The sequence below is a fragment of the Diorhabda sublineata genome, chromosome 4, assembly GCF_026230105.1.
Source record: "Diorhabda sublineata isolate icDioSubl1.1 chromosome 4, icDioSubl1.1, whole genome shotgun sequence".
NCBI lineage: Eukaryota > Metazoa > Arthropoda > Insecta > Coleoptera > Chrysomelidae > Diorhabda > Diorhabda sublineata.
In genome coordinates this window covers 35,318,842-35,553,563 of record NC_079477.1, presented here as the reverse complement: position 1 = coordinate 35,553,563, position 234,722 = coordinate 35,318,842, and the positions used below count along the sequence as shown (strand labels likewise).

The following is a 234,722-nucleotide window of genomic DNA, read 5'->3' as shown; positions in this document are numbered from 1 at the left end:
AATGGTAAAAAAGTGTTCTAAATCGATTAAGAACGATTTTAAGTGCTCTAAAATGACCTTAAGTGTTCTTAAACGATTTGAAACTGCTCTTAAACCATATAAAAATTTGTCTAAGAGGTCTAAAATGGTAAAAAAGTGTTCTAAATCGATTGAGAACCATTTTAAGTGCTCTAAAATGACCTTAAGTGTCCTCAAACGATTTTAAACTGCTCTTAAACCATTTAAAAAGATGTCTAAGAGGTCTAAAATGGTAAAAAAGTGTTCTAAATCGATTAAGAACGACTTTAAGTGCTCTAAAATGACCTTAAGTGTCCTCAAACGATTTTAAACTGCTCTTAAACCATTTAAAAAGATGTCTAAGAGGTCTAAAATGGTATAAAAGTGGTAGGTAGATTTAAGACGACGTTGAAGTGTTCTAACAAGATCTAGGACGACCTTAAGCGCCCTAAAACGATGTATAAAGATCTTAAAGGTTCTTAAATTGTCCTAAAAGGATATAAAATATCTAAAAAGACGTTTTGATGTTTTGAAACGATCTAGAATGACCTTAAGTGTTTTTAACTTGCCCGAAAACGATCTAAAATGATCTTAAGTGTTTTCAAATTGCCCTTAAACAATCTAGAAACAATATAAAAAGACCTTAAGTGTTTTTGTATTGCCCTAAAACGATCTAGAGTGACCTTAAGTGTTTTAAAATTGCACTGATACGATCTAGAAAGACCTTAAGTGTTTTTAACTTGCCCGAAAACGATCTAAAATGATCTTAAGTGTTTTTAAATTGCCCTAAAACGATCTAGAACAGGCCTTAAGAGTTTTCAAATTGCCCTTAAACAATCTAGAAACGATATAGAAAGACCTTAAGTGTTTTTGTATTGCCCTAAAACGATCTAGAACGACCTTAAGAGTTTTTAAATTGCCCTAAAACGATCTCAGATGACCTTAAATGTTTTAAAATGGTCCTAAAACGATCTAAAACGACCTTAAGAGTTTTTAAATTGCCCTAAAACGATCTAAGATGACCTTAAGTGTTTTAAAATGGCCCTTAAACGATCTAGAATGACCTTAAGTGTTTTAAAATGGTCCTAAAACGATCTAAAACGACCTTAAGAGTTTTTAAATTGCCCTAAAACGATCTAAGATGACCTTAAGTGTTTTAAAATGGTCCTAAAACGATCTAGAATGACCTTAAGAGTTTTTAAATTGCCCTAAAACGATCTAAGATGACCTTAAGTGTTTTAAAATGGCCCTTAAACGATCTAGAATGACCTTAAGTGTTTTAAAATGGTCCTAAAACGATCTAGAATGACCTTAAGAGTTTTTAAATTGCCCTAAAACGATCTAAGATGACCTTAAGTGTTTTAAAATGGCCCTTAAACGATCTAGAATGACCTTAAGTGTTTTAAAATTGCCCTAAAATGATCTTAAGTGTTTTAAAATTGCCCCAAAACGATCTGTAATGACCTTAAGTGTGTTTAAGAAGGGCGTGAAAGGTTTGTAATTATTTAGAAGACGAAAATTTCCCTGACGTTAACAAAAAGATTCGCAAATCACGAAATCCACAAAGTTTATCAAGAATGTGATTATATTTCAGAAAACAAATGACACAATTGTAATGAGATATTTCGTAATACGAAAAATATTTATTTTCAATAGTATCTTGTATCCGAGGAAATGAAAGATATTTAAAGAATGCCGATACTAAATCGAAACCGGTCAGTTTATCAGAAAACGTTCAGTGAATCGAGCCTCTTCGAATCTCGCTCTCTACGACGAACGATTTTTCGAAAATAAAAAAAAAATGTCGACAGCGTCCACACCTACAAATATCATAAACAAAAACGATGATGACCAACGAAAATCGCCACAAGGAAGTCCGCCTAACATTGTAAGTCATATTTATCATTTTTTTAGACGATTCTGTATATAAATATCACGGAAAACAAAGAAAATAACCTTAAGAATCATCCAAAACGATATATAAGCACCAAGTTTGCTCTATAATACGCTCCAGAATTATTCAAATTTCATCTAGAATTATATAAAAGGTCTAAAACGATCTACAATCTCTTCTATTTGATCTAGAACGGTCTAAAATTTTCTTGAACAATTAAAAATGGACTAAAGTGTCTTTAAAAGTTCTAAAACAAGTTCTAAGGATAGAAAGTCTAGTCTAACTTGATTTAATATGATCTAGAAAGGTCTAAAATGGACTAAAATATCTTTAAAAGATCTAAAACAAGTTCTAATTGTAGAAAGTATTGTCTAACTTCGTTTAGTATGATCTAGAAAGGCCTAAAATGGACTACAGTATCTTTAAAATTCTGAAACAGCTTCTAAGGATAGAAAGTAATGTCTAATTTGATTTAATATGATCTAGAAAGGTCTAAAATGGACTACAGGGTCTTTAAAAGTTCTGAAACGAGTGCTAAGGATAGAAAGTATTGTCTAACTTCATTTACTATGATCTAGAAAGGTCTAAAATGAACTACACTGTCTTCAAAAGTTCTGAAACGATGTCTAAGGATAGAAAGTATTGTCTAACTTGATTTAATATGATCTAGAAAGGTCTAAAATGTACAAAAGTATCCTTAAAAGATCTAAAACAAGTTCTAACGACAGAAACTATTGTCTAACTTCATTTAGTATGATCTAGAAAGGACTAAAGCGGACTAAAGTATCTTTAAAAGTTCTAAAACATGTTCTAATAAAGAAAGTAATGTCTAACTTCGTTTAGTATGATCTAGAAAGGTATAAAATGGACTATAGTATCTTTAAAAGTTCTAAAACAAGTTCTAACGACAGAAAGTATTGTCTAACTTCGTTTAGTACGATCTAAAAAGGTCTAAAACCAAGTACATGATCTAAAAAAGTTCTAAAATGAAAAAAGTATCAAATAACTCAGTTTAGTTTAATGTAAAAAGTTTTAAGGGGTCTTCAAATGTTCTAAAACAATATATAATGATATAAATTACTGTTATACTTAATCTAGAAATATCATAATTGTTCTTAAGCAATCTCCAGCGACGTTATCAAATTATTTCCTAATTTCTTTTAGCTGCATCTCGATTATTCTCGGATGTTTTTAAACGCAGATTGTGACATGACACAGTTTATATTAAGAAAAAATATAAATATGAATTCGGATAAGATATTTTCAAGGATATAAAAATAAAAACAACGCAATTTCGAAATTATTCACTATTTGAATCGTCGACAAAGACAAACATTCGTTACGATACTTTCGGTAGACACTGTATGAAACGATCTGAATCATTTCCTGGTGAAAAAATTGGAAAATTCATCGGTTATAAGTGGAATTATAACGAAAATACCGTTTATATCAAATGTTCAAAATTCTAAAACAAGTTCTAAGTATAGAGAGTATTGTCTAACTTCATTTAGTATGATCTAAACAGGTCTAAAACGGACTAGAGTATCTTTAAAAGTTCTAAAACAAGTTCTAACGATAGAAAGTATTGTCTAACTTCGTTTAGTATGATCTAGAAAGGTCTAAAACGGACTAAAGTATCTTTAAAAGTTCTAAAACATGTTCTAATAAAGAAAGTAATGTCTAACTTCGTTTAGTATGATCTAGAAAGGTCTAAAACGGACTAGAGTATCTTTAAAAGTTCTAAAACCAGTTCTAAGGATAGAAAGTATTGTCTAACTTCGTTTAGTATGATCTAGAAAGGTCTAAAACGGACTAAAGTATCTTTAAAAGTTCTAAAACATGTTCTAATAAAGAAAGTATTGTCTAACTTCGTTTAGTATGATCTAGAAAGGTCTAAAACGGACTAGAGTATCTTTAAAAGTTCTAAAACCAGTTCTAAGGATAGAAAGTATTGTCTAACTTCGTTTACTATGATCTAGAAAGGTCTAAAACGGACTAGAGTATCTTTAAAAGTTCTAAAACAAGTTCTAATGATAGAAAGTATTGTCTAGCTTCGTTTACTATGATCTAGAAAGGTCTAAAACGGACTAGAGTATCTTTAAAAGTTCTAAAACCAGTTCTAAGGATAGAAAGTATTGTCTAACTTCGTTTAGTATGATCTAGAAAGGTCTAAAACGGACTAAAGTATCTTTAAAAGTTCTAAAACAAGTTCTAATGATAGAAAGTATTGTCTAACTTCGTTTAGTATGATTTAGAAAGGTCTAAAACGGACTAGAGTATCTTTAAAAGTTCTAAAACAAGTTCTAAGGATAGAAAGTATTGTCTAACTTCATTTAGTATGATCTAAACAGGTCTAAAACGGACTAGAGTATCTTTAAAAGTTCTAAAACAAGTTCTAACGATAGAAAGTATTGTCTAACTTCGTTTAGTATGATCTAGAAAGGTCTAAAACGGACTAAAGTATATTTAAAAGTTCTAAAACATGTTCTAATAAAGAAAGTATTGTCTAACTTCGTTTAGTATGATCTAGAAAGGTCTAAAACGGACTAGAGTATCTTTAAAAGTTCTAAAACCAGTTCTAAGGATAGAAAGTATTGTCTAACTTCGTTTACTATGATCTAGAAAGGTCTAAAACGGACTAGAGTATCTTTAAAAGTTCTAAAACAAGTTCTAATGATAGAAAGTATTGTCTAACTTCGTTTACTATGATCTAGAAAGGTCTAAAACGGACTAGAGTATCTTTAAAAGTTCTAAAACAAGTTCTAAGGATAGAAAGTATTGTCTAACTTCGTTTAGTATGATCTAGAAAGGTCTAAAACGGACTAGAGTATCTTTAAAAGTTCTAAAACCAGTTCTAAGGATAGAAAGTATTGTCTAACTTCGTTTTCTATGATCTAGAAAGGTCTAAAACGGACTAGAGTATCTTTAAAAGTTCTAAAACAAGTTCTAATGATAGAAAGTATTGTCTAACTTCGTTTACTATGATCTAGAAAGGTCTAAAACGGACTAGAGTATCTTTAAAAGTTCTAAAACAAGTTCTAATGATAGAAAGTATTGTCTAACTTCGTTTAGTATGATCTAGAAAGGTCTAAAACGGACTAAAGTATCTTTAAAAGTTCTAAAACCAGTTCTAAGGATAGAAAGTATTGTCTAGCTTCGTTTACTATGATCTAGAAAGGTCTAAAACGGACTAGAGTATCTTTAAAAGTTCTAAAACAAGTTCTAAGGATAGAAAGTATTGTCTAACTTCGTTTAGTATGATCTAGAAAGGTCTAAAACGGACTAGAGTATCTTTAAAAGTTCTAAAACCAGTTCTAAGGATAGAAAGTATTGTCTAACTTCGTTTTCTATGATCTAGAAAGGTCTAAAACGGACTAGAGTATCTTTAAAAGTTCTAAAACAAGTTCTAATGATAGAAAGTATTGTCTAACTTCGTTTACTATGATCTAGAAAGGTCTAAAACGGACTAGAGTATCTTTAAAAGTTCTAAAACAAGTTCTAATGATAGAAAGTATTGTCTAACTTCGTTAAGTATGATCTAGAAAGGTCTAAAACGGACTAAAGTATCTTTAAAAGTTCTAAAACCAGTTCTAAGGATAGAAAGTATTGTCTAACTTCGTTAAGTATGATCTAGAAAGGTCTAAAACGGACTAGAGTATCTTTAAAAGTTCTAAAACAAGTTCTAATGATAGAAAGTATTGTCTAACTTCGTTAAGTATGATCTAGAAAGGTCTAAAACGGACTAAAGTATCTTTAAAAGTTCTAAAACCAGTTCTAAGGATAGAAAGTATTGTCTAACTTCGTTAAGTATGATCTAGAAAGGTCTAAAACGGACTAGAGTATCTTTAAAAGTTCTAAAACCAGTTCTAAGGATAGAAAGTATTGTCTAACTTCGTTAAGTATGATCTAGAAAGGTCTAAAACGGACTAGAGTATCTTTAAAAGTTCTAAAACAAGTTCTAATGATAGAAAGTATTGTCTAACTTCGTTAAGTATGATCTAGAAAGGTCTAAAACGGACTAAAGTATCTTTAAAAGTTCTAAAACCAGTTCTAAGGATAGAAAGTATTGTCTAGCTTCGTTTACTATGATTTAGAAAGGTCTAAAACGGACTAAAGTATCTTTGAATCGTTGACAAAGACAAACATTCGTTACGATACTTTCGGTAGACACTGTATGAAACGATCTGAATCATTTCCCAGTTAAAAAATTAGAAAATTCATCGGTTATAAGTGGAATTACAACGAAAATACCGTTTATATCAAATAGATGATGCAATTTATCGAGAAAATTACGAATGGGGAAAAAAACGAGGTCGGTACATTATAAAAAGCATTGAAAACAAAAACATTCGATTAAATTATAGTTTAAACGCTAATAAATATGAACGCGAAGATATCTAAAGATGTGAGTAATTGTTTATTTCATTATTTTTAAAAATAAACCGCATTTTTATATGAAAGTTTCTTATCGAGTCGTAATTCATCACTTAAGTCGCGTTATTGACACACAGATGGCGCTTCAATTGTCAAATCCGTATGACGTTTACGAAGTATCAGCTTTCGAAATACTATGTGTCAAATTTTATGACATTTCGATTAATCAGAGAAAAATGACAGTCGTTTAAGTGAAGTTATTTCGTTTTTTTTTCGTTCTTGATAAAAAAAAATATTGTACAAGCTCAGCTACGACTTCGAAGGTGTTATAGGGACTCTACTCCATCTAAAACAATCATTTGTTTTTCGGTTTACTAAATTTTAAACGTGATCGATGATGGTGAATGTTCTGGTCGTCCAATCGAGATGATTACTCAAGAAAACATCAAAAAATTCCATAAATTAATTATATCCAATCGTTCTGATATCAAAACGATCATCATCTGATCATACTGCATCACGTCCGAAGCTTCCAAATGCACAATAATCATCTGGGAAGGTTATGGCTTCAGTATTACACTTGGAATTGATTTATCATCCACCGTATAGTCCAGATTCGGTCTACAGTGACTATTTACCTCAAAAAAACGCTCGCCGGTGAAAAATTCATTTGAAATGACGAAAAAATCGCTGAAACTGAAGCATTTTTTGAAGTAAAAGACATATCCTTGTTCGAGGACGTCAACGAGATGTTACAGAAGCGATTTTTGGATGCGCGTGGTATATTGTCCATGGGGTATCTCTAAAAGAGAGAGACAAGGAGTTGTGGAATCGTTCGAATGCAAAAATCGAGAAAAAACTAAGTTATGCGATGAAAAAAACCACCAGTTAAGAAATCGATGATTAAATTGAAAAAACATACACTTGGAATTGATTTATCATCCACCGTATAGTCCAGATTCGGTCTACAGTGACTATTTACCTCAAAAAAACGCTCGCCGGTGAAAAATTCATTTGAAATGACGAAAAAATCGCTGAAACTGAAGCATTTTTCGAAGCAAAAGACATATCCTTGTTCGAGGACGTCATCGAGATGTTAGAGAAGCGTTTTTGGGATGCGCGGGGTATATTGTCCATGGAGTATCTCTAAAAGAGAGAGACAAAGAGTTGTGGAATCGTTCGAATGCAAAAATCGAGAAAAAACTAAGTTATGCGATGAAAAAAACCACCAGTTAAGAAATCGATGATTAAATTGAAAAAACATACACTTGGAATTGATTTATCATCCACCGTATAGTCCAGATTCGGTCTACAGTGACTATTTACCTCAAAAAAACGCTCGCCGGTGAAAAATTCATTTGAAATGACGAAAAAATCGCTGAAACTGAAGCATTTTTCGAAGCAAAAGACATATCCTTGTTCGAGGACGTCATCGAGATGTTAGAGAAGCGTTTTTGGGATGCGCGGGGTATATTGTCCATGGAGTATCTCTAAAAGAGAGAGACAAAGAGTTGTGGAATCGTTCGAATGCAAAAATCGAGAAAAAACTAAGTTATGCGATGAAAAAAACCACCAGTTAAGAAATCGATGATTAAATTGAAAAAACATACACTTGGAATTGATTTCTCGTTCACCGTATAGTCCAGATTTGGTCCATAGTGACTATTTATCTCAAAAAAACGCTCGCCGGTGAAAAATTCAGGTCAAATGACGAAGAAATCGCTGAAACTGAAACGTAAAAGACAAATCCTTAGTTAGTTAGAGGATTTATTGAATGTTGATGTACATTAAGTGTTTAAAATGTCATTTTTTCAGCCGAAGCTGATGCCGGGAGGAAACTATATAAGAATAGGTAAAGATTCGGCGCACAGCACGTGCGTGGTGTTCGCCCCGCGCGCCGAAGAAGTCGGAGTCTTGGCGAAATATTTGAAAATATTCAAAAATCACGGCGTGAATCTTCTGCACATCGAATCGAGACCTTCGACCAAAACGCCGGAAAATTACGAATTTATGGTGGAGTGCGCGCCGACCGGAAACCTCGGAGCCGCCATAACCGATTTGAAAAACACCAGCAACTATTTCCAGATTATATCGAGAGATTACAAAGATAATAAAGGTATGGCCCGTTCGAATTTAAACGAATTTGATTAATCGAAAATTTTTTATAGACACCGTACCGTGGTTTCCGAGGCGAATTAGGGATTTGGATCGATTCGCTAATCAAATTTTATCGTACGGAGCCGAATTGGACGCCGATCATCCGGGATTCACGGATCCCGTATACAGGGCGCGCAGAAAATATTTCGCGGACATCGCTTTCAATTACAAGTAAGTTATATTTACCGTACAATTCGATATATCAGACGGTTTTCGAAATTCTAAACTTGGCAACGTCGCCTCGATGTTTTATTATGGGATATAGTGTTCGATGGTCGTTTGACTGAATATTTTTATGAAAAAATGTGTTTTTGGCTTAAGGAAATGAATTAGGAAGTTTGCAACGTCAATTACGAGAGTAAAATTTTGGGTGTTCGAATTCAAACATGCTCGATTGGCGATGGGGGTTCGGAGAGGTCGAAAACCATCGAAAAAGTTCACCAAATTGTATTAAACTAACTTTTTTACCATTTTACCATTTACCATCCACCGTGTTCGCAGGATCTAATCCCCGGCGACTTTTTCCTCTTACCTAACTTTAAAGTTTCGCTTGGAAAAAAAAGATTCTCAAATCCGACGATTTTTATTTGTAATGTTATTATCGAACAACCCTCGTATGTCTATTAGTATGGAAAACAATACGAAAAATAGATATTCTTAGAAACCCCCCTGTATATTAATATAAACGACAGTTGAAGAAAAAGATTTTCAAAAACAACATTTTTTATTTGTAATATTTTCAAACAACCCTCGTATTGTTAATAGTATGAAAAACAATAGGAAAAAAATTCCTTTGAAACTCCCCCCTGTATATTAATATAAACGCCAGTTGAAGAAAAATATTTCCAAAGACATTTTTTATTTGTAATATTTTCAAACAACCCTCGTATTCTTAATATGCAGTATGTTTAATGTTTAACATAAAGCTACGTTGCCAGATTTATTTCTATTTTACGGATTATAGGGAAACACGTTTTCAATTTTTTTATAGACATGGGCAAAAATTACCTCACGTAGATTATACAAAAGAAGAAATTGAAACTTGGGGTAAAGTTTTTAAGCAACTAACTACGTTATATCCTACCCACGCCTGTAAAGAGCATAATCACGTATTTCCTTTACTGATTGAAAATTGTGGTTATAGAGAAGACAACATACCGCAATTAGAAGATATATCTAACTTCCTAAAAGGTATTTTTTTTTTTCGACAAAAAAAATATTAATAAATTAGTCATAATTAAACTTTTTTAGATTGTACTGGTTTTACTTTACGTCCCGTAGCGGGTCTATTATCATCTAGAGACTTTCTAGCCGGTTTAGCATTCAGAGTTTTCCATTCCACCCAGTATATCAGACATCCTAGTAAACCCTACTACACCCCCGAACCCGACGTATGCCACGAATTATTAGGACACGTACCCTTATTCGCCGATCCGGAATTCGCTCAATTTTCCCAAGAAATCGGTTTGGCATCGTTGGGAGCACCAGACGATTTTATAGAAAAACTAGCCACGGTAATAATACATTTTCAACCGACCCTGTATATGAAAAACGACTAAAACTACTTATTTTGCAGTGTTTTTGGTTTACCGTTGAATTTGGATTGTGTAGAGAAAATGGAGAATTGAAAGCTTATGGGGCGGGTTTGTTATCGAGTTTTGGAGAATTACAATACGCCCTAGAAATGAAATCGGAAATAAGACCTTTCGATCCGGTTAAAACGGCCGTACAAAAATACCCGATAACCCAATATCAACCTATTTATTACGTCGCCGAAAGCTTCGAAGATGCCAAAGAAAAAATGATGTAAGTATAAATGAATTTCTACTCATCCTGTATAACACTTTAAACTAACTTCACTATTATTGAAATTTTTTATATAAACACTCACTGTATACACGTAAAAGTCATTTAATACACTTTATATATGAAGTAATTGAATAAAATATTTTAAATTGCATAAAACTAACCTCTAAATATTAACCGTTGACAGATCAATATAAACTGAACATAGATTCAATCGATAGCGTCTACCATACTGTTCGTGAAGTGTCGTTAGTGATTCGATCATTTCCGTCACGGCGGTCGTTGTGTTTGGGTATAGTTAGGTACAAAATTTCACTATATAATTTATAATCATTTATTTCAGTTTACACTGTATATAAAATAAATATATAGAATCGTTTAAATTTCATAAAACTAACGTTTAAATAGTAACCATTAACGAAAATTAAACAACAATGATTCAATCGACGGTTTCTATCAGTTCGTGTACTGTCGTTTGTAATTCGATCATTTCCGTCATGGCGGTCGTTGTTTTTGGGTATAGTTAGGTACAAAATTTCACTATATCATGTATAATTAATTATGTATTTTCATCTACACTGTATACAAAAATCGGTTAAAACGTATAAAACTAACGTTTAAATAACAACCCTAAAAAACTAAGTAGGTATCTATTCAATCAATGATTTCTATCAGTTCGAGTACTGTCATTTGTGATTCGATCTTTTCCATAATGGCGGGTTCATTTTGAGTACAAATTTTATTTAAATTTTCTTTTTCAGAAAATATGCGAGTACAATACCAAGAAAATTTGGTGTCAGATACAACGCTTATACCCAAAGCATAGAAGTTTTAGATTCTAAATTACAAATTCAACGCTTGGTTAGTAATATATCGACGGAAATGTCCATACTGACTGATTCTTTGAAAAAATTGTAATACCTTACGAAATCTTAGTATTATTTGTTTTTTTATATATATATTTATATTATTTAGTGAATAAATAAACATTTATTTCCTATATTTTGATATTTTTATGAGGGATAATCTTCAATGATAGGTTTAAATGTAAGTTATAAATATAAATTGAAATATACGTTTTTATTTGTCTGTATATATCACAATAATTAAAATAGGTGTTAATAAAATATAGAAATTCATTATTTTCAAAATATATACAATAATTATGTCGTTTTTTAAAATATATTATTCAAAATATAAACATCGATATAAATAATCGAATCGAAGTACGCCATTTTGGAAAACAGTTGAGTCGAAAGTGTCTAGGTTAGTTGTCGTGTGACACCGGTAGACGAAAGGTAGCGCGTTGTGGAAAGTTATACAAAATTATTATTTAAACAAATAAAATCGATATAAAAGGTGCAATCATAAATAGTGAAACGATTTTAAGTGTTTGTTTAGTGTTATTGTTATAATAAAAAAGTGTTGTGAGTGTTTTTTTGTGATAAGTTTTGTGTAGACAGTAGACGCGCCAAAAAAACCGAAGGTACATTTATTCTTATATTTCGATTATTATTAATAATATATAGGTTTTAATGACATTTTTGGATATTAGCTACGGGGTAAACTATAATTACCTTTTATATTATCAATTTCAATTAGGTATTAATTCAATTTATTGTTAAACTCAACTGAACTCAAAATGTCCAACTTCAACCGATAATAAATTATTTTAAATGAAATTTAATTTGAAAAATTGTGATTTTTCTCAAAATTTCGTAAACCAACATAAATATTTGATTGAATTTTTTGAAAAAATGGATGAAATTTAATATGAAAACACTTAATCACTTTGTTTGGGTATTGGAATCGGGGTTACTGTATATCAAAGTCTGTTGTTGCAATGGTAGAGGTAGGGATACTGCTGGTACGATTACAGAGGCTTGTCCTGGTATAGCAGGTAATCCTTGAATCGCTGTGGTGGTACTACTTACTATTCCTTGATTTGAGGTTTGGTAAGATATGGCTGGTTCCTGTGGAACGTTAATTAACTTTTATTTCAAAAATTCGTACAGGCCACAATGAAATGAATATTGAGTTAAACTTCTTACAGATTATACATAAAGGATTTTTTTATTAGGAAAAAAATCGACAACGTTCTAAATGTAAGTATTTCTGAGATACGGGGCTTTAAAATAATAGTAACTAAAATATTGGTATGAAGTTAATGTCGTTTTTGAAAAATCATACAAGTCAAAATAACCAAAATTTTAAGCTGAAATTTTGGTGAATTATATGAAAAAGATTATTTAATCAGGAAAAAAATTGACATTGTCCTAAACTTTGTATATCTGAGATACGGGGCTTCAAAATAAATGTCTCCAAAATATTGGTATGAAAGTATTGTCGTTTTTGAAAAATGGTACAAGTGAAAATAATCAAAATTTTGAGCTGAAATTTTGGTGAATTATATAAAAAAGATTATTTAATCAGAAAAAAAATTGACACTGTCCTATATTTTTGTATATCTGAGATACGGGGCTTCAAAACAAATTGTATCTCTAAAATACTGGTATGAAGGTATTGTCGTTTTTGAAAAATGGTACAAGTGAAAATAATCAAAATTTTGAGCTGAAATTTTGGTGAATTATATAAAAAAGATTATTTAATCAGAAAAAAAATTGACATTGTCCTAAACTTTTGTATAATTGAGATACGGGGCTTCAAAATAAATGTCTTCAAAATTTTGGTATGAAACTATTGTCGTTTTTGAAAAATGGTACAAGTGAAAATAATCAAAATTTTGAGCTGAAATTTTGAGTCATTATAAGGAGAAGATCATTCTATCAAGAAAAAAATGTAGAATGTCTCAACTATCAGTATATAGTACATACAGTGTTGGACAAAAGTATAGAAAATATGGTATTGAAAATTTTACTTGTTTATCATGGTGAATTGAAAAATGAATTAATGATTATTACCACTTGTTGTGAACCAGGTAATATTCCAAGTCTTGCCATCAACAATTGCTCCGAGACTCTTCTAAGTTCTTGTTGTTGCTGCCCAATCACAGCTTGTAGTTCTGCATGCTTCCTCTGAAGATCAACTTGCAACTGAGACTGCGCATTAGGCATCACGATATTATCAACCTAAAAACCATAAAAATTGCGCATCCCCCGGTATATTCATCTATATATATATATATATATATATTAACATTACCGGAGCTGGTGATAGTATACCGGGCGAGGGAAAATTGTTGATCAGCTGTTGTACAGGTATGGCTGTTAAATAATGTTGAGGATCCGTAAACTGAGTCGGTTGTATCTGATGTTGATGGACGATTGGTTCGGATTGTATAGGTTGTACTACGTGGGGGGGATTCTGGGGGACGTAATTACTTTGAGATTTCTATAAATAAAAACGATTATTACGCATACAATTCTTTATTCTAAGTAAAACAGTTCATAGAAAACGAGAACGATACAAAAAAGTTTTTACAAAGAAGAAAATCCGACAGAAAAGTGACTAGAAAGCTGGGATTCAATCTAAAAGTGACTGTGAAATTTTGAATAGTGTCTAGAAAGTTAAGATTAAGTCTAGAAGTGTCTAGAAAGCTGGGATTCAGTCTAAAAGTGACTGTGAAATCTTGAATAGTGTCTAGAAAGTTAAGATTAAGTCTAGAAGTGTCTAGAAAGCTGGGATTCAGTCTAAAAGTTTCTAGAAAGCTAGGATTCAGTCTAAAAGTGACTGTGCGGACTTTAATAGTGTATAGGAAGTTGGGATTAAGTCTAAAAGTGTCTAGAAAGCTAAAATTCAGTCTAAAAGTGACTGTGAAATCTTGAATAGTGTCTAGAAAGTTAAGATTAAGTCTAGAAGTGTCTAGAAAGCTGGGATTCAGTCTAAAAGTTTCTAGAAAGCTAGGATTCAGTCTAAAAGTGACTGTGCGGACTTTAATATTGTATAGGAAGTTGGGATTAAGTCTAGAAGTGTCTAGAAAGCTAAGATTCAGTCTAAAAGTGACTGTGAAATCTTGAATAGTGTCTAGAAAGTTGGGATTAAGTCTAAAAGTGTCTTGAAAGCTAAGATTCAGTCTAAAAGTGACTGTGAAATTTTGAATAGTGTCTAGAAAGTTGGGATTGAGCCTAAAAGTGTCTAGAAACCTGGGATTCAGTCTAAAAGTGACTGTGAAATTTTAAATAGTGTCTAGAAAGTTGGGATTGAGCCTAAAAGTGTCTATAAACCTGGGATTCAGTCTAAAAGTGACTGTGAAATCTTGAATAGTGTCTAGAAAGTTAAGATTAAGTCTAGAAGTGTCTAGAAAGCTGGGATTCAGTCTAAAAGTTTCTAGAAAGCTAGGATTCAGTCTAAAAGTGACTGTGCGGACTTCAATAGTGTATAGAAAGTTGGGATTAAGTCTAAAAGTGTCTAGAAAGCTAAGATTCAGTCTAAAAGTGACTGTGAAATCTTGAATAGTGTCTAGAAAGTTGGGATTAAGTCTAAAAGTGTCTAGAAAGCTGGGATTTAATCTAAAAATGTCTAGAAAGCTGGGATTAAGTCTAAAAGTGACTGTGAGGACTTTAATAGTGTATAGGAAGTTGGGATTAAGTCTAAAAGTGTCTAGAAATCTGGGAATCAGTCTAAAAGTGCCTAGAAAGCTGGGACTCAGTCTAAAAATGTCTAGAAAGCTGAGATTCAGTCTAAAAGTTACTAGGAAGTAAGGATTTCGTTTTAAAATAACTAACAAGCGAGGGATTTAAAAAAAAAGCGACTAGAAAGACTCGAAAAGGTTCCAAATAGCTATTATTGGGTTGAAAAGTGTTTTCGTCTATTAATAAATAATCAAGTCGTAGTTATAAAGTTTTTAACTTATTCGAAACATTGCATTTTTGAGGTCAAACATTCGTCTAGGGGTTGAAACGTGTTTAAAATCGATATCACAACATTTCGAGTTTATTAAGGCTGTTACGTAATTCCGACGCCTGCTTTTGATTCAATCTTTCAATATTCCGAGCAAAAAAAAGTATACGGGTTGTCCCCGTTGAAGAACTTACTCTATGACTCGATTGCCTGGAAGCGGGCGAGTCTGCGGACATCGAAGTACAATCCGAGGCGGATCCGTGTCTCACCACGCTCGTTTCGGTCGGACTTGAGACGGACCAAGGCGACGGTTCATCGTTAGTTGATTCTCCTTCGCTGTTTCGTTTCGCCATCTCCGTGTAACTTCGTCGGGGAGAAAAAAAATATTTTTTTTTTTCGGTACAAAATTATTAGAAAATGATCAATACCTTACAACTCTGTGATTGCAAACTATGAATTCCGGTTTGGAGTTCCATTGGTGGTACGTGATGTAGAATCTTGTTTGTAACCAGATCCACTGTTGACCTTTGGTTAAGAATCTGTAAAAACACGACGTACCCTCTCCCTTTTCCATCAGAGACACGTGACATACTACAACATTGTCTAAATCGTCTATGTGGTAATAGTCGTATCCTGGAAAGCACAAATTCGATAGAAATAATGAGTCTATAAATCGAAAAAAGTGTCTAGGAAGTAAAAAAAGTGTCTAGAAAGTAATAAAAGGGTCTAGGAAGTGAAAAAAGTGTCTAGGAAGTAAAAAAAGTGTCTAGAAAGTAAAAAAGGGTCTAGGAAGTAAAAAAAAGGGTCTAGGAAGCGAAAAAAGTGTCTAGGAAGTAAAAAAAGTTGTCTACAAAGTAAAAAAAGTGTCTAGGAAGTAAAAAAAGTTGTGTAGGAAGTAAAAAAGTGTCTAGAAAGTAAAAAAAGGGTCTAGGAAGCAAAAAAAGTGTCTAGGAAGTAATAAAAGGGTCTAGGAAGTGAAAAAAGTTGTCTAGAAAGTGAAAAAAGTGTCTAGGAAGTAAAAAAAGTGTCTAGGAAGTAAAAAAAGTTGTCTAGAAAGTAAAAAAAGTGTCTAGGAAGTAAAAAAAGGGTCTAGGAAGCAAAAAAAGTTGTCTAGAAAGTAATAAAAGGGTCTAGGAAGTGAAAAAAGTGTCTAGGAAGTAAAAAAAGTTGTCTAGAAAGTAAAAAAAGGGTCTAGGAAGTAAAAAAAGGGTCTAGGAAGCGAAAAAAGTTGTCTAGAAAGTAAAAAAAGGGTCTAGGAAGCGAAAAAAGTTGCTTAGAAAGTAAAAAAAGTGTCTAGAAAGTAATAAAAGGGTCTAGAAAGTGAAAAAAGTTGTGTAGGAAGTAAAAAAGTGTCTAGAAAGTAAAAAAAGTGTCTAGGAAGTAAAAAAAGTGTCTAGGAAGTAAAAAAAGTGTCTAGAAAGTAATAAAAGGGTCTAGGAAGTGAAAAAAGTTATCTAGAAAGTGAAAAAAGTGTCTAGAAAGTAAAAAAGGGTCTAGGAAGTAAAAAAAAGGGTCTAGGAAGCGAAAAAAGTGTCTAGGAAGTAAAAAAAGTTGTCTACAAAGTAAAAAAAGTGTCTAGGAATTAAAAAAAGTTGTGTAGGAAGTAAAAAAGTGTCTAGAAAGTAAAAAAAGGGTCTAGGAAGCAAAAAAAGTGTCTAGGAAGTAATAAAAGGGTCTAGGAAGTGAAAAAGTTGTCTAGAAAGTGAAAAAGGGTCTAGGAAGTAAAAAAAAGGGTCTAGGAAGCGAAAAAAGTGTCTAGGAAGTAAAAAAAGTTGTCTACAAAGTAAAAAAAGTGTCTAGGAATTAAAAAAAGTTGTGTAGGAAGTAAAAAAGTGTCTAGAAAGTAAAAAAAGGGTCTAGGAAGTAAAAAAAGTGTCTAGGAAGTAAAAAAAGTTGTCTAGAAAGTAAAAAAAGTGTCTAGGAAGTAAAAAAAGGGTCTAGGAAGCAAAAAAAGTTGTCTAGAAAGTAAAAAAAGGGTCTAGGAAGTAAAAAAAGGGTCTAGGAAGCGAAAAAAGTGTCTAGGAAGTAAAAAAAGTTGTCTACAAAGTAAAAAAAGTGTCTAGGAAGTAAAAAAAGTTGTGTAGGAAGTAAAAAAGTGTCTAGAAAGTAAAAAAAGGGTCTAGGAAGCAAAAAAAGTTGTCTAGAAAGTAAAAAAAGGGTCTAGGAAGCAAAAAAAGTTGTCTAGAAAGTAAAAAAAGGATGTAGGAAGCGAAAAAAGTGCCTACGAAGTAAAAAAAGGTCTAGGAAGCGAAAAAAGTCTAGGAATCGAAAAAAGTTGTATACAAAGTAAAAAAAGTATCTAGAAATCGAAAAAAACGTCTAGAAAGTGAAAAAAGTGTATAGGAAGCAAAAAAACTTGACTAAAAACAGAAAAAGTGTCTAGAAAGTGAAAAAAGTGTTTAAAAAGCGAAAAAGTTGTCTAGAATGTAAAAAAAGTGTTTAGAAAGTGAACAAAAGTGTTTAGAAAGCGCAAATAACTTTAAAAAGTGTCTAAAAATCTAATAAAACTGTCTAGAAAGTAAAAAAGGGTCTAGGAAGCGAAAAAAGTTGCTTAGAAAGTAAAAAAAGAGTCTAGAAAGTAAGAAAATCGTTTAGGAAACGAAAAAAAAGTGGAATTGTTTCAAAAAGTATCTGGTACGCCAAAATTATATTTAGAAAGTGAATATGGTTTTACAAATTGTGTGGGAGGCCCAAACAAGTGCCTCGAAAGCTAATAATACATAATAAACTCGCTAAGAAACATAACAACCAGTATACCTCGTATAAAAATAGATTACCTGACGTTCCTAAGAGCTCGAAAGGTAAATACCCTATAATTGGCGGGGCTCGATGATCTAAAAACAGAAATTTCCATTCCAGACTATGCCTAGACGTAAATTCACTTTTCGTCGAGTCTGTCAAAGGCATTTCTTTGATCAATAATGGTGTTTGAATGCGCCCCGTTCCGACAAATAATAATCTAGGAATCATACAAAAAAATTAGATACATTATTATTAGAATTATTATGACAATTTTATTTTTTGCACTCACCTCGTATCGGTTTCGCCCCCGTATACGTTCTCGTTGCGTAATAAATTTTCATCCGGACCTAGAGCATCATAAAATTTATAAAAAAAAAAAAACAATAAATAGTGAACGATAAAGTTGCATTGGATTCGAACCCGCGACCGTTTGACTGCCTAACCTAACTAAAATATATATATATATATATATATATATATATATATATACGAGGGTATAGAAAATTGTAGAAAAGAAACGAACTGATATGAGTGAATGGAATAGAGTAGGTACTCACGAAAATATCCTTCGAAATGTACCATTTCGAAGGATTCGTCCGTTTTCGTTTCGAAACCGCCACGTTTCAAATGACACGTAAAGGATATTTGTTTGTCTTCCTGAGAAGGATTCAAAATGTTATATACGTTCGTGTATTCGTCTTCGCTAATCAGCTGATATATCGTCGTTTTCGATATTTCCTTCTGTAAAGGAATATGGAAAATTTATCGATTTCGAAAGTGCTTTTGACACAGTTGTACATCGAAATAATGATTTATACGTAGTTTATTGATTTCCAAAGTGCTTGTAACACAATTACGCACAGAAATAGTGAAATGTAAGTCGATAATTGATTTCCAAAGTGCTTTTGACACAATTACGCATAGAAATAGTGAAATATAAGTCGTTAATTGATTTCCAAAATGCTTTTGACACAATTACGCATAGAAATAGTGAAATATGAGTCAATAATTGATTTCCAAAGTGCTTTTGACACAATTACGCATAGAAATAGTGAAATATAAGTCGTTAATTGATTTCCAAAATGCTTTCGACACAATTACGCATAGAAATAGTGAAATATGAGTCAATAATTGATTTCCAAAGTGCTTTTGACACAATTACGCATAGAAATAGTGAAATATAAGTCGTTAATGGATTTCCAAAGTGCTTTTGACACAATTACACATAGAAATAGTGAAATATGAGTCAATAATTGATTTCCAAAGTGCTTTTGACACAATTACGCATAGAAATAGTGAAATATAAGTCGATAATTGATTTTCAAAGTGCTTTTGACATAATTAAGCATAGAAATAGTGAAATATGAGTCGATAATTGATTTTCAAAGTGCTTTTGACATAATTAAGCATAGAAATAGTGAAATATAAGTCGATAATTGATTTTCAAAGTGCTTTTGACACAATTGCGCATAGAAATAGTGAAATATGAGTCAATAATTGATTTCCAAAGTGCTTTTGACACAATTACGCATAGAAATAGTGAAATATAAGTCAATAATTGATTTCCAAAGTGCTTTTGACATAATTAAGCATAGAAATAGTGAAATATGAGTCGATAATTGATTTTCAAAGTGTTTTTGATACAATTAAGTATAGAAATAGTGAAATATAAGTCAATAATTGATTTCCAAAGTGCTTTTGACACAATTACGCATAGAAATAGTGAAATATAAGTCGATAATTGATTTTCAAAGTGCTTTTGACACAATTAAGTATAGAAATAGTGAAATATAAGTCAATAATTGATTTCCAAAGTGCTTTTGACACAATTACGCATAGAAATAGTGAAATATAAGTCAATAATTGATTTCCAAAGTGCTTTTGACATAATTAAGCATAGAAATAGTGAAATATGAGTCGATAATTGATTTTCAAAGTGTTTTTGATACAATTAAGTATAGAAATAGTGAAATATAAGTCAATAATTGATTTCCAAAGTGCTTTTGACACAATTACGTATAGAAATAGTGAAATATAAGTCGATAATTGATTTTCAAAGTGCTTTTGACACAATTGCGCATAGAAATAGTGAAATATGAGTCAATAATTGATTTCCAAAGTGCTTTTGACACAATTACGCATAGAAATAGTGAAATATAAGTCAATAATTGATTTCCAAAGTGCTTTTGACATAATTAAGCATAGAAATAGTGAAATATGAGTCGATAATTGATTTTCAAAGTGTTTTTGATACAATTAAATATAGAAATAGTGAAATATAAGTCAATAATTGATTTCCAAAGTGCTTTTGACATAATTAAGCATAGAAATAGTGAAATATGAGTCGATAATTGATTTTCAAAGTGTTTTTGATACAATTAAGTATAGAAATAGTGAAATATAAGTCAATAATTGATTTCCAAAGTGCTTTTGACACAATTACGCATAGAAATAGTGAAATATAAGTCGATAATTGATTTTCAAAGTGCTTTTGACACAATTGCGCATAGAAATAGTGAAATATGAGTCAATAATTGATTTCCAAAGTGCTTTTTACACAATTACGCATAGAAATAGTGAAATATAAGTCAATAATTGATTTCCAAAGTGCTTTTGACATAATTAAGCATAGAAATAGTGAAATATGAGTCGATAATTGATTTTCAAAGTGTTTTTGATACAATTAAGTATAGAAATAGTGAAATATAAGTCAATAATTGATTTCCAAAGAGCTTTTGACACAATTATACATCGAAATAGTGAAATTTTCGTCTATTATAGACATCACAAGTACTTTTGACGCAATTATTGAAATAAAATATGGGATATGGGGTTTTTATTGATTTCAAAAGTGCTTTTGACACATAAAGCGGATTTACTTACCGGGGAATACCCTAATAAAGAAGCTATACCTTCGGAAGTATAATATATTTGACCAGACGTCGAAAATATTATAATGAAACCGTCTACGGCTTCTAAAATGAGATGGATGAATTCTTCATTGGTCAGAAACGTCGGTTTCCAATCTTCTTCTATTTCGTTAACGCGCGATCTCACCGTAACTTCTAGAAATATAAGAAAAAAACAAACAAAATCTAATCGAATCCGATCGGATGTCGAATTTTTTTCTCACCGTTGTGATTTTTCAAAAACGAAATCGTCGATTTCAAAACCGTGGATTTGTCCATTTTTCTATTACCGCTCGAAACCATCGAACTCAACTCGTTTACTAACATGTTGAATTGATCCCGACGTTTTTTTTCACTCAAATTTCTAGATTTTCTAAAATTACAATTCACTTTTATAAAATAAGATTTTGCCCAATCGAAATCGTACCTTTTTGAATCTTTGTCGTCTGAATCATCGTCCATCTGTTCTCTTAAAAGAAAAAACAAAAAAAAAATAACGATCACGTGTTTAAAATTAACAGATTTGATCTGAAATTATTATACGCACCTCGTACAAATACCTGTTAAATTAATACCGTTATGAAATGTGATTCGTTCGACCCTGAATATTATTGAATAATATTTACCGTTAAATTGCAACACGCAGATTTAATTTTTTATATAATTAAAAAAAATTTTTTTGATACTCACTCGAATCGTTTGTTAAATCTGGTTTTCAACATATTCCTAATTGTGCGTTACTGACAGTGACATATTGGTCGATAACACGCGAACGCCCCGTATATTTCGAACCGATTTCGTACGCTAAAACCTTCATCATAATCTTATTAACGATTTTCGAATAAAACTAAGGAAATAATAACAAGAAAAACTCAACTGACACTCGTATAAACATATGTGTGTGCTAAATCACGAAGAATGTACTCGATAGAGTTCAAGTTCTCTGGCTACTGCCGTCGCTATTTCCATAAAACAACGTTGCCAAGTTTACTTCATTAATAAAATAATTTGTATCGTCGTAAGTTTTATTATATAGGGTGATTCATTTATATTTATACCGTTCCTAGTAAGTAAACGATGATTTTATTGAAAAAATAACTTAAATAATACTCAAGTATGAGTATAACTATATAGATTGTCCCAAAAATACGATTCGTTTTAATAAAAACCCCTATATTCACATTTTTTATTTCTATTTTATCATTTTCAATGGAACATCCCGTATATTTTCATTGTATTAGATGGTACTAATCGTTTTTTATCGTAGGGCCCAAAATGTTTCCCATACCTATCTCAAATCTTTCTGGAATTATAAATATTTGTTTAAAAATAATGGTACACCCCCTGTATGTTCTTTAGTGCCCCCAATTTTTTATCAAAATGACTTTTTTTATATCGGAAATTAATTTAATTTGGTAAAAAGTCAATAAATCGATTTTTAAATTTTTAATTTTGGTATACACCTCGTATATAGGATGTGAACGTGTCAAATACGAGTATTGTGACATTTCGAGCTATACAGGATGTCTCAAATATAACATTTGTTTAAATTAAAAGACCTATATTCGAATTGTTTATTTTTACGTGGCGAATCTTTTTGGAATTATAAATATTTTATTAAAAATAATGTAAAAATATCTAGTACACCCTGTATATTTTCAAACTATCGGATAGAACTCCTAGTTTTCTATTAAAATGACTTTTTTAAGAGGAAAATAAATTTATTTGGGTAAAAAGTCAATAAAGCGATTTTTAAATTTTTTATTTTGGTATACACCTCGTATATAGGATGTGAACGTGTCAAATACGAGTATTGTGACATTTCAAGCTATACAGGATGTCTCAAATATAAGATTTGTTTAATTCAAACGACCTATATTGAAATTTGTTTATTTTTACGAGGCGAATTATCATTATTTCATTATTTTAAATGGGACATCCCGTATATTTTCATTGTATTAGTTAGTAATATTCGTTTTCTATCATAGGGCATAAAAGGTTTCCCATACCTATCTCAAATCTTTTTGGAATTGTAAATATTTTATTAAAATTAATGTAAAAATAACTAATACACCCTGTATATTTTCAAAATATTAGATAGAACTCTTAGTTTTCTCTAAAAATAACTTTTTTATGTCAAAAATGAATTTATGTGGATAACAAGAAAATAAATCGAATTTTATATTTTTAATTTTGGTGTTTACCTCGTATATAAAGAATAATTGGATTTTTTTTCGTTTGGGGATGCGAAACTTTTTAATTTTAAATACGTCGAAAATTCATGATTTTTAAAAATTTTTTTATCAAGTAAATATTTTTTAATTTTTACTAAAACCGGTCCTGGGTTTACATCGAAGATTGATTGATTAAAATTATAATACATTTAACTACGCATGCGTCGATATATACTTCCCGATTATTTTCAATTGCAGCTCGCACACAACGTTGCCACGTTTTAATAAAATTCCTAAAGACTAACGATTTTATTCATGAATTATATAAAAAATCTATTAACACGTTTACTGACGAGTTTTAAATTTTCTTTTTTTCTTTTCATTTTCAGAATATTTTGTTTTCTTTTTAAATTTTTTTGGTTCAATTTTGGAAAGTCATTTCATTCAATTTTTTTGAATATTCTTCAGTTACTTGGAATTGTTTTTCAAATTTTTTTTCAAAAATCTTCATTTTTTGAGATTTTTTTTATTTCTTTTGTTGAATTTTCAAATTAAAATATAAAAAAAAACAAAAATTTCAATATTTAAAATTTATTAAAAATAAAATTAAAATAAAAATTTCCCATGATTAAAAATTTCTAGGAGCATTGATAAAATGTCCATTTTGAAAAGAACACGTTATGGCGTAAATATTCGAGTTTTATATAATACAGGGTCTACCGAAATTTCATCGATTCCATTTGAAAAAAACTCTTCGATCACGTCTCATATTAAAAGGTAATCGACTCTCCGAATAAACCTTCGGTACCGTAAAAAGCTGAGGCTCCATCGGCGACTTGGCAACCTTTACGTGTTTCCAATAGCAACCCAACTTACCTGACAACATATTCTGAAATTTAAATAAAACATTTTTCAACAAATATTAAATAATATAGAACTTAACCTAACTAAATCTTATCGTAATTAGCCTTAACCTAACTTAAACATAACTAAACCTAACCAAACCGAAATATTAGTTAAAGTAACCAAATCTAAACATAATTAAGTAAACTTACCTTGAGCTTATCTTGGTCTAACTTAAATATATCTTGACCTAACTAACCCTAAATGTAACTGAACTTAACCCAACGTAAATATAACTAAATCTAACCAAACCGAAACATTAGTTAATGTAACCAAATCTAAACATAATTAACTAAACTTACCTTGACGTTAACTTGGTCTAACTTAAAAATAACTTGACCTAACTAACCTTAAATGTAACTGAACTTAACCCAACGTAAATATAACTAAATCTAACCAAACCGAAACATTAGTTAAAGTAACCAAATCTAAACATAATTAACTAAACTTACCTTGACGTTAACTTGGTCTAACTTAAAAATAACTTGACCTAACTAACCCTAAATGTAATTGAACTTAACCGTACGTAAATATAACTAAATCTAACCAAACCGAAACATTAGTTAAAGTAACCAAATCTAAACATAATTAACTAAACTTACCTTGAGCTAAACTTGGTCTTACTTAAAAATAACTTGACCTAACTAACCCTAAATGTAACTGAACTTAACCCAACGTAAATGTAACTAAATCTAACCAAACCGAAACATTAGTTAAAGTAACCAAATCTAAACATAATTAACTAAACTTACCTTGAGCTAAACTTGGTCTTACTTAAAAATAACTTGGCCTAACTAACCTTAAATGTAACTGAACTTAACCGTACGTAAATATAACTAAATCTAACCAAACCGAAACATTAGTTAAAGTAACCAAATCTAAACATAATTAACTAAACTTACCTTGAGCTTAACTTGGTCTAACTTAAAAATAACTTGACCTAACTAACCCTAAATGTAACTGAACTTAACCCAACGTAAATGTAACTAAATCTAACCAAACCGAAACATTAGTTAAAGTAACCAAATCTAAACATAATTAACTAAACTTACCTTGAGCTAAACTTGGTCTTACTTAAAAATAACTTGACCTAACTAACCCTAAATGTAACTGAACTTAACCCAACGTAAATGTAACTAAATCTAACCAAACCGAAACATTAGTTAAAGTAACCAAATCTAAACATAATTAACTAAACTTACCTTGAGCTAAACTTGGTCTTACTTAAAAATAACTTGGCCTAACTAACCTTAAATGTAACTGAACTTAACCCAACGTAAATATAACTAAATCTAACCAAACCGAAACATTAGTTAAAGTAACCAAATCTAAACATAATTAAGTAAACTTACCTTGAGCTTATCTTGGTCTAACTTAAATATATCTTGACCTAACTAACCCTAAATGTAACTGAACTTAACCCAACGTAAATATAACTAAATCTAACCAAACCGAAACATTAGTTAAAGTAACCAAATCTAAACATAATTAACTAAACTTACCTTGACGTTAACTTGGTCTAACTTAAAAATAACTTGACCTAACTAACCTTAAATGTAACTGAACTTAACCCAACGTAAATATAACTAAATCTAACCAAACCGAAACATTAGTTAAAGTAACCAAATCTAAACATAATTAACTAAACTTACCTTGAGCTTATCTTGGTCTAACTTAAATATATCTTGACCTAACTAACCCTAAATGTAACTGAACTTAACCCAACGTAAATATAACTAAATCTAACCAAACCGAAACATTAGTTAAAGTAACCAAATCTAAACATAATTAACTAAACTTACCTTGAGCTTAACTTGGTCTAACTTAAAAATAACTTGACCTAACTAACCCTAAATGTAACTGAACTTAACCCAACGTAAATGTAACTAAATCTAACCAAACCGAAACATTAGTTAAAGTAACCAAATCTAAACATAATTAACTAAACTTACCTTGAGCTAAACTTGGTCTAACTTAAAAATAACTTGACCTAACTAACCCTAAATGTAACTGAACTTAACCCAACGTAAATGTAACTAAATCTAACCAAACCGAAACATTAGTTAAAGTAACCAAATCTAAACATAATTAACTAAACTTACCTTGAGCTAAACTTGGTCTAACTTAAAAATAACTTGACCTAACTAACCCTAAATGTAACTGAACTTAACCCAACGTAAATGTAACTAAATCTAACCAAACCGAAACATTAGTTAAAGTAACCAAATCTAAACATAATTAACTAAACTTACCTTGAGCTAAACTTGGTCTAACTTAAAAATAACTTGACCTAACTAACCCTAAATGTAACTGAACTTAACCCAACGTAAATGTAACTAAATCTAACCAAACCGAAACATTAGTTAAAGTAACCAAATCTAAACATAATTAACTAAACTTACCTTGAGCTAAACTTGGTCTTACTTAAAAATAACTTGGCCTAACTAACCTTAAATGTAACTGAACTTAACCTAACCAAACCGCACCATAATTAGACTTAACAAAACTCAAAGATAACTAAATGGAACCTAACTAAATCTAAATTTGACTTATCTTAACCTATCTTGAACATAACCCAACTTAAATGTAACATAACTTAAACTTAACCTAGCTAAATCTAATTTAGAGATAAATTAACCTAAAAATGTCGACTTACATTGTACTTATAAAGATCGTCAGTAATAAATTTTACGCCATTGGGACAGATTAAAACGGCCTTGTACTTCCCGGCTGTTCTATGACTTGCGTACGTCGCCGAGCTCAATTGCTCTAATGAGTTCGATGGTTCGTTGTACAAATTATCTGTAAAATAATACGAAAACAATCGAAATTATCGATATTAATAAGCCCGAACGTATTTAGGGGTTAAATTCAATGCCCGTTGGATCATACAGTCCGTGTGGCGGTTGTTTTCCGATTTTTTATTCGACCGTTATTATTTACGTTAGAATTCGATTTTAGAGAATAAAAACTCACCTCTGACGTCAATACTGAAATGACAGAACGCTCTATTTCCAGCCTCGTCGTTGGCTACGTAAGTTATGTGATGTAATCCAGGTCCGAACTCGCTTCCTGGCTCCTGCAAATCGACGAAAAAAATGACACGGAGTTAAATTATCGAATAAAATAAAATCTTACTCTCGTTTTGTAAATCTTGGAAATTCCGACGTTGTCTTGGAAAATCGGTTCTTTCCAGTAGACGATGGCGGTTGTTTCCCCGCTATGAAGGCGTCTCTCGACGTTGTCCGGGCATTCCGCCACTGAAGGCGGCTCTTTATCCAAAACGTTTATGACCAATTTACACGATGCGGTCCGGTTAAAATCGGACGACGAAGCGGCTATGAAATTTAATTCAGACCTTCCGGCGGGGAGGACGGTTTCCAATCTGGTACCCCAAACCGGTCGCGAAATGACCAAACTGCAATGAACAGAATGGAAAAAAAATTTTCGTAAACAAAAAATTATCTACCCACTTCCAATCGGCGTTCGTTTCCGGCTTCGGTATTTTCACTAACATCTGCTTTTCACCTTGGGGCAGGACAAAATCCATTCGTCCTTTATTAGGACAGGTAACGTACGTATTATCCGGCGCTGCAAAACGGTATTTTCAGTTATTTTGCCAAGAATTCCAAGTAAAAGTCAAAAGGAGTTAGATTTGGACTATAAAATAACCACCAAAACGTCGATTCGATGGAAAACGAGTTATTTCTTCATTTATGACGATTTTTATTTGATATTTGCTTTATTTAGAAGGATTTTGATATATAATAGTCACTGGGGATCAAATCTGTGCCTTAATATGGCCACCAAATCATCAATTCGATGAAGAACAAGCAAAAAATTAGATCTAGTTTAGTTAATCCTTTAGTAATGTCGATTATTATTTGATATTGTGTTATTTAGAAGGATTTTGATATATAATTATCACTGGGGATCAAATCTGGGCCTTAATATGGCCACCAAATCATCAATTCGATGAAAAAACAAGCAAACAATTAGATCTAGTTTAGTTTATCCTTCAGTAATGTCGATTATTATTTGATATTGTGTTATTTAGAAGGATTTTGATATATAATTGTCACTGGGGATCAAATCTGGGCCTTAATATGGCCCCCAAATCATCAATTCGATGAAAAACAAGCAAAAAATTAGATCTAGTTCAGTTAATCCATCAGTAATGTCGATTATTATTTGATATTGTGTTATTTAGAAGGATTTTGATATATAATTGTCACTGGGGATCAAATCTGGGCCTTAATATGGCCCCCAAATCATCAATTCGATGAAAAACAAGCAAAAAATTAGATCTAGTTTAGTTAATCCTTCAGTAATGTCGATTATTATTTGATATTGTGTTATTTAGAAGGATTTTGATATATAATTATCACTGGGGATCAAATCTGGGCCTTAATATGGCCACCAAATCATCAATTCGATGAAAAAACAAGCAAAAAATTAGATCTAGTTTAGTTTATCCTTCAGTAATGTCGATTATTATTTGATATTGTGTTATTTAGAAGGATTTTGATATATAATTGTCACTGGGGATCAAATCTGGGCCTTAATATGGCCCCCAAATCATCAATTCGATGAAAAACAAGCAAAAAATTAGATCTAGTTTAGTTTATCCTTCAGTAATGTCGATTATTATTTGATATTGTGTTATTTAGAAGGATTTTGATATATAATTGTCACTGGGGATCAAATCTGGGCCTTAATATGGCCCCCAAATCATCAATTCGATGAAAAACAAGCAAAAAATTAGATCTAGTTCAGTTAATCCATCAGTAATGTCGATTATTATTTGATATTGTGTTATTTAGAAGGATTTTGATATATAATTGTCACTGGGGATCAAATCTGGGCCTTAATATGGCCCCCAAATCATCAATTCGATGAAAAACAAGCAAAAAATTAGATCTAGTTTAGTTAATCCTTCAGTAATGTCGATTATTATTTGATATTGTGTTATTTAGAAGGATTTTGATATATAATTATCACTGGGGATCAAATCTGGGCCTTAATATGGCCACCAAATCATCAATTCGATGAAAAAACAAGCAAAAAATTAGATCTAGTTTAGTTTATCCTTCAGTAATGTCGATTATTATTTGATATTGTGTTATTTAGAAGGATTTTGATATATAATTGTCACTGGGGATCAAATCTGGGCCTTAATATGGCCCCCAAATCATCAATTCGATGAAAAACAAGCAAAAAATTAGATCTAGTTCAGTTAATCCATCAGTAATGTCGATTATTATTTGATATTGTGTTATTTAGAAGGATTTTGATATATAATTGTCACTGGGGATCAAATCTGGGCCTTAATATGGCCACCAAATCATCAATTCGATGAAAAAACAAGCAAAAAATTAGATCTAGTTTAGTTAATCCTTCAGTAATGTCGATTATTATTTGATATTGAGTTATTTAGAAGGATTTTGATATATAATTATCACTGGGGATCAAATCTGGGCCTTAATATGGCCACCAAATCATCAATTCGATGAAAAACAAGCAAAAAATTAGATCTAGTTTAGTTAATCCTTCAGTAATGTCGATTATTATTTGATATTGAGTTATTTAGAAGGATTTTGATATATAATTATCACTGGGGATCAAATCTGGGCCTTAATATGGCCACCAAATCATCAATTCGATGAAAAACAAGCAAAAAATTAGATCTAGTTTAGTTAATCCTTCAGTAATGTCGATTATTATTTGATATTGAGTTATTTAGAAGGATTTTGATATATAATTATCACTGGGGATCAAATCTGGGCCTTAATATGGCCCCCAAATCATCAATTCGATGAAAAACAAGCAAAAAATTGGATCTAGTTCAGTTAATCCATCAGTAATGTCGATTATTATTTGATATTGTGTTATTTAGAAGGATTTTGATATATAATTGTCACTGGGGATCAAATCTGGGCCTTAATATGGCCACCAAATCATCAATTCGATGAAAAACAAGCAAAAAATTAGATCTAGTTCAGTTAATCCATCAGTAATGTCGATTATTATTTGATATTGTGTTATTTAGAAGGATTTTGATATATAATTGTCACTGGGGATCAAATCTGGGCCTTAATATGGCCCCCAAATCATCAATTCGATGAAAAACAAGCAAAAAATTAGATCTAGTTTAGTTAATCCTTTAGTAATGTCGATTATTATTTGATATTGAGTTATTTAGAAGGATTTTGATATATAATTATCACTGGGGATCAAATCTGGGCCTTAATATGGCCACCAAATCATCAATTCGATGAAAAACAAGCAAAAAATTAGATCTAGTTTAGTTAATCCTTCAGTAATGTCGATTATTATTTGATATTGAGTTATTTAGAAGGATTTTGATATATAATTATCACTGGGGATCAAATCTGGGCCTTAATATGGCCCCCAAATCATCAATTCGATGAAAAACAAGCAAAAAATTAGATCTAGTTCAGTTAATCCATCAGTAATGTCGATTATTATTTGATATTGTGTTATTTAGAAGGATTTTGATATATAATTGTCACTGGGGATCAAATCTGGGCCTTAATATGGCCACCAAATCATCAATTCGATGAAAAACAAGCAAAAAATTAGATCTAGTTTAGTTAATCCTTCAGTAATGTCGATTATTATTTGATATTGAGTTATTTAGAAGGATTTTGATATATAATAGTCACTGAGGATCAAATCTGGGCCTTAATATGGCCACCAAATCATCAATTCGATGAAAAACAAGCAAAAAATTAGATCTAGTTTAGTTAATCCTTCAGTAATGTCGATTATTATTTGATATTGAGTTATTTAGAAGGATTTTGATATATAATAGTCACTGAGGATCAAATCTGTGCGTTAATATGGCCACCAAATCATCAATTCGATGAAAAACAAGCAAAAAATTAGATCTAGTTTAGTTAATCCTTCAGTAATGTCGATTATTATTTGATATTGAGTTATTTAGAAGGATTTTGATATATAATAGTCACTGAGGATCAAATCTGTGCGTTAATATGGCCACCAAATCATCAATTCGATGAAAAAACAAGCAAAAAATTAGATCTAGTTTAGTTAATCCTTTAGTAATGTCGATTATTATTTGATATTGAGTTATTTAGAAGGATTTTGATATATAATTATCACTGGGGATCAAATCTGGGCCTTAATATGGCCACCAAATCATCAATTCGATGAAGAACAAGCAAAAAATTAGATCTAGTTTAGTTAATCCTTCAGTAATGTCGATTATTATTTGATATTGAGTTATTTAGAAGGATTTTGATATATAATAGTCACTGGGGATCAAATCTGTGCCTTAATATGGCCACCAAATCATCAATTCGATGAAAAAACAAGCAAAAAATTAGATCTAGTTTAGTTAATCCTTTAGTAATGTCGATTATTATTTGATATTGAGTTATTTAGAAGGATTTTGATATATAATTATCACTGGGGATCAAATCTGGGCCTTAATATGGCCACCAAATCATCAATTCGATGAAGAACAAGCAAAAAATTAGATCTAGTTTAGTTAATCCTTCAGTAATGTCGATTATTATTTGATATTGAGTTATTTAGAAGGATTTTGATATATAATTATCACTGGGGATCAAATCTGGGCCTTAATATGGCCACCAAATCATCAATTCGATGAAAAACAAGCAAAAAATTAGATCTAGTTCAGTTAATCCATCAGTAATGTCGATTATTATTTGATATTGTGTTATTTAGAAGGATTTTGATATATAATTGTCACTGGGGATCAAATCTGGGCCTTAATATGGCCCCCAAATCATCAATTCGATGAAAAACAAGCAAAAAATTAGATCTAGTTTAGTTAATCCTTCAGTAATGTCGATTATTATTTGATATTGAGTTATTTAGAAGGATTTTGATATATAATTGTCACTGGGGATCAAATCTGGGCCTTAATATGGCCACCAAATCATCAATTCGATGAAAAACAAGCAAAAAATTAGATCTAGTTTAGTTAATCCTTCAGTAATGTCGATTATTATTTGATATTGAGTTATTTAGAAGGATTTTGATATATAATTATCACTGGGGATCAAATCTGGGCCTTAATATGGCCCCCAAATCATCAATTCGATGAAAAACAAGCAAAAAATTAGATCTAGTTCAGTTAATCCATCAGTAATGTCGATTATTATTTGATATTGTGTTATTTAGAAGGATTTTGATATATAATTGTCACTGGGGATCAAATCTGGGCCTTAATATGGCCACCAAATCATCAATTCGATGAAAAACAAGCAAAAAATTAGATCTAGTTTAGTTAATCCTTCAGTAATGTCGATTATTATTTGATATTGAGTTATTTAGAAGGATTTTGATATATAATAGTCACTGAGGATCAAATCTGGGCCTTAATATGGCCACCAAATCATCAATTCGATGAAAAACAAGCAAAAAATTAGATCTAGTTTAGTTAATCCTTCAGTAATGTCGATTATTATTTGATATTGAGTTATTTAGAAGGATTTTGATATATAATAGTCACTGAGGATCAAATCTGTGCGTTAATATGGCCACCAAATCATCAATTCGATGAAAAACAAGCAAAAAATTAGATCTAGTTTAGTTAATCCTTCAGTAATGTCGATTATTATTTGATATTGAGTTATTTAGAAGGATTTTGATATATAATAGTCACTGAGGATCAAATCTGTGCGTTAATATGGCCACCAAATCATCAATTCGATGAAAAACAAGCAAAAAATTAGATCTAGTTTAGTTAATCCTTCAGTAATGTCGATTATTATTTGATATTGAGTTATTTAGAAGGATTTTGATATATAATTATCACTGGGGATCAAATCTGGGCCTTAATATGGCCCCCAAATCATCAATTCGATGAAAAACAAGCAAAAAATTAGATCTAGTTCAGTTAATCCATCAGTAATGTCGATTATTATTTGATATTGTGTTATTTAGAAGGATTTTGATATATAATTGTCACTGGGGATCAAATCTGGGCCTTAATATGGCCACCAAATCATCAATTCGATGAAAAACAAGCAAAAAATTAGATCTAGTTTAGTTAATCCTTCAGTAATGTCGATTATTATTTGATATTGAGTTATTTAGAAGGATTTTGATATATAATAGTCACTGAGGATCAAATCTGGGCCTTAATATGGCCACCAAATCATCAATTCGATGAAAAACAAGCAAAAAATTAGATCTAGTTTAGTTAATCCTTCAGTAATGTCGATTATTATTTGATATTGAGTTATTTAGAAGGATTTTGATATATAATAGTCACTGAGGATCAAATCTGTGCGTTAATATGGCCACCAAATCATCAATTCGATGAAAAACAAGCAAAAAATTAGATCTAGTTTAGTTAATCCTTTAGTAGTGTCGATTATTATTTGATATTGCGTTATTTAGAAGGATTTTGATATATAATAGTCACTGGGGATCGAATCTGGGCTCTAAAATGGCCAACTGAACATCAATTCGATAAAAATCGATCCATAAATTAGATCTAGTTTAGTTAATCCTTCAGTAATGTCGATTATTATTCGGTATAATGTTATTTAGAAAGATTTTGATACATAATAGTCACTGTGAATCAAATCGGGACTACAAAATGGTCACCAAAGCAAAAATTTGATAAAAAACAAGACAGATATTGGATTTAGTTGCGTTATGTCTACATTTTACTACGTTACTCTTCCGTGTAGCGTTATTTAGAAGGACGTTGATGTATTTTAATCATTGGGTATTAAATCTGGTCTATACGATGGCCGAAATCCAAAATAATTGCATTAAATCGAGCGGCTTCCTCATAAAAATAATTTCCGTCATTAAATATACTCACTTTTGATACAGGAGCCGTACAAAACGTCCGACGCGACAGCGGGCGTCCAATTCATATTAGAATCGCACGTATAATTACCGATTCCTTCTTTCAAAGTAAAACCTTCGCGACAATAGATGGCGCACGATTCTCCGATATAAGTCCTACCGGAATTACAAACACCCGGTATATACCAACCGTTTCGGATAACTGGTAATTTGGGACAAGTCGCCACTGTAAAAAAAACGTTTTTTTTTCTCTAATATATACGAGGGTTTTTCGGAAATTTGTCTCACCCAAACAAATTTGATCGTCGTTTTCCCATTTTCCCGTTTCTGTACAAATTTTCTGTTTATTTCCTTTTAATTTATATCCTTCGTTACACCAGACGTTACATCTAGTACCCGCTGGTACTTTATCAAGTTTTTCCTCCCAACACCTGACGACGCCGTTCACCGGAGCCGGTGGTGGTTTGCAATAAACCACCCTAGATGGTCGGCAAGACTTACCATCCCTCTGGAACGTTTTAATAATAAAAAAAAACGGTTTTCCGAAGTATAATTACACCTAGTACCAACCTGTAGCTTATATCCTTCGGGACAACCGCATTTAAACCCCCCCATAAAATTTCTACAAATCATTTCGCAGCCCCCATTATCAATCGAACATTCGTCGACGTCCACGCAAGTTTTATTCCTTGTTCGGTCTAATTTCAATCCGACAGGACACGTACATTCGTACGACCCCGGTAGATTCTTGCAACCGTGCGAACAACCGCCCTTATTCACCCTACATTCGTTAATTTCCTTACAAACCCTACCGTTGGGTCGCAGAATATACCCAGCGGGACAAAGACATTTTCGTTTACCCCCTTCGCTACGACAAATATGCGAACAACCCCCGTTGTTTTTCGTACACGGATCCTCGTCCTTGCAGGTTTTATCTGCAATGAAAAAAAAAAATAAATCGAACGTACTTAAATGCGGTAGATAAAGCGGTTATATTACCGAATAATTTGTATCCCGGCGGGCAGGTACATTTCGGTACGCCTTGTAGATTGACGCAGCCGTGCGAACAACCCCCGTTGTTTACGAAACACGGATTCGATTCGACGCAGTACGTTTCGTTTTTTAATCGGTAACCTTCGGGGCAAGAACAGATTCTCGCTAATGAGGTCGAATTACATATGTGGGAACAATTTCCTGTAAATAGACGCCATTTTATGGTTGAAATCGTGTTCGCGAGACGTGAATTCGGACATTACAGAGGCTATGTTCAAAGATACAGTCAATTACCATATTGGAAACCCCTTTCTCGGTCTATAGAACGTGTATGGGGCTATTACAGAGGCTAGTTTCACCAATAAATATTATTCGGGGGGTTATTACAGAGCCTATGTTGAAAGATACATTCGAATTTCGTCCATTATCATATTTGAAATCATTTATGGGCATATAGAACGTGAATGGGGCTATTACAGAGGCTAGTTTCGAAAAATTATACTGGAAACCCATTTCCGGGAGTGTGGGGCTATAACAGAGGCTATGTTCAAAGATACAGTCAATTACCATATTGGAAACCCTTTTCTCGGTCTATAGAACGTGTATGGGGCTATTACAGAGGCTAGTTTCAACAAGAAATATTATTCGGGGGGCTATGTTCAAAGATACATTCGAATTTCGTCAATTATCATATTTGAAATCATTTATGGGCATATAGAACGTGAATGGGGCTATTACAGAGGCTAATTTCACCAAGAAATATTATTTGGGGGGCTATTACAGAGGCTATGTTCAAAGATACATTCGAATTTCGTCAATTATCATATTTGAAATCATTTATGGGCGTATATAACGTGAATGGGGCTATTACAGAGGCTAGTTTTACGAAAGAAACGTGATAAAGATTAAATTAATGATCTAATGAATGTAAATCGGGTCATTACAGTGGCAATTTAACAAAAAAACATGCACTTACCGTTATTAAGTGAACAAGGATCTGTTGGTACACAATTTAACGAACCTTCCAAGGCGAATCCCTCAGGACACGAACATTCCACTTCCCCTTCTTCATCGCTTGAACAAAAGTGACTACAACCCCCGTTGTCCTCCAAACAAGGGTTTTTAACCGAGCAATGCGTTAAATTGTGTAATTCGTGAGTTTGAGGACACGAACATGTTCGAACGCCTTCTTTAAATGCGCAATTATGCGAACAACCCCCGTTGTCCTCCAAACAAGGGTTTTTAACCGAGCAATGCGTTAAATTGTGTAATTCGTGAGTTTGAGGACACGAACATGTTCGAACGCCTTCTTTAAATGCGCAATTATGCGAACAACCCCCGTTGTCCTCCAAACAAGGGTTTTTAACCGAGCAATGCGTTAAATTGTGTAATTCGTGAGTTTGAGGACACGAACATGTTCGAACGCCTTCTTTAAATGCGCAATTATGCGAACAACCCCCGTTGTCCTCCAAACAAGGGTTTTTAACCGAGCAATGCGTTAAATTGTGTAATTCGTGAGTTTGAGGACACGAACATATTGGAACGCCTTCTTTAAATGCGCAAATATGCGAACAACCCCCGTTGTTTTCGGTGCAGGGATCGATTTCCGTACAAGTTGTGGAATTGACGAGTTCGAAGTTTGAGGGACATGCGCATCTAACCGCCGAATTCGCGTTAATGCAAATATGGCTGCAACCGCCATTATCTGTCGAACAAGGATCAAGTATATAGCAATCCTTGTCTTCTAGGATGTGCCCTTCGGGGCATTCGCATTTGGCGGTACCGTTTTCGTTGACGCATCTGTGTGAACAACCGCCGTTATCTCCCCAACAAGGATCCGTCATTATACAAGTCCGGTTATCGTTTTTTAATGTGTAATTTTCCTCGCATGCGCAGAAGTACGAACCCCGAGTGTTTATACACTTTTGGCTACAATTCCCGTTGTCAGTTTGACATTCGTCGATGTCGACGCAAGTCACGTCGTCTGATGAAAGTTCGAATCCTTCGTAACATGAACATTCGTACCCACCTAAGAAAATTCAAGTTATTATATGAGAAAACAGTGAAAAAAATGATAAAACAATGTATTAGATGATAAAACAACGTATTAGATGATAAACCACCGTTTTAGATGATAAAACACCGTTTTAGATGATAAAACAACGTATTAGATGATAAAACAACGTATTAAATGATAAAACAACGTATTAGATGATAAAACACCGTTTTAGATGATAAAACAACGTATTAGATGATAAAACACCGTTTTAGATGATAAAACACCGTTTTAGATGATGAAATAGAGGTAAGAACTATTTGAAATACGTCTAATAATGAAAAACTGTCAGGGAAATCATAAAAGAATGTGCAGGAAACGTATTAGATGATAAAACAGTGTATTAGATGATAGAACAACGTATTAGATGATAAAACAACGTATTAGATGATAAAACACCGTTTTAGATGAAAAAATAACGTATTAGATGATAAAACAACGTATTAGATGATAAAACACCGTTTTAGATGATAAAACACCGTTTTAGATGATGAAATAGAGGTAAGAACTATTTGAAATACGTCTAATAATGAAAAACTGTCAGGGAAATCATAAAAGAATGTGCAGGAAACGTATTAGATGATAAAACAGTGTATTAGATGATAGAACAACGTATTAGATGATAAAACAACGTATTAGATGATAAAACAACGTATTAGATGATAAAACAACGTATTAGATGATAAAACACCGTTTTAGATGATGAAATAGAGGTAAGAACTATTTGAAATACGTCTAATAATGAAAAACTGTCAGGGAAATCATAAAAGAATGTGCAGGAAACGTATTAGATGATAAAACAATGTATTAGATGATAGAACAACGTATTAGATGATAAAACAACGTATTAGATGATAAAACACCGTTTTAGATGATGAAATAGAGGTAAGAACTATTTGAAATACGTCTAATAATGAAAAACTGTCAGGGACATTATAAAAGAATGTGCAGGAAACGTATTAGATGATAAAACAATGTATTAGATGATAGAACAACGTATTAGATGATAAAACAACGTATTAGATGGTAAAAAAATGTATTAGATGATAAAACAACGTATTAGATGATAAAATAACGTATTAGATGATAAAACACCGTTTTAGATGATAAAACACCGTATTAGATGATAAAACACCGTTTTAGATGATGAAACACCGTATTAGATGATAAAATAACGTATTAGATGATAAAACATCGTATTAGATGATAAAACACCGTTTTAGATGATAAACAAGGTATTAGATGATAAAACACCGTTTTAGATGATAAAACACCGTATTAGATGATAAAACACCGTTTTAGATGATAAAACAACGTATTAGATGATAAAACACCGTTTTAGATGATAAAACACCGTATTAGATGATAAAACACCGTTTTAGATGATAAAACAACGTATTAGATGATAAAACACCGTTTTAGATGATAAAACACCGTATTAGATGATAAAACACCGTTTTAGATGATAAAACAACGTATTAGATGATAAAACACCGTTTTAGATGATAAAACACCGTATTAGATGATAAAACACCGTTTTAGATGATAAAACACCGTATTAGATGATAAAACACCGTTTTAGATGATAAAACAACGTATTAGATGATAAAACACCGTTTTAGATGATAAAACAACGTATTAGATGATAAAACACCGTTTTAGATGATAAAACACCGTATTAGATGATAAAACACCGTTTTAGATGATAAAACACCGTATTAGATGATAAAACACCGTTTTAGATGATAAAACAACGTATTAGATGATAAAACACCGTTTTAGATGATAAAACACCGTATTAGATGATAAAACACCGTTTTAGATGATAAAACAACGTATTAGATGATAAAACACCGTTTTAGATGATAAAACAACGTATTAGATGATAAAACACCGTTTTAGACGATGAAATAGAGGTAAGAACTATTTGAAACACGTCTAATAATGAAAAACTGTCAGGGAAATCATAAAAGAATGTGCAGGAAACGTATTAGATGATAAAACAATGTATTAGATGATAGAACAACGTATTAGATGATAAAACAACGTATTAGATGATAAAACAACGTATTAGATGATAAAACGACTCATTTAGATCTCTCCGTTACCTTGATAATTGACGCAAATATGTTCGCATTCGTGTAAATCTTCGTTTTCATCGCATTCGTTTACATCCACGCAGAATTTATCCCGTTCCAAAACGAAACCCTCCCTACAGCCGCATTTATAAGATCCCACCACGTTTACGCACGTCTGCGAACAGTCTCCGAGCAAAAGACATTCGTCGATGTCTTCGCAAGTTTTGTTATCCGAACCTACAACAAAATAATCTCCCAGATTTTGGCCGGTTGGTGTCGGAAGGGGGAATTTTTTTACCTAATACGAACCCCAAAGGACACGTGCATCGCATTTTTCCGTCTATTCTCGTTTCCCCGTGGGAACAAGTCGTATTTTGACAAAGGGGGTTCGTCGCCGAATCGCATTCGTCGATTTCTGGAATTAAATCAATAAAATCACCCTTAATACGGTCCTGTTCCGCTACGAACCACTCACCTTCGCAATCGCCTTCTTCGCATTCTTCTTCTATTTCGTTATCGGTATATTCTTCGTCATAATCATCGTATTCATCGATATCTTCTTCGGTTGTTACTTTGTTTTTATTTTCTTCATCAATTTCGTTAATTTTTTTGTCAGAATCGACTAATTTCGGTTTGTCTGTTAAATCAGTGATAGATTCTTCGGTTGTTTCGTCGTATTCCTCGTCATCTTCAGTTGTAACATCGTCTTCTTCATCTAGTTTTTCTATATCGTCATTTTTATTGTGATTGGTATCTTTATTAGTTGTTTTAATGTCAATTATAGTAGTATCTTCATAATCTTCGTCTTTCCTATCTATTACAACATTTTCTTCATTATCTTTAATGTCTATTCCATCTGTTTTGGTAGTAATTTCTTTCCTTTTAATATCTTTAGAAGTATTAGATGATAATTCTTCATTTGAAGTAGTTATTTCTTCGTTATCTTCATCATTATTGTCCTCTTCGTCTTTCCTATCTATTAAAACATTGGTATCTTCATTTTCGATGTTAATAACAGTGTTTTTATCATTTTTATCAACAGAATTAAGCGTTTCATTCATATTTTTAGTTTTATCTTCATCTTCAGTATCTATTTCATTTGTTTCAGTAGTAATTTCGTTGATTTTTCTGCCAGAATCGACTAATTTAGGTCTGTCTGTTAAATCAGTGATAGATTCTTCAGTTGTTTCGTCGTATTCTTCGTAATCTTCAGTTGTATCATTGTCTTCGTCGTCTAGTTTTTCTATATCATCATTTTTATTGTGATTAGTATCTTTATTAGTTGTTTTAACGTCAATTATAGTAGTATCTTCAAAATCTTCATCTTTCCTATCTATTACAACACTTTTTTCATTATCTTTAATGTCTATTCTATCTGTTTTGGTAGTAATTTCTTCACTTTCAACATCTATAGAAGTATTAGATGATAATTCCTCATTTGAAGTAGTGGTTTCTTCGTTCCCTTCACCATTATCGTCGTCTTCATCTCTCCTATCTATAAAAACACTTTTATCTTTATGTTTAGTGTCACTAAACATACTAGTGTTTTTATCAAAAGATATAAGAGTGTCATTTATTTTTTTAGTTTTATCTTCATCTTCAATATCTATTTTAACTGTTTTAATCGTTGTTTCTTCGCTTTTGGTATCTATAGAAGCATTAGATGATAATTCTTCATTTGTAGTAGTTATTTCTTCGCTAACTTCACCATTATCGTCCTCTTCGTCTTTCTTATCTATTAAAACATTGGTATCTCCATTTTCAATGTTAATAACAGTGTTTTCATCATTTTTATCAACAGAATTAAGAGTGTCATTCATATTTTTAGTTTTATCTTCATCTTCAATATCTATTTCAACTGTTTTTATTGTTGTTTCTTCACTTTTGGTATCTTTAGACGTATTCGATGATATTTCTTCATTTGAAGCCTTAATATCTTCGTAATCTTCATCGTATCGATCTTTTTTAGCGTTTTCTCCAACATTTTTAATCCTCGGATCTACATATTCTTCTTCTTCGTAATCGTCGCTATAATTTTCTTCGTCGTAGTCTTCATCTTCGTATTCGTCTTCGTCAGCAGCGTCTGCAAACAAAATATCACCAGCCGGCGGACAATCTTCTTGATCGCATTCGTTTATATCTGAAAATAGACCTGATTTAGTCTCTTGTGATCAGCAGGATGAGAAATATTGGATTTATGAAACGTACCAATGCAGCGTGTTCCTTTTTTTCGAAATCCCGAAGGACATTCACATTTACTACCAGTTTCTGTATCGGGTGGTCCGATATTCGTACAAGGTGCGTCTGGAGTTGTGTTAAGATGTTTTGGAAGAACCCTCGTAGTATATTTACTTTCTAGAATAGAACACAAACTCATAGGTTATGCCTTGAATGTTAGAAAACGTATCTAGATAAAAAGTGTCTAGAAAGGTTTTGAAAACTCAAAAAAGTATTTTGAAAGCCAGTATTTGAATAAAAGGTGTCTAGAAAGACAGAATCTGAATGACTAGTGTTTAGAAAAGTCTTGAATAATGTATCTGGAAAGTTAGAATTTGAAATATGTCTAGAAAACTCTGGCAATTAAAGAAATATATTTAGAAAGTCATATTCTAAATAAAAAGTGACTAGAAAGGTTTTGAAAACACAAAAAAGTATTTTGAAAGTAAGAATTTGAAAAAAGAGTGTCTAGAAAGTCATATTCTAAATAAAAAGTGACTAGAAAGGTTTTGGAAACACAAAAAAAATATTTCGGAAGTAAGAATTTGAAAAAAGAGTGTCTAGAAAGTCATATTCTAAATAAAAAGTGACTAGAAAGGTTTTGGAAACACAAAAAAAATATTTCGGAAGTCAGAATTTGAAAAAAGAGTGTCTAGAAAGTCATATTCTAAATAAAAAGTGACTAGAAAGGTTTTGGAAACACAAAAAAAAAATATTTCGGAGGTCAGAATTTGAAAAAAGAGTGTCTAGAAAGTCATATTCTAAATAAAAAGTGACTAGAAAGGTTTTGGAAACCCAAAAAAAATATTTCGGAAGTCAGAATTTGAAAAAAGAGTGTCTAGAAAGTCATATTCTAAATAAAAAGTGACTAGAAAGGTTTTGGAAACACAAAAAAAGTATTTCGGAAGTCAGAATTTGAAAAAAGAGTGTCTAGAAAGTCATATTCTAAATAAAAAGTGACTAGAAAGGTTTTGGAAACACAAAAAAAGTATTTCTAAAGTTAGAATTTGAAAAAACAGTGTCTAGAAAGTCATATTCTAAATAAAAAGTGACTAGAAAGGTTTTGGAAACCCAAAAAAAATATTTCGGAAGTCAGAATTTGAAAAAAGAGTGTCTAGAAAGTCATATTCTAAATAAAAAGTGACTAGAAAGGTTTTGGAAACACAAAAAAAGTATTTCGGAAGTCAGAATTTGATTAAAGAGTGTCTAGAAAGTCATATTCTAAAAAAAAGTTACTAGAAAGGTTTTGGAAACATAAAAAAAGTATTTCTAAAGTTAGAATTTGAAAAAAGAGTGTCTAGAAAGTCATATTCTAAATAAAAAGTGACTAAAAAGGTTTTGGAAACACAAAAAAAGTATTTCGGAAGTCAGAATTTGATTAAAGAGTGTCTAGAAAGTCATATTCTAAAAAAAAGTGACTAGAAAGGTTTTGGAAACACAAAAAAAGTATTTCGGAAGTCTGAATTTGAAAAAACAGTGTCTAGATAGTCATATTCTAAATAAAAAGTGACTAGAAAGGTTTTAAAACCGCAAAAAAAGTATTTCTAAAGCCAGAATCCAAACAAAAAGTGCCTAGAAAATGAAAATATAATAGAAAAGTGTCTCAAACATTGAAAAAAGTATCTAGATCATGCCTCACTCTGTATATTACGTAATAAATGCAATAAATAATTTATTTACTGACCCAAATGCGCTGATTATTCAAGTATACCCATCAATTTATTGTTATAAACATTTATTATAAAAAAAACGACCCAAATCTAATTAAAATTAAGTAAAAGTAAATTTTCAAATTATTATATTATATTAATTAATAATAGTAATCCGGAATCACTCGAGTGCGTTCGGAGTAAACAAAATCAACGTTCCCGTGAACTCTTCTACGCTGTTAATTTCAAATGAATAAAAAAAGAAGTAGACCTTAACCTATTCGATTCGATGACATGTCTGACGTAAACCGTGACAGTTCTAGAAAAATTTGATGAAATCATAAATATGCCCTTCAATCCATTAAAATGCGTCTACGGTCCATTCGTCTTGCACCAACGGTACGTCCTCATAATAATGATGCAATTAGCTTTGCTGAACGCTTACCATTTGAGGGTGGTTCTGAACATAGCGATCACGGAAATGGTAGATAGGAACGTAAGTAGCAAAGTTGACGCCTGCCCGGAGTACGTTTACGAAAAATTGGAAAAAGTGGAAGGAGGCACTTTCCCGTGGGACAACGAGGCCGAAGCCGGGGTGCTGTACGCCTTTTTCGGCAGGTATATACACGAAATTATTAAATAATAAAAAAAAATTAGAATAGGAACTAATTTGAACGGTTCCAGCTACTTCTTGAGCCACATCCCCGGCGGTTGGATGGCGGATAAGTTCGGCGGCAGGCACGTCATGGGCGTCTGCATGATCGTCTCTTCGATAGTGACCCTTTTGATGCCGTTGGGGATACGGTACGGCGGCTCTTGGGGCGCTATAATATTAAGACTAATCTTAGGTTTGGCCCAAGGGCCTTTACTACCCACCATATCCACTTTCATACAGTGCTGGATACCCAAGCACCAGAGGGGGTTTTTGGGCGGGATCGCTTTCGGCGGTTCCAATATGGGAGCCGTTACCGGAAGTGTGTTTACAGGTAATTTAAACACGGGGGCGGTACGTAAAATCATACACATTTACTAGGACGACACCGAAAATATTCTAACGAAAAAATTTATTTTAAATGTTATTGCTACGGGGACTGTACAAAATGTATCAGCACGAAATCGACGTAATTTGTATTATTACCGGGGATATATCGAATGTAATATAAAAAAAATCCTCAAAAGATCGTTTACGGGAGTAGTACGAAATGTATTTTTAAGAAAACGACATAATTCTTATTATTACAGGGGATATATCGAATGTAATATAAAAAAAATCCTCAAAAGATCGTTTACGGGTGTAGTACGAAATGTATTTTTAAGAAAACGACATAATTCTTATTATTACAGGGGATATATCGAATGTAATATAAAAAAAATCGTCAAAAGATCGTTTACGGGAGTAGTACGAAATGTATTTTTAAGAAAACGACATAATTCTTATTATTACAGGGGATATATCGAATGTAATATAAAAAAAATCCTCAAAAGATCGTTTACGGGTGTAGTACGAAATGTATTTTTAAGAAAACGACATAATTCTTATTATTACAGGGGATATATCGAATGTAATATAAAAAAAATCCTCAAAAGATCGTTTACGGGAGTAGTACGAAATGTATTTTTAAGAAAACGACATAATTCTTATTATTACAGGGGATATATCGAATGTAATATAAAAAAAATCCTCAAAAGATCGTTTACGGGTGTAGTACGAAATGTATTTTTAAGAAAACGACATAATTCTTATTATTACAGGGGATATATCGAATGTAATATAAAAAAAATCCTCAAAAGATCGTTTACGGGAGTAGTACGAAATGTATTTTTAAGAAAACGACATTATTCTTATTATTACAGGGGATATATCAAATGTAATATAAAAAAATCGTCAAAAGATCGTTTACGGGTGTAGTACGAAATGTATTTTTAAGAAAACGACATAATTCTTATTATTACAGGGGATATATCGAATGTAATATAAAAAAATCGTCAAAAGATCGTTTACGGGAGTAGTACGAAATGTAGTTTCACGAAATCGACGTAATTTGTATTATTACCGGGGATATATCGAATGTAATATAAAAAAATCGTCAAAAGATCGTTTACGGGAGTAGTACGAAATGTAGTTTCACGAAATCGACGTAATTTGTATTATTACCGGGGATATATCGAATGTAATATAAAAAAAATCCTCAAAAGATCGTTTACGGGAGTAGTACGAAATGTAGTTTCACGAAATCGACGTAATTTGTATTATTACCGGGGATATATCGAATGTAATATAAAAAAAATCCTCAAAACATCGTTTACGGGAGTAGTACGAAATGTATTTTTAAGAAAACGACATAATTCTTATTATTACAGGGGATATATCGAATGTAATATAAAAAAAATCGTCAAAAGATCGTTTACGGGAGTAGTACGAAATGTATTTTTAAGAAAACGACATAATTCTTATTATTACAGGGGATATATCGAAAGTAATATAAAAAAAATCCTCAAAAGATCGTTTACGGGTGTAGTACGAAATGTATTTTTAAGAAAACGACATAATTCTTATTATTACAGGGGATATATCGAATGTAATATAAAAAAAATCCTCAAAAGATCGTTTACGGGAGTAGTACGAAATGTATTTTTAAGAAAACGACATAATTCTTATTATTACAGGGGATATATCGAATGTAATATAAAAAAAATCCTCAAAAGATCGTTTACGGGTGTAGTACGAAATGTATTTTTAAGAAAACGACATAATTCTTATTATTACAGGGGATATATCGAATGTAATATAAAAAAAATCCTCAAAAGATCGTTTACGGGAGTAGTACGAAATGTATTTTTAAGAAAACGACATTATTCTTATTATTACAGGGGATATATCAAATGTAATATAAAAAAATCGTCAAAAGATCGTTTACGGGTGTAGTACGAAATGTATTTTTAAGAAAACGACATAATTCTTATTATTACAGGGGATATATCGAATGTAATATAAAAAAATCGTCAAAAGATCGTTTACGGGAGTAGTACGAAATGTAGTTTCACGAAATCGACGTAATTTGTATTATTACCGGGGATATATCGAATGTAATATAAAAAAATCGTCAAAAGATCGTTTACGGGAGTAGTACGAAATGTAGTTTCACGAAATCGACGTAATTTGTATTATTACCGGGGATATATCGAATGTAATATAAAAAAAATCCTCAAAAGATCGTTTACGGGAGTAGTACGAAATGTAGTTTCACGAAATCGACGTAATTTGTATTATTACCGGGGATATATCGAATGTAATATAAAAAAAATCCTCAAAACATCGTTTACGGGAGTAGTACGAAATGTATTTTTAAGAAAACGACATAATTCTTATTATTACAGGGGATATATCGAATGTAATATAAAAAAAATCGTCAAAAGATCGTTTACGGGAGTAGTACGAAATGTATTTTTAAGAAAACGACATAATTCTTATTATTACAGGGGATATATCGAAAGTAATATAAAAAAAATCCTCAAAAGATCGTTTACGGGAGTAGTACGAAATGTAGTTTCACGAAATCGACGTAATTTGTATTATTACCGGGGATATATCAAATGTAATATAAAAAAATCGTCAAAAGATCGTTTACGGGAGTAGTACGAAATGTATTTTTAAGAAAACGACATAATTCTTATTATTACCGGGGATATATCGAATGTAATATAAAAAAAATCGTCAAAAGATCGTTTACGGGAGTAGTACGAAATGTAGTTTCACGAAATCGACGTAATTTGAATAATTACAAGGGATATGTGAAATGTACTATAGAAAAATCGTCAAAAGATCGTTTACGGGAGTAGTACGAAATGTATTTTTAAGAAAACGACATAATTCTTATTATTACCGGGGATATATCGAATGTAATATAAAAAAAATCGTCAAAAGATCGTTTACGGGAGTAGTACGAAATGTAGTTTCACGAAATCGACGTAATTTGAATAATTACAAGGGATATGTGAAATGTACTATAGAAAAATCGTCAAAAGATCGTTTACGGGAGTAGTACGAAATATATTTTTAAGAAAACGACGTAATGCTTATTATTACGAGGGATATGTCAAATATAATATGAGAAAGTTGTCAAAAGATCGTTTACGGGAGTAGTACGAAATGTAGTTTCACTAAATCGAAGTAATTCTAATTATTACCGGGGATATATGGAATGTAATATAAAAAAATCGTCAAAAGATCGTTTAGGGGTGCAGTACGCAATGTAGTTTTACGAAATCGACAAAATTCTAATTATTACCGGGGATATATCATATGTATCGAAGTAATTCTAATTATTACGAGGGATATGCTAATTATACTATTATTAACTCGTCAGAGGTTCATTTACGGGGGCCATAGCAAAAATATTTCAATGAAAACGTGATGTATTATCTATAACGAGGGGAATTCCGAATATATTCTAATGAAAAATTCAAATCTTCACCAACGAGGCTAGAACCATTGATATTTTGATGAATATATTAGTACATCTCGCCGTTTAATTGTCTTAAGTGCCTTTTTGCCGTAAAAATCCCAGAATTTGGCGTTAATAATTGATATTGATGAAAGCCGTTTTCTGCCATGAAATTCTCAGAAATAGCCGATAATAATTATTTAGGACCGTTTTTATGCTGTTTTTAGTGTAGTTTTTTGCCGTTAAGTTCCCAGAATTTGCCGTTAATCATTTTTAAAAGCCGTTTGTCCCGTTAAATTTCCAAAAGTTGTCGTCAATTATTTTTAAATGTCGTTTTTTGCCGTTAAATTTCCAGAATTTGCCGTTCATCATTTTTAAATGCCGTTTTTCGCCGTTAAATTTACAGAATATGCCGTTAATTATTTCAAAGTGCCATTTTTTGCCGTTAAATTTCCAAAATTTGTCGTCAATTATTTTTAAATGATATTTTTTGCCATTAAATTTCCAGAATTTGCCGTTAATTATTTCCAAGTGCCGATTTTGGCCGTTAAATTTCCAAAATTTGCCGTTCATCATTTTGAAATGCCGTTTTTTGCCGTTAAATTTCCAAAATTTGTCGTCAATTATTTTTTAAATGCCGTTTTTTGCTGTAAAATTTCCAAAATTTGTCGTCAATTATTTTTAAATGATATTTTTTGCCATTAAATTTCCAGAATTTGCCTTGAATCATTTTTTAATGCCGTTTTTTGCCGGTAAATTCCCAGAATTTGCCTTTAATCATTTTTAAATGCCGTTTTTTGCCGTTAAATTTCCATAATTTGTCGTCAATTATTTTTAAATGCCGTTTTTTTGCCGTTAAATTTCCAAAATTTGTCGTCAATTATTTTTAAATGATGTTTTTTGCTATTAAATTTCCAGAACTTGCCGTTAATTATTCCCAAGTGCCGTTTTTTGCCTTTAAATTTCCAAAATTTGTCGTCAATTATTTTTAAATGCCGTTTTTTGCCGTAAAATTTCCAAATTTGTTGTCAATTATTTTTGAATGCCGTTTTATGCCGTTAAATTTCCAGAATTTGCCGTTAATTATTTCCAAGTGCCGTTTTTCGCCTTTAAATTCTCCGAATTTGCCATTCATCATTTTTAAATGCCGTTTTTTTGCCGTAAAATTTCCAAAATTTGTCGTCAATTATTTTTGAATGCCGTTTTATGCCGTTAAATTTCCAGAATTTGCCGTTAATTATTTCCAAGTGCCGTTTTTCGCCTTTAAATTCTCCGAATTTGCCATTCATCATTTTTAAATGCCGTTTTTTTGCCGTAAAATTTCCAAAATTTGTCGTCAATTATTTTTAAATGCCGTTTTTTTGCCGTTAAATTTCCAAAATTTGTCGTCAATTATTTTTAAATGATGTTTTTTGCTATTAAATTTCCAGAACTTGCCGTTAATTATTTCCTAGTACCGTTTTTTACCGTTAAATTTCCAAAATTTGTCGTCAATTATTTTTAAATGCCGTTTTTTTGCCGTTAAATTTCCAAAATTTGTCGTCAATTATTTTTAAATGATGTTTTTTGCTATTAAATTTCCAGAACTTGCCGTTAATTATTTCCTAGTGCCGTTTTTTACCGTTAAATTTCCAAAATTTGTCGTCAATTATTTTTAAATGCCGTTTTTTGCCGTTAAATTTCCAGAACTTGCCGTTAATTATTTCCAAGTGCCGTTTTTTGCCTTTAAATTTCCAAAATTTCTCGTCAATTATTTTTAAATGCCGTTTTTTGCCGTTAAATTTCCAGAAATTGCCGATCAAAACGTAATATTTTTTATTACGAGGGGAATACCGAATATATTTTAATGAAAACGTAATGTTTTTGATTACGGGGGTCATGTCGAATATATTTCAATGATAGAACCACGCCTGCACTTACGGGTGTAGTACCAAAGTTATTTCAAAATTTGATCACACTTGAAATTACGGGGGTTGGTACTAGATATATTCGAATGGAATCGCGATATATTCGAATATGAGGGGCGTAATACAATAATCGATCATTGTTATAGGAATGATGATATCGGCCGCCAAAAGCTGGGTGGTACCTTTTTACGTATGGGGTTTTCTTTCGTTGATATTTTGCGCTTTTTACTATTTATTCGTATTTTCGCATCCCTTCACGCATCCCTTTATAACCGACGAAGAAAAAGAATATTTGGCGCAAGAAATAAAAAAGCCGGAAAGATTCAAAGTACCGTGGTGGCAATTGTGTAAATCTTTACCGGTAAGGTCGGAATATATAATCAAAAAAACGAAAACAAAAACGATTCGTTTGCAGGTATGGGCCTTATTAGCCGGCCAATTCGCCCACAATCTAATCTTCTTCACCCTCTTGACCGATCTGCCGAAATATCTGAAAGAGATACTCAAGATGAACGTCGAAACGAACGCTTTCACCACCGCGCTACCCTTTTTCGCCCTTTGGGTGGGAAATATCGTGTTCGCTTACGTAACCGATTTCATAACGAACCGCGATTGGCTGGAACTGGCGACGGCTAGGAAGCTTTATACGACGTTTTCGTGCGTCGTACCGAGCTCCATATTAATAATCACCGTGTATGTCGGTTGCAATAGATTATTGGCGCAAATATTGGTGACGGTGTCGTTTTTTTTGGTCGGACCGTTTTTCTCTGGAATGAAAGTCAACGTTAACGATATCACGATACATTACGGGGGTAAGTTCGAAAATTGAACGGCTTTTAACTTAGCTTAACCATCGATATATATTCGGTTAGGTACCATAATGGCGATTGTGAATGGTATAGCTTCGTTCGCTGGGTTGATAGCGCCTTATATGGTTGGTATATTAACTACCGACGAATCCATCGAAGGTTGGCGGATTTGTATGTGGCTTTTGTTCGGTTCGTCCACCGCTCTGGCGATTGTTTATATAATATTCGCCAAAGCGGACAGACAGGAATGGGATTACGTGAACGAATAGGTACGAGAAACAAAAAAAAAAAATGAAAATGTAAATAAAAATGTTGACGTGCACGAAATTCGCTTTTCATTTGTTGATAAAAATATCGAAGATTGTCGATATAAGGTCCGAATAGCGCCGAACCATTCGAGTATCGACTTATTTTGGTATTAAAGCCCGATTTACACTACATAATTTGAGTTTGCTCTTATGACAGTTAAAATACTCGAAGCAAGTCGAGCGGGTCAACTTAAAATTTCCGACAAGCTAAAAAATGCCGTTTTTACGCCGTTGTTTGCCGTTAAATTCCCAGAATTTGCCTTCAATCATTTTTTAATGCCGTTTTTTGTCGTTAAATTCCCAGAATTTGCCTTCAATCATTTTTTAATGCCGTTTTTTGTCGTTAAATTCCCAGAATTTGCCTTCAATCATTTTTAAATGCCGTTTTTTGCCGTTAAATTCCCAGAATTTGCCTTCAATCATTTTTAAATGCCGCTTTTTGTCGTTAAATTTCCAGAATTTGCGTTTAATCGTTTTTAAATGCCATTTTTGCCGTTAAATTCCCAGAATTTGCCTTTAGTCGTTTTTAAATGCCATTTTTTGCCGTTAAATTCCCAGAATTTGCCTTCAATCATTTTTAAATGCCGTTTTTGCCGTTAAATTCCCAGAATTTGCCTTTAGTCGTTTTTAAATGCCATTTTTGCCGTTAAATTCCCAGAATTTGCCTTTAATCATTTTTAAATGCCGTTTTTTGTCGTTAAATTCCCAGAATTTGCCTTCAATCATTTTTAAATGCCATTTTTGCCGTTAAATTCCCAGAATTTGCCTTTAGTCGTTTTTAAATGCCATTTTTTGCCGTTAAATTCCCAGAATTTGCCTTCAATCATTTTTAAATGCCGTTTTTTGCCGTTAAATTCCCAGAATTTGCCTTCAATCATTTTTAAATGCCGTTTTTTGTCGTTAAATTCCCAGAATTTGCCTTCAATCATTTTTAAATGCCGTTTTTTGTCGTTAAATTCCCAGAATTTGCCTTTAGTCGTTTTTAAATGCCATTTTTTGCCGTTAAATTCCCAGAATTTGCCTTCAATCATTTTTTAATGCCGTTTTTTGTCGTTAAATTCCCAGAATTTGCCTTTAGTCGTTTTTAAATGCCATTTTTTGCCGTTAAATTCCCAGAATTTGCCTTCAATCATTTTTAAATGCCGTTTTTTTGCCGTTAAATTCCCAGAATTTGCCTTCAATCATTTTTAAATGCCGTTTTTTGTCGTTAAATTCCCAGAATTTGCCTTTAGTCGTTTTTAAATGCCATTTTTTGCCGTTAAATTCCCAGAATTTGCCTTCAATCATTTTTAAATGCCGTTTTTTTGCCGTTAAATTCCCAGAATTTGCCTTTAGTCGTTTTTAAATGCCATTTTTTGCCGTTAAATTCCCAGAATTTGCCTTCAATCATTTTTAAATGCCGTTTTTTTGCCGTTAAATTCCCAGAATTTGCCTTTAGTCGTTTTTAAATGCCATTTTTTGCCGTTAAATTCCCAGAATTTGCCTTCAATCATTTTTTAATGCCGTTTTTTTGTCGTTAAATTCCCAGAATTTGCCTTTAGTCGTTTTTAAATGCCATTTTTTGCCGTTAAATTCCCAGAATTTGCCTTCAATCATTTTTAAATGCCGTTTTTTGCCGTTAAATTCCCAGAATTTGCCTTCAATCATTTTTAAATGCCGTTTTTTGTCGTTAAATTCCCAGAATTTGCCTTTAGTCGTTTTTAAATGCCATTTTTTGCCGTTAAATTCCCAGAATTTGCCTTCAATCATTTTTAAATGCCGTTTTTTTGCCGTTAAATTCCCAGAATTTGCCTTTAGTCGTTTTTAAATGCCATTTTTTGCCGTTAAATTCCCAGAATTTGCCTTCAATCATTTTTAAATGCCGTTTTTTTGCCGTTAAATTCCCAGAATTTGCCTTTAGTCGTTTTTAAATGCCATTTTTTGCCGTTAAATTCCCAGAATTTGCCTTCAATCATTTTTAAATGCCGTTTTTTTGCCGTTAAATTCCCAGAATTTGCCTTTAGTCGTTTTTAAATGCCATTTTTTGCCGTTAAATTCCCAGAATTTGCCTTCAATCATTTTTAAATGCCGTTTTTTGTCGTTAAATTCCCAGAATTTGCCTTTAGTCGTTTTTAAATGCCATTTTTTGCCGTTAAATTCCCAGAATTTGCCTTCAATCATTTTTAAATGCCGTTTTTTTGCCGTTAAATTCCCAGAATTTGCCTTTAGTCGTTTTTAAATGCCATTTTTTGCCGTTAAATTCCCAGAATTTGCCTTCAATCATTTTTAAATGCCGTTTTTTTGCCGTTAAATTCCCAGAATTTGCCTTTAGTCGTTTTTAAATGCCATTTTTTGCCGTTAAATTCCCAGAATTTGCCTTCAATCATTTTTAAATGCCGTTTTTTGCCGTTAAATTCCCAGAATTTGCCTTTAGTCGTTTTTAAATGCCATTTTTTGCCGTTAAATTCCCAGAATTTGCCTTCAATCATTTTTAAATGCCGTTTTTTTGCCGTTAAATTCCCAGAATTTGCCTTTAGTCGTTTTTAAATGCCATTTTTTGCCGTTAAATTCCCAGAATTTGCCTTCAATCATTTTTAAATGCCGTTTTTTGTCGTTAAATTCCCAGAATTTGCCTTCAATCATTTTTAAATGCCGTTTTTTGTCGTTAAATTCCCAGAATTTGCCTTTAGTCGTTTTTAAATGCCATTTTTTGCCGTTAAATTCCCAGAATTTGCCTTCAATCATTTTTAAATGCCGTTTTTTGTCGTTAAATTCCCAGAATTTGCCTTTAGTCGTTTTTAAATGCCATTTTTTGCCGTTAAATTCCCAGAATTTGCCTTCAATCATTTTTAAATGCCGTTTTTTGTCGTTAAATTCCCAGAATTTGCCTTCAATCATTTTTAAATGCCGTTTTTTGTCGTTAAATTCCCAGAATTTGCCTTCAATCATTTTTAAATGCCGTTTTTTGTCGTTAAATTCCCAGAATTTGTCGTTAATTACTTTTCAGTGGCGTTTTTTGCAGGGAAATTCTCAGAATATGGCGTTAATTACTTTTTTAAATGCCGTTTTTGTCGTCAAATTCCCAGAATTTGCCGTTAATCATTTTTAAAAGCCGTTTGTGCCGTTAAATTCCCAGAATTTGCCGTTAATTACTTTTAATATAAATAATTTTCTTTGATAAAACTTACAATTTGCGAGAAAATAAAAAATATATACTAAAAAAAAACGAAATTTCAATATTTCCCCCACCCTCGTATTAATAATTTATTTCGATTGTACATAGATGTGTTTTCAAGTTTTTCTATAACGTTTTTCTTTTGTTTCCTGGATGTGTCTTAACGTTTTTCCGAAAATATCTCCAGGAAAACATCGTAAATTTTCTTAATACCCGTTTTTCGATTTCGTCACCATCTATTTTAAGGTCCGTTAGTACGAAATAAACTCGGTGTAAAATATCGAACCGATCAATTAGGGTCAATTATTCAAAAATCATTATTTATATTGGGTCATAAGTTAAAAACGATGAACCGTTCGTATTTCCGTACAAAAAAAATTAGAACTTTCGATTTTATCCACAAAAAAAAATGAAAAATTACGAAATAAAACATCGCTCGAAAAGTCGTGTAACTGATGATGGTCGTAGGAGTCACATCGATACCTTGATGAAACTCGAGCGTGCGGGGGACACCCGGAATCCATCGTCTATGATGCGGGTCCCCATTAGGATCGTGTACCATAAATCTTTAATTTAACTAATTAAATTTACGATTTTTCGCGCTCACACAATCATAAAACAAAAAATTTTATTACCGATTTGATATCCTTCAAGTAAATGACTAACAGATCCCAATATTGCGCACCGGGGGTGAATTCATTAAAATTTATGGCACACGATCCTAATGGGGACCCGCAACATAGATGACGTACTTTATTTTGTATCGATGTGACTCCCACGACCATCCTTTTTTTGTATTTGTTTTAATAAGCAAAGGATTCATTTTGTTTGTTTTGAGTTTACTTTATACAACAGTTTAGATCTTTTATTATCGTTTTAGACATAAATCAACGACTTATTAATTTTTAAACAACCCTCGTATTACTGAAACTTATAATATTTGAAGGAAACGGTTGAAACATTGATGAATCACCCTGTAGATATTAAATACTGTCACTATATATCAACACAAACTATGTGGTAATAATAAAAAAACACCCATAGTGGTATTTCGATATGGAATCATCACGTGGGTGTTAATCTAGTAACCAAATGTGCAGTAAAAATTAACACTGTTTCGTATTACATATTTCACGATTATAATACTTTTGTTTTACATATTTAACGCGCCCACGAAAATAAACATCCGATATATTAGCATTTTTTTTCGGTTAAATCAACATATCTTACAACAAAGTCCTTAATTTCACCCGATTTAGTTCCCTGTGAAAAAAAATCGTACTGAGAACATGGGATCATACAAGTGCTATTTGACATACTTGAAACAGTCATAATATAAATAAAAAGTATCTAGAAAGTGAGAATCTAGTTGAAAAGTAACTAGAAAGAATTTGAAGATAAAAAAAAGTATCTAGAAAACCAGAATCCAGACAAAAAGAGTCTAGAAAGTTGATAACAGTCGTTAAAAATATCTAGAAAGTCATAATATAAATAAAAAGTATCTAGAAAGTGAGAATCTAGATGAAAAGTGACTATAAAGAATTTGAAGATAAAAAAAAGTGTCTAGAAAACCAGAATCCAGACAAAAAGAGTCTAGAAAGTTGATAACAGTCGTTAAAAATATCTAGAAAGTCATCATATAAATAAAAAGTATCTAGAAAGTGAGAATCTAGTTGAAAAGTAACTAGAAAGAATTTGAAGATAAAAAAAAGTATCTAGAAAACCAGAATCCAGACAAAAAGAGTCTAGAAAGTTGATAACAGTCGTTAAAAATATCTAGAAAGTCATCATATAAATAAAAAGTATCTAGAAAGTGAGAATCTAGATGAAAAGTGACTATAAAGAATTTGAAGATAAAAAAAAGTGTCTAGAAAACCAGAATCCAGACAAAAAGAGTCTAGAAAGTTGATAACAGTCGTTAAAAATATCTAGAAAGTCATCATATAAATAAAAAGTATCTAGAAAGTGAGAATCTAGTTGAAAAGTAACTAGAAAGAATTTGAAGATAAAAAAAAGTATCTAGAAAACCAGAATCCAGACAAAAAGAGTCTAGAAAGTTGATAACAGTCGTTAAAAATATCTAGAAAGTCATCATATAAATAAAAAGTATCTAGAAAGTGAGAATCTAGATGAAAAGTGACTATAAAGAATTTGAAGATAAAAAAAAGTGTCTAGAAAACCAGAATCCAGACAAAAAGAGTCTAGAAAGTTGATAACAGTCGTTAAAAATATCTAGAAAGTCATCATATAAATAAAAAGTATCTAGAAAGTGAGAATCTAGATGAAAAGTGACTATAAAGAATTTGAAGATAAAAAAAAGTGTCTAGAAAACCAGAATCCAGACAAAAAGAGTCTAGAAAGTTGATAACAGTCGTTAAAAATATCTAGAAAGTCATCATATAAATAAAAAGTATCTAGAAAGTGAGAATCTAGTTGAAAAGTAACTAGAAAGAATTTGAAGATAAAAAAAAGTATCTAGAAAACCAGAATCCAGACAAAAAGAGTCTAGAAAGTTGATAACAGTCGTTAAAAATATCTAGAAAGTCATCATATAAATAAAAAGTATCTAGAAAGTGAGAATCTAGATGAAAAGTGACTATAAAGAATTTGAAGATAAAAAAAAGTGTCTAGTAAACCAGAATCCAGACAAAAAGAGTCTAGAAAGTTGATAACAGTCGTTAAAAATATCTAGAAAGTCATCATATAAATAAAAAGTATCTAGAAAGTGAGAATCTAGATGAAAAGTGACTATAAAGAATTTGAAGATAAAAAAAAGTATCTAGAAAACCAGAATCCAGACAAAAAGAGTCTAGAAAGTTGATAACAGTCGTTAAAAATATCTAGAAAGTCATCATATAAATAAAAAGTATCTAGAAAGTGAGAATCTAGTTGAAAAGTAACTAGAAAGAATTTGAAGATAAAAAAAAGTATCTAGAAAACCAGAATCCAGACAAAAAGAGTCTAGAAAGTTGATAACAGTCGTTAAAAATATCTAGAAAGTCATCATATAAATAAAAAGTATCTAGAAAGTGAGAATCTAGTTGAAAAGTAACTAGAAAGAATTTGAAGATAAAAAAAAGTATCTAGAAAACCAGAATCCAGACAAAAAGAGTCTAGAAAGTTGATAACAGTCGTTAAAAATATCTAGAAAGTCATCATATAAATAAAAAGTATCTAGAAAGTGAGAATCTAATTGAAAAGTAACTAGAAAGAATTTGAAGATAAAAAAAAGTATCTAGAAAACCAGAATCCAGACAAAAAGAGTCTAGAGAGTTGATAACAGTCGTTTAAAATATTTAGAAAGTTATAATATAAATAGAAAGTATCTAGAAAGTGAGATTCTAAATGAAAAGTGCCTTGAAAGGTTTTAAAATTTAAAGATTTACTGGATTACAGTTGAAAAAAATATCTAGAAAGTCGGAATTTGATTAAAAAGTGTCTAGAATGTCATATTTTGTATAAAAAGTGATTCGAAAGGTTTTAAAATTTGAAAATACCATCTAGAAAGCCAGGTTTTGAGTAAAAAATGACTAGAAAGCCAGAATATGAATAAAGAGTATCTAGAAAGTCGTATTTTAATTCAAAAAGTGACTGGAAAGGTTCCTATAATTAGAAAAAGCTGTCTAGAGTACCAAAATAAGAATAAAAAATGTGTAAAAAAGTGCCTCAAACATTTAAAAAAGTATTAATCTAACAATCTTTTAAAAAAAAGTTCACAATGATTGGTGCAAAGAAATTCAATCTCGACACTTCAAAAGACGTCTACGAGATCGTGACAGGCGACACAAAACTCACCCGATTTAAGTCCATGTGCAAAAAAGTCGATGCAGAATAATAATTCAACTTCAATACACCGTATTTCAATTAATTCCCGAATTCCCCTCGTAAAATAAATTTTCTAAATTATTTTCAATTTTTCATATATTAACTTTAATACCTTGTATCTCAGAAATTCTAATTATTAAATATTATTATAATTTCCGTTTTATACGATTCTTTTTCATATATTATTATTAAAATTGATTTTAATGAACAAACAACTTACCAGAAATAATAAACAGGCACATTAGAAAAAAAATACGCGAAAAACTTTTAAAATGCATTGAAAATTTTTAGTTTTTCCTCTAGCCGATGTTCGATATAAACTGATACATAAGATGCCAGATGGAATCATAAGAAACTCCTACCACTATACGTGGGACGAGATAAATTAATCGACCTAACAATTTCAATAACAATAATTATTTTATTTATATACAAAATAACGTATTTTAAATACACCCTGTATCTATTAGTTTTTTGCAATAATACCAAAAATAACTCATTTATACATATATTTAAGTAATATTTCATTTTATTATTAGATTTGAATTTGCTTTTATAAAAATTTATTTAGAAAATCTTTTTTCGAAATTTATGATTATAATCGTATAAGTGGAGGTCAATTAAAAGAAAAAGAAGAATGTACGTGTCACGCGTCATTACATCAACTTACGTACGCTCTTTTATAACCAATCTAAAATTCCACATTATGTATCTTTATAATCGTCTAGGTAAAGGCCGTTTACAATAAAAAGAAGATTGTATGTGTCAAACTTTGTTGTATCAACTTAACGTACCTTCTTTTACAACCAATCCAACATTTAACATTATTTATCCTCATAATCATATAGGTAGAGACCAATTACAAAAAAAAGAAGAATTTATATGTTAAAATCGTTATATTAATCGGTTGTACGTTCTTTTATATCAATTCGAACTATTAACTATATTATTAATCGCATAGATAAAGGCCAAGTAAAAGAAGAATAACGTCACTAACTTCATTACCGAATGATATAAAAAAAGAAGAAGGTTATTTGTTATTATAATGACTTTAAAAGCTGTTTTACGTATACTTTCTCCGGTAAAAAAGTGTGTTAATCCCTCCAAAAACCTATTTCTATCGAGATCGTTAAATTTACGATTAAATAACGTTCATCTACCGCCATTTTCTTTACATAACAGTCCACAAATAAGATATGTTTCGACGCAAAACGAAAAAGACGTGAAACAAATTTACTGGGGTAATTTAACGCCACAAATAAAAGCAGTGAAGGTAAACAATGGGCGATTCTATTATTTTAGTTAATTGTTTCTTTTCAGATTTTCTCGTTATCTTCTAGTTTGGTGGGAGTAATATCCCAGCCTTTCTTATATAAGGAGATAGCTTCGACGGGTAACGTGCCGGTTATAGTAGCGGCTTATACGGCTATAGGATTTTTTACAGTCGTTACCCCGATATTGTTACATTTTATAACCAAAAAATACGTCACACATTTGAATTATAAAAAAGATACTGATAGTTATGTAGCGAAAACTGTTAATTTCTTCTGCGTGACCAAAGAGGTACGTGTTTTCATATAAATATCATTTTTTTATCTATCATTGATTCAATTTTTCATTTTGTTCGACGTTTTCTTGGATATTTTGAAGTTTTTTAGTTAATTGGGGTTCAATGTTTGATAACGCTGGGTATTTTGATTGTTTTTTATTGTACTACATCTTAGGCATTTCACATATTGTCCTGTTGTCCTTAAACATTTCTCTTTAATGGTTTTCGAATGTTTAATAGTTCATTTGTCCTGACTTTGTTGTGTTACTGAATTTGGTACATTTAAGTATTTTTTATGGTGTTTTTGGATGAATTTACTTATTTTATCATCAAAAGGGGCTTCTGGTACCTTCACATGAACTTAAATCATCTTTTTAGTACCCTTATGAGTCATTCATAACCTTTTAGCAGTTTTTTTATGATTATCTACCATAAAATTTCGATTTTTATGGTGTTTTTTATTGAATTTTTTTAGTTTATCATTAAATAGGGCTTTTGATACATTTACATGATCTCAAATCATCTTCCAAGTACTATTTTCAGTATTTATACAGTTCTGAGTAGTTCATTTGTCCCCATTTTGTTGTAGCTTCCATTTATTACTTTTTAGCAGTTTTTTATGGTGTTTTCAAGTGACTTTATGTATTTTATCATTAAAAAGGGCTTTTGATACATTTACATAATCTCAACTCATCTTTCAAGTATCATTTTCAGTATTTATACAGTTCTGAGTAGTTCATTTGTCCCCATTTTGTTGTAGCTCTCATTTTATTACTTTTAAGTAGTTTTTTATGGTAATCTACCATAAAACTTTGATTTTTATAGTGTTTTTAAGTGACTTTATGCATTTTCAAGTGACTTTATGTATTTTATCATTGAAAAGAGCTTTTGATATGTTTACATGATCTCAAATCATCTTTCAAGTATCATTTTCAGTATTTATACAGTTCTGAGTAGTTCATTTGTCCCCATTTTGTTGTAGCTCTCATTTTATTACTTTTAAGTAGTTTTTTATGGTAATCTACCATAAAACTTTGATTTTTATAGTGTTTTTAAGTGACTTTATGCATTTTCAAGTGACTTTATGTATTTTATCATTGAAAAGAGCTTTTGATATGTTTACATGATCTCAAATCATCTTTCAAGTACCATTTTTAGTATTTATACAGGTCTGAGTAGTTCATTTGTCCCCATTTTGTTGTAGCTCTCATTTTATTACTTTTAAGTAGTTTTTTATGGTAATCTACCATAAAACTTTGATTTTTATAGTGTTTTTAAGTGACTTTATGCATTTTCAAGTGACTTTATGTATTTTATCATTGAAAAGAGCTTTTGATATGTTTACATGATCTCAAATCATCTTTCAAGTACCATTTTTAGTATTTATACAGGTCTGAGTAGTTCATTTGTCCCCATTTTGTTGTAGCTCTCATTTTATTACTTTTAAGTAGTTTTTTATGGTAATTTACCATAAAACTTGGATTTTTATGGTGTTTTCGACTGAATTTATGTATTTTATCATTAAATAGGTCTTTTGATACGTTTACATGATCTCAAATCATCTTCCAAGTACCATTTTCAGTATTTATACAGGTCTGAGTAGTTCATTTGTCCCCATTTTATTGTAGCATTCAATTGATTCTTTTTTACCAATTTTTTCAAATATTTATCAATTTCCGAGTAGTTCATTCGACCCCTAAACGTCATCCAATTCCACCGAAATGTTCCATAGACAATTAATTTTCAGACCGAATTTACGCCCGAAGACGTATTGGTACCAGACGTACCCGGTATGTTTACCACTATAAAAGTAAAGGGTAAACCCATGTTCATAGATCCGAGGATGTTCGATTATCCCGAACATTACGCCAGGATAATGGGTTATGACAAACCGTTGGATTTAAAATTGTATCGAACGTCCGAAAATAAAAAATAATTTTTTCCCTCGTTTTTTTTATCGCCCCGTACATCAATTTAATAAAAAACCACTTCGTTTTCCTCACCCTGTATGTTAATTTAATAAAAAAACAATGTCTACACACCCTGTATATTAATTTAATAAAAAATCAATTTTTACACACCTTGTATGTAAATTTAATAAAATCCGTTCTTTTTCCTCACCCTGTGCGTTAATCTAATGAAAAATCAATTTTTACATACCCTGTATGTTAATTTAATAAAATCAGTTCTTTTTCTCGCCCTGTATGTTAATTTGATAAAATCAGTTCTTTTTTTTCACCCTGTAGTTAATTTAATAAAAACGCAAATTTTACACACCCTGTATATTGATTTAATAACTTATTTGTTCCTCGCCCTGTATGTTACTTTAATAAAAACGCAATTTTTACACACTGTATATGAATTTATTGAAAACAGTCTTTTTTTTCTCGCCCTGTATATTAGTTTAATAGTGACGTACTTATTTTTACTACCCCAGTATAATGACTAATAGAAACGCAATTTTTTCTAACACTATATGTTGATTAATAATAACGAAATTATATTTTTTCCACCCTGTATATTAATCAATAAGAACCCACTTTCGCTTACCTCTACTAAGATCGAACTTGTTTCTCCGCACCCTGTATGTTGTTGTCCCTCACCCTATATGTAAAATTTAATACCAACGCAGTAATTTTTTCTCACCCTGTATATTAATAAGTAATAAAACGCAATCCAATATTTATATATATATATATATTTTTATTGGTTTCGACTGTACCTGCCAGTTTATTCGGCATTACAATTTCAACATGGCACACTGTACATTAATAATAATCTGTAAATATATATAACTGTACATATATATCTATATATATAATAATAATAATTTGGTTGTTTACCAATTTTTTTTTATTTAAAGATTCTCCATGTATATATAATAACATTCTGGAAGGTGAGTTTATGTCGTCACGCTTCGCGCAAGGCACTTCGCTAAATTAAAATAACAGAATTTGTCTTTTCATCGTTGCATTAGGGGGATTCGATCACTTTTTATACGAAAAATCGTGTCGTTTTTCAAAATTCTTTGTATTATTTAAATTACCAATTTTTGGAAAACCCTGTATTCAATCAAATTCGTTAGAGGATATAAAAAGGAAATGACGTAAAATCTTCTTCTTTTTTATTACGTATTTGACGTATTTAAATGCGGTCCCGTTCTTTCTACAACCATGTCGAATATTAATTGTATTGTATATACGAGGGAGAAGGAAAATAAATTGAGGAGAGAAATTTGGAACTAGAATTTCTATTAAATAATGTACGAGGGACAATAAAAAGATAAAAAAAATGTCTAGGAAATGAATAACTGAGGAAATTTTTACTAAAATACGTTGAATTATATACGAGGATCGATTGAAAAGCAACTGAACCGAACAAAATACAAAATTAGAGAAAAACTGAAATTAGAAATAGTTTCTTTAATGAAAAAATGAAATGTAGGCTCTAATAAGCTGCTTTATGGAAAGATTTTCATTAAATATAATACGAGGGATGATTAATATGATGAAGAAACAATCTGAAGAAGAATTAAAACAAAAGAAAGCAAGAAAAATGGATATATTCAAAGTGAAAATAGTTTTTTGGCAAAAGAATAAAATTTAGAATTAAGTAAACTGCGTTTTCGAGAGATTTTCATGAAATAATGTACGAGGGGAAAAAAGATAAAGAAACACTTGGTGAAGAAAAGCAGGAAAATGGATATATTCTAAGGGAAAGTTATTTTTTGATACAAAAACGAAATGCACATCGAAATAAACTGCATTTTTGAAATATTTTCTTTAGTTTATATACGAGGGAGGACAAAAAAATAAAAAAACAGACTGTGAAGACAACAGAGCCAGAAAAAATAGAAATATTCGAAACAAAAGTAGTTATTTGACAAAAAAACGAAATTTAAGAGTTGAAATTGTACGAGGGAGGATGAAAAAGTTGAAGAAAAAGTCTTGGGAAGAGAAGAAAGCATAAAACAATGAAAATATTTGACGGAAAAGTTGTTTTTTCATATAAAAACGGAAATGAGCTGCATATTCGAAAGATTTTCATGGAATAATATACGAGGGCGGGTTAATAAATCAACTGAATCAAGGGAAATTGAAAAAAATTGTTATAGTTGGTGGTAGGAGTAGATATTTTGTGAAAAAAGCTGAATTTAGATTAAAATTATCAATATTTTCGAAAGATTCTGATTAGATAATATACGAGGGACGATAAAAAAGCAAATAAATAATCGGGAAAGGGGTATGAAGTTTTTAAAGGAGTTAGAAGAAATCTCTTGGGATAAGGGAAATAAAAATCCGAAAAAACTGTAGGAAAACTACCGGATGAAAGGAAATGAACCGGAAATATGGCAAGTGGGGAAAAACTTGATGTTTTTTCATGAAAGATTGAATTTTTTAACATTAAATCGGATTTTGGGCTAACGATTTTTTACAAAAATTTAATACTATAAGAAAGAAATTTGGATTTTTGCTTAAATTTCAATTTATTTATGACAAATTTCGTTTTTTGTGAATAATTTGATTGTTTTATAAAAGATTTGGATTTGCTGCGAAAAATTTGATTTTTATTAGAAAAAATTTGGAATTTTCAGCTAAAAATTTGATTATTTTATGAAATATTTGAATTTTGCCGCCAAAAATTCGATTTTTTAAAAAAAAATAGGATTTCTGACTGAAATTTTGGTGTTTTTTTTGGAAGATTTCGAATATTTCCGCCAAAATTTTGATTTCTTTAGAAAAAACTTTGGATTTTACTGCGAAAAATTTAGTTTTTCCAAGAAAAGTTAAGGTTTTTAGCAAAAATTTGAATATTTTCTGAAATATTTGGATTTTGTCGTCAAAATTTTGACTCCTTTTGGAAAAAATTTAGATTTTCGACTTTTTTAATGTTTTTTTGAAAGATTTCGGATATTTTCGCCAAAATTTTGATGTCTTTGTGACAAATTTCGATTTTTTGTGGAAAATATCATTGTTTCATGAAATATTTGGATTTTTGGCCAAAAATTCGAATTTTTCCAAGAAAAAATTGGATTTTTGACAAAAAATTTTTAGATTTCTAACCACAACCTTTAATTTTCAACAAAAAAAATTTGGAAAAAGTGAGAATATCCAAAAATATGTCGCGGGAAACGTAAAAGCAGCGATTCCCACCATTCAATTATATACAGGGCTATCGAAAAATCAAATTCCGTCGAACGTCGAACCCCCCTTGGAACAAAAACAAAACATCTCGAACGATATTCGAATCGATGACTTCACGCGATTACTCATTATCACATTCAATTTTATTGCACTCGATCAACATTTTCCGATAAAACGATTCGAAAATCGCCCAAAATTCCGATTAAAAAATTCCCCGTACCCCCCTCCCCCCTCCCTACTAAAAAGACATGGAAGGAAGAGTAACCACGTTCCACATTTATATTTTACTGTATCACAGCCGAGAGGATTTACATGGAAAATATTTTAAATGTCAATAAAATCCGGGCGAAGCTACGGTTTCTAGTGTCATTAAAACAAAAAACAAATTTTCGTACCACCCCCCGTAACTAATTGGACCATTTCGAACTGAAACCGATCCTGCAGCGCCAATAAAAGAAGTTTACGTAAAACCCCCGTAAGTAATCGAAATAATCGAGTCGTTAGAAGACTTTTTCGTACAACCCCGGTATGTATCGGAACGATATTCGAACTGAAATCGATCCTGGAACGTCAATAAAAAGCAGTTTACGTTAAACCCCAGTAAGTAATCGAAATAATCGAGTTGTTAGAAGACTTTTTCGTACAACCCCCGTATGTATCGGAACTGAAATCGATCCTGCAACGTCAATAAAAGAAATTTACGTAAAACCCCCGTAAGTAATCGAACTAATCGAGTCGTTAGAAGACTTTTTCGTACAACCCCGGTATGTATCGGAACGATATTCGAACTGAAATCGATCCTGGAACGTCAATAAAAAGCAGTTTACGTTAAACCCCCGTAAGTAATCGAACTAATCGAGTCGTTAGAAGACTTTTTCGTACAACCCCCGTATGTATCGGAACGATATTCGAACTGAAATCGATCCTGGAACGTCAATAAAAAGCAGTTTACGTTAAACCCCCGTAAGTAATCGAACTAATCGAGTCTTTAGAAGACTTTTTCGTACAACCCCCGTATGTATCGGAACGATATTCGAACTGAAATCGATCCTGGAACGTCAATAAAAGCAGTTTACGTTAAACCCCCGTAAGTAATCGAACTAATCGAGTCGTTAGAAGACTTTTTCGTACAACCCCCGTATGTATCGGAACGATATTCGAACTGAAATCGATCCTGGAACGTCAATAAAAAGCAGTTTACGTTAAACCCCAGTAAGTAATCGAAATAATCGAGTCGTTAGAAGACTTTTTCGTACAACCCCCGTATGTATCGGAACGATATTCGAACTGAAATCGATCCTGGAACGTCAATAAAAAGCAGTTTACGTTAAACCCCAGTAAGTAATCGAACTAATCGAGTCGTTAGAAGACTTTTTCGTACAACCCCGGTATGTATCGGAACGATATTCGAACTGAAATCGATCCTGGAACGTCAATAAAAAGAAGTTTACGTTAAACCCCAGTAAGTAATCGAAATAATCGAGTTGTTAGAAGACTTTTTCGTACAACCCCCGTATGTATCGGAACTGAAATCGATCCTGCAACGTCAATAAAAGAAATTTACGTAAAACCCCCGTAAGTAATAGAACGGTTCGAAATTATTTTCCCAAAAAGCGAAAAGCGCAAAGAAATTTTCGTATATCACCTGTAACCAATAATAAGCGAAAATAATGAAAGAAGTCTTCGTAGAACCCCCGTAAGTAATTGAAAGATTCGATACTACAAACGAAAAATTTTTAAAAAATTTTCGTATAAACCCTGTAACTATATTAGAACAAGTTATAGCACCTCCCCTGTAGGTATTTAAATGAATATACTTCCAATGGAGTCATTAAAAGAAATTTTCGTAAAACCCCTGTAAGTAATTGAAATATTCGATACTACAACCGGGGAATTTGGAAAAATTTTCGTATAACCTCTGTAGTTCGGAAAGGAAATTTTGATTACGAGGGGAGTCCGAAAAAAACCGTAGCTTCGTAAAATTTAAATTGAATTAGAAGACGAAATTAATAGTTACAACCTCGCTTTTTTATGTATTCGTGCGAAACTATTATACAGATTGTCCCCTGAACGATTAATTTCTAATAAGTAGTTTGACGTTTCTTAAAAAAACAGATCTTTGTGAAATATTCCCTTTGAGATCGATATCAACGGCCTCTGTATTTACCACAATCGTTGAACCGTCGTCAGTTTTATTTTTATCACTCTGTAGTAATACTTTTTAATTTTGAAATTAGAAAAATTTACGTATACTTTTCGAAAGACCCCGATGGAAAATTTTGTATTGTCATGTAATTCAAATCTATCTTAGACGGAGGAATGTACCGAAAAGGAGAAAATACGCCAGATTTTTCGAAAAAAAGTCCAAGAAAAAGGGAAAAACTTCGAAATACTTTTTCAAAAACAAAAAATTTACGTGGAATTTCGACCTTAAATTGAGAAAATCAAATGATACCAGGGTTACAAGAAAATTTAGTAAAAAACAATGAAATTTGAACTGAATTAATATCATACGAGGGGCGGTGATGAAGTAAGGAAATTTAATAACTGAATAATGGAACAATTTTAGCAGTAGTTTTTTTATGAAAAAATTGAACGCAAATTAAAATGACTTGCAGATTCGAAGGGTTTTCATTGCATATTATACAAGGGGAGATAAAAAAGTGGAAAAAAGAACCTGAGAAGAAAATAAATTGAGGAAAAACGAAAATAGATGTGAAAATTTTGGAGTAAAAGTAGTTTTTTTTAAATATCGATATATATCAAGGAAATTTGAATATACATAAAAAATTTCATTAAATATTATACGAGGGAAAATAAAAAAAAATTAAAGAAGGGTTTGGGACGCAATTACGTTTTAAAAAAGCGAAAATAATAGAAAAAATGGGGGATCAAGTAGTTTTTTGATGAAAAACTGACATATTTCGGTAAAATTTGCCTCAAATATTATACGATGGTCGATAAGAAAGTAAGAAAACAGATCGGGAAACAATTAAACCGAAAATATAGGCAAAAAATGCAATAAAGTACAAATTAATCAGTTTTTCGGCGAAAACAACGAAATTCGAACTGAAATGAGCGAAAATCCCGGAAAATTTGTATCAAATATTGTACGAGGTTCGATAAAAAAGTAAGAAAAGAATCTGAAAAGCGATTGAATTAAAAATAAAGGAAAAAATGGCAAATTATTGAGGTTTTCGGCGAAAACAACTAAATTTGGACTGAAATGAGCGAAAATACCGAAAAATTTGTTTCAAATAATATACGAAGATCGATAAAAAAGTAGGAAAACGATCTAAAAATCGATTAAAACGAAAAAATATTCAATATACGAGGGAACGTGACTGACGACTCAAAATCAATTGATTAATAAGCCAATACGAAATTCCAATCGCAAATGATTTTTCCCCCTTTTTGGTAACACCACCGATCCATCTAAGACGACATTAGACCAACACCCCTACGAAAATACGCGTCTCGAATCGAAAATCCCTCCCCGCTACCGGATCCGAACCCCGTCGATTTATTTCTCGTAGGTATCGGTCCAAATTCGTTACCGAACGAATTTTTATCCTTCGAACCGAATTTCCTTCGGGATCATTCGATGCGGTGTCTCCTGGAGCCGTTTTGTTCTTCTTCGTCGCACATCTGATCCGGCGCCGACCAGCGTCGCTTCCTGGCGGCGACGCTGTCGGGCGACATCGATTGCGGGGGGTAATTGGAAGTGTAGTGTAAGTTCATCGGCTGCGTTTGCGCGGAAACCTGAAATTTTTTCGTATTTTTCAATGCGCCCCCGTATTCGACGATCCCTTACGTACCTTTTGGTCGGACGGGTGCGTTTTCGTACTAGCCGGATGGGGTTGTTGTTGTTGTTGTTGTTGTTTGGGGGTGGTGGTTTTCGATCGCCTTTCTCGGGGCGTTAACGATATTAGAACGTCGCCTACTTGCAACCGGTGCGTTTTCAAACCGCACAATTGCTGCGTCCGTTCCGGACAACAAGACGCCCAACCGTGACCCATCACGAAATAGGGTTGCTCTAGAGTCGATTCCATTTCCACCTGGACATAACAAAAAACGATCAAAATTGCGATTTTTATGAAAAATTTTGAGTTTTAGAAAGCTCGATTCGCTTTTAGGAAGGGTATTATGGTCCCCCGTGGCGGTTTTAACGAAGGGAAAACTCAATCGGGACCGAAGATCAACCGTTTTCCCCCCTTAAATAAAAACTCGAGTTTGGAATTAGATATATAAGAAATTTAAAGCGAAATTAAAACAGAAATCGTTGATAACGAAACTTAATAGACTTTTTGAGAACTTCACGAAGAGCTACGAGCTCAAACCCATGAAAAATCAGACGTTTCGAATTCGATTTTCTCAAAAACGAAATCAGAAATCAAAAATACAACTTCCTAAACGAATTTGAGCAAAACCAAACAAAAATTCGTTGATTTCGGTGCTCGATCGTTATTTCGAGGTTTTAACGACGAGCTACGAGCTCAAAACCATGAAAAATCAGACGTTTCGAATTCGATTTTCTCAAAAACGAAATCAGAAATCAAAAATACAACTTCCTAAACGAATTTGAGCAAAACCAAACAAAAATTCGTTGATTTCGGTGCTCGATCGTTATTTCGAGGTTTTAACGACGAGCTACGAGCTCAAAACCATGAAAAATCAGACGTTTCGAATTCGATTTTCTCAAAAACGAAATCAGAAATCAAAAATACAACTTCCTAAACGAATTTGAGCAAAACCAAACAAAAATTCGTTGATTTCGGTGCTCGATCGTTATTTCGAGGTTTTAACGACGAGCTACGAGCTCAAAACCATGAAAAATCAGACGTTTCGAATTCGATTTTCTCAAAAACGAAATCAGAAATCAAAAATACAACTTCCTAAACGAATTTGAGCAAAACCAAACAAAAATTCGTTGATTTCGGTGCTCGATCGTTATTTCGAGGTTTTAACGACGAGCTACGAGCTCAAAACCATGAAAAATCAGACGTTTCGAATTCGATTTTCTCAAAAACGAAATCAGAAATCAAAAATACAACTTCCTAAACGAATTTGAGCAAAACCAAACAAAAATTCGTTGATTTCGAACCTCGATCGTTATTTCGAGGTTTTAACGACGAGCTATGAGCTCAAACCCATGAAAAATCAGACTTTTCGAATTCGATTTTCTCAAAAACGAAATCAGAAATCAAAAATACAACTTCCTAAACGAATTTGAGCAAAACCAAACAAAAATTCGTTGATTTCGGTGCTCGATCGTTATTTCGAGGTTTTAACGACGAGCTATGAGCTCAAACCCATGAAAAATCAGACTTTTCGAATTCGATTTTCTCAAAAACGAAATCAGAAATCAAAAATACAACTTCCTAAACGAATTTGAGCAAAACCAAACAAAAATTCGTTGATTTCGGTGCTCGATCGTTATTTCGAGGTTTTAACGACGAGCTACGAGCTCAAAACCATGAAAAATCAGACGTTTCGAATTCGATTTTCTCAAAAACGAAATCAGAAATCAAAAATACAACTTCCTAAACGAATTTGAGCAAAACCAAACAAAAATTCGTTGATTTCGGTGCTCGATCGTTATTTCGAGGTTTTAACGACGAGCTATGAGCTCAAACCCATGAAAAATCAGACTTTTCGAATTCGATTTTCTCAAAAACGAAATCAGAAATCAAAAATACAACTTCCTAAACGAATTTGAGCAAAACCAAACAAAAATTCGTTGATTTCGAACCTCGATCGTTATTTCGAGGTTTTAACGACGAGCTACGAGCTCAAAACTATGAAAAATCAGACGTTTCGAATTCGATTTTCTCAAAAACGAAATCAAAAATACAACTTCCTAAACGAATTTGAGCAAAACCAAACAAAAATTCGTTGATTTCGGTGCTCGATCGTTATTTCGAGGTTTTAACGACGAGCTACGAGCTCAAAACCATGAAAAATCAGACGTTTCGAACTCGATTTTTTCAAAAACGAAATCAAAAATACATTTTCTCAAACGAATTTGAGCAAAACCAAACAAAAATTCGTTGATTTCGAACCCCGATCGTTATTTCGAGGTTTTAACGACGAGCTATGAAAAATCAGATGTTTCGAACTCGACTTTCTCAAAAATGAAAGCAACAATTTAAAATTGAGTTATGAAACGATTTTAAGCTGCATCATATGCAATTTCGTAGCTTAATCGTTCTCTCGAAGATATCACGAAGAGCTAAGAGCTCAAACTCGATTAAATAGCAGCTAATTCGAGCTACTTAACAGTATCTTGAACCAAAATTTCAGCTAAATCATCAAAATTACGTTGTTAACGAAGTTCAATTGTCCTTTCGAAGATTCCACGAAGAGCTCGAAATCGTTAAAAAAATTCGATTTTGCCTCCTGAAGCAAAACGGGAGTTTAAAATTTGATATCTTGAATATTTCAAGAAAAATCAAACCAAAATCAATTTCGTATTTTTTAAGTTTCCACGACGAGCTATGAGCTCAAACTCGATCGAAGAGCAACTGGTTCGTGCTCAACAATATCCCGAATCAAAACCACGGACAAATTACGTTGATAACGAAGCTCGTTCGTCCTTTCGAGAATTCTACGAAGAGCTAAGAGGTAAAAGTCCAGGGCAGAGTTTGGGGGTCCATAATGGGGATTTTTAGAGGTTGCAATAAGAAAATGTGAGGTTAGGGAAAACTAGAAGAAGGAAAATTAGTTTTTGGGATATTTCGGAATATTCCAACTGACCTTGTCTCGTCTGTTATTGTAGGTGAGCGTTATGGTGGAATTCGCCGTCTGTTGGTTTTCCTCTATTTTGACGACGGTGCTTTCGGCAAGCCTCACCTCCGGACTCCTTTCGGCCGACATGATGAAATCTTCGGTGCGCAAGTCTTCGATTCTCCTGAGGTCGCCGTTCGACAATTGAATAAGAGATCCTTTGGCGAAATTACCTGGTAGATTGTTGTTGTTTAAAGATTTTTTGGGCGATCTCGGCGGCGACATCGTCGCCTGCAGCCTCTTCCTACCTTCCAGAGGTTTTTGCAGATCCAGAGGACCGATCCGTGACGTTTCTTCAGGTCTTATCAATATTCTATGTTTCAAAGATCCTTCTTTACCTGAAGGTACCTGAACACACACAAAAACCACACATCAGATTAATATAAATCAACGTAAAATGATCCGAAGCGATCTAGAATCGTTCTAGATCAATCTAGAATGATCCAAATGTGTACTAAAACGATATAGAGCAATCCCAATCGTTTTGAAATGATTCAAAACGATCTAGAATGATTTAAAGCAATTTGGAATGATCCACAGCGATCTAGAATGATCTACAGCGATCTAAAATGATCCAAAAGCGATCTGGAATGATCCAATGCGATCTAGAATCGTTCTAGATCAATCTAGAATGATCCACAAGTGTCCTAAAATGTTATAGAGCAATCGCAAGCGTTTTGAAATGATTCGAAATGATCTAGAATGATTCATAGCGAATTGGATTGATCCACAGCGATCCAGAATAATCCAAAGTGATCTAGAATAATCCAAATGCGATCTGGAATGATCCAATGCTATCTAGAATCGTTCTAGATCAATCTAGAATGATCCAAAAGTGAACTAAAACCATATAGAGCAAACCCAAGCGTTTTGAAATGATTCGAAACGATCTAGAATGATTTAAAGCGATTTGGAATGATCCACAGCGATCTATAATGATCCAAAGTGATCTAAAATGATCCATAAGAGATCTGGAATGATCCAATGCGATCTAGAATGACTCAAAGTGATCTAGAATTGTTCTAGATCAATCTAGAATGATCCAAAAGTGTCCTAAAACGATATAGAGCAATCCCAAGCGATTTGAAATTATTCGCAACGATCTAGAATAATCCAAAGCGATCTGGAATGATCCAAAGCGATCTGGAATGATCCAAAGCGATTTTGAATAATCCAAAGTGATCTACAATTGTTCTAGATCAATCTAGAATGATCCATATTCATTTGTAATTATCCTAAAACGTTCTGGAATGATTCTAAGCGATCAAAAATCATCTTGATTGATCCCAAAGATATCTAAAACGATATTCGAAACGATCTAGAATGTTTCTAAAATCATTTAAAATGAACCAAAGCCATCAAAAACCATCCAAATTAATCCGAAAGTGCTTTAAAATGATAACAAAGTTTCTAAAACGAACCAGAAGATTCCAAAACCATCTAGATTCTAGAACGATCAAAAACCATCCAAACCTATCCGAAAGCATTTAAAACGAAGTAGAAGTTTCCAAAACGATCTGAAACAACCAAAAATCTTCCAGAAGCGATTATAAACGATAATGAAGTTTCTAAAACGATCTAGAAGTTTCTAAAACAACCTAGAAGTTTTCAAAACGATCTAAAACGATCAGAAACAACCAAAAATCTTCCAGAAGTGATTTTAAACGATAAAGAAGTTTTTAAAACGATCTAGAAGTTTCCAAAACGATCAAAAACCATCCAAATTGGTCCGAAAGCGATTTAAAACGACAAAGAAGTTTCTAAAACGATCTAGAAGTTTCCAAAACGATCTAGAAGTTTCCAAAACGATCTAGAAGTTTCCAAAACGATCTAGAAGTTTCCAAAAACGATCTAGAACGATCTGAAACAACCAAAAATCTTCCAGAAGCGATTTTAAACGATAAAGAAGTTTCTAAAACGACCTAGAAGTTTCCAAAACGGTCAAAAACTACACGAAAGGAACCAAAACAATTTAAATTGTTATTCGAACCTTGATTATTGACGTTTTCGTGATTGAATCGTCATTTTGACAGTTACTTACTTTGAACGACGAACTTTGGTTGAGAGGACTGACGGTTTGAGGTGGTAGGGGTGGCGTCTTCTTGTCCATCACTAACATCTGAGCGGATTTTAAACTAGAAGGCGGACTGTACGAACTAGGCGGCGTCAGAAACGACGAAGTAGCCGTCGGCGAATAAGTTTCGATCGGCGATAGAGGCGTCGGCGGAAAATTCGTTCTCATCTGCATGTAGGGCGGTTGGCACAGGGGATAAGCGAAATGGGAATATTGATGCGTTTGCGGGAATATCCTGTAAGCGCCGTACGGAGACATGTCTTCGGTTAAGTCTTCTTTGGGTTGTGCTAAATTTACCGGATTCGGCGGAGACGGGTACTTGCCGACTGGCCTGGGAGGCGGCGCCAATCTGGTACCGTTCGGATACGTCGTCGGCACTCCATTGTATCTGCTGAAAACGATCTAGGATCATCTTCTAAAATGGTGTATATACACCTAAACTGTCCCAAATTTATTGAAAAATGGACTAAAACGATCCAAAATGATGTGATAATGTTCTAAAATGATGTATAAGGACCCGAATTGTCCTAAATTTGTTGAAAAATGCCCTAAAATGATGTAAAATGGTCCTAAAAGGATCTGAAATGATGTAAAATAGACCTAAAAGATCTGAAAATGTCCTAAAATGATTCAAAGTGGTGGAAAATAGTCCTAAAAAGATCTGGAAGATCGGAAATGTTCTAAAACGATCTGAAATGATGTTAAATTGTCCTAAAAGAATTTGCAATGATGTCTTATAGTCCTAAAAAATCTGGAAATGTCCTAAAACGATTTAAAATGGTGGAAAATGGTCTTAAAAAGATCTTGAACATGCGGAAATGTCCTAAAACATTCTAAAATTATGTAAAAAGATATGAAAATGTCCTAAAACGATTTAAAATAGTGGAAAATGGTCCTACACGGATCTGTAATGATGTTAACATGTTCTAAAATGATGTAAAATGGTCCTAAAAAGATGAAGGTGCGGAAATGTCCTAAAACGATCTAAAATAATGTAAAATGGTCCTAAAAAGATGAAGGTGCGGAAATGTCCTAAAACGATCTAAAATGATGTAAAATTGTCCTAAAAGAATCTGCAATGATGTCTAAAATGATGTAAAATAGTCCTAAAAAATCTGGAAATGTCCTAAAATGATTCAAAATAGTCCTAAAAGATCTGAAAGTTGCGGAAATGTCCTAAAACAATCTAAAATGATGTAAAATAGTCCTAAGAGATATTAAAATGTCCTAAAACGATTTAAAATGGTGGAAAATAGTCCTAAAAAGATCTTGAAGATCGGAAATGTTCTAAAACGATCTAAAATGATGTAAAATTGTCCTAAAAGAATCTGCAATGATGTCTAATAGTCCTAAAAAATCTGGAAATGTCCCAAAACGATTTAAAATGGTGGAAAATAGTCCTAAAAAGATCTGGAAGATGCTGAAATGTTCTAAAACGATCTAAAATGATGTAAAATAGTCCTAAGAGATATTAAAATGTCCTAAAACGATTTAAAATGGTGAAAAATAGTCCTAAAAAGATCTGGAAGATGCGGAAATGTTCTAAAACGATCTAAAAATTATGGAAAATGGTCCTAAGGATCAGGAATTATGTTAACATGTTCTAAAATGATGTAAAATGGTCCTAAAAAGATATGAAAGATGTGGAAATGTCCTAAAATGATTCAAAATAGTCCTAAAAGATCTGGAAGTTGCGGAAATGTCCTAAAACAATCTAAAATGATGTAAAATAGTCCTAAGAGATATTAAAATGTCCTAAAACGATTTAAAATGGTGGAAAATAGTCCTAAAAAGATCTTGAAGATCGGAAATGTTCTAAAACGATCTAAAATGATGTAAAATTGTCCTAAAAGAATCTGCAATGATGTCTAATAGTCCTAAAAAATCTGGAAATGTCCCAAAACGATTTAAAATGGTGGAAAATAGTTCTAAAAAGATCTGGAAGATGCTGAAATGTTGTAAAACGATCTAAAATGATGTAAAATAGTCCTAAGAGATATTAAAATGTCCTAAAACGATTTAAAATGGTGGAAAATAGTCCTAAAAAGATCTGGAAGATGCGGAAATGTTCTAAAACGATCTAAAAATTATGGAAAATGGTCCTAAACGGATCAGGAATTATGTTAACATGTTCTAAAATGATGTAAAATGGTCCTAAAAAGATATGAAAGATGTGGAAATGTCCTAAAATGATTCAAAATAGTCCTAAAAGATCTGGAAGTTGCGGAAATGTCCTAAAACAATCTAAAATGATGTAAAATAGTCCTAAGAGATATTAAAATGTCCTAAAACGATTTAAAATGGTGGAAAATAGTCCTAAAAAGATCTTGAAGATCGGAAATGTTCTAAAACGATCTAAAATGATGTAAAATTGTCCTAAAAGAATCTGCAATGATGTCTAATAGTCCTAAAAAATCTGGAAATGTCCCAAAACGATTTAAAATGGTGGAAAATAGTCCTAAAAAGATCTGGAAGATGCTGAAATGTTCTAAAACGATCTAAAATGATGTAAAATAGTCCTAAGAGATATTAAAATGTCCTAAAACGATTTAAAATGGTGGAAAATAGTCCTAAAAAGATCTGGAAGATGCGGAAATGTTCTAAAACGATCTAAAAATTATGGAAAATGGTCCTAAACGGATCAGGAATCATGTTAACATGTTCTAAAATGATGTAAAATGGTCCTAAAAAGATGTGGAAATGTCCGAAAATGATCCAAAATGGTTCTAAAAGGATCGGAAGGATGTGGAAATGTCCTAAAATGATCTAAAATAAAGTCCTAAAAGGATCTGGAATTATGTGAAAATTCTCTAAAATCTTTACTTATTAAAATAGGACTGAAAAAGAAAAACGAACCAAAAAAATGAAAATAATACAGATATATAGAAAAATTCGACGTGTATACCTTGTAGTTGGAGGTTTCGGAGCAGGCCTGAGAAACAACTCGGGAGGCTGCTTCGGAGGTCCTCTCCAAGGCTCCGGGTACGTCATATAAGGTATTCTCCCCTCCACGCCTGCTGAAATCATCGACATAAGAACCCTGTCGTTACGTCTTTCTAGAAAAAGAAAAAAAAAAAAAGAATAAAAGAATTTTGATTTTCTAACATCCCTCGGGGTCGTAGGACAGGCTTAAATGCATTTTCCCTTCGGCTATTTCAATAGTCAATGACAAGTCTTCGGAAAACTTGAATGGATACAACAGATAACGACCTAGTGACCCTTTTAAACCTGCTCGGCATATCGGATCGATGCGGTAGTCATGAATCGAACCCGCCGGCGCCCCACACACCTAAACGGGGCGTCTCGACGTTCTCCTACCCTTTTTCTTATCGTCGCCGCACCCCCGGTTTTCCTTTCAAGCCAATTTATCGTTCGTCTCCATAGTACGCGCACTATGCTACAAATACTATTTTACGATACTATAGCGACAGCGATGATTCTCTTTTTATATACGCGTATTCGCGAAAATTTCATAAAAAACTGTCTCTTCAAGTGGAAATATATTTTTATTACCCCGTATATCAACTAAAACGGAGGGACACGCTGTATAATAGAAATTAGTATATCGAGACACGCTGTATAATAGAAATTAGTATATTGGGACACGCTGTATAATAGAAATTAGTATATTGAGACACGCTGTATAATAGAAATTAGTCTTATGGGACACGCTGTATAATAGGAATTAGTATGTTGGAACACGCTGTATAATAGAAATTAGTATATTGAGACACGCTGTATAATAGAAATTAGTATATTGGGACACGCTGTATAATAGAAATTCAAATAAGACTGTTAGAATTAATTGAAATATCAATTTACGCAAAATTTGGATGCTGAGACATTCTGTATAAAAGAAGTTGAATAATAAAATTGATGTCAAACATCAATGATTTTTTGGGACTCCCTGTATGATAGAAGAAAATTGACTTTGAATCAATATAAAATATAATTTTATTTGGAATAGGTTCCTAAGACAGACTGTATAATAGAAATTTGTATATGAGGACTCGCTGTATAAAAGAAATATATATCTTGGGACGTACTGTATAAGACCAAGTGAATTTAGAACACCAATTCGGAAAATCTTTTTTCGGGGCACTCTGTATGATAAAAATCTGCATCTCGGTACAAAATGTATAACAGAAATTTGTGTATTGAGACAACCTGTATAGTGTACGTTCGAACCAAATTTCAAAACTGCATATCAAATATGAATTCATAAAAATTAAAAAAAAATTTTCGGGACACTCTGTATGATAAAAATCTGCATCTCGGTACAAAATGTATAACAGAAATTTGTATATTGAGACAAACTGTATAGTGTACGTTCGAACCCAATTTCAAAACTGAATATCAAATATGAATCCATAAAATTTAAAAAAAAACTTTTTTGGGACACACTGTATGATAAAAACTTGTATCTCGGGACACAATTTATTCGAGAAGTTTGTATATTGAGACAAACTGTATAGTATACGTTCGAACCAAATTTCAAAACTGAGTATTAAATATGAATCCATAAAATTTAAAAAAAAAATTTCGGGACACTCTGTATGATAAAAAATTGTCTCGGGACAAAACGTATAAGAGAAATTTGTGTATTGAGACAAACTGTATAGTATGAGGTCAAATTGAATTTCAAGAGTAAATATAAAGTATCAATCCATAAAATTATAGAAACAATGTTTTCCGGGACATGCTGTATAATATAAATTAAAATTTTATATTAAAAACTTGTATATTGGATTGACTGCACAAAAGAAATTTGTAGACCACTCTGTATAATAAAAATTGAAATTAATGATAACCATAAAAAGCATTGCGTTTTGGACAATCTGTATAGTATAAATGTATATCTTTGGAGACCCTATAGAAAAATTTTATATTGGTATAGACCGTAATATAATAGAAATTTAAATAATGAGACGTGCTGTATACTAAAAATTCAAATTGATTATAGAAAACCGTACATTTTGCGACAATCTGTATAATAGGAATAGCGAGATACTATAATTAAACACTGGTATCTATAATGTAAATTCGCCAGCTGTTGTTTTTAAATTAAAAGCAATTGTGATGTTGATGACGTTCGGTTGGAGACAAGCATCCACTCACTCACACACACACACACAAACACTCACTCACACACACACACGTACAGAGTAAGAGCGATCCGTCAAGGTCAGCGTAGTAACGAGTAACAAAATAACGAGCACGCAAGCAAGGCTAAGGTTACATGTTACATAACCTTCCTCAATGGATACCAATAAATTAGTATAACGAAAAAATGTATAACGAATTCAAATCAATACATTTTTATTGAAATTACAATAATAATGACTCGAACTGTATACATGTTCCTGATTAAAGGCGAACGACGTATGATTTGTATTTCGAATTAAATTTTCGTATGATGAAAATGCACTTTATTAACATAATAAATTACGTACGTTAACAATTACTTTGATATAATAGTGATAACAATTATTGTAAAATCGAGTACAAATTTTTATATATACAGTATGAGCAAAAAATTAAGGGAATATTTTGAATTACTTCCGCAAATTATTCAAAACAATTGAAATTAATTTTCTAGTTCTTACTCGATGCTCAGAATACGAAATACGGGGAGTTTAGAAAAAATACAGAGAACGCAAAATGCATTTCAGTTGTATATACAGGGAGTGGAAGAAATTAAACTGAATCTTTACAAAATATTTAGAACAACTGCAATTAATTTCCTAATTTATACTTTTGATGTTTAGAATACGAAATACGGGGGGTTTAGAAAAAATACAGAGAACGAAAAATGCATTTCAGTTGTATATACAGGGCGTGAAAGAAATTAAACTGAATATTTCGAATTACCCTAAAAAAATATTCAAACCATCTGTAATTAATTTTCTATATGACATACGAGGGATTTAGAGAAAATATATAGAAGAAAAAATTCGTCTGTTATATATACGGGGTGGGAAAGAAATTTAATTTAGTATTCTGAATTACATGGACAAAATATTAGAAACACCTGCAATTAAAGCTCTAGTTTATAGTTCTGATGCCTAAAATATGAAATACGAGGGGTTTAGAATAAATACGGAGGAAAAAATGCGTGAAAAGGGGGCGGACGTCAAATTAAAACAATATTTTAGTCTCTACCTGTATTATATTATTAGATACAGGGTGAAATACACAGGGTAAAATGAGTTTCATTTATATATACAGGATGGACAGCAAGTTAAATAATAATAGAAGCACCTGAAGTTAATTTTTCAGTTTCTCTTATGATATACAGGTGTCTTGGGAAAAATACTAAAGGTAAAAATGCATTCTACGTTAATTTTGTATACAGTGTGATTCATAAATAATATATTTGCTACGACGTTGTAATATCGCGAAAATTTTCGGTTTACGAACTTTTTCGTCTTCTTTTCCCCCCGCCCCTTCATTCTTTCTTCACGGCAATAAAATTACTTTATCTGATCAAACAAATTATGTAATTTCGTTATAATTATAGTTCGATATCTAATGAATAAATTGATGTTATGTAATTATTGCATATACGAGCTCGTTCATTGGAAAGAAAAACGTTTTCTTTCATAGTATTTGGAACGTTGTGGGTTATTTGCAAAAATTTACGAAAAGGGGTCATTAAATTCGAAAGTACGTAGAAATTCGATCATAACTTATAAGTACACACGTCGAAGAGGGCCAAATAGCAAAAAACGTCGAAAAAAAAACAAAAATAATAAAAACAAACCATATTGAAGATGGTATATTAGTACGAAACGTTTAAAAGCCCAAAAATGGATAAGAATTCGATACTGATGATGTCGAATTGGTCAGAAACGTTGAGAAAACGAAAGTAATTGAAAAAAATGACAGTGAAGATGTCAGATATCGTTACGAAACGTTTAAAAACCCAAAAATGGATAAGAATTCGATACTGATGATGTCGAATTGGTCAGAAACGTTGAGAAAACGAAAGTAATTGAAAAAAATGATACCGAAGATGTCAGATATCGTTACGAAACGTTTAAAAACCCAAAAATGGATAAGAATTCGATACTGCTGATGTCGAATTGGTCAGAAACGTTGAGAAAACGAAAGTAATTGAAAAAATGATACCGAAGATGTCAGATATTGTTACGAAACGTTTAAAAACCCAAAAATGGATAAGAATTCGATACTGATGATGTCGAATTGGTCAGAAACGTTGAGAAAACGTTTAAAAACTCAGAAAACCCAAAAGTAAATAATAAAATGATACTGAGGATGTTATATAAGTACGAAACGCCGTAATATTAAAAATTATAGAACATAAAGACACTAAACTTGTTGAAAAATCGATTTTTTTTCGTTTCTCTACAAAAATTGTCGTTACCAACTTTGTTGACGTTAAATTTTCGATTAACCCTCGTATATATTTTCGCGCGTTTCGTAAGTATCTCATTTATGCGTCGGATTTTTGTAATGTGATGTCGAAAATGAATTTTTTCTTTCGCATTTACGTTTCCGAGGCGAAATTCCGCAGAGAACTTTTCGTTAACGTCCCGTATAAGTTTGTGTAAACATTTAGCGGAATTAGAAGCCTGGATAAGCGAATGTTTGATAATAATTCAACATACTTAGATGTAATAAAATGGATTTCGGTGTTTACTTTAAACGCCGATGGAGTTCAGTTCAACAGATCACTTTGTTAGGAAAAGTATCTGGCGCGCAGATGTTTTTTCGAATAACGAGAATAAAAAGATATTAGGAGATCGCGTGTCAACGCACTTTTTGCTAAATTGATGGGAGGTTGAGTTGATTTAGACCGAAAACGAAATTCCGTCAATAAAAAACAGAAAAGCAATATGGGCATAGTGAAACGAGTTAATTGTTACTTTTTTTTCGTCCCCCGTATATCGTTCCAGTCAATTTTCTGTTGGTTATGGTGGAATTTTGGATTCCGAAAAATTTTTATGCATTTAGGACATGAACGTAGTACTAAATTGGGGATTCTAAGGTTACGCTATTTTAATTTTTCATGCCCCTCGTATAGTATTGACACGAATTTTGGGCTCGATTTATGAAAATTAATGATTTTATTCATAGTATGGAAAAATTTCATTGATATGATTTCAAAAATAACATTGAAAATACAATAAAAAGTTGGGATGTTTTAGAAATATATTAAGTACATTTTTTTCATCCCTCGTATTAATTCAATAGATATTTTCAGTACTGATTATGAAAATTCACGATCTTATTCAAATTTTTGATACATTTTATCAATACAAATGAAAAATGAACAAAAAAAGTTGGAGGGGTTTCAAAAATAAATCGTTTAGTTCAATTCTTTCACCCCTCGTATAGATTTATTTCAGTAGTATTTATGAGAATTATGGATTTAATCCACATTTTAAAAAATTTCATAGAAATAGATATAAAATTAACTAAAAATATCAAGATTAAGTTGAGGGGTTTAATAAAATTGATATACTTCACTTTGTTCGTCCCTCGTAGAAATCTAATCGACATTTTTGGTAGTAAATAGAAAAATTGAGGATCTTATCAACATTTTCAGAAAATTTCATAAAAGTAGATAAAAAATTAATAGAATAATAACAGAAATAAGTTGGGGGGTTTCAAAAATTGTTATATACCCTACTTTTTCGCCCCACGAAGCAATTTAATCGAAATTTTTGGTGCAAATTATGAAAATTGAGTATCTCATCCACAATTCCAGAAAGTTTCATAGAAATAGTTATGAAATTAACAGAAGAATAACAAAAATAAGTTGGGGGTTTTAAAAATTCATATTATACACTTTTTCCGCCCCTCGTATAAGCTTAGTCGAAATTTTTGGTAGTAATTATAAAAACTGAGTACCTTATTCACATTTTCAGAAAATTTCATAGAAATAGATATCAAATTAACAGAATAATAACAAAAATAAGTTGGGGGGTTTCAAAAATTGTCATATACTCCAATTTTTTCGCACCTCGTAGCAATTTAGTCGAAAATTTTTGGTACAAATTATGAAAATTTAGTTTCTCATCCACATTTCCAGAAAATTTCCTAAAAATAGTTATAAAATTAACAGAATAATAACAAAAATAAGTTGGGGAGCTACAAAAATTGATATCACACATTTTTTCCGCCCCTCGTATAAGTGCAGTCGAAATTTTTGGCAATAATAATAAAAATTGAAGATCTTATCGACATTTTCAGGAAATTTCATAAAAATAGATAAAAAATTAATAGAATAATAACAGAAATAAGTTGGGGGGTTTCAAAAATTGTTATATACCCTACTTTTTCGCCCCACGAAGCAATTTAATCGAAATTTTTGGTGCAAATTATGAAAATTGAATATCTCATCCACAATTCCAGAAAGTTTCATAGAAATAGTTATAAAATTAACAGAAGAATAACAAAAATAAGTTGGGGGTTTTAAAAATTCATATTATACACTTTTTCCGCCCCTCGTATAAGCTTAGTCGAAATTTTTGGTAGTTATTATAAAAACTGAGTACCTTATTCACATTTTCAGAAAATTTCATAGAAATAGATATCAAATTAACAGAAAATAACAAAAATAAGTTGGGGGGTTTCAAAAATTGTTATATACTCCAATTTTTTCGCACCTCGTAGCAATTTAGTCGAAAATTTTTGGTACAAATTATGAAAATTGAGTATATCATCCCCATTTCCAGAAAATTTTATGGAAATAGATATAAAATTAACAGAATAGTAACAAAAATAAGTTGGGGAGTTACAAAAATTCATATCACACATTTTTTCCGCCCCTCGTATAAGTACAGTCGAAATTTTTGGCAATAATAATAAAAACTGAGGATCTTATCGACATTTCCAAAAAATTTTACGAAAATAGATTTAAAATTAACAGAATAATAACATGAATAGTCAGAGGGGGTCCAAAAATTCTAATACCACTCTTTTATCGCCCCTCGTATAAATTTTAATTACAAATAATGAAAATGAAGAATCTTCTTCACATTTTTAGAAAATTTCACCAAAGAAATAATTAAAATAACAAAAAAACAAATCAAAATAAATTGGGGTTTGAAAAAATAAATTGAATACACTTTTTCTCGCCCCTCGTACATATTTCTCGGTAATTTTCAATTGGAAATGTGAGAATGAAAAGTTATCGAATTCACAACCTGTATCTGTGTCTATAAAACCAAACGCACAATTTTATTTTCCTACAAAGTCTCGAACCACGTCATCGTTTTTTATTATTTAAAAAAGAAAAAAAACTTGACCGAAACCGGCCGCCCGATCGTCAACAACAACAACTCGCACCACACTACCAAACAACCCAACCGAACTCATCGTATTTCAGGAATGCATGAAGAAATCTTCGGATTTCAAGGGTAGGGATTGAGTGATTCTCGCCCAAACAATCCAATCCTCGTTAAAGAACCAGAAATCGAGTTGGTACAATGGAATTTACGCCGGGCAGGTACAGGCCCGCCTCTCGACAAGACACGCTCTTCACTTTCGTCACAAAAAGATGAAAAACCCCATCGAAATATGATTTTTAACGGTCAGTTAACGTTTTAAACGACACCTGTTTCCCATAACCTCAAAAACCAGATAGATACGTTTCGTAATTATTTATGAAAATTTTGTTAGAAACATTTTACGATTTAAACTTGTTTGGCGGCGTGTGCAGGTGGGAGGAGCCAGAGTGAAGGATGAATGGACTCGTCCCCATGGAAACTAGGAAGCGTCAAGGCTGCATTGATTTTCACAATCAAGGTTGTATCGAGATACGATATACCCGAAATTACTTTCGACACCTTCTCGTATTTTTTTTAATAACAAGTAGTAAAATTTTCGAAATACTAATTTTAAATAAGTGATAAATTAAAACGAGAACTCGATCGATAATAGCGTTGATGAGATACGGGGTGTTAATGAAATTAATTAAAAAAAAAAAAAAATTATTCAATTTTGCCGCACTGTATCTCGCGAATTAAAACCCGAAACAACAAGAAATTTCATACAAATATACGATTGTTTCTGAATTGAAGGATGATAACTATTTTTTAATAAGACTAAATATTATCGAGTTATAAGGATAATACAAGGACGATGTCATTGTATGTTTTTTAAAAATTCAAAAATTTATACAGATTAAAATAATGTAAATTTTCAGCTAATTTTTTCATAAACTATCTGCCAGGATCTATTGAATAAATGAAGAAATTCTGATTATCCTAAATTAGAAAATCAATTAGATACGAGGGGTTAAAAAAATTATTTCTTCGAAAAAATTTATTACAACTTTGAGGCTCTATAATTCATTAAATAGAGCCCGGGAGGACACACAAATTTCTCCAAATATGAACCAACTCTTCCCGAATTGGAGGATGATAACAATTTGTTAGTAGAGCTAAAGATTATCGAGTTATAAGTATTTTACAAAGACGATGTCATTGTATGTTTTTTAAAAATTCAAAAATTTATACAGCTTAAAATAATGTAAATTTTCAGCTGATTTTTTCTTAAACTATCTGTCAGGATCTATTGAATAAATAAAGAAATTCTGATTATCCTAAATTAGAAAATCAATTAGATACGAAGGGTTAAAGAAATTATTTACATAAAAAATTTTTGTTCAACTTTGATGCTTTATATCAAGCGAATTAGAACCAGGAATAGGGCGAAAATTTCTACAAATGTAAAATAATCCTTCCTGAATTGAACTGTACTAAACATTTGATAGAAGGACTAAAGATAATCGAGTAATAAGGATAATATAAGGACGATGTTACAGTAGTTTTCACCAAAAATCAAAAATTCATACAAGTCAAAATAATTCAAATTTTGAGCTCATTTTTTGACAAACTACTTGCTAACATCATTTGAATAAGAAAGAAAAAAATTGAGTATCCTACAAGATGAAATAAATTAGATACGAGGGGTTAACGAAATTATTTACAAAAAAAATTTTATATCAACTTTGATGCTTTATATCTCGCGAATTAGAACCAGGAATAGGACGAAAATTTCTACAAATATAAAACAATCCTTCCTCAATTGAACGATACTAAACATTTGGTAGAAGGACTAAAGATTGTCGAGTAATAAGGATAATATAAGGACGATGTTACAGTAGTTTTCACCAAAAATCAAAAATTCATACAAGTCAAAATAATTCAAATTTGAAGCTCATTTTTTGACAAACTACTTGCTAACATCATTTGAATAAGAAAGAAAAAAATTGAGTATCCTACAAGATGAAATAAATTAGATACGAGGGGTTAACGAAATTATTTACAAAAAAAATTTTATATCAACTTTGATGCTTTATATCAAGCGAATTAGAACCAGGAATAGGGCGAAAATTTCTACAAATGTAAAATAATCCTTCCTGAATTGAACTGTACTAAACATTTGATAGAAGGACTAAAGATAATCGAGTAATAAGGATAATATAAGGACGATGTTACAGTAGTTTTCACCAAAAATCAAAAATTCATACAAGTCAAAATAATTCAAATTTTGAGCTCATTTTTTGACAAACTACTTGCTAACATCATTTGAATAAGAAAGAAAAAAATTGAGTATCCTACAAGATGAAATAAATTAGATACGAGGGGTTAACGAAATTATTTACAAAAAAAATTTTATATCAACTTTGATGCTTTATATCTCGCGAATTAGAACCAGGAATAGGGCGAAAATTTCTACAAATGTAAAACAATCCTTCCTCAATTGAACGATACTAAACATTTGGTAGAAGGACTAAAGATTGTCGAGTAATAAGGATAATATAAGGACGATGTTACAGTAGTTTTCACCAAAAATCAAAAATTCATACAAGTCAAAATAATTCAAATTTTGAGCTCATTTTTTGACAAACTACTTGCTAACATCATTTGAATAAGAAAGAAAAAAATTGAGTATCCTACAAGATGAAATAAATTAGATACGAGGGGTTAACGAAATTATTTACAAAAAAAATTTTATATCAACTTTGATGCTTTATATCAAGCGAATTAGAACCAGGAATAGGGCGAAAATTTCTACAAATGTAAAATAATCCTTCCTGAATTGAACTGTACTAAACATTTGATAGAAGGACTAAAGATAATCGAGTAATAAGGATAATATAAGGACGATGTTACAGTAGTTTTCACCAAAAATCAAAAATTCATACAAGTCAAAATAATTCAAATTTTGAGCTCATTTTTTGACAAACTACTTGCTAACATCATTTGAATAAGAAAGAAAAAAATTGAGTATCCTACAAGATGAAATAAATTAGATACGAGGGGTTAACGAAATTATTTACAAAAAAAATTTTATATCAACTTTGATGCTTTATATCTCGCGAATTAGAACCAGGAATAGGGCGAAAATTTCTACAAATGTAAAACAATCCTTCCTCAATTGAACGATACTAAACATTTGGTAGAAGGACTAAAGATTGTCGAGTAATAAGGATAATATAAGGACGATGTTACAGTAGTTTTCACCAAAAATCAAAAATTCATACAAGTCAAAATAATTCAAATTTAAAGCTCATTTTTTGACAAACTACTTGCTAACATCATTTGAATAAGAAAGAAAAAAATTGAGTATCCTACAAGATGAAATAAATTAGATACGAGGGGTTAACGAAATTATTTACAAAAAAAATTTTATATCAACTTTGATGCTTTATATCAAGCGAATTAGAACCAGGAATAGGGCGAAAATTTCTACAAATGTAAAATAATCCTTCCTGAATTGAACTGTACTAAACATTTGATAGAAGGACTAAAGATAATCGAGTAATAAGGATAATATAAGGACGATGTTACAGTAGTTTTCACCAAAAATCAAAAATTCATACAAGTCAAAATAATTCAAATTTTGAGCTCATTTTTTGACAAACTACTTGCTAACATCATTTGAATAAGAAAGAAAAAAATTGAGTATCCTACAAGATGAAATAAATTAGATACGAGGGGTTAACGAAATTATTTACAAAAAAAATTTTATATCAACTTTGATGCTTTATATCTCGCGAATTAGAACCAGGAATAGGGCGAAAATTTCTACAAATGTAAAACAATCCTTCCTCAATTGAACGATACTAAACATTTGGTAGAAGGACTAAAGATTGTCGAGTAATAAGGATAATATAAGGACGATGTTACAGTAGTTTTCACCAAAAATCAAAAATTCATACAAGTCAAAATAATTCAAATTTAAAGCTCATTTTTTGACAAACTACTTGCTAACATCATTTGAATAAGAAAGAAAAAAATTGAGTATCCTACAAGATGAAATAAATTAGATACGAGGGGTTAACGAAATTATTTACAAAAAAAATTTTATATCAACTTTGATGCTTTATATCAAGCGAATTAGAACCAGGAATAGGGCGAAAATTTCTACAAATGTAAAATAATCCTTCCTGAATTGAACTGTACTAAACATTTGATAGAAGGACTAAAGATAATCGAGTAATAAGGATAATATAAGGACGATGTTACAGTAGTTTTCACCAAAAATCAAAAATTCATACAAGTCAAAATAATTCAAATTTTGAGCTCATTTTTTGACAAACTACTTGCTAACATCATTTGAATAAGAAAGAAAAAAATTGAGTATCCTACAAGATGAAATAAATTAGATACGAGGGGTTAACGAAATTATTTACAAAAAAAATTTTATATCAACTTTGATGCTTTATATCTCGCGAATTAGAACCAGGAATAGGGCGAAAATTTCTACAAATGTAAAACAATCCTTCCTCAATTGAACGATACTAAACATTTGGTAGAAGGACTAAAGATTGTCGAGTAATAAGGATAATATAAGGACGATGTTACAGTAGTTTTCACCAAAAATCAAAAATTCATACAAGTCAAAATAATTCAAATTTAAAGCTCATTTTTTGACAAACTACTTGCTAACATCATTTGAATAAGAAAGAAAAAAATTGAGTATCCTACAAGATGAAATAAATTAGATACGAGGGGTTAACGAAATTATTTACAAAAAAAATTTTATATCAACTTTGATGCTTTATATCAAGCGAATTAGAACCAGGAATAGGGCGAAAATTTCTACAAATGTAAAATAATCCTTCCTGAATTGAACTGTACTAAACATTTGATAGAAGGACTAAAGATAATCGAGTAATAAGGATAATATAAGGACGATGTTACAGTAGTTTTCACCAAAAATCAAAAATTCATACAAGTCAAAATAATTCAAATTTTGAGCTCATTTTTTGACAAACTACTTGCTAACATCATTTGAATAAGAAAGAAAAAAATTGAGTAACCTACAAGATGAAATAAATTAGATACGAGGGGTTAACGAAATTATTTACAAAAAAAATTTTATATCAACTTTGATGCTTTATATCTCGCGAATTAGAACCAGGAATAGGGCGAAAATTTCTACAAATGTAAAACAATCCTTCCTGAATTGAACTGTACTAAACATTTGATAGAAGGACTAAAGATAATCGAGTAATAAGGATAATATAAGGACGATATTACAGTAGGTTTGTACAAAAATTCATACAAGTCAAAATAATGTAAATTCTGAGCCCATTTTTTGACAAACTACTTGCTAGCATCACTTGAATAAGGAAAAAAATTGAGTGGCCTAAAGGACAAAATAAATTAGATACGAGGGGTGAACGAAATTATTTACTTGAAAAGAATTCAGTTCGACTTTGATACCCTATATCTCGTAAAATAGTTGTGATATAGATATGAAATTTTCACTGATCACACAGTATTTACCACTGAACCCATAGATTATATATTTTACTCTGTATATTTGTTATATTTGGAAAATATTGGCACAAAAAACCAAATAATTAAACAAATATAAATTTATTATAGTTGGGACATTCTATATATATAACAAGACACGTGGTTGGAATTTTTGTGAAAATTTATGTAATAAAAGTAAAAAAAATAGTTTTATCAGTTTGTACAGTTGCAAATGTTTATTATTATTATTATTATATTAATAAAATGTAGTATACGACAACCGAACGGAAACGGACCTGTCGTCATCATATTCCTTTATATTTTTAGAATTACAATTACAACAATCGTTTTACCTCATATCTAAAGCATCTATTGAATCCTTTATTATCCCCATCCATGTGATCCTTTATATAAATAACTAAGTATATAAAAAAACGTTCACTATATCCAAAAAAGTAACACCTTAAGATTAACCTTCACCAGCTGATGTCATTCAACCGCGTTAATGCACGTCCCTACCACTCTACACACAAAACCCGACTACTTCGATGTTAGTTCGCCGTTCCACCGCCTCGTATCTGTCACTTATCAACGCAGTTGCCACATCTATTTCATTTCGAGATTTTCATGAAAATTTAATTTAAATACAATATAGACAACTGAATATTTATTTAAATAATTTGTTATATTGTAAATCGTATTAATTATCGATTGATAATACGTGTGATAAAATTCTATAAAGGTGAAGGTCGTCGGTGGGTTGGCGTGGCTGGTTCGGTTTCCAAGACGACGCCAGGGACGCGGCCGGTGCTATTCCTGGAATTCGGTTTACATAAAATCAAAAAAAAATCTCCAAATTAACCGGGGTATTTTCTATTACGAGGTGTTGACCAAAAATAGTTCCTACTACAAAACTATACGAGGTGTTAAGAAAAATTAGGTCCTACTACAATAATATACGAGGTGTTAACAAAAATTAGTTCCTACTACAATATTATACGAGGTGTTGACCTAAATTAGTTCGTATTATTGAAATATACGAGGTGTTGACTTAAATATCTTTGTCTCACAAAAATATACGAGGTGTTGACTTAAATTCTACCGGGGAAATTATTATAGCAAAATTTTTATACGAGGTGTTGACATATTTTAAAAATCAGGTTAATGAATATCGTATTTTGAAAATTTGTAATGGCGATTGAGGATCGTATAATTTTATGATTTTTTCTTATTTTCACCTTCGATAAGTGACGCGAAAATATACTGATAGAATATTTATAGGAATATTGGCCTTGCTGTATACGTCTTGATGTTAAATCAATTATTCCAGACGTGGCTTTAATGGACTGACCATTTATTTTATTATAATGTCTTATCAAAACTTATAATCAGAATATACTATAGCGAGTATGTAAACAACAAAGAGTTTTATACAATGTGTGTACAAAAAAGAAAAAAAAACTTGATTGTACGATATATATAAGTTTTTTATTCATAATACTAGTAAAGTCTGACGGATTTGTCCCTGATATAGTATCATTTTCCTCTGCACCACCGTTAGTTTAATATTTTGACGAATCACATTGTATATATATAAAAAACGAATGATTCCTGTCATTAATAATCGATTCAACACATTTATTTACTTTATATCGAATTTGGGGTGTATAAAAGTCGAAAGGACTATAAAATCTTTACGTAACTTGAGTTTAGTATCAACTTTTGACGAATCACATTGTATATATATAAAAATCGATTGATAACTGTCATTAATAATCGATTCAACACATTTATTTACTTTATATCGAATTTGGGGTATATAAAAGTCGAAAGGACTATAAAATCTTTACGTAACTTGAGTTTAGTATCAACTTTTGACGAATCACATTGTATATATATAAAAATCGATTGATAACTGTCATTAATAATCGATTCAACACATTTATTTACTTTATATCGAATTTGGGGTATATAAAAGTCGAAAGGACTATAAAATCTTTACGTAACTTGAGTTTAGTATCAACTTTTGACGAATCACATTGTATATATATAAAAATCGATTGATAACTGTCATTAATAATCGATTCAACACATTTATTTACTTTATATCGAATTTGGGGTATATAAAAGTCGAAAGGACTATAAAATCTTTACGTAACTTGAGTTCAGTATTAAATTTTCATGAATCACATTGTATATATATGAAAATCGAAGGATTACTGTCATTAATAATCGATTCAACACATTTATTTACTTTATATCGAATTTGGGGTATATAAAAGTCGAAAGGACTATAAAATCTTTACGTAACTTGAGTTCAGTATTAAATTTTCATGAATCACATTGTATATATATGAAAATCGAATGATTCCTGTCATTAATAATCGATTCAACATATTTATTTACTTTATATCGAATTTGGGGTATATAAAAGTCGAAAGGACTATAAAATCTTTACGTAACTTGAGTTTAGTATCAACTTTTGACGAATCACATTGTATATATATATATAAAAATCGATTGATAACTGTCATTAATAATCGATTCAACACATTTATTTACTTTATATCGAATTTGGGGTGTATAAAAGTCGAAAGGACTATAAAATCTTTACGTAACTTGAGTTTAGTATCAACTTTTGACGAATCACATTGTATATATATAAAAATCGATTGATAACTGTCATTAATAATCGATTCAACACATTTATTTACTTTATATCGAGTTTGGGGTATATAAAAGTCGAAAGGACTATAAAATCTTTACGTAACTTGAGTTTAGTATCAACTTTTGACGAATCACATTGTATATATATAAAAATCGATTGATAACTGTCATTAATAATCGATTCAACACATTTATTTACTTTATATCGAATTTGGGGTATATAAAAGTCGAAAGGACTATAAAATCTTTACGTAACTTGAGTTTAGTATCAACTTTTGACGAATCACATTGTATATATATAAAAATCGATTGATAACTGTCATTAATAATCGATTCAACACATTTATTTACTTTATATCGAGTTTGGGGTATATAAAAGTCGAAAGGACTATAAAATCTTTACGTAACTTGAGTTTAGTATCAACTTTTGACGAATCACATTGTATATATATAAAAATCGATTGATAACTGTCATTAATAATCGATTCAACACATTTATTTACTTTATATCGAATTTGGGGTATATAAAAGTCGAAAGGACTATAAAATCTTTACGTAACTTGAGTTCAGTATTAAATTTTCATGAATCACATTGTATATATATGAAAATCGAATGATTCCTGTCATTAATAATCGATTCAACACATTTATTTACTTTATATCGAATTTGGGGTATATAAAAGTCGAAAGGACTATAAAATCTTTACGTAACTTGAGTTTAGTATCAACTTTTGACGAATCACATTGTATATATATATAAAAATCGATTGATAACTGTCATTAATAATCGATTCAACACATTTATTTACTTTATATCGAATTTGGGGTGTATAAAAGTCGAAAGGACTATAAAATCTTTACGTAACTTGAGTTTAGTATCAACTTTTGACGAATCACATTGTATATATATAAAAATCGATTGATAACTGTCATTAATAATCGATTCAACACATTTATTTACTTTATATCGAGTTTGGGGTATATAAAAGTCGAAAGGACTATAAAATCTTTACGTAACTTGAGTTTAGTATCAACTTTTGACGAATCACATTGTATATATATAAAAATCGATTGATAACTGTCATTAATAATCGATTCAACACATTTATTTACTTTATATCGAATTTGGGGTGTATAAAAGTCGAAAGGACTATAAAATCTTTACGTAACTTGAGTTTAGTATCAACTTTTGACGAATCACATTGTATATATATAAAAATCGATTGATAACTGTCATTAATAATCGATTCAACACATTTATTTACTTTATATCGAGTTTGGGGTATATAAAAGTCGAAAGGACTATAAAATCTTTACGTAACTTGAGTTCAGTATTAAATTTTCATGAATCACATTGTATATATATGAAAATCGAATGATTCCTGTCATTAATAATCGATTCAACACGTTTATTTACTTTATATCGAATTTGGGGTATATAAAAGTCGAAAGGACTATAAAATCTTTACGTAACTTGAGTTTAGTATCAACTTTTGACGAATCACATTGTATATATATAAAAATCGATTGATAACTGTCATTAATAATCGATTCAACACATTTATTTACTTTATATCGAATTTGGGGTGTATAAAAGTCGAAAGGACTATAAAATCTTTACGTAACTTGAGTTTAGTATCAACTTTTGACGAATCACATTGTATATATATAAAAATCGATTGATAACTGTCATTAATAATCGATTCAACACATTTATTTACTTTATATCGAGTTTGGGGTATATAAAAGTCGAAAGGACTATAAAATCTTTACGTAACTTGAGTTCAGTATTAAATTTTCATGAATCACATTGTATATATATGAAAATCGAATGATTCCTGTCATTAATAATCGATTCAACACGTTTATTTACTTTATATCGAATTTGGGGTATATAAAAGTCGAAAGGACTATAAAATCTTTACGTAACTTGGGTTTAGTATTAAATTTTGACGAATCACATTGTATATATATAAAAATCGAATGATTACTGTAATTAATAATCGATTATTTATTCTACTCACTTATTTATATAATAATATGAAATTATGAATAGTACGGTCTAGTACATACAACCTAGTCTTGAACTGTCATTTTTCGTTTTTTTTTTTCTAATAATTCTTTGTCATTAATGTTCATAACGCACACGCAAAAACATTCTATCATATACCATAGCACGATATGATATTATTAATTAATATCCACTAAACTTCATTGAATTTAGTTTATAAATTTAAATAGAATTTTCAACACAAGTTTCCATCATTTTCAACGGCAAAAACAGCAAAAATTGCTGTTTAGGTCGTCGCCTTGCAGTAAAACGGTCCCAGGTTTGAAAACTTTCTATTAAACATAATATTTCAACTTTTCCGAATTAGAATTTATACGTAAATCGTTTCCAACATTCCAACCGGCAACAGTGTACATACGTTTAGTAAAAAAAAAAAAGAAAATGAATTATTTACAGACATATTAACAAGGCTAGCCATTACGTGTATTTATACTAAAGACAACGACCGCACTATGATATATTTATATTATTAGAGAAGTTTCCATCTTTTTGGACTTTAGCCAGTAAACTTCATCGTCATGGACGTCCTGAAATCTTTCAGGAACCTGAAAACTACGTCACAATCAATTGGCTACGTCGGGCTGTACCATCGAATGGTTACAGACACAATTTAATGGTTTAATAAGTCTTAAAACGAGTTTTACCTGTCATATGTCATTTTATGACGTCAAATAATTGTCATGGCGTTCTAGAAACTTTCGTGACGTCGAAAACTATGTCACAATCGTCTTTGTATCCTTATTATTAACAATAAAATCTAGTACCACGTTCCTATATTGAAACAAAACGTTTTAGACACAATTTAGTGGTGTAGTAAGTCTTAAAACGAGTTGTAGCTGTCATATGTCATTTTATGACGTCAAATAACTGTCATGGCGTTCTAGAAACTTTCGTGACGTCGAAAACTACGTCACAATCAATTCGATTCGTCGTGCTATATCATCGAATTGTTCCCGGAGCTAAAACGCTCTCTATTGACAATTTTTCGAAATATATACATACGAAAATAGCAGAAAACATTCTAATGAGGATAAAGGACGTCTTTGTCTCCTATTCTTAACAATAAAATCTAGTACCACGTTCCTATATTGAAACATAACGTTTTAGACACAATTTAGTGGTGTAGTAAGTCTTAAAACGAGTTGTAGCTGTCATATGTCATTTTATGACGTCAAATAACTGTCATGGCGTTCTAGAAACTTTCGTGGCGTCGAAAACTACGTCACAATCAATTCTTGTAACACCGAATCGTTTCAGGAGTTTAAACGCACTCTATTGACAGTTTTTCGAAGTCTATATATAAAAAACCTTTTAGTTATGAATCTACTCGTATATTTCCTATTTAAAACGAATGAATAGTTGAATAAAACGATTCTAATTAATAAAAAAAATCGACGTTTTTAAACGAAGTTATTTTCAAGTAACCCTATATATTTAGGAAATAAGCCCTCGGACTATAAAATTGAAAATTTATTCGATTTATTTTGTCGAGGTAAATAAAATATCGAACGCACCTGGTATACGTTTAAAAACGTATAAACGGTGTTTATCTTTAATTCCATTTTATATGATCGTTTTTGTTTATCAAAATGGCGTCTCTCACCTTTTACTAAATTTCCGAAAATGTAGAAAAACTCAACACATTATATAAACGCGAAAATTTGAATTTCGAAATCGAGACCGAACTCTACGATTAAAGACATGAGACTGTAGTCGTATTCCGAAATGTGTAGTACGTTTACTAGAGGAATGTGGTGGGGCTACTACTAAAGTCGACCGAAGAAACGGCCCCGAGAAACATAACAAAACGCGACGAAAATCCATCTGATCGATTGGGGTAAGAAAGTTCAGGGTGTAGGAGAGACGGTCCGAGGATGAAATGACTGAAAGATGCTATGCACTGGTTATTTTCTTCTTCTTTCTTCGCCGTCAGGGGATATCATTATTACATATTTATATCGTTTTTTTTTATTATTATTATACAGTAGCTGTTTCGTTATCGTCAATTTATTATCTCGAAATTTGAGAAAAAAATTATATAAGTATTATACAGGGTTAATCATAGTGAAGTATTTCGTAAAATGAAATATTTTGCTTTAAGTAGATATTCCTTCAGGAAATACTCCCATAACTGCCCGCTTTAGGATCATAATAGGATGTTTTTGAGGTCGTTGTGAATCTTACTTAAACTAAACTAGATTAAACCTAACCTAAGCGAAGCTAAAGTAACTCTAACTTAACTTAAGTAAAGTAAAACTAATCTAAACGAAACTAAAGTAACTCTAAACTGACTTTAGTAAAGTAAACCTAATCTAAACGAAGCTAAAGTAACTCTAAACTGACTTTAGTGAAGTAAAACCAACCTAAACGAAGCTAGAGTAAGCTAAAATAACTCTAATACAACTTAAGTAAAGTAAACCTAATCTAAACGAAGCTAAAGTAACTCTAAACTGACTTTAGTAAAGTAAACCTAATCTAAACGAAGCCAAAGTAACTCTAACTTAACTCAAGTAAAGAAAAACTAATCTAAATGAAGCTAAAGTAACCTAACCTAATCTAAACGAAACTCAAGCAACTCTAAACTGACTTTAGTGAAGTAAACCAAATCTATAGGAAGCTAAAGTAACTCTAAACTGATTTTAGTAGAGTAAAACTAATCTCATCGAAGCTAAAGTAACTCTAAACTGACTTTAGTAAAGTAAACCTAATCTAAACGAAGCTAAAGTAACTCTAAACTGACTTTAGTAGAGTAAAACTAATCTAAACGAAGCTAAAGTAACTCTAAACTGACTTTAGTAAAGTAAATCTAAGCTAATCGAAGCTAAAGTAACTCTAACTTAACTTAAGTAAAGTAAACCTAATCCAAATGAAGCTAAAGAAACTCTAAACTGACTTCAGTAATGTAAAACTGAGCTAAACGAGGCTTAAGTAACTCTAAACTGACTTTAGTAAAGCTAACCGAAGCTAAAATAACTCTGACACAACTTAAGTAAAGTAAACCTAATCTAAACGAAGCTAAAGTAACTCTAACACAACTTAAGTAAATTAAAACTAATCTAAACGAAGCTAAAGTTACTCTAAACTGACTTTAGTAGAGTAAAACTAATCTCATCGAAGCTAAAGTAACTCTAAACTGACTTTAGTAAAGTAAACCTAATCTAAACGAAGCTAAAGTAACTCTAAACTGACTTTAGTAAAGTAAAACTAAGCTAATCGAAGCTAAAGTAACTCTAACTTAACTTAAGTAAAGTAAACCTAATCCAAATGAAGCCAAAGAAACTCTAAACTGACTTCAGTAATGTAAAACTGAGCTAAACGAGGCTTAAGTAACTCTAAACTGACTTTAGTAAAGCTAATCGAAGCTAAAATAACTCTGACACAACTCAAGTAAAGTAAACCCAATCTAAACGAAGCTAAAGTAACTCTAACACAACTCAAGTAAAGTAAACCCAATCTAAACGAAGCTAAAGTAACTCTAACACAACTCAAGTAAAGTAAACCCAATCTAAACGAAGCTAAAGTAACTCTAACACAACTTAAGTAAAGTAAACATACGATAATCGAAGCTAAAGTAACTTCAACTTAACTTAAGTAAAGTAAACCTAATCTTAACGAACTTAAAGTAACTCTAATTTGACTTAATTGAAGTAAACCAAACCGAATCAACTCAACTCAATTGAAGCTAAAGTTAAGTGAACTTAACCTAATTGTAACTTAAGTGAATCTTATATAATTTAAGCTAATCTAATCGAAGCTAAATTAAATCTAATCTAACTTAAGTTGAAGTAAACCGAACCTATAATTGAAGCTAAATCTAATCTAATAGTGAATGATTCTCGACTGTTTTCTTACTAGAGGTCTTCTTCTTTTTCAACCAATCTCAATCTCTCAAAATCATCCCTTCAAAAATAAAATATTTCGTTTAATTCGTAAATGTAGCTAATAAAATCTAACCGGAAATCAACCCAACCGATTATTAAACCGGAAATACCAATTTTCGACATATTAGATTTAGATAAATGGATTCTACGATTTCGAAAACGCTTAATTGCGATTTTAAATCTGGTAAATACGTCCTGGGTTATCAAAATTTGGTATTTAACGATGATATTTTTTTTTTTTTGAAGAATTTCACGTCAATCAAAAGATTAATTTCAACTCGAAACGATCGGCGATTGTTATTGTGGACCGTTTTCGAAAATCCCCAAGTCGAAAAAATCATTATTTTTAGGAAAAAAAGACCCAACTCATACACAAAAAGATACCTGCCATACATCTATTGTAAATTTCGAGTGCCACCCCGCAGGGTCATTGTAAATACGACCATTTGACTCCATTATGCCGTTTGTGTTTTTCTTTTATGGACCACTTGATGTCCCAGAAGGCGCCTCGTACCTAAATTCTGAGAAAAGATCTAATTGACTATGCCGATGGTCTTTTGTTGAATGCTTTTCGAATTTACCGCCGAATTTTATATATAAAAAATATCAATTAACAAGTAAACAAATTTTTTTATATAACATCAATTCATCCCAGTTCGGTTCTGTGTTAATTAATTTAATACGTACTACAAATAACGTGAATCATTTTAAATAAAAATATTTATTGTTTAAATGCGTAGTTTTCAACTCAGGAAATGACTCATCTTATCCTACTGACCAGTGACCATTGTATATATATATGTATATATAATACATTACGTATATATATTAAAAAATAAATTTTTTAAGTCGCGACTCTGTAATACTTTAGCCACGCCCCCCGTATTTCAACTATTTAATTAGACACATACGATCGTCAACGTTGATGCAGATTTCTGTGTTACCGATACGCGTCCGTCGGTAAAAAAGATTCCAATACTGTCTATAGTTATTGTAGTTGTAATGGTGTCTGCATAATTAGACGTAATTAAAATAAGTAATTAATTAAAATAGTTTTTGATTATATATAATTGAATCAATAATATGAAAAATATCAATTAGTGGTAATTGAATGAATGTTTCTTGTTTCGCTTTTAACTTAAAATGTTGTGAGATTACGAGTGTCGTACGATTAATTGTGGATTCGTAAGGGAAATAAATCAGGATATAAAAAGAAACAACAGGTAAAATTTCTTAAATTTTATTTGATTTAAACACAGCCTAAAATAAAAAAAGTGTGTTAGTAGACATTTTTTTTTTAAATATATTAACAACAATAGAAAAATCCTATTATCAACATTTATAAGTTTTTTTAACAATTTAAATAAAATCACAGGGTAATAAATAATTTTTTTAAATAATTTAATAATTAACAATAATACGACTAGAATTATTTCACACGGTATATCAAATTTCAATTTTTTATACAAAATGGCGGAAATACGGAAAGGAGGATATAACTGTCATTTATTTATATATCGAGTTACAGGGGTATTACGAAATATATTATGATAAATAAAAGATATAGTGGAGAATAAAACAATATGTATCTTGTAAATACGAGGGCAACGTTATGAATTCGACTCTATGTTTATATTTAAAAAATATATTTTTACGAAAATTGTATTTCTATACAAAATGGCGGAAATAAGTACGTAAAATGAAAGATACAACTGTCATTTATATATAACGTGCTACGAGGGGTATTGCAAAATATATAGTGGAGAATAAAACAATATGTATCTTGTAAATACGAGGGTACTGTTATAAATTCAACTCTATTTTAAGATTTAAAAAAAAATATTTTTACGAAAATTGTATTTTTGTACAAAATGGCGGTAATGAGTACTGTCATTTATATATAATGTGCTACGAGGGGTATCGCGAAAGATATAGTAATGAAAAAATATATCATGAATATACGAGGGTATTGTTATAATTAAGACTTTTTTCTATATTCTTTTCGTTTCAAAAGAAAATATTTTTACGAATATATGCTACGGGGGATATTGCGAAAGATGTAATAACGAAACGAATGATTTCAAAAATTTTATACATCGAATAAATGAGATACGTTTCGAATAAAAATATTCCATCATCAATCGAAATCTAATGAGACGTAGTTTAATTGACATCTAACTTGAATATACGAGGGTATTTTTATAAATTTGATTCTTTTTCTCAAATTCTTTCAGATATTTGAAAATAATTATATAAAAATGTGCTACGGGGGTATTACGAAAGATATATTGACGAAAAAAAAAATAAACATATTTATGTCAAATATACGAGGGGATCGTTATAAATTCCAGTTTTTTCAAATTTCTATCGATTTGAAAGAAATATTTTCACTAAAATATTCTACGGGGGATATTGCGAAAGATGTAAAACCAAAACATAAATGAGATACGTTTCGTATAAAATGATTTCATCATCAACTAAAATCGAAATCTGATATAACATCATTTGTATATTGAATATACGAGGGTTGCGTTATAAATTCGATTCATTTTTTTAAATTCTTTTAGTTTTTCGAAATTATATATGGTATATACAGGGGGAATAGTTAATATTACGGTCTGTACCAAAAACAGATATGTATCTAAATGTTCAAATCACGTTTTTTTTATTTAAAAATTTCAATATATTTCGCGAATTTAAAATAAAACTGGCAACACTGGAAATAGATGGAAATTTTCAAAAAATTTAGAGAAAAAAATTCAAAAATATGTCAAATTGTGACGCGTTCGGAAATCTATCTTTCAAATCGTGTTAAGATTATGAAAAAATTCGTTGGCGTTGTTGCCAGTTTTTATAATTTGTCCGAAATAACTGGAAATTTATTTTTTTTGGAATATCCATGTATATACCGTGAAAAATGAAAATAAAATTTTTGATTCATAAGAAAACCCTATGGAAATTCATTTCTATGAAAATATAATTATATCTAACATTTAGACTCTTTTTTTTCTAAAAGAGGTGAACACATCTGTCAACAAATATCTCTTTGTTTATTTTTATTTTTATTATTATATGAAACGAAGCTTTTGCCAGCTAGATTATGAACGTTTTAGTAGTGGGATTGTGGCAAAATTAAACACCAAAGTGTACTAACTCTAATATATTTCCAGCTTGGATTCGAAAAATCGGAAATATATTAGAGTTAGTACACTTTGGTGTTTAATTTTGCCACAATCCCAATACTAAAACGTTCATAATCTAGCCGTCAAAAACTTTGTTCTAATTTTACGAGGTGTGGTCAAAATTTGGAAGATTTCGAAGTCATAAATCCATATCTTTAGAGAATATTTATATCGTTAACTGTCATATTTTGGACACATTCAAATCGTGTTTTAAAGAGAAATATGGAAAAGTGCTTCTAATATTTACACCGATATTGCCCACAAAAAGAGATTTTTTTAATGAAAATATCAATTTTTTATCATAATTTTGTAAATCAAACGTTAGTCTTGGGTCTAAATGATGAAAAACCTTCAAAATCTTCTTCCCAATTGAAAAACAATCTCACCTCGATCTATATATCTCGACTCACATTGTAATAAAACATTTTTTTCTATCATAATTTCGTTAATAACAAGTAATTTCCGGTTTAAACGATGAGAACAAGGTAGTTTCCGGTCTAAACGACAAAAAAACTTCTTACGAGTAAAAAACAATTTCAATCCGAGCTATATAACTCGACTGGCATTGTAATAAAACATTTTTTTATCATAATTTTGTCAATAAGACGCCAATTTTGAGTCTAAGGGATGAGAAAATGGAAAAATCTTGTGTCTAATCGAAAAACAACCTCACCTCGACATATATAACTCGACTGACATTGTTCTACAATACCATAATTTCTTAAATAACAAGTAATTTCCGGTTTAAACGATGAGAACAAGCTAGTTTCCGGTCTGAACGATGAAAAAACTTCTTACGAGTAAAAAACAATTTCACTCCGAGCTATATAACCCGACTGGCATTGTAATAAAACATTTTTTTATCATAATTTTGTCAATAAGACACCAATTTTGAGTCTAAAGGATGAGAAAATGGAAAAATCTTGTGTCTAATCGAAAATCAACCTCACCTCGACATATATAACTCGACTGACATTGTTCTACAATACCATAATTTCTTAAATAACAAGTAATTTCCGGTTTAAACGATGAGAACAAGCTAGTTTCCGGTCTGAACGATGAAAAAACTTCTTACGAGTAAAAAACAATTTCACTCCGAGCTATATAACCCGACTGGCATTGTAATAAAACATTTTTTTATCATAATTTTGTCAATAAGACACCAATTTTGAGTCTAAAGGATGAGAAAATGGAAAAATCTTGTGTCTAATCGAAAATCAACCTCACCTCGACATATATAACTCGACTGACATTGTTCTACAATACCATAATTTCTTAAATAACAAGTAATTTCCGGTTTAAACGATGAGAACAAGCTAGTTTCCGGTCTGAACGATGAAAAAACTTCTTACGAGTAAAAAACAATTTCACTCCGAGCTATATAACCCGACTGGCATTGTAATAAAACATTTTTTATCATAATTTTGTCAATAAGACACCAATTTTGAGTCTAAAGGATGAGAAAATGGAAAAATCTTGTGTCTAATCGAAAATCAACCTCACCTCGACATATATAACTCGACTGACATTGTTCTACAATACCATAATTTCTTAAATAACAAGTAATTTCCGGTCTAAACGGTGAAAAAACTTCTTACGAGTAAAAAACAATCTCACTCCGAGCTATATAACCCGACTGGCATTGTTCTCCGTACCCAATTCATCAATTCCTCCAAAAACAATCAACGAATTCCGTAAATGAAAGATAATGATATGAATATACGAGATAATTGGAAAGTAACTTATTTAGACGGAATAATCGATGCGAACAATCGATTTTCAATCGAAAACCGCAGTCCAACAAGTAAAAAAATTTATGATAAATTTATCGCATCTACTTTCCCTGTTCGTTTCCGATTTCGAACCGACAATCCTCGGCTGGCTGCCTTTGTGCGGCAATTCGTCCCCCGATCGATTCTTCCCTTTCCTTTTGATGTAATCCAAAATTCTTTCGGTTTCGACTTCGTTCAGTATCCCGCTGCGATCGGGACCTTTGACGCCATCTACCGTACGGCACAGAAACTCTTTTTTCGTCATCAGACCGTATCTGGAAAGGAGAAAATCGCGTCGAAAAAAACTAGAACGCGACGAAAAAAATCAAAACTCACCTAGGGGCGTACGCGAGATCCCTTAAAACGGCCGTTATATTAATTTTTTGGATTTCTAACGTTCTTCTTTTACATTCTTCGATGCACCACCTCATCACGACGCTGTAAACCAAAATTTCCGACGAAATTTGAAGGGTATCTCTCGTGGTTATGGCCAAAATGTCGACGTAAGTCAAATCTAGCATCTCCTTTTGTCTAAGTATGAAATCGGCGTTTCTGTCTATCTCTAGAAGGCAGTTGTTTCTCAAATTATCGATGAGATCTTGTACCCAGTCGTGGCTGCCTTCGTATTCTTCTTCTAATAGAGGCGGGGCCGATGGTTCCATGTCGTACGACGTTTCGAACTTCTTGCATTTCGATAAATGATGTAGAATTAGCAGTACGTTGGTTTTATCTAGATGTTTGTTGAGGTTTTCGATACATTGTTTGGCTAACGGTACGTTTTGGACTTTTACTGCCGTTGAAAATAAGTCTAGGGCTATTATGGGTTTGTCTATAGACAATGGATCAGCTTTCATCGAGCTAAAATATAAAAAAATAATTATTAATATAAATAGAATGTAGAAGACGAACCCAGATATATTTTAATGCGAAATAATTGATTACAAATATTAATAGAATGTAGAAGACGAACCCAGATATGTTTTAATACGAAATAATTGATTACAAATATTAATAGAATGTAGAAGACTAACCCAGATATGTTTTAATACGAAATAATTGATTACAAATATTAATAGAATGTAGAAGACGAACCCAGATATGTTTTAATACGAAATAATTGATTACAAATATTAATAGAATGTAGAAGACGAACCCAGATATGTTTTAATGCGAAATAATTGATTACAAATATTAATAGAATGTAGAAGACGAACCCAGATATATTTTAATACGAAATAATTGATTACAAATATTAATAGAATGTAGAAGACGAACCCAGATATGTTTTAATACGAAATAATTGATTACAAATATTAATAGAATGTAGAAGACGAACCCAGATATGTTTTAATACGAAATAATTGATTACAAATATTAATAGAATGTAGAAGACGAACCCAGATATGTTTTAATGCGAAATAATTGATTACAAATATTAATAGAATGTAGAAGACGAACCCAGATATATTTTAATGCGAAATAATTGATTACAAATATTAATAGAATGTAGAAGACGAACCCAGATATATTTTAATACGAAATAATTGATTACAAATATTAATAGAATGTAGAAGACGAACCCAGATATGTTTTAATACGAAATAATTGATTACAAACATTATTAGAATGTAGAAGACGAACCCAGATATCTTTTAATACGAAATAATTGATTACAAACATTAATAGAATGTAGAAGACGAACCCAGATATGTTTTAATACGAAATAATTGATTACAAATATTAATAGAATGTAGAAGACGAACCCAGATATGTTTTAATACGAAATAATTGATTACAAATATTAATAGAATGTAGAAGACGAACCCAGATATGTTTTAATACGAAATAATTGATTACAAATATTAATAGAATGTAGAAGACGAACCCAGATATATTTTAATGCGAAATAATTGATTACAAATATTAATAGAATGTAGAAGACGAACCCAGATATATTTTAATGCGAAATAATTGATTACAAATATTAATAGAATGTAGAAGACGAACCCAGATATATTTTAATACGAAATAATTGATTACAAATATTAATAGAATGTAGAAGACGAACCCAGATATATTTTAATACGAAATAATTGATTACAAATATTAATAGAATGTAGAAGACGAACCCAGATATGTTTTAATACGAAATAATTGATTACAAACATTATTAGAATGTAGAAGACGAACCCAGATATGTTTTAATACGAAATAATTGATTACAAACATTAATAGAATGTAGAAGACGAACCCAGATATGTTTTAATACGAAATAATTGATTACAAATATTAATAGAATGTAGAAGACGAACCCAGATATGTTTTAATACGAAATAATTGATTACAAACATTATTAGAATGTAGAAGACGAACCCAGATATGTTTTAATACGAAATAATTGATTACAAACATTAATAGAATGTAGAAGACGAACCCAGATATGTTTTAATACGAAATAATTGATTACAAATATTAATAGAATGTAGAAGACGAACCCAGATATGTTTTAATACGAAATAATTGATTACAAATATTAATAGAATGTAGAAGACGAACCCAGATATATTTTAATGCGAAATAATTGATTACAAATATTAATAGAATGTAGAAGACGAACCCAGATATATTTTAATGCGAAATAATTGATTACAAACATTATTAGAATGTAGAAGACGAACCCAGATATGTTTTAATACGAAATAATTGATTACAAACATTAATAGAATGTAGAAGACGAACCCAGATATGTTTTAATACGAAATAATTGATTACAAATATTAATAGAATGTAGAAGACGAACCCAGATATGTTTTAATACGAAATAATTGATTACAAACATTATTAGAATGTAGAAGACGAACCCAGATATGTTTTAATACGAAATAATTGATTAAAAATATTAATAGAATGTAGAAGACGAACCCAGATATATTTTAATGCGAAATAATTGATTACAAATATTAATAGAATGTAGAAGACGAACCCAGATATATTTTAATACGAAATAATTGATTACAAATATTAATAGAATGTAGAAGACGAACCCAGATATGTTTTAATACGAAATAATTGATTACAAACATTATTAGAATGTAGAAGACGAACCCAGATATGTTTTAATACGAAATAATTGATTACAAATATTAATAGAATGTAGAAGACGAACCCAGATATATTTTAATGCGAAATAATTGATTACAAATATTAATAGAATGTAGAAGACGAACCCAGATATGTTTTAATACGAAATAATTGATTACAAACATTATTAGAATGTAGAAGACGAACCCAGATATGTTTTAATACGAAATAATTGATTACAAACATTAATAGAATGTAGAAGACGAACCCAGATATGTTTTAATACGAAATAATTGATTACAAATATTAATAGAATGTAGAAGACGAACCCAGATATATTTTAATGCGAAATAATTGATTACAAATATTAATAGAATGTAGAAGACGAACCCAGATATATTTTAATACGAAATAATTGATTACAAATATTAATAGAATGTAGAAGACGAACCCAGATATGTTTTAATACGAAATAATTGATTACAAATATTAATAGAATGTAGAAGACGAACCCAGATATGTTTTAATACGAAATAATTGATTACAAACATTATTAGAATGTAGAAGACGAACCCAGATATGTTTTAATACGAAATAATTGATTACAAATATTAATAGAATGTAGAAGACGAACCCAGATATATTATAATGCGAAATAATTGATTACAAATATTAATAGAATGTAGAAGACGAACCCAGATATATTTTAATACGAAATAATTGATTACAAATATTAATAGAATGTAGAAGACGAACCCAGATATGTTTTAATACGAAATAATTGATTACAAACATTATTAGAATGTAGAAGACGAACCCAGATATGTTTTAATACGAAATAATTGATTACAAATATTAATAGAATGTAGAAGACGAACCCAGATATATTTTAATACGAAATAATTGATTACAAATATTAATAGAATGTAGAAGACGAACCCAGATATGTTTTAATACGAAATAATTGATTACAAACATTATTAGAATGTAGAAGACGAACCCAGATATATTTTAATACGAAATAATTGATTACAAATATTAATAGAATGTAGAAGACGAACCCAGATATGTTTTAATACGAAATAATTGATTACAAACATTATTAGAATGTAGAAGACGAACCCAGATATGTTTTAATACGAAATAATTGATTACAAATATTAATAGAATGTAGAAGACGAACCCAGATATATTTTAATACGAAATAATTGATTACAAATATTAATAGAATGTAGAAGACGAACCCAGATATGTTTTAATACGAAATAATTGATTACAAACATTATTAGAATGTAGAAGACGAACCCAGATATATTTTAATGCGAAATAATTGATTACAAATATTAATAGAATGTAGAAGACGAACCCAGATATATTTTAATGCGAAATAATTGATTACAAATATTAATAGAATGTAGAAGACGAACCCAGATATATTTTAATACGAAATAATTGATTACAAATATTAATAGAATGTAGAAGACGAACCCAGATATATTTTAATACGAAATAATTGATTACAAATATTAATAGAATGTAGAAGACGAACCCAGATATGTTTTAATACGAAATAATTGATTACAAACATTATTAGAATGTAGAAGACGAACCCAGATATGTTTTAATACGAAATAATTGATTACAAACATTAATAGAATGTAGAAGACGAACCCAGATATGTTTTAATACGAAATAATTGATTACAAATATTAATAGAATGTAGAAGACGAACCCAGATATGTTTTAATACGAAATAATTGATTACAAACATTATTAGAATGTAGAAGACGAACCCAGATATGTTTTAATACGAAATAATTGATTACAAACATTAATAGAATGTAGAAGACGAACCCAGATATGTTTTAATACGAAATAATTGATTACAAATATTAATAGAATGTAGAAGACGAACCCAGATATGTTTTAATACGAAATAATTGATTACAAATATTAATAGAATGTAGAAGACGAACCCAGATATATTTTAATGCGAAATAATTGATTACAAATATTAATAGAATGTAGAAGACGAACCCAGATATATTTTAATGCGAAATAATTGATTACAAACATTATTAGAATGTAGAAGACGAACCCAGATATGTTTTAATACGAAATAATTGATTACAAACATTAATAGAATGTAGAAGACGAACCCAGATATGTTTTAATACGAAATAATTGATTACAAATATTAATAGAATGTAGAAGACGAACCCAGATATGTTTTAATACGAAATAATTGATTACAAACATTATTAGAATGTAGAAGACGAACCCAGATATGTTTTAATACGAAATAATTGATTAAAAATATTAATAGAATGTAGAAGACGAACCCAGATATATTTTAATGCGAAATAATTGATTACAAATATTAATAGAATGTAGAAGACGAACCCAGATATATTTTAATACGAAATAATTGATTACAAATATTAATAGAATGTAGAAGACGAACCCAGATATGTTTTAATACGAAATAATTGATTACAAACATTATTAGAATGTAGAAGACGAACCCAGATATGTTTTAATACGAAATAATTGATTACAAATATTAATAGAATGTAGAAGACGAACCCAGATATATTTTAATGCGAAATAATTGATTACAAATATTAATAGAATGTAGAAGACGAACCCAGATATGTTTTAATACGAAATAATTGATTACAAACATTATTAGAATGTAGAAGACGAACCCAGATATGTTTTAATACGAAATAATTGATTACAAACATTAATAGAATGTAGAAAACGAACCCAGATATGTTTTAATACGAAATAATTGATTACAAATATTAATAGAATGTAGAAGACGAACCCAGATATATTTTAATGCGAAATAATTGATTACAAATATTAATAGAATGTAGAAGACGAACCCAGATATATTTTAATACGAAATAATTGATTACAAATATTAATAGAATGTAGAAGACGAACCCAGATATGTTTTAATACGAAATAATTGATTACAAATATTAATAGAATGTAGAAGACGAACCCAGATATGTTTTAATACGAAATAATTGATTACAAACATTATTAGAATGTAGAAGACGAACCCAGATATGTTTTAATACGAAATAATTGATTACAAATATTAATAGAATGTAGAAGACGAACCCAGATATATTATAATGCGAAATAATTGATTACAAATATTAATAGAATGTAGAAGACGAACCCAGATATATTTTAATACGAAATAATTGATTACAAATATTAATAGAATGTAGAAGACGAACCCAGATATGTTTTAATACGAAATAATTGATTACAAACATTATTAGAATGTAGAAGACGAACCCAGATATGTTTTAATACGAAATAATTGATTACAAATATTAATAGAATGTAGAAGACGAACCCAGATATATTTTAATACGAAATAATTGATTACAAATATTAATAGAATGTAGAAGACGAACCCAGATATGTTTTAATACGAAATAATTGATTACAAACATTATTAGAATGTAGAAGACGAACCCAGATATATTTTAATACGAAATAATTGATTACAAATATTAATAGAATGTAGAAGACGAACCCAGATATGTTTTAATACGAAATAATTGATTACAAACATTATTAGAATGTAGAAGACGAACCCAGATATGTTTTAATACGAAATAATTGATTACAAATATTAATAGAATGTAGAAGACGAACCCAGATATATTTTAATACGAAATAATTGATTACAAATATTAATAGAATGTAGAAGACGAACCCAGATATGTTTTAATACGAAATAATTGATTACAAACATTATTAGAATGTAGAAGACGAACCCAGATATATTTTAATACGAAATAATTGATTACAAATATTAATAGAATGTAGAAGACGAACCCAGATATGTTTTAATACGAAATAATTGATTACAAACATTATTAGAATGTAGAAGACGAACCCAGATATGTTTTAATACGAAATAATTGATTACAAACATTAATAGAATGTAGAAGACGAACTCAGACATGTTTTAATACGAAATAATTGATTACAAACATTATTAGAATGTAGAATACGAACCCAGCTATGTTTCTGTAAGCTTCTTGTAGTTTATTTTCGGTGTCGTCTATTTCGCTGGATGCTGTCGAGTCTAATATAGGTTTTGTTTCTTCGCAAGGTTTATCATCTACTTTCAGTACCATTTTATGGTAATCTGGAAACATAAATTTTCATATCTTTGGGTTATTTATCAAAATATCGATTTCCTCTTCGTTTATTGAAGGAATGTTACGAAAATGTCAATGAGGATACGAATTTTTGTATTAGGTTCATAAAATGAAGTATTTTCAGATTCCATGAAAAAAACTGAAAAAAAAATTATACGAGGGTCGTAAAAAATGTAAATTCTCGATATAAAGATTATTCAAATTTCCTTTTTAGCTTTTCCATTGCTTTTTTCTATCAATATAGATATAATATGATAGAATTATGTATAAAATGAAGTATTTTAGGTTCCATGGAAAAAAACTCCAAATAAACCGTACGAGGGTCAGAAAAAATGTAATTTCTCGATGTAAAGTATGTTCAAATTTTCTTTTCAGTTTTTCTATTGCTATTTCTTCACCGATATGAATCAAAACTGTCAGAATTATGTATAAAATGAAGTATTTTAGGTTCCTTGATAAAAACTGCAAAAAAAAATCATACGAGGGTTAGAAAAAATGTAATTTCTCGATGTAAAGAATGTTCAAATTTTCTTTTCAGTTTTTCTATTGCTATTCCTTCACCGATATGAACCAAAACTGTCAGAATTATGTATAAAATGAAGTATTTTAGGTTCCTTGATAAAAACTGCAAAAAAAAAATCATACGAGGGTTAGAAAAAATGTAATTTCTCGATGTAAAGAATGTTCAAATTTTCTTTTCAGTTTTTCTATTGCTATTCCTTCACCGATATGAACCAAAACTGTCAGAATTATGTATAAAATGAAGTATTTTAGGTTCCATGGAAAAAAACTCCAAATAAACCGTACGAGGGTCAGAAAAAATGTAATTTCTCGATGTAAAGTATGTTCAAATTTTCTTTTCAGTTTTTCTATTGCTATTTCTTCACCGATATGAATCAAAACTGTCAGAATTATGTATAAAATGAAGTATTTTAGGTTCCTTGATAAAAACTGCAAAAAAAAATCATACGAGGGTTAGAAAAAATGTAATTTCTCGATGTAAAGAATGTTCAAATTTTCTTTTCAGTTTTTCTATTGCTATTCCTTCACCGATATGAACCAAAACTGTCAGAATTATGTATAAAATGAAGTATTTTAGGTTCCATGGAAAAAAACTCCAAATAAACCGTACGAGGGTCAGAAAAAATGTAATTTCTCGATGTAAAGTATGTTCAAATTTTCTTTTCAGTTTTTCTATTGCTATTTCTTCACCGATATGAATCAAAACTGTCAGAATTATGTTTAAAATGAAGTATTTTAGGTTCCTTGATAAAAACTGCAAAAAAAATCATACGAGGGCTAGAAAAAATGTAATTTCTCGATGTAAAGAATGTTCAAATTTTCTTTTCAGTTTTTCTATTGCTTTTTTTTTATCAATATAGATATAAAATGACAGAATTATAAATAAAATGAAGTATTTTTAGTATACATGGAATAGTAACAAAAAATTATACGAGGGATAGAAAAAATGATAAATATCTATTCAAAAATCTTACGACTTTTTACTTCTTTTCAATTTTTGGTCGATTAATTGTTGAAATTTCATAAAACAATTACTAGAATGATAAATTCACGGACCTATAAACTTATACGAGGGTAACAAAAATCATCAATTCCGAAAATTTTCGAACTTTCTCTACACTTTCACATTTCGTTGAAAAATACAACGAAAAACAGATTGAAATCACGCAATTTTCAAAATTAATATACAGAGTGAACTCACCAACATACCACACTCCATTATTATCACTTCTAATTGTCACATATCACATTCAAACAAGTTTTTAAAAAAGAAAACATCCAATTTATTACACAGTAGTGGCTTACGTACCTAATAAACACGTTTAAGTAAATATTATCAGTAATAATTAACCTATTTTATCAATATTTACCCAAAACCACTAACGTACTAACGAATTTTATCAAACCAATACTAGATAACACGAAATAAATGTATAAAATCGATATTTGTTATCAAAATTCTAAATGCTGCTGCGTCCGAATCGCGTTTAACGCTGTATCTGTCCAATATTTCGTTCGCCCCTCGTAATTGTGCTGTATATAAACAGCGATAACCGCCAAAGGTATAGTAAACAAAAGTAATTAGTTCGAAAGTAATTAAAAATAAAGTGTGGGTAATTAAAACTAAGGATGGATCTGTTTTATCGTTACCAAAAAAAAAAAATGCGTAAATATTTGCGGTTGGATTAGCGACTGGGTTTTAATTTGCTAATTGGACTTAATGAATAAGGCGAATAGATAAAAAAATTTTCACTCGCAAGCGGACGGTGTTGATGACTAAGTGCTAAAAATTTTAATTTTTTCGAAAATGGAGACTAAAAATTTAGTCGTGCTGATTGCGACAAAAACGGTTGTCATTTTATTATGATTGAATTGTTTTTTTCTTTAAATTGAATAATAGAATGAAAATAATGAGGTTTCTAACCTAAAAATTGTCGTATTTTGACGGGTAACAGATCTACTGTTCCAAAAACTGAAAAATCAAATGTTTTCAATGAAATATGGTTTCACCCCTGTATAATAGGATCGATTCTGTTTTTTTTTCTCCTCTTTTTTGAAGTAAATGTAGTAAATGAAAACATTTTGTGAACTGAAACAGTTTTTAACTATTATCTTAAAATCGAATTTTCTGAAAACGAATATTTTGTTTACAAAAAATGGTATCCACCTTGTATATTTTGAGAGAATTTGTTATTTCCGATCTCTTTTTGAGGAAAATACAGAAAAATTGGGCATTTTTTGGTCTGAAACAATTTTTAACGGTTGCACATATTTCTACAAATTGAATTTTTGAAAACAAAGATTTTGTTTACAAAAAATGGTATCCCCCTTGTATATTACGAACGAATCTATGATTTCTGATATATTTATATAAAGCAGACAAAAAAATCACGTGCTTTTGAACCAGGAACAGTTTTTTTAAGCCGAGAATAAACAATCAAAATTTTTTATTTTTTTTTCGAATTTGAAACTATCGCATCGCTTCATGCAAGTCCCCACTTCGGGATGAACTAGATCGTGAAATATTCGAAAGGTATGCGGATCACGACTAATTTTAGTTGTTGTTCCAGTGAAAATATTCGATATGTAAACAATGTTGCCGCTTTTTATAGCTTCGTGTACATTTTTTCGAGTTCAAGCGAACCGAAATCTCAAAAATCCATTAAACGATTTAAAATTTTAAGTAACATAAACAATTTTATATTAAAAACACTATTTCGAAACTAAAATTTAATAAAAATCAATCGCAATTTGTTAATAGTGGTATTACTATAAAATATAATACGAGGTTAGTACAAAAAGTTGTGTAATTTATTTGTGATATTAAAACAAAGAAAAAAAAGGATTTTTTCATATTTTTGAACACTACGTAACTCAATATTGAGAAAAAATAACTTGAAATATGTTATTAGTGCTTTTTCTATAATCTATGATACGAGGTTAGTGCAAAAAGTTCGCTTTTTTATTAATGATATTAAAACAAACAAAAAAAATTAATTTATTCATATTTTTGACTACTACGTAACTTAATATTAAGAAAAAATCACTTGAAATATGTTATTAATGCTTTTACTATAATCTATCATACGAGGTTAGTGCAAAAAGTTCGCTTTTTTGTAAATAATATTAAAACAAAGAAAACAAAATGGATTTTTTCATATTTTTGACCACTACGTAACTTAATATTAAGAGAAAATCACTTGAAATATGTTATTAGTGCTTTTACTATAATCTATGATACGAGGTTAGTGCAAAAAGTTCGCTTTTTTGTAAATAATATTAAAACAAACAAAAAAAATTAATTTTTTCATATTTTTGACCACTACGTAACTGAATATTAAGAAAAAATCACTTGAAATATGTTATTAGTGCTTTTACTATAATCTATGAGACGAGGTTAGTGCAAAAAGTTCACTTTTTTGTAAATAATATTAAAACAAACAAAAAAAATTAATTTTTTCATATTTTTGACCACTACGTAACTGAATATTAAGAAAAAATCACTTGAAATATGTTATTAGTGCTTTTACTATAATCTATGAGACGAGGTTAGTGCAAAAAGTTCGCTTTTTTATTAATGATATTAAAACAAAAAAAAAAATTAATTTTTTCATATTTTTGACCACTACATAACTTAATATTAAGAAAAAATCACTTGAAATATGTTATTAGTGCTTTTACTATAATCTATGATACGAGGTTAGTGCAAAAAGTTCGCTTTTTTGTAAATAATATTAAAACAAAGAAAACAAAATGGATTTTTTCATATTTTTGACCACTACGTAACTTAATATTAAGAGAAAATCACTTGAAATATGTTATTAGTGCTTTTACTATAATCTATGATACGAGGTTAATGCAAAAAGTTCGCTTTTTTATTAATGATATTAAAACAAACAAAAAAAATTAATTTCTTCATATTTTTGACCACTACGTAACTTAATATTAAGAAAAAATCACTTGAAATATGTTATTAGTGCTTTTACTATAATCTATGATACGAGGTTAGTGCAAAAAGTTCGCTTTTTTATTAATGATATTAAAACAAAAAAAAAATTAATTTTTTCATATTTTGGACCACTACATAACTTAATATTAAGAAAAAATCACTTGAAATATGTTATTAGTGCTTTTACTATAATCTATGATACGAGGTTAGTGCAAAAAGTTCGCTTTTTTGTAAATAATATTAAAACAAAGAAAACAAAATGGATTTTTTCATATTTTTGACCACTACGTAACTTAATATTAAGAGAAAATCACTTGAAATATGTTATTAGTGCTTTTACTATAATCTATGATACGAGGTTAATGCAAAAAGTTCGCTTTTTTATTAATGATATTAAAACAAACAAAAAAAATTAATTTCTTCATATTTTTGACCACTACGTAACTTAATATTAAGAAAAAATCACTTGAAATATGTTATTAGTGCTTTTACTATAATCTATGATACGAGGTTAGTGCAAAAAGTTCGCTTTTTTGTAAATAATATTAAAACAAAGAAAACAAAAAAAATTAATTTTTTCATATTTTTGACCACTACGTAACTTAATATTAAGAAAAAATCACTTGAAATATGTTATTAGTGCTTTTACTATAATCTACGATACGAGGTTAATGCAAAAAGTTCGCTTTTTTATTAATGAAATTAAAACAAACAAAAAAAATTAATTTCTTCATATTTTTGACCACTACGTAACTGAATATTGAGAAAAAATCACTTGAAATATGTTATTAGTGCTTTTACTATAATCTATGATACGAGGTTAGTGCAAAAAGTTCGCTTTTTTGTAAATAATATTAAAACAAAGAAAACAAAATGGATTTTTTCATATTTTTGACCACTACGTAACTGAATATTGAGAAAAAATCACTTGAAATATGTTATTAGTGCTTTTACTATAATCTATGATACGAGGTTAGTGCAAAAAGTTCGCTTTTTTATTAATGATATTAAAACAAACAAAAAAAATTAATTTCTTCATATTTTTGACCACTACGTAACTTAATATTAAGAAAAAATCACTTGAAATATGTTATTAGTGCTTTTCCTATAATCTATGATACGAGGTTAGTGCAAAAAGTTCGCTTTTTTGTAAATAATATTAAAACAAAGAAAACGAAATGGATTTTTTCATATTTTTGACCACTACGTAAATTAATATTAAGAAAAAATCACTTGAAATATGTTATTAGTGCTTTTCCTATAATCTATGATACGAGGTTAGTGCACAAAGTTAGCTTTTTTGTAAATAATATTAAAACAAAGAAAACAAAATGGATTTTTTCATATTTTTGACCACTACGTAACTTAATATTAAGAAAAACTTCAGTTGCATTATGTTAATAGTAGTAAATATATAACAATATATACGGGGTGGATACGAAAAGTTATATATTCGATTATATATAAATTATTTATTAAAATAAAGTGAAAAAATATTTTTTTCGTGTTTTTAGAAGCTTTATAACTGAAAAGCAATTTATAGAATATATTATACAGGGTGATACGTTTGTCTAACGCAAATAATTCGACGTTTTTTCCTAATTATTACGAAAAAATTTTCTATTATAACATTTTGACGTTCTCCAATTAAAAAAATCGGTTGAATTAAATACATTCCCCATATAAAAAGCTCGTTCCCAATAATTTTAATTTAAAAAAACAACCCTCCAACAAAGAATTGATTGATCAACAAAATCGAACCTATATTTACCGGGATCCGAATCATATTCAGACGGATTTTTCTTCGTAAAAACAACTAACCTTTCGATTTAAATGATCCTGGAAACGAACACACCAAAAATAAACAAATATAAAAATCACCAGCCCGGTTTACCAGGTTAACTGACCCATCCCGAAGCCCGACTAAACTCAATTCCGGAAGGTCCCAGTACGCGCGTCGACGCGAAACCTCCTCGACGACGCAAACTCCGCGATCTAAAGCGAACCTGGTAAATATAAATTTTCTAGCAGCAGGACAGTTTTCCCTTAAAACCTTCAGATTACTTTACGTTAGGTCATTTTTCCGATCGATATCGCTACTACGAACTTTGTTTTCTACGAAAAAAAATATACGAGACTTGCTCGATAAGTTTTCGAACTAAAAAGAATCGAAACATTTTTTCCCTCGTATAAATATAACGTCTATTTCTTCTAGATCCCCCGTATATAATGAACTAGAAAGAATCAAATAAATTTCCAGGAGATAAGAGTTCAAATCTCCTAATAAATGGACGTTCTGTATAACAAAACGGTAATTTCTCCTATACCCCCCGTATATAATGAACTGACTTCAGAAACAAATTAATTTCCACATAAATCCAGTTTATTCACTATAATATATACAGGGTGAATCAAGTTTAATGTAATTGTACATATTTTGAAACTATTACGGTCATTCTAGTTAAAAACTCAGATATTAGAGTCGAATTACGATCTTAAAGTCTCGCAAGAGTCATTGGGAGCTCAGAAACGGTCATTCTTATGAAAAACTCAGATATTAGAGTCCAATTATGATCTTAAAGTCTCTCAAGAGTCATGGGGAGCTCAGAAACGGTCATTCTTATGAAAAACTCAGATATTAGAGTCGAATTATGATCTTAAAGTCTCTCAAGAGTCATGGGGAGCTCAGAAACGGTCATTCTTACGAAAAACTCAGATATTAGAGTCGAATTATGATCTTAAAGTCTCTGAAGAGTCATGGGGAGCTCAGAAACGGTCATTCTTATGAAAAACTCAGATATTAGAGTCGAATTATGATCTTAAAGTATCTCAAGAGTCATGGGGAGCTCAGAAACGGTCATTCTTATGAAAAACTCAGATATTAGAGTCGAATTATGATCTTAAAGTCTCTCAAGAGTCATGAGGAGCTCAGAAACGGTCATTCTTACGAAAAACTCAGATATTAGAGTCGAATTATGATCTTAAAGTCTCTGAAGAGTCATGGGGAGCTCAGAAACGGTCATTCTTATGAAAAACTCAGATATTAGAGTCGAATTATGATCTTAAAGTCTCGCAAGAGTCATTGGGAGCTCAGAAACGGTCATTCTTATGAAAAACTCAGATATTAGAGTCGAATTATGATCTTAAAGTCTCTCAAGAGTCATGGGGAGCTCAGAAACGGTCATTCTTACGAAAAACTCAGATATTAGAGTCGAATTATGATCTTAAAGTCTCGCAAGAGTCATGGGGAGCTCAGAAACGGTCATTCTTACGAAAAACTCAGATATTAGAGTCGAATTATGATCTTAAAGTCTCGCAAGAGTCATGGGGAGCTCAGAAACGGTCATTCTTATGAAAAACTCAGATATTAGAGTCGAATTATGATCTTAAAGTATCTCAAGAGTCATTGAGAGCTCAGAAACGGTCATTCTTATGAAAAACTCAGATATTAGAGTCGAAGTATGATCTTAAAGTCTCTCAAGAGTCATGGGGAGCTCAGAAACGGTCATTCTTATGAAAAACTCAGATATTAGAGTCGAATTATGATCTTAAAGTATCTCAAGAGTCATGGGGAGCTCAGAAACGGTCATTCTTATGAAAAACTCAGATATTAGAGTCGAATTATGATCTTAAAGTCTCTCAAGAGTCATGGGGAGCTCAGAAACGGTCATTCTTATGAAAAACTCAGATATTAGAGTCGAATTATGATCTTAAAGTATCTCAAGAGTCATGGGGAGCTCAGAAACGGTCATTCTTATGAAAAACTCAGATATTAGAGTCGAATTATGATCTTAAAGTCTCTCATGAGTCATGGGGAGCTCAGAAACGGTCATTCTTACGAAAAACTCAGATATTAGAGTCGAATTATGATCTTAAAGTATCTCAAGAGTCATGGGGAGCTCAGAAACGGTCATTCTTATGAAAAACTCAGATATTAGAGTCGAATTATGATCTTAAAGTCTCTCAAGAGTCATGGGGAGCTCAGAAACGGTCATTCTTATGAAAAACTCAGATATTAGAGTCGAATTATGATCTTAAAGTATCTCAAGAGTCATGGGGAGCTCAGAAACGGTCATTCTTATGAAAAACTCAGATATTAGAGTCGAATTATGATCTTAAAGTCTCTCAAGAGTCATGAGGAGCTCAGAAACGGTCATTCTTACGAAAAACTCAGATATTAGAGTCGAATTATGATCTTAAAGTCTCGCAAGAGTCATTGGGAGCTCAGAAACGGTCATTGTTATGAAAAACTCAGATATTAGAGTCGAAGTATGATCTTAAAGTCTCTCAAGAGTCATGGGGAGCTCAGAAACGGTCATTCTTATGAAAAACTCAGATATTAGAGTCGAATTATGATCTTAAAGTCTCTGAAGAGTAATGGGGAGCTCAGAAACGGTCATTCTTATGAAAAACTCAGATATTAGAGTCGAAGTATGATCTTAAAGTCTCTGAAGAGTCATGGGGAGCTCAGAAACGGTCATTCTTATGAAAAACTCAGATATTAGAGTCGAATTATGATCTTAAAGTATCTCAAGAGTCATGGGGAGCTCAGAAACGGTCATTCTTATGAAAAACTCAGATATTAGAGTCGAATTATGATCTTAAAGTATCTCAAGAGTCATGGGGAGCTCAGAAACGGTCATTCTTATGAAAAACTCAGATATTAGAGTCGAATTATGATCTTAAAGTATCTCAAGAGTCATGGGGAGCTCAGAAACGGTCATTCTTATGAAAAACTCAGATATTAGAGTCGAATTATGATCTTAAAGTCTCTCAAGAGTCATGGGGAGCTCAGAAACGGTCATTTTTATGAAAAACTCAGATATTAGAGTCGAATTATGATCTTAAAGTATCTCAAGAGTCATGGGGAGCTCAGAAACGGTCATTCTTATGAAAAACTCAGATATTAGAGTCTAATTATGACCTCGGCAGAATCATTGGAAGTTCAGAAACGATTATTCTAGTTAAAAACTCAGAAAATAGACTCGAATCATAATCTTAACGTATGTGAAGTGGCATTGGAAGCTCAGAAATCGTAAGAGAATCAGAAAAAAGAATCGAATTTTGACTTTAAAGTGCCATTGGGAGCTCAGAAACTGTTAGTATCGTAAGACGCTCAGATACTAGACTCAAACTGTAACTTTAAAGTCCCGGAAGATTCATTAGATTCTCATAAATCGTAAGTTTCGTAAAGCGCTCAGAAACTAGACTCGAATTTTGACTTCAAAGTGTCTGAAGGGGCATTGGGCGCTCAGAAACTATTAGTATCGTAAGGCGCTCAGAAATTAGACTCAAATTTTGATTTTAAAGTCTCGCAAGGGTCATTGGAAGCTCAGAAACGGCCATTCACATGAAAAACCCAGAAACTAGACTCGAATTTTGACTTTAAAGTGTCGGAAGTGGCATTGGGCGCTCAGAAACTGTTAGTATCGTAAGGCGCTCAGAAATTAGACTCAAATTTTGATTTTAAAGTCTCGCAAGGGTCATTGGAAGCTCAGAAATGGCCATTCACATGAAAAACCCAGAAACTAGACTCGAATTTTGACTTTAAAGTGTCGGAAGTGGCATTGGGCGCTCAGAAACTGTTAGTATCGTAAGACGCTCAGATATTAGAGTCGAATTATGATCTTAAAGTCTCGCAAGAGTCATTGGGAGCTCAGAAACGGCCATTCTCATGAAAAACCCAGTAACGAGAGTCGAATTATGACCTTGACGTATCTGAAGTGGCATTGGGCGCTCAGAAACTATTAGTATCGTAAGGCTTCTGAGCGCCTAGACTCAAATTGTGACCTTTAAGTGTCGGAAGAGCTCAGAAATCGTAAGTTTCGTAAGAGGCTCAGAAAATAGACTCGAATTTTGACCTTAAAGAGTCGGAATAGTCGCGTTCACTTAGCACCAAACAGATGGTGCAGACATAAAAATAAAACAAAATACAACAGAAAAACAAAAAATTTTATTTCCGCATTAAAAACAAAAAATATCAACGCACGCGTTCCGGATCGTCCAACCTCAACACCTCCACCCCGACTAGTTCCGTTTCCCTCCCGAGGCACGACACGTCCTGCGGCGTCAAAAACACGAACTGCAATTCGGGCTTCGATTTGGCGTGCTGCAACAAAATGTCGATCACCTTGGAACGATTCAATTTATCCATATAAACGTCGAATTCGTCGAGAAAATAAAACGGCAGCTCCATACATTGCCAGAGGGAGTAGAGGAACGCCACCGTCGAAAAGGAACGCTCCCCCCCGGACAAATTCGACGTCGTCGTCCGTCCTTGGGAGCCGTGCTGCGGTATCACCACCAAATCCAATTTCTTCCCCTCGATATCGATCTCCAAAGTACCCTTGAACTGCCTATACTCCAAAATCTTTTCGAACGAGTACTTCATATAAGTTTCGAAATATTTTTCCGTTAATTTGTAGTGTCGTTTCCTTTTTTCCACCGCCAAGGATAATTCGTTGATATCCTTTTGTAGTATTTTCATTATATCGGCGGTTTTTTTGAATTTCGACGTTAGTTCGTCGTATTTTTCCAAAATTTCCTCCAATTTTTCGTTGTCGTTTTCTATTTTCGTTATTTTGTGTTTGATTTCGTTTATTTCGTTGGTGATCGTTTGGACTCGCCGTAAATCGGGTAGCCGTTCGCCGACTGACCTTGCTTCCGTTTCCGATTGTTTTAGAGCGTTCCGTTTTAGAGCCGCTTCGGCTCCGGCTTCCTTAACTCGCATTTCGTAATCTCCGATTCGATTTTTATCGAATTCTTCACCGGTCGAAACTTCTTGTTGTTTCAATCGGTTTTCTCGTAATTCTCGATCCAATTGTTCGATTCTTTCTTCCAGATCTCTCGTCGCGACGCTCAAACGAGATAAATCTTCTTCTTTTTCGTTAATCGACGTCTTAATTTCTTTGATGTCGTCGTTTATTCGTTCGAGTTCGGCGTTTTTGGCGTTCAACCATTTTTTACATTCGTCCATTTCTTGTTCGAGATATTGGACGTTTTGTACTTCCGGTTCGGCGGTCGCGTTGATTTCCTCCAGTTGTTTTCTGATCTGGGCCCTGGCTTGAGTTACTTTCTTCACTTTTTCCTCCAATTGGATCCTTTTGTTGATCTGTGTGAGTAAATAGAATAGAATCGAATAATCAACGACAAAAAACTAGTCAGATTCGTCGTATTTCGAACGAAAATACTCGGAAAAGTCACTAGAGGCTCAGAAAATTTAAAAAACAAATCAAATTTGTCAAAAATCTCGAGTGGAGAATGCCTTGAGGGTCATTAGAAGATCACAAAGTGTCACAGAATTCGAATTTTGACCAGAAAATCTCAGAAAAGTCATTAGAAACTCAGAAAATGTCGATTCAAGTAGGTTGTGTCAAAAATATTGGACCAGAAAAGAAGAATTTCGATCGGAAAAACTAAAAGTCGTTAGAAACTCGGAAAATGTTAAATCAAGTCCGAAATGTCGATTTCGAGACTCGTACGTAGGGAAAATTAACGAATTACAATCGAAAAGTTTCAGAAAAGTCATTAGAGACTCAGAAAATTTATGAAACAAATCAAATTTGTCAAAAATCTCGAGTGGAGAATGCTTTGAGAGTCATTAGAAGATCAGAAAATACCAAATCGGGACTGAGAATACGATTCGAAGCTCAAAACGACTAAATTGATGTCACAACAACCGAATACCGAAAGGAGAGACTCGGAAAAGATATAAGAAACTCAAAAAAAGTCAAATCGAGCCTGAGAAGTCGACCTCAAAACTCAGAAACTAGGAAATCGACGTCACAGTTGCCGAGTTTAGCCTGAGAAGGCAAATCGAGGCTCAGAAACGATAACATTGACGTCACAATAACCAAATACCCAAAGAAAAGCCTCAGAAAAGACATAAGGAGCTCAAAAAAAGTCAAATGGACCCTGAGAATGCGAATCGAAGCTCAGAAACGACGAAATTGACGTCACAATATCCGAATTTCCCACAGGAGATACTCAGAAAAGGTGTACGAATCTCAGGAAATGTCAAAGCATCAAAAGTCTAGCTCGAAGCTCAGAAACTAGAAAATTACGTCACAGTCGCCGAGTTTCAGCCGGAGTGTCAAACGAGTCACTGGAAGCTCAGAAAATACCATTCGAGCCTGAGAAGGCGAATCGAAGCTCAGAAATAATAAAATTAACATCACAATAACCGAATACCCAAAGGAGAGACTGAGAAAAGACATAAGGAACTAAAAAAAATGTAAAATCGAGCCTGAGAAATCGAGTCGAAGCTCAGAAACTAGAAAATTGACGTCACAGTTACCGAGTTTCAGCCGGAGAGTGTCAAACGAGTCATTGGAAATTCAGAAAATACCTTTCGAGCCTGAGAAGGGGAATCTAGGCTCAGAAATAACAAAATTAACATCACAATAACCGAATACCCAAAGGAGAGCCTCAGGAAAGAAATAAGGAACTAAAAAAATGTAAAATCGAGCCTGAGAAATCGAGTCGAAGCTCAGAAACTAGAAAATTGACGTCACAGTTACCGAGTTTCAGCCGGAGAGTGTCAAACGAGTCACTGGAAGCTCAGAAAATACGGAATCGAGCCTGAGAAGGGGAATCTAGGCTCAGAAACGCCAAAATGCACGTCGAATCAATGGCAACATAAAAAAATTCATCAGAAAACCACCAAAACATCGCTATAGGATCAGAAAAAATATATACTCACTTGTTCCTTAATTCCGTTCCTGAAATCCTCCAACTGTTTAACGACAGTCATTTTCTTCCTTTCCAAATTCTCCACGTTCTCCTCCAACTGTCGGGCGCGATCCTCGATATCCACCTGCAGGTACCGAGCTTTACGATACGACGAAGCGTACGTCCGATAATTGGGATCCGGATAATATTTATCCCCTCCGACGGTGATGCCTTGATGACAATTCTTCGGTACTTTCCTTTTGTCGGACAACAAATCGCGCGCCATACCGTCGGAGGGTATCAACAGGATATTTTCTGGACTGCAATTGTCCACGATGCAATTGGACACGACGGCATCGGTTATATCGATCGCCCTGTAGACGCTGACGCAATCGTTCGGTTCGTGGACCGAATTTCGGGCGACGTCGTGCCTTTCGGGAATGAATTTCGAGGTTATGATTTGGGGATGGGAACCTGGACCTAGGATTTTATTGAAGATTTCCCTCAGGAGTTGATTGTCTTTTTTGTTGTCGACGGCGAAGGCTCGCAGAAGATTGGGGCCTATGTAGCCTGTAAAAAAAGAAAAACTCTCGGCTCAGAATTTCGTTCGGACGAGCTGGGAAAAAGGCCGAACAAGAACCGAAAATCGAATGCGTAGTCTCAGAAAAGTCATTAGAAGATCGGAAATTATATAATGAAGTAAGGTAAGTCAAATATTTCGAATAGAGAATGTAGAAAAAATTATATCAAGCTCAGAAAATGACAAACTAAGCCAGAAAGTCGAGTACGAAGTTCAAAGTTTAGAAAATCAGTCAAACAGTCGAATTTCGATTTGAAAGTCTCAGAAAAGCCAGCGGATGCTCAGGAAATGACAAATCGAACGAGAAGAGTGTCAAAAGAGTCATTAGATGCTCAGAAAATGACAAACTATGCCAGAAAGTCGAGTACGAAGTTCAAAGTTTATAAAATCAGTCAAACAGTCGAATTTCGACTTGAAAGTCTCAGAAAAGCCAGCGGATGCTCAGGAAATGACAAATCGAACGAGAAGAGTGTCAAAAGAGTCATTAGATGCTCAGAAAATGACAAACTATGCCAGAAAGTCGAGTACGAAGATGAAAGTTTAGAAAATCAGTCAAACAGTCGAATTTCGACTTAAAAGTCTCAGAAAAGCCAGCGGATGCTCAGGAAATGACAAATTGAACGAGAAGAGTGTCAAAAGAGTCATTAGATGCTCAGAAAATGACAAACTATGCCAGAAAGTCGAGTACGAAGTTGAAAGTTTAGAAAATCAGTCAAACAGTCGAATTTCGACTTAAAAGTCTCAGAAAAGCCGGTGGATGCTCAGGAAATGACAAATCAAGTCGGAAAAGTTGATTTCGGGGCTCGGATACTAAAAAACTATGCCAAAACAGTCACTTTTTGACCAAAAGATCTCAGACACTATAAAATTGAGCCAGAATAGTCAAATCTTGACTGAAGCGCCTCAGAAGAGTCATTGGGTTCTCAGAAAATGACAAATCAAACAAGAAGAGTCTCAAAGGAGTCATTAGATGCTCAGAAAATGACAAACTATGCCAGAAAGTCGAGTTCAATGTTCAGAAACTATAAAATCAGTCAGAACAGCAAAATTTCGACTAGAAAGTCTCAGAAGAGGTGCAACAAGGTCAAAAAATGACAAACAGCGCCAGAAAAGCCGAGTTCGAAGCTCAGACACTGAAAATTGTTCCAATACAGTAAAATTTTGACCAGAAGGTCGAAATTTGAACGGGGAGTCTTAGAAGAGATGTAACAAGTTCAGAAAATGACGAATAGAGTAAAAAAAAGTCGAGTTGAATGCTCAGACACTAGAAAATTGAACCAGAAGAGTAAAATTTTGACAGAAGAGCCATTGGATGCTCAGAAAATGGCAATCAAGTAAGAAAAGTCGAGTTTTAAATTCATATATTACAAAATTGAGTCAGAGCAATCAAATTTTGACCAGAAAGTCTCAGAAGAGGCACAACAAGCTCAGAAACTGGAAAACAATTCAGAAAAGTCGAGTTTGAGGCTGTGAAAATTGTTCCAGAACAGTCAAAATTTGACCAAAAGGCACAGCAAAGTTAGAAAATGATAAATAAAGTCAGAAACGTCAAGTTTGAGGCTTAGAAACTAGAAAATTGAGCCAGAACAGTTAAATCTTGACTGAAAAGTCTCAGAAGAGTCATTGGTGGTACAGGAAAAGGCTAGTTCGAAGCTCTGCCTCTAGAAAATTGAGACAGAGCAATCAAATTTCGACCAAAAGGTACAACCGGTGAGAAAATGACAGACCGAGTCAGAAAACTAGAATTAGAGGCTCAGAAGAGACATTGGAAGCTCAAAAAACAATCAATTGATAGGATATATCAAAACCCTTTTGAGTATATAGGTAAAAAAATGATGATTTCACGATTAAACAAGGTGTTTCATCAAAAATTTCGTCATTTTCTACAAAAAACGAAAATCTCCAAGAACAAGACGACATTTTTCTGAGTTTAAAAGCGCAATTTATCGAATATACGGGGTGTTTCGTTATAAATTGAACAGAACCTCGACGTTTTTTTAGAATCACGTTCTACAATTCGGAAGCTGAATAGAATTTTCCTTGGAAAACCGATTTTTTTCAATGAAATTTCGAAAATAATTAAAGAAAAAACGTACCTTCGACTGCCGTTGTCCATTTCTTATCCTTTATCTTGATATAGGACCCCAAAGGACCTTTCGGTTCCTGCACGAACCGTTTCCTATTCTCATAAATCATTTGTTTTATTTTAGGCATCTCCCTCCCATATAACAACAACTCGTTACCTGATTCCCCCCTCAAAGCCTCCAAATTCTTCTTCTCGTTGTTAATCCTTTCGTCCAATCGCGCGATCTCCCCTCTAAGGTTCCCCTCTTCGGTTTCCCTCCGCGACAAATCCCCCCTCAACTGAAATAAATCGTTTTTCGACGTCTCCAAATGATCATCCAAACCTTTTAATTTCCTCTGCAGCTCCCCCAAATTTCGCAGCCTCTCCACTTTCTGTTGTTCCACCATCGACATATTCTCCTTCGAAGTAGCAATCTCCCCCTTCAAACTATCCAATTCGGAATTTTTATTTTGTATCGACGTCAAAATTTGTTGTTTTTCTTTTTTTTTCGACGCCATGTTAGTTTTGAGTTCGTTTATTTGGGATCGAGCGTCTAATAAAGGTCTTTTTTGCACTTCGATCTGTTGTTTTATCTCGCACATTTCACGTTCTAACGCTTCGCGATTTTTTTTAAAATTCGTTAAAATTTCGGCGCGTTTTTCCGAATTCGTTTTCAATTCTTTCAATTTAGTTTCGAAATTTTCCAAAACGCGATTTTTTTCGTTTAAATCCTCCTCGGCGTCGCGTACCTTCGACCAAACCAATTCTCTTTGCAATAACAATTTTCGATCTTTTAGAGACAAAATCGATTTGTGGTTGTCCATTTTCGTTTTTAAACGTTTAATTTCCTCCTGTAATTTCCGGAAATTTTCCGTTTTTTCGTTCATAATTTTAACGGAATCCTCCTTATTACCCTGTATCTTCTTATACTCGATTTCTAAACTTTCTAATTTCGTCGCTTTCATAAACAAAACGAATTTTTTCTTAGGATCACTGCTAGTTAAAAAATTCCTCGAAGTATCCTGATTAAGGATACAAATAGGATTATCGACTTGTATATTCAAATTTGTCGTAATATTTCGTATTTCTTTTAACTGCGTCGATATAATTTCACCCTTAGACGATTTTATTTTATAAGAACCACCCCCGTTTGTACTTAAACTGCGGATTATGTTAATACTATCGCCGTATATATTCGGTTTGTAAGCCATAGGACCTTCGTTCGATAATTCGATTTCAATAATAGCGGAAGGTTTACCTGCTTTTACGAACCCTTTAACATTTGAACCTCGATTCGTTAGAGTAGCCCTACCACCTAAACCGATTATTAGTGCCGTTAAAATAGCACTTTTACCACTACCGTTTTTACCTATGACGAAACTGATATTTTTCACGAAATTCACTTCTAAATACGAATGGCACATAAAGTTTTTCAAAATAATACTCTTCACTGTACCAGCGCGTCTATCTTCAAAACTTTCCACTGTTTTAGCTTTTTTCGCTGCAACATTTTCCTCTTCCGTAATCGGTTTTAAAGGTTTTCGTTTCCTCGATGACATTTTTAATCATTTAATTATATAAATGATAAACTAAATTTTAATAAAAAACAATCTCTTTACAAAGATATATCGATATCTAAATAATATGTAATATGTCATCTTTCAACTTTCTTCTTCTTTTTTAACCGAACGTCATCGTCTTAACAAGATAATCTTTTATTTAAATAAACGTTTTTACTAGTAGAAATTGATTCAAATAACATTTATATGTATTAATGAATATTTTTCTAATATCAAAATACAAATTATATATATTTGTATTACCAATTAACTCAAATAATTTGATATAATGTAGTGATATATAACTTAACTGACGTGTCACTTTTGATAAAAAAGAAGAATCAGTACTTATAAGGAAATTATATTATTAAATATACGGGGGGTAGTACAAAAATTAATAAACGTATGAAAATATTTTAAGTGAAAATTATATTCATATTATATATAGGGTGTTTTAAAAAATCGGACCGTATTAATTAAAATGTCGTTAAAGTTATGTATAAAATGTTTTTTGTATAAAAAAAATTATTTGGGCGAAATTTTCGTATATCGTTTAAGATTTTATAATTACGAGGGGTGGTACAAAAATTCGTACTATAAACGTTTATATTGTATACATGGTGCTTTTAAATAATACGACAATCATTTGTATAATTTTTTATTATAAAAAAATGATAATTGGAGAGGTTTCATTTTTATTTTTTTCTCGTTTTAGATTCTCGCTTCGTTGGCGATTTCTTTTTATCTCGTCTTTTGGTTTTACTTTTCGATCTGGATCTTTGTTTTATTTTTATTTTCGGTATAGCCCCCGAATTGGGAGGCATTTTCTTTTCCGTTTCCGTTGGTAATTCTTGCAACCTGGCGAAGGTGTCATAACCATATTTGCAGCAGCTTTTACCTGAAAAATTCCTCTTTTTTATATCGAGTATTTTTTTAGTGATTTATTTATGTTGTTTGTTGTCTTACCGTTGCAGAAATCTTCCCCGCATTCCGTACAGGATACCACCCTAGTTTCGACGACCCCGCATTTATTTTTGCTCTTTCTGATTTGCGAATCCATTTGGAACTGACGCCGTTCCTGTGCCCGGCTTTTGTTTTGCAATTTTCCAATCTCTATTAACCTTAAAAACCATCATATAAAAAAGAAGATTTTTAAACCATACAAATCTGGCCTCGATGCTAATAAGCTACTTAGCTGTTATTTAGTAGAAACAAATAAGGTGGAGAACGAAAAAAAGAAGAATTTTACCTCGAGAAATAATTTTCTTCGATCTTGCTCTTGGGTCTAAGGTCCGTCAACATTTTCCAGTCAATGGAAACAGCGCACAGATCTTCCAATTTCAGATCGATCATTTCGACTGGTAGAGGATTCATAAAATTATATTTTTCTTTATTACGTTTAACTTCATTCTTGTTTATCTTGAATTTGAAATTTTTCTCTCTTATTTTTATCGTTTCCGGTAGGACTTTTTCCGGTTTGATTCTAAAATCTGGAACTCGTTCCAATAACCTCCTGAATTCTTCTTTGGAATTTATGACTGTTTTCGACATATCGAGAATTGGGACGGTTTCTTTTTTTTTTGTTAGAAAATCGTCGAGTTTCGCCATATTTCCTATCGATTTTTATACAGGCTTGTATCGAAATTCGTTATATCTAAAAACATTCGATGACACGTGACATATGACACAAAACACTTAACTAATGACAGATGACACGAAACTTATGATAATTGACATATGACACATTTCGTTTGACGGATGACTCGGAACACATTATGGATGACAGTTACAATAGAACACGAAAATGATGACAAATGACTTGGAACATATGGTAGATGACAAATGACACAAAAAATATGAAAAATGACAGTTGAAACGAGATATGAACTCGGAGTTAATGACAGATGACGTAGAATATATGATAGATGACAACTGACAATAAAATATTATAAATGACAGTTGAAACGAGAAATGAACTCGGAATTAATGACAGATGACGTGGAACATACGATAGATGACAATTGACATAAAAAATAAGATAAATGACAGATGAAACAAGATACGTTTTAGATGACAGATGCAACAGAACTCGGAATTGTTGACAGATGACACAAGTCTTGACGATGATAGGTGACAAATGACATAAAATTCGAAATTAATGACATATGGCGAGAAATATATATTGAATGACAGATGAAGCAAGGTACGAGCTAGATAGCAGTTGCAATAGAACTCGAAAATGATGACAAATGACGTGGAATATATGATAGATGACAACTGACACAAAAAATATTATAAATGACAGTTGAAATGAGATATGAACTCGGAATTAATGACAGATGACGTGGAACATACGATAGATGACAATTGACATAAAAAATAAGATAAATGACAGATGAAACAAGATTCGTTTTAGATGACAGATGCAACAGAACTCGAAATTATTGGCAGATGACACAAGTCTTGACGATGATAGATGACAAATGACATAAAATTCGAAATTAATGACATATTGCGAGAAATATATATTGAATGACAGATGAAGCAAGGTACGAGCTAGATAGCAGTTGCAATAGAACTCGAAAATGATGACAAATGACGTGGAACATATGGTAGATGACAAATGACACGAAAAATATGACAAATGACAGATGAAACGAGATAAGAGCTCGGAATTGTTGACAGATGACACGAAACTTGACGATGATAGGTGACAAATGACATCAAATAGATGCAACAGAACTTGATGACAGATGACGTAAAACTCGTAATTGATAACAGATGACATAAAACATATGACGGACGATAGATGGCGTAGAATATGTAATTATTGAAGTATGATATATGACAGTTGACATATGACATAAAACACGTGTTTACGTTGATATCCACTCCAAATCGAGAAAAAAATTGTACTCGGGTATTTTAAATAGGCGTTATCGTCGTATGCGAATACGAGATTTCTGTTTTCGATTTTTTCGTTTGATTTTCATAATATCGATAAATTTTAACTAGTCGAAACTTGCGAGGAATGTAAATTGACATCTTCCTCCCATTGTTCGCGTTTCAACAACAATCCGTTACGTAATTTATCCAGTTTCTCCATATTGTTCAAGTTAATATCCAATTCCGGTAGTTTATCGATTTCTTCGTGACGTAAAATCGATTTTTCTCGAGGCGAATGATCATCGATTCTCAAAATATCGACTTTGACGCCGTTTTCCGAACACGAGTGTCTACTACACCTGCACATACAACAACAAAAATGTCTTTTATAATAAATGTGATCCCTATCGGTTTCCAAAGGAATATTTTCCGTTTGAATCATCCTTATACTCCTCCTGGAATGTCCCTTCTTCCTATAAGTCATCGTGGGCGATCCCAATTGGCTTTCATCGCTCGAATTCTTCTCCTCCCTCGATTTCTGTCTCAGTTTCCTCTTTTGATACAGTAGATCTTTCTCGCTCTGTTTCACGTATCTTGTCGGTGGTCTATTTACCCCCCATTTTGGCCTCTCCTCCAAATTTTCGCTCCTGCTTCTCCTTTCTTTTCGAATCAGGTCCGTTCTAAGGAAAACCGATTCTTCAGTTTGCGTGCTGCAGTCGCAGAATTTTTTATTTTCTCTGTATTGCGTCGGAGTTAAAACTCGAGCTTCTATACGAGGCGTGTTCGGTATTAATAAAGCATACTGGAATTTTTCGACGCCACCCGGTATTATAAGAGTGACGTTATTGTCCGTTCTGGGAGTCGTTTGTGGAATTTCTTTGTCTCTAGGAGACGAAATTTTCGTTTCGTCATTATCTCTAGGTGATAAACTTTTGCCTCTAACCTCCAAATTATTATTAACGTCGTTATCGATGTTCTCCAATTTTTTGTTATTCAATTTCTCCTCGAAACGATCCGCATTTTTACTAATTTCCATATTTTTAATTTTATTCACGTCGTTTTTAATATTCTTCTTCGTTTTCGCTAATAGCGCTTCCTTCTTTGCTAATTCAATAGCTTCCTCTATGGCTTCCTTCCGTTTCCTCTCCCTGTCCAATTTATCTTGTAACAATTTATATTCCTCCTCTCTCCTTCTCCTTTCTATTTCTTGTTCTCGTTCTATTCTTAGTTCTTCTTCGTGCTCTTCTCGTATCCTTCGTTCGTTTTCTTCTCGTCGTTTCCTTTCCCTTTCTTCTAATTGTTTACGTATGGCGTCCTGGTGGGCCAGAGCTATTTGTCTACGACGTTCGCGTTCCGCCATTTCGACGGAATCTACGGGAATGTTCTGCCCTCGCAAGAAGGTGTTTCTGAAAAGTACGATAATGTTTTAAAATCAGTAAAGTCGGCCGCGAAATAAGTCAATTGGGCCCAACACCGGTAAAATTGGCCGCAAAATCAGTAAAATCGGCCGCCAAATCAGTAAACATCGGCCGCGAAATCAGTAAAAATCGGCCGCGAAATCAGTAAAATCGGCCGCGAAATCAGTAAAAATTGACCGTAAAATTAGTAAAATCGACCGCAAAATCAGTAAACTGAGCCTTGGAACCAACAAACAGGCAACAAAATCAGTGAAATTACCCGCGAAGCAAATATGAGGAACCACAAAATCGCTAAAATAATCCTCGAAATCCGTTAAATTGGCCGCGAAATCAAGCCGCAAAATCAGTAAATTTGGGTGCAAAATCAGTAAAATAGGCCGCGAAACAAGTAAAATGGACCGTGATATCAGTAAAATGTGCCTCGGATCCAGTGAACGAGCCATAAAATCAGTGAAATTACTAACGAAACAAATGAAATGGGCCTCAAAATCGCTAAAATGATCCTCGAAACACCTTAAAATGGCCGCTAAATCAGTAAAATGATCCGAGAAACCAGTAAAATTGGACGCAAAATCAGAAAAATTGACAGCGAAATCGGTAAAATGTTCCGAGAGACCAGTAAAATTGGCCGCAAAATCAGTAAAAATTGACAGCAAAATCAGTAAAGTGGGCCGCGAAATTAGTAAAATTGGCCTCGAAACAAGTAAAATCGGCCGCAAAATCAGTAAAAATTGGCCGCGAAATCAGTAAAGTGGGCCGCGAAATTAGTAAAATTGACCGCGAAACAAGTAAAGTGGGCCGCGAAACGAGTAAAATGCGCCACGAATTTTCTCCGATATTGAAATGAATGATTTCTTACCGATTTCGCGAACAACTAGAGCCGATTTGAGATCTTTCTTCTTCGCATCGTTGTTCGGGCGATTCGGCCGGTGAGGTATTATTGAAAACGATCTCTTCTCCTTTCAATCCTCTTTTTACCCAATTCGGCGGCTCGTGTATACCGTGTTCGCGGAAAGATTCTTCTTTGGATTGCCAGTATTTACTTTTGTCTATCCATTTCATTCTATCGTCTCTACTTGACGAAGATTCGTACCCGGATTGCGCGTTGGCGTAATCGGGCGAATGATTCGGATTGTCACTTCCGTATCCGGATGTTTCCCCGCCGATTTCTTTCTCTCTATCTTGTTTTTCGTTAGAATTGTATTGGTTTTTATAAAGAGGTGGTAGACTGCTTCTTCTTCGTGTTATTCCTCTCGATATCCTGGAATTTCAGTATACAGTGTGAGGCATAAACGTTCTATTTATTCAGTACCTGTCTAATGGTCCGTGCGTATCTTCGGATAAATTCCAATGTTTATCTAAAGCGGCGAGTTCTTCTGAAAAATATGTTCCTAGAGAATTTTTTTTTCTTAATTTGCATTAATCTTTTTGTTTACCCTTTTCCCTTGCCCATTGTAGCTTTTTTCTCTCTATTAGAGAAAGGGACGCGTCGTACGCAGCGGACATCTTATTAAATTTGGCACTGACGTTTCTAAATATTTACCAAAGAAAATAATTGAAAGCTAAAACAGATATAAGAAGTTAGAGATGCTCTATTTGAAAAAAAAATCGATTATCTTTGTTTTATTTAAAATAAAACTGTCATTTAGGGTTAGAAGTTGTTTTTTATGTGAATAAAAAAGTCATCCGTCTTTATAGACTGCCTTTTATGAAAATAAACTGTCATTGCTCATTGTAGACTGCCTTTTATGAAATAAAACTGTGTTTTTTTCTTTATAGACAGTCTTTTATTGAAATAAAACTGTTATTTGTCTTTATACATTGTCTTTTATTGAAATAAAACTGTTATTTGTCTTTATAGACTGTCTTTTATGAAAATAAACTGTCCTTGCTCATTATAGACTGTCTTTTATAAAATAAAAGTGTGTTTTTGTCTTTATAGATTGTCTTTTAAGAAAATAAATTGTCATTGCTCATTGTAGACTGTCTTTTATGAAATAAAACTGTCATTGCTCAATGTAGACTGTCTTTTATAAAATAAAACTGTGTTTTTGTCTTTATAGACTGTCTTTTATAAAATAAAACTGTGTTTTTGTCTTTATAGACTGTCTTTTATTGAAATAAAACTGTTATTTGTCTTTATAGACTGTCTTTTATGAAATAAAACTGTCATTGCTCAATGTAGACTGTCTTTTATAAAATAAAACTGTGTTTTTGTCTTTATAGACTGTCTTTTATTGAAATAAAACTGTTATTTGTCTTTATAGACTGTCTTTTATGAAATAAAACTGTCATTGCTCAATGTAGACTGTCTTTTATAAAATAAAACTGTGTTTTTGTCTTTATAGACTGTCTTTTATTGAAATAAAACTGTTATTTGTCTTTATAGACTGTCTTTTATGAAATAAAACTGTCATTGCTCAATGTAGACTGTCTTTTATAAAATAAAACTGTGTTTTTGTCTTTATAGACTGTCTTTTATGAAATAAAACTGTCATTGCTCAATGTAGACTGTCTTTTATAAAATAAAACTGTGTTTTTGTCTTTATAGACTGTCTTTTATTGAAATAAAACTGTTATTTGTCTTTATAGATTGTCTTTTATGAAAATAAAATTGTCATTGCTCATTGTAGACTGTCTTTTATAAAATAAAACTGTGTTTTTGTCTTTATAGACTGTCTTTTATGAAATAAAACTGTCATTGCTCAATGTAGACTGTCTTTTATAAAATAAAACTGTGTTTTTGTCTTTATACACTGTCTTTTATTGAAATAAAACTGTTATTTGTCTTTATAGACTGTCTTTTATGAAATAAAACTGTCATTGCTCAATGTAGACTGTCTTTTATAAAATAAAACTGTGTTTTTGTCTTTATAGACTGTCTTTTATTGAAATAAAACTGTTATTTGTCTTTATAGACTGTCTTTTATGAAATAAAACTGTCATTGCTCAATGTAGACTGTCTTTTATAAAATAAAACTGTGTTTTTGTCTTTATAGACTGTCTTTTATGAAATAAAACTGTCATTGCTCAATGTAGACTGTCTTTTATAAAATAAAACTGTGTTTTTGTCTTTATAGACTGTCTTTTATTGAAATAAAACTGTTATTTGTCTTTATAGATTGTCTTTTATGAAAATAAAATTGTCATTGCTCATTGTAGACTGTCTTTTATAAAATAAAACTGTGTTTTTGTCTTTATAGACTGTCTTTTATGAAATAAAACTGTCATTGCTCAATGTAGACTGTCTTTTATAAAATAAAACTGTGTTTTTGTCTTTATAGATTGTCTTTTATTGAAATAAAACTGTTATTTGTCTTTATAGATTGTCTTTTATGAAAATAAATTGTCATTGCTCATTGTAGACTGTCTTTCATAAAATAAAACTGTGTTTTTGTCTTTATAGACTGTCTTTTATGAAATAAAACTGTCATTGCTCAATGTAGACTGTCTTTTATAAAATAAAACTGTGTTTTTGTCTTTATAGATTGTCTTTTATTGAAATAAAACTGTTATTTGTCTTTATAGATTGTCTTTTATGAAAATAAATTGTCATTGCTCATTGTAGACTGTCTTTCATAAAATAAAACTGTGTTTTTGTCTTTATAGACTGTCTTTTATGAAATAAAACTGTCATTGCTCAATGTAGACTGTCTTTTATAAAATAAAACTGTGTTTTTGTCTTTATAGACTGTCTTTTATGAAATAAAACTGTTATTTGTCTTTATAGACTGTCTTTTATGAAATAAAACTGTCATTGCTCAATGTAGACTGTCTTTTATAAAATAAAACTGTGTTTTTGTCTTTATAGACTGTCTTTTATGAAATAAAACTGTTATTTGTCTTTATAGATTGTCTTTTATGAAAATAAATTGTCATTGCTCATTGTAGACTGTCTTTCATAAAATAAAACTTTGTTTTTGTCTTCATAGATTGTCTTTTATGAAAATAAACTGTAATTTGGCTTTAAAAACTTATATTGCGTCACTAATAAACCGAATAAAGCTTTGACTGATTTATGACTAAACTATAAATATCAGTGGAATCAAATAGTCGAAATCAATCGTGATAATCCACAGTAAGGAATGGTTTTTACCTTGAACGACTTTTTTATTATGATAAGTCCTTATTTAGTATTCTCGACACGAGATCCGCTCATTATTTTACACAAAATCACATTTTCCAGATTTAATCATAAATTACTAGGTCGTATATTAATTTTTTCGAATCGATTTTTCTAAATATAAGAAATTATCTAATATATATCATTATATATAGAATAAATTGTTAATAAATATGTCAAAAGGACTTTAAAAGGATATAAAAGTGCATTTAGTTCTATAAAAAACGTTCGAAAGTATTTAAAATACCCGTAGACAAATTTTTTCCTCGTCGATTCAATATATCACTTTCTGTTTTATAATTTTCATAGAATCCATCAACTTACCGCGTGTCTTTTGATGCTTCCACTCGTTGAAAATGAAAAATAATACACTGAGAACCTCACAGGACGAGTCCTTTCGATCGCAGACTTGCCCGAATTATGGAAAGGAAACCCACTACCATGCGGGAAATATTTAGCATTTGATCAATCGTATATAACCATGGTGACCACATTTCAAACATTCCGGAGGTTAATAAACTTTCATTTTCGCGGTAACTTTGTCAAATCGTCCAATCAACCGAGATGTCGTGTGAGGAAAAGTGATTTTTTCGAATAAGAAGTAGGTTAGAGTCAATAGATTTTATCCGAACAGGAAGTTTTCACTCTTTTTTATTTATTCAAGCCCTATCGTAATTTAGATCACCCGAAACGAAGAATATTAAAGTAATAGCACTAATTACTCCCTGTATGTATAAAATCGTATTAATCGATGTTTTATTCACCAAATTTAATGAATTAGGTTTGATACGAAGTTTTGGGACACCCCGTAACTCAAATCGGTTCCTCAAACTCGTTATCTCGAAGAATATTGAGGTAATAGCACTAATTACTCACCCTGTATGCATAAATTCGTATTAATCGATGTTTTATTTACTAAATTTAACGAATTAGGTTTGATACGAAGTTTTGGGACACCCTGTAACTCAAATCGATCTACCAAACTCGTTATCTCGAAGAATATTGAGGTAATAGCACTGATTACTCACCCTGTATGCATAAAATCGTATTAATCGATGTTTTATTTACTAAAATTAATGAATTAGGTTTGAAATGTAGTTTTGGGACACCCCGTAACTCAAATCGATTCCTCAAACTCGTTATCTCGAAGAATATTGAGGTAATAGCACTAATTACTCACCCTGTATGCATAAATTCGTATTAATCGATGTTTTATTTACTAAATTTAATGAATTAGGTTTGATACGAAGTTTTGGGACACCCTGTAACTCAAATCGATTCCTCAAACTCGTTATTCGAAGAATATTGAGGTAATAGCACTAATTACTCACCCTGTATGCATAAATTCGTATTAATCGATGTTTTATTTACTAAATTTAATGAATTAGGTTTGATACGAAGTTTTGGGACACCCTGTAACTCAAATCGATCCACCAAACTCGTTATCTCGAAGAATATTGAGGTAATAGCACTAACTACTCACACTATATGTATAAAATCGTATTAATCGATGTTTTATTTACTAAATTTAATGAATTAGGTTTGATATGAAGTTTTGGGACACCCTGTAACTCAAATCGATTCTCCAAACTCGTTATCTCGAAGAATATTGATGTAATAGCACTAATTACTCACCCTGTATGTATAAAATCGTAATAATCGATGTTTTATTTACTAAATTTAATGAATTAGGTTTGATATGAAGTTTTGGGACACCCTGTAACTCAAATCGATTCTCCAAACTCGTTATCTCGAAGAATATTGATGTAATAGCACTAATTACTCACCCTATAAGCATATAATTCGAACTCTGCAAATTACTAAGCTTTTTCTATGTCAATTACTGTGTTTGTATAAAACTGAATAATCACTTTGTCTTTGTGAGTGCCTTAAAATTGATTGCCCCATTATTCTAAGTGCTTTGTAGTTTCAATTCCGTATTTAAATTGTTCAAAATACATCTGCCCATTTTCCCAAATGTTTATTTTTCAATCCATTTGATTTTTACCCCAAAGAAAAGTACCAGTCGAAATTCAAACATGCTACGAAACATCACGTGGATTCTTTCGATTTTTATAACAATCGCTGCTCAAAACGAATCGTCATTCGATTTTATTTCGAATTATTTAAATGAAGAGCAATCGAAATTTTGTATGTTTATACTTTGTTGGGCGGTTAGAGGTGCGTACATATAGTGTGAATCAAAACTGAGGTTTGATTAAATTAGTTTTTTTTTAGAACGAATTCATTTACAAAAGTATGTACATTCGAATGGAAATTCAAGAACTATGCTTCTAAATGATGTTAAAAATATTGATTCTACGTTATTTAATAATCAACTTACGATAATTTTGGATTATGATTGTCCCAATGCGATACAGATGTTAAGAAAGGTTTTTTTAATAATTTTTATATTTTATTTTTTAGAGGCAAATAGCAATTTAATTAAAGCCCTGTAGATACTATACAGAGTGACTTAAAAAATTTTTATTGAAACTATATCAATTTCTGACGATTTTATTATTATTAGTGCTCAGTGGCTACTATACAGGGTGACTCAAAAGGTTTTTATTGAAACTACATCTATTTCTAAGGATTTTGTTTTCATTAAGGTCCTGTAGATACTATACAGAGTGAGTCAAAAAGTTTTTATTGAAACTATATCAATTCCTGACGATTTTATTATTATTAGGGCCCAGTGGCTACTATACAGAGTGACACAAATAATTTTTATTGAAACTATACCAATTTCTGACGATTTTATTACTATTAGTGCCCAGTGGCTACTATACAGGGTGACTCAAAAGGTTTTTATTGAAACTACATCTATTTCTAAGGATTTTGTTTTCATTAAGGTCCTGTAGATACTATACAGAGTGAGTCAAAAAGTTTTTATTGAAACTACATCAATTCCTGAGGTTGTTATTTTCAATCAGGCCCTGTAAGATACTATACAGAGTGATTTAAATAATTTTTATTGGAATTATATCAATTTCTAAGGATTTTGTTTTCATTAAGGTCCTGTAGATACTATACAGAGTGAGTCAAAAAGTTTTTATTGAAACTATATCAATTCCTGACGATTTTATTATTATTAGGGCCCAGTGGCTACTGTACAGAGTGATACAAATAATTTTTATTGAAACTATATCAATTTCTGACGATTTTATTATTATTAGTGCCCAGTGGCTACTATACAGGGTGACTTAAAAGGTTTTTATTGAAACTACATCAATTCCTGAGGTTTTTATTTTCATTCAGGTCCTGTAAATACTATACAGAGTGACTCAAAAGGTTTTTATTGAAACTACATCTATTTCTAAGGATTTTGTTTTCATTAAGGTCCTGTAGATACTATACAGAGTGAGTTAAAAAGTTTTTATTGAAACTACATCAATTCCTGAGGTTGTTATTTTCAATCAGGCCCTGTATGATACTATACAGAGTGGTTTGAATAATTTTTCTTGAAATTATATCAATTTCTAAGGATTTTGTTTTCATTAAGGTCCTGTAGATACTATACAGAGTGAGTCAAAAAGTTTTTATTGAAACTACATCAATTCCTGAGGTTGTTATTTTCAATCAGGCCCTGTAAGATACTATACAGAGTGATTTAAATAATTTTTATTGAAACTACATCAATTCCTGAGGTTGTTATTTTCAATCAGGCCCTGTATGATACTATACAGAGTGGTTTGAATAATTTTTCTTGAAATTATATCAATTTCTAAGGATTTTGTTTTCATTAAGGTCCTGTAGATACTATACAGAGTGAGTCAAAAAGTTTTTATTGAAACTACATCAATTCCTGAGGTTGTTATTTTCAATCAGGCCCTGTAAGATACTATACAGAGTGATTTAAATAATTTTTATTGAAATTATATCAATTTCTAAGGATTTTGTTTTCATTAAGGTCCTGTAGATACTATACAGAGTGAGTCAAAAAGTTTTTATTGAAACTACATCAATTCCTGAGGTTGTTATTTTCAATCAGGCCCTGTAAGATACTATACAGAGTGATTTAAATAATTTTTATTGAAATTATATCAATTTCTAAGGATTTTGTTTTCATTAAGGTCCTGTAGATACTACACAGAGTGAGTCAAAAAGTTTTTATTGAAACTATATCAATTCCTGAGGTTGTTATTTTCAATCAGGCCCTGTAAGATACTATACAGAGTGATTTAAATAATTTTTATTGAAATTATATCAATTTCTAAGGATTTTGTTTTCATTAAGGTCCTGTAGATACTACACAGAGTGAGTCAAAAAGTTTTTATTGAAACTATATCAATTCCTGACGATTTTATTATTATTAGGGCCCAGTGGCTACTATACAGAGTGACACAAATAATTTTTATTGAAACTATACCAATTTCTGACGATTTTATTATTATTAGTGCCCAGTGGCTACTATACAGGGTGACTCAAAAGGTTTTTATTGAAACTACATCTATTTCTAAGGATTTTGTTTTCATTAAGGTCCTGTAGATACTATACAGAGTGAGTCAAAAAGTTTTTATTGAAACTACATCAATTCCTGAGGTTGTTATTTTCAATCAGGCCCTGTAAGATACTCTACAGAGTGGTTTGAATAATTTTTCTTGAAATTATATCAATTTCTAAGGATTTTGTTTTCATTAAGGTCCTGTAGATACTACACAGAGTGAGTCAAAAGGTTTTTATTGAAACTATATCAATTCCTGACGATTTTATTATTATTAGGGCCCAGTGGCTACTGTACAGAGTGATACAAATAATTTTTATTGAAACTATATCAATTTCTGAGGTTTTTATTTTCATTCAGGTCATGTAGATACTATACAGAGTGACTCAAAAAGTTTTTATTGAAACTCTATCAATTCCTGAGGATTTTATTTGTATTAGGACCCAATAGCGACTATACAGGGTGACTCATAATGTTGTTTATTGAAACTATATCAATTCCTAATGATTTTGTTTATATTAATGCCCAGTAGCTACTATACAGTGTGGAAAAAATGTTTTTAAGCAATATTAGAACCAGAAGTGAACGAAATTATATATTAAAGAGCAAGTTTGAACCTATATATAGGGAGTGTTAATAAAAATAACCATTTTACGTTAATTTTTCGACTAAATTATTTACAGAACGACGATATGAATTATGATTTCTCATATAATTGGTTGATAATCACGAAAACTACGCAAGAAAAATGGAAAATTGAAAATTTACTATCCGGCGTTAAATTGAGGCTAGATTCGAAATTTCGTTTTGCCATAACACATAAACAAAACGAGATTCACGATGTTTTTTTGCCCGGAGTAGAAACTAACCTAAAAATTCGTAATTTTCGAAAAAATTTCTCATCGTTTTATGATATGAGAAAAAATTTGCAAGGGGTTTTGATACGTACTGGAAATAGGGTAAATCCCACCCTATTTTTGGATTATTTTCTTTTTAAATTAAAAAAAAATATTTCAGGAAAATTTTACATCGATTGAAGAAGAAGATTATTTGGATATATTGAGAACTAAAGATAGGGTTCAATTTCAAATATTCAATTTTCAAATTTTCGTCGTTTTAAAAGAAGCGCATCATTTTCAGTAAGTTTCTAACCTCAATTTTACCACAAATATTTTTTTATAACATTAACTTCACCCAATAGAAGATTTTTTACCTAATTATTAGTACTTTACCACATTTTTCTGTATAGTATTTGCAATTTTGGAATTTTTAACCCTTTACATCAAATCGATACGTATTTCCTGCCATTTAAGGGTGAAAACCACCCCTTAAAAACGAAAAAAAAGTAGTATAAGTTAAATATTTAATTACGTATCAAAAAATGTTAGAAAATGAACCCTTAGATAATCAACCCTTAAATTTAGAACATAAATATAAAGTAGAATCCTATAGACGTATTTTGACTATCCCCCGTATAATTATTTTCGTAATTAACGAAAGGTTTCGAATTAAATATTATTTTTTAACGAAATTTTAGTTTCAATTTGACCCGCAGACACGTCTGGTTCGGGAACGAGTCCTCGGGAATCGACGGCGGCTTGAGTCAATTAGTACACGAAAGAAAAATCGATATCAGTACATCCGGAGGTTATTTACGACCGGCCAGAATCGATTATTACGATTTTTTAATGCCGCTGTATAAATTCAGGTACCATCAACGAATAAATTCGTTTTAGGAATTATTAAGTTTCATATTTTTCAGGTCCGCTTTCATTTTCGTCAATCCCGATCGAACCGGACCCGGTTTGGAAATATTGAAACCGTTTGCGATCGATACTTGGTATATCCTAGTACTATCTCTAATAATAATCGGTATATCGATATATTTGACGTTTCGATTCGAATCCAAATCGAAATATAGTTTGTGCAGCTCGATGTTAGTCACCATTTCAGTTATATCTCAACAAGGTATTCAGAATGTCCTAGCTTAGAGCTTATCGGTGTCGAGTACTAGATCAAATTGAACAACTATAGTTTCTGGCGTGTTCTGGGTCGAATAGAGCTGTTCTATAATGTTCAGTGCCGATTAGAGGTGTTCTGGAGTGTTCTGTGCTGAATAGAGTTGTTCTGGACTGTTCAGTATTGAATAGAGTCGTTCTGGACTGTTCTGTATTGAATAGAGTCGTTCTGGACTGTTCTGTATTGAATAGAGTCGTTTTGGAGTGTTCTGTGTTATCCTGAGACGAGTACTAGATCCAGTTGAACAACTAAAGCTGTTCTGGAGTGTTCTGTGTTGAATAGAGTCGTTCTGGAGTGTTTTGTGTTGAATAGTGCTGCTCTGGAGTGTTCTATGTTGAATAAAGTCGTTCTGGAGTGTTCTGTGTTGAATAAAGTCGTTCTGGACTGTTCTGTATTGAATAGAGTCGTTTTGGAGTGTTCTGTGTTATCCTGAGACGAGTACTAGATCCAGTTGAACAACTAGAGCTGTTCTGGAGTGTTCTGTGTTGAATAGAGTCGTTCTGGATTATTCTGTGTTGAATAGAGCTACTCAGGAGTGTTCTGTGTTGAATAGAGTCGTTCTGGAGTGTTCTGTGCTGAATAGAGCTACTCTGGACTGTTCTGTATCCAATGGAGCTTCTCTGGAATGTACTGTGCTAACCTGAGTCGAGTACTAGATCCAGTTGAACAACTAGAGATGTGTTGCAAAGTTCTATGTTGAATAGAGTCGTTCTAGACTGTTCTGAATTGAATAGGTCGTTCTAGACTGTTCTGTATTGAATAGAGCTTCTCTGGAATGTACTGTGCTAACCTGAGTCGAGTACTAGATCCAGTTGAACAACTAGAGATGTGTTGCAAAGTTCTATGTTGAATAGAGTCGTTCTAGACTGTTCTGAATTGAATAGAGTCGTTCTGGACTGTTCTGTATTGAATAGAGTCGTTTTGGAGTGTTCTGTGTTATCCTGAGACGAGTACTAGATCCAGTTGTACAACTAGAGCTGTGTTGCAAAGTTCTATGTTGAATAGAGTCGTTTTGGAGTGTTCTGTGTTGAATAGAGCTGCTCTAGAGTGTTCTGTGCTGTATGGAGTTGTTCTGGAGTGTTCTAGACATGAATCTATTCCTATGTTTTTAGGTTCGTCAATTGTTCCTTCAAGAACCGGCGGTAGGATAATATTTTTAACTTTATTGATAATGTCGATGATGATTTATAACTACTACACATCTAGTTTAGTTTCTTCTTTACTGAGTAACGTTCCTCGACCAATGAAAACGATAAAGGAACTATACGAAAGCGATCTAAAGGTACATTTAGTGACGTAAATCTGGAAAATTTATTGTTTTGATTTCAAGATACACCCGCTTTATTGATATCACCAAGGCATTTGTACATGTGCGCTTTCCTATATTACGTCTATTTCAACTAAATATTACCAAATTTCATCGAAATCGTGCTTATAACTTCCTCTTAGATGTATACATCGTTTTAACGATCCCACAAAGGCATTCGACCATGTTTTTTTGTATATTTATTATCATTTATATAAAATCACGTTACAACATTTTTCTCATGAACCTAGATGTTTGTTTATTGATATTAATCAAGCGTTCGTACATGTTCTTTATCTCTCAGATGTATACATCGTTTTAATGATCCCACAAAGGCTTTCGACCATGTTTTTTTTTTGTATATTTATTAGAATTTATATAAAATCACGTTACAACATTTTTCTCACGAACCTAGATGTTTGTTTATTGATATTAATAAAGCGTTCGTACAAGTTCTTTATCTCTCAGATGTATACATCGTTTTAATGATCCCACAAAGGCATTCGACTGTGTTTTTAATACGAGAATATCAACATAAACCTTCTCGCAGATCAATATTTCGATTTATCGATATCACCAAAGCATTTGAAGACGTTCGTTTGCTAAATTTCGTTGTACCGATGACCGAATTTCATTTTGCGTTTCATAATAGCGAATTTCAGGTAGCTATAGAGCCTTTACCGTACCTGTTCAGTTATATACTTCAACACAAAGACGATCGTTTCATAAGTTTATTGAACAGGACGAAAATCTACGAAAAGGGCGTTCTGAACGCCGCCACCGCCGTCCGGGGCATAGAGAAAGTTAAGGGGGGCACGCACGCTTATCTAACCGAATTATCTACGGCGTTTTCTTGTCTAGCTGATTCAGATCAGGACGTCGTGTGCGATTTGGCGGACATTATATTCATACCGTTCGGAGATATCGGATTGGTCGCTCAGAAACGTTGGCAGTACACGGAATTGTTCCATATCACGTAAGCAAAATCGCTTCTATCCAAATGATTCGATCTAATGAAATTTCAGTTTGAGGAAAATTTTATCCAGCGGCATTTTTCGAAGGATCGAAGATTTTTGGGTATCGAAAAGACCGAAATGTCTAAACAAAACGAGAATTAAGGCAGTCGGAGTACCCGAGCTATTTTTAATCTATCTAATATTCGTTATTGGTTTAATTATATCGTTAATAATTTTTTTAATCGAATCTTTATTACATAAATATCGTTAGATGTACTTTAGAATCACTAATATTGTTTCGCGCACTAATAAAACACCCTGTATAACGTAAATATTGCGTAATTATTTTCCCTTTATCCTTCTGTATTCTAAAATCGATTTAAACAAGCGGACGATTGAATTTCTGTTTACTGGGTCCCACCTTTTATTGTAAAGGTCTCCCATTTAGCCAGATTTCACTTAAAAGGTCCCATCTTCACATAAAAAGTCCCTCATTTAGCTAAATAACTCTCAAAAGGTCCAATCCCCAATCCCCCTTTACACAAGAGGTCCCTCATTTAGCTAAATTTCTCTCAATAGGTTCAATCCCTAATAGCCCTCCACATAAAAGTCCCCCATTTAGCTTAATTTCACTTGAACGGTCCCATCTCCGATCGCTCTTTACATAAAAGTCCCTCATTTAGCTTAATTTCACTTGAACGGTCCCATCTCCGATCGCTCTTTACATAAAAGTCCCTCATTTAGCTTAATTTCACTTGAACGGTCCCATCTCCGATCGCTCTTTACATAAAAGTCCCTCATTTAGCTTAATTTCACTTGAACGGTCCCATCTCCGATCGCTCTTTACAAAAAAATGCCCTCATTTAGCTTAATTTCACTTGAACGGTCCCATCTCCGATCGCTCTTTACATAAAAGTCCCTCATTTAGCTTAATTTCACTTGAACGGTCCCATCTCCGATCGCTCTTTACATAAAAGTCCCTCATTTAGCTTAATTTCACTTGAACGGTCCCATCTCCGATCGCTCTTTACATAAAAGTCCCTCATTTAGCTTAATTTCACTTGAACGGTCCCATCTCCGATCGCTCTTTACATAAAAGTCCCTCATTTAGCTTAATTTCACTTGAACGGTCCCATCTCCGATCGCTCTTTACAAAAAAATGCCCTCATTTAGCTTAATTTCACTTGAACGGTCCCATCTCCGATCGCTCTTTACATAAAAGTCCCTCATTTAGCTTAATTTCACTTGAACGGTCCCATCTCCGATCGCTCTTTACATAAAAGTCCCTCATTTAGCTTAATTTCACTTGAACGGTCCCATCTCCGATCGCTCTTTACATAAAAGTTCCTCATTTAGCTTAATTTCACTTGAACGGTCCCATCTCCGATCGCCCTTTACATAAAAGTCCCTCATTTAGCTTAATTTCACTTGAACGGTCCCATCTCCGATCGCTCTTTACATAAAAGTTCCTCATTTAGCTTAATTTCACTTAAATGGTCCCATCTCCGATCGCTCTTTACATAAAAGTTCCTCATTTAGCTTAATTTCACTTGAACGGTCCCATCTCCAATCGCCCTTTACATAAAAGTTCCTCATTTAGCTTAATTTCACTGAACGGTCCCATATCCGATCGCCCTTTACATAAAAGTCCCTCATTTAGCTGTTTCTGTTATACAGGATCGTTTTTTAAATATTTGACGATCCAAACTTGAATTATATCTATTTTCCGAGATACAGGACCGTAGTTTAAGCAACTGTTTTCGATATACAGGACCGTAGTTTGATAATCTAACGCTCCAAATTGGAATCCTATCAACTTTCTGAGATACAGGACCGTAATTTGGTCGTCCGTTGGTCCAAATTCAAATCCCGTCGACTTTCTGTTATACAGGATCGTATTTTAAATATTTGACGATCCAAATTTGAATTATATCTATTTTCTGAGATACAGGACCGTAGTTTCAGCAACTGTTTTCGATATACAGGACCATAGTTTGATAATCTAACGCTCCAAATTGGAATCCTATCAACTTTCTGAGATACAGGACCGTAATTTGGTCGTCTGTTGGTCCAAATTCAAATCCCGTCGACTTTCTGTTATACAGGATCGTATTTTAAATATTTGACGATCCAAATTTGAATTATATCTATTTTCTGAGATACAGGACCGTAGTTTAAGCAACTGTTTTCGATATACAGGACCGTAGTTTGATAATCTAACGCTCCAAATTGGAATCCTATCAACTTTCTGAGATACAGGACCGTAATTTGGTCGTCCGTTGGTCCAAATTCGAATCCCGTCGACTTTCTGTTATACAGGATCGTATTTTAAATATTTGACGATCCAAATTTGAATTATATCTATTTTCTGAGATACAGGACCGTAGTTTAAGCAACTGTTTTCGATATACAGGACCGTAGTTTGATAATATAACGCTCCAAATTGGAATCCTATCTATTTTCTGAGATACAGGACCGTAGTTTGGTCGTCCGTTGGTCCAAATCCGAATCTTGTCGATTTTCTGTTATACAGAATCGTATTTTAAACATCTGACGATCCAAACTTGAATCCTTATCGAATATTTTCAATATTTATATCAGTAAAAATGATTCATCATAAAATATTTGATTACTTATAATAATTGTGAAAAAATTAATTTTGATTTTTTCAATTGAATTACATGTAATAAAAAAAAATAGATAAAGTTTTATATGAACCATAAAATTTAATAATAAAATCGTAGATTACGAGGGGCGGATCATATTTACACACACACCTAACACCAATAATAATGTTATTCTATTTAATTTGACTGAGGATGTTTGATCAGGTTCCGAAACTTTGTTTGTTTATAAAATCGTAGTTGGGGACGGAGGGAAGGTAAATAAAAAAGTTTTTTAGTGGTTCTTATCGTTTTTATTAATGATATATATCCTTGAAAATATTCTAGTAAGGATTATTGTAAATCGGAATACCGCCGACTGGATAATTGATAGGATTATATCCTGGTACCATTACTTGAACCGGTTGATCCGACCTTATAGGTATGAATTTATCCTTTCCCGCGGAAACGAAACGTTTCAGCGCCTCCTTGATTCTATAGAACAAATGTAGGCTCCTTAAGGACTCTTGGTTATCCCGTTCTAGTTCGAGGCTATCGTCCGCTAAAGCCCCGCAGATGCTTAGGATCAAAATTAACTGGAAAAGTTTTAAAATTAAAAAAAAAAAAATTCGCGAATGCTTTTCACGTTCCAAAATTATATTTTGAAATTTTTTAAGAGGATTTTTAATATTAGAAAAAATGAAATTCGTACTTACTATTGGAACAGGAAACATGATTCGAAATAATTAAAAAAATTTATTGGAAACGCTCGATTTTATGCGGAAAAAATGAATTTAAAAAAATTTATTACTTATTGTTTAAAATCCTATAAAAATATTTTTCCTTTAACAAGAATCTACGAGGAGAAATCCATATTTAAACGTTAATCTAATTATCTTTCACCAACAAGGTCCTACCTCAGTTATATTCGCTTTAAAAGGTCCCATCTCTAATTATCTTTTACCAAAAAGGTCCTGTCTCAGTTATATTTGGTGTAAAAGATGCAATCTTTAGTTATCCTTAATCAAAAAGGTCCCATCTTTAATTATCTTTTACCAAAAAGGTCCTATGTAAGTTTTATTCGGTTTAAAAGGTCCCATCTCTAATAATCCTTTACCAAAAAGGTACTATCTAAGTTATATTCGGTTTAAAAGGTCCCATCTCTAACTATCTTTCACCAAAAATGTCCCATATTCACTTATATTTTATCAAAAAGGTCCCATCTGTAATTATCTTTTACCAAAAAGGTCCTGTCTCAGTTATATTTGGTGTAAAAGGTCCCATCTCTAGTTATCCTTCACCAAAAAGGTCCCATCTCTAATTATCTTTCATAAAAAATGGTCCTACTTCAGTTACATTCGGTTTAAAAATGTCACATCTCTCATCTTGTGCCAATAGGGTCCCATCTTTAATTATCTTTTACCAAAAAGGTCCCATCTCTAATTATCCTTTACGAAAAAAGTCCTATCTAAGTTATATTCGGTTTAAGAGGTCCCATCTCTAATTATCTTTCACCAAAAAGGTCTCACATCAGTTATCCTTAATCAAAAAGGTCCCATCTTTAATTATCTTGTACCAAAAAGGTCCTATGTAAGTTTTATTCGGTTTAAAAGGTCCCATCTCTAACTATCTTTCACCAAAAATGTCCCATATTCACTTATATTTTATCAAAAAGGTCCCATCTGTAATTATCTTTTACCAAAAAGGTCCTGTCTCAGTTATATTTGGTGTAAAAGGTCCCATCTCTAGTTATCCTTCACCAAAAAGGTCCCATCTCTAATTATCTTTCATAAAAAATGGTCCTACTTCAGTTACATTCGGTTTAAAAATGTCCCATCTCTCATCTTGTGCCAATAGGGTCCCATCTTTAATTATCTTTTACCAAAAAGGTCCCATCTCTAATTATCCTTTACGAAAAAAGTCCTATCTAAGTTATATTCGGTTTAAGAGGTCCCATCTCTAATTATCTTTCACCAAAAAGGTCTCACATCAGTTATATTCTGTTTAAAAATGTTCCATCTCTCATCTTGTGCCAAAAATGTCCCATCTTTAATTATATTGTACCAAAAAGGTCCTATGTAAGTTATATTCGGTTCAAGAGGTCCCATCTCCAATTATATTTTACCAAAAAGGTCTCACATCAGTTATATTCTGTTTAAAAATGTCCCATCTCTCATCTTGTGCCAAAAAGGTCCCATCTTTAATTATATTGTACCAAAAAGGTCCTATGTAAGTTATATTCGGTTCAAGAGGTCCCATCTCCAATTATATTTTACCAAAAAGGTCTCACATCAGTTATATTCTGTTTAAAAATGTTCCATCTCTCATCTTGTGCCAAAAATGTCCCATCTTTAATTATATTGTACCAAAAAGGTCCTATGTAAGTTATATTCGGTTCAAGAGGTCCCATCTCCAATTATATTTTACCAAAAAGGTCTCACATCAGTTATATTCTGTTTAAAAATGTCCCATCTCTCATCTTATGTCAAAAAGGTCCCATCTTTAATTATATTGTACCAAAAAGGTCCCATCTCTAATAATGCTTTACCAAAAAGTTCCTATCTAAGTTATATTCGGTTTAAAAGGTCATATCTCTATTTATCTTTCACCAAAGAGGTCCCACCTCAATTATATTCGATTCAAAAGGTCCCATCTCTAGTTATCTCTTATCTATCAGGTACAATCTTCTTCTGAATATATATTTATACAATATTTTATTTTGAGGGTCTCATCTCTAGTTACTTTTTAACTAAAAGGTCCAATCTTGAAAACCGTTTTCTTGTAAAGGTCCCGACTCTATTCACATTACGTGGAAACTTGTATTTATTGGTTACTTCTGTTTGAAATGTTCCATCTTTAGTTACCTTTGATCTAAAAGGTCCCTCATTCAATTACGTTACATGTTAAAGGTCCCATCTTGAGTTACGTTTTCTTATGAAGGTCCCATCTCTATTAACGTTACGTATGAACATTTATTAATTGGTTATTTTATTTTCCCAAACGTCCCATCTCTAGTTACCTTCTAACTAACAGGTCCTTGATTTAGCTAAGATTCATAGTGAAGGTCCCATCAAGAGACGTTTTGTTTAAAAGGCCCCATATTTAACTACTTTACTCATTTAAAAAGCCCAATCTTTAGCCAGGACTCATTTGAAAGGTCCAATCTCTAGCTAGGAGGTCCCATCTTTAAGTATGACTCATTTAGAAGGTCCCAACTTTAGCTAAAGCTCATTAAGAAGGTCTGATCTTTAGCTAGAACTCATTTGAAAGGTTCAATATCTAGCTAGCGCTCATTTAACAGGTCCCACCTTTGAATAGGACTCATTAAGAAGGTCTCATCTTTAGCTAGAACTCATTTGAAAGGTTCAATATCTAGCTAGCGCTCATTTAACAGGTCCCATCTTTAAGTAGGACTCATTTAGAAGGTCCCACCTTTGAATAGGACTCATTTAGAAGGTCCCACCTTTGAGTAGGACTCATTTAGAAGATCCCATCTTTGATTATGAGTCATTTAGAAGGTTTTATTTTTAAGTAGGACTCATGTAGAAGGTCTCACCTTTGACTAGGACTCATTTAGAAGGATCCACCTTTAAGTAGGACTCATGTAGAAGGTCCCACCTTTGAGTAGGACTCATTTAGATGATTTCATCTTTAATTATGACCCATTTAAAAGGTTTTATCTTTAAGTAGGACTCATGTAGAAGGTCCCACTTTAAATGGGAGTCATTTAGAAGGTACCATCTTCAGTTAGGTCTTATCCTGAAGGTCCCATTTTCAAAATTCACTTTTGATGTGGTTAAGGCATAAAATAAAACCATATTATTCGTATTTCTCATAATTTTATTAAATTTTTTTCTCAAAAATCGAAATTTAAATGTTAATATCCTTGAGGATATCAGTAAGGATATGGACGGGGGTAGTTATTGGCATATGGATAAGTATTGACAGGTGGTGGTAGTGGGTAACTATTGACAGGTGGATAATAACCCGCATTCATTATCGGTACAGGAATGCCATTTATTATCGGATCCGATTTAGCCGATTTGAAACGTTTCAGTGCCTCCTTGATCCTATAAAACAAATGAAGGCCTCTTAGAGATTCTTCTTCCCCGAAATCTTCTTCCTTTTCCTGTGGTCTGGCGGTCGTCAAGGCGCAGACGACGGCTAAGATCAAAAATATCTGAAAAAAAGGACATTTTAAATCTGTCGATGTCATTTTTAAACTGTTTTTTTTTGGTTTGTTCTAGACCTTTTTGAAATGTTCCTGGAAGATTTTAAGTGATTTAGAACATTTAAAAATTAATTTTCAACATTTTTATGACACTAAGGAACATTTTAAACTGTTTGGGAACATTATAAACTGATTTAAGAACCTGTTCTGGACATTTTACATTTTACAATGTTCTAGACCATTTTTAATAATTTATAGTCGTTTTTGAAACATTTTAATTGGTTTAGAACATTTTAAAATTGTTTCGGAACATTGTAAACTGCTTTAAGAACCTGTTCTGGGTATTCAGAATATTTTACAATGTTCTAGAGCTTTTTTAATAATTTGTAACCGCTTTTGAAACATTTTAATTGGTTTAGAACATTTTAAAATTGTTTCAGAACATTGTAAACCGCTTTAAGAACCTATTCTGGGCATTTAGAATATTTTACAATGTTCTAGAGCATTTTTAATAATTTCTAACCGCATTTGAAACAATTTAATTGGTTTAGAACGTTTTAAAATTGTTTCGGAACATTGTAAACCGCTTTAAGAAGCTATTCTGGGTATTTAGAATATTTTACAATGTTCTAGAGCTTTTTTAATAATTTCTAACCGTTTTTGAAACATTTTAATTGGTTTAGAACATTTTAAAATTGTTTCGGAACATTGTAAACTGCTTTAAGAACCTGTTCTGGGTATTCAGAATATTTTACAATGTTCTAGAGCTTTTTTAATAATTTGTAACCGCTTTTGAAACATTTTAATTGGTTTAGAACATTTTAAAATTGTTTCAGAACATTGTAAACCGCTTTAAGAACCTATTCTGGGCATTTAGAATATTTTACAATGTTCTAGAGCATTTTTAATAATTTCTAACCGCATTTGAAACAATTTAATTGGTTTAGAACGTTTTAAAATTGTTTCGGAACATTGTAAACCGCTTTAAGAAGCTATTCTGGGTATTTAGAATATTTTACAATGTTCTAGAGCTTTTTTAATAATTTCTAACCGTTTTTGAAACATTTTAATTGGTTTAGAACATTTTAAAATTGTTTCAGAACATTTTAAACCGCTTTAAGAACCTTTCTACAGTATTTAGCACATTTTACAATGTTCTAGAGCATTTTTAATAATTTCTAACCGTTTTTGAAACATTTTAATTGGTTTAGAACATTTTAAAATTGTTTCAGAACATTGTAAACCGCTTTAAGAACCTATTCTGGGCATTTAGAATATTTTACAATGTTCTAGAGCATTTTTAATAATTTCTAACCGCATTTGAAACAATTTAATTGGTTTAGAACGTTTTAAAATTGTTTCGGAACATTGTAAACCGCTTTAAGAAGCTATTCTGGGCATTTAGAATAGTTTACAATGTTCTAGAGCTTTTTTAATAATTTCTAACCGTTTTTGAAACATTTTAATTGGTTTAGAACATTTTAAAATTGTTTCAGAACATTTTAAACCGCTTTAAGAACCTTTCTACAGTATTTAGCACATTTTACAATATTCTAGAGCATTTTTAATAATTTCTAACCGTTTTTGAAACATTTTAATTGGTTTAGAACATTTTAAAATTGTTTCAGAACATTGTAAAACGCTTTAAGAACCTTTCTACAGTATTTAGAACATTTTACAATGTTCTAGAGCATTTTTAATAACTTCTAACCGTTTTTGAAACATTTTAATTGGTTTAGAACATTTTAAAATTGTTTCAGAACATTGTAAACCGCTTTAAGAACCTATTCTGGGTATTTAGCACATTTTACAATGTTCTAGAGCATTTTTAATAATTTCTAACCGTTTTTGAAACATTTTAATTGGTTTAGAACATTTTAAAATTGTTTCAGAACATTGTAAAACGCTTTAAGAACCTTTCTACAGTATTTAGAACATTTTACAATGTTCTAGAGCATTTTTAATAACTTCTAACCGTTTTTGAAACATTTTAATTGGTTTAGAACATTTTAAAATTGTTTCAGAACATTGTAAACCGCTTTAAGAACCTATTCTGGGTATTTAGAATATTTTACAATGTTCTAGAGCATTTTTAATAATTTATAGTCGTTTTTGAAACATTTTAATTGGTTTAGAACATTTTAAAATTGTTTCAGAACATTGTAAACCGCTTTAAGAACCTTTCTACAGTATTTAGAACATTTTACAATGTTCTAGGGCATTTTTAATAACTTCTAACCGTTTTTGAAACATTTTAATTGGTTTAGAACATTTTAAAATTGTTTCAGAACATTGTAAACCGCTTTAAGAACCTATTCTGGGTATTTAGAATATTTTACAATGTTCTAGAGCATTTTTAATAATTTATAGTCGTTTTTGAAACATTTTAATTGGTTTAGAACATTTTAAAAATTGTTCCAGAACATTGTAAACCGCTTTAAGAACTTGTCCTAGGCATTTAGAACATTTTACAATGTTCGAGACCATTTTTAATTACTTCTCACCATTTTTTTAGAAATTGTAATTGATTTAGAACATTCAAAAATTGTTTTGGAACATTGCAAACCACTTTAAAACACTTCTTGGTTGTTCATAACATTTTAGCATGTTCCATAACATTATTATTTATTTTAGAGTATTTTGTGGAACATTTTCATTCACTTGGAACATATTATTTCGTTCAGAACATCGCAAATGGTTTCTAATGGTAATAAATCGCTTTAAAAGTATTTGCGAAAGTTCCAGGAAAGTCTAGATTGTTCCAGAACACTTTCAAGTCATTCTAAATTGTTATAAAAACATTTTCGAATGTTCTATAGAAGTCTGTAACGTTCCAGAATATTTTGAACCATTTAGAAAATTTCAATTTGTTTATAAACGTTCTGAATCACTTTCGGATGTTCTAGAAACGTTTCGAATGTTCTAGAAAAGCCTCGAGTGTTCCAGATTACCTTCGATTAACTTTTATCGTTTTTTGACACTTTTTGCTCAGTTTTCAACGTTGTGGATTAATAGAAAAAAACATATTTTTGAGAAAAAAATGGGTACTTACCGAACGAACAGACAACATGGTAGGAAACGTTTAAGAAAATTGTTACAAATCTTTCAATATATATTGAAAACATCCCATTATCGAAATTTTATTACGTATTGTTGAAAATACTATAAAAAAATTTATCTAGAAAAAATCTACGAGGGTAAATCGATACTTACGCGTTATTTTTTCGAATTAAACAAATTTGACATTTCGACGTGTCTTTTTCTCGCCATCGTGGGGATAGGAGTAATTTGTGGACGTTTTTTGAATGAAAAAGTCGATCGGTAACATAATTAATTTAATTCATCCAATATACATTATATATTAATATATATATCTATATAAAAAAAATTGTAGTACCATATCCAGGCTAAAATTTGATCCATCAAAATTGATAATAAAAAAAAATAACAACAACCGATTAACTACCTTATGTTATATCGTATATAAGTATTGAAAACGATTTCAACGACAAAAAATTATCTATGAAATATCAACATCTTCATTTAATAAGGGCAGGTACGTCTAAAATGATATTATCAGTGATATGAGCTCGTTTTCCTTTCCTTTTTGTTTTTAATGTTCCCATTTTCAATTGAGTTTCACATTAGTCCCATTTTTAGTTAAGTTCTGCGTAAAAAGGTCCCATATTTAGCTAATATGTACGTAAAAAATCCTATATTCAGCTAAAGTTTATGTAAAAAGTTTCCATATTTAGTTGACGGTTTATTTTAGTTAAGTTCTACGTAAAAAGGCCCATATTTAGCTAAGATTTATGTAAAAAGGTCCCATATTTAACTGACGATTTATTTTAGTCGAGTTCTACTTAAAAAAGCTCATATTTAGCTAAGGTTTATGTAAAAAAATCCCATATTTAGTTAACGGTTTATTTTAGCTAAGTTCTATGTAAAAAAGTCCCATATTTAGCTAAACTTTACGAAATAAGGTCAAATATTTGGTTAATGGTTTATTTTAGTTAAGTTCTGCGTAAAAAGGTCCCATATTTAGCTAATATGTACGTAAAAAGTCCTATATTCAGCTAAAGTTTATGTAAAAAGTTTCCATATTTAGTTGACGGTTTGTTTTAGTTAAGTTCTACGTAAAAAGGCCCATATTTAGCTAAGATTTATGTAAAAAGGTCCCATATTTAACTGACGGTTTATTTTAGTCGAGTTCTACGTAAAAAAGCTCATATTTAGCTAAGGTTTATGTAAAAAAGTCCCATATTTAGTTAACGGTTTATTTTAGCTAAGTTCTATGTAAAAAAGTCCCATATTTAGCTAAACTTTACGAAATAAGGTGAAATATTTGGTTAATGGTTTATTTTAGTTAAGTTCTGCGTAAAAAGGTCCCATATTTAGCTAATATGTACGTAAAAAGTCCTATATTCAGCTAAAGTTTATGTAAAGAGTTTCCATATTTAGTTGACGGTTTGTTTTAGTTAAGTTCTACGTAAAAAGGCCCATATTTAGCTAAGATTTATGTAAAAAGGTCCCATATTTAACTGACGATTTATTTTAGTCGAGTTCTACTTAAAAAAGCTCATATTTAGCTAAGGTTTATGTAAAAAAATCCCATATTTAGTTAACGGTTTATTTTAGCTAAGTTCTATGTAAAAAAGTCCCATATTTAGCTAAACTTTACGAAATAAGGTCAAATATTTGGTTAATGGTTTATTTTAGTTAAGTTCTGCGTAAAAAGGTCCCATATTTAGCTAATATGTACGTAAAAAGTCCTATATTCAGCTAAAGTTTATGTAAAAAGTTTCCATATTTAGTTGACGGTTTGTTTTAGTTAAGTTCTACGTAAAAAGGCCCATATTTAGCTAAGATTTATGTAAAAAGGTCCCATATTTAACTGACGGTTTATTTTAGTCGAGTTCTACGTAAAAAAGCTCATATTTAGCTAAGGTTTATGTAAAAAAGTCCCATATTTAGTTAACGGTTTATTTTAGCTAAGTTCTATGTAAAAAAGTCCCATATTTAGCTAAACTTTACGAAATAAGGTCAAATATTTGGTTAATGGTTTATTTTAGTTAAGTTCTGCGTAAAAAGGTCCCATATTTAGCTAATATTTATGTAAAAAGTCCTATATTTAGCTAAAGTTTATGTAAAAAGGTCCCATATTTAGTTGACTGTTTATTTTAGTTAAGTTCTACGTAAAAAGGCCCCATATTTAGCTAATATTTATGTAAAAAGTCCTATATTTAGCTAAAGTTTATGTAAAAAGTTCCCATATTTAGTTGACTGTTTATTTTAGTTAAGTTCTACGTAAAAAGGTCCCATATTTAGCTAATATTTATGTAAAAAGTCCTATATTTAGCTAAAGTTTATGTAAAAAGGTCCCATATTTAGTTAACGGTTTATTTTAGCTAGGTTCCATGTAAAAAAGTCCCATATTTAGCTAAACTTTACGAAATAAGGTCAAATATTTGGTTAATGGTTTATTTTAGGTAAGTTTTGCGTAAAAAGATCCCATATTTAGCTAAGATTTATGTAAAAAGTTCCATTTTTAGCTAAACTTTACGTAATAAGGTCCCATATTTAGTTAACGGTTTATTTTAGTTAAATTCTACGTAAAAAGTTCTATGTTTAGCTAAAGTTTATGTAAAAAGGTCCCATTTTAGCTGAGTTCTACATAAAATGGTCCCATATTTGACAAACGAACCAGTTTTTCGTCAAAAGATCCCTCATTTTAGCTATGGTTTGCGTAAAAATCCAATTTTTAGCTAAGTTTCGAGTAAAAAGGTTCCTTATTTGACTAGAACTCCTTTTCAGTTAAGTTTTACGTAGAAAGTTCCATTTTAGCTAAGTTTTATGTAAAATGTCCAATCTTCGTCAACGATTCTTCGAAAACTCCATCCTCAAAACGTCTCTGTTCCCAAGTCTCATCTTTAGCCAAATTTCATGCGAAAAAATTGTCATGTAAAAATGTCCCATCTTTAGCTAAGTTAAATGACCTCATCTCTAACCATTTCGACTAGTATGTTTTTACTTATATTCTACGGAAAAGGTCCCAGGTCCCATTTTCAGCTAATTTTCACGTTAAAGGTCCCATATTTAGCTAAGTTTCAAATAAAAAGGTCCCATCTTTATCTGCGATTGTTAATAATCCTCATCCTCGGAACATTTCGATCAGTAGGTCCCATTATTAACTAAATTTTGTGTAAAAAGTCCCATATTTCAGCTAATTCAGATTCAGTTTTATTTAAAAAGATCCAAAGTGTGTCTACGATAGCTTAAAGACCCAATTTTTAGAAGTTTTCGATAAAAAAATCTCATATATAACCGAGTTTCGTACAAAAAGGTACCTTACCACCGATATTTACGAGCAGGGCCTTACCTTTTTATCGAAATTACCCTTTTTTCTCACGTAAATCATTTTCGGGTCAAAAAAACTCGCTCAATATCACTGAATATACATCCCCGAGTATTTATAATAATAAACCCTTAACACTACATCTACTATTGGCAAACGTACTATAACCATTCCATTATATTTATCAAAAACTAAATTCCCTTCTACCTTTTACGTTATTGAGCAAAATTGTATCGACATTTATTTACGAATATTATTCGTTAACGAACATATCGATGGCGCACGCGCACACACACACACATACACACACACACGCTCAAAATGTCTGCAATATTAACAGAATCGACGATAAGGTCGGAAACGTCGAACTAAAAACACAGCCTCGAGCGGTTTATATCGATATTGTCGATGATGGTGACTAGAAAATAAGAAACGAAGTACCTGGTTCAAATCTGCAATTTGGGGCGACTTTAGGTATCCACAGAACGTCAAAAAGAGATTCTGAGGTGGTTAATGTGGATAATTTGGGTTTGTTCTGGGTCAGAACAAAATTAAGAACAAATTAAAAAGTTGTTCTACCTTAAAAACAACCGGAACAACATTAAGAACAAAAATAATAAGTATTATAACTCACTGTTTGTTCTGAAGTGATGAATTTGGTTTGCTCGTCGACAAAAACATAAAGAACAAAATTAAGAACAAATTAAAAAGTTCTTCTACCTTAAAAACAACCAGAACAACATTAGGAACAAAAATAATTAGTATTATAACTCACGGTTTGTTCTGAAGTGATGAATTTAGTTTGCTCGTCGACAAAAACATAAAGAACAAAATTAAGAACAAATTAAATCGATGGATTTGTATAAGTTTAGTTACAAAAGCTCGAGATTTGTTCGTAGGCAACTTAAATCGAAAAATTGTGTTTGTTCCTTGTCAAAAACGTGAAAAACAAACGAAGTCGGTGTGGATTTGTGTTTATTTTGTTCATAGAGTTCGAAAGTTGTTTCTATAAGATCGAAATGAAGAAATTAGGTTTGTTCATTATCAAAAAACGATCAGAACATATTAAGATCAATTAATATCGGTGTGAAACTGTCTTTTGCACCGAGAGCTCAAAATTTTCTCTACATAGACAAAGAAGTCTAGGGTAAAAAAAAATTCGGAACATATTAAGAACAAACAAAATCGGAGTGGATCTGCGTTTATTTTGTTCCAAGAGCTCTAAACTTATTCCTAGGAGCTCGAAATATGGAAATTAAGTTTGTTATTTATCAAAACACGATCAGAACATATCAAGATCAACTAAAATCTGTGTTGCACTATCTTTTGCTCCGACAGCTGAAAATTTGCTCTTAGAAGATGTTCCATATCAAAAAACATTCAGAACATATTAAAAACGAACGAAATCGATGTATAACTGTGTATTAGTCGTTCCGGGAACTAGAAATTTGTTCCTAGAAGATCGAAATAAACAAATTGGGTTTGTTCCATTCAAAAAACATTCAGAACGTATTAAGAACAATCAAAATCGGTGTAGAAATGTGTATGTGTCGCTCAGAGAGCTCGAAATTTGTTCCTATAGGATCGAAATAGACAAATTGGGTTTGTTCCCTTCAAAAAGCATTCAGAACATATTAAGAACACAGGTACATATTAAAAATCAGTCTTAAAACCAATCCTCGCTCATACAGGTAACTAAAGACCAATCAATATGATTGTTATATGATATAGAATTAATGTCGTACCAATTCTTTTTCTAACTTAGACATGAACTGTCAAATTGACACTCATACCGACACGAAAACAACGATACATTGTTTTATTAAAAAATAAAATAGTCCGATGACTCATTTCCTTTGTTCTACTTTAAAAATTTCACCATAAAACCGTGTTGTTCGTCTTTGAGGGGTTCTTCCTTAACGGAAATAGGAAAATGGACGGTGTCGTCTAAAGGGGTGATATCTCGCATCGTGAGTACTGTAGATGGAGCTACCGTTCCGGGAGGACTCGAAACGTTGGTGTTGATCATGTGGTCTTGTGGACTGTGAGGGGTCGTCGTTGGAGAAGTGATGGGACTGTCGGCTGAATCGCTGGTACTCTGATAATTGTTGTTGTTGTTCATGTTGTTCGGTACTACTATGGTAGGGGTCGTGGTTTCGATACTTGTTCCTACAATTATAATAAATATTGGACGGTAAAATCAAATTTTGAAACATTAATGAAATTGTTCTCAATAAAATGTTCCTAATAAGTTGTTCCAGACATTAATCGAAGAGCCATTATTCATGTTCTCTTTGTTAATATTGTTCTCTACTACCTCTAAGAACGTTTATAATAAATTTGGGGACAAAATTAAATAAACTGTTCTATAAATAAGATTGTTCTTATTAAATTGTTCCGGATTTTAGTGAAAAAAATCCGAAAATAATGTTCTCTCTGTTAATATTGTTCTCTACTACCTCCAAGAACGTTTATAATGGATATGGGAACAAAATTAAATGAACTGTTCTATAAATAAGATTGTTCTTAATAAATTGTTCCAGATTTTAGTGAAAAAAATCCGAAAATAATGTTCTCTCTATTTATATTGTTCTCTACTACCTCTAAGAACGTTTATAATAAATTTGGGGACAAAATTAAATAAACTGTTCTATAAATAAGATTGTTCTTAATAAATTGTTCCGGATTTTAGTAGAAAAAATCCGAAAATAATGTTCTCTCTGTTAATATTGTTCTCTACTACCTCCAAGAACGTTTATAATGGATATGGGAACAAAATTAAATGTACTGTTCTATAAATAAGATTGTTCTTAATAAATTGTTCCAGATTTTAGTGAAAAAAATCCAAAAATAATGTTCTCTCTGTTAATATAGTTCTCTACTACTTCCAAGAACGTTTATAATGGATATGGGAACAAAATTAAATGAATTGTTCTATAAATAAGATTGTTCTTAATAAATTGTTCCAGATTTTAGTGAAAAAAATCCAAAAATAATGTTCTCTCTGTTAATATTGTTCTCTACTACCTCCAAGAACGTTTATAATGGATATGGGAACAAAATTAAATGAATTGTTCTATAAATAAGATTGTTCTTAATAAATTGTTCCGGATTTTAGTGAATAAAATCCGAAAATAATGTTCTCTCTGTTAATATTGTTCTCTACTACTTCCAAGAACGTTTATAATGGATATGGGAACAAAATTAAATGAACTGTTCTATAAATACGATTGTTCTTAATAAATTGTTCCAGATTTTAGTGAAAAAAATCCAAAAATAATGTTCTCTCTGTTAATATTGTTCTCTACTACCTCCAAGAACATTTATAATGGATATGGGAACAAAATTAAATGAACTGTTCTATAAATAAGATTGTTCTTAATAAATTGTTCCAGATTTTAGTGAAAAAAATCCAAAAATAATGTTCTATTTATTTATATTGTTCTCTACTAACTCTAAGAACGTTTATAATAAATTTGGGAACAAAATTAAATGAACTGTTCTATAAATAAGATTGTTCTTAATAAATTGTTCCGGATAATAGTGAAAAAAGATACAAAAATAATGTTTTCTCTGTTAATATTGTTCTCTACTACCTCCAAGAACGTTTATAATGGATATGGGAACAAAATTAAATGTACTGTTCTATAAATAAGATTGTTCTTAATAAATTGTTCCAGATTTTAGTGAAAAAAATCCAAAAATAATGTTCTCTCTGTTAATATTGTTCTCTACTATTTCTAAGAACATTCATAATCAATATAGGAACAAATTAAAATAAATTCTAAATAAGTTCTATAAATAAGAATAAATTGTTCTTTACTTACCTCCGAGTAACATTTCTTGTAGTAAACTATCGATATGGGCAACTCCGAACAATTTGGCAAATTGAATTTGTTCGATCATATGCCAGGTAATCGATTGTAGGGCTGGTAAAGTGAGCAGCAGTTCGCCGAATCTCCCCCTACTGTCATACTGTCGATCGCTGATATAATCCTCCAGGTTTATTTGAATCTGGTATCTCAATGACTTGATCCGACTCGGTTCCGTCAAACCCTTGGCGTCTGGAAGGTGCGACGAAATTAAAAAAAAAATCAAAAATTATCGTCGACGACGCTACTCACTTGGATCGAAGAATACGATGGCCTTGAGGCAAGCGAATTCGGTATCGTCGATTTGGAGTTCGTTCATCGGTTTGACGAGTTCGTCGATGATTCGGCTACCGATTCTGGATATGCTCATATCTGGAGATACGTTACGGGGATCTGGTATCAAAGCTGCGTACGTTGGACGTGTAACAGTCCGATTATTAAGGTATGTTCGTACATTTTAAACAATTCACAATATAATATGCCCAAAACGTGTTAGACATACCCCGTTGTAAGCGTTAAATAGTTCACCCACGCCAAAAAATTTTGTACGACGCGCGTGCGCCAAAATATGTAGATATATTCGAGTCCACCGAACGAGGTATTGATTCTAATCGACAGAATATAGATTTTTCTGGTGTCCGCCAAATTTTTTATTTTGCAGATGTCCGCCAAATACTAAATTTTTTGGCAGGCGTCCCAAAAATTGTGGATTTTGCAGGTGCCCGACAAAATTCTAGATTTTTTGGCAGATGTCTGTCAAATTATAAAATTACTGTGGTCCGCCATACTGAAGATTTCGAAAGTGTTTGCCAACTTTTAGTTTATTCAGGTGCCCGCCAAATTATAAATTTTTTATATGTCCACCAAAATTCTATATTTTTTAACAGAAGTTCGAAAAATTGTGAATTTTGCAGGAGTTCGACAAATTATAAAATTACTGTGGTCCGACATACTACAGATTTCGAACGTGTCTGTCGATTTCAAGTTTATTCAGGTGTCCGCCAAATTATAAATTTTTCAGATGTCCGCCAAAATTCTAGATTTTTTAGGCAGACGTCCCTAAAATTGTGGATTTTGCAAGTGCCTGACAAAATTCTAAATTCTTTGGCAGACGTCTGTCAAATTATAAAAGTACCATGGTCCGCAATACTATAGATTTCTAAAGTGTCTGTCAACCTCTAGATTTTTCAGTTGTCCGCCAAATTCTAGACTTTGCAGGTGTCCGCCAAAATTCTAGATTTTTTGTAGACGTCCGACAAATTATAGATTTTGCTGTGGTTCATCATACTATGCATTTCGAAAGTTTCTGCCAACTTTTAGTTTGTTCAGCTGCCCGCCAAATTTTAGATTTTGCAGATGTCCGCCAAAATTCTAGATTTTTTTGGCAGACGTCCCAAAAATTGTGGATTTTGCATGAGTCCGCCATATTATAGAATCCACAGATGCTGACCACTATATTTTGTAAATGTCCCAAATGTTCAACTCTATAGCCGTCAAATTATAGCTTTTGCAGGTGTCCGCCCAAATAATCAACTTTATAGTCGTTAAATTATAGATTTTACAGATGTCCTTCTAAATATTGACTCCATATTACACAAATTATAGCTTTTGCAGTTGTCCGCCCAAATTATCGACTCTATAGTAGTCAAATCATACATTTTGTAGTTGTCCACCTAAATATTGAGTATGTAGTCGTTAAATTATAGATTTTGCAGGTGTCCATCTAAATATTGACTCCATATTATACAAATTATAGCTTTTGCAGTTGTCCGCCCAAATTATCAACTCTATAGTAGTCAAATCATACATTTTGCAGTTGTCCACCTAAATATTGAGTATGTAGTCGTTAAATTATAGATTTTGCAGGTGTCCGCCCAAATTATCAACTTTATAATCGTTAAATTATAGATTTTAAATGTGTCCGACTAAATATTGACTCCATATTAAACAAATTAAAGATTTTGCAGTTGTCCGCCCAAATTATCAACTCGATAGTAGTCAAATCATACATTTTGCAGTTGCCCACCTAAATAGTGAGTATGTAGTCGTTAAATTATAGATTTTGCAGGTGTCCGCCCAAATTATCAACTTTATAATCGTTAAATTATAGATTTTAAATGTGTCCGACTAAATATTGACTCCATATTAAACAAATTAAAGATTTTGCAGTTGTCCGCCCAAATTATCAACTCGATAGTAGTCAAATCATACATTTTGCAGTTGCCCACCTAAATAGTGAGTATGTAGTCGTTAAATTATAGATTTTGCAGGTGTCCGCCCAAATTATCTACTTTATAATCGTTAATTTATAGATTTTAAAGATGTCCGACTAAATATTGACTCCATATTAAACAAATTATAGATTTTGCAGTTGTCCGCCCAAATTTTCAACTCGATAGTAGTCAAATCATACATTTTGCAGTTGCCCACCTGAATAGTGAGTATGTAGTCGTTAAATTATAGATTTTGCAGGTGTCCGCCCAAATTATCAACTTTATAATCGTTAAATTATAGATTTTAAATGTGTCCGACTAAATATTGACTCCATATTAAACAAATTAAAGATTTTGCAGTTGTCCGCCCAAATTTTCAACTCGATAGTAGTCAAATCATACATTTTGCAGTTGCCCACCTAAATAGTGAGTATGTAGTCGTTAAATTATAGATTTTGCAGGTGTCCGCCCAAATTATCTACTTTATAATCGTTAAATTATAGATTTTAAAGATGTCCGACTAAATATTGACTCCATATTAAACAAATTAAAGATTTTGCAGCTGTCCGCCCAAATTATCAACTCGATAGTAGTCAAATCATACATTTTGCAGTTGCCCACCTAAATATTGAGTATGTAGTCGTTAAATTATAGATTTTGCAGGTGTCCGCCCAAATTATCTACTTTATAATCGTTAAATTATAGATTTTAAAGATGTCCGACTAAATATTGACTCCATATTAAACAAATTATAGATTTTGCAGTTGTCCGCCCAAATTTTCAACTCGATAGTAGTCAAATCATACATTTTGCAGTTGCCCACCTGAATAGTGAGTATGTAGTCGTTAAATTATAGATTTTGCAGGTGTCCGCCCAAATTATCAACTTTATAATCGTTAAATTATAGATTTTAAATGTGTCCGACTAAATATTGACTCCATATTAAACAAATTAAAGATTTTGCAGTTATCCGCCCAAATTTTCAACTCGATAGTAGTCAAATCATACATTTTGCAGTTGCCCACCTGAATAGTGAGTATGTAGTCGTTAAATTATAGATTTTGCAGGTGTCCGCCCAAATTATCAATTTTATAATCGTTAAATTATAGATTTTAAATGTGTCCGACTAAATATTGACTCCATATTAAACAAATTAAAGATTTTGCAGTTGTCCGCCCAAATTTTCAACTCGATAGTAGTCAAATCATACATTTTGCAGTTGCCCACCTAAATAGTGAGTATGTAGTCGTTAAATTATAGATTTTGCAGGTGTCCGCCCAAATTATCAATTTTATAATCGTTAAATTATAGATTTTAAAGATGTCCGACTAAATATTGACTCCATATTAAACAAATTATAGATTTTGCAGTTGTCCGCCCAAATTTTCAACTCGATAGTAGTCAAATCATACATTTTGCAGTTGCCCACCTGAATAGTGAGTATGTAGTCGTTAAATTATAGATTTTGCAGGTGTCCGCCCAAATTATCAACTTTATAATCGTTAAATTATAGATTTTAAATGTGTCCGACTAAATATTGACTCCATATTAAACAAATTAAAGATTTTGCAGTTATCCGCCCAAATTTTCAACTCGATAGTAGTCAAATCATACATTTTGCAGTTGCCCACCTGAATAGTGAGTATGTAGTCGTTAAATTATAGATTTTGCAGGTGTCCGCCCAAATTATCAATTTTATAATCGTTAAATTATAGATTTTAAATGTGTCCGACTAAATATTGACTCCATATTAAACAAATTAAAGATTTTGCAGTTGTCCGCCCAAATTTTCAACTCGATAGTAGTCAAATCATACATTTTGCAGTTGCCCACCTAAATAGTGAGTATGTAGTCGTTAAATTATAGATTTTGCAGGTGTCCGCCCAAATTATCTACTTTATAATCGTTAATTTATAGATTTTAAAGATGTCCGACTAAATATTGACTCCATATTAAACAAATTATAGATTTTGCAGTTGTCCGCCCAAATTTTCAACTCGATAGTAGTCAAATCATACATTTTGCAGTTGCCCACCTGAATAGTGAGTATGTAGTCGTTAAATTATAGATTTTGCAGGTGTCCGCCCAAATTATCAACTTTATAATCGTTAAATTATAGATTTTAAATGTGTCCGACTAAATATTGACTCCATATTAAACAAATTAAAGATTTTGCAGTTGTCCGCCCAAATTTTCAACTCGATAGTAGTCAAATCATACATTTTGCAGTTGCCCACCTAAATAGTGAGTATGTAGTCGTTAAATTATAGATTTTGCAGGTGTCCGCCCAAATTATCTACTTTATAATCGTTAAATTATAGATTTTAAAGATGTCCGACTAAATATTGACTCCATATTAAACAAATTAAAGATTTTGCAGCTGTCCGCCCAAATTATCAACTCGATAGTAGTCAAATCATACATTTTGCAGTTGCCCACCTAAATATTGAGTATGTAGTCGTTAAATTATAGATTTTGCAGGTGTCCGCCCAAATTATCTACTTTATAATCGTTAAATTATAGATTTTAAAGATGTCCGACTAAATATTGACTCCATATTAAACAAATTAAAGATTTTGCAGTTGTCCGCCCAAATTTTCAACTCGATAGTAGTCAAATCATACATTTTGCAGTTGCCCACCTGAATAGTGAGTATGTAGTCGTTAAATTATAGATTTTGCAGGGGTCCACCTAAATATTGACTATATATTAGTCAAATTATAGATTTTACAGTTGCTCGCCTAAATTGTTGATTATTTAGTGAACAACTCGAAGATTCTGAAGAGCGTCCGCCTCATTCTACACTTTAAATGATTGTACATAAAGTCGAATGAATGAAAAATGTTTGATAAATGAATTTCATGCTTGTACCGAACCACAAAACTTATTAAACACAATAAAAAATGTACGAACATGCACCTATTTTAATACTTTCACGATCTAAGCAGGTTCATTTAGTAAAAACGAAAAAGTACGAGGCGACGATGAGAATTTTCGCTATACCCCCGTAACTAAAATTCTATTTATTCATTTTTATCGACGACGTAATTAATTACCTGAATTTTTAATGGAAAATTTCGAATTTATGTAGAAATTAATTTACGAAATATTACAATTTACAAATCGAGTTTCGTCGTATACCAATTAGAATCGGTCACGTGATCGCGACAACTTGATGACACCAAATGATGATACATAAATATGCGTACATTTAATTGCACTTTGAAGAAGAAAAAAATGACGATAATTACATTGGATGATAATTGAAGGTTATGTCCTAAAAAATTATTATCGTCATTAAAAACTTCGCTATTAACGACGGAAACGACATTTTCGACACTTTCTTCTTCTTTTTCGATCACTTTTTCGCCACTAAAATACGCGCCTTTCAAAAATTGTATCGCCTCGTACTTTATACCCTCGACACCAGATTTTCATGCAACACAGTTAATCATTTTTAATTTTTTAATGATAAATTAATCACCTGGACATTCTTTGGTCATTATACAGTTGTTCCCTAATAAAAGAACGTCTTTCAAATGCATCGATCTTCTTGCTAGACCCAATAATAGATGCTCCCCAGCGTGCGCGCGGAGTAGAGTCACCTGGAAGATACACCCTGTAGAAAATATCACTTTTCGTAGTCCCCCCGTATTATTAGATGTCAAAACATCGTTTATACCGAAGAAGGACCATCAGAATCTATCAAAACACGATTTTTTATTCAAATTATATTTTTTGGAGCGTATTATACAATTAGAAGTGATAGTACAGTCAATAACGATTAGAAATTCAATTAATTCTAGAAATGGGAGCGGAGTTATCTAAATAGTACAGTCGTTACAGAATGATTTCTAAATTCACTCATTTTCTCACAAAAATCTCCAAAAAGATCGAAATTATTGAAGCAAAGGCGTTTAAAGTATTACGTTTCGTAGTCCCCCCGTATTATTAGATGTCAAAACATCGTTTATACTGAAGAAGGACCACCAGAATCGACAGAAACACGATTTTTTCATCCAAATTATAATTTTTTGGAGCGTATTATACAATTAGAAGTGATAGTACAGTCAATAACGATTAGAAATTCAATTAATTCTAGAAATGGGAGCGGAGTTATCTAAATAGTACAGTCGTTACAGAATGATTTCTAAATTCACTCATTTTCTCACAAAAATCTCCAAAAAGATCGAAATTATTGAAGCAAAGGCGTTTAAAGTATTACGTTTCGTAGTCCCCCCGTATTATTAGATGTCAAAACATCGTTTATACCGAAGAAGGACCACCAGAATCGACAGAAACACGATTTTTTCATCCAAATTATAATTTTTTTGAGCGTATTATACAATTAGAAGTGATAGTACAGTCAATAACGATTAGAAATTCAATTAATTCTAGAAATGGGAGCGGAGTTATCTAAATAGTACAGTCGTTACAGAATGATTTCTAAATTCACTCATTTTCTCACAAAAATCTCCAAAAAGATCGAAATTATTGAAGCAAAGGCGTTTAAAGTATTACGTTTCGTAGTCCCCCCGTATTATTAGATGTCAAAACATCGTTTATACTGAAGAAGGACCACCAGAATCGACAGAAACACGATTTTTTCATCCAAATTATATTTTTTTGGAGCGTTTTATACAATTAGAAGTGATAGTACTGTCAATAACGATTATATTTCGAATTAATTCTAAAAACGGAAGAAGATTTATCGAGCAATAATATTCACCTGATCATCCAATTGCAATTCCGTAAAAGCCGGTATATATTTCGCCCATTCCACCAATATCAACAACTGCTGTTTCATTGAATCGCAAACGTCATTGATACTTGCCAATTGCCTATTCGAAATATCGTAATCGTTCACAGGATTCGTATCCATTTGCTAAAAACCAGAACAGTTTAAAACACGCTTTAATCGCCACCCGGAACGTGTAAAACCAGCTTTAATTACTACCGGAACGTGTAAAACCACCTTTAATTACTACCGGAACGTGTAAAATCAGCTTCAATTGCTTCCGGAACGTATAAAACACGCATTAATTACCACCACCACGTGTAAAATACGCTTTAGTTAATAACGAAACGTAAAATCAGCTTTAATTACTACCGGAACGTGTAAAATACGCTTTAGTTAACACCGGAACGTGTAAAACCAGCTTCGATTGCTTCCGGAACGTGTAAAATCAGCTTTAATTACTACCGGAACGTGTAAAATACGCTTTTGTTAACAACGAAACGTAAAATCAGCTTTAATTACTACCGGAACGTGTAAAACCCGCTTTAAATATCAGAGTAGACCCCGGTTTTTGTGTAAATTACCTCTAAAGCAGCTCCCACTTGTCTGGAGAGCATTTCAGCGTTGAGTAACGATCCCACGGACAAACCGTTATTTTGGTTGTTCTCCTCGTAACTGGGTCTCCTGCAGCTGATTCGATCCCGTTCGTTTTGCACGGCTGAAATATAATTTCTTTAAATCGAATCAGTACTTTACGACGTCCCCCCGTATACGAAAAAGCTCACCTTCTTTTTTCATGCCGGCCTTGAAGCACTTCCTCAACCGACAATATCTGCATTGGTTCCTCTTGTCTTTATCCACGACGCAATTCCTATTGAATCTGCAAATAATACGAGGGGTGTGCGACAAGTACCAAAATTAGGGGCGTTGATCAGATGCGGACTTACCTGCATGTATATAAATGATTCTTTCTAACGGATCTTCTGAAAAAGCCTTTACAACCGTCGCAGGAGGCGGCTCCGTAGTGTTTGCCGGTAGCTCTGTCGCCGCAGATGGCGCATTGTTGGCTGAGTGCGTTAACGCCCCCGCTGACGTTACTCAATGTAGCTGTCAATGAATTGTTACATCCCGCCATCGTTAAATCTGGATCTACTGATAAAAAAAATTGAGTATTTTACTATAATAAAAAAAAATCACCTCTCGATCTATATACATCAACGGGCATTGGATTTTTCTATTGAAATTTAAGGAATATATGAGAATGCGTGAAGAAAATATTATAAAACCGATTTTGTGCAGCTAGAAGATACATTTTCTCATTTAATAAGCTATTAAATTAATAACAACCGCTTCTCGGTCTATTTGCACCATCGGGGATTGGATTTTTTTCAACTAAATCGAAGAAATTCATAAGAATACGTAAAGAAAATGCTACAAAACTGATTTTGTGAAACTAGAAGACACAATTTCTCATTTAATAGGCTATTAAATTAATAACAATCGCTTTTCGGTCTATTTGAACCATCGGGGATTGGATTTTTTTATCAAAATCTAAGAGATTCATGAGAATACGTAAAGAAAATGCTACAAAACTGATTTTGCGAAAGTTGAAGAGACATTTTCTCATTTAATAAGCTATTAAATTAATAACAACCGCTTCTCGGTCTATTTGCACCATCGGGGATTGGATTTTTTTATCAAAATCAACGAGATTCATGAGAATATGTGAAGAAAATGCTACAAAACTGATTTTGTGAAACTAGAAGACACAATTTCTCATTTAATAGGCTATTAAATTAATAACAACCGCTTCTCGGTCTATTTGCACCATCGAGGATTGGATTTTTTTATCAAAATCTAAGAGATTCATGAGAATATGTGAAGAAAATGCTACAATACTGATTTTGTGAAACTAGAAGACACAATTTCTCATTTAATAGGCTATTAAATTAATAACAACCGCTTCTCGGTCTATTTGCACCATCGAGGATTGGATTTTTTTATCAAAATCTAAGAGATCCATGAGAATACGTAAAGAAAATGCTACAAAACTGATTTTGCGAAACTTGAAGGCACAATTTCTCATTTAATAGGCAATTAAATTAATAACAACCGCTTCTCGGTCTATTTGCACCATCGAGGATTGGATTTTTTTATCAAAATCTAAGAGATCCATGAGAATACGTAAAGAAAATGCTACAAAACTGATTTTGTGAAACTAGAAGACACAATTTCTCATTTAATAGGCTATTAAATTAATAACAACCGCTTCTCGGTCTATTTGCACCATCGAGGATTGGATTTTTTTATCAAAATCTAAGAGATCCATGAGAATACGTAAAGAAAATGCTACAAAACTGATTTTGCGAAACTTGAAGGCACAATTTCTCATTTAATAGGCAATTAAATTAATTACAACCGCTTCTCGGTCTATTTGCACCATCGAGGATTGGATTTTTTTATCAAAATCTAAGAGATCCATGAGAATACGTAAAGAAAATGCTACAAAACTGATTTTGTGAAACTAGAAGACACAATTTCTCATTTAATAGGCAATTAAATTAATAACAACCGCTTCTCGGTCTATGTCCACCATCGGGGATTGGATTTTTTTATCAAAATCTAAGAAATTCATGAGAATACGTAAATAAAATACTACAAAACTGATTTTTCGAAACTTGAAGGCACGTTTTCTCATTTAATAGGCCATTAAATTAATAACAACCGCTTCTCGGTCTATTTGCACTATCGGGGATTGGATTTTTTTATCAAAATCTAAGAGATTCATGAGAATACGTAAAGAAAATGCTACAAAACTGTTTTTGGGAAACTAGAAGACACATTTTCTAATTTAATAAGCTATTAAATTAATAACAATCGTCTCTCGGTCTATGTGTGTCAACGGACATTGGATTTTTCTTTCGAAATCGACGAAATTGAATTGAGAGAAAATTATATACCAAACATTCTAAATTGACAAAAAAAGAACTTACCGAACATGTTTCTCGAAAAAAAATTGTTCTTGATTAAACCAACTTTATCCATAGATTTTATCACGTCGAATAACGTGGAAATTATTTTAAAAAAATCGAATTATCTAAAGATGCATTAAAAACAATTATCTTATCTTTCAAAAGTATGTCTATTTCAGAAATATAACAGATAAACTTAAATGATAACATTAAATATAACAAAAGATCTCCAAGCTTCTGATATTTTGATACTAAATAATATTTCAACATTTAATATTAAATTCAAAGGATAGGTTATCAAATTTCTAATAAAAGTCATCCATTTAAGCTGGAATTTCTGAAACCGTTGGTGATATTAATACTGAACACACTATTTTCACCACCACTACACCAAAACGAAAATTCGATAATCAAGTTATCGTCTTCAGAGACTCTTAGAGTGATACAGAGTCGGCTAGAAAGTTCTATAATGTTCTAGAACAATCCCAGATGTTCTGAAACAATTAAGAACAATCCCAGATGTTCTGAAACGATACAGAACAATCAGAGATATTCCGAAACAATACAGAACAATTCCAGATGTTCTAAAATAATACAGAACAATCCCAGATATTCTAAAACCATACAGAACAATTCCAGATGTTCTAAAACCATACAGAACAATTCCAGATGTTCTAAAACCATACAGAACAATTCCAGATGTTCTAAAATAATACAGAACAATCCCAGATGTTCTAAAACAATTTTATAATGATACAGAGTCGACTAATGTCACTCAAAAACGTTTTGAATGTTCTAGAACAAACGAAAATGTTCTTAAAAAATACAGAACAATCCCAGATGTTCTAAAATAATCTCAGATTGATATAGAGTCGACTAGAATGTTCTGTAATGTTCTAGAATGATGTAGAACGATCACGAACAATCCCAGATGTTTAAAAAATCATTTTAGAGTGATACAGAGTGGATTAGACTGTTCTATAATGTTCTAGAATGATGTAAAACGATACAAGGGGGAATCAAAAACATGTTGAATAATCTAGAACGAACGAAAATGTTCTAAAACGATACAGAACAATCCCAGATGTTCAAAAAACCATTTTAGGGTGATACAGAGTGGATTAGACTGTTCTATAATGTTCTAGAATTATGTAAAACGATACAAGGGGGAATCAAAAACATGTTGAATGTTCTAGAACGAACGAAAATGTTCTAAAACGATACAGAACAATCCCAGATGTTCAAAAAACCATTTTAGGGTGATACAGAGTGGATTAGACTGTTCTATAATGTTCTAGAATGATGTAAAACGATACAAGGGGGAATCAAAAACATGTTGAATGTTCTAGAACGAACGAAAATGTTCTAAAACGATACAGAACAATCCCAGATGTTTAAAAAATCATTTTAGAGTGATACAGAGTGGATTAGACTGTTCTATAATGTTCTAGAATGATGTAAAACGATACAAGGGGGAATAAAAAACATGTTGAATGTTCTAGAACGAACGAAAATGTTCTAAAACGATACAGAACAATCCCAGATGTTTAAAAAATCATTTTAGGGTGATACAGAGTGGATTAGACTGTTCTATAATGTTCTAGAATTATGTAGAACGATACAAGGGGGAATCAAAAACCTGTTGAAAGTTCTAGAACGAACGAAAATCTTCTAAAACGATACAGAACAATCCCAGATGTTTAAAAAATCATTTTAGAGTGATACAGAGTGGATTAGACTGTTCTATAATGTTCTAGAATTATGTAAAACGATACAAGGGGGAATCAAAAACCTGTTGAAAGTTCTAGAACGAACGAAAATGTTCTAATACGATACAGAACAATCCCAGATGTTTAAAAAATCATTTTAGAGTGATACAGAGTGGATTAGACTGTTCTATAATGTTCTAGAATGATGTAAAACGATACAAGGGGGAATCAAAAACATGTTGAATGTTCTAGAACGAATGAAAATGTTCTAAAACGATACAGAACAATCCCAGATGTTCAAAAAACCATTTTAGGGTGATACAGAGTGGATTAGACTGTTCTATAATGTTGTAGAATTATGTAAAACGATACAAGGGAGAATCAAAAACATGTTGAATGTTCTAGAACGAACGAAAATGTTCTAAAACGATACAGAACAATCCCAGATGTTTAAAAAATCATTTTAGAGTGATACAGAGTGGATTAGACTGTTCTATAATATTCTAGAATGATGTAAAACGAAACAAGGGGGAATCAAAAACATGTTGAATGTTCTAGAACGAACGAAAATCTTCTAAAACGATACAGAACAATCCCAGATGTTTAAAAAATCATTTTAGGGTGATACAGAGTGGATTAGACTGTTCTATAATGTTGTAGAATTATGTAAAACGATACAAGGGGGAATCAAAAACATGTTGAATGTTCTAGAACGAACGAAAATGTTCTAAAACGATACAGAACAATCCCAGATGTTTAAAAAATCATTTTAGAGTGATACAGAGTGGATTAGACTGTTCTATAATGTTCTAGAATGATGTAAAACGATACAAGGGGGAATCAAAAACATGTTGAATGTTCTAGAACGAAGAAAATGTTCTAAAACGATACAGAACAATCCCAGATGTTTGAAAAATCATTTTAGGGTGATACAGAGTGGATTAGACTGTTCTATAATGTTCTAGAATGATGTAAAACGATACAAGGGGGAATCAAAAACATGTTGAATGTTCTAGAACGAAGAAAATGTTCTAAAACGATACAGAACAATCCCAGATGTTCAAAAAACCATTTTAGGGTGATACAGAGTGGATTAGACTGTTCTATAATGTTCTAGAATGATGTAAAACGATACAAGGGGGAATCAAAAACATGTTGAATGTTCTAGAACGAACGAAAATGTTCTAAAACGATACAGAACAATCCCAGATGTTTAAAAAATCATTTTAGAGTGATACAGAGTGGATTAGACTGTTCTATAATGTTCTAGAATGATGTAAAACGATACAAGGGGGAATCAAAAACATGTTGAATGTTCTAGAACGAAGAAAATGTTCTAAAACGATACAGAACAATCCCAGATGTTCAAAAAACCATTTTAGGGTGATACAGAGTGGATTAGACTGTTCTATAATGTTCTAGAATGATGTAAAACGATACAAGGGGGAATCAAAAACATGTTGAATGTTCTAGAACGAACGAAAATGTTCTAAAACGATACAGAACAATCCCAGATGTTTAAAAAATCATTTTAGAGTGATACAGAGTGGATTAGACTGTTCTATAATGTTCTAGAATGATGTAAAACGATACAAGGGGGAATCAAAAACATGTTGAATGTTCTAGAACGAACGAAAATGTTCTAAAACGATACAGAACAATCCCAGATGTTTGAAAAATCATTTTAGGGTGATACAGAGTGGATTAGACTGTTCTATAATGTTCTAGAATGATGTAAAACGATACAAGGGGGAATCAAAAACATGTTGAATGTTCTAGAACGAACGAAAATGTTCTAAAACGATACAGAACAATCCCAGATGTTCAAAAAACCATTTTAGGGTGATACAGAGTGGATTAGACTGTTCTATAATGTTCTAGAATGATGTAAAACGATACAAGGGGGAATCAAAAACATGTTGAATGTTCTAGAACGAACGAAAATGTTCTAAAACGATACAGAACAATCCCAGATGTTTGAAAAATCATTTTAGGGTGATACAGAGTGGATTAGACTGTTCTATAATGTTCTAGAATGATGTAAAACGATACAAGGGGGAATCAAAAACATGTTGAATGTTCTAGAACGAACGAAAATGTTCTAAAACGATACAGAACAATCCCAGATGTTCAAAAAACCATTTTAGGGTGATACAGAGTGGATTAGACTGTTCTATAATGTTCTAGAATTATGTAGAACGATACAAGGGGGAATCAAAAACCTGTTGAAAGTTCTAGAACGAACGAAAATGTTCTAATACGATACAGAACAATCCCAGATGTTTAAAAAATCATTTTAGGGTGATACAGAGTAGATTAGACTGTTCTATAATGTTGTAGAATTATGTAAAACGATACAAGGGAGAATCAAAAACATGTTGAATGTTCTAGAACGAACGAAAATGTTCTAAAACGATACAGAACAATCCCAGATGTTTAAAAAATCATTTTAGGGTGATACAGAGTGGATTAGACTGTTCTATAATGTTGTAGAATTATGTAAAACGATACAAGGGAGAATCAAAAACATGTTGAATGTTCTAGAACGAACGAAAATGTTCTAAAACGATACAGAACAATCCCAGATGTTTAAAAAATCATTTTAGAGTGATACAGAGTGGATTAGACTGTTCTATAATGTTCTAGAATGATGTAAAACGATACAAGGGGGAATAAAAAACATGTTGAATGTTCTAGAACGGACGAAAATGTTCTAAAACGATACAGAACAATCCCAGTTGTCCTTAAACAATCTTAGAATGATACAAAGTCGACTAGAATGTTCTAGAACGATACGAAAGTGACTAAAAACGTATTGAATGTTCTAGATGAACCTAAAATGGTCTAGAACAATAAAATTGGTGTAGTGGTGGTGCAAACAGTGTTTTCAGTATAATACTGAATTATAACAAAAAAAAATTATAAAAAATTCCAAAAACTTCGTTTTCCAATAAAGCAATAATTTCTATTGGCCCTGTGTAACTAGAACAATAAAAATTCATATCGAATATCAAATGAATCAAATGAAAATTTACAGGAAGACGTTATGACTATTAAATACAGGGTATTCCAAGAAATCTGTGCCATATTTATAAATAAAAAAGTTTCCAACAAAGATAATGACATATAAGTATTTCCTGGTAATTGGTCGAGTTGTTTATAACAAAAAAAGTCCTTTTTCGGTAACTGGTTCGTCGTAACACGTGACTATTTATTTCTATACCATATAATTCACTATTGACGCGTATTTGTTGATCACAACAAAAGCTTTCGACTAAGTACTACTACCAAACACTTTCACCGTCAATTTATTTACCAGACTCGCTAATTTTACATACAGGAAACAACCTAACGTTTTAATACTGATTCATTGTTCTAATTCCATTATTTATTATTATTTTTAATAATAAAAACCGACTATGGTAAAATAATTATGACTAAACTCTGATATATGCGTTATCAATTCATTTTTCATCGGGTTCGTGACATTTCTGGAAATTTTTTTACGTGATTACAGAACCGAAGTCGAAGATAAGCGCGTTTCATTGTCTGTACAACGTTTTTCGCTCTATCCCGAACGACAGAAACCGCTGAGGAAGTTTTCGAAACGTTATATAGACTATTTTCGATTTTTTATATATATACAGATGATCATTCATCTTTTTTTGTAACTGTTAGTTGTTTTAGACCGTTTCAGAACATCTACGATTTTTTTATTGCTTTAGAACACTTCCGTTTGTTCTTGAATATTCAAAACGTTTTTGAGTCCCCCTTGTATCGTTTTAGATCATTCTAGTCCACTCTATATCACTCTAAGATAGTTTTAGAACGTCTAGGATTGTTCTGTATTGTTTTAGAACATTATCGTTTATTCTAGAACATTAAAAATGTTTTTGAGTCCCGCTTGTATCGTTTTACATCATTCTAGAACATTCTAGTCCATTCTGTATCACTCTAATATGGTTTTAGTACATCTGGGATCGTTCTGTATTGTTTTAGAACATATTCGTTAATTCTAGAACATTCAACACATTTTTGAGTACCTTTTATATCATTCTACATTATTCTAGAACATCATACAACATTCTATTCAACTCTGTATCACTCTAAAATGGTTTCATAAACATCTAGGATTGTTCTGTATTGTTTTAGAACATTATCGTTTATTCTAGAACATTAAAAATGTTTTTGAATCCCGCTTGTATCGTTTTACATCATTCTACAACATTATACAACATTCTAGTCGACTCTGTATCACTCTAAGATGGTTCCATAACATCTGGGATTGTTCTTTATCGTTTTAGAACATTTTCGTTTGTTCTAGAACATTCATCACGTTTTTTAGTATCTTTCTTATCGTTGTACATCATTCCAGAACATTGTAGAACATTCTAATCGACTCTATATCAATCTAAGATGGTTTTAGAACATCTTGGATTGTTCTGCATAGTTTTAGAACATCTGGGATTGTTCTGCATTGTTCTAGAATATCTGGTATTGTTCTGTATTATTTTAGAACATCTGGAATTGTTCTGTATGGTTTTAGAACATCTGGGATTGTTCTGCATTGTTTTAGAATATCTGGTATTGTTCTGTATTATTTTAGAACATCTAGAATTGTTCTGTATTGTTTCAGAACATCTGGGATTGTTCTCAATGGTTTTAGAGCATCTGGGATTGTTTTGTATTATTTTAGAACATCTAGAATTGTTCTGTATTGTTTCAGAACATCTGGAATTGTTCTGTATTATTTTAGAACATCTGGAATTGTTCTGTATTGTTTCAGAACATCTGGGATTGTCCTCAATGGTTTTAGAGCATCTGGGATTGTTCTGTATTGCTTTAGAACATTTTCGTTAGTTCTAAGGCATTTTAAAATGCATTCTAAAACATTCTACAATAATTATGATGATTGATTATCGATCTAGATCATTCCGTTGGAACATCTATGAACTTTATCTATTGTTCCAGAACATTTTCGTTGCTTCTACAACGTTTTGAAGTAAAATGTCGATTCTAGATTATTTTAGAATCGTATAGATAATAATTAGTGCCTTCTAGATCTTGCTATCGATATTTACGCGGAAAATGTTTACTAAACGATTTTTTTTTTACCTTGATAGGTGTTTGTAGCAATAAAAACATCCATATCCATTAGAATGTAGTCACAAAACATTTCACTTTCACATAAATATATTTATTGAAAGCTAAATAGTACCGCTTAATTAAAATAAGTACTAGTTTCTGATGGAATCGTCGGTAGTTGTCATATTGAAATTCGTATAAAAAAAAAACTGGTTATGATATTCTAATGGAGGTTATGTTTGATGTCACAATCGAAATTAAAATGCAAATAACTGGTTTTACGAAAACCTAATGATTCACCATTCGTAAATTAAATATAAAATAATTTTTAATTAGTTGTCAGCAATGATTGGCTTTTACGTACAATTATATATATATATATATATATATATATATATATATATATATATATATAACGTTGATTCAATATAGTATACAACACGTTATCGTTATTCAAATATGTTAATTCGATGACTAGTCTTCATAATTACTTTTCAAAATTGTTATACTGATAATAAGAAACTAAATTTCTCGAATTTCTGATTGTTTCGAACAAACAAAAAATCATTTATTGTATTAGAACATTTTCGTTTGTTTTAGAACATTCTCGTTGTGTCTAAAATGTTTCAAACTAAATTATATCGAGCTTAGTACATTCTAAATCGTTATAGAATACCTTAGACTCATTATGATTGTTTTTTGTACAACCAAAAAGAATGTTTATTGTCCTAGAACAATTTTCGTTTGTTTTAGAACATTCTCGTTGCATCTAAAACGTTTTAAACTAAACTATATCGAGCTTAGTACATTCTAAATCATTTAAGAATAAATTAGAGTTATTACGAATTAATTTTGTGCAACCAAAAAGAATGTTTATTGTCCTAGAACAATTTTCGTTTGTTTTAGAACATTCTCGTTGCGTCTAAAACGTTTTAAACTAAACTATATCGAGCTTAGTACATTCTAAATCATTTAAGAATAAATTAGTTATTACGAATTAGTTTTGTGCAACCAAAAAGAATGTTTATTGTCCTAGAACAATTTTCGTTTGTTTTAGAACATTCTCGTTGCGTCTAAAACGTTTTAAACTAAACTATATCGAGCTTAGTACATTCTAAATCATTTAAGAATAAATTAGTTATTACGAATTAATTTTGTGCAACCAAAAAGAATGTTTATTGTCCTAGAACAATTTTCGTTTGTTTTAGAACATTCTCGTTGCATCTAAAACGTTTTAAACTAAACTATATCGAGCTTAGTACATTCTAAATCATTTAAGAATAAATTAGTTATTACGAATTAGTTTTGTGCAACCAAAAAGAATGTTTATTGTCCTAGAACAATTTTCGATTGTTTTAGAACATTCTCGTTGCGTCTAAAACGTTTTAAACTAAACTATATCGAGCTTAGTACATTCTAAATCATTTAAGAATAAATTAGAGTTATTACGAATTAATTTGGTGCAACCAAAAAGAATGTTTATTGTCCTAGAACAATTTTCGTTTGTTTTAGAACATTCTCGTTGCGTCTAAAACGTTTTAAACTAAACTATATCGAGCTTAGTACATTCTAAATCATTTAAGAATAAATTAGTTATTACGAATTAATTTTGTGCAACCAAAAAAAATGTTTATTGTCCTAGAACAATTTTCGTTTGTTTTAGAACATTCTCGTTGTGTTTATAATGTTTTAAACTAAACTATATCGAGCTTAGTACATTCTAGATCATTATAGAATACCTTAGACTCATTATGATTGTTTTTTGTACAACCAAAAAGGATGTTTAGTCTCCTAGAACATTTCGATTGTTTCAGAACATTCTCGTTGCGTCTAAAACGTTTTAAACTAAACTATATCGAGCTTAGTACGTTCTCAATCATTTAAGAATAAATTAGAGTTATTACGAATTAATTTGGTGCAACCAAAAAGAATGTTTATTGTCCTAGAACAATTTTCGTTTGTTTTAGAACATTCTCGTTGCGTCTAAAACGTTTTAAACTAAACTATATCGAGCTTAGTACATTCTAAATCATTTAAGAATAAATTAGAGTTATTACGAATTAATTTTGTGCAACCAAAAAGAATGTTTATTGTCCTAGAACAATTTTCGTTTGTTTTAGAACATTCTCGTTGTGTTTATAATGTTTTAAACTAAACTATATCGAGCTTAGTACATTCTAGATCATTATAGAATACCTTAGACTCATTATGATTGTTTTTTGTACAACCAAAAAGGATGTTTAGTCTCCTAGAACATTTCGATTGTTTCAGAACATTCTCGTTGCGTCTAAAACGTTTTAAACTAAACTATATCGAGCTTAGTACATTCTCAATCATTTAAGAATAAATTAGAGTTATTACGAATTAATTTGGTGCAACCAAAAAGAATGTTTATTGTCCTAGAACAATTTTCGTTTGTTTTAGAACATTCTCGTTGCGTCTAAAACGTTTTAAACTAAACTATATCGAGCTTAGTACATTCTCAATCATTTAAGAATAAATTAGAGTTATTACGAATTAATTTGGTGCAACCAAAAAGAATGTTTATTGTCCTAGAACAATTTTCGTTTGTTTTAGAACATTCTCGTTGTGTTTATAATGTTTTAAACTAAACTATATCGAGCTTAGTACATTCTAGATCATTATAGAATACCTTAGACTCATTATGATTGTTTTTTGTACAACCAAAAAGGATGTTTAGTGTCCTAGAACATTTCGATTGTTTTAGAACATTCTCGTTGTGTCTAAAATGTTTTAAACTAAACTATATCGAACTTAGTACATTCTATATCATTTTATAATACCTTAGACTCATTATGAATGGTTTATGTACAACCAAAAAGGATGTTTATTGTTCTAGAACAATTTTCGTTTGTTTTAGAACATTCTCGTTGTGTCTAGAACATTTCAAACCAAACTTTATCAAGTTTAGTACATTTTTTAATACTCTAGAGTCATTTTCGATTGTTTATTAACAACCAAGAGGAACATTCATTGTTATAGAACATTTTCGTTAATTCTGGAACATTTTCTATAGTACTAGAACATTTTAAAGAACATTTCTCGACATTTAGATCGTCACAGAGCAATAATAATTCTTGTAAATCGTTTCTAGAACATCAACAAAGATTCTCTTTCATTTCAGATAATTTTTAACAAAACTGCATCGTTATTAGTAAATTAAAAATGGTCGTGCATCATTTTTTTTAAAACCTAAGGATTATTATGTATTTTTAGATCGTTCCAGTACAATTTTTGGTTTCAAATAACTTACCGATTATATTGTAGCTCAAATAATTTTCATCTAAACGTATAGTGCTGCTTAGAAGGTAATCTCGAGCTTCCACCTCGCCATCGGACCCCTGGAGGAGTCCCCCAGGACTCGGGGAATAATAATTTGAACGCATCATCAAAATGAGAAGAAGAAAAAAACGCACAGCACTGAACGGCGAATAAACAATTCGAAATCGAGATGGAACGACGAGTTGTATGACAACCGATGTGGTAGGGGGTCGACTGGAGTGAAGTAATTTGTTTAAGATTTCATTATCATGTACCGATAACATGGATTTTATTTAAACAAATTCCGAATTTGATCAATTAGAAAATAAACCTTGACAACAAACTATTATTAGGGATTATATGTTTGCCGGTTATCGGTTTATTTGTTGAGTTATGGACGATTAAAGTTGGAAAGTTTGTGAGAAAAATTTGGATAACGGCGAATAGTTAACTTTGACGCTCTGTATGTCGGTGATCGAAAGTAGTAGAAACATTAAATTTCGAAGGTTTATAGATGAATTATTCCTGTATCTATTGGAATAAATCGAAAATCGATATTTTCATTTTTTTGAAAAATATCAGCAAAATTAGGGTACTATGACATATATTAGAAAAAATAAGTTTGACGCCCCGTATCTCGGTAATCGAATCTAATAAAAACATGAAAATTGGAGAGTTTATTGAAGAATTCATCCTAAAAATAATGATTGAGAGTATAATCCGCTACGTTTATTATTTTGAAAAATATGAGCCAAATTAGAGGCACATAAAAATTAATAAAAACTAAAACTTCAAAGCCCTGTATCTCGGTAATCTAACCCAACAAAAACATGAAAATTGGAGAGTTTATATAGAAATTGATCCTGAATCTAATGATTTAGAGTATAATCCGCTAAGTTTGTTATTTTGAAAAATATGAGCTAAATTAGAGGCACATAAAAATTATTCAAAACAAAAACTTTGAAGCCCTGTATCTCGGTAATCTAACCTAACAAAAACATTAAAATTTAAAAATTTATTGAAAAATTGATCCTGAAAATAATGATTGAGAGTATAATCCGCTAAGTTTATTATTTTGAGAAATATGGGCCAAATTAGAGGCACATAAAAATTAATAAAAACTAAAACTTTAAAGCCCTGTATCTCGGTAATCTAACCCAACAAAAACATGAAAATTGGAGAGTTTATTGAGAAATTGATCCTGAATCTAATGATTTCGAGTATAATCCGCTAAGTTTGTTATTTTGAAAAATATGAGCTAAATTAGAGGCACATAAAAATTATTCAAAACAAAAACTTTGAAGCCCTGTATCTCGGTAATCTAACCTAACAAAAACATTAAAATTTAAAAATTTATTGAAAAATTGATCCTGAAAATAATGATTGAGAGTATAATCCGCTAAGTTTATTATTTTGAGAAATATGGGCCAAATTAGAGGCACATAAAAATTAATAAAAACTAAAACTTTAAAGCCCTGTATCTCGGTAATCTAACCCAACAAAAACATGAAAATTGGAGAGTTTATTGAGAAATTGATCCTGAATCTAATGATTCAGAGTATAATCCGCTAAGTTTGTTATTTTGAAAAATATGAGCTAAATTAGAGGCACATAAAAATTATTCAAAACAAAAACTTTGAAGCCCTGTATCTCGGTAATCTAACCTAACAAAAACATTAAAATTTAAAAATTCATTGAAAAATTGATCCTGAAAATAATGATTGAGAGTATAATCCGCTAAGTTTATTATTTTGAGAAATATGGGCCAAATTAGAGGCACATAAAAATTAATAAAAACTAAAACTTTAAAGCCCTGTATCTCGGTAATCTAACCCAACAAAAACATGAAAATTGGAGAGTTTATTGAGAAATTGATCCTGAATCTAATGATTTAGAGCATAGTCCGTTAAGTTTATTATTTTGAGAAATATGAGCTAAATTAGAGGCACATAAAAATTATTCAAAACAAAAACTTTGAAGCCCTGTATCTCGGTAATCTAACCTAACAAAAACATTAAAATTTAAAAATTTATTGAAAAATTGATCCTGAAAATAATGATTGAGAGTATAATCCGCTAAGTTTATTATTTTGAGAAATATGGGCCAAATTAGAGGCACATAAAAATTAATAAAAACTAAAACTTTAAAGCCCTGTATCTCGGTAATCTAACCCAACAAAAACATGAAAATTGGAGAGTTTATATAGAAATTGATCCTGAATCTAATGATTTAGAGTATAATCCGCTAAGTTTGTTATTTTGAAAAATATGAGCTAAATTAGAGGCACATAAAAATTATTCAAAACAAAAACTTTGAAGCCCTGTATCTCGGTAATCTAACCTAACAAAAACATTAAAATTTAAAAATTTATTGAAAAATTGATCCTGAAAATAATGATTGAGAGTATAATCCGCTAAGTTTATTATTTTGAGAAATATGGGCCAAATTAGAGGCACATAAAAATTAATAAAAACTAAAACTTTAAAGCCCTGTATTTCGGTAATCTAACCCAACAAAAACATGAAAATTGGAGAGTTTATTGAGAAATTGATCCTGAATCTAATGATTTAGAGTATAATCCGCTAAGTTTGTTATTTTGGAAAATATGAGCTAAATTAGAGGCACATAAAAATTATTCAAAACAAAAACTTTGAAGCCCTGTATCTCGGTAATCTAACCTAACAAAAACATTAAAATTTAAAAATTTATTGAAAAATTGATCCTGAAAATAATGATTGAGAGTATAATCCGCTAAGTTTATTATTTTGAGAAATATGGGCCAAATTAGAGGCACATAAAGATTAATAAAAACTAAAACTTTAAAGCCCTGTATCTCGGTAATCTAACCCAACAAAAACATGAAAATTGGAGAGTTTATTGAGAAATTGATCCTGAATCTAATGATTTAGAGCATAGTCCGCTAAGTTTATTATTTTGAGAAATATGAGCTAAATTAGAGGCACATAAAAATTATTCAAAACAAAAACTTTGAAGCCCTGTATCTCGGTAATCTAACCTAACAAAAACATTAAAATTTAAAAATTTATTGAAAAATTGATCCTGAAAATAATGATTGAGAGTATAATCCGCTAAGTTTATTATTTTGAGAAATATGGGCCAAATTAGAGGCACATAAAAATTAATAAAAACTAAAACTTTAAAGCCCTGTATCTCGGTAATCTAACCCAACAAAAACATGAAAATTGGAGAGTTTATTGATAAATTGATCCTACATCCGATGATTTGGATTATAAATCGTTACGTTTATTATTTTGTAAAATATACCCCAAATTATAAAATTATTACAATTATTAGAAAAAAAACTTTGACGCCCTTTATCTCACTAAACTACTATAATAATAATATGAAAATTTGATAGTTCAATAAAAAATTGTTCCTGAATCTACAATTTACAGCACAAATCGCTATAAGCATCATTAAAAAATATATGAGTCAAATTAAAGCCTCATAAAATTTTCTAAAATTCAAAAAATACGAAAAAACGAAATCAATTATAACGCCCTGTATATCAGTAATAAAGTATAGTAGAAACGTCAAAATTTGACAATTAATCAAGGAATTATTCCTGAAACGATAAATTTCAACTAACGGTTTCTAGATTATATATACGAGTAAAATTAAAAATTAATCAAATTCCTTTTGTTATATTAAAAAAAAAACAACTTATAACTTATGTACCGGTTTCGATACCACAGTGCCTCAACAGCAGGAGACTTTTATCATCTCAACCAAGTTTTCTCAATAAAAAAAAGTTTCAACGAACGTATTTTATAATAATCAATTATTTTCATGAATATAAATATAATTTTATCATAAAAGGAATTGTATGTTTATAATATATCATTAGAAAACAATAATCATTAGTTCGTTGCATGAATAGACGATAACATAACCTATACAGTACGTAAATATAATTATTAATAACATCCAATTCATTGAATCGAATTTGAAATATTAAAAATTAATCAAATAGTGTTCCGACACATATAAAAATAAAATTTTCAGCTTTAACTTAAAGTTGATCGGAAATATATACTATTTAGACTTTATTTTGGGACATACTGTATCAATACATTAACAAAAACCGACTCGTTATTTTTTTCTAAATACCCGGTGACCTTCGGCGTCGAAAAACACGATATCCATTTATAATTCTTGTTTTTTCTAGCATTAAAAGTTAGTATACAGGATGTCCTCATCGTATTATCAAGTTTTTTCATATACAAATTGGATGTAAATCGGACCGGTAAGAAAATTTCGTTGATTCAAGGTCGATTCGTACAACAGAAAATTTAGTCAAGGTAACATGATATTTTAATTGAATTTTTATTATTGGTACTGTCTGTATAATAACTTTAATTATCTATTATTATGTTCTACGATTTATTTTCTCATATTTTTTACATTTAATTACCTTCCTAAACTAACCAATTACAAAACACACTACTAGGGAATGGGAAAGGTAGTAGTAAACTTTGACGCCCTGTATATCATGAATCGATAACCGAATAAATGTGAAAATGTGACGATCTATAGTAGAATTAGTGCTGAATCGATAGAGTTATAGTATGAGGTTCTATCTTTGATAGTTTGAAAGATATGATCAAAATTAGAGAACGAAACGTTTTTGGAAAATGTTGATTTTCAAAAAAAATTTAGCAACTTTAAAGTCCTGTATCTCAATGGTTATTGCAAGGAACAATTTTAAAAATTCGACAGTTATTATGGAATCGCTTTTCTATCTGTTGAGCTAAAATATGAGGCTCTATGTTCGATAGTTTCAAAGTTATGAGCAAAATTCGGGAACGGAAAGTCGTTGAGAGTTGTTATAAATAAGTTGACTTTAAAGTCCTGTATCTCAGTAATTAGTTGAAGGAACTATTTAAAATTTTGAATGGTTATTAAAAAATTGCTCTTCTTTCAATTAAGCTAGAATATGGGGCTCTATCTTTGATAATTTGAAAGATATGAGCAAAAGTAGAGAACGAAACGTTGTTGGAAAATGTTGATGTTAAAAAAAAACTTAAGCAACTTTAAAGTCCTGTATCTCAATGGTTAGTGCAAGGAACAATTTGAAAAATTCGACAGTTATTATGGAATCGCTTTTCTATCGGTTGAGCTAAAATATGAAGCTCTATCTTTGATAGTTTCAAAGTTATGAGCAAAATTCGGGAACGGAAAGTCGTTGACAGTTGTTATAATTAAGTTAACTTTAAAGTCCTGTATCTCAGTAATTAGTTGAAGGAACTATTTAAAATTTTGAATCGTTATTAAAAAAATTGTTTTTTTTTTCTTCAATGGAACTAGAGTACGAGCCTCTATATTCAATAATTTGAAATGTATGAATAAAATAATATATAATTGCTAGATTATATTAGGTAACTTTGACGCTCTGTATCTCAGTAATTGACTGGAATAATGGAATGAAACTTTGATAGTTTATTATGAAATTGTACACGAATCTAATAATTTAGAGTATAAATCGCTACGTTTATTATTTTAAAAAAATAAGCCACATTAGAGACAAATGACAATTATTGTTTTAAAAAACTTTGACGTCCTGTATCTCAGTAATGCTGTGAGAGAAATATATGAAAATTTCCCTGTTTAATGAGAAACCGTTCCTCTATTCATTCCTTCAGATCATAAATTGCTATCTTTTTCATTTTTAATAATATGAGTAAAATTGTGAACCGTAGTATTTTTGAAAATTTCAAGTATTACAAAAACTTTAACGCCCTGTATCTCAATGATCGAATCTAATACAAATTTCAAAATTTGACAGTTTATTAAGGAATTTTTTGTTTATCTTTTGGTTCATAGCATAATTCGCTAATCTTATTATTTTCGAAAATATTGGCAAAATTAGAGGACTATCAAAATTATTAGAAAAGGAAACTTTGACTCCCTGTATCTCAATAATCGAGTCTAATACAAATTTCAAAATTTGACAGTTTATTAAGGAATTGTTTGCAAATCTTTTGGTTTACAGCATAATTCGCTAAGTTTATTATTTTGGAAAATATGGGCAAAATTAGAGGACTATCAAAATTATTAGAAAAAAAAACTTTGACTCCCTGTGTCTCAATAATCGAGTCTAATACAAATTTCAAAATTTGACGGTTTATTAAGGAATAGTTTGCAAATCTTTTGGTTTACAGCATAATTCGCTAAGTTTATTATTTTGGAAAATATTGGCAAAATTAGAGGACTATCAAAATTATTAGAAAAAAAAACTTTGACTCCCTGTGTCTCAATAATCGAGTCTAATACAAATTTCAAAATTTGACGGTTTATTAAGGAATAGTTTGCAAATCTTTTGGTTTACAGCATAATTCGCTAAGTTTATTATTTTGGAAAATATGGGCAAAATTAGAGGACTATCAAAACTATTAGAAAAAAAACTTTGACTCCCTGTATCTCAATAATCGAGTCTAATACAAATTTCAAAATTTGACAGTTTATTAAGGAATTGTTTGTTTATCTTTTGGTTCATAGCATAATTCGCTAAGTTTATTATTTTGGAAAATATGGGCAAAATTAGAGGACTATCAAAATTATTAGAAAAAAAAACTTTGACTCCCTGTGTCTCAATAATCGAGTCTAATACAAATTTCAAAATTTGACGGTTTATTAAGGAATAGTTTGCAAATCTTTTGGTTTACAGCATAATTCGCTAAGTTTATTATTTTGGAAAATATTGGCAAAATTAGAGGACTATCAAAATTATTAGAAAAAAAAACTTTGACTCCCTGTGTCTCAATAATCGAGTCTAATACAAATTTCAAAATTTGACGGTTTATTAAGGAATAGTTTGTTTATCTTTTGGTTCATAGCATAATTCGCTAAGTTTATTATTTTGGAAAATATTGGCAAAATTAGAGGACTATCAAAATTATTAGAAAAGAAAACTTTGACTCCCTGTATCTCAATAATCGAGTCTAATAGAAATTTCAAAATTTGACAGTTTATTAAGGAATTGTTTGCAAATCTTTTGGTTTACAGCATAATTCGCTAAGTTTATTATTTTGGAAAATATGGGCAAAATTAGAGGACTATCAAAATTATTAGAAAAAAAAACTTTGACTCCCTGTGTCTCAATAATCGAGTCTAATACAAATTTCAAAATTTGACGGTTTATTAAGGAATAGTTTGCAAATCTTTTGGTTTACAGCATAATTCGCTAAGTTTATTATTTTGGAAAATATGGGCAAAATTAGAGGACTATCAAAACTATTAGAAAAAAAACTTTGACTCCCTGTATCTCAATAATCGAGTCTAATACAAATTTCAAAATTTGACAGTTTATTAAGGAATTGTTTGTTTATCTTTTGGTTCATAGCATAATTCGCTAAGTTTATTATTTTGGAAAATATTGGCAAAATTAGAGGACTATCAAAATTATTAGAAAAGAAAACTTTGACTCCCTGTATCTCAATAATCGAGTCTAATACAAATTTCAAAATTTGACAGTTTATTAAGGAATAGTTTGCAAATCTTTTGGTTTACAGCATAATTCGCTAAGTTTATTATTTTGGAAAATATTGGCAAAATTAGAGGACTATCAAAATTATTAGAAAAGAAAACTTTGACTCCCTGTATCTCAATAATCGAGTCTAATAGAAATTTCAAAATTTGACAGTTTATTAAGGAATTGTTTGCAAATCTTTTGGTTTACAGCATAATTCGCTAAGTTTATTATTTTGGAAAATATGGGCAAAATTAGAGGACTATCAAAATTATTAGAAAAAAAAACTTTGACTACCTGTATCTCAATAATCGAGTCTAATACAAATTTCAAAATTTGACAGTTTATTAAGGAATTGTTTGCAAATCTTTTGGTTTACAGCATAATTCGCTAAGTTTATTATTTTCGAAAATATTGGCAAAATTAGAGGACTATCAAAATTATTAGAAAAAAAAACTTTGACTCCCTGTATCTCAATAATCGAGTCTAATACAAATTTCAAAATTTGACAGTTTATTAAAGAATTGTTTGCAAATCTTTTGGTTTACAGCATAATTCGCTAAGTTTATTATTTTGGAAAATATTGGCAAAATTAGAGGACTATTAAAATTATTAGAAAAAAAACTTTGACTCCCTGTATCTCAATAATCGAGTCTAATACAAATTTCAAAATTTGACAGTTTATTAAGGAATTGTCTGCAAATCTTTTGGTTTACAGCATAATTCGCTAAGTTTATTATTTTGGAAAATATTGGCAAAATTAGAGGACTATTAAAATTATTAGAAAAAAAAACTTTGACTCCCTGTGTCTCAATAATCGAGTCTAATACAAATTTCAAAATTTGACGGTTTATTAAGGAATAGTTTGCAAATCTTTTGGTTTACAGCATAATTCGCTAAGTTTATTATTTTGGAAAATATTGGCAAAATTAGAGGACTATCAAAATTATTAGAAAAGAAAACTTTGACTCCCTGTATCTCAATAATCGAGTCTAATAGAAATTTCAAAATTTGACAGTTTATTAAGGAATTGTTTGCAAATCTTTTGGTTTACAGCATAATTCGCTAAGTTTATTATTTTGGAAAATATGGGCAAAATTAGAGGACTATCAAAATTATTAGAAAAAAAAACTTTGACTACCTGTATCTCAATAATCGAGTCTAATACAAATTTCAAAATTTGACAGTTTATTAAGGAATTGTTTGCAAATCTTTTGGTTTACAGCATAATTCGCTAAGTTTATTATTTTCGAAAATATTGGCAAAATTAGAGGACTATCAAAATTATTAGAAAAAAAAACTTTGACTCCCTGTATCTCAATAATCGAGTCTAATACAAATTTCAAAATTTGACAGTTTATTAAGGAATTGTTTGCAAATCTTTTGGTTTACAGCATAATTCGCTAAGTTTATTATTTTCGAAAATATTGGCAAAATTAGAGGACTATCAAAACTATTAGAAAAAAAACTTTGACTCCCTGTATCTCAATAATCGAGTCTAATACAAATTTCAAAATTTGACAGTTTATTAAGGAATTGTTTGTGTATCTTTTGGTTCTCAGCATAATTTGCTAAGTTCATTATTTTCGAAAATATTGGCAAAATTAGAGGACTATCAAAATTATTAGAAAAAAAAACTTTGACTCCCTGTATCTCAATAATCGAGTCTAATACAAATTTCAAAATTTGACAGTTTATTAAGGAATTGTTTGTGTATCTTTTGGTTCTCAGCATAATTCGCTAAGTTCATTATTTTCGAAAATATTGGCAAAATTAGAGGACTATCAAAATTATTAGAAAAAAAAACTTTGACTCCCTGTATCTCAATAATCGAGTCTAATACAAATTTCAAAATTTGACAGTTTATTAAGGAATTGTTTGCAAATCTTTTGGTTTACAGCATAATTCGCTAAGTTTATTATTTTGGAAAATATTGGCAAAATTAGAGGACTATCAAAACTATTAGAAAAAAAAACTTTGACTCCCTGTATCTCAATAATCGAGTCTAATATAAATTTCAAAATTTGACAGTTTATTAAGGAATTGTTTGCAAATCTTTTGGTTTACAGCATAATTCGCTAAGTTTATTATTTTGGAAAATATTGGCAAAATTAGAGGACTATCAAAACTATTAGAAAAAAAACTTTGACTCCCTGTATCTCAATAATCGAGTCTAATACAAATTTCAAAATTTGACAGTTTATTAAGGAATTGTTTGTTTATCTTTTGGTTCATAGCATAATTCGCTAATCTTATTATTTTCGAAAATATTGGCAAAATTAGAGGACTATCAAAATTATTAGAAAAGAAAACTTTGACTCCCTGTATCTCAATAATCGAGTCTAATAGAAATTTCAAAATTTGACAGTTTATTAAGGAATTGTTTGCAAATCTTTTGGTTTACAGCATAATTCGCTAAGTTTATTATTTTGGAAAATATGGGCAAAATTATATGACTGTCACAATTAATAGAAAAAAAAATCTTTGACGCTATGTATCTCGATAACGAACTGTAATAATATCATGAACATTTCATTAATTCAATGAAAAATTGTTACTATATTAACATATTCACAATAGTAGATTAAATATCCCATATTTTTATTCATATGACCAAAATTAGAGGAGCACGATATTTTTCAAAATTCACCTTAAGCTTCTATTCGAATATTTTCAAAAAAAAGTCGAAGATAATCATCAAAGTCATTATATCATTTACGAAAAAAAAAATAATTGAATTCCACATAACATTATCGTTATTGTATGCTATTTATTTCAAGGTAAACGACTGTAGAAAATTTAGGCAATGTCTGCATTATTATAGAAACTAATAAACAAATATTTTATATAAAAATAATTCTATAATTAAATTCTACAAAGTCATAACACGACAGATCCGTCTTCAATACATAAAAACCAAATAAGTAATATCAGTTTCCGTATTCAATTTTCGGTTTACGAAACATTGTGACCTGGATACGGTCCTCTCTTTTAAATAACAGTTCCATAAAAACAACAAACAGCAATTACGAAGAACCAAACAAAAATAATCTTATCGACAATAACAAGTAGAATTGACACAACGTTGCATTCACTAACCTCATGTAAATTTATAAACCGAGGGACAAAAAAAAACAACAAAAATATTACCGTTCTCTCTTGCCACTATAACTTTGGCGTTTTGAACGATGACGGACGCTTCCACGTCGTTATTTAATGTCAAAATCACCTGTTGCTCTTCCATGGCGTTTTGGAAAAGTTCCAAAGGTCGATCTGCGAGATTCCAAACACTACAACACTGTAATGTCGCCCGCGTATAACTGAGCATCGCCCACTTCGTTAAAAACGTTTACCGGAAATACCTCACCGAATGCGAGTGCTAGTAATCGAGCGTAAGAAAGAGACGGAACGATGAAGGGTTGTCTGTGAGTTTGGATTTAAGTAGAGAAGGACGTGCGCAATGACTTGCCACTTCTACCGAATACAATCGACCATATAAAAAATCATTATGAATCATAAATTAACGTAGTTGATTATTTTATTGTAGAACTATAATTAACCGCTGATTTGTATTTATAGATAATAAAGATGAGTCGTTAATTGGTATGTTGATATTAATTAAATTTAAGTTAGAGGTGGTGAAAAATAACTAATATATTTTAAATTAGAATTAATTCATTATATTTATTTGATCAGTACATATTTTTTCATGAATACTACGCGATTTTTTTCTTATTAAAATGTATTTGAAGTTTGTAGTAGCAGCGACATCTTGTGTTAAGTAATTGCACTAGATTATTGATATTGGCGGCCATTTTCAGTCCGTTTTTATGGAAACATTCATATTTTCTTATAAAACTCAATATAAATAATAAGTTTTACAATTTTTTGATTCTTCTATTCGATTTCTCAATTATACGTTGATACAAAAGATGAAATTGATAAAAAACAGCCATTTTTAGCCCATTTTTGATGATATAATTCATATTTCTTGACATAAGCAAGAATTTTATCAATTTTTTTTCATTCTACCACTTGTTTTTCAATAATATATCAATATGAAAGATAAAAATAACGAAAACGTAATTATTTTGAATTTGTATTATCAACGGCCATTTTTAATCCGTTTCGACGATATAATTCATATATATTTTTGAAGAATTCCGCATAAATGATTAACTTATTAGTTTATTTTGATTTTACGACTTATTTTTCCGAATGATACATCAATATTAAGCATAAAATCATTCAAATATCAAATTATTTGTAGTTGTTTTGAGTTTCCATTACCTGCTACATCTATTGAGTGATTTTTGAAACTATAACACTAGATTTCACTAATCGTCGGCCATGTTTAGTCCGTTTTGGTGTTATTACAGAAATTTCTTGATAAACTTTAGAATAAATAATAAATTTATCATTTTTCCTGATTGTACGACTTGCTTATCTCAATTATACATGGACAAAAAAGATAAAATTAATGAAAACGTAACTATTTTAAATGTACAGCAATTTTTGTCCATCTTGATGATATATTCCATATTTTTCGAGTAAATTTGACATTAACAAGGGTTTTATTAATTTTTCTGATTCTACGACTCGTTTTTCTCGATATCGATATGAAAGATAAAATTAATGAAAAAATGTTTATTTTGAATTTGCCATTTTTAGTCCGTTTCGTTGATATAATTCAAATTTCTTTTGAACAAATTCAACATAAACAATGCATTTTTTTGAATTTACGTCTCTTTTTTTGAATAATAAATCGATATTAAGTATAAAACCAATCAAATATCAAACTATTCATATTTGTTGTGACTTTCTACTACCTGCGACATCTATTAAACTAGTTCTAGAACTATAAAACTAAATTTCAATAATCGTCGGCCATTTTTAGTCCGTTTTAATGATATTACTGAAATTCTTTAATAAAATTTATCATTGTTTCTGATTTAACGACTTGGGTAAACGTAATTGTTTTGAATGTATATTATTAACAGCCATTTTTTATCCGTTTTGATATATTTCATATTTTTCGAGTAAATTTGACATACACAAGGAATTTATTGATTTTACTGATTATACGACACGTTTTTCTCAATAATACATCGATATTAATCAAAAAATCATTCAATTATCAATTTATTCGTGATTTGTTGCGAGTTTCCACTACGTGTGACATCTATTAATTGAGTTTTGAAACTATAAAATTAGATTTCAATAATCGTCGGCCATTTTCAGTCCGCTTATCAAATCCGCTCGAGATTCTTTAATTAAAATTGATCATACTAATTTTTAATATCGATAGAAAGTATGAAGTTGATAAAAAATTTGATTATCAGTATTTATTTTTGATATCTACTACCAGGGACATCTATTCAACAAGTTGTAAAACTATAATACTAGATTTTAGTAATCGGTAGCCATTTTTTGTCCAAAAAGTGTTATTTTTAATAGAATTTTTAATCCCCTCGTAAATAGGATTTGTATAATAAAAATTTTCGAACATTTTAATCATTTGAATATTGTTTTCCTATATATATATATATTCATATACAGTCTTATATACAAAGTTTTTAATATTTCGTATCCGTATAATTTATAACCAAACCTCGTATAAAAATTTTTCCAGAACAAACGTGTTCGTTATGAAAAAAAAATTATTATTATGGGAAATAACAAAAAAAACGCTATTAAATTGGTTAATCTCGTTTTTAATAAAGAGTGGGGTTGAATAAGATAGAAAACAAAAAGTTTTTTGTTCTTTTTGTGAAGCTGACTGGTTCGTAATAAGTGACGTCCTTTGTTATAAACTAAAAACAGTATAATATTTTATTGTACTTGTAAAAAAAAAATAAAACAATCATTAAATAAAAATAAAATAACATTGTTTATAAATATTATAAATAATAAGTCGGTAAATCCATTACGTAAATTTAGTGTCCTGAAAAACGTTATATTAGTTTGGACGACATTTTGATTAGTTTTTTCCAATGAAAATGATCAAAATTTTTATAGTGTTTAATACAGTTTTGTGCTTTGGAAATTGCAGTAAGTACTTTCTAATAAATCAACGTTAAAACGTGCATAAATCATTTTTTTTTTCAAATTAGATTTTCGTAAAAAAATTCGAGGTCGTTCAGTTTTTTTTATTACACACAATAACGTGATTCGTAAGCGGAATAATTCTAAAAAATTCCCGAATTAAATCTAAATACGAAGTACACTGTTAAAAATATTTATTTAAAAAAAAAATTTCAGACATTTATAAAGAGCTACCGTCAATTTTTTTCATCGACAATTACGAAAAATGTCAATCGGAAGGTAAAATTTTTTGTAAAACGACAATTAATTTGAAACCTACGGGTGAAAATACGTCTCGTTATTGGAAATTGATACAGGTTAGTTTTAATCCTATCGACGGCGCCAGTTTGATATTAAAAAATCGATTATCCTTTCAGCATTCAATCGATAACGATCAAGCTTATAATCACGATGAATTATTCCACGCTGTATGTACGAATCGAACGGAAATCGGGGTGGAACGAACCATTTCCGAGCGTTATCGTGAAAATTTCAAAAATTTCGGACTCAACGCCGTCATTAAACGATTAAATTGTGGTTATGTTAGTGACGTGAATCAAGCGGATCTATTCGATTGGTTGTGGTTGTGAGTATGAACCGTTACGTCATTGCATTTTCCATATCTAATCTCAATTACTCACGTCATACGTCATTTATGTTATAAACTCTTCCCTTTTGAGGTTATTCTATACGTCAAATGTCATTTACTATGCGCACCTACTTTATTTGTCATTCGGATATCGTAATTTTATGTTAGTTTAATGTCATACGTCATTTATGCTATAAATTAATCACATTTGAGGTTATTTTATACGTCATATGTCATTTATTACATATATTTACGTTGTTTGTCATTTATATACAATAATTTTAGGTTATCTTTATGTCATACGTCATTTATGCTATAAATTAATCACATTTGAGGTTATTTTATACGTCATATGACATTTATTACATATATTTACGTTGTTTGTCATTTATATACAATAATTTTAGGTGAGTTTAATGTCATACGTCATTTATGCTATAAATTTATCACATCTGAGGTTATTTTATACGTCATATGTCATTTATTACATATATTTACGTTGTTTTTCATTTATATACAATAATTTTAGGTGAGTTTAATGTCATACGTCATTTATGCTATAAATTTATCACATCTGAGGTTATTTTATACGTCATATGTCATTTATTACATATATTTACGTTGTTTGTCATTTATATACAATAATTTTAGGTTATCTTTATGTCATCCGTCATTTATGCTATAAATTCATGACGTTTGAGGTTTTTCTATACGTCACATGTCATTTACTATGCGTACCTACTTCATTTGTCATTCGGGTATCGTAATTTTAGGTTAGTTTAATGTCATATGCCATTTATGCTATAAATTAATCACATTTGAGGTTATTTTATACGTCATATGTCATTTATTGCATATATTTACGTTTTTTGTCATTTATAGACAATACTTTTAGGTTATCTTTATGTCATCCGTTATTTATGCTATAAATTTATCACGTTTGAGGTTATTTTATACGTCATTTGTCATTTATAGTCACTTGTATACCATAATTTTTAGGTTGTTTTCATGTATTATGTCATTTATATGACGAATTCTTTTCATTTGAGACGATTCTATTCGTCATACGTCATTTACTAGGTTGAATCACGTATTTTTAACTTATTCCATATGTCATAAGTCATTTATATTACACATTTTATTATTTATATTTAGGTTTTGTCAATGTCAAATGTCATACACTCGATTTATTTATTCATTTTTAGGTTATACTTCCTTTATATGTCTTTTACTCGTTTGGTTCGCGTATTTTTAGGTTATTCTATACATCATACGTCATTTACTCGTTTGATTCACGTATTTTTAAGTTATTTCATACGTCGTACGTCATATACACGATTTGTTCATTCATTTTTAGGTTATATTTCCTTTATATGTTATTTACTTGATTTATTCACGTGTTTTTAGGTTATCCTCTACGTCATACGTCATTTACTAGATTTATTCATTCAATTTTAGGTTATATTCTGTTTATATGTCATTTACTCGGTTGTTTCACGTGTTTTTAGGTTATTCCATACGTCATACATCAATTACTCATTTGATTGACGTATTTTTAGTTTACTTCATACGTCATACGTTATATACTCGATTTATTCATTCATTTTGAGGTTATATTTCCTTTATATGCTATTTACTCGGTTGCTTCACTTATTTTTAGGTTATATTCTCTTTATATGTCATTTACTCGGTTGTTTCACGTGTTTTCAGGTTATTCTATACGTCATACGTCATTTACTTATTTGATTGACGCATTTTTAGGTTATCCTCTACGTCATACGTCATTTACTAGATTTATTCATTCATTTTTAGGTTATATTCTCTTTATATGTCATTTACTCGGTAGTTTCACGTGTTTTTAGGTTATTCCATACGTCATACATCAATTACTCATGTGATTGACGTATTTTTAGGTTATTTCATTCGTCATACGTCATATACATCATTCATTTTGAGGTTATATTTCCTTTATACGTCATTTACTCGGTTGCTTCACTTATTTTTAGGTTATTTGTGGGTTATATGTCATTTATTCGGTAGTTTCGCGTATTTTTAGGTTATTCTGCACGTCATATATCATTTACATACTCATAGCGACCTATTGGGATGCGAAAAATGAAGAAACCTCAATTCTGAGTCATAATTTCGGTGAGTAGACTTATCGTATAATAAAAAAAATCGTCAATTGAATATTGTTATAGGTACTTATCTGAGACAATTTTCTTTGGTGAGAAATTTTAAAAAATTCAAAAACATCCCCTCCAGCGAAGATTTTCAAAAACTGAAAAGCATCCAAGGGATCAGATTCTACAATATGTTGTTGATCATATTCTGTCATACTTTTTCCAGTTACATTGGAGGTTATGTGGACAACACGGATTACATCGAAAACGTAAAAAACTTGAAAAAAAAAATGACGGAAACATATTTTAGAAATTTTTTTTAGATTCCGGATAATACCGTTCGACACGGTATACGTAATCTTCTAGTATATCTAGTACAAACTTTTTTTCTATTTTCCGCTTTCCTGATGTCTTATCACTTTTTCCAAATCGTGCAGAACAGAGAAAACGACGGGCACAAACCGAGAATCATTTATCTGTCTTTCGTTAATAGATATTTAAGGTAATTTTGCATAAATTTTCCGCGCGACATCTATCGATTCAAAAAGGTTAACTGATTGAAGTGTTTTGGTAAAATATTCGGCCATTTTTAGTCCTTACGTAAGTGTATTTATGAATTTTAACCTAAAAAACCTGAAATATCGAATTTATTTGATCAAATACATTGTTTTTATGGAAAATAGATTGATATTAATATATTTTCTTTTAATTTAAATCGTTAAAATATGATATTTTTCGTATTTATTACGAGCTAGTATCACCAACGACATCTGTATTGGTATTAATGAATTAATTGCGTTGAATAATATTCAGCCATTTTTAGTCCCTGTATGACTTTCTGATGAATTTAATTTAATACAAAAACATCGAAAAATCAAATATCTTGAGTCAAATTTTACATTTTTTGTATATTGTCTTTATTTCAATTATTTTTTAATACTTGAAATGTTATAAAAAGGTAGTCGGCCATTTTAAGTCCTGTTATTGATTAATTTTAGCCTACAAACGTTTGATAATCAAACTTATTTGATTTTTTTAACAAAAAAAATTGATATGGTCATTTTTTTTTTATTTAAAACCGTTAAAAATTTTTATTTATTTCTATCATTAGCGACATCTACCCAATATATTGAATAATTATTCGTAGCCGAAATAATTGGCCATTTTATTAACTTTATTAACGAATTTTTATCAAAAAATTTCGAAAAATCGAATTAATTGAATCAAATAATTCGTTTTTTTGAATAATGTATCGATTCTAACAGTTTTTCATCTTTTATATAATTTAAAAAGGAAGTCGGCCATTTTAAGTCCACTCATTAGTGAATTTCAACGTAAAAACGTTCGAAAATCGAATTTATCCTACTATTTCCTCCATTTTTTCAATATTAATATCGAATGAAATAATTTTTTTTCTTTTAAAGTGGTTAAAAAGTTGTTTTTGTTGTATTTATTTCGGTTATGTATTACTAGCGACATCTACTGAAGTAATAATCAACTATAAACCTTTCATAGATAAAATAGTCGGCCATTTCTAGTCCGTCTATAATTTTATTGACGAATTTTAAGTGAAATAAGTCGAAAAATCGAATTTATTGAATGAAATCTTTCGATTTATCTTGAATAATTTAATGATTTTAATAATTTTCTATTATTTTAAAAGTTTTAAAGAGAAACTCTGCCATTTTTAGTCCTTGTATAACATTATTAATAAATTCTAACCTTAATAAGTTGAATAATCCAATGTATCATATCAATTTCCTTATAAAAATACATAATATGATCATTTAAAATAATTCTTTCCATTTGTAATTACGAAAAAATCATATTTTTTTAATATATTTCGATCTCGTACTACGAACGACATCTATCGAATAACTAAACAACTGTTTGTATTGACTTATGATTGTCGGCCATTTTTAGTCCGTCTATAATTTTTTTGACGAATTTGAAGTGAAATAAGTCGAAAAATCGAATTTATTGAATGAAATCTTTCGATTTATCTTGAATAATTCAATGATTTTAATAATTTTCTATTATTTTAAAAGTTTTAAAGAGAAACTCTGCCATTTTTAGTCCTTGTATAACATTATTAATAAATTCTAACCTTAATAAGTTGAATAATCCAATGTATCATATCAATTTCCTTATAAAAATACATAATATGATCATTTAAAATAATTCTTTCCATTTGTAATTACGAAAAAATCATATTTTTTTAATATATTTCGATCTCGTACTACGAACGACATCTATCGAATAACTAAACAACTGTTTTGTACTGACTTATGATTGTCGGCCATTTTTAGTCCAATTTTTTTGAAAAATTCCAATAAAACCATATTTTTTTATAAATAATACGACGTTAAAACGAAAATATTGATGAAATTCAACAATTTTAGATTAGTACCATTAATAATCGTAATGATAGGTATGGGGGGTACAATATGGATATTGAACATATTCAAAGGCCCTTTCAAAGATGCATACGCAGACGCCGAATACATCAGATGCAGAAAGAACTGGTGGTCGACTTTATCATTCATACACAATCATCACAATTACCACGAAAGTGTAAGTTAAAAATTATGCGGGGGTGAATGTTTTTGAAAAAAAAAAAAATTTTTTTTAGTGTTTTTTCACGACCTGGTATCTAGCGGCCGATACGCAACTGTACGTTTTATCGTTATCCATAATGGGGGCGGCTTGGATATATAGAAAAAACGTCAAATATTACTTAGGGTATTTTTTCATATTAGGGGTACTAATACCCTCTATTGTAACATACGTTTACGATTTAGATTTTATTTTTCGTATCAACCCCGAGTGAGTATCATTTTTTTTTCTCAATATTTCCCACATTTTTTTACGTCCCTCTATAATTACAGAAATTCGAAAATGGATAACTTCAGATCGTTCAAATTTAACGCGATGTATTCGTCCACGTATTGCAACATGGCGACTTATATGTTAGGATTAACTTGCGGTTACGCCTATTTACATTTAAAAAACGTCGAAATCCCATCGAAAACGGTGAGTAGATTACCTTCCATATCGAACCGTTACTTTGGAACGGATTGCGTTGATATAAGTTTCCATCTCTATATATGGTAAAGTATTTAGTTCGTATTTCGAAGTGTAGATGGCGGTTTTGACGTTTTAATTATTTAAGGTGACGGAATTTTTGTGGTTTACGTCGTTTTTCGGTTTACCAGTACTGGTTTTAGGAATTTCGTCGTATCATTTTTCAAGATTGACTAACGCCCTTTTGAGCGGTATATTAAAACCGATTTACGCTCTCGGTATTGGTATAGGGGTGTTCGGAATATCGAAAGGACTCGGAGGTAATTTTAAAAAAAAAAAAAGGATTATTAGAATTTTTTTTGATGAATTTTTAGGTTTGACAAAAAAAATATGCGAATGGAAACCGGCGGTACTGCTAGGAAAATTGACTTACAGTACATATATAGTTCATTACGGTATAGTTTTCCATAGAACTGCAGTTACTACTAAACCTTTATACATATCAGATTACGTATTGGTAAGATTTCTTAAGCCGATCCTGTACTATAGCTCGGAAAACGTTCATTAACGATCAGAGCGTCATCTAGCCGACGATTTCTGAAACGTAGTACAGATTCCTACCGATTTTATATTAAATTATTATTGTTTTAGCTAAAATCGTTCATAGGGGACGCCACAATCTCGTTTTTCTTCGGATTTCTTGTGTATCTGGTATTCGAAACGCCTGCTTCGAATATGCAAAATTTACTTGTACCCCAAGTAAGACATCAAAGAGCCAAAACGGAAGTTTCGAAGGACAAATAGGGGTGGAACTAAATGAATATTGTTCACAATCGAATTTTTTTGATTAAATATGTTGAAAATCTCCGATTCGTTTTATTTTAGACCGTTCATTATATTATATGAGGTTATAAAATATTCTAGGACGTACTAAAACAGTTTCAGAACGTTTTAAAATATTCTAAGACGTTATACTTTATTCTAGGACGATCTGTGATAACTTTGGAACGTTTTAAAACATTCTAGGATGTTATAAAATATTCTGGAACGTTCTAAAACGATTCTAGAACTTCTTGAAACATTCTAAGACATTTCAATATATTCTTTGATTCCATAAATTATTCTAGGACGTTCTATAATAATGTTAAAACGTTTTGAAATATTCTAGGACGTTATAAAATATTCTAGAACGTTCTAAAACTATTTTAGAACGTTTTGAAATATTCTAGGACGTTTTGCTTTATTCTAGGACGATCTGTAATAACTTTAGAACGTTATGGAATATTCTAGGACGTTATAAAATATTCTAGAACGTTCTAAAACAATTTTAGATCATTTTAAAATATTCTAGCACGTTTTATTATCTTTTAGGACGATCTGTAATAACTTTGGATCGTTTTGAAACATTCTAGGACGTTTTAATATATTCTAGGAAGATCTATAATAACTTTCGAACGTTTTGAAATATTCTAGATCCATTTGCTGTATTTTAGAACGTTTTTCTGTATTCTAGAACGTTTTGCTATATTCTAGGTCGATCTGTGATAATTATGGAACGTTTTGAAACATTCTAGGACGTTATAAGTTATTTTAGAATGTTCTAAAACAATTTTAGAACGTTTTGAAATATTCTAGAACGTTTTGAAATATTCTAGAGCGTTTTACTATATTCAAGGAAGATCTGTAATAACTTTGGAACGTTTTGAAACATTCTAGGACGTTATAAGTTATTTTAGAATATTCTAAAACAATTTTAGAACGTTTTGAAACATTCTAGAACGTTTTCAAATATTCTAGAACGTTTTAAAATATTCTAGAACGTTTTGCTATATTCTAGGAAGATCTGTAATAACTTTGGAACGTTTTGAAACATTCTAGGACGTTATAAAATATTCTAGAACGTTCTAAAACAATTTTAGAACGTTTTGAAACAAATTAGGACGTTTTAATATATTCTAGGAAGATCTATAATAACTTTCGAACGTTTTGAAATATTCTAGATCCATTTGCTATATTTTAGAACGTTTTTCTGTATTCTAGAACGTTTTGCTATATTCTAGGTCGATCTGTGATAATTATGGAACGTTTTGAAACATTCTAGAATGTTATAAGTTATTTTAGAATGTTCTAAAACAATTTTAGAACGTTTTGAAATATTCTAGAACGTTTTACTGTATTCTAGGAAGATCTGTAATAACTTTGGAACGTTTTAAAACATTCTAGGATGTTATAAAATATTCTAGAACGTTCTAAAATAATTTTAGAACGTTTTGAAATATTCTAGGACGTTATAAAATATTCTAGAACGTTCCAAAACAATTTTATATCGTTTTAAAATATTCTAGGACGTTTTATTATATTTTAGGACGATCTGTAATAACTTTGGAACGTTTTGAAACATTCTAGGACGTTTTAATATATTGTAGGAAGATTTATAATAACTTTCGGACGTTTTGAAATATTCTAGATCATTTGGCTATATTCTAGGACGATCTGTAATAACTTTGGAACGTTTTGAAACATTCTAGGACATTATAAGATATTTTAGAATGTTCTTAAACAATTTTAGAACGTTTTGAAATATTCTAGAACATTTTGCTGTATTCTAGGACGATCTGTAATAACTTTGGAACGTTTTGAAACATTCTATATTCTAAAGCAATTTTAGAACGTTTTGGAATATTCTAAGACATTTTGCCATATTCTAGGACAATTTGTAATAACTTTGGAATGTTTTGGAATATTCTAGGAGGTAATAAAATATTCTGGAACGTTCTAAAGCAAATTTAGAAAATATTTTTGCACCGAATCGATCGAATATTTTCCTCTAAAGCTCGAACATATAATAAAAACATCGTAAAGTAAATTTTCCTTGATCATTGACATAATCGTTAAAAAACCACGTTTAATGTACGTTAAAATAGATAATCCATCTCAATAATTAAATTTTACAAGAAAATACCATCATAATTAAATTAATCGTCGACGAAAATCGAAATTACCAAGCTGCTTGAACATTACAAGCATATTAGAATAATCTAAGCGATGATGTGGTTTCTAAAATCGATACTTTCACTTATAATAAGTATCCAACGTTCCCAAGCATCAATTTCCAGTAAGTAAACAAGTTCTAGAACGTTTTAGAATATTCTAGATTATCTTTTATACCAAAACAAACTGAAATTATGTGTTTTACAACAATTTCTAATGTTATAGATTATTTCGTATCTCTAAAATAGTTTTCCAATCATCGTAATATATTCTAGAACATTCTAACTCTTTCTTGAACACTCTATATCATTCTAGAACATTCCAATTCGTTTTAGAACATTCCATATCAACCTAAAACATTTTAAGTCCCTCTAGAATGTTCTGTGTCCTTCCAGAATATTCTGCCTTGTGTTTCGATTTTCTAGAACATTTTATATCCCTCTGTATCATTATTTATCGTCCTCGAACACTTTGTGCCGTCCTAAAACAAACTACATTGTTTTTTGTTTCGAATAACACATGCTATAACCTTCTAGAACATTCTATCGAAATTATAGAATATTCTGAATTATTTTTTGTCTTTTATAAAACATTTTATATTGTTTTGAGACATTGTTAGTCGTTCTAGAACATTTTACAACATTCTAGAACATTATACAACATTTTAGAACATTTTACAACATTCTAGAACATCCTTTGTGGGTCTAGAATATTCTGCTATATTATACATAAATTTATATCGTTCTGAAACATTTTGCGACGTTCTAAAACATTCTATATCGTCTAAGAACATTTTAGACGATTTTAGAACATTGTAGATTTTTTCTAGAAGCCATTGGATCATAATAGAACATTGTAGATTGTTTTGAGAACATTTTAGAGAGGTTTGGAGCATTTTAGATGGTTTTGGAGCATCTCAGAACATCGTAGACCGCTCTAAGTTACTTTCAGAACGTTATAGAACATTTTAGCACATTATAGAACTTTCTAGAGCATTTTAGAGCATTCTACAATATTATAGAACATTCTAGAACATCCCAGAACGTTCTACAATAATCTAGGATATTAAAGGGTATTCTAAAGCATTCTAGAACATTTTAGAGCATTCTAGAGCATTATAGATCATTCTAGATCATTCTAGATCATTCTAGATCATTCTAGATCATTCTAGATCATTCTAGATCATTCTAGATCATTCTAGATCATTCTAGATCATTCTAGATCATTCTAGATCATTCTAGAGCATTCTAGATCATTCTAAAGAATTCTTCGGCATTCTAGATCATTATAGAGTATTCCAGAGCATTCTACAATATTATAGAACATTCTAGAACATCCTAGAACGTTCTACAATAATCTAGGATATTAAAGGGTATTCTAAAGCATTCTAGAACATTTTAGAGCATTCTAGAGCATTATAGAGCATTCTAGATCATTCTAGATCATTCTAGATCATTCTAGATCATTCTAGATCATTCTAGATCATTCTAGAGCATTCTAGAGCATTCTAGATCATTCTAAAGAATTCTTCGGCATTCTAGATCATTATAAAGTATTCCAGAGCATTCTACAACATTATAGAGCATTTTAGAACATTATAGATCATTCAAGAGCATTCTAGATCATTCTAGAGCATTCTAGGGCATTCTAGGGCATTCTAGGGCATTCTAGAGCATTTTAGAACATTCTGAATAATTTCTAAACATTATAAAATGATACTAACATTGCGTAACGTCTTAAAGATGAACAATACGGTTCGTTACCCGAATTATTCCATCAGGACAATTTCGATAAATGTTCGTTCCTTAATGACGAATTTCTTTATTGTTCTTTCGAATATCATATGGAACCGAACAATCCAGAAAATCCCACGTGGGATACCATACAAGTGAGTACGTCAAATAACGTGATGTAGAACCCCATAAAAACGTCAAACATTTCCAGGAAATCATTTCGAACGATTATAATTACAGACACGACGTTTTGCGTCACTGGATCTGCGTACCGATCACATGTCCCGATTCGATCGGAAATACGACGATTCTGGACGAAATACAACTAAACATCAACGATTGCTACGATAAAAAAATGAAAAAATACGATTTAAAAGGAAAAATAAGAAATTTAGACTGCGTTACGCAAATACCTAAATACCAAGTGGATTATGTGGACGTGGCAACCGCGTAAGTTGAATAAATCGAACTCAAGATGGAATTTAAAGCATTTTGTTCGGGAGAAATATTCAAACTGGATCAGATCGAGTCTTCAGTGGGCTAAAATTGTTCAAAATTTTTTGGAAATCATACAATTGAATCGGTTTTGGATAAAACTACACGTCAACGTGTCGAATGTCAATTAAAAAGCCACGTTACGTATGAAATGTCATATTATAAGTAACTTTCCGTGAAAAATGCCAAGTTAAACGTCCCGTTCCGTGCCAAATGTCACGTCAAACGTCACTAAACATCAATTCTAACCTCACTTCCATATTAAACATTATTTACCATAAGGACGTCATATCCGGTCGATATATACTCGCGTTGACTTTTTATAAAAACCCATATGGACATGTCAAATTGTACACAATTCCACGTCAAACGTCAATTAACACGTCATATCCGGTCGAATATTTAAGAAATTCTGTAATCGCGTCGAATTTTGATAAAAAAACTTGTGAACATGTCAAATCACAAAAAATTTTGTGCAAAATTGCACGTCAATACGTCAAATGTCAATCCTAACATCACGCTCCATGTCAAACGTCATTTATCACAATGTCAATGTTAAATCCGGTCGATATATTTCAGAAATTATGTAATCGCGTCGAATTTAGATAAAAACACTTGTGGACATATCAAATCACAAAAAATTGATCAAAACTGCACGTCAATACGTCAAATGCCAATCCTAGCATCACGTTCCATGTCAAACGTCATTTATCACAATGTCAACGTCATATCCGGACGATATATTTCGGAAATTATGTAATTGCGTCGTATTTAGATAAAAACACTTGTGGACATGTCAAATCACAAAAAATTTGATCAAATCTAGACGTCAATACGTCAAATGTCAATCCTAACATCACGCTCCATGTCAAACGTCATTTATCACAATGTCAATGTTAAATCCGGTCGATATATTTCAGAAATTATGTAATCGCGTCGAATTTAGATAAAAACACTTGTGGACATATCAAATCACAAAAAATTGAATAAAACTGCACGTCAATACGTCAAATGCCAATCCTAGCATCACGTTCCATGTCAAACGTCATTTATCACAATGTCAACGTCATATCCGGACGATATATTTCGGTAATTATGTAATTGCGTCGTATTTAGATAAAAACATTTGTGGACATGTCAAATCACAAAAAATTTGATCAAATCTAGACGTCAATACGTCAAATGTCAATCCTAACATCACGCTCCATGTCAAACGTCATTTATCACAATGTCAATGTTAAATCCGGTCGATATATTTCAGAAATTATGTAATCGCGTCGAATTTAGATAAAAACACTTGTGGACATATCAAATCACAAAAAATTGAATAAAACTGCACTTCAATACGTCAAATGCCAATCCTAGCATCACGTTCCATGTCAAACGTCATTTATCACAATGTCAACGTCATATCCGGACGATATATTTCGGTAATTATGTAATTGCGTCGTATTTAGATAAAAACATTTGTGGACATGTCAAATCACAAAAAATTTGATCAAATCTAGACGTCAATACGTCAAATGTCAATCCTAACATCACGCTCCATGTCAAACGTCATTTATCACAATGTCAATGTTAAATCCGGTCGATATATTTCAGAAATTATGTAATCGCGTCGAATTTAGATAAAAACACTTGTGGACATATCAAATCACAAAAAATTGAATAAAACTGCACGTCAATACGTCAAATGCCAATCCTAGCATCACGTTCCATGTCAAACGTCATTTATCACAATGTCAACGTCATATCCGGACGATATATTTCGGAAATTATGTAATTGCGTCGTATTTAGATAAAAACATTTGTGGACATGTCAAATCACAAAAAATTTGATCAAATCTAGACGTCAATACGTCAAATGTTAATCCTAACAATACGATCCATGTCAAACGTCATTTATAACAATGAAAACGTCATATCCGATCGATATATTTCGGAAATGATGTAACGTCGTCGAAAATACGTCAAGTGTCAATGTAAACGTCAGGCGTCACAACAATTCGCTTTATCGACACCATTTTGACAAAGATACGTTTTATATAACCTCAAACATGTTATAAGACGAAAGTTTCATTATATTACAGTGTACTCCAACACTTTGGTATCTCGCTGAAGATACCAGATATTTTATTTCGTTGTTGGTACTATTGTGGTACATAAAAACACGCGAAAAACACATTTGGTACGTCCTGGGGGCTCTGTTGTCGATTAGTACGATATTCACCTTCCTATACAACTACATCAACGATTTCGAAACCCTCATTATACCGAGGGCGGAGTAAGTTAAATTCTGAATCGAATCAAGACGTTAATCATTTCGTTTTACCGAATCTCCAGATCGGTTTATAACATCAAATACATAGTGGGCGATCCGTTGTGGCATTGGCATCACATATCCCATATGGGAAACGCCTGCGCGCCCATAATCGGCGTCGGCTTCGGTTATTTGCTGTACAAGACCAGACACGTGGATGTGTTCGGTGCAAGGGTGGGTTTTATACGGTCTCATATCGCGCAGAATTTGATTCGTGTGATTTTTTTTGCAGAAAACGACGTGGAAGGTCGTGTTTTGTTTGTTGACGTACGTATCTTTTGTGGGGATAATAATTATACCGGGTTGGTACGTTTTTATAGGTAAATTTGAACATGACGCGTTTATTTCTTCATGGTTCGTCGTTGTTACGAAACCGATTTTCGTTTTGTCTATGGGGTGGTTTTTGTTCGGTTGTATACATGGAATTGGAGGTGAGTTTATTGGATTTTTATTATTATTTAATGGAGATGTTGCGAGGTTTTCTCGGGTTGTTTATGTGTGACTATTTTGGTGGTTTATTATTGAAAAAATGCGTTGATTCACTGTTGAAATTAATATTTAAGTTTCCGTGAATTTTTTCAGAATTTTCATGATTTTTTTTATAATGTTCACCTAATTCTTTTAGTTTCTTTTAAAATCTTTAGGTGGTTTTTCGGAATTTTCATAGCTTTCATCCATTTTCTAAATTTCTAAATTTCTAAAATTTTTTTCATATATTCTGCCTTTTTTTGAATTCTCATGTTTTTTACCATGGTTTTCATAATTTTTTCCATGAATTTCGCCATTTTTCAATAATTTCAAGATTTTTACATAAATTTTTTATAATTTTTATCCATCCCATGATTTGTTACATATATTTATTCGATTTTTCATATTTTTCTGATTTTTTTGAAATTTTTATAACATTTTTTAGTTTTTTTCTGAATTTTCGTGATTTTTACCATAATTTTTATAATTTTCAATCATTTTTATCAAATCTTTTCCATCTTTTCCAATTTTCGAGATTATTTTATAGTTTTTTTTAACTTTTATGGATGTTTTCAAAGTTTTTGCATATTTTCTGGTTTTTTCTGAATTTTCATGTTTTTTACCATAATTTTCATAATTTTTCCATGAATTTCGCCACTTTTCCATAATTTGAAGATTTTTACATAACTTTTTCATAATTTTTATAGACTCTCCTTGATTTTTTGCATATTTTTAATCGATTTCTCAAAATGTTTATGATTTTTTGAAATTTTTATGACATTTTTATCTGAATTTCTATGATTTTTACCATAATTTCCATCAATTTTTATGAATTTTTGGAATTTCTATGACATTTTATAGTTTTATACTAAATTTTAAAGATTTTTCAAAATTTTCAAGATTTCACGTAACTTTTTGAAAATTTTTCTAAAATTTCCATTATTTCCATGATCCATGATCAATTTTTTAGGGATTTTTCGAATATTTTCAAAATTTTTACGATTTTTCAATAATTTTCACTATATTTCTCTATTATCTGAATTTTTTTTGTTTATTCAAAATTTCTATAATTTTATATATAATTTACTGCAATTTCCATTTTTTCTCTTATTTTTCTGCATTTCCGGAATTTTTATTGATTTTTTCATAATTTCTATAGTTTTTTATAATTTTTCCTCGATTTTCATGTTTTTTCCTCAAATTTTCTCATTTTTTCCAGGATTTTTGATTTTTTTTAGAATTGCTAATAATTATAAATATTTATTATTATTTAATCATTTTTACGTTATTTTCGTTAGTTTGTGATGCTTCTGTCGATTTTTTTAATTTCCTCATAATTTTTTTGATTTTCCATAATTTTGACGATATTTTTATCATTTCCATGATTATTCATAAACTAGCATGATTTTTTCGTAGTTTTTATTAATTTTTCATTAATTTCTATGGTTTCTTATCATTTTTCTCTGATAATCAGGTTTTTCCATAATATTTCCAGCATTTTCATAATTTTCTCCAAGATTTTCGTGATTTTTTTGTGATTTTCTTGATTTTTCTTATATTTTCTCCATAATTTTCATATTTTATTCAAAATTTTCCAATAATTATTCAACAATTCCCATATTTTCCATAACTTTTCAATATTTTAAAGGTTTCTTGTACAGTTTCCATATTTATCAATAATAGAGATGGGAAATCGTAATCCTGCCAGTTACAAAATAACGGTTATCAATTTTCGTGATAAACAACCAAATAGTTGACCAATCAGTAAGTTTTAAGGATTCCCAAAGGACCAGAGGACGTTGAAAATAGAAAATAAAACGATTTTAATCTCAAAATCGACAATTTTATTGCTCTTTTATTTTAAAAAAACGTCTACAAATTTTTTTCAACGAACATATTAATTTATTCATAACATATAAACTATACTCTTTTTGAATTCACCTTGTATTCAAAATAATATTTTTTTATACCTACTATAATGAGACGTTTTACGCACGCCCTGTATATATGATAATATTTTTTATACCTATTCTCACTTTTAGGAAATTAAAAAAAAAGTTTCTCAAGTATACCATGTATATATTTCAATAAATTTCTATACCTTTTACGTATATAAGACCCACCTTGTATAAATGACGATACTTTTTGACGCCTAAAATCGCTATATTAACTTTTTGAACAAACCTGTATATATTTTGATAATTTTTAATACCTATTACCATGAAACACTATTTTGAACGTACACTGTATGAATAACAATGTTTTAATGACACATAAATTCATTAGATTTTTGTTTACAAACAAATATAAAAAAAAATAAATAGGAGACTTTTTTGAGAAAACCTTGTATATATTTTGATATTTTTTGATACCTATGGAACACAATTTTAGACGCACCCTATATTAATGACAATATTTTTTTGACATTTCAGTCTATTTGTGTTTTCTCAAAAACGACATTGTGGTCTCACACTGTATACTCGGGAAATTTATTATTATTTTTCTTCTTCTGCTTCTCTTCTTATCTCATCATGTAGGCAGAGACGTATCCAGATAATTTTATGTAACAACAAATCTATCATTTCTAATAATCTATGAAACCAAAATTTTTATAGGACTCGCCGATAGAATTTTAAGATGGCAACCGATGTACATTTTAGGCAGATTAACGTACTGTGTTTACCTCGGCCATTTCACTTTATTAATGTCGAAGGCAGCAGTAACGAGAACCCCAGTATATGTCAACTATATTTTAATTGTAATTATACAACCAAAATCGGTTTTACCACCATTTTGATTAATTTTTCTTTCAGATACACAATGTTATAGGCGATTTAATAATGTCATATATACTCGCATTTTTTATTACTATATTATTAGAAATGCCAATTTCGTCTTTACAAAGATTATTCATACCACCACCTTCTATTAATGACGAAAACAAAAATAAATAATATGTGTAAATATACTTATGATAATAAAAAAATTTTTGAACCGATCCTGTCCTTTTTTCTTCGTCGTTAAAAAGAAGATTAGTATGACAGCGCGTCATCTGTCTAGTAAAACGTGATTAAGAACGAAAAAGTATATTATATTGAAGTTAATTTACTGTGAAAGGGGGAATTATAGAATAGAATACAAACAAAAAAATTTTATTAATAAATATAATATATATTATACAAACGACTAGTATGTTCAACACCTCGTCGATAGGTGGTTGTATAAAAGTTCGTTCAAGCCATCGATGAAAAGAAGATGATTGATCGCAGCGCGTATTCTGTCTAATAAACGCGTTTAAGTATTATGTAGAAAGCAAAATTGTTTTTAATTTATTGTAAAATGGGGGTTAATAGTTTGCAATCTTGCAAACAGAGAAATAACAAAAAACAAGAAAGAAATAGTAATCGAAAAACTGTAGTGAATATTATCGACAGTGATGTCGAGATGTGTTATAGTGAGAGGGAAAATAGTGAAAGGATTGACTCGGTACCTAAAGACGAAGATTTATTTTTTTTTGATATTTCGGGTAACAGAAATACTTCCAAACTTTTAAATGACACATTAACGGGTCAAAGTAGTTCGAATGTACCGGAAACTGTCTCTCCGATGTTTTCAACGCCAAATGTTGAGAAAAAAAGAAAAAAAAATTCATTAAATAGTTCGAATAGTGATAGATTGAGTGAACAAAATAAAATTGTTTTAAATAATGATGTTAAACGTGAAAAATCCGAACAAAAAGTTTCAAAATTGAATAAAAACAAATTAGATGAAGAAAAACACGTGGTTGTTATGAAAAAAAAGAAAATCAAAAGTGATATTGAGGCGTACGTCGATAGGGATGAAAAAATCTGGGAGAAATTGAAACAATCGTCGATATTAAACGGTTCTCATGATCTGGGTGTGAAAGTGAAGAAACGAGATTCGGATGAAAAAATTTATGAAGAAAATAAAAAAAAAAAGAAAGTGGATTATGAAGAAGAAGCTAAACAGGTTGATTTTATGAAAAAATGGGAACAAAAAATCGGTAAGTGAATTGCTTTTCTTTATTTATGTCATTTTCTTACATGATTTGATAGATTTATGAGGCTGTTTTTTTTTCTGTTTGTGTGTATAAATGTGGCAAAATTTGCGTAGTTTTTGTGGCTTTTCTCTATTTTCTTCATCTAAGAACAACTTTGGAGAATGTGGCATTTTCTTATTGTTTTTGTGGCTGTTTTTAACCTGTTTTTGTGGATACATGTGACAAGGATGACGCAGATATGCATATTTTCTCGATTTTCTTCATATAATATCAATTTTGAAAGACGTGGCGTTTTCTTATTGGTTTTGTGGCTGTTTTTGTTCTACCCCTGTGGATAAATATGGCCAGATTCGCTTTTATTCATGGCTTTTTCCAATTTTCTTGATCTAATAACAATTTTGGAGAATGTGGCATCTTCTTATTGTTTTTGTGGCTGTTCTTATCCTGTTTTCGGGAGTAAATGTGGCAAAGATAACGCAGATCTGCGGTTTTCTGGATTTTTTCTAATAATATCTATTTTGGAAGATGGGGTAATTTCTTATTGCTTTTGTTCTGTTTTACTTGATAAATGTGGCAAAATTTACCAGAAAATGCGTGAAATTCAAGTAGATCTGTTATTTCTCTCAATTTTCATCTTCTCATGCCAATTTTAATAAATGTGGCCTCGTTCTTTCTGTCCTTGTTGCTGTTTTAACTCTGTTTTTGTGTTCCAAGGACATTTAGATACCTCGTTTTCTCCAATTTTTCCCCCCACACAAATTTTGATAACTGTGGCGTTTCAATACGAATTTTAATAAATGTGGCATCCCTCTTGTTGTTGATTTTATTCTATGTTTGTCTATAAAAACAGTGAGATGGATGCTGGTATTTCATTTTACTCAATCATCTTTTTACAATTCGTATTTTAGTAAATTCATCTTGTTTTATATTACTTATGTCAGGGCTTCTTAAACTTTTTTATATAGCTACCCCCTTCAAGCTTAGGAAATTTTAAATGACCCCCTCCTCCATATAAACGTTCAGTTGAAAATCGAGGAGCGCGTTGTATTTATTATTTTAAATGCTACTTCCATATTTTCATTTATAGGCCCTACATAACAGTTTTGCATTGCCACTTTTTTCAAAAAATAGTTATAATAAAACTACAATAGTATTTTGTATGATTTTTATTTGTATTTATATTTGTACGTAGTGTGTATACTAATTTTAAAATTTTATTTATAATGATTGAAAAGTATCAGATCTTTGCGACCCTTTTTCAGTAGTCTCGCGACACCCCTGGGGGTCGCGACCCACAGTTTAAGAAGCCCCGACTTATGTGGATGTTTTTATATTTCGTTTGCGCATATAAATGTGGTTAAATTCGAGTAGAATTATCTGTTTTTTGAATTCTTTGTTTCAAATTCAATTTTCAATACATGTGGCTTCTTTTAAATTATTTATGAGGTTCAAAATTCACGTGGCTCGTTTTAAATTATTTATGTGGCCGTTTTTATTTCGCTTTAGCATATAAATGTGGTTAGATTCATGTGAAGACGTCATGTTTTTGAATTTTCTATCAGTAATACGAAAATAAATGTGGCGATTTTCAATGTTTCGTCTATCGTTTGATTCGTGTTATATAGATGGAAACGAGAAGCAAATACTCGCAAAACTTTACATAAAGTTGCCTTTCGATTATATACCCCCTCTCCACGATATCCAGAGACCTAGCAAACCCACGCTAGACGAAACCGAACGCGGTAAACAACTTAACGCCAAGACAGGGCCCTATAGCAAAGAAGAAGACGAACAGATCAAAGAGAATTGGACGAATTTTTGCAAAGTGAGTGTTTCGCATTTTTTTGGGGGGGGATAATTAATTTCTTGTTGTTTTTTAGGATCACGATTTGAATTTGGAACCGTCGGTTTTTTACAAATTACCCAAATGCATGGGACGGAGAGAGAAGATAAAATTTATGCAGTATCTGTCTCATAAATTGGACCAGAGGAATCCTTTTTATGTACATTTGAGGTTCCAGAGATTGTATAGCGAGAAAACAGTTAAATTGGGCAGGTTTACCGAAGAAGAAGACGAGAAAATATTGAAATTTATGAGGGACAGCTGTTCGAATAGGTCGTATCAAGATTTGGCTGTATTATTGGGCCGTAGGCCGATGGCCATACAAAGACGGCTTTTCATGTTGGAGAACGGGCTTAACGAGACTAGAATCGAATGGAATATCGATTTGAGTAAACGATTAATCGAAGGGATTTTGAAGGTCACAGGTGAGTGATAAAATAAATCGACAATAATTTCATTATTAATATTTCGCGCTTTAATTTCAGACTATACTCTTATGTGTGTATCGTTTTGCGTTTTTTTCTTAGTGTATAATCCATTTTTTTTCTTAAAATTTGGACCTTCTGAATGACTGTAATTTTTTTTCGTTTAATTATCTCAGTGTACATTTTCGCAATCGTTTAATCCTTATCATCCTTCTCGTAGGAAAAGAAAAAGTAGAAGATTTGGAGGAAGTTTCCCTCAATATCTCCCAGTTGCGCCAATTATCCCATCTATTAGACAACATACCCCCGAAAAAATTGTTCAATTCCTGGTACAAATACGTCCACCCCAGATTATTCCTCAGAGAAACCTACGAAGAAATAAAAACCGATCTGGTGAAAATGTGAGTAAAAACGAAAGTTTTCGCTTTCACTGTATGATATTCGTTCTTTATTCCCCAGGATGTTTTATAATAAGGAGAAGGATTACAGGACGGTGAATTGGAAAAAGTACGCTTCGAATTTCAGCGGCATCAACGAGTACAAATTGTATGAACTTTTCGCGAACATGGTCTCTAATAAAGTACCGAGAAAGAAGAGATCGAATTTGAGAAGTGAGTACGATTTTTCGTCTCCCCCCTGTATGTACGAGTCTCCAATATTTCGCGGTTTTTATTCGATTATCAAATTATATAAAGTTTTTCTTAGTGTACGCGTGTTTTTCGCTATTTTTCTGGGTCTACATAATTTTTTCACGTTTTTCGTAGGTGTTGTTAAACATTTATTATTGCGACGGACCAAATCCAAGGCTCTACGTAGGTATGTGTACAAAAATGGCGATTTGACAGTGACGTGACAATTTTTCCAAACTTTATAATGTATATTTAATAAAAATTTTTTTTCTCAGTATGTATTTAAATTTTTTGTTAATATTTCAGCGTATTTATTTTTTTCTCTCAGTGTACAACACGAAACCAATTTTCCCATCCAATATTTTTCCTATTTTCTTTCACAAATTTTTAAAAAAATATCGATCGTGCCTTATAAACGCAAATAAAATATACGAGGAGCGATTAAAAAATGTAGTACCACAAAAATTATTAAAGCACCTTCGTATTATATATATATATATATATATATATATATATATATATATATATATATATATATATATATAAATTTACAGTGGAAATAGATTTTTTTTGGTGTTGATGTGGTTTAAGTGTAATTGGAATTGTTTCTATCGATAAAGCCCCGTGAACAAAAATTAAATACTATTAAAAAAGTAGTAACAAAAAAAAGTTTAACCAATAATATCCCCTCGTATTTTAAGATATGAAATTTTCATCAAAATACGCTAAAACTCGAGGGATTTTCTTAAAAATGATGTCGAAACTATTATACGAGGTGTCCTTAAAAAAATAAATTAGAAAAAAACTAATTAAATTATCAAGGTACCCTCGTATTAAATTTTATATAGGTTTTTAATGGAAATTGGAAGATGGCGCTAAATTATATTGGAAAAAAATCTTTTTTATCATTACATATACGCCGATATAAAAAATACGGGGTATATTCAAAAGATAATAAGAAAAACTATATTAATCAATAATATCCCCTCGTATTTCACGGATATATGACATTTTTCTGAAAAAAATCGCAGAATTTTCTTATAAATGGCGTTGGGATCAATATACGAGGTGTAGTTGAAAATTTTTTTTATTCAAAATCCAAAAAAGAGCAAAACACATTTCATCCGATAGATTTTTCGATCGCTAAAACCCGAATCATCATACGAAACGTCGAAATTTCAACTGGATCCTTTCATTTTCTGCCTCTTGACGCTCCTCTCCTTCGCCTGCTCGTACAAACTCACCAATCTCCCCTCCTTTGCCAAAACCTTCAAAATTTCAACGATCAACGGCAAATAATTGTGCTTCCTCCGTATATTCTCGATATGATATCGACGCCTCTTATTCTCCTCTTCGGCGACGAGAATCCTCAATCTAGTTATCTCCTCCTCAGTATCCTTCTGCTTTTCCAATTCCTCGATCCTCTTTTCGTACAACATTTTCCTATCGCTGACTATAGCCATCAAATTGAAATGGATCTCCCCCTCGCAATACCTGAACAAACAAAAAAAAATGAAAAAAAATCACCCCCGAAAAACAAAATAAGACGGCCACCGCCACCCACCTTTGTATCCTCTTCGATATAACCGGTCTGACCGCCTCCGTCCAATCCGTATCGGCGGGTACGGCCCCCAAATCGATGGGGCCCTGTTTCAAACCGTCCAATTCGTACAGACGCCCGTCGATCGGTACGTAACTCACGAAATGGAACACGTCTTCGTTTTTTTGTCCCGCCGAAGGACCGAAATCGAAAATCTGTTCTCTGGCGAACGAATTATGAACTGTCCTTATAACTACCGAGTTACTTATGGTTAGACCTGTAAAAACGACTCGTTAAAACTATTTTCTACTTTTCGTGGGGGTTGAGGGGGATCGATTCACCTTTCATGTTGGCGTCGAAACCTTGACAGAAATCTTTGAGTTCCGTCAACGTCGGGCCCAATTTTAAATCGGGATGTCGACAGTTTAATAATACGCTGAGGATGGCTTGAGTCGCGCATGCGTTTTCTATTACTTGTCGGGCAAAAAAGATTTTTTCTAATCGGCTATCTTGGACTAAAGATCCCGATGGATCATCGTCTTTAGTCCATTTGAAGAGGAATATCAAACCGTGTATAGGTCTGAAAAAAACAGTTAATTTCCCCATAAATCTTATAATTCTGCCTTAAAAATATAAAAGGTTGAGTAAATTTTCCCATAGACCTGCCTAGAAATTCGAGGAATCTCCCTTTAAAACATTGAGTGATTTTCCCCATAAATCTTTCTAAAAACATAAAAATCCAGCAAATTTCCCCACAAACTTCGAAGATCTGCCTTAAAACACCAAATATCAGTAAATTTTCACATAAATCTCATGTATTGAACTAAAAACACAAATATTCAGTCTTTTATCCATGAATTTCAGATATTGAACTAATAATTTTTCCATAAATCAGCCTGAAAACATAGAAATTCGGTAAATATATCCATTAATTTTGCCTAATACCACGAGAATTTAGTAAATTTCACTTTAATTTGACTTGTAAATTTTCACATAAATCTCCCGAATCTGCTTTAAACCTACAAAAAATGGATCAAACTTTCCCACAAATCTGCCTAAAACTACAAAACCATTCCATTTTCCCACGAAACTACTTAAAAATGTAAATTTAAAAAAAAGTAAATTTCCCCATAAATCTCGTAAATATGCTTGAAAATCAGGAAAAATCACTTAAATTCTCCACGAATATTGTGAATGTGCCTTAAGAAGGTAAATATCTAACTATAAAACACAAATATCCAGGAATCTCGCGATTTGCCTTAACAAGTGAATTTCTCCATGAATCTCTGGTATTTAACTAAAAAACAAAAACATCCTGTAAATCTCCCCATGAATTTCATTTATTGGACCAAAAAAACTAGTAAGATCAAAAACTTTTGTTAATTTTCCATATGAATCTCATCTATTTAGTCAAAACCACGAAAAATTAGTGAATTTTCTCATTAAACTGCATTAAAACACGCAAAAAACAGTAATTTCCACATAAATCTCGCAAAACGACTTCGAAAAACCTCTAAATTCCCACACGAATTTCACGACAAATTTCCACGAAAAAACAAATCCTTACTTTAAATTATTAAACTGTTCCCCATCGAGGCTCCACAATTCTTCCACTTGTACCCCTTTACAACCTACAAAATTATGAGCGGTTAAAACAAATTATATTTACGATAAAAATACCACGATTACCGAATTCTTGTATTAATTCCGTAAAAACACCTGGGTCGCTTTCTATAAGGCACCAATTTCCAACAGCTTCTGCCATTTTTTACAAAAACAATTTTAACATTTCACAAACATATCCAACCTCAAATTCATAACTGTCATTCTTCTTATTTTATATCACGCGTTTTATCTACTACTTAACCGGTCTTAACCACTCTACGCAATCATCCAGGACTAATAGATAAATATTTTTAACTATAGTTTAGTTGAATTTTGTTTAGTGGATGTAATAAATAAGAGACCTAACCTGTATACACGTAGTTTTATTGTAAAACCACGTGGTTGTTTTTTTTGAGAATGTGGTAAATAAAACACATTAAAAAAAATTTATAAAACGTTTTTATTAATCGAAAAGTCCAAGACCCATGTCATCATCAGATTCCTCGGGTTCTGATTCCTTTTTCTTCTCCTCTTTAGCGGGAGCAGCTGCGGCCACAGCGTCAGGAGCTGCAGCTGCTGCTGGACCTGCCGCACCACCACCTCCAACCCCCGAACCGATATTAGTGATCAATTCTTTCACGTTAACGCCTTCCAAAGCTTTAGCGAAAAGCCCCGGCCAGTAAGGCTCCACGTCAACGTTGGCGGCTTTAAGTATAGTCTGTATTTTCTCACCCTGTAGATAGAAAATCATTATATTACTCGAATTATATGAAAATCAAGTCGAAGAAATTGTTTCTGATTTTCCTTTGGTAGCGAACTGATTGAAACCGTCCTACCATACACAAAAAAAGACTTTGCTGTACCCACAACTAGCACACCCCTTTCTATATCTACAACAGAAGGGGCCGGCTTATATGTGTGGGGTAAAAACATGATTATTACAAAAATATTATTAAAAACTCAAAAAATAAATATGTAAAACTAAAAATTTATATCGTATTAACACCGATTACTTATATTTTCGAAAATATTACAAGGATTTGAAATTTATATAAATATGGTTGTATAAAAATAATACTTACAGTTATGGCGATGTCGTCGTCAGCTAAAATAAGTGCTGAATATACACAAGCGATTTCGGTAGTCGAAGCCATGGTATTTTTTAATTAAATGTTATAATTTGTGCAAGTCGCCAATCGGCCTTAGCTCAAAGAGAACAAGCACACGCAATGTCTACAATTGAAATGACAGATTCCATAACTGCGAATACGATTATTAAAAAATATATAATCGATTCTAATCATTCGATTATTATCAACACTATTTTAATTTTTTAATATCGAAAATATAATTTTGATTATAATATGAACGAAATTCTTCAATTAAAATATTTATCCACTAAAAAAACGATGATTAATTGATAAAATTATATTTTAAAAGTATAACTAATAGTTATAGAAATGCAAATAATCGATTATAAACGATGTACTTTAATACTTTTGACGTTTCACGTTCATTAAATACGTTCGTCAATAATACCCTACAAAGTTAATACGTATTTTGTTTTTTCTCATTATATTCACAATAAATTGGAGTGAATTCGGGTGATTAATATGAAAATAGCATTTTTGTATTGAATTATCAAATAATCTTAATAAAGTATATTAATTTTCATTACCGAGCGCACTTATCATATACATATTTAGTAATAATAGTAAAGCGTAGTTTTCACTAACGTACTTATGTCAAATTGATTGTTTTCAAAAAAGAAGAATAGATATATGGAGTAAATAACTCAAAACAAAGTTTTAATTTGTATAGTTAAAGTTAATTAAGTGAGAATATTCAATATATTACACACGTATAAGGTTCAAAGTTGATAAACAACAGCGATATCGTATCCCCACTATAAACATCGTTATCAACAATAACCAGTTTTTAAATTTATAATCAAAACCGAAGTTCATATATATATATATATAAGAGGGCAAGTGCTTGATCTCGAACAAATATTTTTGTTTAATACTCTCGATTTGGGTATTTCGAAACGAGAAAATGGCGCAGAGAGATGCTGCAACTAATCAACTCAACGAATACAAGAAAAATGTACAACAAGTAAGTGACTATTTTACGTAATTTTTTCTTTTAAATCTAGGTTTTTATTGCGTCGAGATTTAAGTTGGGAGATTAAAGGTCATCAGTTATTTTGAAAACAAAAGATATTTTTCTATAATTTCGATATTTTTTACTACTTTTCACGATTTTTTTATCAATTTAAGTGATAATATAAGTAGAACTTCTCATATTAATTTCTTTTTTCGTACTTTCCATCGGGTTTTCAACTTTTTGTAGGTCATGGTTAAAATTCGTTACAAATCGAGTTTGTCTCTATAAAATTACGTTAATATATCTCAAGGTTTTTAGATATTAGCATTTTCATAAATGGAAAGTCTTATTTTGTTTTTTTTTTGAATAATTTACTTTATAATTCGTAAAAATAATGATATTTTGTAAAATAAGTGTATATAGTACATTCTAGATGATGACTGAGCACAAATTCATGTAATGATTAAACATATTTCAGTGAATTACAAAATTTTATTATGAATACAAGGGTAGTCCTTTCATAAAATTATATCTAATTTATTAGTTTTATTTATTTTTTTGATGAATAATGAGCGTGTGTATAATGTTGTCGCCTTCTTATCATTAAACTTTAGTCATAACAAAAGCTTTTACAAGGGCATAAAATCCTTCCAATCATTTTATTGCTGTCATCTACTTTCTTTTGACTTATAGGCCTAATAAAGTTTTTACAATGTTGTCAACTCCTTTTATCCACTTAAAATGCCTTTTTATCAAACTTTAGGCATGATACATTCCTTCCAATCATTTTTTTTTTCTATTGAAAGCCATGATTTTTTCACTTTTGTTTTCCACTAGACCGAATCGGTTACGACCGGTTTCGGTATTCCTATAGGAGAACGCGCCGCCTCCTTGAGCGTCGGACCCAGAGGTCCTCTCCTGTTCCAAGACCAAAATCTCGTAGACGAATTGGCCCATTTCGATAGGGAACGTATCCCAGAGCGAGTCGTCCACGCTAAGGGAGCCGGGGCTTTCGGATACTTCGAAGTAACCAATGACATCACCAAGTAAGTTTCAGTAATTCCCCCCTCGAAACTATCAATTTTTTAACCCCGGAATTTCCCGTAGATACACGGCGGCGAAAGTTTTTTCGGCCATCGGTAAGAAAACCCCGATTGGCGTACGGTTTTCGACGGTGGGCGGCGAATCCGGTTCCGCCGATACGGTTCGAGATCCTAGGGGATTCGCCGTTAAATTTTACACCGAGGACGGTATATGGGATTTGGTGGGAAACAACACGCCGATTTTCTTCATCAGGGATCCGATTTTCTTCGCAAGTTTCATCCATACGCAAAAGAGGAATCCCCAAACTCATCTCAAGGACCCCGACATGTTTTGGGACTTTATGTCGCTCAGACCGGAGACGATGCATCAAATGATGTTCCTGTTTTCGGATAGAGGTAGATATATAAATATTTCTGTGGGAGAAAATGGGAAAATTCGGTTGGGAAATTGTGTGACTTTGTAATTTTCTCGGTAGGAATACCTGACGGTTACAGGCACATGCATGGATACGGTTCTCATACCTTTAAATTGATCAATAAAGATGGTAAAGTGCATTTCTGCAAGTTCCATTATAGGACCGAGCAGGGGATCAAGAATCTCGACGTGAAAAAGGCAGAAGAGCTGTCAGCTACCGATCCAGATTACAGTGAGTTTTGTTTTTCTTATTTTTTTCGAAATTTTCTTGAAACTTTCCTTTACAATCTCGAATTTATAATAAGTTACGTATCCATCTGTATTTTTATCGTTCCAAAGCTACTAAATCGGGTCTAAAAATAGGCTACTTTGACAGATAATTCGAAATATTGACTTTATAGTGAATTTTTTGGAGTTTTTTTGAAATTCTCCTTAAGATTTTCTTTGAAATTTCGAGTTTTTACTAAATTACGTCTCTATCATAATATTTCTCGTTTTCTAGGTACTAAATCTGGTTATAAAATAGGCTACTTTGAAAGATAATTGAAAAATTTGACTTAATAGAGAACTTTTGGGTTTTTTTTTCGAAATTTTCAAGATTTTCCCTAAAACCTGGAGTCTATACTAAATTACGTTCCTATACTTATATTTATCGTTCCCTAGGTACTAAATCGGGTCGAAAAATTGGCTACTTTTAAAGATAATTCGAAATTTTGACTTTATATTTAGTTTTTGAAATGTTCCACAAGATTTTTTTTGAAATTTCGAGTTAACATTGAGTTGAGTTTGTGTCTGTATATATATCATTCTCCAGGTACTAAATCGGGTCTAAAAATAGGCTACTTAATAGATAATTGGAAATTTTGACTTTATAATAAATTTTTCAAAATTTCCCTCAAGATTTTCTTTGAAATCTTGGGTTTCTACTAAGTTATAATATTTATCGTTCCCTAGGTACTAAATCAGGTCTTGAAATAGGCTCTTTGACAAATAATTCGAAATTTTGACTTTATAGTGAATTTTTTGAAGTTTTTTCGAAATAAAATCCGAAACAACGATAATTTTCAAGTAATTTCATGATGTAGCTTCTAAAAATAACTCCAATTATCATAATTTACGTTTATGTTTATTTTTTCTATTAGCATTCAATAGGAATATCTACGTAATGTACTGGCGAATTAATTCAACAAAAATATTCCATGAAAACAATCGAAATATGACATTAATTCACATAATAATCGATTGAAAAAATAACGCGCGTTCTGTTTGTACGTCAAATTGACATAACAAGTACGTTCTACAATACAAATCTCACGACTCCAACGTAACAAATAATCGATTCACTAATAACAATCGATTATATCCATAAATTCCACAGAGTACGTTCGACAATGCGTCATTAACGTATTTCTATTCTTACATATGTCAATTAAATTAACATATACGAGGTGCGTCCGATATATTTTATTATTAAAAATATCAATTTAGGTATAAGAGATCTTTACAACGCAATCGCCGAAGGTAAATACCCGAAATGGACGCTTTCGATTCAAGTAATGACGCCCGAACAAGCTCAAAAATCCCCATTCGACCCCTTCGATTTGACGAAAGTCTGGCCCCAAAGCGAATATCCCCTCATAAAAGTCGGCACGATGGTATTGAATCGCAACCCCGAGAATTATTTCGCCGAAGTCGAACAAATAGCTTTCAGCCCCTCACATCTGGTGCCCGGCATAGCCGCCTCCCCCGATAAGATGTTACAGGGTCGTTTGTTCGCTTATTCCGACACGCACCGCCACCGTTTGGGGCCGAATCATCTACAATTACCTGTTAATTGTCCGTTCAAGGTGCGCAACTACCAGAGGGACGGTTTCATGAACGTCAATAACCAAGGAGGGGCGCCCAATTATTTCCCCAACAGTTTCGGGGGCCCGCAGAACGATCAAGTTGCCAAATCATTGGATCCGGCGTTTACCGTTTCCGGAGAGGCTTTCAGGTAAGAAATTTTTGGAAAAAAATCGTTTTTGTTTGTATTTTGACGTTTTTTTGACTATTTTTACTGAAAATTTGATCTAAATTGAGGGTTTTTAATGGTTTTCACAGTTTTTGGAGAAAAAACAATCTCTTCCCGGGCTATATATCTCGTCGGGCGTTGTATTATAATCCAGTCTGATTCTAAGCTCTAGTGACTCTAAATTTGAGAGTTTCACTTCTTGTTCTTCATTTTTATTAAGATTTTGGTGGCAAATAAGATTTACGGAAGTTTTTAGTCTTTTTTTGACGATTTTATTCATTTTTTCAACTAATTTGATCAATAATTTGATGTTTTAATGAGATTCTTGGAGTTTTTTGAAAAATTTTTAACAGTTTTCGACGAAAAAACAATCTCTCCTCGGGTTATTTACCTCGTCGAGCATTGTATTGCATTACAGTTCGATTTCAAGCTCTAGTTATTCTGAAATTGATATTTTTACTTCTAGTTCTTCATTTTTAATGAGATTTTGGTGTCAAATGAGTTTTATGAAGGTTTTTATCGTTTTTCTGACGTATTTATGCTTTTCATCGAAAATTTAACGTCAAATGAGATTCCTCGAGTTTTTTAAATGGTTTTTACAATTTTTGACGAAAAAAACAACCGTTTGTCGGACTAGATGAGTTAACGGGCATTGTATTACGTTCTAGTTCGATTTTAAGCTAAAATTAAAATTTTCACGTTTAGATCTTGATTTTATTCATCAATTTTATGTCAAACAACAAATTTTTATTCGTTTTTTAATTGTACCTACAGTTTTCGACGAAAAACAACCGTTTCTCTGACTATAAACCTCGTCGGGCGTTGTATTGCATTTTAACCTCGATTTATGGCGATATATTGACTAAATAATAAACGCTCCTCGAGCTATATACTTCGCCAGACATTGTATGACACTCTAACGTATAGTGGGACTCAAAAATATTGAATCTATTTGATTTTTTTTAATCGTTGCTATCAATTTTTAACGGTTTTTGCTTCTAGTGACACAAAAATCGGTATTTTATTGATTTTTAGTCTTTTTTGATTGAGTAATAATCTCTTCCAGCTCTATATACCTCGTCGAGATGTTTTTCTGGTCTTTAAGTTTGTTCAGAAACAACCGCTACCCGGGCTATATACGTAGCTCGTTATTGAATTGTATTTTTTTGTTTTTATCAATTTTTCGACCTAAATGTGACCCTGAGGTCTCATTTGCGTGTTAAATAAAATGAAATCGGTGTTTATGTCATAAGTTTGATTGATTATTTTCAAAATATTACGAAATTAAATAACTTTTTCGCTTTTTTCGAGGTTATCGATTTCGTTTTGCGTAATATTTAAACAAATATTTCGATATTTGAAAAAAAAATCGCAAGTCATTTCGGGCGATATTCGTTCTGGTATCGTTTAGATACAGTGTGGATCGAAAATTATTCTAAAAATTTCAATTTTATTTCGAATTTATCAATTTGTTGAAAATAAATTATTCCAGCTTATAAACAATTTATCTATTGATAAAAATCGCGTTTTCATTTATGCATTTTTGCACACGACTTGTTTCCCATTCGATATATATCACCGATTAAATTTCATACGAGGGTCGAATAAAATCGTTTCAATTCTAGAGATAGTTTATTTGTTTCATTTTTTTTCTAATTTACTTTTTATTGACGCCTCGTATATATCGTATTCTATCGCCATCTATGAAAAATACTTTAAATTATTTCATGTTGGATAAATTCTTTAATATCCATGTGATACGAGGGGCTTTAATATCGTTTACTTTATTTTTTGAACACACCTCGTAGTTTTTTAATTAGCATTTATATGATGGAAATCGCTAGACAACTTTTTTCCACAATTTGAGTCTTCTACATCAAAAAAATTCAATTTCATTAAAATTTTATAAAAAAATTAGATACCGGGGTGCGTTAATAGTTTATTTTGTTTTTCTAATTTACTTTTTATTGACGCCTCGTATATATCGTATTCTATCCCCATCTATGAAAAATATTTGGGATTATGTCACATCTGAAGAATTTTTTTATATATCTGACGTACGAGGGGATATTAGATAGTATCGAGTTCTATTTTATTTTTTCCGAATCCCTCGTACTTTTTTTCGATAACGACATAGATGTCGTCATGTCGTGTTGCAGATACGAGACGGGCGACGCTGATAACTTCAGTCAGCCGAGAATCTTTTGGAGGAAAACGTTGAACAAAGAGGAGAAGGAGAGATTGGTATCGAATATAGTGGGCCATCTATCCGACGCTTCGGACTTTATTCAACAGCGACAGGTGCAACATTTCAGACAGGTCGACGAAGACTTGGGCGATAGAATCGCTCAGGGATTGAAAAAGTCCAAGAGTGCAAAGGCCAAAATATGAAAATTTGAAAAATGAACATTTTTTATTCATTTTTATTTTTTTTATCTGTCTAAAGGTGTTTTTGATGTCAATAAATATATTTTAACATATTCTCTATTGTTTGTAATCAGATTACCCTATTTTTTCGATACCAGCAGCACCATCTATTCGATAATTGCCACACTTTAATACCACATCTACAGTACAAAAAGTAATTAGTAGATTGTATGATGTAGTTGAGACATTTTGGCATATATGGCGCACCCGGTATTATTCTAAAAGTCCTCCATTGTTGAGTTTTTCTTTTTTATTACACGTAGCGCCATCTATTTGATAATATCCAAACTTTATTCCCGAATATACTATACAAAAAGAAATTAGAAAATTTAAGGAAATAGTTGGGACATTCTGGCATAGATGGCCAGAACCCAGTATTATTATAATAGTTGTTCATTGTTGAATTTTCTTTTTATACTAAATGTAGCGCGATCTATTCGATAATAACCAAACTTTACACCCGAATCTACTGAACAAAAAGAAATTAGTAAATTGTACGATGTAGTTGGGCTATTTTGGCGTAGACGGCGCACCTGGTATTACTTTAATAGTCCTCCATTGTTGAATTTTCTTTTTTATTACACGTAGCCCTATCTTTTCGATAATACCTAAACTTTTCATCTAAATTTTCCGGACAAAAAGAAATTAGTTATTTGTACTATTTAGTTTGGACACTCTGGTATAGATGGTGCACCCAGTTTAAATCGTGGAAAGTTTACAAACCACAATTTTTTAAAATAATCGATAAATCAAATACGTAAGCTAAATTGGTCTTTATTAATAAAATAACAAAAATTTTTCATCAAATTAAATCTTATTTACCTTTTTTTTCATTGTAAAAATATATTGCGCCATCTATTTCAAAACTCGTGAAACTTACTAAGCATTAATGAAAATTTTTAATAACAATCACCTTTGAAGGGTTGAAACCTTGTTAAAAATAACTTTTCAATAAACAAAAATTTTTCTATTTCAAACTCATAATTGATGTATTTTTTCGATTGAAAAACAAGAATCTAACATAAAATTGATTCAATAGCTTTTCACTTACCTTTTATTACATATTCAGGAGAATAATATGGAAAAACCCAAAAAAATGATTAAATTATCGAAATTAGAGTAATAAATATTCTTGTCGTGAGTTTAAACATCGCCGATACACTTAAATGGCTAAACCACTCCAAACATCGCTGAAACACTTTTAAACAAAAAAACTCAAGCAAAAACAGTTTTTTTTATATATATTATTATTACAAACGAATACAACTGATAAAAATAGCCCCGTTTAGAACTTATCTTCTTAAATTTATTTAGCCAGTTCGTTAGATAGCCAATCCAAGCCTTCGTACAACCCGTTCCCTTGCGTAGCACAAGTGGCTTGTATGAACCATCTCCGGTTCTTCAGAGCTTGCAATTTCAGTTTATCCGTCAATTCGGCAGTAGTCATTGAATTCGGTAAATCCTGTTTATTAGCGAATATCAATAAAATGCAGTCTCTCAAATCTTCCTCTCCTAACATATTGTGTAATTCCTCTTCGGCCTCGGTGATTCTGTCTCTATCGTTGGAATCCACGACGAAAATCAAACCGTCGGTATTGGCGAAATAATGCCTCCAAAGTTTTCTGATTCTCGTTTGACCGCCGACGTCCCAAACAGTGAAAGATATGTTTTTGTATTCCACTGTTTCTACGTTGAAACCGATCGTTGGTATCGTGGTTACGATTTCTCCTAGTTTTAATTTGTATAGGATCGTCGTTTTACCTGCGGCGTCCAATCCCACCATTAATATCCTCATGGGTTTTTTACTAAATAATCTATTGAATACTGCAGATATGGTGAGCCCCATAGTTTTATCACTTCACTATTATCCACAATTACTATACTGAATTATTTAAGTATTTTTTAACCTTATCGTGCTATGTTGTGCCCTTTTTACTAAATTTATTTTGAAAAATATACGATTTTTGTTAGTTTTTCGTCACTTATATTTTTAATGATGTGTAAATTGAAACGTCAAATACATAAACGTCAGCTTCAATTGTCATATATCGAAAGCTGATATAGCGTACACTTTATTATGATAGAATAGAAGCGCGTTTCTAAAAATTCATTACAAGAATTTGTTACTATGAATTTAATGACCTTAATTAGTTTCTAGTAAACACTTTTTACTAAAAAATGTGTGAATAAATACAAAATTACATCAATTTCAGTAAAAACTCGATTATTAATCGAATTTTAATATTCATTTCAAATATACGAATATTGTAATAGCAAACACTAATAAAACGGTAATGATATATCAACTGAGGCGCGTTTTCAAAAGCGCTAATAAAGAACTATAACACAGTTAATGAAAGAGAGTTTTGTACATTAGAATTTTATTATATTCCATAAATAATGTTATTAAAAATTATTTATAGTTAAATAATAATTTAAAAAACGACAATCTATTCATTTATAATTAAAAATATGTATAATAAATAAATATATTAACAATTATGTTGGAAAAACTTTTGTTTATACAAAGCTGAACGTACATTAGAAATTTTATTAATCGATTTTAGTATCGATTTAAATATAATTTTGTGATTACTAAATTAATCATTTTTTTAATAGATTCAGTATATTATTTATAAGAATTATATCCCTTTGAGGACCCTTAAGGGTAACGGTAGGGTCAGATAGGAATAATTAGGTTAAAGCCTTTCGCACATAAAGTGACGGCGTCGGTTAACCTATTAGCTATTCCTTCCTAATCGGGGTGTCGGTCAAAAGAGGTGAAATGACCACTTGTAATTAAGTTATTGATAATAATTTCACTTAAACTTGAATATATAGGGGTCGTAAAAAAATTATTTTCCCTAATAGGAGAATAAAACGTTCGTAGACGATTCGATGGAGACTGAAAAAAAGTTTCGTCGATATCGTTACGATCATCAATCATTTTGATTGTTCGTTTAGGGTCAGAATATTTCGTTCGGTTGACGTAATCTTCGAACCAATATTGTGTACACTTTTGGGCGCTCGGTTGTGGTAGAGAGATAAGGAAATTTAAATACGGTTACGTGGATTATACTACATGTACATACAGGGTTTTTCAAACATTTTGTTTTCAAATGTCAAATTTGGGTATTCATGTACGGGGTGTGGTCAAAATGGTTATATAAATATATAACGAAATCACGTGTTTATAATCCTATATAAATACATACAGGGTTTGTCATTATTATAAAACAAAATAAAATATGCGAGTTTATTTAAAATATGTCATTTAATGTACAGGATGTTGAAGAAATATATATATATATATATATATATATATATATATATATACGGGATGTCGCTTGTATGTGATTCAATATCCAAGATATTACGAAAATATATACATACATCCATATATACAGGACGTAACCTATTTGTGGTTCCCTACTCTATATACAGTATGTTACGAAAATTTATATATATACAGGATGTATCGTAAATAAACATTATTCATTTAAAACGCATTTTTCGATACAACAAAAATTGTTGGGAATGTAGTAAAATGCAGAAAAATGTATCTCAAAATATACAGTGTGACGAAAATATATTTATATTGAGAGAAAGAGAGAGAAGTGAAGGAGTGATGGGTGCGAGTGATGGAGAGTGGGGAAGGGATGGGTGAGAGATGGGTGGGCGGGGAAGGAGGAGAGGGGGAGGGGGGGAGGAAAAGAGAGAGATAGGGAGAGAAAGAGGGAGATACAGGATGTCCCGTGCATAAAATGTGATGGGGATATAGTAAAAATTGAGAAAAAATTGTTTTCTAATGTACAAAGTATTAGGACTTGTATTATTTATAGTTTGTTTCGTAATTTGGATCGACACATTAAAATGTGATGCGGATATATTCGAATCGTGAAAAAAAAATGTGGAAAATCGGTGTTTTAATATACGGGGTGTTAAAAAAAATTCTTCGGCGTTTATACAATGGCAATTCGTTTTAAACGACAAGAATTTGGTATTTAGTGAAAAAGTTGACGTTCAAATTTGTACGAACTCATTTTTCTCGCAAGTATCGAGGTCGTTGCGGCATTTCCGTTGTTGTCTAAATCAATTTTCGAACGAAATTCCAATTATTAACGAGCTGTTTCTCCGAGGGTGTTAAAGTACACCGATTTGTAACCCTAAAAGATCGGAATTTATCGTTGGGGATGACTAAAACAGTACGCCCTCAACAATTTCTTGACGCACAGTAAGGTTTCTTTTCCTATAGGGCTATCGAGCCCTAATGGACGATCTATTTATATAGTGGTTTTCACAAAAGCTGCGACGAAATTTGTTTTTTTTTCTATTTAAAGCCCAAAATTGTTTTAGTTTTGTCTTATTTTGGAGTAATTTTTTTGATAGAACGTTAGAATTTATTTTTGTAGGGCAGTATACATTCTAAAGGACCCAAAGCACACAATAAACCACGAAAATAAAATGTAGAAATGTCCGTTTTATATAATTCAAAACATTATATTATATATTTAAAAAAAATGGATTTTGAAGATTTTTGTCGGGCAGTATACACTCTAAAGGGCCCAAAACGATCAAGTAACCATAAATAAACGATTTTTCTTTATAAAAATTCATAAAGAAATGTTTGTATTATATGATTAGTATTACTGAATTTTTTTTCTTATAAAACGTCGGAAATCGTTTTTTTGTCGGGCAGTATACACTATAAAGGGCCCAAAACGATCCACTAACCATAAAGAAACGATTTTTTCTTCATAAAAATTCGTTTTTGTATTATGAAATTAGTATTACTGAATTTTTTTTTTTTTTACAAAACGTCGGAAATTGTTTTTTTGTCGGGCAGTATACACTCTAAAGGGCCCAAAACGATCAACCAACCATAAATAAACTATTTTTTTCATAAAAATTCATGTTTGTATTATGAAATTAGTATTACTGAATTTTTTTTCTTATAAAACGTCGGAAATCGTTTTTTTGTCGGGCAGTATACACTCTAAAGGACCCAAAACGATCAACCAACTATAAATAAACTATTTTTTTTTTCATAAAAATTCATGTTTGTATTATGAAATTAGTATTACTGAATTTTTTTTCTTATAAAACGTCGGAAATTGTTTTTTTGTCGGGCAGTATACACTCTAAACGACCTAAAACGATCAACTAACCATAAATAAACGATTTTTTTTCATAAAAATTCATGTTTGTATTATGAAATTAGTATTACTGAATTTTTCTTCTTATAAAACGTCGGAAATCGTTTTTTTGTCGGGCAGTATACACTCTAAAGGACCCAAAACGATCAACCAACTATAAATAAACTATTTTTTTTTCATAAAAATTCATGTTTGTATTATGAAATTAGTATTACTGAATTTTTCTTCTTATAAAACGTCGGAAATCGTTTTTTTGTCGGGCAGTATACACTCTAAACGACCTAAAACGATCAACTAACCATAAATAAACGATTTTTTTCCATAAAAATTCATGTTTGTATTATGAAATTAGTATTACTGAATTTTTCTTCTTATAAAACGTCGGAAATCGTTTTTTTGTCGGGCAGTATACACTCTAAAGGACCCAAAACGATCAACCAACTATAAATAAACTATTTTTTTTTCATAAAAATTCATGTTTGTATTATGAAATTAGTATTACTGAATTTTTTTTCTTATAAAACGTCGGAAATTGTTTTTTTGTCGGGCAGTATACACTCTAAACGACCTAAAACGATCAACTAACCATAAATAAACGATTTTTTTTCATAAAAATTCATGTTTGTATTATGAAATTAGTATTACTGAATTTTTCTTCTTATAAAACGTCGGAAATCGTTTTTTTGTCGGGCAGTATACACTCTAAAGGACCCAAAACGATCAACCAACTATAAATAAACTATTTTTTTTTCATAAAAATTCATGTTTGTATTATGAAATTAGTATTACTGAATTTTTCTTCTTATAAAACGTCGGAAATCGTTTTTTTGTCGGGCAGTATACACTCTAAAGGACCCAAAACGATCAACCAACTATAAATAAACTATTTTTTTTCATAAAAATTCATGTTTGTATTATGAAATTAGTATTACTGAATTTTTCTTCTTATAAAACGTCGGAAATCGTTTTTTTGTCGGGCAGTATACACTCTAAAGGACCCAAAACGATCAACCAACTATAAATAAACTATTTCTTTTTCATAAAAATTCATGTTTGTATTATGAAATTAGTATTACTGAATTTTTTTTCTTATAAAACGTCGGAAATTGTTTTTTTGTCGGGCAGTATACACTCTAAACGACCTAAAACGATCAACTAACCATAAATAAACGATTTTTTTTCATAAAAATTCATGTTTATATTATGAAATTAGTATTACTGAATTTTTTTTCTTATAAAACGTCGGAAATCGTTTTTTTGTCGGGCAGTATACACTCTAAAGGACCCAAAACGATCAACCAACCATAAATAAACGATTTTTTTTCATAAAAATTCATGTTTGTATTATGAAATTAGTATTACTGAATTTTTTTTCTTATAAAACGTCGGAAATTGCTTTTTTGTCGGGCAGTATACACTCTAAACGACCTAAAACGATCAACTAACCATAAATAAACGATTTTTTTTCATAAAAATTCATGTTTGTATTATGAAATTAGTATTACTGAATTTTTTTTCTTATAAAACGTCGGAAATTGCTTTTTTGTCGGGCAGTATACACTATAAAGGGCCCAAAACGATAAACCAACTATAAATAAACGATTTTTTTTCATAAAAATTCATGTTTGTATTATGAAATTAGTATTACTGAATTTTTTTTCTTATAAAACGTCGGAAATCGTTTTTTTGTCGGGCAGTATACACTCTAAAGGACCCAAAACGATAAACCAACTATAAATAAACTATTTTTCTTCATAAAAATTCATGTTTGTATTATGAAATTAGTATTACTGAATTTTTCTTCTTATAAAACGTCGGAAATCGTTTTTTTGTCGGGCAGTATACACTCTAAAGGACCCAAAACGATCAACCAACTATAAATAAACTATTTTTTTTTCATAAAAATTCATGTTTGTATTATGAAATTAGTATTACTGAATTTTTTTTCTTATAAAACGTCTGAAATTGTTTTTTTGTCGGGCAGTATACACTATAAAGGGCCCAAAACGATAAACCAACTATAAATAAACGATTTTTCTTCATAAAAATTCATGTTTGTATTATGAAATTAGAGTTAATGAATTTTTTTTCTTATAAAACGTCGGAAATCGTTTTTTGTCGGGCAGTATACACTATAAAGGACCCAAAACGATCAACCAACCATAAATAAACGATTTTTTTTTCATAAAAATTCATGTTTGTATTATGAAATTAGTATTACTGAATTTTTTTATAAAACGTCGTAATTTTGATTTTTTGTCGGGCAGTTTATAATCCAAAACTATCAATACACCCAAGAAACGATAAAAAAATCGTTTTTCTCGTAACGATTCGTACAAAAACCAATGTATTTAATTCGTTTGTGTATATATATATATATATATATATATATATATATATATATATATATATATATATATATATATATATATATTATATTTTAATATGAGACTCGCTCCGGTTCCCACAGAAGAAAATCAATATAGTACAAGAAAAGGAAAGACCACCATTCAAGAACATACACTCCCGCTTTGTTCCACTCGAAATAACCGGCGCGACTTTATTGTGTTCGACAAATTACTACGCACAGATCTGGCTGGTCTTTTATTACTTTTCCCAATTAATTCTATCCAAGAGTTATCTTTGGATAAAACGTATCCCTTGACATTATTCATCAACACGACATTCCCTCAAAACGAATCGATATTAACAAGCTTATGCTTACACATGTAGTGTTAACCATAACGGTTGCGAATAATCACATTGTTTCCGTTACCATAAAATCCCCGTATCAGCGAAAACGTATTCAGCCCTATATATATATGGTGTCATAAGGCGATTTAATGGTATAAAATAATCTACAAATGATCTAAATCGGTGCGGAATGATAGAAAAAACCATAAAGAAACGATCTAAGGTGTTAGGGAATGATCTAAACTGTTTTAGAAACTTCTGAATTGATGTTAATGTTCAAATAACTATTTAAAACGATCTAAAGGATTTCGAAATGCTCGAAAATGATCTATAATGATCTAAAACGTTCTGTATTTATATATTTAATTTGAAAACCTTTAAGTACTACCTAAAATAATCTAAAAAAGCTTAAACATGTCCTAATGCGGCTAAAAAATGATCTAAAACGTTCTGAATTTATAAAGAAATATCTGAATCTTTGGAAAACATTCAAATACTACCTTAAATAATCTAAAGAGGTTTAAACATGATTTTAAATGGTCGAAAGTGGCTATAACATGTCCTAAAATGTTCTAGCTCGGCTAAAAAATGATCTAAAACGTCGCGAATTTATAAAAAAATATCTGAAACTTCTGAAAACGTTCAAATATTACCTATAATGTTCTAAAGAGGCTTAAACATGATTTTCAATGGTCTAAAGTGGCTATAACATGTTCTACCGCGGCTAAAAAATGATCTAAAACGTTCTGTACTTATGAAGAAATATCTGAAACGTTGGAAAACATTCAAATACTACCTAAAATAA

At 31.2% G+C, this 234,722-nt stretch overlaps 18 protein-coding genes across 33 annotated transcripts; 8 read left to right on the top strand and 10 right to left on the bottom strand.

Moving 5' to 3' along the window:
• Nucleotides 1-1,667: 1,667 nt before the first annotated feature.
• Nucleotides 1,668-11,362, top strand: LOC130443479 (protein henna). The gene is made up of 7 exons (XM_056778140.1): nt 1,668-1,885; nt 8,081-8,381; nt 8,434-8,593; nt 9,414-9,613; nt 9,674-9,936; nt 9,999-10,228; nt 10,990-11,362. The coding sequence occupies exons 1-7, from the start codon at nt 1,799-1,801 to the stop codon at nt 11,144-11,146; spliced, it is 1,398 nt and encodes a 465-aa protein (XP_056634118.1). The 5' UTR covers nt 1,668-1,798; the 3' UTR covers nt 11,147-11,362.
• LOC130443478 (circadian locomoter output cycles protein kaput) lies at nt 11,290-21,750 on the bottom strand. 3 transcript variants are annotated; one of them, XM_056778138.1, is made up of 12 exons: nt 21,370-21,750; nt 21,107-21,148; nt 20,904-21,052; nt 20,654-20,835; nt 18,328-18,511; nt 18,060-18,117; nt 17,806-17,987; nt 15,457-15,661; nt 15,223-15,391; nt 13,391-13,579; nt 13,150-13,287; nt 11,290-12,201 (listed from the first exon to the last, which is right to left on the bottom strand). In XM_056778138.1, the coding sequence occupies exons 1-12, from the start codon at nt 21,399-21,401 to the stop codon at nt 12,016-12,018; spliced, it is 1,716 nt and encodes a 571-aa protein (XP_056634116.1). In that variant the 5' UTR covers nt 21,402-21,750; the 3' UTR covers nt 11,290-12,015. The 3 variants fall into 3 exon arrangements, with proteins under 3 accessions (XP_056634116.1, XP_056634115.1, XP_056634117.1); XM_056778137.1 differs by having other exon boundaries at nt 13,150-13,317; nt 21,370-21,748; XM_056778139.1 differs by lacking the exon at nt 13,391-13,579 and having other exon boundaries at nt 13,150-13,317.
• A 1,724-nt stretch (nt 21,751-23,474) lies between these two features.
• LOC130443477 (extracellular matrix protein A) lies at nt 23,475-57,356 on the bottom strand. The gene is made up of 15 exons (XM_056778136.1): nt 57,255-57,356; nt 40,929-41,075; nt 39,196-40,860; nt 39,019-39,135; nt 38,751-38,957; nt 35,563-36,615; nt 34,593-34,787; nt 34,164-34,528; nt 33,882-34,101; nt 33,607-33,819; nt 27,230-27,347; nt 26,895-27,174; nt 26,733-26,835; nt 26,413-26,558; nt 23,475-23,742 (listed from the first exon to the last, which is right to left on the bottom strand). The coding sequence occupies exons 1-15, from the start codon at nt 57,310-57,312 to the stop codon at nt 23,581-23,583; spliced, it is 5,049 nt and encodes a 1,682-aa protein (XP_056634114.1). The 5' UTR covers nt 57,313-57,356; the 3' UTR covers nt 23,475-23,580.
• A 678-nt stretch (nt 57,357-58,034) lies between these two features.
• LOC130443476 (transmembrane protein 70 homolog, mitochondrial) lies at nt 58,035-64,315 on the top strand. The gene is made up of 3 exons (XM_056778134.1): nt 58,035-58,307; nt 58,355-58,597; nt 60,331-64,315. Exons 1-3 carry the CDS (start codon nt 58,080-58,082, stop codon nt 60,517-60,519), a joined length of 660 nt encoding a protein of 219 aa, XP_056634112.1. The 5' UTR covers nt 58,035-58,079; the 3' UTR covers nt 60,520-64,315.
• Nucleotides 64,316-65,945: 1,630 nt separating this feature from the next.
• Nucleotides 65,946-94,780, bottom strand: LOC130443475 (WAS/WASL-interacting protein family member 3). 4 transcript variants are annotated; one of them, XM_056778133.1, is made up of 6 exons: nt 94,675-94,780; nt 75,493-75,643; nt 72,555-72,978; nt 70,484-70,861; nt 67,546-67,785; nt 65,946-67,489 (listed from the first exon to the last, which is right to left on the bottom strand). In XM_056778133.1, the coding sequence occupies exons 2-6, from the start codon at nt 75,618-75,620 to the stop codon at nt 67,325-67,327; spliced, it is 1,335 nt and encodes a 444-aa protein (XP_056634111.1). In that variant the 5' UTR covers nt 75,621-75,643; nt 94,675-94,780; the 3' UTR covers nt 65,946-67,324. The 4 variants fall into 4 exon arrangements, with proteins under 4 accessions (XP_056634111.1, XP_056634110.1, XP_056634109.1 ...); XM_056778132.1 differs by lacking the exon at nt 94,675-94,780 and adding an exon at nt 88,687-88,877; XM_056778131.1 differs by lacking the exon at nt 94,675-94,780 and adding an exon at nt 88,687-88,877 and having other exon boundaries at nt 72,555-72,975.
• A 3,396-nt stretch (nt 94,781-98,176) lies between these two features.
• On the bottom strand, nt 98,177-115,998 carry LOC130443474 (uncharacterized). Of its 2 annotated transcripts, none has more exons than XM_056778128.1 (4): nt 115,476-115,998; nt 109,038-109,170; nt 102,243-102,764; nt 98,177-102,181 (listed from the first exon to the last, which is right to left on the bottom strand). In XM_056778128.1, the coding sequence occupies exons 2-4, from the start codon at nt 109,157-109,159 to the stop codon at nt 101,914-101,916; spliced, it is 912 nt and encodes a 303-aa protein (XP_056634106.1). In that variant the 5' UTR covers nt 109,160-109,170; nt 115,476-115,998; the 3' UTR covers nt 98,177-101,913. The 2 variants fall into 2 exon arrangements, with proteins under 2 accessions (XP_056634106.1, XP_056634107.1); XM_056778129.1 differs by lacking the exon at nt 115,476-115,998 and adding an exon at nt 110,907-111,037 and having other exon boundaries at nt 100,727-102,181.
• Nucleotides 115,999-119,585: 3,587 nt separating this feature from the next.
• Nucleotides 119,586-132,338, bottom strand: LOC130443371 (structural maintenance of chromosomes protein 6-like). The gene is made up of 10 exons (XM_056777944.1): nt 132,269-132,338; nt 132,145-132,208; nt 131,692-132,093; nt 129,541-130,820; nt 127,778-128,141; nt 127,495-127,649; nt 127,292-127,426; nt 125,001-126,524; nt 122,356-122,894; nt 119,586-120,765 (listed from the first exon to the last, which is right to left on the bottom strand). Exons 1-10 carry the CDS (start codon nt 132,336-132,338, stop codon nt 119,635-119,637), a joined length of 5,664 nt encoding a protein of 1,887 aa, XP_056633922.1. The 3' UTR covers nt 119,586-119,634.
• LOC130443473 (uncharacterized) lies at nt 127,221-128,136 on the bottom strand. Its single transcript, XM_056778127.1, has 3 exons — nt 127,778-128,136; nt 127,495-127,649; nt 127,221-127,426 (listed from the first exon to the last, which is right to left on the bottom strand). The coding sequence occupies exons 1-3, from the start codon at nt 128,134-128,136 to the stop codon at nt 127,224-127,226; spliced, it is 717 nt and encodes a 238-aa protein (XP_056634105.1). The 3' UTR covers nt 127,221-127,223.
• Nucleotides 132,339-140,316: 7,978 nt separating the features above from the next.
• LOC130443370 (uncharacterized) lies at nt 140,317-141,393 on the top strand. The gene is made up of 4 exons (XM_056777943.1): nt 140,317-140,361; nt 140,420-140,541; nt 140,940-141,110; nt 141,165-141,393. Exons 1-4 carry the CDS (start codon nt 140,317-140,319, stop codon nt 141,391-141,393), a joined length of 567 nt encoding a protein of 188 aa, XP_056633921.1.
• Nucleotides 141,394-142,506: 1,113 nt separating this feature from the next.
• Nucleotides 142,507-144,013, top strand: LOC130443472 (ionotropic receptor 75a-like). Its single transcript, XM_056778125.1, has 3 exons — nt 142,507-142,703; nt 143,390-143,703; nt 143,753-144,013. The coding sequence occupies exons 1-3, from the start codon at nt 142,524-142,526 to the stop codon at nt 143,952-143,954; spliced, it is 696 nt and encodes a 231-aa protein (XP_056634103.1). The 5' UTR covers nt 142,507-142,523; the 3' UTR covers nt 143,955-144,013.
• A 9,762-nt stretch (nt 144,014-153,775) lies between these two features.
• LOC130443471 (transcription factor HNF-4 homolog) lies at nt 153,776-191,515 on the bottom strand. 10 transcript variants are annotated; one of them, XM_056778118.1, is made up of 9 exons: nt 191,323-191,515; nt 168,583-168,787; nt 168,421-168,515; nt 168,220-168,353; nt 167,627-167,782; nt 166,382-166,502; nt 160,937-161,089; nt 160,640-160,876; nt 153,776-158,981 (listed from the first exon to the last, which is right to left on the bottom strand). In XM_056778118.1, the coding sequence occupies exons 1-9, from the start codon at nt 191,498-191,500 to the stop codon at nt 158,674-158,676; spliced, it is 1,587 nt and encodes a 528-aa protein (XP_056634096.1). In that variant the 5' UTR covers nt 191,501-191,515; the 3' UTR covers nt 153,776-158,673. The 10 variants fall into 10 exon arrangements, with proteins under 10 accessions (XP_056634096.1, XP_056634097.1, XP_056634098.1 ...); XM_056778119.1 differs by having other exon boundaries at nt 168,583-168,784; XM_056778120.1 differs by having other exon boundaries at nt 160,937-161,056; nt 168,583-168,784.
• Nucleotides 191,516-193,932: 2,417 nt separating this feature from the next.
• LOC130443470 (O-acyltransferase like protein-like) lies at nt 193,933-200,859 on the top strand. The gene is made up of 12 exons (XM_056778113.1): nt 193,933-194,223; nt 194,434-194,573; nt 194,634-194,842; nt 196,902-196,993; nt 197,047-197,237; nt 197,292-197,470; nt 199,371-199,542; nt 199,601-199,794; nt 199,857-200,001; nt 200,141-200,312; nt 200,367-200,509; nt 200,644-200,859. The coding sequence occupies exons 1-12, from the start codon at nt 194,166-194,168 to the stop codon at nt 200,794-200,796; spliced, it is 1,848 nt and encodes a 615-aa protein (XP_056634091.1). The 5' UTR covers nt 193,933-194,165; the 3' UTR covers nt 200,797-200,859.
• A 2,178-nt stretch (nt 200,860-203,037) lies between these two features.
• Nucleotides 203,038-210,953, top strand: LOC130443369 (uncharacterized). Its single transcript, XM_056777941.1, has 3 exons — nt 203,038-203,107; nt 210,615-210,757; nt 210,813-210,953. The coding sequence occupies exons 1-3, from the start codon at nt 203,038-203,040 to the stop codon at nt 210,951-210,953; spliced, it is 354 nt and encodes a 117-aa protein (XP_056633919.1).
• A 282-nt stretch (nt 210,954-211,235) lies between these two features.
• Nucleotides 211,236-215,217, top strand: LOC130443466 (uncharacterized). Its single transcript, XM_056778109.1, has 6 exons — nt 211,236-212,023; nt 213,646-213,845; nt 213,901-214,288; nt 214,509-214,689; nt 214,748-214,899; nt 215,053-215,217. Exons 1-6 carry the CDS (start codon nt 211,339-211,341, stop codon nt 215,139-215,141), a joined length of 1,695 nt encoding a protein of 564 aa, XP_056634087.1. The 5' UTR covers nt 211,236-211,338; the 3' UTR covers nt 215,142-215,217.
• A 769-nt stretch (nt 215,218-215,986) lies between these two features.
• LOC130443468 (ubiquitin carboxyl-terminal hydrolase isozyme L5) lies at nt 215,987-218,291 on the bottom strand. Its single transcript, XM_056778111.1, has 5 exons — nt 218,147-218,291; nt 218,025-218,088; nt 216,799-217,037; nt 216,482-216,734; nt 215,987-216,411 (listed from the first exon to the last, which is right to left on the bottom strand). The coding sequence occupies exons 1-5, from the start codon at nt 218,220-218,222 to the stop codon at nt 216,096-216,098; spliced, it is 948 nt and encodes a 315-aa protein (XP_056634089.1). The 5' UTR covers nt 218,223-218,291; the 3' UTR covers nt 215,987-216,095.
• A 212-nt stretch (nt 218,292-218,503) lies between these two features.
• Nucleotides 218,504-219,311, bottom strand: LOC130443469 (60S acidic ribosomal protein P1). The gene is made up of 2 exons (XM_056778112.1): nt 219,145-219,311; nt 218,504-218,795 (listed from the first exon to the last, which is right to left on the bottom strand). Exons 1-2 carry the CDS (start codon nt 219,214-219,216, stop codon nt 218,526-218,528), a joined length of 342 nt encoding a protein of 113 aa, XP_056634090.1. The 5' UTR covers nt 219,217-219,311; the 3' UTR covers nt 218,504-218,525.
• Nucleotides 219,312-219,809: 498 nt separating this feature from the next.
• Nucleotides 219,810-226,124, top strand: LOC130443467 (catalase-like). The gene is made up of 6 exons (XM_056778110.1): nt 219,810-220,177; nt 221,006-221,214; nt 221,276-221,607; nt 221,688-221,858; nt 223,115-223,622; nt 225,800-226,124. The coding sequence occupies exons 1-6, from the start codon at nt 220,118-220,120 to the stop codon at nt 226,029-226,031; spliced, it is 1,512 nt and encodes a 503-aa protein (XP_056634088.1). The 5' UTR covers nt 219,810-220,117; the 3' UTR covers nt 226,032-226,124.
• A 1,167-nt stretch (nt 226,125-227,291) lies between these two features.
• On the bottom strand, nt 227,292-228,100 carry LOC130443464 (ADP-ribosylation factor 2-like). Its single transcript, XM_056778107.1, has one exon. It carries the CDS (start codon nt 227,911-227,913, stop codon nt 227,374-227,376), a length of 540 nt encoding a protein of 179 aa, XP_056634085.1. The 5' UTR covers nt 227,914-228,100; the 3' UTR covers nt 227,292-227,373.
• Nucleotides 228,101-234,722: the final 6,622 nt, after the last annotated feature.

Excerpts from the sequence above, each read along its gene's own strand:
- LOC130443479 (XM_056778140.1), top strand. The coding sequence starts at position 1,799 with ATGTCGACAGCGTCCACACCTACAAATATCATAAACAAAAACGATGAT. Across the intron at positions 9,937-9,998 it reads TTATAGAAAAACTAGCCACG|TGTTTTTGGTTTACCGTTGA; the intron begins GTAATAATACAT and ends CTTATTTTGCAG. Across the intron at positions 10,229-10,989 it reads GATGCCAAAGAAAAAATGAT|AAAATATGCGAGTACAATAC; the intron begins GTAAGTATAAAT and ends TTTCTTTTTCAG.
- LOC130443478 (XM_056778137.1), bottom strand. The coding sequence starts at position 21,401 with ATGTTGAAAACCAGATTTAACAAACGATTCGA. Across the intron at positions 21,053-21,106 it reads GACGACAAAGATTCAAAAAG|AAAATCTAGAAATTTGAGTG; the intron begins GTACGATTTCGA and ends TTGTAATTTTAG. Across the intron at positions 17,988-18,059 it reads GGGGGCGAAACCGATACGAG|ATTATTATTTGTCGGAACGG; the intron begins GTGAGTGCAAAA and ends TATGATTCCTAG.
- LOC130443477 (XM_056778136.1), bottom strand. The coding sequence starts at position 57,312 with ATGCATTTTAAAAGTTTTTCGCGTATTTTTTTTCTAATGTGCCTGTTT. Across the intron at positions 26,559-26,732 it reads TTTCAGTATTGACGTCAGAG|ATAATTTGTACAACGAACCA; the intron begins GTGAGTTTTTAT and ends ATTATTTTACAG. Across the intron at positions 23,743-26,412 it reads ACGATCTTTATAAGTACAAT|AATATGTTGTCAGGTAAGTT; the intron begins GTAAGTCGACAT and ends TTTAAATTTCAG.
- LOC130443476 (XM_056778134.1), top strand. The coding sequence starts at position 58,080 with ATGACTTTAAAAGCTGTTTTACGTATACTTTCTCCGGTAAAAAAGTGT. Across the intron at positions 58,308-58,354 it reads CACAAATAAAAGCAGTGAAG|ATTTTCTCGTTATCTTCTAG; the intron begins GTAAACAATGGG and ends GTTTCTTTTCAG. Across the intron at positions 58,598-60,330 it reads TCTTCTGCGTGACCAAAGAG|ACCGAATTTACGCCCGAAGA; the intron begins GTACGTGTTTTC and ends ATTAATTTTCAG.
- LOC130443475 (XM_056778133.1), bottom strand. The coding sequence starts at position 75,620 with ATGTCGATGATTTCAGCAGGCGTGGAGGGGAGAATACCTTATATGACG. Across the intron at positions 67,786-70,483 it reads ACAATAACAGACGAGACAAG|GTGGAAATGGAATCGACTCT; the intron begins GTCAGTTGGAAT and ends TGTTATGTCCAG. Across the intron at positions 67,490-67,545 it reads CGCACCCGTCCGACCAAAAG|GTTTCCGCGCAAACGCAGCC; the intron begins GTACGTAAGGGA and ends AAAAAATTTCAG.
- LOC130443474 (XM_056778128.1), bottom strand. The coding sequence starts at position 109,159 with ATGGTACTGAAAGTAGATGATAAACCTTGCGAAGAAACAAAACCTATA. Across the intron at positions 102,765-109,037 it reads GCTTACAGAAACATAGCTGG|CTCGATGAAAGCTGATCCAT; the intron begins GTTCGTATTCTA and ends TTTATATTTTAG. Across the intron at positions 102,182-102,242 it reads GATCTCGCGTACGCCCCTAG|ATACGGTCTGATGACGAAAA; the intron begins GTGAGTTTTGAT and ends TCTCCTTTCCAG.
- LOC130443473 (XM_056778127.1), bottom strand. The coding sequence starts at position 128,136 with ATGGCGAAACTCGACGATTTTCTAACAAAAAAAAAAGAAACCGTCCCA. Across the intron at positions 127,650-127,777 it reads GAAGAAAATTATTTCTCGAG|GTTAATAGAGATTGGAAAAT; the intron begins GTAAAATTCTTC and ends ATGGTTTTTAAG. Across the intron at positions 127,427-127,494 it reads CGGGGAAGATTTCTGCAACG|GTAAAAGCTGCTGCAAATAT; the intron begins GTAAGACAACAA and ends GGAATTTTTCAG.
- LOC130443371 (XM_056777944.1), bottom strand. The coding sequence starts at position 132,338 with ATGTCCGCTGCGTACGACGCGTCCCTTTCTCTAATAGAGAGAAAAAAG. Across the intron at positions 132,094-132,144 it reads ACGCACGGACCATTAGACAG|GATATCGAGAGGAATAACAC; the intron begins GTACTGAATAAA and ends CTGAAATTCCAG. Across the intron at positions 120,766-122,355 it reads GGAACGGAATTAAGGAACAA|ATCAACAAAAGGATCCAATT; the intron begins GTGAGTATATAT and ends TTACTCACACAG.
- LOC130443370 (XM_056777943.1), top strand. The coding sequence starts at position 140,317 with ATGAGAAAAAATTTGCAAGGGGTTTTGATACGTACTGGAAATAGG. Across the intron at positions 140,362-140,419 it reads TGATACGTACTGGAAATAGG|GAAAATTTTACATCGATTGA; the intron begins GTAAATCCCACC and ends AAAATATTTCAG. Across the intron at positions 141,111-141,164 it reads ATGCCGCTGTATAAATTCAG|GTCCGCTTTCATTTTCGTCA; the intron begins GTACCATCAACG and ends CATATTTTTCAG.
- LOC130443472 (XM_056778125.1), top strand. The coding sequence starts at position 142,524 with ATGTTTTTAGGTTCGTCAATTGTTCCTTCAAGAACCGGCGGTAGGATA. Across the intron at positions 142,704-143,389 it reads TATACGAAAGCGATCTAAAG|GTAGCTATAGAGCCTTTACC; the intron begins GTACATTTAGTG and ends AGCGAATTTCAG. Across the intron at positions 143,704-143,752 it reads ACGGAATTGTTCCATATCAC|TTTGAGGAAAATTTTATCCA; the intron begins GTAAGCAAAATC and ends ATGAAATTTCAG.
- LOC130443471 (XM_056778118.1), bottom strand. The coding sequence starts at position 191,500 with ATGCTCAGTTATACGCGGGCGACATTACAGTGTTGTAGTGTTTGGAAT. Across the intron at positions 168,354-168,420 it reads GGCCGGCATGAAAAAAGAAG|CCGTGCAAAACGAACGGGAT; the intron begins GTGAGCTTTTTC and ends ATTATATTTCAG. Across the intron at positions 158,982-160,639 it reads ACAAGAAATGTTACTCGGAG|GAACAAGTATCGAAACCACG; the intron begins GTAAGTAAAGAA and ends TTATAATTGTAG.
- LOC130443470 (XM_056778113.1), top strand. The coding sequence starts at position 194,166 with ATGAAAATGATCAAAATTTTTATAGTGTTTAATACAGTTTTGTGCTTT. Across the intron at positions 196,994-197,046 it reads AATTCTGAGTCATAATTTCG|GTACTTATCTGAGACAATTT; the intron begins GTGAGTAGACTT and ends ATATTGTTATAG. Across the intron at positions 197,238-197,291 it reads ACACGGATTACATCGAAAAC|ATTCCGGATAATACCGTTCG; the intron begins GTAAAAAACTTG and ends AATTTTTTTTAG.
- LOC130443369 (XM_056777941.1), top strand. The coding sequence starts at position 203,038 with ATGATGTGGTTTCTAAAATCGATACTTTCACTTATAATAAGTATCCAA. Across the intron at positions 203,108-210,614 it reads TTCCCAAGCATCAATTTCCA|GACTCGCCGATAGAATTTTA; the intron begins GTAAGTAAACAA and ends AAATTTTTATAG. Across the intron at positions 210,758-210,812 it reads ATGTCAACTATATTTTAATT|ATACACAATGTTATAGGCGA; the intron begins GTAATTATACAA and ends TTTTTCTTTCAG.
- LOC130443466 (XM_056778109.1), top strand. The coding sequence starts at position 211,339 with ATGGGGGTTAATAGTTTGCAATCTTGCAAACAGAGAAATAACAAAAAA. Across the intron at positions 212,024-213,645 it reads AAAATGGGAACAAAAAATCG|ATGGAAACGAGAAGCAAATA; the intron begins GTAAGTGAATTG and ends CGTGTTATATAG. Across the intron at positions 214,690-214,747 it reads AAAACCGATCTGGTGAAAAT|GATGTTTTATAATAAGGAGA; the intron begins GTGAGTAAAAAC and ends TTTATTCCCCAG.
- LOC130443468 (XM_056778111.1), bottom strand. The coding sequence starts at position 218,222 with ATGGCAGAAGCTGTTGGAAATTGGTGCCTTATAGAAAGCGACCCAGGT. Across the intron at positions 216,735-216,798 it reads TTTCGACGCCAACATGAAAG|GTCTAACCATAAGTAACTCG; the intron begins GTGAATCGATCC and ends TCGTTTTTACAG. Across the intron at positions 216,412-216,481 it reads ATATCGAAGAGGATACAAAG|GTATTGCGAGGGGGAGATCC; the intron begins GTGGGTGGCGGT and ends TTGTTTGTTCAG.
- LOC130443469 (XM_056778112.1), bottom strand. The coding sequence starts at position 219,216 with ATGGCTTCGACTACCGAAATCGCTTGTGTATATTCAGCACTTATTTTA. Across the intron at positions 218,796-219,144 it reads ACGACGACATCGCCATAACT|GGTGAGAAAATACAGACTAT; the intron begins GTAAGTATTATT and ends TTCTATCTACAG.
- LOC130443467 (XM_056778110.1), top strand. The coding sequence starts at position 220,118 with ATGGCGCAGAGAGATGCTGCAACTAATCAACTCAACGAATACAAGAAA. Across the intron at positions 220,178-221,005 it reads ACAAGAAAAATGTACAACAA|ACCGAATCGGTTACGACCGG; the intron begins GTAAGTGACTAT and ends GTTTTCCACTAG. Across the intron at positions 223,623-225,799 it reads GTTTCCGGAGAGGCTTTCAG|ATACGAGACGGGCGACGCTG; the intron begins GTAAGAAATTTT and ends GTCGTGTTGCAG.
- LOC130443464 (XM_056778107.1), bottom strand. The coding sequence starts at position 227,913 with ATGGGGCTCACCATATCTGCAGTATTCAATAGATTATTTAGTAAAAAA.